The 288,358-nt window shown below is 41.9% G+C and overlaps 4 protein-coding genes across 7 annotated transcripts; 2 read left to right on the top strand and 2 right to left on the bottom strand.

Annotated features, from left to right (window-relative positions):
- Positions 1-652: 652 nt before the first annotated feature.
- PDPR (pyruvate dehydrogenase phosphatase regulatory subunit) lies at positions 653-55,144 on the top strand. Of its 3 annotated transcripts, none has more exons than XM_087419937.1 (18): positions 653-836; positions 11,213-11,501; positions 12,654-12,787; positions 29,725-29,806; positions 29,904-30,067; positions 30,735-30,856; positions 31,945-32,062; positions 32,811-32,960; positions 33,950-34,142; positions 35,026-35,150; positions 37,381-37,536; positions 37,741-37,874; positions 38,252-38,400; positions 38,878-38,990; positions 40,283-40,377; positions 41,967-42,056; positions 48,260-48,442; positions 49,932-55,144. In XM_087419937.1, the coding sequence occupies exons 2-18, from the start codon at positions 11,278-11,280 to the stop codon at positions 50,334-50,336; spliced, it is 2,637 nt and encodes an 878-aa protein (XP_087276063.1). In that variant the 5' UTR covers positions 653-836; positions 11,213-11,277; the 3' UTR covers positions 50,337-55,144. The 3 variants fall into 3 exon arrangements, with proteins under 3 accessions (XP_087276063.1, XP_087276064.1, XP_087276065.1); XM_087419938.1 differs by lacking the exon at positions 653-836 and adding an exon at positions 1,058-1,226; XM_087419939.1 differs by lacking the exons at positions 653-836; positions 11,213-11,501 and having other exon boundaries at positions 12,677-12,795.
- Positions 55,145-55,950: 806 nt separating this feature from the next.
- On the bottom strand, positions 55,951-85,532 carry LOC147913092 (pyruvate dehydrogenase phosphatase regulatory subunit, mitochondrial-like). Of its 2 annotated transcripts, none has more exons than XM_087419940.1 (5): positions 85,349-85,532; positions 74,693-74,981; positions 73,407-73,540; positions 56,397-56,478; positions 55,951-56,299 (listed from the first exon to the last, which is right to left on the bottom strand). In XM_087419940.1, exons 2-5 carry the CDS (start codon positions 74,914-74,916, stop codon positions 56,239-56,241), a joined length of 501 nt encoding a protein of 166 aa, XP_087276066.1. In that variant the 5' UTR covers positions 74,917-74,981; positions 85,349-85,532; the 3' UTR covers positions 55,951-56,238. The 2 variants fall into 2 exon arrangements, with proteins under 2 accessions (XP_087276066.1, XP_087276067.1); XM_087419941.1 differs by lacking the exon at positions 85,349-85,532 and adding an exon at positions 84,959-85,310.
- A 22,607-nt stretch (positions 85,533-108,139) lies between these two features.
- On the top strand, positions 108,140-111,356 carry LOC147913091 (C-type lectin domain family 18 member A-like). Its single transcript, XM_087419627.1, has 4 exons — positions 108,140-108,223; positions 108,776-108,938; positions 110,725-110,895; positions 111,201-111,356. Exons 1-4 carry the CDS (start codon positions 108,140-108,142, stop codon positions 111,299-111,301), a joined length of 519 nt encoding a protein of 172 aa, XP_087275753.1. The 3' UTR covers positions 111,302-111,356.
- Positions 111,357-133,059: 21,703 nt separating this feature from the next.
- Positions 133,060-286,052, bottom strand: GLG1 (golgi glycoprotein 1). Its single transcript, XM_014792685.2, has 26 exons — positions 285,588-286,052; positions 207,272-207,304; positions 191,306-191,392; positions 187,395-187,610; positions 179,661-179,864; positions 178,724-178,795; positions 177,601-177,784; positions 175,119-175,333; positions 170,890-171,011; positions 169,330-169,431; positions 167,533-167,686; positions 165,471-165,608; positions 162,552-162,638; positions 161,181-161,243; positions 160,308-160,421; positions 159,141-159,229; positions 158,076-158,193; positions 156,715-156,807; positions 154,557-154,694; positions 145,087-145,210; positions 144,227-144,369; positions 143,935-144,036; positions 142,524-142,631; positions 140,940-141,060; positions 140,194-140,300; positions 133,060-138,185 (listed from the first exon to the last, which is right to left on the bottom strand). Exons 1-26 carry the CDS (start codon positions 286,035-286,037, stop codon positions 138,018-138,020), a joined length of 3,552 nt encoding a protein of 1,183 aa, XP_014648171.1. The 5' UTR covers positions 286,038-286,052; the 3' UTR covers positions 133,060-138,017.
- Between the last annotated feature and the right edge of the window lie 2,306 nt (positions 286,053-288,358).

Below are 288,358 nucleotides of genomic sequence, written 5' to 3'. Positions count from 1 at the left end.
ACTAGTGGGAAAGGCAGTCAGCAAACACTTACATGGTTTAGATAGTGCTGAGTTCTATAAGGGAAAGAAAACAGGGAGGGGTAGATGGGAGATTCTCAGAGGATGGAGTGAAAGATTCCTCTTCCTCCGGGTCCAGACAAGCTGGGAAGGTGCAAGGAGTAAGATCCGGCCAGGAACTCAGGTCCTCTAATCCTGCCTCCCAGGTCGGGCCGAGCCAGCAGACGGCATTTCCGATCCGCTCGGCTACGAGGGACTTCAAGAGACAAAGTGACTGTCAGTCCAAGAAGCCTTTGAATGCCCTGGCTAGAGTGCCTTTGGGCTGCGGACCCACGTGGGGCCACACCTGGCAAGGCGCCTCGACGGTAGAGAGAACCCCCGCGCTCCCCACACTCCAGCCGGGCTTGCCGCGCATCCGCGACATCCCGGTTCCACTTGCAGAAATCAACACGATCGGAGGCCCGAGTTCTACAGCGACACTGACAGACGCTGAGGCCTCCAGCTCGCCTCTATCTCGGCGGAGGCAAAGTGGCCCCAGGGGCGGGGCCTCGCGAGACCCAAACAAGGCCCACGTGTCAGGGGCGGGGCCACCGCAATGACGTCACGGAGCGCGCGTGCGCGAGTGGGTTCACGCGCTGGCGTACCCTTGCTGCAGGGCCGTAAAGCGCGGAAGGTCGCCGCGGTCTCCCGCTTCCCCGGAACTTTGTCCTCCCTCCGGCCCGCCCCCCTTCCCCTTCCCTGTCCCCCTGTCGGGCCCCGTGGTCCCGGGCAACTGTTGTGGCTGCGGCCCCGCTTCGGCCGGGGTGTTCCCGAGCGCGGAGCCCGTGCGGGCCCATGAGGTAAGGAGACAGCTGCGGGGCCGCGCGGGCCTTAGCGCGCCGGGACCCCCAGGCTCCCCTCAGTCCGCTTTGGTCTCGCTCAGGGGTGGCCCCGGCCGTCCCTCGTTTCCGGTCAGTTCTGCCTCGTCCTCCCGGGAAGGCGCGTCCTGGCGCCAAGACTCTGCCCGCCCGGGCCGGGAGGGGCCCCCCTGATCCACCTCAGCCTCTGCCGCTGTGCCCCGTCCGCCGGAGAGGGTCCGGGCGTCGGGGACCGAGCTCGGCTGCCTCGCACCGGCTCTTCCAGGCGTCCGCAGCTCAGCTCGGAAGCCCAGGGCGGTCGGGGTCACCTCACTGCCGGCTCCCCGCCTCGGGCTTGCACACCCCCGCAGCGCAGACGAGGCTTCTCTGCAGGTGAAATTTCCCGCGTGGAAACGTGTGGTCCGCTTGTGCTTTACTAACTATTAAGACGGCTGCAGAATAAGGCAGTGAAGTGCCCTGGGAAAATCTAGGCTAGGGCAGTGAGCTTTCTTCTTAATGTTTGATCCCTTGGGACAGACGTGAATGTCACTCAGGTTTGATTCAGGGGTCTTCAAGTCCGTTTCCCCCATGCGCGTAAGCATGTATCTGGGGATGTTCGCGGGGTGGGGGGCAAGGGTTTTCTAGTGCTAGGAATTTGTATTCATTTCTTGAACTTGCCTTTGATTTGGTACACTTGTTGAAAAATACAGCACCCTGGACCTGCAGGATCAGACTCTCCAGAGAGGGAGCCTGGGAGCGCGCCGGTGTGTGTGTGTGTGTGTGTGTGTGTGTGTGTGTTTAAGCAAGTGTCCCAGGTGGCTCTCTCCCTTCTCTCTCTCTCTTTTCTTTTTTCCTGAGGAAGAGTTGCCCTGAGCTAACATCTGTTGCCAATCTTCTCTATTTTGTATGTGAGCCGCCATCACAGCATGGCTACTGACAGACAAGTGGTGTAGGTTGGCTGAGGGGAACCAATGCTGGGCCAGGAGGCACGGAGGGCGCTGAACTTAACCTCTAGGCCACCAGGGCTGGTCCCCAGATGGCTCTTATGCTGAGGCAGGTGTGGGAAATGTTGTGTTAACCCGCCCATACTCCTCAGTCTTCCTCCTGACCAGCAACCCATTTGTACACTATGCTGCGACCATACAGAGGAACAACTCAGAGGGAGTTAGAGCTGTCCTCTTGTTCTTGCTGTGTAAGCAGGTCTGAGCATAACCGGCCCCAGTATTAAGGTTGTTTAGCAGAAATGCTGCTTCTTAGCAGAGAATATTATAGTCATTTAATTTTTTTTAATATAATTTCCTTTAAACCAGCGTACGCGTTTTATTTCTGTGTCTTTGACATCTTCACTTTCTTCTCTATTGACTTTACCTCCTTTGCTATCAAGCTTTGCCTTGGTTTTGCTGCCATACCTGTCAAATAGACTCTGGTGCCTTCCTTTCTTTCCGTGTTTGCATCCACTTTAAATCCTTTCCGCCACCCCACGCCCTTCACTAACTCTTTTAAAGGTCATGATGAATACAAGGTAAAAAATCCTTTTCTTGGTTCTTGTCACCCTGGGCGTTTAACATTGTTTGTTCAGTCTTGAAACTCATCTGTTACTATGTTTCTTCTCCCTGCTAGGGGATGTGCCTTGTGGTTCTGTGCTCACAGCTTCTTTCTTTCCTCATCTGGTCTTATTTTAAAGGTAGCGTGGAGTAATGATTAAATGGCAGACTCTAGTGCCAGGCTGGCAGGGTTTGAATGCTGGCTCTGCTGTTCGCCAGTATTATAGGATGTTGGGGGAGTCACTTCACTTCTCTGTGTCTCGGGTTTCTCAAGAGTAGAGTAAAAAATGTGATATCCATCTTATAGGGTTGTGAGGATTAAGTCAGTTCTATACATAACGTAAGGTCTGGCACAGTGTAACTACCTGTATCAATATTACCTTTTTCTTTTTTTAAAATTCTTTCAGGGGCCAGCCCCGTGGCGTATGATTAAGTCTGTGGCGCTCTCCTGCTGGCAGCACGGGTTCGGATCCGGGGCACGCACTGATGCACCGCTTGTCAGGCCATGCTGTGGCGGCGTCCCATATAAAGTGGAGGAAGATGGGCACAGATGTTAGCCCAGGGCCAGTCTTCCTCAGCAAAAAAAACACAAAAAAAAAAACCAAAAAAGAGGAGGATTGGCATGGATGTTAGCTCAGGGCTGATCTTCCTCACAAAAAAATAAAATAAATAAATAAATAAAATTCTTTCAGCTTGTTTAGATAGCCCCTCTAATCTGGGGGCCCTGCCTTGGATCTCAGAATCATCATTGAATGTTTTCCCATCTTCTTTGTTCTCTGTTCTCATTTGTTCATCATTTTGTATGTCGGAGGTGCCTAAGCTGAATCTAGGAAAACCATGATCAAGTTATAATTGGTCCCTGCTTTCAGAGAGCTCCATTATAATAGGGGACTAAAGCTACCACTTAACTGAGTGCTTCTTAGGTGCCAATTGTTGTGTTTTTCCTGTATCATCTGATTTAGTGTTTGCAGCAAAAATGGGAGGTACTTTTCTAGCCCATGTTGTAGATGAGGATCCTGAAGCACAGAGACTGAGTAACTTGCTCAAAGTCATACCGCTAATGAGAGGTAGGGGAGACTTTCAAACCTAGATCTGCCTGCCTCTCAAGGGCATATTCTCAGCTGGGTTGCTGTGTTGCTTCCCTGATTGGCAAACACCATTACCCAGCGTGGTAAGCTCTGTGCTGGGAGAACTGCAGGGTGTTATGGGAGAACATGGACGAGTTGAGCCTAGTGTTGGGGAAGACGGGGTGAGATAAGATGTCACATGGGCTGAGAGCTGAGGGGATTATCTTTATTTGGGGAGAGGGGTGGCAGGACCTATGCCAGTTAGAAGGAACAGTATGCACAAATCCTGGAGGTGAGAGGAAGAGTTCATGCCTGACATGTTTGAGGAGTTACAAACATGCCTGGCATGCAGGCATGCCTCGGAGATATTGCAGGTTTGGTTCCAGACCACTGCAATAAAGTGAGTCACACTAATGTTTTGGTTTCCCAGTGCAGATAAAAGTTATGTTTACTATACTGTAGTCTAAGTGTGCAATAACATTATGTCTGAAAAGCTAATGTACCTACTTTAGCTAAAAAATAACTTTATTGGTAAAAAATGCTAACCATCATGTGAGCCTTCAGCGAGTCACAATCTTTTTGCTGGTGGAGGGTCTTGCCTCCATGTTGTTGGCTGCTGACTGATCAGGGTGCTGGTTGCTGAAGGCTGAGGTGGCTGTGGCAGTTTCTTAAAATAGGACAACAGTGAAGTTTGCCACATTGATTGACCCTTCCTTTCATGTCGATTTCTCTGTAGCATGCGATACTGTTTGATAGCGTTTTCAAAATTAGAATCAATCTTCTCAAACCCTGCCGCTCCTTTATCAGCTATTTATGTAGTATTATAAATCCTTTGTTGTCATTTCAGCAGTTTTCACAGCATCTTCACCAGGAGTAGATTCCATCTCAAGAAACCACTTTGCCCATCCATAAGAAGCAACTCCTCATCCGTTCAAGTTTTATCATGAGATTGCAGCAATTCAGTTATATCTTCGGGCTCCACTTCTAATTCTAGTTCTCTTGCTGTTTCCACCACATTTGCAGTTACTTCCTCCAATGAAGTCTTGAACCTCTCGAAGTCATCCATGAGGGTTGGAATCAACTTCTTCTAAACTCCTGTTAATGTTGATATTTTGACCTCTTTCTGTGAATCACGAATGTTCTTAATGGCATCTAGAATGGTGAATCCTTTCCAGAAGGTTTTCAATTTACTTGCCCAGATCCGTCAGAGGATCACTATCTATGGCAGCTATAGCCTTACAAAATGAATGTTTTAAATAATAAGACTTGAAAGTTTAAATTACTCCTTGTTCCATGGGCTGCAGAATGGATGTTGTGTTAGCAGGCATGAACATAACATTAATCTTGTACGTCTCCATCAGAGCTCATGGGTGACCAGGTGCATTGTCAATGAGCAGTAATATTTTGAAAGGAATCTTTTTCTGAGCAGTAGGTCTCAGCAGTGGGCTTAGAATACTCAGTAAACCATGTTGCAAACAGATGTGCTGTCATCCAGACTTTGTTGTTCCATTTATAGAGCACAGGCAGAGTAGATTTAGCATGATTCTTAAGGGCCTAGGATTTTCGGAATGGTAAATGAGCATGGGCTTCAGCCTAAAGTCACCAGCTGCATTAGCCCCTAACAAGAGAGTCGGCCTGTCCTTTGAAGCCAGGCATTGACTTCTCCTCTCTAGCTGTGCAAGTCCTAGATGGCATCTTCTTCCAATGTAAGGCTGTTTCATCTGCATTGAAAATCTGTTGTTTAGTGTAGCCACCTTCATTAATTATCTTAGCTGGATCTTCTGGATAACTCGCTGTAGCTTCCACATCAGCACTTGCTGCTTCACTTTGCACTTTTATGTTATGGAGATGGCTTCTTTCCTTAAACATCTTGAACCAACTTCTGCTAGCTTCAAACTTTTCTTCTGCAGCTTCCTCACCCCTCAGCCTTCATAGACTTGAAGAGAGTTAGAGCCTTGCTCTAGATTAGGCTTTGGCTTAAGGGAATGTTGTGGCTGGTTTGATCTTGTATCCAGACCACTCAGACTTTCTCCATATCAGCAATAAGGCTGTTTCACTTTCTTATCATTTGTGTGTTCACTGGATAGCACTTTTATTTATTTATTTTTTTTGGTGAGGAAGACTCGCTCTGAGCTAACATCCATTGCCAGTCCTCCTCTTTTTGCTGAGGAAGACGGTCTCTGAGCTAACATCTGTGCCCACCTTCCTCTACTTTGTGCGTGGGATGCCACCACAGCATGGCTTGATGAGCGGTTGCATAGGTCCGCGCCCAGGATCCGAACCTGCGAACACCGGGCCGCCAAAGCAGAGTGCGTGAACTTAACCACTAAGCCACCAGGCTGACCCCTGGAGTAGCACTTTTAATTTCCTTAAAGAACTTTTCCTTTGCATTCACAAGTTGGCTGTTTGGTCCAAGAGGCCTAGCTTTTAGCCTGTCTCAGCTTTCGAGATCCCTTCCTCACTAAGCTTAATCACTTCTAGGTTTAAAGTGAGACTAAAGATTTAAAGTGAGAAAAGTACAACTCTTCCTTTCACTTGAAATCAAAAGGCCATTGGCCAGCCCCTGGCTTAGCGGTTAAGTGCGTGTGCTCCGCTGCTGGCGGCCCTGGTTCGGAACCCCGGGCGCGCACCGATGCACCGCTTCTCCGGCCGTGCTGAGGCCGCATCCATATACAGCAACTAGGAGGATGTGCAACTATGACATACAACTATCTACTGTGGCTTTGGGGGAAAAAATAAATAAATAAGACTAAAAAAAAAAAAAGAGAAAAATCAAAAGGCCATTGTAGGGTTATTAATTGGCCTAGTTTCAATATTTTGTGTCTCAGAGATAGGGAGGCCCAAGAAGAGGGAGGGAGGCGAGGGAGCGGCTGGGCAGTAGTGCAGTTAGAACATACACACATTTATTGATTAAGTTCGCTGTCTTATATGGGCATAGTTCATGGTGCCCCAAAACAATTACAATACTAACATCAAAGATCACGATCACCATAACAAATTTAGTAATATGAAGAAGTTTGAAATATTGCGAGAATTACCGAAATGTGACACAGAGACATGAAGGGAGCAATTGCTGTTGGAAAAACGGCGCCATTAGACTTGCTCAACACGATGTTGCCACAAACCTTCAATTTGTAAAAAATGCAATATCTGCAAAGCACAATACAGCGAAGTGCAAGAAAATGATACATGCCTATAGTTCTGTCTGGTTTGATGATAGTGTGAGAAGAGAGGAAAGAAGAGAAATGAGACCAGAGATAGGATATGAGCCAGAGCGTAAAGGATCTTGCCCTTCATATTAAGGAGTTTGACTTTCCTGAGAGCATTAGAAAGTCACTGAAGGGTTTTAAGCAGGGGCGTGATAGTATTTTCACTTTAGAAGACTTGCTCAGGCCCCTGTGTAAAGATCGTGGGATGTGGAGAGAATGGTGTGCAGATTAGAGGCTGGAAGCCCTGTTAGGAAACTTCTGCAGTAATCTGAATGAGAAGGGATGGTGATCTGTACTCAGGTAATGGCAGTGGAGATAGAAATAGATCAGTCAAAGGGAAATTTAGAATGTAGAATTGTTAGGCCTTGATGGACTGGATAGAGGAGATGAGAGAAAGGGAGGAATCCAGGATAACACCCAGGATTCTAGTATGTTGTGTCACTGAGGGACATAGGAAGTGGAGCGGATTTTGAGATTGAGGAAAATGCGTTTACCTTTTGGCTGTGCTCAGTTTGACCTATGGGAATCCAAGTGGAGATGGCCATTCTTCAGCTAGATATGCAGGTGTCAAGCTTAGGATGGCTGTGGGATAGGCCATCAGTCATGGTAGAAGAGGAGATCACCCCGGAGAGTGGTGGAACGAGAAGAGAAGCTGGTTCCGAGAGCCCTGAGGGACGTCAGCACATAAGGGATGGGCAGAGAGAAGCCAGCAAAGACTTGAGCAGGGAGGTAGGTGTCAAATAAAACAAGGAAAGAGTGTGTGAGTAGGAGGAGCAATCAGCAGTATTATCTGCTGCGGAGAGGTCAGATGAGATGCTGCCCAGAAAGTATCCTAGGAAATTAGCAACGTTAGCATTCTTGGTGAGATGAGTGTCAGAGGCGTGGCTGGGCAGAAGCCTGACCACTTCTGGTTCGGTAGAGGGTAGGATGGGGGAAAAGTGAAAAACACATAATATAAGCATTCTACACATTATTTGTCAAGTGAAAAAGCCAAGGCAGGCTGTGAAATACATGTTAACAGTAAATTTTTGCTTAACCAGCTGGGAGACTGTGCAATCACTAAGGTGTAAGAAAAGAAGGACTTAAGACAAAGGTGGTGGCAAACAAGTGGACATTGCTGCAAAAAAAAAATTGGGGGAAAATATCCTGAACACTGGTATTGCTTCTCTTTGTGTGGTGCGAAATCTTAATTTCCTCCTGTATTTGAGTTTTTGCAAAGACCATAATTTTTATAATTTAGAACTTAAAATGCTGAGGAGAAGGAGGGGAAACATTGAAGGTACATGAAAGAGGGAGGACAGTTGATGGAGGTGGAGAAGGAAGGAGTGGGATCCAGGGCTCTTGTGGAGGGACTGACTTTTGACCCTGTGACAGAAGGAAGAGATGCTTGCAGATGCAAGTAGGTTTATAGGTGGAGTTTCAGGGAATGAGAAGAGACAGGTTATGTTCTTAGGATGAAGGAAGAAAGGAGGTGGGGTCAAAGATTGGGAGAGGTCAAAGATTGGGTTTAGAACCTGAACGTAGACAGATCTGCCTGTGGCTTAACATGCAGTAGCTGGAGCTGGGTAGGGGTGCCCGCTAGTGTAAGCCACAAAGAAACAGGGTGTTTTTCAAGCATGACCAAGTGGTGGTAGTTTGGAGACGACGATGTCGAGGAGCCTACCTCTTGATGGTGAGGTCAGTGGAACAGGGCTGGTCATGTGGCAGCGGCAGTTCCCTCAGAAGAGCCACATTTCCATTGAGACAGAAGGTGGAGAGAACATTAGCGAAGAGGTGGGTGTTTAGCTTTGGAAAGGAAGTTCTAGAGGGCACAGTGGAGAGGTTTGGAGGGAGGAAAGCAGAGAGAGAGGTTGGGTCAGGGGAGAGAAATTGGTCATGTGGAGATTACAGGAAGACTAGCTGTGTGGAGAAGCTTCTATCTTGAGACAGAGTTCTGCAGGGACCGAGGACGTAAGGCATGGTGGCAACCACAAGGTGGCCAAAATAATCATCTCCAGTTGGATAGGATTGCTCTTGAGATGCAGTCTGTGAGTGCATTGGTCACAGGTCTGAGAGTCCTCTCTGATGAACAGGTGTCAATACTTTGACTTTAGACAACTTGGGCTGATCGAGGAGCTGATTGTGGGTCCTGAGGCTGGTAGTGGAGGTGGTGGTGGGCTTATAGCCATGTGCTGCCCTGATGTCCACTTCTATGCCACCACTCTTGTCTTAAGTCCTCATCTTCTTATACTTCAATGACTGCGTGGTCTGCTAGCAGATCTTTCTTCAGTTTCTTGAAACCTGAATAATCCTCTGTTTTGCTGTTAGGTTAATTTTCTTAAAACCCTGCCTGTGTCACATTCAGCCTGTAGTAATTCATTATGGTATACTGGACCAAGTCAGACTAAGTATCCAGAGTCTTTCATGGTCTGGCTCCACCTCCCTTCGGTTCCTGCTACCCGGCACTCATAGACACTGAGGCCTTCAAGCCAGGTCCCCTACTGTCATCCACAAGCAGAGATGGTCAGACTTGGTCTGTAACTTTATTATGTGTGCTTCCCGTCTCTCTCTGTCCAACTTTTACCCCTCCAGGGCTCAGCTTAAGTCCTGCTTTCTATGTGATCCCTCCCTTGGTGGCTGTGGCCTATACTCTTTTCCTTCTCTAACTTATGATGGTTATTGTCCTGTAGAAATGTGTGCGTGGTTACAGCCTGTGACTTGTGTGTTTAAGTGATAAGCCTAACATGACTAATCTTCCTCTGCTTTTCAGGAAGAGGCATCTTGTACCTTAAGTCTCCACCACATTGTCTGTGGAAACAGGAGGCATGCATCCTTCACTTGGGCCTGGGATCCTCTCTTTCCTTCCCTGGGACCTCATTCTTTGTTATTGCTTCTCCTTTCTCTCCCATCTCTTTCCCTTTTACTGGGTCATCCCACCAGCAGTGAAATATTCTTAATAGCTCCCGTTTTTAAAGCAAGCAATAACCTTGCTCTACCCCACATTCTTCTCTCGCTTCTGTCCCATTTTTCTGCTCCCCTTCAGAGCAAAATGTAATGGAGCTGTCCCCACTCCCTCATCTCACTTACTCCTCAATTTGCTCTTGTCTGTATTTCGTCCCTACTGCTCCCCTGAAAATGTTCTTCTTGAGGACACCAAGGACCTGTGTGTTGTCAAATCCCAGTGGACCCTTGGCCATCTTGCTCCACCTCTCAGCACCCTCTTTAGTTAACCACTCTTGAAACACTTTCGTCTCCCGGCTTCTGTGACACCACTCACTGCCCAGTTTTCTTTCTATCTTATTAACTACTCCTTCTCTGTGTCTTTATCCACTTTTCTTAATCGGAACACTATGCTAGTCTGCCACAGCATTCAGTCCTGTCCCTAGTCCTTTCTTTCTCTTCCCAATCTTAAATGCTGGGGAACCTCAGAGTCCTTCTTGTGCCTTGAAATGCTGGGGCTTTAAATACTGTATATCTGCTAATGACTCCCAAACCTCTTCCCCAGGTTTCAGGCTTGTATATCCAGTGGCTTCTTGGTGTTTCCACGTGGGTGCCTGACGGCTATCTCGCACTTAACATCTAAGTGTGGAACATTTGATTGTACACACACACAGTCTTACCCCTCACACCCTCCCTCCTGTACACTCTCCTTCCCTGCCTCCCTCTTCCCAATCCTTCACACTATAGGATGTGGCCCCAGTTGCTTAACCCAGACACTTAGCCATCATCCTTATTTCTCCCTTTTTCCCATTTTAACATCCACTTTGTTGGCAAGTAAGTTCTATCATTTCTACTTCCAAAACAATCCAGTCATTTCTCTGTGTCCACTGCCGCCATCCTTGTCTACATTGATATCCCCCTTGGACTACTGCAATAGCTTCCTAACTCATCTCTGCTTTTCCTCTCGTTCTACGATCCACTCTCCACCATGGAGCCAGACTGATCTTGGAAAAACGTTATCAGATCATTTCATTCCTTGCTTTAGTATTTTCCTTTGCACTTAGAATAAATCCCCACTCCTCTTGATGGCATCCAAGGACTGTGTATAACTGGTTTGTGCCTGCCTCTCCACTTTGTCTTAGATCATCTCCCCCTCGCCATCATGCTGTGGGCATGCTGGCCTACTTTCTGTGCTTGGAGTCATCAAGGTCTGTCTCACTTCAGGGCCTTTGCACACGCTCACTCCTCTGTCTGGAACACTCATAAAGCCAGTTCCTTTTCATCCATCAGGTCTCTTCAAATGTCACCTTCGTTCCTGACCATCCTCTTTTAATATGCCGCTAGTTACTCCATCACATTAGCCTTGTTACTTGTTTTATTTGTGTATTAGCTGCCCCTCCCTCATACACACACACTTACACACCCTCACACACTCTCTCTTTCAAATGTAAGTTGCATAAAGGCACGGCCCTCCTCACTGTTGTTTAATGCTGTATCTACACCTAGCAAAGTGTCTGGAACTCAGTAGGTCCTGAAATATTTGCTGAATGAATGGTTATTGTTCTTTGTTGCATCCTTTTCTCATTAATCCTATGCACTGAGTACAATGGAATGAAATATGTTTGGTTTTCTCTGTCCAGTTTGAATCCTTGGGATCTCCTTCTTAGCTGAGTGAGAGCACATCTCCCAGTAGCTGACAAACGTGATGTTTTACCGGTTGCTTTCGGTGGTCCCAAGACAAAGAACCAGCAGAGGATGGCAGAAGTGGTCCTCAGCCAGAAGTGGTGCGTCAGCTGCCAAGGCTCATTCTGTCGCCCTGCCTGCCCAGGCACAGGTGGTCATCTGTGGTGGTGGAATTATGGGCACATCTGTGGCCTATCACCTCTCTAAGATGGGGTGGAAGGATGTTGTCCTTTTGGAGCAGGGCAGGTAAGGATTGAACTGGATGTGGCTTGGGGCCACGCTGCACTAATTGTATGGGCCTCCCTCATTCCTTCTCCTCTCGGTAATACTGTCCCACCAGTAGCTAATCAGCGTTGCTAAGTCGCATGAGAAGAATCACAGAAAGGTGAAATCTCCTGTACTTTGTTTTGCCATGCCTAACACTTGTGTCTTCTGGTTTTTAGAGAGGTGGCCGATCTAAAGGATGTGTTTTTTTCAGGTTCACAGCACATCTTATCTTGTTCTCTTTGTTGGAGTCATACAGCAACATAAATCCTTGGCTCAGGAGCTCCCTCTATGAGCCGAAATGAAGTTGGCTACTTTTCTGTATTTCTGTTCCTCTTTTTCATCTAATTAACTTGTTTTGGAACAGTTTTAGATTTACAGAACAATTGCAAAGATAGTACAGAGTTCCCGTATGCCTCCCACCCAATTTCACATATTATTAACATCTTACATTAGTATTAATGTTTCAGTTAATGAACCAATATTGATAGATCATTATTAACTAAAGGTCCTACTTTATTTGAATTTTTTCACTTTTACCCTAATGTCCTTTTTTTGTTCCAGGCTTTTTATGTTCTGTTGCCTACCACAAATTGGACAACATTTTTACAATTTAAATGGCATTTATTTCTGACTAGGCGATACATTTACATGATTCAGAATTGAAAATTGTAGAAGACTGTACAGGGAAAAGTCTCCCTCCCATCCCTGACCTCTCACTGCAAGTTTACCTTGCTGGAGGCAAGTTAACGTCCTTGTGTATTGTTCCAGATACCCTCTACATGTATCAGCAAATATGTATTGCTCAGTGTATGTATATGAATATAGGTATTCACTTTTTTTTCCTCTTTTTTATACGAGTGGTAGCGTACCTTAAGCACTGCTTCTCACCTTGCTTTTTTCATTAGGATTGTTCCTTATTGGTCCATAAAAGCTTTCTCATTCCTTTTTATGGCTGTATAGTGTCCCGTTGTATAGGTGAACCCCAAAATTTGAAATTGGCCTCATGTCAATGGATATTTAGGTTGTTGCCATCTTTTGATATAACAAACAATGCTATGATGAGGAACCCTGAACTTGTTGCAGTCACACATATCTGAGTCTACCTAATGGCATTTTGCATCCATCCTGCAGGCTGGCTGCTGGCTCTACGAGGTTTTGTGCTGGCATCCTAAGTACTGCCAGGCACTTGGCCATTGAGCAGAAGATGGCAGACTATTCAAACAAACTCTACCATCAGTTAGAACAAGAAACTGGGATCCAAACAGGTAAGCAGGTAATCTACCATTTACTGGTCTGCCTGTCCCCCAGACTCTTTTACTCAGTACTGTGTCTGGTCCTACCCCATGTTTGCCTGGTGATTTGATAAATCAGATTTGAGTTTTGGTCTAGGCTCTGCCACTAGTCAGGAGTTTTACCTTGGGCAAATCACTTAGGTTGCTGAGGTGTCTTCAAATTCGTGTCTATAAACTGAGGGGATTCAATCAATATCCCAGATCCATTTCAGATGCTATAATTCTTATGATATGGAAGTTTTCCTGGGCCATTTCCTGTATATTTCACTCATTGAAGTATAGTAAGTGGCAACACTTGGCTCCTAAATGAAGAGGAGGAGGAAGAACTTAAGTTTAGGTGCTGGGTAGTTAAATATGGTTTGACCCACTGAACTTCACCAATTGCTAGTGAGGATGTTTCTGACTAAAAAGCTTAAACATAAGTCATGCGTCACTTGAACAACGGGGATACATTCAGAGAAATGTGTCGTTAGGCGATTTCCTCACTGTACAAACGTCATAGAGTGCACTGAAGGGGAGCAAAATTTGCCACCCCAAAATGTGTCTCTTTAACATGAGGATTACTTTAGGCTGATTATTTTTAAGAAACAAAGGACTCAGAAAGTTTTTCTTGTTACCTCGCCCTTAACTGCCTAAAAGGGTTCAGATTAAAAAAACCCTGTCTGAGGAAGTGAGCTAGCACTTTAGCATAACATGAACTAGGCGATAGACAGGGAGGAACCTAGAAAAGCCTGTTTGTTGGGCTCCTCTTTGTGTTCTTCTGTTTCTGTGTGGCCAAACAAACACTTGTTTTCCAGACGTTTGCTCCTTTTCACCTACCTGTGAATTGCCTTCCTTCCCTTTGAGGTCCCTGACTCCCTCCACCCCCAACATCTTCTTTTGTCTTTAGCTGAGGATGGTATTTAAGCTGAGGGCTTTGGCCATTTTGGCAAGTTACTCGGTTTTCCTGGGTTCCTCCCATGAATACTCGTTATTAAACTTTTGTTTGTTTTTCTCCTGTTAATCTGTCTCGTGTCAATTTAATTCTTAGACCAGCCAGCAGAACCCAGAAGAGTAAAGGAAAATTTCTTCTCCCCTACAGTACTTACACAAACCTGGATGGTGTAGCCTACCACACACCTAGGCTATACGGAACTAATCTTCTGGGACCACCGTCATGTATGTGGTTCACTGTTGACTGAAACGTTGTTATGTAGCACATGACTCTATACGTCTCCTTATCTGTGTAATCAGGGGGAAAAAGACACAGGGAATTATAAGCTAAATAGTACTGGAATAAGTAGGAACTGTTCCAAGAACAGGAAGACTAATCTACACTATGGTCCCATACAATAACAAGGTAGAAAGACAGGTGATGAATTAGCCAGAAGCCCAGAGTTGAGCCTAGCCTCATGGCTGATGAAAGTGTTTGGTGACCACACTAATTATCATGAGGGGGCAGCAAGGCCCAGTGATGAAATTCAGGACACTTGCATATGTGAGGGTTGCTCTTTTGAAGACCTTGCATAATTCAAACCACAGATAATTCAAGACCAATCCTGACAAAGGGATAGTAGCTTTTTCTGTTTGCCAACTAAAGTGACTCTGCCATGTGATCATCGTGCAAGCACAGTTTATAGTTTACTTTGCCAGCCAACTTAGAAAGTATGTGACATATGACGCAATTTTAATTGGGGGAGGTGAGATTTGAATTTTGATCAGAAGGTAAGGTGTTCTAACATTTCTGTTTCGTATAATTCATACTTTCATAAGACGTAACCTTATTTGTAAATTGTAAATTAAGACTGAATGTCTGGTAACTAGGACTTGATAGACATGGAAGTGGAGAGAGGAGATGCCAGAAGACGAACTAGAAAGAGGCAGGGAAGGAAGAGGCTGTATATTCTTGGCCACACAGGCAGGGCCGGGACTAGGGGGAGGCAAGCATGGCTCCTAGGCCGACCCTGCACTGGCACAATGCTGAGAGTGAGTGCTTCCTTCATGGGGTGCCGTAGGCGCTCACTGGCCTCACCCTGGTCCCTGCTCGGTATATAAGCCTGACTCCCCATGGTGTCATCGAATTTGGCCAGGCGTCCTTTTGTGAGGCAGGGGCTCTGGAGTGAATATAGTAAAAGTAGTTCCTGATGCTACACTGTCGCTGGCTTTTACTAGGGAAGATGCCTGCTACAGGCAGGACAGGCAGTCAACAGCCCCTTTTGGTTGGATTTAATTTGATGGCAACAGCGTACCTCAATCGTCAGGTATTAACTAGGGTTTGATAATGGGCCCAGAGATAGAACTGCTCACTCCCAGTCCACTGGGTTCAGTTAGTAGTGCTTGCTGAGCCTTGCATTGCTCAGCTGGTTGGATTCCAGAGGAATCAGGGTCTTAGGCTTCTTTCCTGTAAGGTAACTTAGCCTAGCGTTCATTCCAGGTCACCCTCTGGAACCCCTTATTTGGCCTGACTTCTCCTTGATGCTTGTGGGGCAGTGAGGAGTCAGGCAAGGGAGAGTAGGGGCATCACCCTCAATCTATCACCCCCTTTATAGTTCACCAGTTGTGCAGTGAAAGATGACCTAGGGGCTTCCCTGATGGAGAATTCTGTTATCTGGCAGAATGTACAGGTGTGCACTACCATGATCACTTCATTCAGCGGACTGCTTTTGAGTCATAAATAAAGATAAGTGACATATATGTACAACCTAGATTTAATGATAAGATATTATTTGCTAATCTTCTGAAAATAGTTCATTTACATGAGGTGTATGTTAACTACTTTTTAATCAGAATTACTGGATCACTCCAAGAGTCCTCCTTCCCTGGGTGTGCAAATATTAGTTTCTGGAGTGCTTCAATTTGCGTGTGATATAACTTTTGTCAGGTGAATGAATGTGATAATCTAAAAGTTGTAATAATCTTTTGAAAGTATTCCATATATTATTTGATCTAATAATAAGGAAAGGTCATTCTTTTACAGACGAAGGAAGCTAGATGCAGGGAGATTAAGCCAGTTTTCCAAGTCAGTGATAAATCAATTTTTAAAAATTACTTAGTAGGTTAAAAGGAACTTTTAAAAAGTTTTAAATGTAAGTTATGTATTCATTATAATAAATGTGAACAATACAGAAATATAAAAAATAAAAAGTGAAAATCTTTTCTCCCCACAGAATACCCACCAAAAGGTTATCACTCTATTTGTACCCTGTTAGACTTCTTTTTTTGTGTGTGTGTATACCGGCATACTTTTTTTAACCAAAATGAGATTCTATTAAGCATGTTATTATATACCATGTTTTTTCCACTTAACGATGTTTTGTACAAAAATATACATGCACAAGATTACTTATTGTAACACTATTTAATTGCAAATGTAGGGACTGCAAATTTAAATGTCCATGCATACGAGATTGGTTGGCTAAAATGTGCATCCACACAAAGGAGAACTGGGTAGATGGAAAAAGAATGAGGAAGCTCTCTGTGAACTGCTTGCTATGGAGTGATTTCTGGGATACATTGTTAAATGAGAAAAACAAAGTATAAAAAAGTACATACAGTGTGCTACTTTTGTGTAAGAAATAAGAATAAGAAAATATGCGAGTATATACTTATTTCTGCAAAAAAAGAAATACATACAGGAAGGATAAAGCAGAAACTCCTGAGGGTGGATACCTTCACAGGGTGAGGGGGAGAATAGGGTGTGGCAGGGGGGCCGTAGAGAGTAGTGATATTTCTCAGTTTACTTTGTGTAGTTTGACTTTTAGAACCATGTTAACATTTTGGATACTCAGATATAAAATAAATCATCAAGAGGAGGAACCTCCAGTGGAATACTACCAGAAATAAGGGAACGCAACTGCAGTTCACGTGAATCACAACTACACCACAGGGGAAAGAACTCACCTGGGGGACTTTGACCACAACACTTTGACTGTGGACCGTCAGTCTAAAGACTAAAAGAAATGTGAACAAACATTGACCTCAAATAAGCAAGTTTCTTTTTCGCAGTGGGATGGACAGTGCTGCTTTCTGCGTTTTCTAGAATTAGTGAGGATAAAGGGAGCCAGGTTTCTCACAGTTGGAGAAAGAGTCACAGATGGGGAAAGGAGGATAACTAGAATGACTCCTGTGGTGTGAGATTGGGATTGAAGATGTTGTCAGTATTAAGTCGTGGATTTTAGGAAGAGTGAGAAGTCCCAAGGGGACGATTTCCAGCTGTCAGCTGAGAGGGCTCGGAGGCAATGGCACCACAATAGCGTGAGCACACCTAGCGCCCAGATCTTGGCTTCAAAAGACATTCTCACCTAATGGGAAGCTTTAGAGCTTCTCGAAGAAGTGACTGATTCCTTGCTGGGGCTGGGAAAGTACAAAGTAGTGCACTGGGAACTTTTTATTGTGTCAGAAAGTAAGGAAGTGCTCCCAAAATGATGGAGACATGTCAAAGGACAGAGGAGCCAGTTTGAACGGACTCATCCTCGTCAAATCTGGGATAATTTGAGCAAGAAAATAGGAGCTATGGATTATAACCCACTGTGTAAAATAGGAGTCCATATTGATAAAATAAGTCCAACAATAAATTGGAAAGAAGAGAAAAGTCTACCTTACTGAGGAATGCCAACTAATAAATGTAAAGGAATGATGATGGAATTAGAAAATCACCGTTTGGCCTCCATCATAGTAATAATTATTTCAGACAAGACTCTCCAATGGATGCTATAACTACTGGGTGAAATTAAAGAGGAAACAGGATATTTAACTAGTCTAAAAGTATCTCCCCACCAGTTACTTGTTGATCACAAAGGGAAAAATAGTCACTTTACAGTGGAAAAACATGGCAGATACTGCCTTAAGTACAGGATCAAAGTTAACATCACCAGTAGTGGGACAGTCATTATGGAAGGAAAGAGCATCACTTCTGGGGTATTCCTGCTAAAAAAGCATAACCTGCATCTGATGGTGAGGAACCATCAGGCAAATCCAAAGTGAGAGATGTTCTACAAAACATCTGACTTGTACTCTTCAAAAATATCAAGGTCAAGAAGAGAAAGAATGAGGAATTGCTCTAGACTGAAGAAGACTCGAGAGACATGACAACTATATGCAGTGTTGGACCCTGGACTGGATCCTGGGCTGAAGGTACAAAGAGCTATAAAGGACATCTTTAAGACAATTAGTGAAATTTGAGTATGGACCATGGATTAGATAATAGTATTGTATCAGTGTTGATTTCCTGATTTTGATAACTGTATTGTGATTCTATAAAAGAATGTTTTTGTTCTTAGGAAATGCACACTGAAGTAGTTAAGAATAAGGGTACAGTGTCTACAACTCCCTCTCAAATGCTTCAGGAAAAAAAGATGTGTATGTGGAGAGGGAGATGGGGGGGGAGAATATGAATGATAAAGAAGGCAAAATGCAAACAATTGGCGATTCTGAGTAGAGTGTCAGGAGCTCTTTGTACTGGCCTTCCAACTTTTCCCTAAGTTTGGAATTAAAATGAAAAGTTACTCTTCCCCCCCAAAAATCACTTAGGGAGCTTTTAAAATGGCCGGTGCAGGGTTCCCACCTTCAAAGATTCTAGTTCATAGTTCAGTTTGTTGGTTTGGGATGTGGCCTTGGGCATGTAAATTTTGAAGCTTCTTAGCTGATGTGCCTCCAGGCTTGCGAGGGAATCATTGCACGTTGGAATTACCTGTGTCCAGGCCTCACCCCAGACCCACAGAATCAGAATCTTGGAGCGTCAGGCCCAGGCCCAGGCAATTTTTTAAAACTTCCCAGGTGATTCTTAATGTGCAGGCAGGCCTGAAAACCACTGACTTACCTAAAACTGAAATTCAACTGACAAGGCATAGTCTTCATCTCCGAGGCTCCTCTCTCTGAACTGACCAAATATATTGGCTTATGTTTTCAAAGTTAGACAACTGCCTGCTTGCTTCCTTCAAGCTATCCAAATCCTGCCTGGCCTTAAATATCCTGATACATCAGTACTTCATGCAGCATCCATTCCAGACCATCCAGCCCACATGGATCTTGTCTCTCCAAGCTTATATGTTACCTTTTGTCAGTGCTATTCATGTAACAATTGATCATGTGCTCTTTGGATCTGGAATTATTTCTCTGTTATGTGTTCATTTTGTGTTGCCTCAAATACAGTATCATTTTTTTAATAGTTGAATAAAAGTTAAATAGTATTGTAGGCTGCTCTCCAAATCAGCACATATAATAAGTCTGTTCCATTCTCTGTAACTGCAGAGTAATGTTCCATAGGATGTGCATTCCATAGTTTGTTTATCCATTTTCCCATTACCTGACATTTATAGGTTTCCTTTTTTTCTCTTTATAAATAATGATTCAGTAAAAATCCTTGTCTGTGTATCCTTATTTTCTCTTGCTATTTCTAAAGGATAGATTTCTAGAAGATGGATAATTTGGGCCAAGGGTGTACGTATTTTAAACTGTGATAGGTATTGCCAAATCGTCCTCCAAGAGGGTTGTATCCTCTCACCATCAGTGCGTGCGAGCACCTATGTCTTTCCAGTCTTCTCAGTATTGGGTATTTTACTTTTTGCTAATCTGGGAGGTGGAAAAAGTTATCAGCTTCTAATTTACGTCTCTTTCAGTTAAAGATTATTGTGTAGGTTTATTGGCCATTTTTATTTCTCCTTTGACTTGCTTTTTAATGTCCTGTGTCTACCTTTTTTTCTTATTGACTTGTGAAAGTTCTATTTTATGGCTCTTAACCTTTGACACCAAATTATATGTCAGAATTGCTCTAGACCAAACTTTAAAAGTCCTCTGGGGGAAAATAGTGGAATTTTAATCTTGTTAATGGGTGATACGTTGTTCTGATATGTAGGTCTGTTTTGGTGAGCATGATTTAACGTAGTATAACATGACATATTCTGTAGGTTCAAATACAGTGGTATTCTCCTAGATGCAGCCTTTGGTAGTGAGTAGAAAATCACCGCTGAACCCTTTGTCTGTCTTAGGGTGAAATTCAGAGAGTGATGAGCCCACAAGTCACTGGCCTAGATCACTGCAGTAGTCTGGTATATCTACTAATTTTAAAAAACAGCCTGCAAAATTTCAGTTCTCTAAGCTGGGACATTCTTGTCATGTCAGTAAAAGGCACACAGGCACACCTCGGAGATATTGCGGGTTCCGTTTCAGACCACCACAATAAAGCAAATATTGCAATAAAGTGAGTCACACTAATTTTTTGGTTTCCCAGTGCAGATAAAAGTTACGTTTACTATGCTGTAGTCTATTAAGTGTGAAATAGCATTATGTCTAAGAAACTAATGTACATACTTTAGTTAAAAAATACTTTATTGGTAAAAAATGCTAAGCGTCACCTGAGCCTTCAGCGAGTCATAATCTTTTTGCTGGTGGAGGGTCTTGCCTCAATGTTGATGGCTGCTGGCTGATCAGGGTGCTGGTTGCTGCAGGCTGGGGTGGCTGTGGCAGTTTCTTAAAATTAGACAACAACGAAGTTTGCCGCATCAGTTGACTCTTCCTTTCACAGACGACTTCTCCGTAGCATGCGATGCTGTTTGATAGCATTTTACCCACAGAACTTCTTTCAAATTGGAGTCAGTCCTCTCAAATAAATGCTGCTACTTTATCAACTAACTTTTTGTAATATTATAAATCCTTCGTTGTCATTTCAACAGTCTTCACAGCTTCTTCACCAGGAGTAGATTCCATCTCAAGAAACCACTTTCTTTGCTCATCCATAAGAAGCAACTCCTCATCCGTTCAAGTTTTATCATGAGATTGCAGCAGTTCAGTCAAATGTTCAGGCTCCACTTCTGATTCTAGTTCTCTTGCTGTTTCCACCACATCTGCAGTTTCTTCCTCCAGTGAAGTCTTGAACCTCTCAAGGTCATCCAGAAGGGTTGGAATCAACTTCTTCCAAACTCCTGTTAATGTTGATATTTTGATCTCTTTCCGTGAATCACTAATGTTCTTAATGGCATCTAGAATGGTGAATCCTTTCCAGAAGGTTTTCAATTTGCTTTGCCCAGATCCGTCAGAGGATCACTATCTATGGCAGCTATAGCCTTACAAAGTGTATGTCTTGGAGTGATGTCAGTGTCATGGCGGAGTGAGCTTTCCCGTAAACTCTTCCCCCGATAAGATACAACAAAAGGAACAGTCACAGACCAACAACAGAATCCTAGACAGTGAAAAGCAAGATCGGAAAGATCCACACTGCCGCACTTCTGAGAGTGGAATGTGCTGGGCCCCCGGAGGAAGTGAGGAGAGGTAAGGAGAACTCCTTTCCCTCCCCATCGGATCAGCGATCCCGGTCCGTGCGGCTCCCAGAGAGCGGGGAGGGGCGTCCCTCTGCAGGGAAACCGTAGCTCTTCGGGCTCTCTCAGCCAGTGGGAAACTCCCACACAGAGGACTCAGAACTGCTATGGGGTACCATCAACATCTGAGCACCCCAGAGAGCGGATAACGAGGGGCGAACGAGAAGCCTCCCGTGCCAGAGACCCAGCAGGCAAAAGAGAGAGCCCCCCCACCCGCAAACCAAACCCTGCAGCTCAGCTGACGAGACCAGACCAAGCGACCCCGCGGATCGCAGCGAAAAACCGGGGCAGAGCGCAGGGGGCTCAGATTACACAGCCCTTTACCCCCACACATTGGCGGCAGGTGGAAATTGCAACCAGAGATTTCCAGGATGAGGAAAAACAAAACCAATACAGGAACCACAATGCAAAGATACATGAAATCACCAGACCAGAAGGAAAATGACAAGCACCCAGAAACCAACCCTGAAGACACAGAAATCTGTAACCTAAACGACAGAGATTTCAAAATAGCTATCACAAAAACACGCAACGAAATACGAGACAACACAAACAATACAATGAGATTAGGAGTTTCTTCACAAAAGAGATTGAAATCATAAAGAAAAACCAATCAGTGCTGATGGAGATGAAGAACACAATGGAGGAGATAAAGGAGAATCTGGAATCTTTAAAGAACAGAGCTGACAACATGGAGGAAAGAATTAGCATTGTAGAGGATAGGAATACAGATATGCTCCAGATGGAAGAGGGGAGAGAACTAAGACTAAAAAGAAATGAAGAAAGTCTCCGAGAAATATCTGACTCTATTAGGAAATGCAACATAAGAATTATAGGTATTCCTGAGGGAGAAGAGAGGGAAAGAGGAACAGAGAGTCTATTCAAGGAAATAATAGCTGAGAATTTCCCAAATCTGGAGACGGAGCAGGAAATACCAGTAAGCGAAGCGAACAGGTCATCTAAATATGTCAACAGGCAAAGGCCCACTCCACGACACCTAGTGTAAGGCTAGCCAGAGTCAATGACAAAGAAACAGTATTAAAACGGGCAGCTAGGGAAAAACAAAAAATAACGTACAAAGGAACTCCCATCAGGCTCTCAGCGTATTTCTCAATAGAAACTTTACAGGCTAGGAGAAACTGGAATGATATATTCAAAATACTGAAAGACAAAAACTTTCAGCCAAGAATACTCTGTCCAGCAAAAATATCCTTCAGGGCCGGCCCCGTGGCTTAGCAGTTGGGTACGCGTGCTCCGCTGCTGGCGGCCCAGGTTCGGATCCCAGGTGCGCACCGACGCACCGCTTCTCTGGCCGTGCTGAGGCCACGTCCCACATACAGCAACTGGAAGGATGTGCAGCTATGACATACAACTATCTACTGGGGCATTGGGGGGGAAAATAAATAAATAAAATTATAAAAAGAGTATTTAAAAAAAATCCTTCAGGGCCGGCCCCGTGGCTTAGCGGTTAAGTGCTCGCGCTCCGCGGCTGGCGGCCTGGGTTCGGATCCTGGGCGCGCACCGACACACTGCTTCTCCAGCCATGCTGAGGCCGCGTCCCACATACAGCAACTAGAAGGATGTGCAACTATGCCATACAACTATCTACTGGAGCTTTGGGGGGAAAATAAATAAATAAATAAAATATTAAAAAAAAATCCTTCAAATATGATGGAGAAATAGTAACTCTCCCAGATAAACAAAAGCTAAGGGAGTTCATGGCCACGAGACCCCCACTACAAGAAATACTCAAGAAGGCCCTCAGGCCTGAAAAAAAGAAGAGAAAGGGAATACAAAGCTTGGAGCAAGGAGAAAAATACGTAGATAAACTCAGAAAAATAGTAGATCTTTACCGGAATAGGTTAGCAACCACTTAAATACCAAAATCAAAGATCAAAGGAAGGAATTCACCAAAAATAAATTTAACCTCATCACTGTAAACACACAGCCACAACACAAGATAGAATAAGGTATAACAAGAACGACTTAGAAGGGGAAGAGGAAAGTGATTGAATTGACTTAGTATAAGGAAATAGGAGGCCATCAGATAATGGACTGTCTCATACACAAGATTTTTTACACAAATATCAAGGTAACCACTAAACAAATAATCAAAACAAAATCACATATGATAAACAAAGAGAAAACTAGAAGAGTCATAAGACAGAACAACCAAACTGAATTGGCAGTCCGAAACAAATGGGACAAGAAACAAAGGAAATGCAAAAGAACCAGAAAATAAGTGACAAAACAGCAACATTAAGCCCTCATATATCAATAATTACCCTAAATGTAAATGGATTGAACTCTCCAATCAAAAGATACAGAGTGGCAGGATGGATTAAAAAGCAAGACCCAACAATATGCTGCCTCCAGGAAACACATCTCAGCTCTAAAGACAAGCACAGGCTCAGAGTGAAAGGATGGAAGACAATACCCCAAGCTAAGGGCAAACAAAAGAAAGCAGGTGTTGCCATACTCATATCAGACAAAGTAGACTTCAAGATAAAACAGGTTAAGAAAGACAAAGAAGGGAAATATATAATGATAAAAGGGACACTCCACCAAGAAGACATATCGCTTTTAAATATATATGCACCCAACGTAGGAGCACCAATGTACATAAAGCAACTATTAACAAACCTAAAAGGAGACATTAACAACAACACAATAATAGTAGGGGATCTTAATACCCCACTTACATCAATGGATAGATCATCCAGACAAAAAGTCAATAAAGAAATAGTAGACTTAAATGAAAAACTGGACGAGGTGGACCTAGTAGACATATACAGAGCACTCCATCCAAAAACAGCTGACTACACATTCTTCTCAAGTGCGCATGGAACATTCTCAAGGATAGACCATATGCTGGGAAACAAAGCAAGCCTCAATAAATTTAAGAAGATTGAAATCATAACAAGCATCTTTTCAGACCATAATGCTATGAAACTGGAAATGAACCATGAAAAAAAACCTGGGAAAGTGACAAAAATGTGGAGATTAAACAACATGCTACTGAACAACCAATGGATCATTGATGAAATTAAAGGAGAAATCAAAAACTATCTGGCAACAAAGGAAAATGATAATATGCCATACCAAACCATATGGGATGCAGCAAAAGCGGTCCTGAGAGGGAAACTCATAGCGATACAAGCCCACCTTAACAAACAAGACAAAGCCCAAATAAGCAACCTTAAATTACACCTAACAGAACTAGAAAAAGAAGAAACAAAGCCCAAAGTCAGCAGACAAGGAGAGAAATAATAAAAATCAGAGCAGAAATAAATGAAATTGAGACCAAAAAAACAGGAGAAAGGATTAATGAGACAAAGAGTTGGTTCTTTGAGAAGATAAACAAAATCGACAAACCCTTAGCCAGGCTTACTGAGAAAAAAAGAGAAAAGGCTCAAGTCAATAAAATTAGAAATGAAAGAGGAGAAATTACAACGGATACCACGGAAATACAGAGGATTATAAGAGAATACTATGAGAAATTATATGCCAACAAATTGGACAATCTAGAAGAAATGGATAAATTCTTAGACTCATACAACCTCCCAAAACTGAACCAAGAAGAAATGGAGAATCTGAATAGACCAATCACAAGTAAAGAGATTGAAATAGTAATCAAAAACCTCCCAAAAAATAAAAGTCCAGGACCGGATGGCTTCTCCGGTGAATTTTACCAAACATTCAAAGAAGATTTAATACCCATCCTTCTCAAACTATTCCAAAAAATAGAGGAAGATGGAACGCTTCCTAAATCATTCTACGAGGCCAACGTCACCCTGATACCAAAGCCAGACAAAGACAATACAAAGAAAGAAAATTACAGGCCAATATCGCTGATGAACATAGATGCAAAAATCCTCAACAAAATATTGGCAAACCGAATACAGCAATACATTAAAAAGGTCATACACCATGATCAAGTGGGATTTATACCAGGGGCGAGGGGATGGTTCAACATCCCCAAATCAATCAGTGTGATACATCACATCAACAAAACAAAGAATAAAAACCACATGGTCATCTCAATAGACGCAGAGAAGGCATTTGACAAGATACAACATCCATTTATGATAAAAACTCTCAACAAAATGGGAATAGAAGGAAAGTACCTCAACATAATAAAGGCTATTGATGACAAACCCACAGCCAACATCATACTCAACGGGGAAAGACTGAAAGCCATTCCTCTGAGAACAGGAACAGGGCAGGGCTGCCCACTCTCACCACTCCTGTTCAACATAGTACTGGAGGTTTTGGCCAGAGCAGTTAGGCAAGAAAAAGAAATAAAAGGAATCCCAATAGGTAACGAAGAAGTGAAACTCTCACTATTTGCAGATGACATGATTTTATATATAGAAAACCCTAAAGAATCCGTTGGAAAACTATTAGAAATAATCAACAACTACAGCAAAGTTGCAGAGTACAAAATCAATCTACAAAAATCAGTTGCATTTCTGTATGCTAATAATGAACTAACAGAAAGAGAGCTCAAAAAGATAATACCATTTACAATTGCATTAAAAGAATAAAATACCTAGGAATAAATCTTACCAAGGAGGTGAATGACCTATACAATGAGAACTACAAGACATTATTGAAAGAAATTGATGATGACATAAAGAAATGGAAAGATATCCCATGCACGTGGATTGGAAGAATAAACATAGTTAAAATGTCTGTATTACCTAAAGCAATATACAGATTTAATGCAATCCCAATCAGAATCCCAATGACATTCTTCACGGAAATAGAAAAAAGAATACTAAAATTTATATGGGGCAACAAAGACCCGAATAGCTAAAGCAATCCTAAGAAAAAAGAACAAAGCTGGAGGCATCACAATCCCTGACTTCAAAACATACTACAAAGCAATAGTAATCAAAACAGCATGGTACTGGTACAAAAACAGACACACAGATCAACAGAACAGAATTGAAAGCCCAGAAATAAAACCACACATACACGGACAGCTAATTTTCAACAAAGGAGCTAAGAACATACAATGGAGAAAGGAAAGTCTCTTCAATAAATGGTGTTGGGAAAGCGGGACAGCCACATGCAAAAGAATGCAAGTGGACCATCTGCTATCGCCATTCACAAAAATTAACTCAAAATGGATCAAAGACCTGAAGGTGAGACCTGAAACTATAAAACTCATAGAAGAAAACATAGGCAACACACTATTTGACATTGGTCATAAAGGAATCTTTTCGGATGACATGCCTACCCAGACTAGGGAAACTAAAGAAAAAATAAACAAGTGGGACTTGATCAGATTAAAGAGCTTCTACAAGACAAACGAAACCAGAATCAAGATGAACAGACAACCCACCAGCTGGGAGAGAATATTTGCAAAACATACATCTGACAAGGGGTTGATCTCCATAGTATATAAAGAACTCACACAACTGAACAACAAAAAAACAAAGAACCCAATCAAAAAATGGGCAGAGGAAATGAACAGACACATCTCCAAAGAAGATATACAGATGGCCAATAGGCATATGAAAAGATGTTCAACATCATCAATCATCAGGGAAATGCAAATCAAAACAACACTAAAATATCACCTCATGCCCGTTAGAATGGCTATAATCACCAAGACAAAAAACAACAAATGTTGGGGGAGGATGTGGAGAAACAGGAACTCTCATACACAGCTGGTGGGAATGCAAACGGGTGCAGCCTCTATGGAAAACCGTATGGAGATTCCTCAGAGAATTAAAAATAGGGATGCCCTATGATCCAGCTACCCCACTACTGGGAATCTATCCCACGAACCTGAAATCAACAATCCAAAGAGGCTTATGCACCCCTATGTTCATTGCAGCATTATTCACCATAGCCAAGAAGTGGAAGCAACCTAAGTGTCCCTCAACTGACGATTGGGTCAAGAAAATGTGGTATATATATACAATGGAATACTACTCAGCCATAAAAAAAGACAGAATCGTCCCATTTGCAACGACATGGATGGGCCTGGAGGGTATCATGTTAAGTGAAGTAAGCCAGAAGGAGAAAGACAAACACTGTATGATCTCACTCATATGTGGAATATAAACCAACATATGGACAGAGAAAACTGTATTGTGGTTACCAGGGGCAACGGGGTTGGAGGGTGGGCACAAGGAGTGAAGGGAGTCATATACATGGTATGGACAAACAAAAATGTACAACCCAAAATTTCACAATGTTAAAAACTATTAAAACATTAATTAAAAAAATGTATGTCTTAAATAATAAGACTTGAAAGTTTAAATTACTCCTTGTTCCATGGGCTGCAGAATGGATGTTGTGTTAGCAGGCTTGAACATAACATTAATCTTGTTGTACGTCTCCATCTGAGCTCTTGGGTGACCAGGTGCATTGTCAATGAGCAGTAATATTTTGAAAGGAATCTTTTTCTGAGCAGTAGGTCTCAGCAGTGGGCTTAGAATACTCAGTAAACCATGTTGTAAACATCATCTTCATCCAGGCTTTGTTGTTCCATTTATAGAGCACAGGCAGAGTAGGTTTAGCATGATTCTTAAGGGCCCTAGGATTTTCGGAATGGTAAATGAGCATGGGCTTCGGCCTAAAGTCACCAGCTGCATTAGCCCCTAACAAGAGAGTCGGCCTGTCCTTTGAAGCCAGGCATTGACTTCTCCTCTCTAGCTGTGCAAGTCCTAGATGGCATCTTCTTCCAATGTAAAGATGTTTGTCTGCACTGAAAATCTGTTGTTTAGTGTAGCCACCTTCATTAATTATCTTAGCTAGATCTTCTGGATAACTCGCTGTAGCTTCCACATCAGCACTTGCTGCTTCACCTGGCACTTTTATGTTATGGAGATGGCTTCTTTCCTTAACCTCATAAACCAGCCTCTGCTAGCTTCAAACACTTCTTCTGCAGCTTCCTCACCTCACTCAGCCTTCATAGAATTGAAGCGAGTTAGGGCCTTGCTCTGGATTAGGCTTTGGCTTAAGGAAATGTTGTGGCTGGTTTGATCTTGTATCCAGACCACTCAGACTTTCTCCATATCAGCAATAAGGCTGTTTCGCGTTCTTATCATTTGTGTGTTCACTGGAGTAGCGATTTTAATTTCCTTCAAGAACTTTACCTTTGCATTCACAAGTTGGCTGTTTGGTGCAAGAGGCTAGCTTTCAGCCTATCTTGGCTTTCGACATGCCTTCCTCACTAAACTTAATCGCTTCTAGCTTTTGATTTAAAGAGAGATGTGCAACTCTTCCTTTCACTTGAATACTTAAAGGCCATTGTAGGGTTATTAATTGGCCTAATTTCAATATTGTTTTGTCTCAGGGAATAGGGAGGCCCGAGGAGAGAGAGAGAGACGGGGGAATGGCAGGCCAGTAGAGCAGTCAGAACACACATAAGTTATCGATTAAGTACCCCATCTTATATAGATGTGGTTTGTGGGACCCGAAAACAATTACGATGGTAACATCAGAGATCACGGATCACCATAACAAATATAGTAATTATGAGAGTTTGAAATATTGCAAGAATTACCAAAATGTGAGCGAAGTGAGCAAATGCTGTTGGAAAAATGGTGCCAGTGGACTTGCTTGACACGAGGTTGCCACAGACCTTCAATTTGTTGAAAAAAGCAATATCTGCAAAGCACCGTAAAGCAAAGCATAATAAAACGAGGTATGCCTGTATGTATCTGATTTCAAAAGAAATTAAGGAAATATTTAAATTGTCCTCACTATACTTCCTTTTTAAAAGATACCTTATTGATTCAACTTTTTGTTCATAAGAACTAAGAGTAATTGCAGTTAGGAGGATTGTCATTGACTCACGTGTAATAATGGTTGTATCAGGTGTGTTGATTGCAAACAACAGATGTCACCTCTGGCTAACTTGGGCAAAAAGGACTTTGATGGAAGGCTGTTGGGGGCCTTTAGAGTTGGCAGGGGGCTGCTAGCTGGAGGCAGCACGGAGGCCAGGATGTGGGGACTTGTACAGCAGGCAGTCCCTCAGCTGCAACACGAATGGTCTGGAATGGTCTGGCCAGGATGCTGCTGCTCCTGATATGAGTGACCTCCAGCCATTCACCTACTTGCTCAAGACCCCAGTACTCCAGGAGGGTCTTACTGGCTGAGCTTAGGTCACTTGCCCACTGTCTATACTGGGGAAGGAGAGGGAGGGTCCAACCTTCTGGGGGGCTGATGTTGTGAGTCGCCTTCATCAAGGGTTACACTCCCACCAAAACTCGGAGGAGAAAGGTGAAACTGCCTAAAAGGAGTGAAGAACAGAGGCCAGTTCTAGGTGGCATCACTGCCCCCAAAAGATCTTTTAGCAATGATATGTTTCATTTTTATTGTAAGAGTGGTTTTATGAACATTATAATCTCATTTGATTCTCACAAAACTCTGAGCTCAGAATGTTTGGATAGAGAATGGAACCTTAGTTTTAGTGTATCTGGTGTGCTTTAAATTTTCAGTAGAAGCTCAGAGGAAGCTACTTTACTTGCCCAAGAATAGTAAGTGGCAGTCCCAGGACTCATCACAGTTCTTCTAACTTATAATCTAGTGGGCTTGCCTCTCTGCCACCCTATATTTGGCCTGGTCTGTCTCAGTTTGGACTGATTTTTCTTACAGGTTACATAAGGACAGGCTCAATCTTTCTGGCCCAAACTCAGGACCGGCTGATCTCTCTGAAGCGCATCAACTCAAGGCTGAAGTACGTATGAGGCTAGAAGCCTGTCCTGACTTTACTGTCAGACTGACCCCTGCCAGAGGGCCAGTGAATGTCATTGTCCCCTTGTGTTCTGTGGCAGTGTTATAGGCATCCCTTCTGAGATCATCTCCCCCAAGAAAGTGGCTGAACTTCATCCTCTCCTCAATGTGCACGACCTGGTGGGGGCCATGCATGTTCCTGAGGATGCATTGGTGTCCTCCGCTGATGTGGCTCTTGCCCTGGCAAGCGCTGCCTCCCAAAATGGTAAGCAGGTTTTTGGGTTAGGAAGGAAGAAGTTATCTAAGAACGTGTCTCATAATAGAGAATGACAGCAACTCAGCTTCCATTTTTGAGCACTGGCTCTTAAAATTTTGTTTTAATATAATATCTGTTAATAAATATTTTTCCTCATGGCCACATTTTTCTTATAAACTTCCAAGGAACTGCTTTTAGTACTGGTTAATGCACTTCAGACTGGAATTTTTTCCCCCACAGGACCAGAGAAGTTCCAAGATTAGAACACACCCGGGGATTTAATCCACAGGTTGGATCATGTCCCAGCGTTGGAATGAATGAGGGGAAAACTAATCAGTGTCCATGGTGTTATACTCTTTGGATGAACTGATTCATGATGTGGGTTGATTAGGATTTAAGATGCCCTATTTGACTTGTCTCCCCTGCCCCTTTTATGATTCCTGGAATTTAATTGTGTACTAAAGTCAGTTTTTAAATTGGTCTGCTATTTTCAATCTTGGAAAAGGACCATTTGCACTGTCTCAGGATGTGGTTCCTAAGAGTTTTTTGTTTTTTAAAATTAAAGCATTGACCTGGCCTTTTCAGTATTTCTTCTGAGTTGAGAATCTGCTGCAGATTCCTTAGCTCTGGAACATCAAAGGATGGACGCACCAACTCTTTCTTTACCTTGGAACAGGTGTTCAGATCTATGACCGGACCAGTGTTCTTCATGTAATAGTCAAAAAAGGTCAAGTTACTGGCGTGGAGACAGATAAAGGACAAATTGAATGTCAGTATTTTGTCAACTGTGCTGGTCAGGTAGGTTAGCAACAATACTGGGTCACTGGTTTTTTAATTTAACTTTTGTCTTTGGGATTTTTTGGTGGAGACATAAGATTAATATTGTGATGGACTAAACAGATGTCAAGGACCACACTGTTTCTTGTTTGGACTGGAAAACTCAGAATTTTTTTGTGTGTGTGTGAGGAAGATCAGCCCTGAGCTAACATCCGATGCCAATCCTCTTTTTTGCTGAGGAAGATGGGCCCTGGGCTAACATCTGTGCCTGTCTTCCTTCACTTTATACGGGACACTGCCACAGCATGGCTTAACAAGCGGTGTGCTGGTGTGTGCCCGGGATCTGAACCAGCAAACCCCGGGCCGCCGAAGCGGCCCGAAGCACTTAACCACTGTGCCACCGGGCCAGCCCCGAAAACTCAGAATTCTTGTACTTCAAATTAGAAACCTGTAGCTATTCCTCCAGTAGAAGCACCTGTGGCCTTTGCTTTCCTCCACCCTGGGTTAATTGGTGCTATGCTGGTCAGGAAGGCCAGGAAACAGTTGGGCGCTGATGTAAATCCTTGGCATTGGGTCTTTCTGTGGTGTTCCATTTCATTGTACAACCTAGCAAGTAAAGTATTAGGCTATTCTATATTGTCAGGAGCGTGGATTCAGTTTCCAGAATGCTAAGCTGCTTGTACTTTTAAGGCAGATTCGTCCCTTGCCTTCCACTCTACAGTCTTAAGGTGACCTAGGAATACTTTCTGCCACGTGAAATTCATTTATGGTTGGTATTTGGGGTTTGTAGTTGAGGCCAGGTATTTTGTTAAAAGGGCCTCATTTGCTCCCCATGAGCTTCTTTTACTAGCTGGTAAATCCACCTTCATTTGATCTAAAAGTAAGTTTTATGGTTAAAAAAGTACAGTATTGCTATAGTATAGACTCTAAGTATAGCGTCCTGTCCAAATAGTTGAACTCTAAGGCAAGCTGAAACTTGGCTTTGTACACCTGACATTGTAGCAGAAGCACCCACAAGCCACTTGAAATTAAACTCTTTTCAAGCAGCTGAAGTTGCTCATTTGTCTTTGTTCCTCTTCCCACCCACAAATAAATCTGTCTATTTGTAGTGGGCATATGAGCTGGGCCTGTCCAACGAGGAGCCGGTTAGTATCCCGTTACATGCCTGCGAACACTTCTACCTTCTGACTCGCCCCTTGGAGACCCCTCTGCAGAGCAACACACCAAGTGAGGACCTGCACTTTGTTTGTCATCTTCTTTCCTTGCCTTGGTTCTGTCCTCTGAGAAGGAGGACTTTCTGCTAAGGACAGACTGTGCCCAAGAGAGTCTTGTCTTTTCTGGAGCATGTTATAGGGAGGTGGACTCAATTCTAACTTTTCTTTAAGAACTCTTTATCAAAGGATGACTAAAATGGGCATTCCACTTAAGCAATTTTTTGTTGTTTTTTTGCAAGCTAATTGTAGTCCCAAGCAGAGGTCTAAATTAAGAATATTGGAATGTCACCTGGAGTTTTTGACTTGAATGCTGTGCATTGTTGAAATTTCACGGGTAAGCTATAAACTCAGGTTGTTCAGTGACCCTGAGTGCCGTAGGAGAGGGTTTGACCTCACTTTGAAGGTCTTAATCCCTAGAATGGGTTCTGCAATCCCCCTTTCTGTTAGGCTTTCAACGTGGCACAGTGGCAGTTACGTAGTTTGGTTGTGAGGACTAGTCAAAGCTTCTAGGTAACTAATTGGGTTAGGGGTAATCAAAGAAACAGTCTCCACTGTTAGTCTGAGAGGGAGGATCCTCCCCCATGACCTCAAAGGTATTTTCAAGCTAATGAATGCCTGTGTTCTCTGGATACTGTTTCGTTAGTGAAGCCAATAATGGGTGTTTTTGTTTTGCTTTTTTCTGTCCATTTAGACAGCTGGCTTACCTCTAAACTCTGTTTCTCTCTTCTACTCCCCACTCCCTTGTCATTTCTCTTCCGTAGCTATTGTGGATACTGACGGAAGAATTTATATTCGGAACTGGCAGGGTGGCATCTTGTCTGGGGGCTTTGAGAAGAACCCGAAACCAATTTTCACTGAGGGCAAGAACCAGCTGGAGATTCAGAATCTACAGGAAGACTGGGATCATTTTGGTGTGTGAACTAGATTATAACAATAATGCCCTATATTTGTCTAAGATGTTATATTTTTCAAAGCATTTTCAGGAAGAGTTCTTTATTTGATCTTTGTAACAACCCCATGTCGAGGTTCTAGAGGGCAGTCTACAGAGTGTGCCTGGTCTAAGGATGCAGCTACAGGTGGTAGATTCAGGGGACTACAATCTTGGTTAAGGGCCTTTTGGCTTATTACTTATTCACCTAAAATCATTACTGAAATTTTAGGCTAGGAGGAAACCTTTCTGTAGAACTTCATATAAGATTGAAGAAAGTTTTAGGAAGCAGAATTGTTTTGTTAATAGTCTTTTACTCAATTTTTAAATAATTTTATTTATTGAATAGTTAATATGGTCACCTGGTTCCAAATTCAAAAGATATGAAAAGGTCTATAGTGAGTTTCCGTCCCATCCTTGATGGACTCTTTTTTTTTAATAAACTTTTTATTGTGGGAAATTTCCAAATTTAAAAGTGGAGAGAACAGTAAATAGAAACCCCCATGTACCCACCAGCCAGCTTCAGTCTGGTTTCATCTTTTACTGCTGTCCCGCTGGATTATTCCTAGATGATGGACTTACTTTAAAACAGGCTAAGGATCTGTCTTTTGCAGCTATTCCAACTTCAGAAATCCTTGTCTTTCACTGTATATCTCTTTGGGTGCCATTTAAAAGCTTTTCCATGAGTATGATCCCTTCAAGATTCTCATCTGTGGCCATATGTATTATTTGTTCTTCCACAGCTCCTTTCCTTTCTCAAGAGTATCTTTTCTCTCAGTTTTTATGCCCAACACTTTGTAGGTGTGTCCCATAATTCCACCACAGATTCTACTTTCTGATAAAATGGCCTAGTTGGCTCTCCTTAGAAAACCTCTTCCAAGAGAATTTCTGAAAGGAGAGGGAATAGAAAAGCATAAGGAGTTGAATTCCCTAAAGCTGAGCACTCTATTGGGGTTTGTTTTTATTGCTTAGAGCCCCTGTTGAGTTCCCTCCTGCGTAGGATGCCAGAATTGGAGACTCTGGAGATCATGAAGTTGGTGAATTGCCCCGAGACCTTCACACCAGACATGAGGTGCATCATGGGCGAGTCTCCTTCAGTACATGGCTACTTTGTCCTGGCAGGAATGAACTCTGCTGGCCTTTCCTTTGGCGGAGGAGCTGGAAAGTAAGTCTTTCTCACTCAAACTCAGCTTAGTGAGTATTTGAGTTTGGAAACATCCAGTTGTGGTGAGATAGACGATCCTGCTGAGTAATACAAGTTTTTATTTAAAAGTTAGGTTCTAATAAAAATAAGCCAATCATGAAAGGACAAATACTGTGTGATTTCACTTATATGAGATACTTAGAGAAGTCCAGTTTCTAAAGACGGACAGTAGAATGGTGGTTGCCAAGGGCTGGGGTTAGGGGAGAATGGAGAGTAACTGCTTAATGGATAAAGATTTTCAGTTTGGGAAGATGAAAAGAGTTCTAGAGATGGATAGTGGTGGTGGTTACATAACAGTGTTAATGTACTTAATGCTACTGAACTTTACACTTGAAAATGGTTAAGATGGTCAATTTAATTTTATGTGTATTTTACCACTATTAAAAAAAATTTTTTTTTAATGAGGCCATTTTTTCTTGGTTGACTTGTAGAATGGTTCGAAAAACAGTTATGTAAGAGGAGTTACCAAAAACGTTTGGAGCAGAGATGTGGTCAGATAACTGTATAACCTCCTGAGGTGTCTGTTTTATAGAAAAAACCCATTGGATGTATAAATTAGAATACTCTTTTATGTATATTTTAGTCTTATTTCTTCATAGATGTGGCTTATGTCTTAAACACTTTCTAGGGAATATTATCATCAGAGCTGAAATCCTCATGGTGGTCTTGTGAGAGCAGTAGATGGAGCCATGTTTGTTTCTTCCATAAAAGTTAAGGAAATTGCCTAGAATTGCTCAACCAGTCTGTGACAGTATGTGATCTTTGAATCTGTTGGTTCTTGATTCCTAGTACAGTGCTGAGAGTATCCCATCTGAGGCCCACAACTTCCCCCACATCTAAACAGGTACCTCGCGGAATGGATGATGCATGGTTATCCCTCAGAAAATGTCTGGGAATTGGACTTGAAACGTTTTGGAGCCCTCCAGAGTAGCCGTACCTTTCTGCGCCACCGGGTCATGGAAGTCATGCGTAAGTGAAGCTTTATCCCAATTGCACCTAGTTGCAGGTGTCTTACTTGGGGCCTGTTCTACCATTTAGAGGGCAGATTTTTCCTCAGTTAAAATAATTGCTTCAAGTGGGGCTTCTGATGTTTGACTGTTTCAGGCCTGTGTTTGGGGCATTATGTCCCACGTGGTATTTATGGAACATTTTCTTTAGTGTATTGTGCCTTGTTTACTCCAGGGAACAAGAAAGTAGAACAGGGCTTACAGATGGTAATTCCTGTCAAACTCCCCACACCAGCTTCTTGTTTATTCCTAGCATTGCCTGCTTTCCACTTTGCCTGGAAAGACCCTATGTGAGAGTGAATGCTCTCGCTCCCCACTTAGTCTTTGAGATATGGTTTGCTTTCCAAGGCAGAGAATTTGCCAAGTTATTCTCAAAGCTTCAGGCTTCTCCGAGTGACTTTTGTCATTAACCCATTATATGCTAGCAAGATAGAAAACCACTTCTCATGTAAATACAAAATATACATTCCTGCTCTCTTTTTCCTTGATCTTGCTTCCCTCCAACTTTGAAGGATTGGCCTCCTCCTTTTAACTTATTACTCTACCTTGTCTCTGATTTCTTTTCTTTTTTTTTTTTTTTTGTGAGGAAGATCAGCCCTGAGCTAACATCCATGCTAATCCTCCTCCTTTTGCTGAGGAAGACTGGCTCTAAGCTAACATCTATTGCCAATCCTCCTCGTTTTTTCCCCCAAAGCCCCAGTAGATAGTTGTATGTCATAGTTGCACATCCTTCTAGTTGCTGTATGTGGGACGTGACCTCAGCATGGCCGGACAAGCGGTGCGTCGGTGCGCGCCTGGGATCCAAACCCAGGCTGCCAGCAGTGGAGCGCACGCACTTAACCGCTAAGCCACGGGGCCGGCCCTGATTTATTTTCTAGTAAGCCCTTAGAGACAGCTTTTGTGTGAGGAATTGAACCAAATCAGATTGTAATTTCATTTTCCTATGCTGAGGAACTATTCTCAGACTTTGCCAAAATATATCTAAATATTTTGGGCATATTTATGCTCAGGACTAAGTTTCTGCATTGCCTGTGACCACCATTCTTGATTAAGAATGAACTGTTGTTTCAGTAGCTGGAAGTTCCATTCACGATGAGGCCTTTGGATGCCCTTTACCACCTGCATGCTCACTTTTGGCCTGTGGCAGGGAACTCATGCCTGTGGGAGATAAAGGACCTGGCAGCACTATGTGTAACTGCTAAGGTTCTTTATTTTTAGCAACTCTTTTGGTTAAAATGTTGAACTATTGTAAGTCTATATTTCCCCATCTATAGTTACTTTAAAACCTGTGCAATCATAATTGAGCTTGAGCTTCTCCTTGATGAGATGACACTTTTGGTGGTCTTCTCTGATTCTCATAAAATAGAAATTGCAGGCATGATAGAAAATGGGGAAGGAGAAAGTAGAACCTAAAGTACCAGAGGAGACTGACAAATCTTCACAGTATAAGGAAACCAGTGTGGCTTCCTTCTGTTTAATTTCCCAATCTCCCCACCACCCTGATGTAACTCTTGGTTGGAATGGTGTGAGGTCAGGTCTTCTCTTTAGAAGGGACTAGAGATCACACTCTTTCTGGCTATTTTTACTTATTGCTGTTGCAGATTGGACATTAGGAGAAATGAATTCTGACCCTAGCTTTGTTATGTGAATAATGTCACTGGGACAATACTATGCAACCTGTCAGATTTCAGAGCCACCAAATCAAGGTATGCTATGTGCCCTTTCACTTCAGAAATGGGTTAAATATTAGAGAGGAAATGTCTGTAACAGGTCTGAGATCCCAACAACACAGGCACTGTTAGGAATCAAGTGCTATTTTTTCACACTTTGTAACCACCTGTGTCCCACTTAGATATAACCTTCGTCTCTGCAGTAGAGCTTAGCAAGGTTTAGAACTGTGACTTTTCTCCCATTGTTTCTACCTACGAATTTGGAATGATAATTGTGAACAGAGACCTAGAGTCATTACGTGACTCATAGCTATATAACTCTATGGAGGGAAGATATCAGCTCTTGCGATATTATTCTTTCTTCTGGAGCATGCTGTGATACTGGGTACTGTTTGGCAAATTTTAGGCTACATTAGCCCAGAAAGCATGCTCTTTTGAATAGGAGCAACTCCAGAGTCTAGTGGATATTGAGTACTCAGCTCTGTGGATTGTGCTTTCATAGATTGTTCTTATCTGTTTTAGCTCTGCTGTACGATCTGAAGGTTCCCCGTTGGGACTTCCAGACCGGGAGGCAGTTACGCACATCTCCCCTCTATGACCGGCTAGATGCACAAGGAGCCAGGTGGATGGAGAAACATGGATTCGAGAGGCCAAAGTACTTCGTGCCACCGGACAAGGGTAAGAAGACACATTCTCATTTTTGTTCTTTTTTTTTTTCCCTGAGAATTAATAAAACTTAATTTTACATGTATATAGCTAGAATGTGTTCCTGGAAGAATAAATAATAAAAATCTGTTATACTGTACTAAACTATACAGGGAGACTCCCAATATAGATCCCTTCCTTTTCTCTCTTTCTTTTTTTTTTTTTTCCTTTCCGCAGACCTCCTGGCATTGGAGCAGAGCAAGACCTTCTATAAGCCAGATTGGTTTGACATTGTGGAGTCCGAAGTCAAGTGCTGTAAGGAAGCTGTGTGTGTCATTGACATGTCTTCTTTCACAAAGTTTGAAATAACAGTAAGTATTTGGAAACCAATATAACAGATTAGGAAACTTTGCGTATTTATTGAGTGCCTCCTATTTTTCATCTGTCATTTCAAAACTGATTCTGTAAGAACTCTGGTATATTTTAGTGTCTTATCTGTATTATAATAGTTCTCTGAATTTTTAGCTCTTTGTTTCTGGTTTTTAATCTGCTTGCAGAGGCCCATTTATCATTAGAATCAATAGCTAGCTTTCTCTGGAACTTCTTGCAGTGGAGTAAATCTGCACATATTGTTGCATGAGTACTGGCTAATTGAATTTTCTCAGCAAGTCGCATTGCTCGTCAGGCTGTGTTACTCAGCCAGATGCTCTTGTGCTCACTCTCTCTGCTTTGTTCCCTAACCCTACAGTCTACTGGGGATCAGGCATTAGACATTCTACAGTACCTCTTCTCCAATGACCTTGATGTGCCCGTGGGCCACATTGTGCATACTGGCATGCTCAACGAGGGTGGAGGGTACGAAAATGACTGCAGCATAGCGCGGCTGAGCAAGCGCAGGTGAGGATCGCCACCATCCACCCTGCTCCCTCCTGCACACTGCTTCCCTAAGGGTGCTGAGCAGAGCACCCAATTCACTTTCCAAGAAACCATAATTATACTGAGGACAAAAAAAAAATTTCATTAACTCATAGCCAGTTCATTAGCAGCCCAGTACAAAAAGAAATCACCAGAAAAAGAAGAAACTCACCAGGTTATGTAAAACTTGATGTAGAAAAATGAGTTACCCTACTGGGAGAAGATGCCTTATCTTACATTACTAGGTCAGTATCATTTCTTGGCAGTAATAGGAAGCCAGAATCTTTCGTTTTGTCCTTATGTGGTATATCCTAGAATTATGTGCTACTGGCCCTCCCTGAAAGCTGAGAGGTCATTTGCCAGTATTCTACTCATTGCTTTGAAACGAGCTGAGAACTTGATTCCTTCCTGGTCCTTTTTCTGCTGCCTGGTTTTGATTACTTTGGGTCTCACTTTCAGTTTCTTCATGATTTCTCCAACTGACCAGCAGGTCCACTGTTGGGCCTGGCTTAAGAAATACATGCCGAAAGACAGCAACCTGCTTTTGGAGGATGTCACCTGGAAATACACTGGTAAGGTGGCCCTCTGGGGTCAGCTGTGCAAGAAAAGGCCAGCCAATCCAGATTCATCTCCATTCACCTTCATGATATTTGACATTCAGAAATGAGTGTCAGAATTAGAAGTGTGGAGGGGCTCTCTGGTCATAGAAAATTGATCTCTAATCCTCCCCACATGTTCATAAGTGCAGTGTGGGATGGGTTATTGCTTCGGTTTCTGTTTGTTCAGTGCTATATCCCTCACAGCCAGCATGTAGGAAAGCAAATATTGTTGAATAATTTTTTTTTTTTCCTGAGGAAGATTCGCCCAGAGCTAACATTTGTGCCAGTCTTCCTCTATTTTTTTTTTTTTTTTTTTTTCCAGTATGTGGGCCGCCAGCACAGCATGGCTGCTAACAGAGCAGTGTAGGTCTGTGCTTGGGAACCGAACCTGGGCCACTGAAATGAAGTATGCCGAATTTAACCAGTAAGCCACTAGGGCTAACCAAGTAAATAATTTTTAAAGTAGTTTTATATTTATTACCTAAGTATTATTTTCATCAAAATTTCCCCTTAGCTTTTTTTATTTTAAATGAGTGAATAATTTTTAAGGAATACTTAAATTTCCTGATTCTCTTCCTCAGCAGTCCTGTTAGGGGAGTGGCCCCTCCACTTCCACCCCATTCCCCACTTAACTGACTCCTGCCCCTTACCTGACGAAGCCCTCATTCTGAATTCATCATAGTGGCAAGTATGATTGGCAAACTACAGAATCTTGTTGAACCAAAGTTGTTTTCTAGCCTATATGAAGGTAGTTGATGTGTAATTAGCACAAGCTGCTGTCACAAACATGACAGAATCCTGAGTGATTGGGCAGCTCTCGTCCTGGTGCTGATTTGGGATTGGGGCTTTTTCCATCATGTAACCACACTGGGAAGAGGAAGGGAATGGGAATTGTGCAGGGGGTTTATGGCCAGTCCTGGAAGTGGGCTCCTATCCCATTGGCCAGGACTTGGTCTCATGATCCCCTCTAACTGCACAGGAGGACATGGAATGTTGTCTTCCTGTGCACCCAGAAGAGGAAACACAGTAGCCAGGCTCTGTCATGCCGGCAGTCCGTAGCTGCATGTAGCAGGCCTGTCGGAAGAGGTGAATTTGCCAGAATCAGGGTGCTCTTGTCCATCCTTGGATTGCCTAAGCAAAGGGATGCTTTAGTGGTCTTGCCACCCCAGGCCTGGCCATAGGTGAGCAAGTCCAGAACAAACCTTTCCCGTTGGCTCAGTTGTTCACCTGGAGCAGCCAGACATCTCTTGTTTTTTTCCGTTTAGCCCTCAATCTGATTGGTCCTCGAGCTGTGGATGTGCTGTCTGAGTTGTCCTATGCCCCTATGACTCCAGACCACTTCCCAAGTCTGTTTTGCAAGGTAGGTGCTGGTCAAGTTCTAGCTTTTATTTTATTTATTTATTTTATTTTTTTGTGAGGGAGATCAGCCCTGAGCTAACATCCTATGCTGATCCTCCTCTTTTTCGCCGAGGAAGATTGACTCTGAGCTAACTTCTGTGCCCATCTTCCTCTACTTTATATGGGATGCCGCCACAGCCACCAAAGCGGAACACGCACACTTAACCGTTTGCGCCACCGGGCCAGCCCCAAGTTCTAGCTTTTAAATGGGCAAGGAGTCTTTCTTTTATGGAGCTGGCAATTACATGTTCTTACTGTGGTGTTAGCACCCACAAAGTGTGTTCTTTTATTAGGCAAACAAAATGAATAAATTCATTTCTTTATTTTTTTCACCCTTCAAGGTTTCCTTATTTAATAAGCATTAGGATATCTTTGAAGTGGATTTAGCTTTTCTGAATATCAGTCCTATATATTTATTGCTTTCTGTAGCAGTGGATTAAATTTTTTCTTATAGGATTATGACACTGACGCCAAAAAATGCCAGTCAAGGTCAGGTCCCTTCTCTCCATGCAGGGCTTCCTCTTTTCCATACGCAGAGTAACTTCTGTGTATGTGGCATCTTCAGGTAAGAAATGGTTTAGGTGACTCCCTAAACAACTTACATAATTTTCACTATAACTGAGTGAAACAAATTGTAACTGAATAAAAGAAATGATAACTGAATACTCTCTAGGAAGTGGCTGATTAGAGAGATCCAAACAGACGTTTTGCAACCTGTAACAAGTGGCTTCGGGACAGTTACTGACGGAGGCTCTTTGAAGTTCAAACCAAAGTTGGGATCCCCTTACTAATTGATTTCACAGTTTCCCTTTTCTCCATGGCAGAGTGAAAGCAACAAAAAACTCTGTTAGCTATCAGCAGACCCCTTCCCAGCCCTTTCTTTGCTGCTTGAAGGAGCGATCCGTCTGCATGCACCTACTGAGTACCACATTATGTTGGGCCTGCTGTGGAAACATTTGTTTTAGTACCTCTGGGACTTACTGCTTTCCTTTATAGGAAGAGCGATGGAGTCCGAGGCCCGTTAGGTAACTGAGCTGCTCTAAATACATTTTCAACATTAGAAGCCCGGTCTCTGACCCCAGAGTAACAGGTGAACCATGTTCTGTGGGCATTAGGCATCATCTTTTGTGGGGCAAGTGCCCAGGACTTGTCTGCCGAGTCCCCCAGAGAAGACATTTGCCTGGTCTTCGTTGCTCCCAATCCCCTTGACTAAACAAATCTTTAGCAGGACTTTTCGAAAAGAAAATATTTCATGCCTGTCAAAGACTTTGCCTCCACTTTGTACCAGCTGGTTGGCTAGCACTCCTGAAATGGTCATATTTATGAAAAGAGATATTGTAAAGGCTCCATTCCTAATGACCCCAATACCTGGAAATACACCATTTTGAGGATGAAATTCTTTCATTCACATGTGTCTCCTATACGGTCAAAGAGAGGACACAGAGGTAATGAGAGGGGTCTACCTCAGGCATTCCTTCCTTTAACAAGTGTACTGAGTGCCCACTTCCCCTGAGGAGTTTCCATGCTGACCGTCTCCCTTTATTTCCACAGGAAATGAGTGTGGGCTATGCAAACGGGATCCGGGTGATGAGCATGACCCACACGGGAGAGCCAGGATTCATGCTTTATATCCCTATAGAGGTGAGACCCGTGGAAGGAAGGTGTGCTGTCTTTGCCACACCTGCTGAGCACTGGCAGGGTTAGAGAGCAATCTCTGGTTGGATCTTGGTAACTGAGATAGGCTGCATTAAAGAGATTTTAGCTTTTTTTTTTTTTTTTGTGAGGAAGATCAGCTCTGAGCTAACATACATGGTAATTCTCCTCTTTTTGCTGAGGAAGACCGGCTCTGAGCTAACATCTATTGCCAATCCTCCTCCTTTTTTCTCCCCAAAGCCCCAGTAGATAGTTGTTTGTTATAGCTGCACATCCTTCTAGTTGACGTATGTGGGACGGGGCCTCAGCGTGGCCGGAGAAGCGGTGCGTCGGTGCGTGCCCGGGATCCGAACCTGGGCCGCCAGCAGAGCACGCGCACTTAACCGCTAAGCCACAGGGCCAGCCCGATTTTAGCATTTTTATCTAAGTTATTTACTTCTTTTGAATAGGTAATACATTTACATGGTTTAAAAATAAAGAAGTGTAAAAAGTATTCAGTGTCACCCGACCAGTTCCCACCAACCAGCACTAATGATATAACTATTCGTTTTTTGTTTGTCCTGTTGGATTGTGCATATACAAGCAAGTTCAAGGACGTATTTTTAAGCCCCTTTTTAGAAACACAAACGGAAGCATACTGCTGTACTTCATCTTGATTTTTTCACTTAACACTTTATCTTAGAGATCTTTCTCTGTCAATAGCTAAAGAAAAAGAGCTTTCTTTTTCTTTCTTTTTTTATTTCTTTATTCTTTAACAGTGATATAATATTCTATCAAATAGTTGAATCATAATTTATTTAACCAGCCTGGTACTATAGATATTCAGGGTATTTCTAGTCCTTTGCTATTATAAAAAATTCTGCAGTATACGAGAGTGTCTTTTTCCTTATCACATGTAGCAACACACAGAGTTGTCAAACCTTAGTCCAATAGGTACAAAATAGTTTGTCACTGCAGTTTTAATTTCCCTTATGCATGAGATTGAGCAACTTATCAAAACACAGGTAAAGGCCCACATACAGGCCTACACAGTTCTGCCTACCCATTCTCCAGACTGGTGCTTCTGATCATATCCTCTCTTCTCTGCCTCTTACTCCTTGCTAGTCTGTGAACAAGCTACACATGCTTCTGCCTTTACACTTGCTGTTCCTTCCCCTTGGCATGTCCTTCCCCAAGAGACTCCCAAGCTCACAGCCACACCTGCTGCAGGTCTTATTCATGTGTAACCTTGATGAGACCTTATTTAAAGTTGCAACACTCAACCCCCTACCAGTTCTCCTTATCCTCTGTTTTTATTTTTCTCCATAGTGCTTACCACTGCCTAATAAAATACATTTTCTTTATTTTGTTCATCAGATTACCCCTGTTTAAATGTAAGTTCCCTGACGGCAGGGATATTCGTCTATTTTAACTTTTGGATCCCTAGCACCCAGAGAAATACTTGGCACATAGTAAATGCTGAATAAACGCTGCATGAATGACTGTTCTAGTCATAGCCTTTGTCTGTTTTTGTCTTGAATTATTGGTCTATTTTACCAATTTCTGGGCATTCTCAGTCGTTCCTATTGAAAGCTTTTTTTTTTTTCCAGTTTGCTATTTGTCTTTTGATTTGTTGTGTTTTTTGCCATGTAGAAGGTTTTTTTTTTTTTTTTTTAAGGAAGATTAGCCCTGAGCTAACATCTGCTGCCAATCCTCCTCTTTTTGCTGAGGAAGATTGGCCCTGGGCTAACATCTGTGCCCATCTTCCTCCACTTTATATGTGGGATGCCTCCCACAGCATAGCTTGATAAGCAGTGCAGAGGTCCGCGCCCAGGATCCAAACCCACAAACCCTGGGCGGCCAAAGCGGAGCACACGAACTCAACCACTATGCCACCAGGCTGGCCCCGATGGTTTTTTAAATTTACTTTTTATCATGGGAAATACTGCATATGTGGCAGAAGGTTTTTTGATTTTTATGTAGTTGAATTGATCAATCTTTTCCTTTGTGGCTTCTAGAGTTTGATATGTAGAAGGGGCTTCCTCACTCTGGGGTTATAAAATTTCTCCAGGTTTCTTATGATGCTTTTTTAGTTTGTATTGTTGCTGTTTGTTTATAGGTTTGTGGGTTTTTTAAATATTTAAATACTCCATCCTTTTGCAGTGTCTCTTGGTGCACTTTATGAGGTATGGATCAAACTGTTTTTTTCCATGTGGATAACCAATTGATTTGAGATTCTACCTTTATCAGATACTAAACTCCTATATGTATTTGAGTTTATTTCTGGACTTTTATTCTGTTCTATTGGTCTACTAGTCATGATCCAGGATCACACTGTTTTAATTACTGAGTCTTTATTATATATTTTAATATTTGGTAGTGTTTATCCTCCCTCATAGCTTGGAAAAGAACAATTCCTGTTTCCTTATTTTCCCTTGTAAACTTTATAATCATCTAGTTAAAACAAAATGAAAACACTCTGATATTTTTTGGATTGCGTTGCATTTATAAATTAGGGAGAATTGACATTGTTATGCTGTGTTGAATCTTACAAAGTATGCCTTGTATTTTTTATTCATTTTTTTTGTGACCGTCAGAGGTATTTGAGTTTTCTTCAAATAGATGTTATACATTTATTTGAATATTTTGTTGTCGTTGTTGTTGTGAATGGGATTGGTGTCTTTGTTCCATTATCTTCTAAGTAATTATGATTTAGGAAAGCTCTTTTTTTCAGTATATTAATTCTTTAAACTATTTCCTTACTAAACTATCTTTTTATAGTTGTTTTTTAGTTGATTCTCTGGAATTTCCAGGGTTCAATCTTACCATATACAGTCATGCACTGCATAACAATGTTTCAGTCAACAATGGACCGTATATACAACGGTGGTCTCATAAGATAATGGAGCTAAAAAATTCCTACCGCCTAGTGATGATGTCGTAGCTATCATAATGCTGTAGCACCACACATTACTTACGTGCTTGTGGTGATGCCGGTGATAGCTCCATACATGTTATTGCCCCTGAAGACCTTCCAGTGGGACAGGATGTGGAGGTGGAAAACAATGGTATTGATGATCCTGACCCTGTGTGGGCCTACACTAATGTGTGTGTCTTTGTTTTTAACAAAAAAGTTTAAAACGCAAAAAGATAAAAAAATTTTTAAAAATAGAAAAAACCTTTTCGAGTAAGGCTATAAAGAAAATATTTTTGTACAGCTGTACAGTGTGTTTGTGTTTTAAGCTAAGTGTTACTACAAGAGTCAAAAAGTTTTAAAAAAACTTAAGTTTATGAAGTAAAAAAGTTATAGTAAGCTAAGGTTAATTATCGAATAAAAACATTTTATAAATTTAGTGTAGCCTAAGTGTACAGTGTTTGTAAATATCTACAGCAGTGTACAGTAATGTCCTAGGCCTTCACATTCACTCACCACTCACTCACTGACTCACCCAGAGAAACTTCCAGTCCTGCAAGCTCCATTCATGGTAAGTGCCCTATACAGGTGTACTATTGTTTATCTTTTATTTTTAGATATGCCAGTACCTACCATTCTGTTGCAGTTGCCTACAGTATTTAGTACAGTAACATGCTGTATAGGTTCGTAGCCTAGGAGCAGTAGGCTATACGCAATAGCCTGGGTGTGTAGTGGGCTGTACCACCTAGGTTTGTGTAAGTACACTCTATGATGTTTGCACAACACCGAAATCGCCTAACGACGCATTTCTCAGATCACATCCCTGTCATTAAGTGACACATACTTGTACAAATAGTAATAGTTTTTCTTCTTTCTTGACAATTTTTATTCCTGCCATTTCTTTCCCTTGTCCAATTGTGACAAGTAGCAGTGATCATAGGCAGCCTTATCCTGTTCTTGACATTACTCATATTACTTGTAGTTAGGTTGTCTATTAATTAAATGAAGCATGAATTTATTAGCCCATGAAATTTCATCTGCTTTTCCATACTCAGAAATATAACAATATTAAGATGAAGGGATTATTCATGATTTGAGAAGAGTTGATACAACTGTAGCTGATGTTTTGCCTGTACAGACAGGGATTGATTCTGAAGTGCCATACGGTCGTTCAGGTGTTACCACCTGGGTGCCTGTGTCATGAACTGGCCAAACTCCGTGAGGAGGGGCAGGCTCTGTGGCTCTAGCAGTTTCATTACTTGGGGGCTCTGGTTTCTGTCTTCTGATTTTCCTGGGCTAGTCGCATTCTTATGATTTTTCCATGAGTCCCTGAGGTAATTTGTGCCATGCCCAGGTTCTTTTCAAGCTGGCTTTTGTCCTCAAGAAGGATTTGTCTCTTTGAGATGTCTTCCAAAACATGGAAGACAGCAGATTCTTGTTTTGTTCACACCAAATCCCCAGCATTTAGTGAGTAAATGGTGGGTACCCACTTTTCCCTTTGCTCTTCTCATCTAGCCCAAAACTTTAAATCTTTCCTCCTTTGTCTTCGTCTTAACTCAAGTACAGAGTATTTATCTTGAGACGGAAGAGCACTGAACCAACCAGAGATGCTAGTTCTGTAGTATTCTCATTTCCCTGCCCCTCTCCATTGGTCTCCTCCACCCACCTTTCCTATTTCAGGTGTTTCACTGACACACATTCCACAGGCTGTGTGTATGTTCAGTAGCTTGGATTCCCTTTTTCCACATTTAAAGTAGTCTTGACCACAATGGTCTGTTTGGTAGATGCCTGTTCAGCTGCAGTAGTGCAATTTATAGAGCACCGTACATTGCCAGGATAAAGAACTGCAAAATGGGGGCCGACCCAATGGCACAGCGGTTAAGTGTGCACACTCCGCTTTGGCAGCCCGGGGTTTCGCAGGTTCGGATCTGGGCGCCGACCGACGCACTGCTTGTCAAGCCATGCTGTGGTGGCGTCCCATATAAAGTGAGGAAGATGGGCATGGATGTTAGCCCAGGGCCAATCTTCCTCAGCAAAAAAGAGGAGGATTGGCAATGGCTGTTAGCTGAGGGCTGATCTTCCTCACAAAAAAAAAAAACTGCAACATGAATGAAGCTGATTTCTTCTGCCTTTTTTCCCCCCGTTTTATTGAGATATGATTGGCATACATCACTGTATAAGATTAAGGCATACAGCATAATGGTTTGACTTACATATATTGTGAAATGATTATATCCATCATCTCGTAGATACAATAAAAAGCAAAAAAAAATGTTTTTTCCTTGTGATGGGAACCCTTAGGATCTATTCTCTTAACAACTTTCATATATATCATACAGCAGTATTAACTATAGTCATGATGTACATTACATCCCTAGTACTTCTTTATCTTCTAACTGGAAGTTTGTATCTTTTGACCACCTTCCTCCAAGTCTCCCTTCCCCAACCCCCTGCCTCTGGTAACCACTGATCTTTTTTACTATGGGTTTTTTTTTTTTAAGATTCCACACATAAGTGAGATCATACAGCATGTGTCTTCCTCTGACTTATTTCTGTGTCTTGTCCTTTGTTTACTTTTAGTTTTTAAAGCAAACAGTGTAGTCTGTAATTGGGCTTTAGACAGTATAGAGTACATTTAGATAGGGATTGAATATTTGCTTTCAATTTAGAAAACTTTCTGTTCATTTAAGTTATTTGATACTTACATTTCTGGAACCAAGAAAAGAACATGAGAGGCTGGATGTCGTGGGACATGGGTAGGAGAGCTCTGCTTTCCTGGCTCCTCTGTGACTCCTTCTGGGTCAGTAAGGTACGCCATTATCTGTGTGAAAAAGCAGCTGCACATCTAGGTTATGAGTAATACACATTTCATAGCACGGGCCAGCGCATAAGGGAAGGACAGAGGTTGGGGAATTGGAGCAAGAGAACAAAGTCGGCAGAGGATGAGTGGGCTGGTGAGAAGCAGTTATGAGACTGGTCATTTACTGAATGGTGAGAATGCGTGTATGAGCTTTTTAATTACTGCTGTATACTTAGGTCACTCTTCTAGACATTTTAGAGAAGTGAGAAGATAGGGATGCTGTTTTCATGGAGCTTAAGTCTGGGTTAAGGGGGACCCGGCTCGTTATTCCTGGGCTGTATGTAGCACTTTGGTTTGTTGAGGATGAGACATTCTGAGAATTTTATACAAACTTTTCTCTTGTCCAGGTTAATATGTCAGCCATCAGGTACTGCCAGACACATTCCATGTTTAATTCCGAAGGTCTCCTGGTTACTAACCTTTTGTCTCTCCCTCTAGTATGCCCTGCATGTATACAATGAAGTGATGAGTGTTGGGCAGAAATACGGAATCCGGAATGCTGGGTATTATGCTCTTCGTAGTCTCCGAATTGAGAAGTTTTTTGCCTTCTGGGGTCAGGATTTAAATACCCTCACCACACCGCTGGAATGTGGACGAGAGTCTTGGGTGAAATTAGAGAAGGTACTGTACCTATGCACACTCTGTCACTCAGCTTCCCGAGCAGTGGGTCTGCATTAGAGTAGGAAGAGGAGCTGATGTGGATGGAGAAGTGTACAAGGACTGAGACCTCGGTGATAGCATCAGGTGAATCATGACGATTAGGATGTGCTGAGAATGAAAAATGTATCTATGGGATAAAACATCTTAGTATGAAAACAATACACAGCCAACACTTGTTTGGAGCACTTTGCTCTCTTTTAGACTGAATGCTCTGTGAAGTCTTTCTGAGTTGATTGTGGTGATTCATTAACATGCCACAAATATTTATACAAATTAGTCATCTTACATTCAACTGCCTAATTTTTTGTTTCTTTTCAAAGTAATATACGAACATGATTTTTTTTAAAAATTATAGTTCAAGAGGATATTCAGTGAAGAGTCTCTTTCCCACTTCTGAACCCCACCCAATCTCACTGCCAATTTCACCAGAAGAAGCAGTTTCCTGTCTCCTTTAGAGAGCGTCAGTGTAGTGCAAACAGAAGAGTGTACAATTTCCCGTCACATATTGTAACCTAGATGGTGGATACTACGTGCTTGCATTGCACCTTGCTTTTTTCCTAACAAAACATCTTGGCAATCATTCCCTTGCAGTACAGCAGATCTACAGTATTCTTTTTGAGCAATTACAGATAACTGTTTTCCTGTGATATAAAAGTAATGAATATTCATTTGGAAAAATAGAGAAAAATATAAAGAAGAAAATTAAAATCATTCACATTTTATATATTCCTAATAGATATTTTATCCTGCTCACGTTTTTGTACATATGCATATATACATATATCTGCATTGAATACAGATTTATGTGTGGACTTTTTGTTGGGATTATATAAAAACATTGTTTTTCTAAAACAATTCTAGCAAGTATTTTTTTGTGTGTGTGAGGAAGATCAGCCCTGAGCTAACATCCATGCTAATCCTCCTCTTTTTGCTGAGGAAGATTGGCTCTGAGCTAACATCTATTGCCAATCCTCTTCCTTCCCCCCCCCACCCCAAAGCCCCAGTAGATAGTTGTATGTCATTGTTGCACATCCTTCTAGTTGCTGTATGTGGGACGTGGCCTCAGCATGGCCGGAGAAGCGGTGCGTCGGTGCGCGCCCGGGATCCGAACCCGGGCCGCCAGCAGCAGAGCGCGCGCACCTAACCACTAAGCCATGGGCCGGGCCCCTAGCAAGTATTTTTGAATGTCAATTTTTCTTCCTAAATGTTTTTGCTCTATGTGGTCTTGTGATTGAAACCTGTATTTACAAAACAGAAAAATTCTCTGAAGGTGTCTTCTATGTTGTGAATATACTTTTTAACATGAGGTAAACACACAATTTCCCCGAAGCTTGTAGGAGTGTCGGGGGAAGAGTGTTGCACTCTACTGCAGGGGACCCTTCCCTTTGTCCTACTCAGGTGCCGAGGGTCAGAATGTAGATGACATCTCAGCATTACCTTTCTTTCCTAGGGGATGGATTTCATTGGGCGAGATGCCCTGCTGCAGCAGAAGCAGAATGGGGTGTATAAACGCTTCACCATGTTCATCCTGGATGACCACGACACAGACCTGGACCTCTGGCCTTGGTGGGGAGAGCCCATTTACCGAAATGGGCAGTATGTTGGCAAGACCACCAGCAGTGCCTACAGCTACACCCTGGAGCGCCATGTTTGCCTGGGCTTCGTGCACAATTTCTCCGAGGACACTGGGGAAGAGCAGGTGGTGACAGCAGATTTCATCAACCGGGGAGAGTATGAGATTGACATCGCGGGTCACCGGTTCCAGGCCAAGGCTAAGCTCTACCCGGTTACCTCCCTCTTCACCCATAAGCGCCGAAAGGATGACGTGGAGCTAAGTGACTTGCACGGAAAGTAATGCCAGGCAGTCTTGTCTCCTCCCATTTTTCTCACCATCTTAGGAGCTTCTCTGCTCTTTCTGAGCCCAACACTCTTCTTGATTTAACCTGTGCCTCCCATCTCTTATCGCCTTGATATAATTTTAAACTTTTCCTACTTTTAAACTTTTTGCTTTGCAGCTTCTCTTGTCCTTCCATCTTCTCCTCCTCCCTTTTGCAGTTCCCCATCTCCTGCTACTCACTCTGGGCTGTTCTTCCCATCCCTCCACCCCTCTCAGATTCCCATGGTGACAAGAAGCATGTCTGACAGGCAGGACAGGAGCAAACTCCAGTTGTGGAAGTGGGTTACTGTGACAGTCTGATTTCAAATGCTGTGTCTTGAATAAGGGAAGCTGGTGGTATGCAGGCCTCAGGGCAAGAGTCCAGCTCCGTGGGGCTAAGTTTTCGCAGAGTAACCTGTTCATTTGGGTGGGTTGCTGTATGTTTGATACAACTCTTGTGTAACAGCTTGTGCCTTTTAGCTAGGCAGATCATTCTCCTGTTCCATTGTGCTGTGGATTGGCACCCTGATACCTCTACAAGAGGATGACCATCTACCTCACTGAGAGGCATTGTATGGATATTATCTGGTCTGCAGCAGAGATAAATAGTTAACCTGGCACCATCCCCAGCCTCCCTACAGAACTAGTTATCAGACTGTTGGGCCAGGGCCACTTGCCTATAATTTTCTTCATCTCTTGCTAATCTCTATAACTGAGGGGTTTGGTGTGTGTGTTTGTTTGGCTGAGTAGACAAGTAAGCCATAGTGTTTGAAAGGAAAAAACCATGTTGTTGATTTTGTGTTGCTTTTCCCAGCTGAAACGGTCTGACCTCAGGAAGTACACCACCACTGATGCTGAGTTTTCTACTACTAAAAGAGTGCTGCTGTTCTTTCAGCTACTCACAGTTCAGTCATCCCATCTTGGATTTTCGTCTTCTCCACTGCATTTGACTTTATCAGTTCAGCCTCACTTATGCCTCCTGCAATAGGCCCCCTAGCTCAGCAACACATTTCTTTCCCTTTACAACAGGGAGGAGAAGGCAGGGAGTGCCATCCTTGTTGAGTAATTTAAGTTTGCTGGTCATGCGGAGGTTGAGAGAGCTACTGGGATCCCAAGTTTTGCTTCCTCTGGCACGGAACAGACAGATCCACACAGAGAAGACCCACGCAGTCCCAGTGGGAGTTCTGAGTATGGAGTGCGTACGTTACATGAGCCTAGAAGACTGCTTTCCATCTTTTCCTTCCAGGCTCTTTTTTTCCCCCATCCAGCCATCTCTCCATATCCTCTGGAATAGAAAATGACTTGGGGTACCCCAAGAGGGCCCTGCAGACTTGTAAATGGTGTTTCTGTTTTCTAAGGGTGAAACCTGGATATCACAGACTGTGCTATCATCTCATCACTCCATTTTCCCTTGCATAATAACTGCGCTACTCTTTTTTTTTTTAAGTGCAAAGTGCTGTTAGAGAAGTTCAACTATAGCCTTTGTTGTCTTGGTACCTTGGAAGCATTAGCTCTGATGGTCTATAAGTATATTAAGAGGATCCTTTCATTTTATTAGAGCAGCTTAAAATTTTGTCTGCTCTGGCATTTCTTTGGGATCTCTGTTGACCTGCTTAATCAGACTGGTTCCTTCTAGACATTTCTTGCCATTTCCCCAGCCAGAATACTCCTCCTTGATTACTGACTTTAAGACCTAAAAAGGGGGGACACTAGTTGATTTAGTAATGGAGCAGCATGTGATTAGAATTCTGTTTGGGGGCCTTGCTGTTTTGGTGCCAATGTGTATTTAACTAGCTGAGAGATGCTGTTCGTAGGCAAAGAAGAGAAAGGAGGAGAGGTGTTGCCCAGCTGGAGAACAGAGCAGTGAACAGCAGCTGTGAAGGACTTGGGACAGTAGGAAAAGGGCATTTGGCCAATGCAGGTGTTACCAGAAGTGATCTGACTGACCCGAGAAGATGGAAACAGATGATATAGAGCTAAAGGTATCCCATGCTCTGCACCACTCCAAAGCCGTCTTTATAAATGAAAAATTATTTGGGATTGAATCCAAAAGAAATTCTATATTTATGCATCAATTACATCTTGTCCATAAATAGGAGTCACATTCCCAAGACACTGCTAAGATGTTAATCTTCTGGGGCATCACTTGTTTGTTGAGTGCCCTGAAACATACATATTTACCTTTTGGCACTTTAAAATTCATCCTTGAAGTCTCTTTTGGTTCATTCCAATATAGTCAGTGTGGATCTGGTAGTTTTCTGTATTTGGTCCTAAATCTGAAGGAGGTGACTCTTTCCTGCCTCTCGCATAATTGACAATCAAGACACCCTCATTTCTGTGTCATTTCCATCTCTTGGACAGTGTTTGCCTTGTGTGACAACTTACCTCTCCCTAGAGATTCAGGGGATTCTGGATTCTTGTGAATGGGTAGCTGAACTTTTCGTTTTAGGTGGTTGGTACTTTTTTCTCTCTGAAATGATCCGTCATCACCTCTTGGGGGAGAGGCTCTGTACTCTTCTCTTCTATCTGGTCAGCATATTCAATTGAAGAATCTTTTTGAACCTAGAAACACACAGTGTGTTGGCCTCAAGCAAATGAAGACCCAGGGTTGTTAAGTCTCCTGTGGGCCTTCTCCTCCCTTGACGTTATGTTCTAAGCTCCTAGTTACTCATGCCACATGTAAATCCTGTGTCTTGGCACTGCCACGGTCATTTGACTTACATTGAGGCTTGCATCAGAAAGATTTCCTGTCTGTGATAATGGCACTGAGAATTCAGAAAGTCTTAAGAGCAAAAAGGGACAAGAAGTAGCTGCTTGGGTGGCCTGTTTGATGTCCTTTAACTTGTGTTGCAGTCACATAGCACCACATGGGCAAGACGTGCTCCAGGAGAGAGAACTGAACAATTCCCACTGCATTCCTAATGCTCTTCTGTGGAGTCCCTGTACCCCCAACTGTGGGAGGTGGTTACCCTCAGTTTCACTTTGGCCCAAAAAATCCCATTTCTGTAGGAATAGAGTCCAGTTATTTTGATTCTCATCAGGAGGCATGCTGTCCCTGCATTCCATCTCCTTGTACAGACCAAGAGTTTTACCTTCTTCCCTGGGCTTTTGTTTCTAAGAAAGTAACTAATACATGAAAAATAACTTTTAGCTTTCTCTATTACCCTGCCTTTGCATGCACTTGAAATGTTAACCCCTCCCTACCACCACCATATATGTGGCAGGAATGACAGCTTTCTAAAAGTGGCTTTGCTTCACTGAAGAGATGACCCACTGCCTTGATTCCTGGCTCTGTTTATCCTGTGGCTTATGGACACATTTACTGGTGTTTGAGTCAGTGTTCATTCTTTGAGAACCTGAGGCAGATAAAGGGGACTCTTCCATGACCTATAGGCTTGGTTCTGACCCTCACAAGGCTGTGTCCTGGTAGAACAATTGCACTGGCTTGCTTTCAGGGGTTAGCTACAAGGTTCATTTTTAATCTCTTTGTTGCCCCTTAGCCAGTATAGTCAGCACAGATCCTCTTTAGTATCTAAGCTAGAGGTTTGGTCAACAGTGCTTAAACTGTATTCCAACCTTCTGCTGTTTTCATTTTATTTCTGCACACCCTCCTCCTCACAAACCTTGATATAAGCAGCATTTTATCAACAAGATATAGGGAAAATTCTCCTGAGTAAAGAATTTTCACCTCACACATGTCATTTGCAGGCACATGGATTCAGGAGCAGCACACTTGAGTGGAAGAAATTATAGATGAAATAAGATGTTATAGGCATTAACCACGTTGTGCAGTAACTCATGAATGAGCTATGGATCTGCCTGTCAGCGCCTGCCCCCACACCACCACCCCCACTCTTGGCCTCCACTTCAAGGTGCTGAGTTGTAAGGCTCCTTCATTGTCCCTATGGGGCTCCCATTTGCAGTCCATCATCACTACAAATGCACTATTTTTCAAGAGGACTGAGTATTTTTGTATGTCTTTACCTTTGTCCATTAAACACCAGAGTTGTTCCTTGTATAATATGATTCTTGACTTTTCTGAGCAGAGTGTCTGCAGCCCTTGGAGAATTACACATTTCTTCATGGGCTAGCTTCTCATGATATATTTTTATCCTTTGCAAACCTTCTTCTGCCTTCTCATTTTTCTGTCTCTCAAGGACAGAAATTACAAGAGGTGGGGAGGATATTTTTAGCATCTGTTTCAGAAGATCTAAGCCAGGATTTCCTTTGCACACCAAGAACTGGAGTTGGAGCAACTCTTTTCTCCAAGCCAGGTTCTAGTGCCTTACACTCCAGAATGTCACATGGTGGGTGTAGAGAGGAAGGATGAAAAGAAGCGTGTTGCCATCCACCCCGCATAGCCTCTTCTTCCCCAGACAGATGGGGGCTGCGGGGTAGAAAGCTTCTGCAGCTTGTTTCAGTGAAGAGTTTTCTAGCACACGATTAACACTTTACTCTCTGGTCAACTCTTGGGAAGTATGAAAGTGCCATTGTAATTACTGTAAAGTGCTATAACTCATTACTTGCATTTGTAAATGTGCAGTTCAGCTCAGCCCTTTTCTGTCCTTGTGTAGAGTTAGCATGTGGTCCTGAAGACATTTGAGGCACTTTAGTAAACACATGAGCCCTGGTGACTTTAGGCACACAGGGTGACCGAGCATTTCTACCCTCAATGAATGTGGTATTAACATTGTGCACTGTATTTCTATCAAGCCAGATTTCAATTAAGATTTTCTTTTCATGTTACTAGGTTTGTAAAGGAATAAACAGACATTTTAATAACTCTTGCTGTGTCTACTTGTGAAGTGTTCTTCATTTGAAGTAACCTGATATATGTACTTGCTATCTCAAAAGATAAACATGCATAAAACCATTTATACCAGGGTTACCAAAGAGTAAAAATTTGGAAACCGAGGTAAAGAAGAGACAGGCTATTTATGTTACCCTGCGTGCAGTGGGGGCATGGCTGAGAAAGCCTCCCATCTTCCTCCTGCAGTCACTATCCCTGTCACTAAACCTGCCAACCTGCCTTACAAATGACTTCATCGGAGGAACGTGGCACTTGACGTATCGCCCATGTCTGTATGGAAAACAGGATGTGTGCATTCTTGCTCACAATAACAGGAAGAGAAGAATATTATCTAAGAGAAGCAGCCAGTGATCCTTTACTGTGCTCAGCTTCCATCCACAAATTTAGTCACTGGACTTGATGCTGTTTACCCAAATATTTTTTGAGTAACTCATCTGGGAATCTATAGGAAGGCTAATGTGTCTACAACAATCTCATCTCTTCTTCCAGATCTACTCCTTTTTTTTTTTTTTTCTCGTGAGGAAGATCAGCCCTGAGCTAACATCTGTGCTAATCCTCCTCTTTTTGCCGAGGAACACCAGTTCTGAGCTAACATCTATTGCCAATCCTCCTCCTTTTTGTCCCCACAGCCCCAGCAGATAGTTGCACACCCTTCTAGTTGCTGTATGTGGGACGCAGCCTCAGCATGGCTGGAGAAGCAGTGCGTCAGTGCGCGCCTGGGATCCAAACCCAGGCTGCCAGCAGCGGAGCGTGTGCAATTAACCGCTAAGCCAGGGGGCCGGCCCCAGACCTACTCCTTTTATTTCCAGTTCTACGAGTAACCAACATTTGTTATGACAAGGAGTATAAAAAACATCCCACAGGCTCCATGACTAACTCCAAAAGAGTTCCAAAAACATACTACACAAAGACATTTCTGGAATATGAGGAGAGCCACCTATGGTGATTACTTTGAAGGAGACAACTCTCAAATTACAAGAACCTGATTATTACCATACCAGATTAAATATATTACATACCACGTTAACAACAAGTAATTGAAGAAAGGAAGAAGCCCAGCAAGCTGACTCTTCAGTATAGTTTCCAGTCATTATCTTGAAGGGGGATGATCTCAGAAGGGATGCCTATAACACTGCCACAGAACACAAGGGGACAATGACATTCACTGGCCCTCTGGCAGGGGTCAGTCTGACAGTAAAGTCAGGACAGGCTTCTAGCCTCATACGTACTTCAGCCTTGAGTTGATGCGCTTCAGAGAGATCAGCCGGTCCTGAGTTTGGGCCAGAAAGATTGAGCCTGTCCTTATGTAACCTGTAAGAAAAATCAGTCCAAACTGAGACAGACCAGGCCAAATATAGGGTGGCAGAGAGGCAAGCCCACTAGATTATAAGTTAGAAGAACTGTGATGAGTCCTGGGACTGCCACTTACTATTCTTGGGCAAGTAAAGTAGCTTCCTCTGAGCTTCTACTGAAAATTTAAAGCACACCAGATACACTAAAACTAAGGTTCCATTCTCTATCCAAACATTCTGAGCTCAGAGTTTTGTGAGAATCAAATGAGATTATAATGTTCATAAAACCACTCTTACAATAAAAATGAAACATATCATTGCTAAAAGATCTTTTGGGGGCAGTGATGCCACCTAGAATCCGTCTCTGTTCTTCACTCCTTTTAGGCAGTTTCACCTTTCTCCTCCGAGTTTTGGTGGGAGTGTAACCCTTGATGAAGGCGACTCACAACATCAGCCCCCCAGAAGGTTGGACCCTCCCTCTCCTTCCCCAGTATAGACAGTGGGCAAGTGACCTAAGCTCAGCCAGTAAGACCCTCCTGGAGTACTGGGGTCTTGAGCAAGTAGGTGAATGGCTGGAGGTCACTCATATCAGGAGCAGCAGCATCCTGGCCAGACCATTCCAGACCATTCGTGTTGCAGCTGAGGGACTGCCTGCTGTACAAGTCCCCACATCCTGGCCTCCGTGCTGCCTCCAGCTAGCAGCCCCCTGCCAACTCTAAAGGCCCCCAACAGCCTTCCATCAAAGTCCTTTTTGCCCAAGTTAGCCAGAGGTGACATCTGTTGTTTGCAATCAACACACCTGATACAACCATTATTACACGTGAGTCAATGACAATCCTCCTAACTGCAATTACTCTTAGTTCTTATGAACAAAAAGTTGAATCAATAAGGTATCTTTTAAAAAGGAAGTATAGTGAGGACAATTTAAATATTTCCTTAATTTCTTTTGAAATCAGATACATACAGGCATACCTCGTTTTATTATGCTTTGCTTTACGGTGCTTTGCAGATATTGCTTTTTTCAACAAATTGAAGGTCTGTGGCAACCTCGTGTCAAGCAAGTCCACTGGCACCATTTTTCCAACAGCATTTGCTCACTTCGCTCACATTTTGGTAATTCTTGCAATATTTCAAACTCTCATAATTACTATATTTGTTATGGTGATCCGTGATCTCTGATGTTACCATCGTAATTGTTTTCGGGTCCCACAAACCACATCTATATAAGATGGGGTACTTAATCGATAACTTATGTGTGTTCTGACTGCTCTACTGGCCTGCCATTCCCCCGTCTCTCTCTCTCTCTCCTCGGGCCTCCCTATTCCCTGAGACAAAACAATATTGAAATTAGGCCAATTAATAACCCTACAATGGCCTTTAAGTATTCAAGTGAAAGGAAGAGTTGCACATCTCTCTTTAAATCAAAAGCTAGAAGCGATTAAGTTTAGTGAGGAAGGCATGTCGAAAGCCAAGATAGGCTGAAAGCTAGCCTCTTGCACCAAACAGCCAACTTGTGAATGCAAAGGTAAAGTTCTTGAAGGAAATTAAAATCGCTACTCCAGTGAACACACAAATGATAAGAACGCGAAACAGCCTTATTGCTGATATGGAGAAAGTCTGAGTGGTCTGGATACAAGATCAAACCAGCCACAACATTTCCTTAAGCCAAAGCCTAATCCAGAGCAAGGCCCTAACTCGCTTCAATTCTATGAAGGCTGAGTGAGGTGAGGAAGCTGCAGAAGAAGTGTTTGAAGCTAGCAGAGGCTGGTTTATGAGGTTAAGGAAAGAAGCCATCTCCATAACATAAAAGTGCCAGGTGAAGCAGCAAGTGCTGATGTGGAAGCTACAGCGAGTTATCCAGAAGATCTAGCTAAGATAATTAATGAAGGTGGCTACACTAAACAACAGATTTTCAGTGCAGACAAACATCTTTACATTGGAAGAAGATGCCATCTAGGACTTGCACAGCTAGAGAGGAGAAGTCAATGCCTGGCTTCAAAGGACAGGCCGACTCTCTTGTTAGGGGCTAATGCAGCTGGTGACTTTAGGCGAAGCCCATGCTCATTTACCATTCCGAAAATCCTAGGGCCCTTAAGAATCATGCTAAACCTACTCTGCCTGTGCTCTATAAATGGAACAACAAAGCCTGGATGAAGATGATGTTTACAACATGGTTTACTGAGTATTCTAAGCCCACTGCTGAGACCTACTGCTCAGAAAAAGATTCCTTTCAAAATATTACTGCTCATTGACAATGCACCTGGTCACCCAAGAGCTCAGATGGAGACGTACAACAAGATTAATGTTATGTTCAAGCCTGCTAACACAACATCCATTCTGCAGCCCATGGAACAAGGAGTAATTTAAACTTTCAAGTCTTATTATTTAAGACATACATTTTTAATTAATGTTTTAATAGTTTTTAACATTGTGAAATTTTGGGTTGTACATTTTTGTTTGTCCATACCATGTATATGACTCCCTTCACTCCTTGTGACCCCCCTCCAACTCCGTTGCCCCTGGTAACCACAATACAGTTTTCTCTGTCCATATGTTGGTTTATATTCCACATATGAGTGAGATCATACAGTGTTTGTCTTTCTCCTTCTGGCTTACTTCACTTAACATGATACCCTCCAGGCCCATCCATGTCGTTGCAAATGGGACGATTCTGTCTTTTTTTATGGCTGAGTAGTATTCCATTGTATATATATACCACATTTTCTTGACCCAATCGTCAGTTGAGGGACACTTAGGTTGCTTCCACTTCTTGGCTATGGTGAATAATGCTGCAATGAACATAGGGGTGCATAAGCCTCTTTGGATTGTTGATTTCAGGTTAGTGGGATAGATTCCCAGTAGTGGGGTAGCTGGATCATAGGGCATCCCTATTTTTAATTCTCTGAGGAATCTCCATACGGTTTTCCATAGAGGCTGCACCCGTTTGCATTCCCACCAGCTGTGTATGAGAGTTCCTGTTTCTCCACATCCTCCCCAACATTTGTTGTTTTTGTCTTGGTGATTATAGCCATTCTAACGGGCATGAGGTGATATTTTAGTGTTGTTTTGATTTGCATTTCCCTGATGATTGATGATGTTGAACATCTTTTCATATGCCTATTGGCCATCTGTATATCTTCTTTGGAGATGTGTCTGTTCATTTCCTCTGCCCATTTTTTGATTGGGTTCTTTGTTTTTTTGTTGTTCAGTTGTGTGAGTTCTTTATATACTATGGAGATCAACCCCTTGTCAGATGTATGTTTTGCAAATATTCTCTCCCAGCTGGTGGGTTGTCTGTTCATCTTGATTCTGGTTTCGTTTGTCTTGTAGAAGCTCTTTAATCTGATCAAGTCCCACTTGTTTATTTTTTCTTTAGTTTCCCTAGTCTGGGTAGGCATGTCATCCGAAAAGATTCCTTTATGACCAATGTCAAATAGTGTGTTGCCTATGTTTTCTTCTATGAGTTTTATAGTTTCAGGTCTCACCTTCAGGTCTTTGATCCATTTTGAGTTAATTTTTGTGAATGGCGATAGCAGATGGTCCACTTGCATTCTTTTGCATGTGGCTGTCCCGTTTTCCCAACACCATTTATTGAAGAGACTTTCCTTTCTCCATTGTATGTTCTTAGCTCCTTTGTTGAAAATTAGCTGTCCGTGTATGTGTGGTTTTATTTCTGGGCTTTCAATTCTGTTCTGTTGATCTGTGTGTCTGTTTTTGTACCAGTACCATGCTGTTTTGATTACTATTGCTTTGTAGTATGTTTTGAAGTCAGGGATTGTGATGCCTCCAGCTTTGTTCTTTTTTCTTAGGATTGCTTTAGCTATTCGGGGTCTTTTGTTGCCCCATATAAATTTTAGTATTCTTTTTTCTATTTCCGTGAAGAATGTCATTGGGATTCTGATTGGGATTGCATTAAATCTGTATATTGCTTTAGGTAATACAGACATTTTAACTATGTTTATTCTTCCAATCCACGTGCATGGGATATCTTTCCATTTCTTTATGTCATCATCAATTTCTTTCAATAATGTCTTGTAGTTCTCATTGTATAGGTCATTCACCTCCTTGGTAAGATTTATTCCTAGGTATTTTATTCTTTTTGATGCAATTGTAAATGGTATTATCTTTTTGAGCTCTCTTTCTGTTAGTTCATTATTAGCATACAGAAATGCAACTGATTTTTGTAGATTGATTTTGTACTCTGCAACTTTGCTGTAGTTGTTGATTATTTCTAATAGTTTTCCAACGGATTCTTTAGGGTTTTCTATATATAAAATCATGTCATCTGCAAATAGTGAGAGTTTCACTTCTTCGTTACCTATTGGGATTCCTTTTATTTCTTTTTCTTGCCTAACTGCTCTGGCCAAAACCTCCAGTACTATGTTGAACAGGAGTGGTGAGAGTGGGCAGCCCTGCCCTGTTCCTGTTCTCAGAGGAATGGCTTTCAGTCTTTCCCCGTTGAGTATGATGTTGGCTGTGGGTTTGTCATCAATAGCCTTTATTATGTTGAGGTACTTTCCTTCTATTCCCATTTTGTTGAGAGTTTTTATCATAAATGGATGTTGTATCTTGTCAAATGCCTTCTCTGCGTCTATTGAGATGACCATGTGGTTTTTATTCTTTGTTTTGTTGATGTGATGTATCACACTGATTGATTTGGGGATGTTGAACCATCCCTGCGTCCCTGGTATAAATCCCACTTGATCATGGTGTATGACCTTTTTAATGTATTGCTGTATTCGGTTTGCCAATATTTTGTTGAGGATTTTTGCATCTATGTTCATCAGCGATATTGGCCTGTAATTTTCTTTCTTTGTATTGTCTTTGTCTGGCTTTGGTATCAGGGTGACGTTGGCCTCGTAGAATGATTTAGGAAGCGTTCCATCTTCCTCTATTTTTTGGAATAGTTTGAGAAGGATGGGTATTAAATCTTCTTTGAATGTTTGGTAAAATTCACCGGAGAAGCCATCCGGTCCTGGACTTTTATTTTTTGGGAGGTTTTTGATTACTATTTCAATCTCTTTACTTGTGATTGGTCTATTCAGATTCTCCATTTCTTCTTGGTTCAGTTTTGGGAGGTTGTATGAGTCTAAGAATTTATCCATTTCTTCTAGATTGTCCAATTTGTTGGCATATAATTTCTCATAGTATTCTCTTATAATCCTCTGTATTTCCGTGGTATCCGTTGTAATTTCTCCTCTTTCATTTCTAATTTTATTGACTTGAGCCTTTTCTCTTTTTTTCTCAGTAAGCCTGGCTAAGGGTTTGTCGATTTTGTTTATCTTCTCAAAGAACCAACTCTTTGTCTCATTAATCCTTTCTCCTGTTTTTTTGGTCTCAATTTCATTTATTTCTGCTCTGATTTTTATTATTTCTCTCCTTGTCTGCTGACTTTGGGCTTTGTTTCTTCTTTTTCTAGTTCTGTTAGGTGTAATTTAAGGTTGCTTATTTGGGCTTTGTCTTGTTTGTTAAGGTGGGCTTGTATCGCTATGAGTTTCCCTCTCAGGACCGCTTTTGCTGCATCCCATATGGTTTGGTATGGCATATTATCATTTTCCTTTGTTGCCAGATAGTTTTTGATTTCTCCTTTAATTTCATCAATGATCCATTGGTTGTTCAGTAGCATGTTGTTTAATCTCCACATTTTTGTCACTTTCCCAGGTTTTTTCATGGTTCATTTCCAGTTTCATAGCATTATGGTCTGAAAAAGATGCTTGTTATGATTTCATTCTTCTTAAATTTATTGAGGCTTGCTTTGTTTCCCAGCATATGGTCTATCCTTGAGAATGTTCCATGCGCACTTGAGAAGAATGTGTAGTCAGCTGTTTTTGGATGGAGTGCTCTGTATATGTCTACTAGGTCCACCTCGTCCAGTTTTCATTTAAGTCTACTATTTCTTTATTGACTTTTTGTCTGGATGATCTATCCATTGATGTAAGTGGGGTATTAAGATCCCTACTATTATTGTGTTGTTGTTAATGTCTCCTTTTAGGTTTGTTAATAGTTGCTTTATGTACATTGGTGCTCCTACGTTGGGTGCATATATATTTAAAAGCGATATGTCTTCTTGGTGGAGTGTCCCTTTTATCATTATATATTTCCCTTCTTTGTCTTTCTTAACCTGTTTTATCTTGAAGTCTACTTTGTCTGATATGAGTATGGCAACACCTGCTTTCTTTTGTTTGCCCTTAGCTTGGGGTATTGTCTTCCATCCTTTCACTCTGAGCCTGTGCTTGTCTTTAGAGCTGAGATGTGTTTCCTGGAGGCAGCATATTGTTGGGTCTTGCTTTTTAATCCATCCTGCCACTCTGTATCTTTTGATTGGAGAGTTCAATCCATTTACATTTAGGGTAATTATTGATATATGAGGGCTTAATGTTGCTGTTTTGTCACTTATTTTCTGGTTCTTTTGCATTTCCTTTGTTTCTTGTCCCATTTGTTTCGGACTGCCAATTCAGTTTGGTTGTTCTGTCTTATGACTCTTCTAGTTTTCTCTTTGTTTATCATATGTGATTTTGTTTTGATTATTTGTTTAGTGGTTACCTTGATATTTGTGTAAAAAATCTTGTGTATGAGACAGTCCATTATCTGATGGCCTCCTATTTCCTTATACTAAGTCAATTCAATCACTTTCCTCTTCCCCTTCTAAGTCGTTCTTGTTATACCTTATTCTATCTTGTGTTGTGGCTGTGTGTTTACAGTGATGAGGTTAAATTTATTTTTGGTGAATTCCTTCCTTTGATCTTTGATTTTGGTATTTAAGTGGTTGCTAACCTATTCCGGTAAAGATCTACTATTTTTCTGAGTTTATCTCGTATTTTTCTCCTTGCTCCAAGCTTTGTCTTTTCTTTCTCTTCTTTTTTTCAGGCCTGAGGGCCTTCTTGAGTATTTCTTGTAGTGGGGGTCTCGTGGCCATGAACTCCCTTAGCTTTTGTTTATCTGGGAGAGTTACTATTTCTCCATCATATTTGAAGGATTTTTTTTTAATATTTTATTTATTTATTTATTTTCCCCCCAAAGCTCCAGTAGATAGTTGTATGGCATAGTTGCACATCCTTCTAGTTGCTGTATGTGGGGCCTTGGCCTCAGCATGGCTGGAGAAGCAGTGTGTCGGTCTTGGCGCCCAGGATCGAACCCAGGCCGCCAGCCGCGGAGCGAGCACTTAACCGCTAAGCCACGGGGCCGGCCCTGAAGGATTTTTTTTAAATACTCTTTTTATAATTTTATTTATTTATTTTCCCCCCCAATGCCCCAGTAGATAGTTGTATGTCATAGCTGCACATCCTTCCAGTTGCTGTATGTGGGACGTGGCCTCAGCACGGCCAGAGAAGCGGTGCGTCGGTGCGCACCTGGGATCCGAACCTGGGCCGCCAGCAGCGGAGCACGCGTACCCAACTGCTAAGCCACGGGGCCGGCCCTGAAGGATATTTTTGCTGGACAGAGTATTCTTGGCTGAAAGTTTTTGTCTTTCAGTATTTTGAATATATCATTCCAGTTTCTCCTAGCCTGTAAAGTTTCTATTGAGAAATACGCTGAGAGCCTGATGGGAGTTCCTTTGTACGTTATTTTTTGTTTTTCCCTAGCTGCCCGTTTTAATACTGTTTCTTTGTCATTGACTCTGGCTAGCCTTACACTAGGTGTCGTGGAGTGGGCCTTTGCCTGTTGACATATTTAGATGACCTGTTAAGCAAGCTTACTGGTATTTCCTGCTCCGTCTCCAGATTTGGGAAATTCTCAGCTATTATTTCCTTGAATAGACTCTCTGTTCCTCTTTCCCTCTCTTCTCCCTCAGGAATACCTATAATTCTTATGTTGCATTTCCTAATAGAGTCAGATATTTCTCGGAGACTTTCTTCATTTCTTTTTAGTCTTAGTTCTCTCCCCTCTTCCATCTGGAGCATATCTGTATTCCTATCCTCTACAATGCTAATTCTTTCCTCCATGTTGTCAGCTCTGTTCTTTAAAGATTCCAGATTCTCCTTTATCTCCTCCATTGTGTTCTTCATCTCCATCAGCACTGATTGGTTTTTCTTTATGATTTCAATCTCTTTTGTGAAGAAACTCCTAATCTCATTGTATTGTTTGTGTTGTCTCGTATTTCGTTGCGTGTTTTTGTGATAGCTATTTTGAAATCTCTGTCGTTTAGGTTACAGATTTCTGTGTCTTCAGGGTTGGTTTCTGGGTGCTTGTCATTTTCCTTCTGGTCTGGTGATTTCATGTATCTTTGCATTGTGGTTCCTGTATTGGTTTTGTTTTTCCTCATCCTGGAAATCTCTGGTTGCAATTTCCACCTGCCGCCAATGTGTGGGGGTAAAGGGCTGTGTAATCTGAGCCCCCTGCGCTCTGCCCCGGTTTTTCGCTGCGATCCGCGGGGTCGCTTGGTCTGGTCTCGTCAGCTGAGCTGCAGGGTCTGGTTTGCGGGGGGCGGGGGGGGCTCTCTCTTTTGCCGGCTGGGTCTCTGGCACGGGAGGCTTCTCGTTCGCCCCTCGTTATCCGCTCTCTGGGGTGCTCAGATGTTGATGGTACCCCATAGCAGTTCTGAGTCCTCTGTGTGGGAGTTTCCCACTGGCTGAGAGAGCCCGAAGAGCTACGGTTTCCCTGCAGAGGGACGCCCCTCCCCGCTCTCTGGGAGCCGCACGGACCGGGATCGCTGATCCGATGGGGAGGGAAAGGAGTTCTCCTTACCTCTCCTCACTTCCTCCGGGGGCCCAGCACATTCCACTCTCAGAAGTGCGGCAGTGTGGATCTTTCCGATCTTGCTTTTCACTGTCTAGGATTCTGTTGTTGGTCTGTGACTGTTCCTTTTGTTGTATCTTATCGGGGGAAGAGTTTACGGGAAAGCTCACTCCGCCATGACACTGACATCACTCCAAGACATACACTTTGTAAGGCTATAGCTGCCATAGATAGTGATCCTCTGACGGATCTGGGCAAAGCAAATTGAAAACCTTCTGGAAAGGATTCACCATTCTAGATGCCATTAAGAACATTAGTGATTCACGGAAAGAGATCAAAATATCAACATTAACAGGAGTTTGGAAGAAGTTGATTCCAACCCTTCTGGATGACCTTGAGAGGTTCAAGACTTCACTGGAGGAAGAAACTGCAGATGTGGTGGAAACAGCAAGAGAACTAGAATCAGAAGTGGAGCCTGAACATTTGACTGAACTGCTGCAATCTCATGATAAAACTTGAACGGATGAGGAGTTGCTTCTTATGGATGAGCAAAGAAAGTGGTTTCTTGAGATGGAATCTACTCCTGGTGAAGAAGCTGTGAAGACTGTTGAAATGACAACGAAGGATTTATAATATTACAAAAAGTTAGTTGATAAAGTAGCAGCATTTATTTGAGAGGACTGACTCCAATTTGAAAGAAGTTCTGTGGGTAAAATGCTATCAAACAGCATCGCATGCTACGGAGAAGTCGTCTGTGAAAGGAAGAGTCAACTGATGCGGCAAACTTCGTTGTTGTCTAATTTTAAGAAACTGCCACAGCCACCCCAGCCTGCAGCAACCAGCACCCTGATCAGCCAGCAGCCATCAACATTGAGGCAAGACCCTCCACCAGCAAAAAGATTATGACTCGCTGAAGGCTCAGGTGACGCTTAGCATTTTTTACCAATAAAGTATTTTTTAACTAAAGTATGTACATTAGTTTCTTAGACATAATGCTATTTCACACTTAATAGACTACAGCATAGTAAACGTAACTTTTATCTGCACTGGGAAACCAAAAAATTAGTGTGACTCACTTTATTGCAATATTTGCTTTATTGTGGTGGTCTGAAACGGAACCCGCAATATCTCCGAGGTGTGCCTGTGTGCCTTTTACTGACATGACAAGAATGTCCCAGCTTAGAGAACTGAAATTTTGCAGGCTGTTTTTTAAAATTAGTAGATATACCAGACTACTGCAGTGATCTAGGCCAGTGACTTGTGGGCTCATCACTCTCTGAATTTCACCCTAAGACAGACAAAGGGTTCAGCGGTGATTTTCTACTCACTACCAAAGGCTGCATCTAGGAGAATACCACTGTATTTGAACCTACAGAATATGTCATGTTATACTACGTTAAATCATGCTCACCAAAACAGACCTACATATCAGAACAACGTATCACCCATTAACAAGATTAAAATTCCACTATTTTCCCCCAGAGGACTTTTAAAGTTTGGTCTAGAGCAATTCTGACATATAATTTGGTGTCAAAGGTTAAGAGCCATAAAATAGAACTTTCACAAGTCAATAAGAAAAAAAGGTAGACACAGGACATTAAAAAGCAAGTCAAAGGAGAAATAAAAATGGCCAATAAACCTACACAATAATCTTTAACTGAAAGAGACGTAAATTAGAAGCTGATAACTTTTTCCACCTCCCAGATTAGCAAAAAGTAAAATACCCAATACTGAGAAGACTGGAAAGACATAGGTGCTCGCACGCACTGATGGTGAGAGGATACAACCCTCTTGGAGGACGATTTGGCAATACCTATCACAGTTTAAAATACGTACACCCTTGGCCCAAATTATCCATCTTCTAGAAATCTATCCTTTAGAAATAGCAAGAGAAAATAAGGATACACAGACAAGGATTTTTACTGAATCATTATTTATAAAGAGAAAAAAAGGAAACCTATAAATGTCAGGTAATGGGAAAATGGATAAACAAACTATGGAATGCACATCCTATGGAACATTACTCTGCAGTTACAGAGAATGGAACAGACTTATTATATGTGCTGATTTGGAGAGCAGCCTACAATACTATTTAACTTTTATTCAACTATTAAAAAATGATACTGTATTTGAGGCAACACAAAATGAACACATAACAGAGAAATAATTCCAGATCCAAAGAGCACATGATCAATTGTTACATGAATAGCACTGACAAAGGTAACATATAAGCTTGGAGAGACAAGATCCATGTGGGCTGGATGGTCTGGAATGGATGCTGCATGAAGTACTGATGTATCAGGATATTTAAGGCCAGGCAGGATTTGGATAGCTTGAAGGAAGCAAGCAGGCAGTTGTCTAACTTTGAAAACATAAGCCAATATATTTGGTCAGTTCAGAGAGAGGAGCCTCGGAGATGAAGACTATGCCTTGTCAGTTGAATTTCAGTTTTAGGTAAGTCAGTGGTTTTCAGGCCTGCCTGCACATTAAGAATCACCTGGGAAGTTTTAAAAAATTGCCTGGGCCTGGGCCTGACGCTCCAAGATTCTGATTCTGTGGGTCTGGGGTGAGGCCTGGACACAGGTAATTCCAACGTGCAATGATTCCCTCGCAAGCCTGGAGGCACATCAGCTAAGAAGCTTCAAAATTTACATGCCCAAGGCCACATCCCAAACCAACAAACTGAACTATGAACTAGAATCTTTGAAGGTGGGAACCCTGCACCGGCCATTTTAAAAGCTCCCTAAGTGATTTTTGGGGGGGAAGAGTAACTTTTCATTTTAATTCCAAACTTAGGGAAAAGTTGGAAGGCCAGTACAAAGAGCTCCTGACACTCTACTCAGAATCGCCAATTGTTTGCATTTTGCCTTCTTTATCATTCATATTCTCCCCCATCTCCCTCTCCACATACACATCTTTTTCCTGAAGCATTTGAGAGGGAGTTGTAGACACTGTACCCTTATTCTTAACTACTTCAGTGTGCATTTCCTAAGAACAAAAACATTCTTTTATAGAATCACAATACAGTTATCAAAATCAGGAAATCAACACTGATACAATACTATTATCTAATCCATGGTCCATACTCAAATTTCACTAATTGTCTTAAAGATGTCCTTTATAGCTCTTTGTACCTTCAGCCCAGGATCCAGTCCAGGGTCCAACACTGCATATAGTTGTCATGTCTCTCGAGTCTTCTTCAGTCTAGAGCAATTCCTCATTCTTTCTCTTCTTGACCTTGATATTTTTGAAGAGTACAAGTCAGATGTTTTGTAGAACATCTCTCACTTTGGATTTGCCTGATGGTTCCTCACCATCAGATGCAGGTTATGCTTTTTTAGCAGGAATACCCCAGAAGTGATGCTCTTTCCTTCCATAATGACTGTCCCACTACTGGTGATGTTAACTTTGATCCTGTACTTAAGGCAGTATCTGCCATGTTTTTCCACTGTAAAGTGACTATTTTTCCCTTTGTGATCAACAAGTAACTGGTGGGGAGATACTTTTAGACTAGTTAAATATCCTGTTTCCTCTTTAATTTCACCCAGTAGTTATAGCATCCATTGGAGAGTCTTGTCTGAAATAATTATTACTATGATGGAGGCCAAACGGTGATTTTCTAATTCCATCATCATTCCTTTACATTTATTAGTTGGCATTCCTCAGTAAGGTAGACTTTTCTCTTCTTTCCAATTTATTGTTGTACTTATTTTATCAATATGGACTCCTATTTTACACAGTGGGTTATAATCCATAGCTCCTATTTTCTTGCTCAAATTATCCCAGATTTGACGAGGATGAGTCCGTTCAAACTGGCTCCTCTGTCCTTTGACATGTCTCCATCATTTTGGGAGCACTTCCTTACTTTCTGACACAATAAAAAGTTCCCAGTGCACTACTTTGTACTTTCCCAGCCCCAGCAAGGAATCAGTCACTTCTTCGAGAAGCTCTAAAGCTTCCCATTAGGTGAGAATGTCTTTTGAAGCCAAGATCTGGGCGCTAGGTGTGCTCACGCTATTGTGGTGCCATTGCCTCCGAGCCCTCTCAGCTGACAGCTGGAAATCGTCCCCTTGGGACTTCTCACTCTTCCTAAAATCCACGACTTAATACTGACAACATCTTCAATCCCAATCTCACACCACAGGAGTCATTCTAGTTATCCTCCTTTCCCCATCTGTGACTCTTTCTCCAACTGTGAGAAACCTGGCTCCCTTTATCCTCACTAATTCTAGAAAACACAGAAAGCAGCACTGTCCATCCCACTGCGAAAAAGAAACTTGCTTATTTGAGGTCAATGTTTGTTCACATTTCTTTTAGTCTTTAGACTGACGGTCCACAGTCAAAGTGTTGTGGTCAAAGTCCCCCAGGTGAGTTCTTTCCCCTGTGGTGTAGTTGTGATTCACGTGAACTGCAGTTGCGTTCCCTTATTTCTGGTAGTATTCCACTGGAGGTTCCTCCTCTTGATGATTTATTTTATATCTGAGTATCCAAAATGTTAACATGGTTCTAAAAGTCAAACTACACAAAGTAAACTGAGAAATATCACTACTCTCTACGGCCCCCCTGCCACACCCTATTCTCCCCCTCACCCTGTGAAGGTATCCACCCTCAGGAGTTTCTGCTTTATCCTTCCTGTATGTATTTCTTTTTTTGCAGAAATAAGTATATACTCGCATATTTTCTTATTCTTATTTCTTACACAAAAGTAGCACACTGTATGTACTTTTTTATACTTTGTTTTTCTCATTTAACAATGTATCCCAGAAATCACTCCATAGCAAGCAGTTCACAGAGAGCTTCCTCATTCTTTTTCCATCTACCCAGTTCTCCTTTGTGTGGATGCACATTTTAGCCAACCAATCTCGTATGCATGGACATTTAAATTTGCAGTCCCTACATTTGCAATTAAATAGTGTTACAATAAGTAATCTTGTGCATGTATATTTTTGTACAAAACATCGTTAAGTGGAAAAAACATGGTATATAATAACATGCTTAATAGAATCTCATTTTGGTTAAAAAAAGTATGCCGGTATACACACACACAAAAAAAGAAGTCTAACAGGGTACAAATAGAGTGATAACCTTTTGGTGGGTATTCTGTGGGGAGAAAAGATTTTCACTTTTTATTTTTTATATTTCTGTATTGTTCACATTTATTATAATGAATACATAACTTACGTTTAAAACTTTTTAAAAGTTCCTTTTAACCTACTAAGTAATTTTTAAAAATTGATTTATCACTGACTTGGAAAACTGGCTTAATCTCCCTGCATCTAGCTTCCTTCGTCTGTAAAAGAATGACCTTTCCTTATTATTAGATCAAATAATATATGGAATACTTTCAAAAGATTATTACAACTTTTAGATTATCACATTCATTCACCTGACAAAAGTTATATCACACGCAAATTGAAGCACTCCAGAAACTAATATTTGCACACCCAGGGAAGGAGGACTCTTGGAGTGATCCAGTAATTCTGATTAAAAAGTAGTTAACATACACCTCATGTAAATGAACTATTTTCAGAAGATTAGCAAATAATATCTTATCATTAAATCTAGGTTGTACATATATGTCACTTATCTTTATTTATGACTCAAAAGCAGTCCGCTGAATGAAGTGATCATGGTAGTGCACACCTGTACATTCTGCCAGATAACAGAATTCTCCATCAGGGAAGCCCCTAGGTCATCTTTCACTGCACAACTGGTGAACTATAAAGGGGGTGATAGATTGAGGGTGATGCCCCTACTCTCCCTTGCCTGACTCCTCACTGCCCCACAAGCATCAAGGAGAAGTCAGGCCAAATAAGGGGTTCAGAGGGTGACCTGGAATGAGCAGCTAGGCTAAGTTACCTTACAGGAAAGAAGCCTAAGACCCTGATTCCTCTGGAATCCAACCAGCTGAGCAATGCAAGGCTCAGCAAGCACTACTAACTGAACCCAGTGGACTGGGAGTGAGCAGTTCTATCTCTGGGCCCATTATCAAACCCTAGTTAATACCTGGCGATTGAAGTGCGCTGTTGCCATCAAATTAAATCCAACCAAAAGGGGCTGTTGACTGCCTGTCCTGCCTGTAGCAGGCATCTTCCCTAGTAAAAGCCAGCGACAGTGTAGCATCAGGAACTACTTTTACTATATTCACTCCAGAGCCCCTGCCTCACAAAGGGCGCCTGGCCAAATTCGATGACACCATGGGGAGTCAGGCTTATATACCGAGCAGGGACCAGGGTGAGGCCAGTGGCGCCTACGGCACCCCATGAAGGAAGCACTCACTCTCAGCATTGTGCCAGTGCAGGGTCGGCCTAGGAGCCATGCTTGCCTCCCCCTAGTCCCGGCCCTGCCTGTGTGGCCAAGAATATACAGCCTCTTCCTTCCCTGCCTCTTTCTAGTTCGTCTTCTGGCATCTCCTCTCTCCACTTCCATGTCTATCAAGTCCTAGTTACCAGACATTCAGTCTTAATTTACAATTTACAAATAAGGTTACGTCTTATGAAAGTATGAATTATACGAAACAGAAATGTTAGAACACCTTACCTTCTGATCAAAATTCAAATCTCACCTCCCCCAATTAAAATTGCGTCATATGTCACATACTTTCTAAGTTGGCTGGCAAAGTAAACTATAAACTGTGCTTGCACGATGATCACATGGCAGAGTCACTTTAGTTGGCAAACAGAAAAAGCTACTATCCCTTTGTCAGGATTGGTCTTGAATTATCTGTGGTTTGAATTATGCAAGGTCTTCAAAAGAGCAACCCTCACATATGCAAGTGTCCTGAATTTCATCACTGGGCCTTGCTGCCCCCTCATGATAATTAGTGTGGTCACCAAACACTTTCATCAGCCATGAGGCTAGGCTCAACTCTGGGCTTCTGGCTAATTCATCACCTGTCTTTCTACCTTGTTATTGTATGGGACCATAGTGTAGATTAGTCTTCCTGTTCTTGGAACAGTTCCTACTTATTCAGTACTATTTAGCTTATAATTCCCTGTGTCTTTTTCCCCCTGATTACACAGATAAGGAGACGTATAGAGTCATGTGCTACATAACAACGTTTCAGTCAACAGTGAACCACATACATGACGGTGGTCCCAGAAGATTAGTTCCGTATAGCCTAGGTGTGTGGTAGGCTACACCATCCAGGTTTGTGTAAGTACTGTAGGGGAGAAGAAATTTTCCTTTACTCTTCTGGGTTCTGCTGGCTGGTCTAAGAATTAAATTGACACGAGACAGATTAACAGGAGAAAAACAAACAAAAGATTAATAACGCAGTATTCATGGGAGGAACCCAGGAAAACCGAGTAACTTGCCAAAATGGCCAAAGCCCTCAGCTTAAATACCATCCTCAGCTAAAGACAAAAGAAGATGTTGGGGGTGGAGGGAGTCAGGGACCTCAAAGGGAAGGAAGGCAATTCACAGGTAGGTGAAAAGGAGCAAACGTCTGGAAAACAAGTGTTTGTTTGGCCACACAGAAACAGAAGAACACAAAGAGGAGCCCAACAAACAGGCTTTTCTAGGTTCCTCCCTGTCTATCGCCTAGTTCATGTTATGCTAAAGTGCTAGCTCACTTCCTCAGACAGGGTTTTTTTAATCTGAACCCTTTTAGGCAGTTAAGGGCGAGGTAACAAGAAAAACTTTCTGAGTCCTTTGTTTCTTAAAAATAATCAGCCTAAAGTAATCCTCATGTTAAAGAGACACATTTTGGGGTGGCAAATTTTGCTCCCCTTCAGTGCACTCTATGACGTTTGTACAGTGAGGAAATCGCCTAACGACACATTTCTCTGAATGTATCCCCGTTGTTCAAGTGACGCATGACTTATGTTTAAGCTTTTTAGTCAGAAACATCCTCACTAGCAATTGGTGAAGTTCAGTGGGTCAAACCATATTTAACTACCCAGCACCTAAACTTAAGTTCTTCCTCCTCCTCTTCATTTAGGAGCCAAGTGTTGCCACTTACTATACTTCAATGAGTGAAATATACAGGAAATGGCCCAGGAAAACTTCCATATCATAAGAATTATAGCATCTGAAATGGATCTGGGATATTGATTGAATCCCCTCAGTTTATAGACACGGAATTTGAAGACACCTCAGCAACCTAAGTGATTTGCCCAAGGTAAAACCCTGACTAGTGGCAGAGCCTAGACCAAAACTCAAATCTGATTTATCAAATCACCAGGCAAACATGGGGTAGGACCAGACACAGTACTGAGTAAAAGAGTCTGGGGGACAGGCAGACCAGTAAATGGTAGATTACCTGCTTACCTGTTTGGATCCCAGTTTCTTGTTCTAACTGATGGTAGAGTTTGTTTGAATAGTCTGCCATCTTCTGCTCAATGGCCAAGTGCCTGGCAGTACTTAGGATGCCAGCACAAAACCTCGTAGAGCCAGCAGCCAGCCTGCAGGATGGATGCAAAATGCCATTAGGTAGACTCAGATATGTGTGACTGCAACAAGTTCAGGGTTCCTCATCATAGCATTGTTTGTTATATCAAAAGATGGCAACAACCTAAATATCCATTGACATGAGGCCAATTTCAAATTTTGGGGTTCACCTATACAACGGGACACTATACAGCCATAAAAAGGAATGAGAAAGCTTTTATGGACCAATAAGGAACAATCCTAATGAAAAAAGCAAGGTGAGAAGCAGTGCTTAAGGTACGCTACCACTCGTATAAAAAAGAGGAAAAAAAAGTGAATACCTATATTCATATACATACACTGAGCAATACATATTTGCTGATACATGTAGAGGGTATCTGGAACAATACACAAGGACGTTAACTTGCCTCCAGCAAGGTAAACTTGCAGTGAGAGGTCAGGGATGGGAGGGAGACTTTTCCCTGTACAGTCTTCTACAATTTTCAATTCTGAATCATGTAAATGTATCGCCTAGTCAGAAATAAATGCCATTTAAATTGTAAAAATGTTGTCCAATTTGTGGTAGGCAACAGAACATAAAAAGCCTGGAACAAAAAAAGGACATTAGGGTAAAAGTGAAAAAATTCAAATAAAGTAGGACCTTTAGTTAATAATGATCTATCAATATTGGTTCATTAACTGAAACATTAATACTAATGTAAGATGTTAATAATATGTGAAATTGGGTGGGAGGCATACGGGAACTCTGTACTATCTTTGCAATTGTTCTGTAAATCTAAAACTGTTCCAAAACAAGTTAATTAGATGAAAAAGAGGAACAGAAATACAGAAAAGTAGCCAACTTCATTTCGGCTCATAGAGGGAGCTCCTGAGCCAAGGATTTATGTTGCTGTATGACTCCAACAAAGAGAACAAGATAAGATGTGCTGTGAACCTGAAAAAAACACATCCTTTAGATCGGCCACCTCTCTAAAAACCAGAAGACACAAGTGTTAGGCATGGCAAAACAAAGTACAGGAGATTTCACCTTTCTGTGATTCTTCTCATGCGACTTAGCAACGCTGATTAGCTACTGGTGGGACAGTATTACCGAGAGGAGAAGGAATGAGGGAGGCCCATACAATTAGTGCAGCGTGGCCCCAAGCCACATCCAGTTCAATCCTTACCTGCCCTGCTCCAAAAGGACAACATCCTTCCACCCCATCTTAGAGAGGTGATAGGCCACAGATGTGCCCATAATTCCACCACCACAGATGACCACCTGTGCCTGGGCAGGCAGGGCGACAGAATGAGCCTTGGCAGCTGACGCACCACTTCTGGCTGAGGACCACTTCTGCCATCCTCTGCTGGTTCTTTGTCTTGGGACCACCGAAAGCAACCGGTAAAACATCACGTTTGTCAGCTACTGGGAGATGTGCTCTCACTCAGCTAAGAAGGAGATCCCAAGGATTCAAACTGGACAGAGAAAACCAAACATATTTCATTCCATTGTACTCAGTGCATAGGATTAATGAGAAAAGGATGCAACAAAGAACAATAACCATTCATTCAGCAAATATTTCAGGACCTACTGAGTTCCAGACACTTTGCTAGGTGTAGATACAGCATTAAACAACAGTGAGGAGGGCCGTGCCTTTATGCAACTTACATTTGAAAGAGAGAGTGTGTGAGGGTGTGTAAGTGTGTGTGTATGAGGGAGGGGCAGCTAATACACAAATAAAACAAGTAACAAGGCTAATGTGATGGAGTAACTAGCGGCATATTAAAGAGGATGGTCAGGAGCAGAAGGTGACATTTGAAGAGACCTGATGGATGAAAAGGAACTGGCTTTATGAGTGTTCCAGACAGAGGAGTGGCGTGTGCAAAGGCCCTGAAGTGAGACAGACCTTGATGACTCCAAGCACAGAAAGTAGGCCAGCATGCCCACAGCATGATGGCGAGAAGATGATCTAAGACAAAGTGGAGAGGCAGGCACAAACCAGTTATACACAGTCCTTGGATGCCATCAAGAGGAGTGGGGATTTATTCTAAGTGCAAAGGAAAATACTAAAGCAAGGAATGAAATGATCTGATAACGTTTTTCCAAGATCAGTCTGGCTCCATGGTGGAGAGTGGATCGTAGAACGAGAGGAAAAGCAGAGATGAGTTAGGAAGCTATTGCAGTAGTCCAAGGGGGATATCAATGTAGACAAGGATGGCGGCAGTGGACACAGAGAAATGACTGGATTGTTTTGGAAGTAGAAATGATAGAACTTACTTGCCAACAAAGTGGATGTTAAAATGGGAAAAAGGGAGAAATAAGGATGATGGTTAAGTTTCTGGGTTAAGCAACTGGGGCCACATCCTATAGTGTGAAGGATTGGGAAGAGGGAGGCAGGGAAGGAGAGTGTACAGGAGGGAGGGTGTGAGGGGTAAGACTGTGTGTGTGTACAATCAAATGTTCCACACTTAGATGTTAAGTGCGAGATAGCCGTCAGGCACCCACGTGGAAACACCAAGAAGCCACTGGATATACAAGCCTGAAACCTGGGGAAGAGGTTTGGGAGTCATTAGCAGATATACAGTATTTAAAGCCCCAGCATTTCAAGGCACAAGAAGGACTCTGAGGTTCCCCAGCATTTAAGATTGGGAAGAGAAAGAAAGGACTAGGGACAGGACTGAATGCTGTGGCAGACTAGCATAGTGTTCCGATTAAGAAAAGTGGATAAAGACACAGAGAAGGAGTAGTTAATAAGATAGAAAGAAAACTGGGCAGTGAGTGGTGTCACAGAAGCCGGGAGACGAAAGTGTTTCAAGAGTGGTTAACTAAAGAGGGTGCTGAGAGGTGGAGCAAGATGGCCAAGGGTCCACTGGGATTTGACAACACACAGGTCCTTGGTGTCCTCAAGAAGAACATTTTCAGGGGAGCAGTAGGGACGAAATACAGACAAGAGCAAATTGAGGAGTAAGTGAGATGAGGGAGTGGGGACAGCTCCGTTACATTTTGCTCTGAAGGGGAGCAGAAAAATGGGACAGAAGCGAGAGAAGAATGTGGGGTAGAGCAAGGTTATTGCTTGCTTTAAAAACGGGAGCTATTAAGAATATTTCACTGCTGGTGGGATGACCCAGTAAAAGGGAAAGAGATGGGAGAGAAAGGAGAAGCAATAACAAAGAATGAGGTCCCAGGGAAGGAAAGAGAGGATCCCAGGCCCAAGTGAAGGATGCATGCCTCCTGTTTCCACAGACAATGTGGTGGAGACTTAAGGTACAAGATGCCTCTTCCTGAAAAGCAGAGGAAGATTAGTCATGTTAGGCTTATCACTTAAACACACAAGTCACAGGCTGTAACCACGCACACATTTCTACAGGACAATAACCATCATAAGTTAGAGAAGGAAAAGAGTATAGGCCACAGCCACCAAGGGAGGGATCACATAGAAAGCAGGACTTAAGCTGAGCCCTGGAGGGGTAAAAGTTGGACAGAGAGAGGCAGGGAAGCACACATAATAAAGTTACAGACCAAGTCTGACCATCTCTGCTTGTGGATGACAGTAGGGGACCTGGCTTGAAGGCCTCAGTGTCTATGAGTGCCGGGTAGCAGGAACCGAAGGGAGGTGGAGCCAGACCATGAAAGACTCTGGATACTTAGTCTGACTTGGTCCAGTATACCATAATGAATTACTACAGGCTGAATGTGACACAGGCAGGGTTTTAAGAAAATTAACCTAACAGCAAAACAGAGGATTATTCAGGTTTCAAGAAACTGAAGAAAGATCTGCTAGCAGACCACGCAGTCATTGAAGTATAAGAAGATGAGGACTTAAGACAAGAGTGGTGGCATAGAAGTGGACATCAGGGCAGCACATGGCTATAAGCCCACCACCACCTCCACTACCAGCCTCAGGACCCACAATCAGCTCCTCGATCAGCCCAAGTTGTCTAAAGTCAAAGTATTGACACCTGTTCATCAGAGAGGACTCTCAGACCTGTGACCAATGCACTCACAGACTGCATCTCAAGAGCAATCCTATCCAACTGGAGATGATTATTTTGGCCACCTTGTGGTTGCCACCATGCCTTACGTCCTCGGTCCCTGCAGAACTCTGTCTCAAGATAGAAGCTTCTCCACACAGCTAGTCTTCCTGTAATCTCCACATGACCAATTTCTCTCCCCTGACCCAACCTCTCTCTCTGCTTTCCTCCCCTCCAAACCTCTCCACTGTGCCCTCTAGAACTTCCTTTCCAAAGCTAAACACCCACCTCTTCGCTAATGTTCTCTCCACCTTCTGTCTCAATGGAAATGTGGCTCTTCTGAGGGAACTGCCGCTGCCACATGACCAGCCCTGTTCCACTGACCTCACCATCAAGAGGTAGGGTCCTCGTCATCCTCGCTTCCAAACTACCACCACTTGGTCATGCTTGAAAAACACCCTGTTTCTTTGTGGCTTACACTAGCGGGCACCCCTACCCAGCTCCAGCTACTGCATGTTAAGCCACAGGCAGATCTGTCTACGTTCAGGTTCTAAACCCAATCTTTGACCTCTCCCAATCTTTGACCCCACCTCCTTTCTTCCTTCATCCTAAGAACATAACCTGTCTCTTCTCATTCCCTGAAACTCCACCTATAAACCTACTTGCATCTGCAAGCATCTCTTCCTTCTGTCACAGGGTCAAAAGTCAGTCCCTCCACAAGAGCCCTGGATCCCACTCCTTCCTTCTCCACCTCCATCAACTGTCCTCCCTCTTTCATGTACCTTCAATGTTTCCCCTCCTTCTCCTCAGCATTTTAAGTTCTAAATTATAAAAATTATGGTCTTTGCAAAAACTCAAATACAGGAGGAAATTAAGATTTCGCACCACACAAAGAGAACCAATACCAGTGTTCAGGATATTTTCCCCCAATTTTTTTTTTGCAGCAATGTCCACTTGTTTGCCACCACCTTTGTCTTAAGTCCTTCTTTTCTTACACCTTAGTGATTGCACAGTCTCCCAGCTGGTTAAGCAAAAATTTACTGTTAACATGTATTTCACAGCCTGCCTTGGCTTTTTCACTTGACAAATAATGTGTAGAATGCTTATATTATGTGTTTTTCACTTTTCCCCCATCCTACCCTCTACCGAACCAGAAGTGGTCAGGCTTCTGCCCAGCCACGCCTCTGACACTCATCTCACCAAGAATGCTAACGTTGCTAATTTCCTAGGATACTTTCTGGGCAGCATCTCATCTGACCTCTCCGCAGCAGATAATACTGCTGATTGCTCCTCCTACTCACACACTCTTTCCTTGTTTTATTTGACACCTACCTCCCTGCTCAAGTCTTTGCTGGCTTCTCTCTGCCCATCCCTTATGTGCTGACGTCCCTCAGGGCTCTCGGAACCAGCTTCTCTTCTCGTTCCACCACTCTCCGGGGTGATCTCCTCTTCTACCATGACTGATGGCCTATCCCACAGCCATCCTAAGCTTGACACCTGCATATCTAGCTGAAGAATGGCCATCTCCACTTGGATTCCCATAGGTCAAACTGAGCACAGCCAAAAGGTAAACGCATTTTCCTCAATCTCAAAATCCGCTCCACTTCCTATGTCCCTCAGTGACACAACATACTAGAATCCTGGGTGTTATCCTGGATTCCTCCCTTTCTCTCATCTCCTCTATCCAGTCCATCAAGGCCTAACAATTCTACATTCTAAATTTCCCTTTGACTGATCTATTTCTATCTCCACTGCCATTACCTGAGTACAGATCACCATCCCTTCTCATTCAGATTACTGCAGAAGTTTCCTAACAGGGCTTCCAGCCTCTAATCTGCACACCATTCTCTCCACATCCCACGATCTTTACACAGGGGCCTGAGCAAGTCTTCTAAAGTGAAAATACTATCACGCCCCTGCTTAAAACCCTTCAGTGACTTTCTAATGCTCTCAGGAAAGTCAAACTCCTTAATATGAAGGGCAAGATCCTTTACGCTCTGGCTCATATCCTATCTCTGGTCTCATTTCTCTTCTTTCCTCTCTTCTCACACTATCATCAAACCAGACAGAACTATAGGCATGTATCATTTTCTTGCACTTCGCTGTATTGTGCTTTGCAGATATTGCATTTTTTACAAATTGAAGGTTTGTGGCAACATCGTGTTGAGCAAGTCTAATGGCGCCGTTTTTCCAACAGCAATTGCTCCCTTCATGTCTCTGTGTCACATTTCGGTAATTCTCGCAATATTTCAAACTTCTTCATATTACTAAATTTGTTATGGTGATCGTGATCTTTGATGTTAGTATTGTAATTGTTTTGGGGCACCATGAACTATGCCCATATAAGACAGCGAACTTAATCAATAAATGTGTGTATGTTCTAACTGCACTACTGCCCAGCCGTTCCCCGTCTCCCTCCCTCTTCTTGGGCCTCCCTATCTCTGAGACACAAAATATTGAAACTAGGCCAATTAATAACCCTACAATGGCCTTTTGATTTTTCTCTTTTTTTTTTTTTAGTCTTATTTATTTATTTTTTCCCCCAAAGCCCCAGTAGATAGTTGTATGTCATAGTTGCACATCCTCCTAGTTGCTGTATGCGGGATGCGGCCTCAGCACGGCCGGAGAAGCGGTGCATCAGTGCGCGCCCGGGGTTCCGAACCAGGGCCGCCAGCAGCGGAGCACACGCACTTAACCGCTAAGCCAGGGGCTGGCCAATGGCCTTTTGATTTCAAGTGAAAGGAAGAGTTGTACTTTTCTCACTTTAAATCTTTAGTCTCACTTTAAACCTAGAAGTGATTAAGCTTAGTGAGGAAGGGATCTCGAAAGCTGAGACAGGCTAAAAGCTAGGCCTCTTGGACCAAACAGCCAACTTGTGAATGCAAAGGAAAAGTTCTTTAAGGAAATTAAAAGTGCTACTCCAGGGGTCAGCCTGGTGGCTTAGTGGTTAAGTTCACGCACTCTGCTTTGGCGGCCCGGTGTTCGCAGGTTCGGATCCTGGGCGCGGACCTATGCACCGTTCATCAAGCCATGCTGTGGTGGCATCCCACGTACAAAGTAGAGGAAGGTGGGCACAGATGTTAGCTCAGAGACCGTCTTCCTCAGCAAAAAGAGGAGGACTGGCAATGGATGTTAGCTCAGAGCGAGTCTTCCTCACCAAAAAAAATAAATAAATAAAAGTGCTATCCAGTGAACACACAAATGATAAGAAAGTGAAACAGCCTTATTGCTGATATGGAGAAAGTCTGAGTGGTCTGGATACAAGATCAAACCAGCCACAACATTCCCTTAAGCCAAAGCCTAATCTAGAGCAAGGCTCTAACTCTCTTCAAGTCTATGAAGGCTGAGGGGTGAGGAAGCTGCAGAAGAAAAGTTTGAAGCTAGCAGAAGTTGGTTCAAGATGTTTAAGGAAAGAAGCCATCTCCATAACATAAAAGTGCAAAGTGAAGCAGCAAGTGCTGATGTGGAAGCTACAGCGAGTTATCCAGAAGATCCAGCTAAGATAATTAATGAAGGTGGCTACACTAAACAACAGATTTTCAATGCAGATGAAACAGCCTTACATTGGAAGAAGATGCCATCTAGGACTTGCACAGCTAGAGAGGAGAAGTCAATGCCTGGCTTCAAAGGACAGGCCGACTCTCTTGTTAGGGGCTAATGCAGCTGGTGACTTTAGGCTGAAGCCCATGCTCATTTACCATTCCGAAAATCCTAGGGCCCTTAAGAATCATGCTAAATCTACTCTGCCTGTGCTCTATAAATGGAACAACAAAGTCTGGATGACAGCACATCTGTTTGCAACATGGTTTACTGAGTATTCTAAGCCCACTGCTGAGACCTACTGCTCAGAAAAAGATTCCTTTCAAAATATTACTGCTCATTGACAATGCACCTGGTCACCCATGAGCTCTGATGGAGACGTACAAGATTAATGTTATGTTCATGCCTGCTAACACAACATCCATTCTGCAGCCCATGGAACAAGGAGTAATTTAAACTTTCAAGTCTTATTATTTAAAACATTCATTTTGTAAGGCTATAGCTGCCATAGATAGTGATCCTCTGACGGATCTGGGCAAGTAAATTGAAAACCTTCTGGAAAGGATTCACCATTCTAGATGCCATTAAGAACATTCGTGATTCACAGAAAGAGGTCAAAATATCAACATTAACAGGAGTTTAGAAGAAGTTGATTCCAACCCTCATGGATGACTTGAGAGGTTCAAGACTTCATTGGAGGAAGTAACTGCAAATGTGGTGGAAACAGCAAGAGAACTAGAATTAGAAGTGGAGCCGAAGATATAACTGAATTGCTGCAATCTCATGATAAAACTTGAACGGATGAGGAGTTGCTTCTTATGGATGGGCAAAGTGGTTTCTTGAGATGGAATCTACTCCTGGTGAAGATGCTGTGAAAACTGCTGAAATGACAACAAAGGATTTATAATACTACATAAATAGCTGATAAAGGAGCGGCAGGGTTTGAGAAGATTGATTCTAATTTTGAAAACGCTATCAAACAGTATCGCATGCTACAGAGAAATCGACATGAAAGGAAGGGTCAATCAATGTGGCAAACTTCACTGTTGTCCTATTTTAAGAAACTGCCACAGCCACCTCAGCCTTCAGCAACCAGCACCCTGATCAGTCAGCAGCCAACAACATGGAGGCAAGACCCTCCACCAGCAAAAAGATTGTGACTCGCTGAAGGCTCACATGATGGTTAGCATTTTTTACCAATAAAGTTATTTTTTAGCTAAAGTAGGTACATTAGCTTTTCAGACATAATGTTATTGCACACTTAGACTACAGTATAGTAAACATAACTTTTATCTGCACTGGGAAACCAAAACATTAGTGTGACTCACTTTATTGCAGTGGTCTGGAACCAAACCTGCAATATCTCCGAGGCATGCCTGCATGCCAGGCATGTTTGTAACTCCTCAAACATGTCAGGCATGAACTCTTCCTCTCACCTCCAGGATTTGTGCATACTGTTCCTTCTAACTGGCATAGGTCCTGCCACCCCTCTCCCCAAATAAAGATAATCCCCTCAGCTCTCAGCCCATGTGACATCTTATCTCACCCCGTCTTCCCCAACACTAGGCTCAACTCGTCCATGTTCTCCCATAACACCCTGCAGTTCTCCCAGCACAGAGCTTACCACGCTGGGTAATGGTGTTTGCCAATCAGGGAAGCAACACAGCAACCCAGCTGAGAATATGCCCTTGAGAGGCAGGCAGATCTAGGTTTGAAAGTCTCCCCTACCTCTCATTAGCGGTATGACTTTGAGCAAGTTACTCAGTCTCTGTGCTTCAGGATCCTCATCTACAACATGGGCTAGAAAAATACCTCCCATTTTTGCTGCAAACACTAAATCAGATGATACAGGAAAAACACAACAATTGGCACCTAAGAAGCACTCAGTTAAGTGGTAGCTTTAGTCCCCTATTATAATGGAGCTCTCTGAAAGCAGGGACCAATTATAACTTGATCATGGTTTTCCTAGATTCAGCTTAGGCACCTCCGACATACAAAATGATGAACAAATGAGAACAGAGAACAAAGAAGATGGGAAAACATTCAATGATGATTCTGAGATCCAAGGCAGGGCCCCCAGATTAGAGGGGCTATCTAAACAAGCTGAAAGAATTTTATTTATTTATTTATTTTATTTTTTTGTGAGGAAGATCAGCCCTGAGCTAACATCCATGCCAATCCTCCTCTTTTTTGGTTTTTTTTTTTGTGTTTTTTTTTTTTGCTGAGGAAGACTGGCCCTGGGCTAACATCTGTGCCCATCTTCCTCCACTTTATATGGGACGCCGCCACAGCATGGCCTGACAAGCGGTGCATCAGTGCGTGCCCCGGATCCGAACCCGTGCTGCCAGCAGGAGAGCGCGCGCACTTAACCGCTACGCCACGGGGCTGGCCCCTGAAAGAATTTTAAAAAAAGAAAAAGGTAATATTGATACAGGTAGTTACACTGTGCCAGACCTTACGTTATGTATAGAACTGACTTAATCCTCACAACCCTATAAGATGGATATCACATTTTTTACTCTACTCTTGAGAAACCCGAGACACAGAGAAGTGAAGTGACTCCCCCAACATCCTATAATACTGGCGAACAGCAGAGCCAGCATTCAAACCCTGCCAGCCTGGCACTAGAGTCTGCCATTTAATCATTACTCCACGCTACCTTTAAAATAAGACCAGATGAGGAAAGAAAGAAGCTGTGAGCACAGAACCACAAGGCACATCCCCTAGCAGGGAGAAGAAACATAGTAACAGATGAGTTTCAAGACTGAACAAACAATGTTAAACGCCCAGGGTGACAAGAACCAAGAAAAGGATTTTTACCTTGTATTCATCATGACCTTTAAAAGAGTTAGTGAAGGCGTGGGGTGGCGGAAAGGATTTAAAGTGGATGCAAACACGGAAAGAAAGGAAGGCACCAGAGTCTATTTGACAGGTATGGCAGCAAAACCAAGGCAAAGCTTGATAGCAAAGGAGGTAAAGTCAATAGAGAAGAAAGTGAAGATGTCAAAGACACAGAAATAAAACGCGTACGCTGGTTTAAAGGAAATTATATTAAAAAAAATTAAATGACTATAATATTCTCTGCTAAGAAGCAGCATTTCTGCTAAACAACCTTAATACTGGGGCCGGTTATGCTCAGACCTGCTTACACAGCAAGAACAAGAGGACAGCTCTAACTCCCTCTGAGTTGTTCCTCTGTATGGTCGCAGCATAGTGTACAAATGGGTTGCTGGTCAGGAGGAAGACTGAGGAGTATGGGCGGGTTAACACAACATTTCCCACACCTGCCTCAGCATAAGAGCCATCTGGGGACCAGCCCTGGTGGCCTAGAGGTTAAGTTCAGCGCCCTCCGTGCCTCCTGGCCCAGCATTGGTTCCCCTCAGCCAACCTACACCACTTGTCTGTCAGTAGCCATGCTGTGATGGCGGCTCACATACAAAATAGAGAAGATTGGCAACAGATGTTAGCTCAGGGCAACTCTTCCTCAGGAAAAAAGAAAAGAGAGAGAGAGAAGGGAGAGAGCCACCTGGGACACTTGCTTAAACACACACACACACACACACACACACACACACACGGCGCTCCCAGGCTCCCTCTCTGGAGAGTCTGATCCTGCAGGTCCAGGGTGCTGTATTTTCAACAAGTGTACCAAATCAAAGGCAAGTTCAAGAAATGAATACAAATTCCTAGCACTAGAAAACCCTTGCCCCCCACCCCGCCCACCTCCCCAGATACATGCTTACGCGCATGGAAACGGACTTGAAGACCCCTGAATCAAACCTGAGTGACATTCACGTCTGTCCCAAGGGATCAAACATTAAGAAGAAAGCTCACTGCCCTAGCCTAGATTTTCCCAGGGCACTTCACTGCCTTATTCTGCAGCCGTCTTAATAGTTAGTAAAGCACAAGCGGACCACACGTTTCCACGCGGGAAATTTCACCTGCAGAGAAGCCTCGTCTGCGCTGCGGGGGTGTGCAAGCCCGAGGCGGGGAGCCGGCAGTGAGGTGACCCCGACCGCCCTGGGCTTCCGAGCTGAGCTGCGGACGCCTGGAAGAGCCGGTGCGAGGCAGCCGAGCTCGGTCCCCGACGCCCGGACCCTCTCCGGCGGACGGGGCACAGCGGCAGAGGCTGAGGTGGATCAGGGGGACCCCTCCCGGCCCGGGCGGGCAGAGTCTTGGCGCCAGGACGCGCCTTCCCGGGAGGACGAGGCAGAACTGACCGGAAACGAGGGACGGCCGGGGCCACCCCTGAGCGAGACCAAAGCGGACTGAGGGGAGCCTGGGGGTCCCGGCGCGCTAAGGCCCGCGCGGCCCCGCAGCTGTCTCCTTACCTCATGGGCCCGCACGGGCTCCGCGCTCGGGAACACCCCGGCCGAAGCGGGGCCGCAGCCACAACAGTTGCCCGGGACCACGGGGCCCGACAGGGGGACAGGGAAGGGGAAGGGGGGCGGGCCGGAGGGAGGACAAAGTTCCGGGGAAGCGGGAGACCGCGGCGACCTTCCGCGCTTTACGGCCCTGCAGCAAGGGTACGCCAGCGCGTGAACCCACTCGCGCACGCGCGCTCCGTGACGTCATTGCGGTGGCCCCGCCCCTGACACGTGGGCCTTGTTTGGGTCTCGCGAGGCCCCGCCCCTGGGGCCACTTTGCCTCCGCCGAGATAGAGGCGAGCTGGAGGCCTCAGCGTCTGTCAGTGTCGCTGTAGAACTCGGGCCTCCGATCGTGTTGATTTCTGCAAGTGGAACCGGGATGTCGCGGATGCGCGGCAAGCCCGGCTGGAGTGTGGGGAGCGCGGGGGTTCTCTCTACCGTCGAGGCGCCTTGCCAGGTGTGGCCCCACGTGGGTCCGCAGCCCAAAGGCACTCTAGCCAGGGCATTCAAAGGCTTCTTGGACTGACAGTCACTTTGTCTCTTGGAAGTCCCTCGTAGCCGAGCGGATCGGAAATGCCGTCTGCTGGCTCGGCCCGACCTGGGAGGCAGGATTAGAGGACCTGAGTTCCTGGCCGGATCTTACTCCTTGCACCTTCCCAGCTTGTCTGGACCCGGAGGAAGAGGAATCTTTCACTCCATCCTCTGAGAATCTCCCATCTACCCCTCCCTGTTTTCTTTCCCTTATAGAACTCAGCACTATCTAAACCATGTAAGTGTTTGCTGACTGCCTTTCCCACTAGTTGCAAGCCCTGCCCTCTCACGACAGAACCGAAATCTTATTCTCGGCACTCAGAATAGTGCTTGGCACATCGTCCAGTAAGCATTTCTTTAAATGAATAGCGTTCTAATGGTACAGCCGCCACTGCATGTTGGGCCACACTCTCCAGTTCCCAGTTTTTGGATTCAAGCCCATCTCACCACACACGCCAATCTTGTTTGGTTGATAGCCTCTTGGGGTCAGGCACTGAGCTGGATGATGGGATTCAGCAGAAAAAAGGGCTCCTGCCATTAGGGAATGGCCGTAAAGCTCCAGGGCCCCGGGTGTCACCATGCCAGCCCACAACCTGCATACCTCATACCCCACTGACTGGCCGATTAACTTACACAAGACAGCCCACATGAGGTCTGGCTGCCTGAGAACAGAAACTCTGCGTCTTGCTACTCTGATACATGAAAGTTCGAGGCATTTTGTGCTAGGTAAATACTTTAATATTTTGGCTAAGGGCTTAAAGCTTGGGGTCACCTACCTGCCCATAAAACAAGAGGGAATAGACTAACGGATCTGAGGTATATTCTTGGGGAAGCCTTTCCTGGTGCCCAGATGTGGCACTTTCCGGAGAAGGACTTCACAGGTTTTCTTGATGAGCCGTCTGGCTCATGCCATTTCCAGGCATCTGAATTGGGGAGAAACCCAGTTGTCTGTAGGACATGGTGGGTAAAATGAAATGATATTTAATGTGTTCATTACATTCTGTGTACACGCGGTAAGTAGTGAAGGAGCTGTGTAGATTTCTCCCTGCTTCCCTCCACCATCACCGTGTTTGGCCTCCACTTTCAAATGCTGAGTCCTAAGGCTCCTTTCATTGTCACTGTTGAGTCTTGTACCTTGTAGGCTCTCGTAACCACCAAAGCACTGTTTTTCAGGAGGATTGAGTGTGTTTATGTTTTTGGCTTCTCTTTTCCCATAAAACATCAGAGGTATTCCTTGTGTGATGCTTGACTTCACAGAGCAGAGCATCCCAGGGAGAATTACACAGTTCTTCTTGGGCCATTTTTCTCATGATGTTAGATGCATCTGTTTTTATCCTTTACAAACCTTTTCTGCCTTCTCAGTTTTCTGTCTCTCAAGAACGGAAGTTACAAGAGGTGGGGAGGATATTTTTGGCATCTGCTTGGAAAGATCTATGCCAGAATTTCCTTTGCACACCAAGAACTGGAGCTCGGAGCACCTCTTTCTCCATGCCAGGTTCTAGTGCCTTACACTCCAGGATGTCACATGGTGGGTCTGGAGAGGAAGGACGAAAAGAGGAGGGTTCCCGTCCGCCCCGCATAGTCTCTCCTTCCCCAGACAGATGGTGGGGGGAGAAAGCTTCTGCAGCTTGTGTCAGTGAACGGTTCTCTAGCAGCACAGTTAACACTTTGCTCTCTGGTCAACTCTTGGGATGTATGAAAAATGCATGGTAAGAACCTGGCACTTGACGTATCACCCATGTACCTGTGAGCCATGTTTGTGTGGAAAACAGGGCTGTGTGTGCATTCTTGCTCACACCTGAGGGGAGAGAAGAACGTCATCTGAGGGAAGCAGCCAGCATCCTCAGCGACACCAACTTCTACCCACAAATCACGGTGCGTTTACGCAGTAAAACATCGGCTGTGGACTCAGTGCTGTGCTGGGTGAGTGGAGCTGTTACACGGAGTCCGCGTGAGTCAGGGCAATATGAAAACTAGCTCCTGTGCCGGGCACCGTGCCAAGTGACCTGTTTATCTCCATGAAACTTCACCAAAGCTGTGTAAGGGAGGTGAGAGTGTCCCTGCTTCACCTGAGGAAAGTGGGGCTCAGAGAAGTGCATTCTCGAGGTGCTGGTAATGGAATCTAGGACTCACGTCTACGTTTTCCACATGAGAAATAGTGGACTATTCCAGTAAGTGCTAACGAGTGTGGAAGAGACCAGTCGTGGTGCACTGGAGTCACCTGGGGAAATCTAAGCCAATATCCTCTGAGTGAATTGGAATAAACAGCTGAAAGATCAGGACGTCTGAAGAGCTTTCCAGGAACTCTTCTTGTATCTAGAAGCCACTGGATGCCAACTATGTAAGAGTCTGGAGAAGAAATGGTAGTTATTTAAAGCTTTGTGGATGAGGGAGGACTTTAGCTGGTGCCTAAAGGAAGTGCTTTACACAGGACAAGGTTTTTTCTTATATATCATCCCATTTAACCTTCTTTTTTTTTTTCGCCGAGGAAGATTATCCCTGAGCTAACATCTGTGCCAGTCTTCCTCTATTTTGTATGTGGGCTGCCACCGCAGTGTGGCTGCCAATGAGTAGTGTAGGTCCGCGGCCAGGAACCGAACCTGTGAACCTGGGCCTCCGAAGCAGAGTGCGTGAACTTTAACTGCTAGGCCACAGGGCCAGCCCGTCCAATTTAATCTTTATGACAATCTTATGAGGTGAGTTTTTAGCAGATCACATAGACTCAGATGTAACATGACTTTACCAAGATCACACGGCTAGTGGGAAGATCAGGAAATGGAGCCAAGGTTGTATATCTGAGTCCAACGATCTTTGCAGTACACCATGGGACAGGTGGCCCGGAAGGCATTTGAGGCCGGGGCAACCTACGGACTGAACACAGAGAGAGACAAGAGCAAACAATGGGACAGTAAGGAGCTCCTCCAGCTGTGGTAGATTGGATGCTGTTTTCAATCCCTTATTCCCTTTGCCTTGTAACCTTGCAGTGCATGAAAGGGGTGGAGTATAGTTCTCTTCCCACTGAGTCAGTTGGCTTTGGCCAGCCATATGACTTTTTTTCAGGTGGGCAGAAGCTATAGTGTCCTCACGACACCCACTTCCACCCACAAATCACGGTGCATTTATGCAGTCTGGCGCTATTGCACGTCTGGAGCTAGGCCTTGAGAGGCACTGTGCGTTTTCATTAGCCCCTGTGGGCTCCTGCCATTCATCATAAGATCATGCCCTGAGTAGCCACTGTATCGTGGAGGACAAGAGACACATGAAATACACCTGAACTGTGCCTGGAGCCAAGCCCAGGGACCCACACCCTGAAGTAGGGCTGCCCAGCCAACCCGCAGTCACCAGCCGGCTCACGGGCATGAGACTAAATGCTTGTTGTAGGAGCCCCGTTTTGGACTGGTTTGTTATGCAGCCTTTTTGCAGCTCAAATAAAAGGTCTCTGATAGCGTGGTTATATAGGAGTGATGAAATCAGGGCCTGCATCTCTTTAAGGAATTCTTCAGTCAGTGCAAACTTGGAAGTCAATGCTCTTTATTCTGCTTATCCAACTAATTTTTTTGTGAGAAGGTTTGGCCCTGAGCTAACCTCTGTTGCCAATCTTCCTCTTTCTGCTTGAGGAAGATTGTCGCAGAGCTAAATCTGTGCCAATGTTCCTCTATTTTTATATGTGGGACGCTGCCACAGCATGGCTTGATGAGTGGTGCATAGGTCCACGCCCAGGATCTGAACCGGAACCCCAGGCCACGAAGCGGGCGCCAACTACCACTATGCCACCAGGCCGGCCCCTTATGCAACTAATTTTTGAGCAGCTACATGTGGAAATCCCATAGGCTAACACATCAAGAACAACCTCATCATCTTGTCTTCCAAATCTACTCCTTTTATTTCCAGTTTCATGAATGGACAACCAAGCCAGAAACCTGGGAGGCATCTTGTGGGCCCACTCGCTTCTCGCTGCACCTCCAGGTCATCACCTGGCCCGACAGTCTGTCTCCTCAATATCTCTTGTCTCTTCTGACCTCTCTTCCCCACCACCGCTGCTGGAGTTCAGAGAGTTAGCATCGCCTGCTTTGATGATAATCTCTTAAATGGTTTCCTGCTTCTCCTGTCACCCCTTCCTCACTCTGCAAGGTTATCTTTCTAAACAATCAGATCATTTTGCTCACTGGCTTCACACCCTCACGTGACTCTCCCTTGTTCAGGAGATAAAGTTCAGCCTCCTTAGCTTCGCAGACAACGGGCCTCATGGTGGGACTGGCAGAGGTGTTGTGTGGCCCACGCTGTGTGCGATGCTGGAGGCTGAAGCCTGGTTCATTCTCCCCATCGTGTGCAGCTGTGTCTTGTCTCGCACCTGCTCTCAAGTCACACTGAGATCTTGCCATACCCATGATTTGCTCTCTAAGATGCCCTTCCTGGCCCCTGTCCTGCTGTGCTTGTGGAAGCGTTCTGAACTTAGAATCAAAGACCCCCACCCTCCCTCCAGTCAGCCTGGCAGACCCCTCCAGAATTTCAGAAACTCAGCCCAAGATCCCACCACCTCCTTGGTGAAGCCTTTCCTTCCCCAGGACACTTCCTCCCTTTGGTGTCCCCACTGGACCCCTTTCAGTTATGTCTTTACTTGTTTTTCTCCCCTACTGGTTCTGTAAATCCCTCTGAGGGAACGTGGCTCTTTGAAGCCACTAATGCTCTAGTGGCCTCATAGACCGGATGTGACTCATTTACTGCCTTTGACCACATTCACTGACCAGTAGGTGGTGCTGTGGCATATGAATTGAGGTTTCCTGGGTTCACATAGCCCCTCCTGTGCAGTGCTCTGTGTAAGAATTTATTAGAAACCGAGGTCAGACTAAGAAGATCTCGCCCTGAGAGGTGATAACCCAGCGAGGCCCCTGTGGCACAGGAAGGACTGAGAGGAGGCTCATTGGGTGCAGCCTCAAAAGGAGCGACATGTCCTTTCCCTCCCGCCGTCATTCCCGTGAGATGCCATGTGGAGTTAGGGACCCTCGGACACTGGATCTGGGCATCATCTGACTCAAGCCCCTCAGAGTCTGAGATGAAAGGGTGGTTGTGGTGGTTGGTTAAGAACATGGCTTGAGCTGACCTGGCCTGGGTCTGAATGCCAGCACTGCCTCTTCCTTGGTGTGTGACCGGGGTTACCTTTGCTGAGCCTCTATTAGTCACCAATAGAGACTATGTACAAAGAGAGAACCCATAGGAGGTGTATAGAGAGATTTATTTTAAAGAATTGCCTCACGGGATTGTGGGGCCGGCAAGTCTGAAATCTGCAGGGCAGGCCGGCAGGCTGCAGACCCAGGGAAGAGTTGATGTTGGGGTTTCGATCCAGAGGCAGTCTGGAGGCAGAATTCCTTCTTCCTCTCAAGGACCTCAGTCTTTTCTCTGAAGACCTTCAACTGAGTGGGTGAGGCCCACCCACATGATGTGGGGCAATCTGCTCTACTCAAAGTCTACTGATGAAATGTCAATCACAGCTGGAAAACACCTTTACCACAATATCCCAACTGTGCTTGGACACACATCGGCACCAGAGCCTAGCCAAGCTGACACAGAAAATTAAGCCTCAGCCTTGGTTGTAAAATGGGCAATGATACTTTTTTTCCCTCTGGCAAAACTCAACTGATGTGTATAAAATACTTGGCCCATTGCAACATTCTTCAGTGCATGACAGCTGCTTTGGTTATTACTCTTGCAAGGTGAACTGCGTGGCCTGGCACCGGAGGCTCGGGGATTGTGGGAGATGGTGGGAGACGAGCAAGACTGAGTGACCCCAGGAGGCTGAGAGACATACAGTTCGAGGGATGAGGGACCTATGCCCAGAACTGTGAGCCAGAGGCTTGTGATGGGAGCTGGGCTGGAGCCCCCAGTGCCGCTGGGGCTGATGTCTTGTAACTGAGCTCACTACGACCTGTTCACTAACTCCTCGGGTGTGGGATAGACTTACCCGGGATGCACCCTGGAATTCAGTGCCATCGTCTGAGCCCAGCGAGCTCTCTTTCCGTGCCCAGGATGTGCACGTGTGTGGTAACAGGTGAGCAGCTCTGCCCCAGGCCTCCGGCGACCTTGGTTGACTTGGCCTCTGTGCCTTCCAGCTTCTTCTGGGCCCCGCATGGAGCTGGATGTTTGCGCTTCATTCCCTCCTCGGACCAGCTGGCCCCGCTCTGCTGGCTGTGCTCTAGACCTCCTCCACTGGTGACCAGTTTAGACACCCAACTCTGCTCCTATAGGCTCTGGGTGGGAAGATCACAGCGGCCTCCCAGGGAAGCTTTGTGTCCAGTCTCCCCAGCCCATTACCATGAGGGACCAACTTCTGCCGGCCTCGAGGAGCAAAGGCAGCCAGGACCCTTGGCCACAGAGGAGGGTGTGAACACAGGGGAGCCTGGCCAGAGTCTCACCCAAGCAGAGAGCCCCTACTTGTGACACGTGTTCCCTCACCTTTCGGCAGCTTTTTACCCTGAAGCTCAGCAGAATCATGGGAGGAGAAATCCCAGTGGAACGAGCACGGAGAACTTGGGCATGAAATAGCAGGATCCCACTTTCCTCTCCACTTGGCTTAGTCCAGAGCTCTGGGCCTGACAACACACTTGCTTGTTCTAGGCTCCACCTTCTCTCCTCAAAATGCTTTATAAATGTCCAGCGTCATACTCTTCTCTGTAAGGGCTAGGCACAGACTCCCTTCATAGGACCCGGTGCCACACCACATCCCAGATGTCAGATTCTCTTTGCTTAGCCAGGCCATGCTTTCCTCCTCCAGGCAGGCTTCCAGGATCTCCAGCTGCAGCTGCCCAGCCAGTCAGGAGCCAAGAGGAACAAGAGAGGCAGAGGCGGATGCAGCCACCAGGCTCCTGCAACCTCCAACCCCCACAGCACCAGGTGAGGCAGAGGCAGGATCTGGAGACTCTGGAGGTGAGGGGCCTCTCCAGCCCCCTCAGCAGTGAGGAGCCCTCCACAGAGAAGCAGCCCTGACCCAAGGGAGCCAGCCTTGGGCAACTTCGGTCTCCTGCCTGACCATCCGCCCCAACCAGGCGGGGGCCTCGGGCTGCGGACGCACGTAGGACCTGCTTGTTACTTTTCTTAGAGCTTAAGCACTGGCTTTTTGTGACTAATTTTTAAAACTTAATGTTTATCAAAGTAATACAGACACTAGTTTGAAGTCAAATAACACTACAAGGCTTATAATGACGAACAGCAGTTCCCTGACCCCCCCACCCTGCGGTTCTCAGTCCCCAGCGGTAATCACTCACCTCTAACAGCTCTTTCTTCTGGCGCTTGCGTCTATATCTCTTAACCCATGCTTATACTGTCATGTCTTGGTTTTTAAGTTTTCAGATATTCTCCACTGACGTGGAAGATGATTTAGCTCTCACACCGCACACACACTCTTCCCTCCCACTTGCCATCTATTTTTTTAACTTTGTTTTTATCGTCCTTTTTGGATTAAATCAATATTATTTACATTCTTTGAGTTTATAAAAATTATTCTCGGCTGAGCAGTGTCATGCATTACGATTACATTTCCTTTTACCATTTTATTTTTAAAGATTTCAAATGTACTGCAAAGTTGAAAGAATTTTGCAGTGAACACCCAAATACCTAATGCTAGAGTCTACCATTTTACTGAACATCCTTGATCCCATCTTTATTCATCTATTCATTGCCACATCTATTTATTAATGTGTCTTGGTTTTGGCACATTTGAAAGTAAATTGTAGACATAAGTACACTTCACCCTAAATACTTTTCTTGTAGTATCTTTGTCTGGTTTTGGTATCAGTGTAATGCTGGACTCATAAAATGAGTTGGATAGTGTTTTCTACTCTTTGTTTTTAAACAGCTTCATTGGGATATATTGTACATGCCATGAACTTCAGCCATTGTGTATGTACAGGTGAATGACTTTTAGTCAATTTACACATTTGTGTAATCATCACCACAGTCCAGATTTAGAACATTTTTGTCACCCCAAAAAGTTCTCTCATGCATTTTTTTTTTTGTGTGAGGTCAGCCCTGTGCTAACATCTGCCAATCCTCCTCTTTTTTTGCTGAGGAAGACTCGCCCTGGGCTAACATCTGTGCCCGTCTTCCTCCACTTTATATGGGACGGCGCCACAGCACGGCCTGACAAGCGGTGCGCCGGTGCGTGCCAGGATCTGGACCGGGGAACCCGGGCCACCACAGCGAACGCAGCGCTTAACCGCTTGGGCCACCGGGCTAGCCCCTCTCGTGCATTTTTATAGTCAGCCCCTCTCCTATCCCCAGCCCCAGACAACCACTTATCTGCTTTCTGCCTCTAGGGATTTCCCTTTCTAGATATTTCCTATAAGTGGTATCATACAATATATCATCTTTTGTGTGACTTCATTCACTTAAGCACTTGAAATTTGTCCATGTGGTAGCATGAATTAAAAGTTTGTTCTTTTGTATGTCAATTACATCTCAATAAAGCTGGAAAAAAATTTGTTCCTGTTTATTGCTGAACAATATTCTCTCATATGGATATACCACAGTTTGTCGGTTCAACATTTCAATATGGACATTTGGGTTGTTTCCAGCTTTTGGCTATTATGAATTATGCTACTACAGTCATTTGTGTACAAGTCTTTGTGTGGACATGTGTCTCTATTTCTCTTGGGCAGATAACTAGAAGTAGAATTTCTGGGGTTTATGGTATGTATGTATTTAACTTTTTAAGAAAATGCCAAACCATTTTCCAAAGTGGTTGTATAATTTTACATTGCCACCAGCAATATATGCAGGTTCCAATTTCACCACATCTTCCTAAAACTTGGTATTATCCATTTTTTGGACTGAAGTCATTCTACTGGATATGTAATGGTATCTTATTGTGGTTTTAATTTTCATTTCCTTAGGACTAATGATGTTTAGCATCTTTTTGTGTGCTCTTTCTCCATTCATATATCTTTTTTATGAAATGTCTATTAAAATCTTTTGCCCATTTTTTTTTTTTGCAGGGGAAGATTTGCCCTAAGCTAACATCTGTTGCCAATCTTCCTCCTTTTTTTCTTCCTTTTTCCCCTCCAAAGCCGCAGTACATAGTTGTGTATAGTTGTAAGTTATTCTGTGTGAGCCACCACCACAGCATGGCTACTGACAGACAAGTGGTGTGGTTCTCTGCCCGGGAACCTGGCCCAGGCTGCTGAAGAGGAGTGCCCCGAACTTTAAGCACTAGGCCGTCAGGGCTGGCTTTCATTTTGCCCATTTTTTAATTAGTTGTTTGTCTTTTCATTATTTAGTTGTTAAGAGTTCTTTATGAGGGCCGGCCCCGTGGCTTAGCGGTTGGGTGCGTGCTCTCCGCTGCTGGCGGCCCGGGTTCGGATCCCGGGCGCGCACCGACGCACTGCTTCTCCGGCGGTGCTGGGGCTGCGTCCCACATGCAGCAACTAGAAGGATGTGCAGCTATGGCGTGCAGCTATCTACTGGGGCTTTGGGGGAAAAAATAAATAAATAAAATTTAAAAAACAAAAAAAAGAGTTCTTTATGAGATATATGATTTGTAAACATTTTCTCTCAGTGTATGGCTTGTCTTTTCATTTTCATAATTGTGTCTTTTGAAAGCCAAAAGTTTTTAATCTTTATGAAATCCATTTTATCAATTTTTCATTTTATTAATTGTGTTTTTGGTGTCGTATCTAAGAAATCTTTGCCTAACCCAAGGTCACAAAGATTTTCTCCTGTTTTTTTTCCTAGATCTTTTATAGTTCTAGCTCTCATCTATGATCCATTTGAAATTTATTTTGTGTATGGTATGAAGTAACTGTGTAAATTCACGTTTTTACACGTGGATATCCAACTGTCCCAGCGCCACTTGTTGAAAAGATTATCTTTCCCCATGGAATTGTCTTGGCACCTTTGTCAAAAATCAATTGACCATAAATTTAACTGTTTCTTTCTGGACTGTTCTGTTCCTTTGATCTATATGTCTATCTTTTCTCCATACCATATAGTTGTGATTATTTGAGTTTCATAGCAAGTTTTGAAATCAGGTAGTATAAGTTCTCCAATTTTTTCTTTTTCAAAATTGTTTTGGTTATTTCTAATACCTTTGCTTTTCCATATACATTTTAGGATCCACTTCTGCTTTCTTTAAGGAAAGAAAAAGAAGGCTGTAGGATTTTGATAGGATTGCATCGAATCAGTAGATGAATCTGGGAATAATTGCCGTCTTAACAATAGTGAGTCTTCCAATCCATGAAAGTGGAATGTCTCTCCATTTAGTTAGATTTTCTTTAATTCCTCTCAGCAATGTTTTATAGTCTTCTGTGTTCAGGTTTTATTCTTTCTGATGCCATTGTGAATGAAATTGTTTTCTCAATTTCATTTTCGATTGTTTATTGCTAGTTTATAGAAATACAATTAGTTTTTGTATATTTACTTTGTATCCAGAGACCTTTGTTCTAGTAGGGTTTTTTAAAACATTTGTTAGGATTTTCTACATACAGGATCATATAATTTGCAACTAAAGACAGTTTTACTTCTTCCTTTGCAATCTGGATGCCTTTAATTCGTTTTTCTTGCCTTATTGCACTAATTGCATTTTCAACAGTGCAGTGTCAAGTAGAAGTGGTGAGAGTAGACATCTGGCCTTGTTTCTGATCTTAGTGGGGAAAGCATTTAGTCTTTCACCCTTAAGTATGATGTTAGCTGTAGGGTTTTCATAGGGGCCGTATTAGTTTTCTAGGGCTGCCGTAACAAGGTACCACAGATTGGGGAGCTTAAACAACAGAAATTTATTTACTCACAGTTATGGGGCGAAAGCCAAGATCAAGGTGTTAACATGGTTGGTTTCCTCTGAGGGTCTCTCTCCTAGGCTTACAGATGCCCATCTTCTCTCTATGTCTTCACATGGTCTTCTCTCTGTGTGTATGTGGGTGCTAATCTGCTCTTCTTCTAAGGGCACCAGTCATATTGGGTTAGGGCCCACCCCAATGACCTCCTTTAACCTTAATTACCTCTTTAAAGACTCTATCTCCAAATGTAGTCCCATTCTGAGGTACCGGGATTAGTACTTCAATATCACAATTTGGGGGATGCAATTCAGCCCATAACAGGGGCCCTTTATCAGGATGAGGAATTTCCTTTCTGTTCTTAGTTTGTTGAGAATTTTCCTAAGGAGTAGGTTTGAGATTTTATCAAATGCTTTTTCTGTGTCTTTGACATGATCATGTGGGTTTTGTCTTTTGTTCTATAGTGTATTTCGTTAATTGATTTTTAAATGTTAGACCAACCTTGCATTCCTGGAATAAATCCTACCTGGTCATGGTGTTTTAATCCTTTTTATATGTTGCTAGTCTGGACCCAGGAGGAAATATCACAAAAACCAAGGTGCAATGCCCTGGTTAGGAAGTCCAGCAGAGGTTGTCATCCCTGCTTTACACCATTGGATATTGAGGCCCAGGGGTGGAAGTGACAATCCCAGGGTCACACAGAGCACCTTGGTTAGAACCTAGGCCTTCAGAGGTCTGGTCTGGTGTTTTTATCCGCTCAGCTCCTCCTCTTCTGACTCCTGAAGTGGGACTCACCCTGGCCTCCTCTTTCAGTGAGCCAGGGCCCCTCAAAAGTCGCTCCACCCCAGGCCCCAAAATATATTTTCCTCCTACCTGTGCCAAGTGCCTGGCATTGTGCTACATGGGAAGACTAGCCACATTTATCTTCAAAGTCCAGGAGCGGGAATTGGGTCTTTTGTTACCTGCCGTAGAGCAGGCTGTGGGAATTGAACTCAAAGGGCCACAATGTGAATTAAAGCAGATCTGCACCAGTGTCTGGGAATGTGAAGACAGACCCTGGATTAGCCAGGATATATCATGTGCTCACTGGGTGACCTGGGGCAAGTCCTGTAGACACAGTGAGCCCAGCTTCCTCATCTACAACATGGGCACTGCATCTGCTACTGCACAGGGTTGTTGCAACAATTAAATGAACTCACATATGTGAACATGCTTTGTAAGCTCTATGGAAAAAAGTCGCTATTATTAAGCATTGCTGGGATCCAGAGGGGTGAATTTGAGGTTGTCCGGTCATCCCTTTGAGGGAGAAGAAACTCTTGAGGCCCTGGGTATTATGGGGGGACACACAACTCCAGGCTGGTTTGGGGGTCCTTGTGCCTGGCCCTGCCCCCACTCTGCAATACCCATGATGATATCCATAGTCCATCAGTGTTTCTCCTGGGAAAGCCAAGCCCACTTGCTTCTCAGCAGAACTTCCAGGGAGTTGACACCTGGCTCTGAGAGGGTGCTGGCCTAGGGGTCAGGGGTCACACAAACTCCAGAAAGAGGAAGTAGCTGGCTTGCAAGGCTGTCCTTTGGGATGGCTGAATAACCTTTGATCTGCCCTGAGGGGAATGTGGGCATTTAGCTATGGCCTGCAGCACAGCCTTTTATTTTCTAAGAAATGTGGGCCGGGGTGGAGATCTGCTTCAACTAATTCTGGTGGGATTGCATAGGCCGCTGCCAGGCCCCAGAGCATCATGGCAATTCACTGCTACACCGGCTGTTTGTCTAGAGGCTGACTTGTTCCCAGCAGGACTGAGTCAGCCAAGGGCATCACGTGCTCTCCTCCCCACTGGCTCGCCTTGCCCTCTCCTGGCCTGCAGTCACGTGGGTGGGGGTAGGGGGCACCAGGGCTGGGGCCCAGCCCCTTACACTGCTCAGACAAACTGTCCTAAGTCACCCTTTTCCTCCTGCAGGTGCAGCCTCAGCCCACTCCCCTACAAACCCACCGGTGGCCCCTGTCTGGTGTGTGGTTACCACCTGCCTATGTTTAATTCATGGCTGGGGGTTGGGAGGAATTTCCCAAGAAAGGAAAGAACTCCCCTGGGTCTTGCCCAGTTCCTGCCCGCCCGCAGGGCACGTGGCATGAGCTGGGGCCTGGGGCTGGGAGTGGAAGCTGCCGATGGGCCCAGAGGACACTGTCCCAGCCTAGGCACGGCCATCATTCGTTAATCCACAGCCCTGGAATGTCTGCGGGCCAATCAGGGGGGTCTCCAAAGGCTCCCCAAGGGCTGTAATAATCCTGCAATGATTAGCAGAGGCCACAGGGTCAGTGCGCACCACTCGGTAGGTTGGTCGGCTGTCGGCAGGGAGGGCTGGCCAGGCCAGTGGCCAGAGGAGGGTGGGAGCCCCAGGATTGGAGCTAGCTGTCTGTCCCTTTTCATGCCAGCGCCAAAGGGAGGCTGTTTGGACACACTGATTACTCACAACCTCCCCCTTTTGTCTGCCAGCCCAGCCTGCCTCCTGGAGATTGAGAATAGCTCCATCCAGCCTGGGAAGCGAGCTGGACGGAGCTGGACGGCTGAGCCAGGCCGTGCCTGGAGCACTCAACAGGCCCATGCTTCTGTCAGAGCCCTCTGCTGGGCTGGGGGGCCGCCGGCCTGGCCTCCTGCCCATGCTTCTGGCTCTCCTTGGCATGGCCTGGGCAGAGATGCGGTCACTCCAGCTGCAGCAAGAGCAGGCTCCCGTGCCCGGAGGTAAGGAGCACCTGCGTGAGGAAAGAGGTGGAGGAGCTATGAGCTCTGCATAGGGGTACTGGGGGCTTCTGGAAGCCAGTTCCCAGGCCTGAGCCCTGGGCATGCTGCTGTGGTTTAGAGAGCAACTCTCAGACAGTCCAGGGGCCCTAGATGGATGGGGGAGGCTGGGGCTGGGGAGGAGGAAGAATGAAGGGGATTGGACCCAGGCTTGGGGGTCAAGCAGGAATATTGGCCCAGAGCCTGCAGCTGGGGCCCCAGGAGAGACTCAGTGGCCAAGAGGAGCCCCAGCCAGGGGGCTGCTGCCAGCCCAGGGCTGGCTCCCTCCTCACACTCAGCCCCCAGCCCCCACCCCCAGCTCTCAGCACAAGCACTCCTCTATACCTCAGTCTCTCTCCAATCCCCACTTTCTCCACCTCTCAGGACTCCCAGCCCTCTGCTCCTGGCCCTCCCACACACACCCACCATCCTCCTGTCCCATCCTAGGTCTTGTTTCCTAAGGGCAGGGTTGCACTCTCACATTGCCATGGTGACCCCCACCCATCACCCCGGGGTTAGCCCGGGTCCTGCTGCTCAGGCGGCCTGACCTTGTCCCTGCCCCAGCCCTGAGCAGGAAGGAGAGTTTCCTGCTCCTCTCCCTGCACAACCGCCTGCGCAGCCGGGTCCACCCCCCCGCGGCCAACATGCAGAGAATGGTGAGTACCCAAACCCGGGTCGCTGAGGGGCGGCTGGAGGGGCAACCCTGAAGAGGGCTCGGGAGGCCAGGCCGGTGCCAGGCGCCCTTCCACCTGGACAGGGCAGGAGGGGCAGCCAGTCACCTTGCCCACTGAGGGGCACATGCCTGGTTGCTGGGGGCTCTGCAGCTTTCTGCTCCTCAGAGGGGCAGTCCTTTGGCTTTTCCTCGCATCCCATCCCGTTGCCCTGGAGACCAGGAGACATGGAAGGAGCAGGCAGAAAAGGGGAGCTTCACAAAGGAGTCCCAGCAGGATCGGAGGGGCAGGGGACTGGGAGGGAGAAGCATCCTGCTGGAGGCAGGGGCTTATTTGTGACCAGGACCCAGTGCTTCTTCATGGGTTTGTCTCGGCCACTAGGAGGGGCCCCTTCGAGTTCCCCACTCGTTCACTGGGGGCCAGGGAAGGGGGTGTAGGGTTTCCCACCACCCCAAATGGAACTTCGGGGTTGGAGGTATCATCCTGGGGCCCAGAAACACTGCCCCCGTAGCGTGGGATCCCAGCTGTGCCAGCCCATGTTAACAGGCCAAGGAGTGAGGGCAGGACAGAGTGGGGGCGGGCAGGGTTCCCCATGGCTGCCTCCCATAAACTCCTCCGAGGCTGGTGCAGCGATGGCGACCTTGAGCGCTCAGAGGTCAGTTTCCCAGGAGGTGGGGGTGGGGCGGGCGGGGGTCGCTTCTCCCCCTTTCCCTGCTCTGCAGCAGCTCTGCCCCTCACAGGCCCAGGTCCTGGCTCCCATGCCCTGCTCGCCGCACACCCAGCCCTAGCACCTGGTGTGGGGTGCTCCCCATCAGCTGGTCAGCAGTGTCTATGCTTTTCATGGCCCTGTTGCCAAAGTCTGAGAAAACTACATTTCATAAAAGATACAAGTGGTGCCCCACCACTCAGCCTCCTTCATACCCACGGCTTTGGCCCTACACAGCTGGAATTAGGTGGCTGGACTGGACCAGAGGCGTGGCCATGGGGGACACATGTCATCCTGATTGCAGAGCCCTTCATTTCAGAGGAGGGGGGACTGTTGTGGGGGGTGATGGGGAGGTCAGCTGGTGTGTGGGTTGGGAGAGCAGATTAGGCCAGCTCCAGAGAACTGTGCTCGCTGGGGCCAAAGCACTGAGGCCCTGGAGACCTCTCACACCCTCTGTGGTCCTGTTTCCCTGCTGGTGCCCCTACACACTCCAAGGCGGGGGAATAGGATACAGCGACATGGCTGCTGCAACTTTTTGCATTGAAGAAGGGAAGCTAAGTAGAGCAATTTCTCACAATCGCCAGGGCCAGTTGTACCTAACGGCAAATACAAAACCAGTTCGGCAGTACAGAACTGCCCAGGGCTCACATTACCAGATGGAAAAAATTACGGCAGAAGCCCATCCTATCGCCTGGGCTGGCACTACTCCTCAGGAACACCTGTCCCCCTCGGGGGCGTGGTGCCCTGGGCAGGACCTGAGGGTGCCCACACAGGAGTCAGGAGGATGGAGACTCTGTCTTGGGTGGAGCCAGGCTCTGGGTCAGGAGTCCAGACACTGTAGGTGCTTTTTCCATCACATCTTGGAGAGCTTCTCGCAGGTCCTGTCTGACCCTCCCTGGCCCTGGTGAAGTGGGTGAAACCAGCTCAGAGAGGTCAAGCGGCCACCCAGGACTCCTGGTCCAGTGCTCTCTGCATGACCCGGCACCCCGTGGGGGAATGGGATCACTAAGGCCTGGCCCAGAGGCCCCCTGCTGATGTCCTGTTTGTGCCGCCCCCAGGACTGGAGCGAGAGCCTGGCCCAGTGGGCTCAGGCCAGGGCGGCCCTCTGTGGTGGCCCGGCCCCAAGCCCGGTGTCGGCTCCCTGGGCCGCCCCACAAGTGGGCTGGAACGTGCAGCTGCTGCCGGTGGGCTCAGCGTCCTTTGTCCACGTGGTGGGCTTGTGGTTCGCAGAGGGGCAGCGGTACAGCCATGCAGCAGCAGAGTGTGCCCGCAACGCCACCTGCACCCACTACACTCAGGTGAGACCAGGGTACCGGCTGCCAGGTCCCTGGGCCCCTGGGGTCAGCTCAGAGGGCTACAGTTTGTCCTAAAATTGGTGGTTGCTTCTTCTCCGATTTGTTTAGTTTTACTTTTTTTCAGCTTTAAATATGAAATATTTCAAATGTAAATCAAATAACAGACTCCCTCTTACCCCACTACCTAGATTTAGAAAATGTTGGGGGCCGGCCCCCTGCTGTAGCGGTTAAGTGCTCGCGCTCCGCTGCTGGCGGCCCGGGTCTGGATCCCAGGCGTGCACCGAGGCACCGCTTGTTAGGCCATGCTGTGGTGGTGTCCCCATATAAAGTGGAGGAAGATGGGCACGGATGTTAGCTCAGGGTCAGTCTTCCTCAGCAAACAACAACAACAAAAAAAAAAAAAACAAAAAAAAACAAAAAAACAAAGGAGGAGGATTGGCATGGATGTTAGCTCAGGGCTGATCTTCCTAAAAAAAAAAAGAAAATATTAACTTTGTTTCTCATCTCTTGGAAAAAAAAAATCAAACCACAAAACTCAACTAAAGCCCTACTCCTGCCCTTTCCTCTATCCCTCCCCAGAGTAACCTTCTTGAAGTCCAGGTGGATCACTCCCAAGCATGTTCCCTTTTTTTTCCACTCAACAAATCTTTGTTGAGTGTCTTCTATATACCTGGCATTGTCTAGATGCCGGGGTACAGCACTGAAAAACACAGGCAAAATCCCAAGCATGTTTTTTTTTTGTTTTTTTTTAAAGATTTTATTTATTTTATTTTTCCCCCCAAAGCCCCAGCAGATAGTTGTATGTCATAGCTGCACATCCTTCTAGTTGCGGCATGTGGGACTCGGCCTCAGTATGGACGGAGAAGTGGTGCCTCGATGCGCACCCGGGATCCGAACCCGGGCCGCCAGCATTGCAGCGCGCGCACTTAACCACCAAGCCACAGGGCCGGCCCCCAAGCATGTTTTAATACCTGTAGTATACATGAAAGTGTTCTGACACCTTCTCTACATGTGCAGGTGAGTTGTGTGTTATTAAATCCTGCATGTGTTCTCTCTCTGACGTCTCCTTTTGCATTTGTGTTTCTCGCTCCAGACCAGGTTTATAGGACTTTCTTCCATTGATCCAGATACACATGGGTGATTCACTATGAATAAGCCACAATTTACGGGCATCTAGGTTATTTCCACTTTTTTACTATTACAAGCCCAACTGCAAGCACAGATCCTAGTTCAGGTCCTCTTGCACATATGTGTCCAGAGTTTCTCTAGGACACACTTGGAAGGGGAATGGCTGGGTCACGGAGAGCTCGCATCTACAACCTTACTAGCTATTGCCAAAGTGATGGTGCCAACTGTATTCCCGCCACTTTCCCTACATTGTCAAGTTCCTTAATTTTTCCAACTCAATGCTGTGAAATGCCACCTCACTCTGTTTTTAACTTGCATTTCCCTGATTACCTGTGAGACTCAGCATATTTGCTATTCTGTTAATTGCCAGTTCATTGTGTCTTTTCCTGATTAATTCATAAGCATCCTTTCTATATTCTTTATACTTTTTCTTGGTCATCTGGATTGCAAATACCTCTTTCTATCATAGGGCTTGTATTTTTTCTTATTTTTATTTATTTATTTATTTTTCCCCCAAAGCCCCAGTAGATAGTTGTATGTCATAGTTGCACATCCTTCTAGTTGCTGTATGTGGGACGCGGCCTCAGCATGGCCGGAGAAGTGGTGCGTCGGTGCGCGCCCGGGATCCGAACCCAGGCCACCAGCAGCGGAGCACGCGCACTTAACCGCTAAGCCACGGGGCCGGCCCAAAGACAACTTTTTTTTTTTTTTTTTTTTTGGGAGGAGATCAGCCCTGTGCTAACATCTGCCAATCCTCCTCTTTTTTTTAGCTAAGGAAGTCTGCCAATCCTCCTCTTTTTTTTAGCTGAGGAAGACTGGCCCTGGGCTAACATCTGTGCCCATCTTCCTCCACTTTATATGGGACGCCACCACAGCATGGTTTGCCAAGCAGTGCGCCGGTGCATGCCCAGGATCCGAACTGGTGAACCCCGGACCTCCACAGCGGAGCGTGAGCACTTAACCGCTTGCGCCATCGGGCTGGCCCCTGTTAAGGATTTTTAAAATCATAAATAGGTCTTGTGTTTTATTAAATACTTTTTCTGCATCTATTGAAATAATCATATGGTTTTTCCTTAATTACTAAAGTAATGAAATACATGAATAAATTTTTTGTGTGTGTGCAAAGCTGTTACATGACACTAGATCTTCCTGGTCACACATTTTAAATGTTTTATTAAATTTCAAACATATACAAAACGATCAGAATGATTTAATGAACCCCCACATACCCATCACTCACCTTCAACAATTTTCAACTCATGGTTTTGTAGCTCATTGTTTCCTTACCTTTCCTTACTTCCCTCTCCTCCCATATTATTTTTAAACAAATTTCAGACATCATATAATTTTATCCATAAGTATATATGTCTAAAAGATGGCTCTTTTTAAAAAACATAATCTCAATACCAACATTAATATATATTTTTAAATGTTAACTCTTCCTTGCCTTCCTACCTGCAGGGCTGTAATTTATTTATGCACCATACGCTATAAGTTATTCAAATGCTAAAATACTTATGTATTAGTAAACAGTTGCTATCCCAAGTTCCCAGAATGCCACTGGCCTAGCCTCTTCCCAGGGACACCTGGGATCTTTCCTATGCTCTAGAACCAAAGGGTGAATACCTGGCACAGTGGTGGGTATCCAGGATCCTGCTCCAGCCCAGCATCTGTTCTGATTGGCAAGCACCCATGCCTACCGGTTGTTAAATATTTTAAATATCTACCTACTTAGCATGTCATGTGATGTGAAATAATGTGATGGGGGGATGTGCGTGTGTGTTGTTGTTGTTTTTAATTCATTGCTGGATTTGGTTTGCTAAATATTATTTGATAGTGAAATTGACCTCTGATTTTCTTTTCTCATACTGCCCTAGCCTGAGTTATAGCAATGCTATACTGACCTCATAAAGTGAGTTGGAAGCTTTGCCTCATTTTCTACTTCCTGGAATAGTTTCTGTAATATTTGCTATTACTCCCTATAAAACTATTTGGGCCTCGTTCTATTTTTCGGTTGTTTGTTTTATGTGTTATGTGTATGTATGCGTGGATTTTAACTACTGATTCAAATTTTAGAAATGGTCATAGGTCATTGGATTTTCTATTTCTTCTTGAGACAGTTTTGCCAAGCCTCTATTTTCTAGGAAATTGTCCCTTTTATGTTTTCCAATTTATTGGTCATAATTGTTCTTTTCTTTTAATTTCTTGCAGTTTATTTTATGAGTTGATTATACATAGACTATCCCATTCATTATATTTACTTTTGGAACTCAGTCGTTCAGATTCTAAAAAATGAATTGGTAAAAAAAAAAAAAAAAATGGGTTGCTGGCTTGTTTTTCATTAACATTCAATTACAAATGTAACATAAGCTCCTGAATCTGTACAATAAAATGGCAGGTAGATGGTGACAGTGAGAAAACTTAAAGTCAAACTTTATAATTGTTCATTATTTAATAGAGATTTAAAACTAAAATTAAACAGATTTTAAAAATACTTACTGTGTCTGTAGCTATGTCCTTTTACAATTCCCAACTTAATTTGTGCCTTCTCTCTTATTCTTTACCAATCTTCCCAAAGCTGTGTCTATTTTAACAAATTAGCTTTTTGTTTTTATTCTTTTTACTAATTTCTGCTCTTATTTTTATTATTTTCTTTCTTCTCCTTTATTTGGTTTATTATTCTTTTTTATATTCTTGATATGGGTTCTTAGCTCATTAATTTTGTCTTTTTTCATTTCTGCTCTATGCATTTAAAGCTATAAATTTCCCTCTAAACTTTGTTAGCTGTATCCCCTAAGTTTTGATATTTAGTGTTTTCCTTGTCATTTAGGTCTGTTTTCTATTTTTCATCATGATGTTGTCTTTGATTTTGAGTGTATATTTACATTTCTAAACTATGCTTTCTCCTTTACTTACTTCTAAATTATTTACTTTAGATTTTATTGCATGGAATTCATAGAATGTGGCCTGGATATTGGTTCTTTGGTATCTGGTGAATCTTGCCTTGTGGTTTAGTGAGGGGTCAACATTTGCAAAAGTTCCATGCAGTCCTAAAAAGAATGTATAGTCTCTAATTGGTGGATACATATATATGACTCCATGTTCTTATCTCCCTACCTCATACTTGTCATTTTTAGTGGCTACCAGAGTTTGCCTAGCTATTCCTGAGTATCAACAATTTGTGCTGTTTCCAAGTTGTCACAGATTCTAAGACTTTAAATCAAAGTTTTGAATACTGTTAAAGACCTATATCTGTTAGCTTTTGCTGCATGACACACTACCCCAAAATTCAGCATCTTATGATTCTGCAGGTGGGCAATTTGGGCTGGCTCAGCTGGGAGGTTCTTCTGGTCTTGGCTGGACCCACTTGTGCAACTACAGTCAGCTGCTGGGTTGGCGGGGAGCTGGCTGTCTAGCGTGGCCGCAACTGGCTCATCTCTGCCCCGTGAGCTCTTTCACCCTTCAGCAGGCTTGTTCATGTGGTGGCTGAGCATGAGAGATCATGAGAGTGAGGGAAAATTGCAAGTTCTCCTGAGGCCTAGTTTCAAAACCAGCTCAATATCACCTCTGCTTTATTCTGTTGGCCAATGCAAGTCACAGGGCCAGCCAGATTCAAGATATGGGAAAGTGAGTCCTCTTCATGCAAAGAACTGCAAAGCCACATTTAAAAGAATGGGCCACCGGGAGAAGTGAAGGGTTGTGGCCATTTTTGCAATCCATCGCAAGGCCTTTGACGTCCAAGGCTGTCTTTTGCCACTCTCTTCCACCCATTCACAATCTCCCCTCCCTTCAGGTATCAGCTGACCCTCACCTCCCCACCTAAAAAGCCTTTCTAGACTCTTCCCACCCATCCTTATAGCCCTGCCTGGCACAGCTGCTGCTCCTGAAGCCCCAGGGAGGTGAGGGAGCTGTCTGCCTGCCTGGTTTGGGGCAAAAGCTGTGTCCCCCTTCCCCAGACGAGCATCATCTGTGCTGATGGCCCCCAGACTGGGAGTGGCCTGTGATAGGGTTTCTGAGCCACTGTGTCTCCCGCAGCTCGTGTGGGCCACCTCGAGCCAGCTGGGCTGTGGGCAGCACCCCTGCTCTGGGGCTCAGGCCGAGATGGAAGCCTTTGTCTGTGCCTACTCTCCCGGGTAAGCCCCGCCGTGGCAGCTGTCCTCCATCCCCTGCTGGGGTGGGAGGGATACTTTCACCCAGGGTGGGCACACCCACACACCCCAAAAACCTTTACCCCTAGGTCTGCACCTTAGTCGGCACCTTGGAAGAGGGAAGAAGGGGGAAAGGGAGAGAGTGCAGAAGTGGGCAGCACCCACGATCTGGCCATGCAGAATGCAGCTTCTCCTCAGATGCCCTTCCTGGAAGCACTACTCTGCTTGCAGGGAATTTGCCAGTATGAGTTTGGAGGTCATCTTTTCTTTCCTGGGAAATCTCCCTGTCTCACCCAGCTCCCTGACTCCCTGGCTGGGCCAGAAGGAGCTGAAGGGGCCACTGGGGCAGGCAGCAAGACCTGCCCCTGCCTTGCCCAAGGCCAGGCCCTTCCAGCCCTCTGGTGCTTGCTCTCACAGAGGCAACTGGGAGGTAAACGGCAAGACAATTGCCCCCTATAAGAAGGGCGCCTGGTGTTCGCTCTGCACGGCCAGCATCTCGGGCTGCTTCAAGGCCTGGGACCATGCAGGCGGGCTCTGTGGTAAGTGTCCCACTCGGTTGCCTCCTCCTGGAGCACTGGGTACATGAGAGCTTCATCTAGTGACCTTGGAGGAGGGTGGCAGCATCCTGAGGGGCTGTCCCGGATGCCCTGGGCCTCAGCACCCAGAGAGGCACCTGCCTGGGGAGGGACCCCCCCAGAGTTCCCTCCTTGTCTGACCAGAGGTCCCCAGGAACCCATGTCGCATGAGCTGCCGGAACCACGGACATCTCAACATCAGCACCTGCCACTGCCACTGTCCCCTGGCTACACGGGCAGATACTGCCAAGGTGAGGGGCACCTGGAGTTCCAGATCACAACTGCCTGGGGGCGCGGTGAGTGGAGTCTAGGCCCAGCACACGCGCAGGCAGCCCCTGGGGGTAAGGAGGGACTGAGCTGGGATGCTAGCACACATGCTCGCGTGGTGTGGCCAGGGGCTGTGTTGCGCTCATTGAGAGGGTTTCGAGGGAGTCTTGAGTGAGTCAGAGGGTGCTGACCGTGTATTTGCTGATCTGCACACTGCATATAGTCATTCAACAAGCATTCATTGAGCACCGACTGTCTGCCAGACCCTGAGCTGTGCAGGGGGTTTAAAGTGGAATCAGATTTGGCCCCTTAGGCTCTGGGGTGGTGGGAGGAGGAATTAGGATCCACAAGTGGATTCTTGTCCCACTGTGCCCCCTCCCCAGCTCTGTGCCATGAGCAGATCACCTTCCAAACCCCAATTTGCTTCTCTCTACAATGAGATCAAACCAAAAAAGCCAAGGGTGGCAGCGGTTGGAAGGCCTGATGGGTTCTGTCCCTGTTCTTGCTGTGGTTGGCCATTCCCTGCACATCTGTAGCCTGAGGGGGGCAGCATGCCGTCCAGGGATTGCAGGCTGAGCGCCATCCCCTCTTGCCCCGTCCTGGCAGTGCGGTGCAGGGTGCAGTGTGTGCATGGCCAGTTCCAGGAGGAGGAGTGCTCCTGTGTCTGCGATGTCGGCTACGGGGGAGCCCAGTGTGCCAGTGAGTCATGCCCCAAGGCCCGGATGAGTCGGGCCTCCCAGGACCCCCTCTGTGGAGTGCTGGGTCCAACTCATACCAGCTCACAGGAGCCCATTGTGCGCAATCTCTTCCCAACTCCCCATTCAGTAACATCACATTGTTAGCTTGAAATTGACCATGGTGGGGATATTCACACCACAGAGATTGGCAAATGCTACATACCATAGGTTTGTTTTTCTTTTTTTTTTTTTTGGTGAGGAAGCTTAGCCCTGAGCTAACATCTGTGCCCATCTTCCTCTATTTCGTACATGGGGTGCTGCCACAGCAAAGCTTGATGAGCGGTGCATAGGTCCACGCCTGGAATCCGAACCCGCAAACCCTGGGCCACTGAAGCAGAGTGCACGAACTTAACCACTATGCCACCGGGCCGGCCCCCCCCATAGATTTGTGTGTGTGTGTGTGTGTGTGAGGAAGATCAGCTCTGAGCTAACATTCGACGCCAATCCTCCTCTTTTTTGCCGAGAAAGATTGGCCCTGGGCTAACATCCGTGCCCATCTCCCTCTACTTTATACGGGACGCTGCCATAGCATGGCTTAGACAAGTGGTGCGTCGATGTGTGCCTGGGATCCGAACCTGTGAACCCCAGGCCGCCAAAGCAGAGTGCGCACACTTAACCACTACGCCACTGGGCCGGCCCCTCCATAGATTTTTCTTTTAGAGAGAGAGCTGGTTGTTACACATTTTCTAACACACCACTGACCCCCACCCCCTCTCCAGCTTGGAGCCGGTGGCCAGAGGAAGGGGCATCTTGAGCTTAGCTCCCTGGCAGGGCAGAGGGGTAACGATTCTGAGGTCCCCACACACGAACTCAGGCTTCCCTCCCCCCAGCCAAGGTGCACTTTCCCTTCCACATCTGTGACCTGAGGATTGACGGAGACTGCTTCATGGTGTCTTCGGAGGCAGACACCTATTATGGAGCCAAGATGAAATGCCAGGTGACAGCTGACCCCTGACTTCTCAGGGACCCCCCAGGGTCTCAAGCAAGGGTCTTAATGGGGGGACCCTGGACTAAGAGATGGTTCCCTCGTCTTCTCTTGAGCTGCCTCTCATCATTAGTATAAAGCAGGGGTCACAAACTCAGAGGCCCGTGGAAGCCCGGAGGTCACTTAATGAGCTGAGGGACCCAGGGATGAGGCCCCAGTCAACCGCCATCTAAGGAGCCATCCTGAGTCAGCTCCAGCTGCTGGCTGCCAGGCAGGAATGCGAGTTCAGAGAGGCCAGAACTTGGGATTTTTCGACAGAACCAGAAATTCAGATTTTCATTGGCATCTCTTGATTTACTAATGTTGGCAACCAATTCAAATGCATTTAAGACACTGAGCAGGGCCGGCCCCGTGGCTTAGCGGTTAAGTGCGCGCGCTCTGATGCTGGCGGCCCGGGTTCGGATCCCGGGAGCGCCCCGAGGCAACACTTCTCCGTCCAACGCGAGGCCGAGTCCCACGTACAGCAACTAGAAGGATGTGAACCTATGACGTACAACTATCTACTGGGGCTTTGGGGGGAAAAAACTGAATAAATAAAATCTTTAAAAAAAAAAAAAAAAAAGACACTGAGCAGGTGAAACAAAACACTTCCGAGGGTGGGACCCTGACAGCCTGGGTCCCTGTGCACAGAAAGAGGAGATGCAGGCAGGGGAGAGGAAGGGGGACCCCTACTCTAAGAGGCAGGAGGCTGGGGGGGTGGGGATGATGACAGCCCGGCCAGCACACAGATTTGACATCCATGACCGGGAAGGGCTGGCCTGAGCTCTGGGGCCCTGCCAGCATGACCCAGAGTGGGGGTTACAGGGAAAGGGCGGGGTGCTGGCCCAGATTGAGAGCCAGAAAGTGCAGGACATCCTCGCCTTCTACCTGGGCCACCTGGAGACCACCAACGAGGTGACCGACAGCGACTTTGAGACCAGAAACTTCTGGATCGGTGAGTGCCTGGCTGGGTGGGGGTGCGGTGAGGGCAGGGGCTGGGTACCCCACACTGCTCCAGGAATCCGGGCAGTGGAAACCCAGAGCACTCACCAGCAGACAGTAAGGGTGTGTGTAGTGAGGGCTTGGAGCCCAGAATGGGTCAGTAGTTGGGCTGGTGATCCCCTTCCCTGGGGAGAGCGCTGAGGGGAGGGAGAACCACCAGGGGGTCTGGAAGAGCTGGGTTAAGGCCTGGGGGCTGGACAGGCATTCAGCAGGGAGCCTGGGCTCTGAGTGGCACTAACCTTGGCTGCTGTGCCCCAGGGCTCACCTACAAGACCGCTAAGGGCTCCTTCCGCTGGACCACCAGGGAGCACCAGTCCTTCAACAGTTTCGCCTTCGGGCAGCCTGACAACCAGGGGTGAGTGTGGGGTGCCTTCCCTCCCCTGAGCCCACCTTCTCACCTGAGCCTGTTTTTGCTGAGCCTCCCGACACCACTGAAGAACCTCTACCGGCCTGCTCCCTGGCTGAGCCCTGTGAGGGTCTGGGTCTTACCTGGTGCCCAAGAAGTCTGGGCACATCTGGGTGTGGGTGTGATGCTGAGGTGATGCACATTCCTGGCCTCCTCATAAAGGAGAAGGAACCCAAGAAGCCTTCATCCATCCACCAGTCCCGTCGTCCCCTCAGCTGTCCCTCCATCCCTCCATTGTCTATCCACCCCTCCCCCCACCACGCTCCCTCTGCCTGTATCAATACTCCGGTTCCAGCATTCTTTAGCTATTCACCCACCTGCATCCATTCACACACACATCCACCCACCAGCCAGCCTGTGTGGAGGGTCTTCTGGTTATGTGGCCCTGGCCTGGTCCTCAAAGCCCAGGAATGCCCAAGGCAGGGGTGACAGGGGTGAAGGTGGTCAAACTGTGTGGCCACCAAGGGCTCCAAAGACCTTGCCTAGCCCTCCCTCGACCTCCTTGGCAGCAGCCAGGCCGATGCCCCTGGCCTTCACCTAGAGGAAGTCAGCTGGTCAGGCTCCCGGGCACACCTTCTCCCAGCTGGAGACTGGATGGACGTGGGCTTGTGTGTTCCAGGTCCCACCCCCCCCACATTGGCTGGTGTGGCTGAGTGCTGGCGGTGGGTAGATGGAGTTGGTACCCCAGGTAGGGGGTTTGCTGAGACCTCCCGGCTACAGTGGTCTGGCGAATGGGCATGGGAGCATGAGGATGTCTGGCTCCCAGAAGCCCCATGTGCAGAATGGGGGCACCTAGGTCTCTTAGGTACAGGTAGCCTGCTGGGTGGAGGATTTCAGGCTCTCCCAGACTCCTAACTTCATTCCTCCACCCTGAGCACCCGACATTCGGCCCCGTAGGTTTGGCAACTGCGTGGAGCTGCAGGCATCGGCTGCCTTCAACTGGAACGACCAACGCTGTAAAACTCGAAATCGTTACATCTGCCAGTTTGGTGAGGCCCCTCCCACGGCTCCCCTCCTCTGGTCCCTGTCTCCTGGGGTACCCACTGGCCCACTCCAGGTGCTAGGATATCCAGGTCACAGGCTCAGAGGGTGTCCAAGCACACAGGGCCACCAAGAACATTTTGCTCAGGGCCTTGCTGTGCCTGCGGGCACCTGAGGCCCAGAGGAGGCAACACGGGCCCAGCTTCACACAGCACATCCACGCAGTGGCAGGAACTGCAGCCTGGCCAGGATTTCTCCACAGTCTCTTTCCTCCTGTCACTAAAGCTGCCACTTAGGGAACTGTCGTGTTCCCGGTGTCCCTAATTCCCTAGAGCCCCATGAACTATGTTTGTAGGGGGTGGGGGGGCAGAGGTGAAACCTGGCCCAGAGCTGGCTTCCAGCAGCACCTGATGGAAGGGTCTGGAGCTCCACGAGGGACCATGGCCATGGGTACTTCTGAACCAAGTGCAGCAGGGTCCCCGTCCCAGGACTGCCTGGGCTGCCACTGCCCCTCACTCTGTTCTGCTTCCTTTCCAGCTCAGGAGCACATTTCCCGGTGGGACCCGGGGCCCTGAGGCTCGACTGGGCATCTTCCCTGCCAGACCCGGGGTGGACCAGCCCTGCTTGCTTGTCTTCCCACTCTTCTGGAACAAGGGCCAGTCCAGGACCGCAGGCCTCACATCCGAAGAGGTCTTAGACCTTACTTGTAGTGAAGCCAATAGGGAGCCTGACGTAGGGGGAGGGGAGCCTGGGGCCCCTCAGCTGGCTTTTGATTGGGAAGATGGGCCTCAATTAGGTGCTGAGGCAGAAGCCAGGGCCAGTGGTCAGAAGAGAGCGCTCTCCTCCATCTGGGCCAGACCCTCTGCGGGAGATGGAGGTTCCTTGCTGCCCAGGATGTGCCCCACAAAGGATTAAACTAAGTTATGAATCAGCCAGACTCGAGAATGCTTGTTTTGAAGGGGAATTCAGACGATCCAGGATGATCCTGGGAAGACTGGAGGGTGCCTGAGGCTTCCCTGCTGGTTGCCTCCTACCCACCCCAGTCCCTTCACTGGTCACCCATGTGGCCCAGGCCCCCCTCTGGAAGTTTTTAGGTTCCCCAGTGGGGTAGGAGGCCAGACTCCCTGCCTCAGTGAGGGGTCTTTTTTTGCAGCAGCTCCCAGGCAGGCAGGGTGGAAACCACTCTGAGCTCCTGTGTGTCTGTGTCTTGTGTCCCCGGGTGGAATGCTTTCACAAATCCAGGACTGACAGCGGAACCAGAACCTGGAAAGTACCATCCCCTTGCCCAGCTCCCCGAACATCATAGCTCATCATAATCGCACTTACACGTGTCAGGCACTGCAATCAACACTTGACATCCTGGGCCGGCCTCCTGGTTTAGCGGTTAAGTGCGCGCGCTCCGCTGCTGGCGGCCCGGGTTTGGATCCCGGGCGCGCACCGACGCACCGCTTCTCGGGCCGTGCTGAGGCCGCATCCCACATACAGCAAGTAGAAGGATGTGCAACTATGACATACAACTATCTACAGGGGCTTTGGGGAGAAAAAAAGGAGGAGGATTGGCAATAGATGTTAGCTCAGAGCTGGTCTTCCTCAGCAAAAAGAGGAGGATTAGCATGGGTGTTAGCTCAGGGCTGATCTTCCTCACAAAAATAAATAAATAAATAAAAAAGGATAACTCTTGTTTGCCTTCCTCTCCTCCTTCGTGGGGTTTGGGTCTAAGCTCTCTAATGGCAGCCTACATGTTTACTTAAGCCACTCGGCTTTATCTGCTGATGGATGGGTTACCACAGCCCTTCTCGGCTTCCTATTTCACACCTGACACTGGTCACCTCTCAGAATTTTCTTTTCCTTCTGAAGTGTAATTGAATCCATTTCACTACTGCTTCTGTGAACACTTTGGGACACTTCGACATGTAATTGAGCAAAATCTACGTTGCCTCCACTTTGAAGACGCCTGCCCTCACCAGACACCCGGATGCCCCACACTGAGAAGCTCCGATGTCAGGGTCAGAGGGGGATTCTTTCTTTAATTGTTTCCCGTGTCTCTTACCACGCACGTGTGGCTAAGTGACTAGACCTCACCTTTTCAGGAAGACTCAAATACCGCCGCAATGCTCTCCCCTCAGTCCACGCGCTCTCTCGTGCACAGCAGAGGCTTCAGCTGGCTCTTCATCCTCGCCGCCTCCCAGGGAAGTCTGCCCATTGGTCAGTTTCTGCTTACGGACTTGTTCTTCAGTAAGGAGACTTGATATATGTTTTCTTTCCTATAAGTTGCAGCTATAGCTGAATGAAACAAATTGTAACTGAATACAAGAAACGATAACTGAATACTGTCTAGGAAGCAGCTGATAAGAGAGGTCCAAACAGACATGTTTTCCTTACCTTTAGTGAGCGACTAGGAGACAATGACTGATGGAGGCTCTTGGAAGTTCAAACCAACATTGGAAGCCACCTACAAACTGTTTTTAGAGTTTTCCTTTTTCTCCACAGCAGAGCAAGAGCAATAGAAAATTCTCCACTGATAGCCGTCAGCAGCCCCCTTCACAGCACTCTCTTGGCTGCTTAGAAGAAGGAGCGATCCATTGCTTGTACCTAGACAGTGCCCGTTATGTCAGGCTTCTTCTGGAAGCGGTTTGCGTTAGTGCTGTCTGGGACTTACCACCGTCCTTTATAGGAACAACGACTGAGTCAGTGGTCCCTGTTAGGTAACTGAGCTGCTGTAAACATGTTTTGAAAATTAGGTGCCAAAAACTTGTACATAAATGTTCATAGCAGCATTATTCCTAATAGACAACAAGTGGAAACAACCCAGATGTTCATTAACTGATGAATGGATAAATAGGACATAGTATATCTGTACAATAGAATATTATCCAACAATAAAAAGGAATAAAGTCTGGTACATGGCATAACGCAGATGAACCTAGAAAATATTAAGCTAAATGAAAGAAGCCAGACATAACGGCCACGTATTGTATGATTCCATTTTCACGAACTATCCAGAATAGGCAAATCTATAAAGACAGAAAGGAGATGAGTGGTTGCAAGGGGCTGGGGTGGGATGTTGGGGAGATCTATGGGTTACTGCTGATTGGGTACGGGGTTTCTTTTTGGGCTGATGAAAATGTTCTAAAATTTATTGTGGTGATGGTTACACAACTCTGTGAATATACTAAATATCACTGAATTATACATCTTAAAAGGAGAATTGAATGATATGTGAGTTAAATCTCAATAAAGCTAATTTAAAAAGTTAGATGGCAGTCTCTGACCCCAGGGTAGCAGGTGAATCCTGTTCCGTGGGCATCAGGCATCGTCTTTTGTGGGGCACATACCCAAGGCAGGTCTGCGGAGCCTCCATGCCTTGGGACTCTGGGAACTGGAGGACTTTGTTATGGGATGACCTTTGGTTCCCTGATTTTTTGACATGAATCTAGTGCTCTGCCCCTTGATCCATCTTCTCCTCTCGAGCAGGGACATTCGTAAGTGCTAGAAGGCACTGATTTTTTTTGTTGTTGTTTGTTGTTTGTTCTCTAATTCCCTGCAAGGGGTGGGTGCTCAGTGATTTCTTCAGGGAGAAGGGCATCGGTGGGTGATCAGGAGAGCTGGAGAGCCTGTGCCACTGCTGACTTGAGGTGTGTCTTTGCCCCTCCCCACCCAGGTTCTCAAGCACAAAATAATGGGGCCAGACCCCATGACACAGGCTTTCTCCTGCCCCACAGCTATGTGATTTTCTAGAATTTAGTTGCTTCCTGGAGCACTTGGGTTGAATTTCTATTGGGCTAGAAGGAGGAAGGAAACAGCTCTGACCAGGGGCCACTGGTCACATATGGAGTATCTACACAGAAATTAATGAGAGGCATTGAGAAGTAGGGATGTGAGGACTTGCATTGAAGCTGTTTCATTACTTGGGGGGCAGGAGAATATGGAGATTATAGGGGTGCTAAAGTCCTCCCAAACTACTCCTCACCCCATGGGTGCCACCACTTGGGTTCTGGGAATGGGGCTGCTCCCCATGTGAGACCATGAGTTAGTGGGACTGGGAGTGGGAGATTGCAGGCAGTTGCCTCCACCTCTGAAGGGGCCTGCTCAGTCCTAGACACGGCTGCTGTCTGAGAGACAGAGACCCGGTGGAGCAAATGTGGGAGGGCCAGGAGGCCGGGACACCTAGCTGGAAGACTTCTGGAGACGCCCCATCTTCAGAAGTCTAAGGAGGCTTGGGTATGGGCCAGCTGCTCACTGGGAAGCCGATTTCAGGAAGCTACTTCCATCCATTATGCTGCCTGACCACCAAAGTGCTGCTCACCCAGAAACCAGACAGGGAGTTCAGGGAAAGGCCCCGGGTGCTAGAGTCAGGCAGATCCTGGCTCTGGGTTCAAATCCTGGCTCCGGCTCTGACCAGCTGCTTGATCCTGGGCACCTTATTCCCAGGATCTTTGAGACTCAGTTTCTTCATCTATAAAATGGGATAAAAATATTTATCTGGCACACAGTATAGTATACTTTAAACTTTTATTTATTAATAATTTGAATTTATTCATTATATTAAAATTTATTAAAATTTGGATTTAATTTTTAAAACACAAGAATTAAATACAAAAATTTAAAAGCTTCAAAAAATATACATTGAAAAGTCATCCCCCACTCTTGTTCTCCTTCCTGTTAGCAGCTGCATCATGGGGCAAATGTTATTAATGTTAATAGCTGCTATTTCTCAGGGGCTCACTTTGTGTCAGAATGGTGCCTTATAACTCACTGCATCACCTCTGTTTTGCAGACAGCGTTACCCCTATTCTGGGGCAGAAAGCAGACTCAGAGGGTGGAACATTTTGCCTCGCAATAAACAACCTGTAAAGAAAGAAGCCAGGATTTAAAAACCCAAGCGATTTCATGTTTGTAAATCTCCTAGAACAATGGATATTAACTCCTCACCCATGACCTGATGCCTTTCCATCAGGAGCTGGGCTGATAAGCTCCCTAGGAGAGAGCGGGGGAGGGTGTTTTTATATCCATACAGACATCAGACAAAACTGTAGTAAGAATAACCGTAGCAGGTGCCAGGCTAAGTCTGCAAAATTCTTTGCATGGATCATCTTATGTAAGCCCCAAACCACCCGCTGAGGTAGGTGCCGCCATTCCCATTTTATAGAAGACAAAACCGAGGCTCAGAGAGGTTCAAATGTTTGGTCAACTTCTTACAGCTTAGAAAAGAAGTAGCAGAGACGGGATTCAAACCCAGGCAGTCCAAAAGGAGAGCCTAAACTCTTCAACACTCGACTCTGTTCCCAGGAGAGGTGGCTAAGAGAAGGCAAAGGGTCAGAGGCCAGATGAGCAAGAGGGAGCTAATGTAATAGACCAGAAGAGTGTGGTGGGACCAGGGGAGGGAGGTCACCCTAAGGAAGGGGCGAGTATGAGACCTGAAAGGATAAGACTCGACAGTCAGGCGCAAGGGTTCTGGGGCTAGAATCCCAGAAATGAAAGAGATGATGTCTGTCTTCTAGGAGCTGGGGGTTTGTTGAGAGGACAAATATAAACCACACACGTGGGTGAAACAGAACAGGTCAGTAGTGATGACAGTATTACAGCTATCAGACTCGCTGTTCCGGTTCTCCACTGCTGCATAAAACCACCCCCAAACATATGGGTTTAAAACAACCATCATCTATTTTGCCCACAAACCTGCATCTTGGGCAGGGCTTGGTGGGGTCAGCTTGTTTCTGCTCCATGTGGCCTCAGTGGGGGTGGCTAGAGGGCTGGGGGTTGCAATCATCTGAGCATTCGCTCACTTACATGTCCGGTGGTTGAGGCTGGTCATCAGCCGAACGCCTAGATGTGGGCCTCTCCCTGCCGATGCTTGGCCTCCTCCCAGCACGGCTACCGGTAACATCGTTAGTCATTAGGGCATGCAAATTAAACCACAGTGAGATACCACTACACACCTAGTAGAATGTCTAAACTAAAAAAGACTGGTCAGGGCCAGCCCCGTGGTGTAGTGATTCAGTGCTCGCGCTCTGCTGCTGGTGGCCTGGCTTCAGATCCCGGGCCCGCACCGACACACCACTTGTCAGGCGTCCCATATAAAGTGGAGGAAGATGGGCATGGTTGTTAGCTCAGGGCCAGTCTTCCTCAGCAAAAAGAGGAGGATTGGCATGGATATTAGCTCAGGGCTGATCTTCCTCAAAAAAAAAAAAAAAAAAAAGACTGGTCATACTCAGTCGAGGATACTCTCATGCAACCACTTTGGAAATGGCTTGGCAGTTTCTTAGGAAGTTAAACACACACTTACCACATAACCTAGCCATGCAACTCTGAGGTATTTACTCAAGAGAAATGAAAGCACATGTCCGTACAAAGACTTATATAACATGAATGCTCATAGCAGCTTTATTTGAACTAGACCAAAATGAGAAACAACCCGAATGTCCATCAACAGGTGAATAGATAAGTAAATTATTGTATAGCTATCCAATAAAATACAATTCAGCAATGAAAACAAATTAACTATTGATACATGCAACAACACAGATGGCTCTCAAAATTATTATGCTGAAAGAAGCCAGACAAAAAAGTGTATGTACAATATTACTCAATTTATATAAAAGTCTAGAAAATGCAAACTAACCTATCTATAGTGACAGAAAGCACACCAGTGGTTGCCTGGAGATGCTAGGGGTGGGGTGGAGGGAGGGATGACAAAGGGGCATGAGAACACTTCTAGGGTTGATGGATATGTTCACTGTTCAATATCTTGATAGTGGTGATGGTTTCACGAGTGTATACATGTCAAAATGTACCAAATTATACACTTTAGATATGTGCAGTTTACTGTGCATCAATTATATTTCCATTTAAAAAATAACAAATACTAGGGTGGACAAAGAAAGAATGGCATGTGGGATGGGATATGTTGTGGCCGTCATCTTGGAAAATACAACTTAACGTGTTCCCAAGTGTTTACAACACGCCGGGCACTGTGCGTGCTACCCAGTGACCCAACCCTATGGGGACATGAGGAGGTGGTCAATTATCTATTATTATTATTATTATCTTGATGGTTATCACAGAGCCATGAGGTCTTGGTCCCTGGGAGGCAGGGTGTCTCAGGACTCTGGGGACCAGGACTTGGGCCTTTTCTCCCAGAGCTGCAAGAGGAACTGCTGCCTACTTCTTGGGACCCATCAGGAAGCAGAGGGGCCCTTTAGAGAGCAACGTGGAGACACAGTCAGGTGGAGGCTCTGGGGGCAGACGTTGGGCATGGCTGCTGAACTGAGAAGCAGGGAGGGGCCAGGAGAGGGGCTCCTCTTGGGCAGGGGTGGTCCGCCCTTCTTCTGCTGTATTGGTCCCTTTGGTCAGGCAGATGCCTGCCCAACATCTATTCTGTTCCTTTGGTAACTGAATCCAACTTTCCTCTGGGAACCATCATGTTGCGACTTGAAGTCCTCAAAGATCAGCTGACATTGCCCTTCCTGGCACCCCAGCTTCCAGAGGGGCACAGGGGACCCAGGCCCGACCAGCCCACTGACCACCGTGACTGGTTTGGGCAAACATATGATCCAGGCTAGGTCAACCATCCGCCTTGGACCTGTGCTCTCAGTTACAGGACGGAGACTTCTCCTCTCCCCGGAGTGGCTAAGCTGGCAGACTCGAGCCTTGGGTGCCTGGTGGACATCTCTCCACCACATGTAGTGAGCCTGCCTGAGAACCAAACAGAAACAGGGAGACAGAACAGAGGGAAGGAAAGCGGTGTGTTGCTGACACCACAGGTGAAGTCCATAGATCCAGCCATACCTGAAGCTGGGACCTCCCCAGGACTTCTGTTTTATGGGCCAATAAATTGCCTCCTTTGCTTAAACCAGTTACAGGTGGGTTTCTGTTCCTTGCAAATGAAGTAGTCCTCTGCGCTTCACTCCAGCACTCAGATGTCCCAGCCCCTCCCCTCCAGACCCCAGACTAGGGGCTTTGCGAGAGACCCGGATATTGGGTTTGGGCCACAACTGCACTGCGCCTGTGTCTGCCCCCCACCCTCCACATCTAGGGAGGAAGCAGATACCAAGCCCCTGGTTCTGGGGCCACACGGAGGGCTCAGTTTGAGAAATGCCGCACCCTCTGTCCTGGGGCTGATATGGATATGGTAACCCAACCAAGGCTTCTGAGAGGAGCCGCGGTGTCCAGGCTTGGCTGGGCCTTGTGGCTCTGGCTGCTGCTCTCTGCCTCAGGTGAGATCCTCTCTTCTCACTCCTCTAGATACTGAGCCTCTTTCTCTTTTTTTAATAGGATTCAGAGTGGCGGGGGCTGCTCAACAGACAAATTCTGGTTCAGGAGCCCATGAAAGAGGGGCCTCGTAGGTGGGGAGAGTATCAGAGGTCATGGGCTAGAGGGCAGCTGGTGCACAATTCTGTGGACCCCTCACTCCACCCTCCATGAAGAGCACAGGCCTGACTGATGGGAGGGCACAGAGAAGGGGAGAGGTTGCCGGGGAAAGCATCATTTGCCAGGCCCCTGGGCTGGAGATGGACAGATAGGGGCAGGGGTGGGGGGCTTGGAAAGGGATGTTGAAGGATAGGAAAAAAGGGACCAGTCTGAGAGGCAGTACTTTGCAGCAGGGGGCAGGCAGGGGGTATCACCTGTGCAATACTGTCCAACGAAGCTCAACAGAAATAGGTGACATTGACTAAGCAGTCCCTGTGTGCTAGACTTTGTCTCATTTAATCCTTACGACAACTCTGTGAGGTAGGTTCTACGACCCCCACTTTACAGGTGAAACTGGGGATTAAATAACATGTCCACAGTCACAAAACTAGCAGGTGGGGGAGCCGACCCAGGGGGCAGTCAGCAGGCACAGGAGCCACTGCAGGTCTGGGTGGGTGAGTCTGGTGAAAGTAGTGGAGTTCTGGTGGAGGATGGGCTGGAGCAGGAGAGAGGGGTCAGCAGGAGCAGCCTGGAGGCTGGGGGGCCTTCCAGGTGGCAGGTGAGGCAAACCTGGGCTCGGGACGCTTTGGTGGAGGGAGGAAGGAGGGTGGGAGAACTGCTGTGGGAGAGGAATCTGCAGGACCAGGAGACTGACTTGTCCACAGGCTGGTGAAGTCCCTGTCTAAGACATGAATGGGGCAGGGGCCTGTCCCTCACTCTAGCTGTGGAGATGAGACCAGAAAACTGAGGAGGCCTCAGCAAGGAGCTGCCCTAGGTGCACTTGTACAGGAGACAGGAGAGAGATGCCAAGGACCAAGACTGAGGGCACTGGAGGGGCTGATGGGACAAGCGGGAGGGAGGGGGAGGAGAATGGGGCTACCCTAGGCAGGTGAGGACAGACGAGGCTCTGAGACGGAAGCGGTCGGAGTAAGTGCTGCAGAGAGGTCAGGAGATGCCATTAGGCACTGGGTATTGGTGTTCGTGTGTGGTGGGAGAGAGAGGCTTGTTTTTTTCAGTGTCAACCTTTTTATTTTTGTCTGATTGTTAATAGTAAAGCATGAAAAATACAATTAAACAGGAGTAGACATATCAAAAGGTATAAGACCTCTCATAATCCTAAACCCACACACTGCTACTATTAATGGTCTCAAATATTTCCTTCAGATTTTGGAATATGAATAAGAAAAGATACATGCATATGTATGAGAATTCCAATTGCTCCACATCTTTGCTAAAACTAAATATTCCTTGTCTTTTTCATTTTAGCCATTCAGGTGTGTGTGCAGTTCGTCTCACTGTAGTCTTAACTTCAGTTTCCCTGATGACTAAGGAGACTGAGCAGCTTTCACATGTTTATTGACCTTCAGGATGTCCTGTTTAGTGAAGGGCCTGTTCAAGTCTGTTGCCCATTTTTCTATTGGTTTGTTTGACTTTTTCTTAATGATCTGTAGGAGGTCTTTATAAAGCCTAAACAGAATTCCTCTGTTGGTTATGTGTTGTGAATATCTTGAGCTCCATGGATATTTTCACTATTGTTAATGGTGTCTTTTTAATAAACAGAAGCTCCCGATTATAAGGTTGTTCAATTTATAGTTTTTCCATCATAATTGACATTTTTTGGTGTATTTAAGAAACCTTTGCCCACTAAGATTTTTTTCTAAGATTCTAAGATTTATGCTCCTGAAGATATTCCCCTAGGTTTTCTTCTAAAAGCTTTGTAGTTTTACCTTCCACCTTGAGATATATAATTCAGCTGAAACTGATTTTCGGTTGTAGTCTGCTAAGAGTAGAGGTTAAAACTCATTTCCTGGTTATCGAGTTGACCCAGCACCATTTATTGAAAGGACCATCCTTTCTCCATAGCCATGCAGTATCCCTTTGTTATAAAACTGTATACATGTTTTGGATTCTGTCTTCTGGTTCACTGGCCCATTGTCTATTCTTGCACCAAGATCACACTGTTTTCATTACATCAGTCTTTTAATGTCTTGGTTCCTGGTAAAGTCCTCCAGCTTTGCTCTTCTTCCAGATTGTCCTGGATATTCCAGATCCTTTACATTTCAAAAAAAATTTTAGGATCAGTTTATCATTTTCCACAAAAAGACCTGCTGGGGGTTGATTGGGACTGCTTTGACACTGTATATCAGTTTGGGAAGAACTGACAACTTTATAGTACTGACTGTCCCAATGTATGCACATAATATATCCCTCCATACATTTTAATTTCTTTCAATAATGTTTTCTAGATTTCAGTATAGAAGACTTGCATATTTTTTGTTAGATTTATTTCTAGGTATTTGATTTTTTGAGGCTATCATAAATGATATTGTTTTGTAAATTTCATTGTCTATTTGTAGCCAATATATAGAAATACAATTTATTTTCCTATATTCACCTTATATCCAGTGACCTTGCTAAACTCATTTATTAATTCTAAAAGTTTATACATTTTAAAATTTATTATGGGGGCCGGCCCCGTGGCTTAGCGATTAAGTGCGCGCGCTCCGCTGCTGGCGGCCCGGGTTTGGATCCCGGGCGCGCACCGACGCACTGCTTCTCTGGCCATGCTGAGGCCGTGTCCCACATACAGCAACTAGAAGGATGTGCAGCTATGACATACAACTATCTACTGGGGCTTTGGGGGAAAAATAATAAATAAAATTAAAAAAAATAAAATAAGATTTACTATGTATACCATCAGGTTGTCTACAAATAATGGAAGTTTTATTTCTTCCTTTCCAGTCCACATGTGTTTTTAAAAACAACGTTTTTGAGTATAAATGCCGTAAAATTCACCCATTTTAAGTGTACAATTGAAGTTTTTAGTAAATTTACCAAGTTGTGCAACTATCACCGTAATCTAGTTTTAGCACATTTTTATCACCTGAATAAGATCCCTCATGCTTGTTTACAGTTACTGCTTCAGCAGCACCCCACACATTTTTTTTTCTTTGTGAGGAAGACTGGCTCTGAGCTAAATGTCCATTGCCAATCCTCCTCTTTTTGCTGAGGAAAATTAGCCCTGAGCTAACATCTGTCTCCATCTTCCTCTATTTTGTATGTGGGATGCCGCCACAGCATGGCTTGATGAGTGGTGCGCAGGTCCACACCTGGGATCCGAACCTGTGAACCCCAGGCCGCAGAAGCAAAGCATGTGAACTTGACCACTATACCACTGGGCCAGCCTCTCCCACACATTTTTGATACGTCATGTTTTTATTTTCATTCAGGTCCAACTACTAATTTACTTCCTGATTTATTCTTTGACCCACGGGTTATTTAGAAGTATGTTATTTTCCAAATATTCGTGAATTTTCCAAACATCTTTCTGTTATTGATTTCTAATTTAATTCCATTGTGGTCAAAGAACATATTTGTGTGACTTGAATCCTTTTAAATGTATTGAGACTTCTTTTATGGGCTCAGAGTATGTTCTAAGTTGACAAATGTTCCATAGGCAGTTGAAAAGCAAGTGTATTTGACAGTTGTTGGGTAAAGTGTTCTATAAATACCATTTAGCACAGATTGGTCCATAGTATTATTCAAGTCATCTTTATCCTCAGTGATTTTCTGTCTACTTGTTCCACCAAATATTGAAAGATGGGTGTTAAAATCTCTGGTTCTTGCTGTGGATTTGTCTGTTTTTCCATGCAGTGCAATTACTTTTGCTTTTTATTATTATTATATTAATTTTTTTAAATTTAATTTTGTGTGTGTGTGTGAGGAAGATGAGCCCTGAGCTAACATCTGATCCCAATCCTCCTCTATTTTTGCTGAGGAAGACTGGCCCTGGACTAACATCCATGCCCATCTTCCTCTACTTTATATGGGACGCCACCACAGCATGGCTTGACAAGCGGTGCATTGGTGCGCGCCCAGGATTCAAACCTGCAAACCCCGGGGCCGCCCAAGTGGAGCGCACGCACTTAACCGCCGGTGCCAACGGGCTGGCCCTGCTTCTTTTATTTTGAAACTCTGTTATTATGTGCATAAATGTTTAGGATTGTTACATTCTCCTGATGAATTGAACTCTTTAACATCATGAAATAAACCTTTTTACTGTCAATAATATTCTTTGCTCTGAAATATACTTTATCTGATTTTGATACTGCCACTTCAGTTTTTAAAAAAATCCATAATAGCATGGTTTAGCATTTCCATCCTTTTTCTCTTAAACTATTTTTGTCCTAAAGTGGCTTTCTTGTGGGTCGAATATAGTTGGGTCTTTTTTTTGTTTTTTAATCTAATCTGACTTTTAACTGAGATGTTTAGACTACTTACATTTAATATGATTATTGATATGGTTGGGTTTATGGCTTTCTGGTGGATTGACCCCTTTACATCATTAAGTGTACAACTTCATCTCTAGTAATGTTTCTTCATCTCTAGTAATTAAAGTCCACTTGCTATGATATTAGTATAGCTACACAGTTATATTAATATTTTTACTTTCAACTTTTTGATGTCCTAATATTTAAGATGTGTCTTTTGTTAGCAGCATATAGTTGTTAGATTTTAATCTATTCTATCTTAGTCTTTTAATTGTAGAATTCAGTCCACTTATATTTAGCATAATTACTAATATATTTGGGTTTATATCTACTATATTACTTGTTTCTTGTTCCCTTTTCTCTTATTTCTTATCTTCTTTTGGATTATTTTAAAAGATATTATTCCCTCCTCTAATGACTTGTTAATTATACATTCTTTTATTATTCTTTCAGTGGTTACTCCTACAGATTGAAATATGCATTTCTGACTTAATAGTGTAAAACAATATTCCTGTGATCACTTTTCCAGTGAGGCTAGAACTTCAGAGCACTTTAACTTCACTTGCCTCCTCCTAACTTTTGTGTTGTTCTCGTAAGACATTTTAAGTCAATATATATTTTAAAGACATTTCTATTGCTTTGTGCAGACAATATTTATTTATATTTAACCATATATTTACCCTTTCTAGTGCTCTCCATTCCTTCATGCATTTCCATATCTCCATCCATGATCATTTTTCTTTTGCCTGAAGATTTTCCTTTAGGATTCCTTTTGTGCAAGTCTGATGATGACAAATTCTCTCAGCTTTTGTTTATCTGAGAACGTCTTTATTTTAAAGGCTATTTTCATTAGGTAAAAAAATTCTATGTTGGCAGTTTTTTCCATCCCAGAACTTTTTTTTTTTTTATAATTTTTATTTATTTATTTTTTCCCCCAAAGCCCCAGTAGATAGTTGTATGTCATAGCTGCACATCCTTCTAGTTGCTGTATGTGGGACACGGCCTCAGCATGGCCGGAGAAGCAGTGCGTCAGTGCGCGCCTGGGATCTCAACCTGGGCCGCCAGCAGCGGAGCATGCGCACTTAACCGCTAAGCCATGGGGCTGGCCCTCATCCCAGAACTTTAAATATCTCTTTTCCTTGCCTTCTGGCTTCCATCATTTCTGATGAGAAGTCAGCCATCAGTCTTAGTGTAACAAAGTACAATGATCAAAATCAGGAAATTAACATTAATAAAATGATTTAATCTACAAATATTATTCAAATTTCACAAGTTCTTCCAGTAATATTCTTTAGAGGAAAAAATAAATAAATTTCTGGTCCAGCATCCAATCTAGGATCACACACTGCATTTAGTTATCATGTCTCTTTAGTCTCCTTTAATCTGGAACAGTTCCTTAGTCTTTATCTTTCATGATGGAATACAGGACAGTTATTTTGTAGAATGCTCTGTTTGGGTTTGGTTGATGTTTCCTCAACATTAGATTCAGGCTATGCATTTTTTTTTGTTTTGTGAGGACGATTAGCCCTGAACTAACATCCATTGCCAATCCTCCTGTTTTTGCTGTGGAAGATTGGCCCTGGGCTAACATCCATGCCCATCTTCCTCTACTTTATATGGTACACCACCACAGCATGGCTTGACAAGTGGTGCGTCGGTCCGCACCCGGGATCTGAACCCACAAACCCCGGGCTGCCGAAGCAGAGCACGCGAACTTAACCGCTACGGCACTGGGCTGGCCCCAGGCTACGCATTTTTGACAGGAATACCACAGAAAGGATGATGTGTCCTCAGTGCATCATATCAGGAGGCACACGATGCCTATTCATCCTATTCCTGTTGATATTAACTTTGATCATGTAGTTAAGCTGTGTCTACCAGGTTTCTCCACTGTAAATGATGTTTTTCTCTCTGTAGTTAACAAATGATTTGCGGGGGAGGTACTTTGAGAATATACAAATACTCAGTTCTCAAAACACAAAAAAACAAACTAAAACAAACACAGGAAACATTCACCCACTAATTTATGCATCTATTGATGCTTCTTGCCTGAGTAATTATTACACCTGTGGTTGTCAAATGGTGATTTTCTAATTCTATAATTCCTTCTACATTTATTAGTTGGAAGTCTATGGAATGTAGGGTTTTTTTTTTTTTTGGTGAGAAAGATTGGCCCTGAGCTAACATCTGTTGCCAATCTTCCTCCTTTTTTGCTTGAGGAAGACGGTCCCTGAGCTAACATCTGTGCCCACCTTCCTCCGTTTTGTATATGGGATGCCACCACAGCATGGCTTGATGAGCAGTGTGTAGGTCCGCACCTGGGATCCAAACCTGTGAACCCTGGGCAGCTGAAGCAGAGGGTGCAAACTTAACCACTATGCTACCAGGCCAGCCCCTGGAATGTAGTTTTGATAAAGTTCCATCTACTTCTCATTTGCATCTGTTTCTAGGGCCGAGCCCTCTAGGGCTGTCAACTGAAATCCTGGTGTATTTCACTGGAGTCTCTCCTTTTGAGAAATCTTGAACTCTAATCTTTATCTTCTCTGCACTGTGATTCTGCAAAATTCTGCTCTGCTTTACAGAGGTTTGGGCTTAGCTTTTTAGGCTTCCATCTTGCAAAGTTTCATATTTAAGCAAATGGCGTTAAGCCTGAACATATATTTGAGGCCCCTCAAGCCTTCAACTTTGTCACTCCAGCCCATGAAACTATAAAAAACTCTGCTAATTTCTCCTCCTCCCACCTGCACCCTTCTGCCTGGGGAAAACCTACATCCTCAGCCTCTTGCCTGAGTTAGCAAATGCAAGTGGCTGCAGATTGTCAGCTCACCTCTCCATGGTTCTTCCTTCTCCACAATCTTAACCCCTCTGTCACTGGTGCTTCTGCAACTCTCTTAAATCAGAAAACTCACCTGTTTTGCTGGCTTTTCTAGTTATTTTCATTGGGAATGTTATTCAATGCAAACTACTCCATCCTACCCAGAAGCGGAAGTTCTACATTTTCCTTTTGGGGGGCTGCATAGTATTGCATCATATGGGTGTCTCATTTTATTTATTTATTTTTTGTGTGAGGAAGATCAGCCCTGAGCTAACTTCCATGCCAATCCTCCTCTTTTTGCTGAGGAAGACTGGCCCTGAGCTAACATCCGTGTGGATCTTCTTCCACTTTATGTGGGACGCCACCACAGCATGGCCTGTCAAGCTGTGCATCGGTGTGTCCCCGGGATCCGAACTCGGGCCGCCAGCAGCGGAGCGTGCACACTTAACTGCTACGCCACAGGGCCGGCCCCGGGGTGTCTCACTTTAAAATTTAACTTCTCCTCTATTTATAGCTGTTTAGTTTCTCATTAGTATAAAGATTATAATACTCATCCTTGTAGGTATACTGATATACATGAGTTCAATTATTTTCATAGGATAAATTTATAAAAATATAATTGCTAGATCAGAAGGTATGATGATTTACAATTTTTATAGGTATTGCCACATGGCCCTTTAGAAAGACCTTGCACTAGTCTGAGCTGATAGTTAAGTGAGTGCCTAATAGATGACCCTGGAGTTATTTTGAGTGGTCATTATCCTCTCTGCTTCCTCAGGTGCCTCAGAAGTCTTCCAGCCCTCTCCGTTTCAGCCACAGCCTTCTCTGGTGAGTGGACAAGGCAATCCACAGATCTGGAGTGTGGTGTGGGGCAGCCCTGTCAGGGCCCATGTCTTGTCTTGGTACCGGCAGCTGATGGGGAGTGGCCCCACCTTCTTGCTGAGTCAGTGAGAAAGGGCTCCCCCAACCTACGGTTTGGGTGTGAATCCCCGCTTCCTGGCAGAGATGGACCTGGCCCAGAATGCCACATGCCTTACCGTGGGCAATGCCAGCCCTGCTGATGAGGGCATCTACTACTGTGCCATGTGGTTTTCAGGCCAGTATGTCTTTGGAGAGGGTACCTGTCTGCTCTATCAGGGTGAGTCCTAGGGTGTCGGGCCCTGGGGCCTCTGGTGTGTAGGACTGCAATGGAGCGCATGGCAGCGGGCTTGGGAAGAAAGGGTGTAGATGGTGGATCCCCCTTGGAGGAAGCCTTGGTTGGCAGTGATGAGGGGAAGAAAAGGCTCAGAAGAGTGGACTGTCGGCAGGGAAGAGGGTCAAGCTTCTCGATGAGAGAACTGACCGGAAGCATTTGAGGATGGACACAGATGCCTTAGACTCAGAATTTTAGGCCTGCAAGAGGAAGCTTAATCAAGAACATTAAATCCATTCCCTTCCCTTGCTCTGTAGGGAGGATACTGGAGGCCCAGAGGAGGGAAGGTACACGTGGCAGAGACAAGCTCAGAGCTCATATTCTGCTGAACAGGCTAAAAGACTAACTGTGGGGAAAAGCAGATTCTGGGAAAGGCAAGGGAAGGCCATGGAGGAAGGGAAGAGAGTCCCCAGAGGCCCTGGGAAGAAAGGGGATGCAGTAGGACTATGGGTTTGAGAGAGGTGGGTGGTGTTGGGTGACATCCTTCTTCCCATCAATCTCCACAGCTGAGATGCAATCCCCGGCTCTCCAGCCACCCCAGCTCAGCCTGTTCCTCCTAGCCTCTGGCCCTCCCTTCCATGCACTTTGTGTGGCCCTAGGAGACTACCCTGACCCTCTGAGGGTCTCCTGAGTCCTGAGAGGCCAACACCAGGAGGAGGACGACTTCACTGGGGAAGCTGGGGATCCCATAGTCAGCTGGCTGCAGCTGCCTCAGGAGATGGCAGGGATGTCTGTGACCTGCCAAGGTCTGCACCAGAGTGGGACCTCAGAAGTTGTGCTGCCCCTGCCCTGGGGCCAAGGTAAGTGCCGAGGACCCAGGAGTTGTGCTCCAGTCTTCCCAATGCAACCGTCTGGACCCTAGACACCCAGATTACCCCCTGGCTACCCGGAAGGTCAAGATGGCCACTGCTGTGTGTGGTAAAGCAGCACTGGCTCTCCCCCTGCCTCCAGGTGAACCTGGATTTGGGCTTTGGAGCCTGTGCAATGACGCTGTGGAACCAGCTACCCATGAGGTCCTAACACCCACTCTCTCACCCTTGGCTTCTGTGTTCCCTGGTGGTGAATGCCTGTTGCTTTCCTTTGGGGGATACCGCAGAGGGAAGCTATTTGAAGGGATCTGCTCTGTTCTATGGTGCAGGAGAAGGCTGGAGAACTAGAATGAGATTCATGAGAATAGTGGAGACATTCTCCTTGGTATGGACCTCCACATACTGAGCTGGGACCCTCTAGGTGGCGAAGCCACGACTTTTCACTGTCAAACTGACCCACTCAACAAATAGTTATGAGTACTAAGTATCTGCCACAGCAGAGGGATGACTGGAACAGTCTGGACATTAGGGAGTCTAGAAAGCTAGGTCAGACACTGAACCGATGTTTAGAATGCAAGGAAGACTACGCTAAGGGTTGTAGGATAGGAACACAGAATACATTCAGGAGCTCAGAGAGGAGAGGAGACATCCCCCTGGAGGATCTGGGAAGTTCATGTGGACAATGCAGAGTCAGAGCTGAGCCCTGAGCTTATGTCTAGGAAAGTGTGTAGACCCACGCAAGAGCACCTGCATCTAGTCCTGGTTCGCCCCCAACTCTGTGACCCCTTGGGTGAGTCTTTTACCCTCTCTTGGCCTCAGATGCACTCACCTACCTACCACACCCAGTCCAAACCATCTCTGCCTTTACAGACCTTAAGTCTAACTTCTTCACCTGTAAATGGGGAGTAATACAACCTTTAGGAGGATAAAGTGAGCCAGAGAAAGCTCTTTGGAAGGAGGCAGTGGCAGGGAGAAGACCATGAAAATGCATTGTCAGAAGGCTGGGTGGGCTCAACTTTCACCCTGTGCCTGTTTTCCCTGCAGTGGAGCTGGAAAAGACCCTCACTGCCATCACCTACTACTATCTGGGGCTGCTGGGCGCAGCTCTGGTCTATGGCCTCATCCTGGCTGCTCTCTGGAGGAATCGCTGCTGTTGGGCCCACCCTACGGAGCCCCTCACCTAAGAGGGTCAAAGAGCAGCCACTGGTTCCAGGACACAGGCGGGCAGAAGCACACTCCCGTCAGGGCCCTGAGGTGTGAGTGGCCGAGCCCCAGTAGCTTCCACGTCCTCTGAGGAGCAGCCTGCGCACCAGCCCCTCCCTCCTTGCTCCAGCCAGCTTCCTCTTAGTCTGCTGCCTTTCATTACCGCTTGGCTCCCTCTTTTCTGTCCCAGACTGTCCAAATTTCTCCACAAATACAGGGAATCTGAGAAGACACTGCTGTGCTGTGGGTTGTTTTGGGCAAGGGAGGTGGGAACCCAGGACCAAGGCCAGTAGCTCCTAGGGGAGGCCTGTCAGGTGTCTGCAGACTCCAGGGTCAGGTCAGCCGTCCCCACCCAGAGTCTAATGGGGGCGGGGGTTTTAGTGTGGTCATACAGGTCCCAAAGCCAATCTGGCAGTCACAGGAAAAAGCATATGGCAGGGGCAGACATTCTCATTTTGCTGCTAATTAGCCGTCTGTGAAAGCAAGGACCCTCCCCATCTCTACACCTCACTTCTTCATCCAACAGAGAGAGTTGGATGGTCTAAGGTTCTCCCCTTTTTTGGCTAAAATCATATCATTCTTAGCCCCTTTGAGAACAAATGCCCAATGCCTCTGAGGATTGAAGTTGGCCAAGAATGTTTTACCAGAAAAATCTTCACACACAAAATCTGGAGGTGGGGCGATTCATTCAGAGACTGCTAAGGCTTCAGCTGGGCAGCACGTTCCCCATCACTGCTGTGGCATCCCCTCGAGGGCTGAGAACAGCTGGGTGGGGTAAGCCCCTTTTCCTTGTAGGGATACCAGAGATGAGGAGCCTGAACCCAGCGCCTCATTTCCCACATTTACACCAAAGCAGGGCAGCCTCTCCAGGACACTCAAGAGCATCTGGTACCAGACTCCTCCCATTCAGGGCTGACGGCTGCCCAGAGCTCCCTAGATAGAGGAATATTTGCAGTGGGGACTCAAAAGGCCCCCAAAAGCTCTTCCTCCTTTCTTCTCCTACTCATCACCTTCTCCTAGGTCTCCACTCTACTCTCAGGCCCACCATCTCCTAAGTGACCACTGTCAAAAATGGATTTGAGGAGTTCTGAGAAGAAACCCTGAGTCCCTGAGTCCCTTCCATCTCACTGGACATCCCATTACTTGAATCCTAGTACGGACATTACTACTTCAAGAGATCCTTGCTATGTGCAAATTCCTTAAACTATTTTTCAAACCCAGATGCAAATTAGCTTTGCTGAGAGTGGAGGAGGTAGAAGAAAAGGCTCAGGAAGGGTGTCACAGAGGTCACCGACGCCAGGACTGGGCTATTGGAATGGGGAGGCGAGGACTGATGAAAAGGGGACATGTCAGGGCACAGGAAATAAATGCGACCTAGTTCTGGGGCTGAATGGGAAGGCGGCTACTAGATAGCAGGTGCCATCCACGTGTTGTGTCTATAAGAGGTTCTGGGTATGTGCTCTCCCCACGAAGGAGCCTTATGACATAGCTTAAACACATCAGTTGAATGAATAATTCTGGACACATCAGCCTGAGGGTCAGAAAACCCCAGATCTGACTTCCAGCTCTCCTCTAAAAGTCCTATGGGGCCGGCCCTGTGGCTTAGCGGTTAAGTGCGCGCGCTCCGCTACTGGCGGCCCAGGTTCGGATCCCGGACGAGCACTGACGCACTGCGTCTCTGGCCATGCTGAGGCCGCGTCCCACATGCAGCAACTAGAAGGATGTGCAACTATGACATACAACTATCTACTGGGGCTTTGGGGGTTGGGGGGCGGGGAGGAGGAGGATTGGCAATAGATGTTAGCTCAGGGCTGGCTGATCTTCCTCACACACACACACAAAAAAAATAAAAGTCCTATGATCCCAATCTGCTTGACCTAATCAGCCAAGAATGCTAAAAACCTAACAGTAAGTTTTGTGAGCATCAGTGGCAAGTTCACAGTCAGTGCTCAGAGCTCCGTAGACTTCTACTAGCAGAGCAGGTGGTTGAAGAGTCCTCCCAGTCACCACAGAGAAGATTTAACAAGTAAAAACCTGCAAACTCTTTATTAAATTCTCCCATTTCATCTGTACAGAAAAAAATGCACATTATGTTCAGAGTCTCAGTAACATCTCAAAATTACACAGCATGAACATGTAAAAACAAGGAACTGCTGGGATTTTATACATAGAAAGGAAAACCATTTACAAAAGAAGCTTGTTAATTTTACTTTCCTTTTTTTCTTAAAAAAAAAAAGTTAAAGGCCTAAGATCTCACACAGCATTTGCTGTACGGTCTGTTTTCCTGTGGGGACTGACCTGGGAACATTGTGCTGGGAGAAGCCGCTCAGGAAGCCTCCTGCTGCCAGCTCTCCTGTCGGCCATTCCATCAGTGCACTGCAGTCTATCCAGGGACCTGTGCAAACCACCCTAGCATGTCTGGCATAGGGCCTGCGGAGCTCTGGGGTCCAGGTGTCAATTCTATGTTGGAGGGAAGGCAAAAACAGAATACAGAGGCACTACCTGAATTTCCTCCTTGCCCAGGGAGATTTCTCCACTGCACATATCCCAACATCCCTACCTGTGCATTGTGGTGGATCTTGGGAAGGGGGAACGAGAGGAAATCACCATCAGGACCCTGTGACCACCAGCCCGAGCAGACAGTCCCACCTTTGTGCTCCAGATGACAAACAGTCACTGGGCTTCCACACTGATCTCACCAGATGGCCTGGGGGAGCCTGTCACTCTGAAGAGTCAGTCTGGGTTTGCTAATGACTTATCTATTATTTGAGGTCTGGGCAGGAAGGGGGATTTGACTTCAAACTTGACCACCCTAACATGTGACCCTGGTCCTAGTGGAGAAGAGGAGTATAGTTAGAGAGACAGCCAACCAAAGACAAAAGAGAGAGAGAGGAAGCCCAGAAGATCAGCTCAAGAGCAGTGGGGGAGAGGTGAATCAGGAGAGAAGTGTCCCTAAAGGACCAGGAGAAACTCAGGGCACTAGAATGCTTATTTTATAAAATTACTTAGGTTCTGCCCAAATGGTGAGAAATAAAAGGGATCTCTGAGGTTTTTCAAATTTGATCTTTGAGGTTTCTCAAATTCCTAAGAATCTGAAATGCGAGTAAACGTATCAAAATTCACATGATTCAAAAAGCCATATTCCTTTTGTTCTAAGGCCAAAATTTAGGTTGAATGTGTCAGGCTGGGTTAGCTGGCTTCCAAGGGTCCCTACTTCAGCTTCCTTCTCCATATCTGCTTACTTAGAATAAGTTATATGTGGAGAACGTTTATTTTTTGGTTGGGGAGGAGAAGAAATGGAAAGTGAAGGCCTTTTCTCAAAGGAACTTGAGACCAGCTAAGGAGGTCCCAGGAAGCAATCCACCGCTCCCCGGATGACTCACTACAGTGGGGATCTTTGGGCTAGAGGCAGTACCACAAGCCTGGAGGTGGGGAGGACGGGAGCCATTTCCAGAAGACACACTCACATAGGAGAGTAAATCTTTTCTTGGGAAGGTAGAGGGAAGTCAGCACATAACTCCCTTTCCTCTTTGTCTGATAAAATGTAAATGGATGCCTCAGACCTCTTTACCATTGGATTCTTCTATTATGTGACCTCAAGAAATGGGAAGAAATGAAATCGGGTAGTAATTTTTTGTTGCATCTTCTAGGAAATCAGAATCTCCCTCCTTCCCCACCAGCAGAGCTGCTTGCTGTCCCCAAGAAGAGTCAGTGCAGGATGTGAGAAAGCCAAAGGCCTGCAATGAACTCAAGTCAACACTTGCTCACTAAATACTAGAATTCCCCTAGCTTCTAAGGACGCACTGGCTCAGAACAAGCTGACCAGATCCACAGAACTGGGACTGGTAGTGGAAGCCAGAGGTCTCTAGGGAATGCAGAGAACGGGGGCTTTCCTGCTGGGGCTTTCCTTGGAACCCAAGCCTTTGCTATGGCTTCCATATTGGCACATCTCACTAGCAGACTTCTCTTGTGACAGCAGCAACAGCAGAGGGAGGGCAGGGATGCACCAGGATAAAGGTCTCACTCCTGGAGCTACCCTTTTGTGGGTAGCTCCGTTAGAGGGAGCAGTCGGTCTTGTTCTTGATGTTTTCCCCAGATTTCTGATTTCCTGTATCGCGGAGCCTCCAGCCCAGGAGACTGATCTGCTGGTGCCTCTGGAGTGTTGTGGAGCACACTAAGTATGAGTCCCTAACACACTGGAGTGAGCTGACAAGGCCACATGAGTTATCTAGCTACTATAATTTTCAGCAAGTGTCTAGAGCCTTGCTTACGTTATTGTTCACGGGCTAGACATCAGGAGACGAGATAAAGACCAAGGTCCAGCATTAGCCCCTCCACTAGGGCCATGGTTTCCTCTTCTTGACTAGTTGATTTGTGTCAACTAATCAACTTTGACTAGTTGAATGTGTCAGGCCAACACAGCCTGACACATTCAACCATGACTGACCTATGAGGCCAGTAATCAGAGGTGCCCCAGAACTGGTTTTGTTATACCAAATGGGGTATAGAATACGGTTGGGCTGCACGTTCAGATGGTGCTGGGCCCCTGAGATGTAGAAAACTGCTCAGGAACACTAACTGGGACCCTCAAGAACCAGTCATATGAAACTATTCCAAGTACGATGGTGAAATGCTTCCTAGCAACCAGCAATTGAGGATACCAGCAGTTATCCCTTCTATTCTGACCATTTCTAAAGATGACAAATGTTTCAAGAATCAAACTCCTTTTCAAACTTCCAGATCTGCTGCAGACAACGACTGAGATTGTCTCTCAGTTCAAAAAGAACAGAAACACCGAGACACATTCAACTATGGAGATGTTTTACATATACTGGGAGGGAGACTGCAGAGATGGAGAAATACCCCCCTTCTCATCAAATGGTGAACATTTATCCTATCTTGTAAATCACACCAGACATGTCAGTGCGGGGCCTACATTTAGATGACATCCCCAGTGCTTGAACCCAAGCCCCCACCACCCAGATGGGAACCCCTGGAGGTGGATATCTGCACCAGCTCAATTCAGTACAACAGTGGTGGCAGTAGGGGGGTGTTGCTCAGACTCCAAGAGTTTCAAGTTTTATGAGACTGAAGAATCCCAGGACAGTTGCTGAGAATCAGGAATACCCTAAGAGCAGGACTGAGTGGACCAAGCAGCTTAGCAGCTCCCTTTGGAGACCTGCAGTACCCTAGGCAGGGGGGATATACAGCTGGCTTCTGGAACCCACTGCCTCCAGGAAGGGTAGCAAAAAGAAAAAAGAAAGAAAAAGAAGAAAACCACAGTATTCAAATGTATGTCAGTCAGGTTAGACAAGGAGTAATTTGGATCAACTGATCCACAAATTGACCCACTTCGTATTGAACACATTTCGGGGAAGACGTTGCGTAGATCTCGCAGCACATGTGGACAGTGGCAAAGGAGGGGCAGGGCAAGGAAGGGTGCCATGGTTTATGTGGACAGTTTTAGGCACGTGATTTATAACACTTTGTGGACGTCTAACAGGTTAATAAAATATATATTATATAAATATATCTCCTACTGTACATGCCGCCCTCTTGTGCAGCCACTGTGACTTCAAGACCCAAACTCAAGCCAAGGTGTGCCAGGTCGAACCGTGATGCCTGCATGTCTCCCTCTTTATACTCCAAACCTGTCATCTCCACACTGGAGGGATGAGGGAGGACAGCCAGGAATATTGCTTCTGTAAAGCTCCGATTCTGGAAAGACTGATGAATCATCAAAGTACAACATAAAGCCAATGCCTACTACAGTGGGTGTATGCAGCAAATGGACAGAAAGGAAAAATAAAATGGACAAAAGCCTCCATCTCTTAATGTAATAACTTTCCACACCCTCTCCACATAGAGCCATAAAGGACCTTGTCTGGGAAGGCAGCCTTGAGCCTGCAGAAAGGTCAGGTTGGACCGCCAGTCACACCCTGAGACCACGCTAAAGCTTTATAAGCCATTGTCTCTGACCTGCATTGTTGCCTGAAAAATAAAGCAAAGTGAATCAATCCCCCACTCCTTCTTCCTGCCCTGAGCCCCCTGCCCCCTCAGTCACTGCCTCTAGCAAAGTGGAGGATTTCTGGAGTAACTGCTACCCCGGCAGGGTCAATCCGAATGTGACTGAGACCTGCGCTAGCCTGGAGGAAGAATATTACTGGGCTCCTGCTGCCTGGACTCAGGGGCCAGCCTCTCAGTGCAGATCAGTGGACCGACCAGCTTCACACACTTTTGACCCCTTCCCCAACCACTTTCCCTTGGCCTAGGGAAGCTCGTGCTTTACGTCACTGAGGTGGGCAGATCACGGCCCTGGAGTCTTGATCAGCAGTGGTGCTATTAGGGTGGGAACTGGAAGGCATCACTGTTTCAGCAGAAGAAAATAAGACCCAAACCAGGATAGTTAGTGGTTTCCCACTACTCGGTGAAGTCCATGGCCCAAAAGTGTTTTTGAGAAATGAGCAAGACATCCCAGTTATAGCATATTGGGTGGTGCGTTTCCCCTCTAAAGTCCTGCCTTCATTTTACAGAGTCACACAGAAGAAATAACCCCAATGCCCAAATCAAGCCTGGAGATGTGTTACTATATACATTTTTTTCTTTCTCTAAAAATTCTGGGGCTTTTTTTGTGTTTTTTTTTTTTTTTAAAATCACTTGAGTTGCAGGTCAGGTGAGTTGGTTCTGGAAGTATTGGTAGTTCCATTGGTATGAAAGAGAATTGTCTATAGGCAGGTAAACCCAAGTTTGCCAACAAAGGCAAGAACCAAAGCGGCCAGCTGCTGATGCTGCACAAATGGTCGAGAAGGAGGAGGACACCATGGACATGGGCGAAGTCTGAGATGGGACAATGCAGTGGATACCTGCTGCTGCTCTAACATGGGTGTTGGTGTCACCTCTTAGAAGAACGAGGTGAGTGGGTACACTATACAGGAGGGCTGTACAAACTGGGCACTGGACGGGTAGTTCCTTTGGTGGTCAAGGTGGCTCTACCTGTCCTTGAGCTCTCGTGTCACTCGCTTAGTGATACGTCCACACATCAGGCCAATCAGGAACAATATACAGATGCTACCACTGATCACAGAGAGAATGTAGTTCTTTGACGGGGATGTCATCACTTGCATGGCGAGGTCAGAGAAGCCATCCGCTGGGGCCACCTGGAACGACACATGGCAGCATCATCCTCTGAGAGATTTGGGTGTGGCCCCTGCTAGCTCTAACTTGCCCCCCTCGATTCCTAGTTTAATTTATGTCATTTGTTTCACGGAGAGAGGGCAAGGACAAGAAAATCAAACATAGAGCTAAAATCTTTTTCCTGACCATAATACTGTATATATCTACCGCCCAAGATTAGAAGATACAGACAAATACAAAGAGGTGGAGTCTCATACAGTTCATCATAGCCAACATAATAATAGCCTTCACACCGAGGACTTGATGACGTGTTGGGCCCTGGCAAAGGGCTAGATGTGTTTTCAACCATTTAGTCCTCATGGCAATCCTTGCAAATAGATTTTACTACTCCCATATTTCAGATGAAGACCCTGAGGCCTGAAGGTAGGAGGTGGCTAAGTGACTTGCACAAGGTCACAGGTTCTTAGGTATTCTGATTTATTTTCTTCATCATGTTTGCTACCTTTTTAAAAACAAAGAGAAAAGCTGAGATGGCGTTGGGGGCTAATTCTATATGTTGACTTGTTTTCACTCACCATTATGTCATAAGCATTCCCCCTATCAAAACCAATGTGCAAACATGACTTATACTGACTGAATCTACTTAACTACTCCCCCAGTTGTGGACATTGATAGTCTAACCAGTTTTCATCCTCAGTTTCCCTCACTGCTTTCTCAGATGGACCTCTATGGTAGCCTGCTATGGCAGAATCAGGACTGAAAGGTTTGCCAGGCACACACGAACCTGTTCTTTTGAGTCTCACCTTAGCCTGGGTGCCTGGGAGGGGTCTGGGCTGCTTCTATGCTCATTCCACGTACACAGAACAGAGCAGGGAGGCTTCAGATTATGGCAATTTGAGCACCAACATTTGCCAACACAAAACAAGCAGTGGAGTTACTCTGAAGCAATGCTTAGCAACTCGAAAGTGGAAACCAGCGAGGAGAGAAGAGATTAATTTAGTGTCATTGCTCATCTGACCAAGGGCTTCAAAGCTGACTTTGCTTCCTTTGAAGGGGTAAGGGGCATGCTTGCTATGTGGACAGCAATGATTTCTTCCTCTCATCTCTCTTACACCTAGGTGTGAAGACTTTCTGTGGTCTTTCCCGCTTGCCTGTTACCCTTGACTTTTAAGCAAATGGGTGACAGGAGGAATTGGGCAAGAAGGAGGGGAGTTCTCGTGGTCACTCTCTTGATCTAAGGTAACTGGGAAGGTCCATCTCAGTGTGGGGTGATACAAAGAGCATGGATCTAGAAATGACTTTTTCACCAAGGGACCTTGAGCAAGTCATAATCTCTGAAGTCACAGTTTCCTCCACCAGAAAGTAAAGAAATGATCATTCCACTCACCTCGAAGGGTTTCAAGATTCAAATGAGGTAATATATCCATCAAAGTGTTTTATAAACTACAAAGCAATGTATACATGAGAAGAAGTGTTATTGTTCTTCTCACTGAGGCTGAATTTTTGTAGGAAAAATTTTCTCCAGCCCAGGTCTGCCTGGGTACCATAAATATTCACTAGTGTCCTGAAGTCTTTCATTATCCTATTATTCTCCATGTTCCCGGCTAGCTGAGGGCTAGTCTCACATACATATTCTTCCCCCCAAAACTATAAAATTAGAAAAACAAGCTTTACGACAGACAGGCTGGATTTCTTTCTTTTCCCATGGGCATGCTGTCTCATTTCTCTTTGCATGGTTGGCTTAAGTCATCTCCTTCCTTTGGGTGACTCACTTTTCAGTGGTGGACTGTGGGCAACTGAGGGCAGAAAGTAGTGGCCTTGGCAAAGCCTTGCACACACAACTCAATGCAAAGGGAGATGATGGCTCCAGGCTCGCAGATAGCCAAGGGTCTTATAGGTGCGCTGACAGATTTTTCAAATACACTTACTGCCAGTCTCACAACAAAGACAAGGAGACCAGTGAAGTATCTCACAGAGACTAGAAAATTGATAGGAGAGATGGCCACTTCGGGAGATTCTCTTGGTCATTACCTTTGCTGCATAACTCCACATTTCAATCCGGTCATTGAGGCGTTTTTTGCACTCAGGTTGTAACCTCACTCGCTTATCCTCCAAGGCCTCCATGAGGCAGGACATTTCTGTGGAAGGAAAGAGATAAGAAGAAGAGTCTGAAACAGTACAGAAGAGAAATTTCTGTAAGGTTGGGGAGAAGGGTACCTAACTACCAGAGAATTCAGATCTGTAGGCTACACAAAGTTCAATCCATTCTAGGAAACTGAACCCAAGATCTAACACGGAGAAGAATATTTAACTTTCAAGGATGGCTGTCCAGAGCCTCTCTCAAAATCTCTCTTTTTTATTGGGCACGCATGGCTCAGAAACAACTTTACACCTACCCAGGTTGCACTTCACATAGACTTATCTGTTGAGCCCAGTGTGGCCACTGGGGAAGTTGAAGAAGCTGGTCTAGTTTGGACAAGGGGTAAAAAGGGCCATGATGATGTCTTAACTTTCGCTTCCTTGACAAATAACTCAACTTTCCCTTCTCATCGAATCTTTACCTCTGGTCACGGCTAGGTCAGTTCAAACCTGCAGGATTATTCCTAAATTCATTTTGCCACAAAGCCTTATTCCCAGCATCAGTCAGGACCCCAGGGGATGTTGTCTATGGTTGAACTGAAGCTACAGAACAGAGTAGCAGCAACTGATGTCTCACAGGGAGTCTTTGCTCCCCCCAAGATAGTTCAGACAGTGTCAACGGGAACACAGTGACTTACGACGCCCTCGGCCAGGGGTGATGGCTGCACAGTGGTGTTTAATGTCCAGGGCACAAGCTGTATGAAGAACTGGGTCCACAAAGATGTCTGCTTTGCTTTCCTTCAGCATGTTTAATACTTCCTAGGAAGAGAACATTATTGTAGAGAGAGCTTTTGTAGAGAAAATGCATCAGATCTGTTGTCTATAAATACTTTATATACAAGCAAAAAGTTAAGGAGGGAAGGTTGAGTCAATAGACCCTACTGTGAGATAGGCGGCAACATGATGATGATGCAAAAAAAACCCGCAGATTTTTAGCATCCAATTTAATTCAATAAACAGACTTGCATACATTTCGTATGCAAAGCTGTGTGCTAAGCAAAGCAGGGGACTGTAAGATCAGATTTCGGTTTTTGGCATTCTGGTATGCCATATTATTAAATACTAAATGTTAGTTTTTATATTTGTTTAATACAGTTACTTTGTTACTTTAAGAAGTATGAAAATGTGAAATCTGAAAATCAGAGTAATATGCTATATTAAAATTCCCAATCAAAGGTCTATTTGCTTGCAAAATGTTTCACTTTACCTCCATTACCATCAAAAGGAAAAAATGAATTGACAGAGGGTAACTTCCACTCTAAGAATGATTCTCATCTGAGTTTAAAGATGTTCTGAATGAGACGAATATGAACATGATAGAACTTAAATCAGCTCTGCAGACTCTCCATTTATACATGATGAAATTACAGGACGTAAAGACAGGCCAGAAACACTTTCTTAAATAAAAATTAGTTTGCCCTCAATAGAAAGACTGTAATCCCCGTAAAACAACAATAAAAACAAAAAACCAAAAAACAAAACTCAAATATGGTTCAAAAAGTCCTTCTCAAAGTTAGATGGGATCATTTGATGACAAAGTAGTCTAAGGAAAATATCTGGATTTAGCTTTTAGCTAGCTCCTACCATTTCTCAGACCATGTAGAATCAGAAACATTTTTAGCAGATGAAAATATCTGCTAAATGTGATATAATGCATATAATGTCAAATATTGGAATTGATATTTTGCTTTGGTATAGCACTCACAGTGCCCTTAAATAACGGTCTAGTCATGGGGATGAGACATACTCACAAATAATTAGCAAGTGTAAAAGAATATTTAAGTTATAGGCAATTAATGTTCAAGAACCAAATTAAAGTTTGGTAAGAGGAAACAGAGCAGAATGCTGAAAAGAAAGGTTTAGATTTTATTACTAAGGAGTGCAGACTGGGGCCAGCCCGGTGGCATAGTGGTTAAGTGCATGCACTCCGCTGCGGCAGCCCAGGGTTCGCAGGTTCGGATCCTGGGCGCGCACTGACACACCGCTAGTCAAGCCATGCTGTGGCGGCATCCCATATAAAGTAGAGGAAGTTGGGCATGGATGTTAGCCCAGGGCCAATCTTCCTCAGCAAAAACAGGAGGATTGACAACAGATGTTCGCTCAGGGCTAATCTTCCTCAAAAAAGAAAAAAAAAAAAGACACGCAGACTATAGTATTATAAGGAACAAGAGAAAGAGAAGAGAAAAGCAAGCGGGGGAAAAATGGTGATTGACGGTGGTTACCTTTTTACACATTTCCGTTTTGATTTTGAGCAGGTTAACTTTGAGGCACTCCTCTACTTGACCTGTCTGCTCCTGGGCTGCTGCTTCTTCAGCACACAGATTGGAGATCTGTTTAGGGGACACACCAAAAATAAGCCCACCCCTGTTTTCACCAGAAACCTTGTTTCTGAAATGTGTTGATTTGGTGATCCTCCCACACATGTGCCCAGGGCTCTTCTCAAACAGATTCCTGGTGGATTTCTCTCCCCTCTCTCCTGTATGGGATGCTAGGCCCCGTTCTCCTTCACAAGGACTGGCACACAGAGTCAAAATCAGTTAATGCATATATCTTTATGTTGTCAACCCTGAGATTTCAGTCGTATTGTCCCAGGACTGGTCACAAAGAAGACTACTCCCTGATTCCACATGAAGTTTATACAGCCAAGTAAAATACCAGAAGCAAATGCTTGACATTTACAGAGGTTCAGTCAACTCAGACTCACAACTTGGAAACACAAACACAGGTCCTGAAACATAGCCTGCAGCACAGATTAAAAACATAACCTTCTTTGGACAGCTTTATGAGTAAGCTTCTTTGAAACAGCTTTAGCTATGATCCCCTAAAATTGACATATATTGAACAACATTTTTCACACGGCCTTTTTTAGCTAGGAAGTCACTTCCAAGGATAGGCACTTCTTTTTTTTTTTGGTGAAGAAGATTGGTCTTGAGCTAACACCTGTGCCAATCATCCTCTATTTTGTATATGGGTTGCTGCCACAACATGGCTTGATGAGTGGTGCAGGTCCACGCCTGGGATTCGAACCTGCGAACCTGGGCCGCCGAAGCATAGGGCACCGAACTTAACCACTATGCTACTGGGTTGGCCCTAGGATAGGCACTTCTTTATAGGAGCACTTCTATCTTTCTGGCAAGTCTTGAGGGTGTTCTGGTTGACCATCAGAATAAGGAGAAGGGAAGAACAAACTATATGTAGATAGATACAATAAAAGAATACTCTTGTTCCATAGAGAATTATGGAACCAACATTGTACAGTGACAGGACTAATGCCAAGTCTAACGCAGTGTTACAAAGAACCAGGAACTCAGACAATGGAGAGCCGAGAAGATGGGCCTTCAACTAACCCTGGATTCAGAGCTGAAGGGAAAGAGAGTAGAATAAACAACTTTTCTCCAGTAAAAACTTCTCTGAGGGCCAGCCCCGGTGGCCGAGCAGTTAAGTTCAGTGGCCTGGGTTTGGTTCCCAGGCATGGACCTACACCGTTCATTTCTCAGTGGCCATGCTGTGGCAGTGGCTCACATAGAAAAAAAAGAGGAAGATTGGCAACAGACGTTAGCTCAGGTGAATCTTCCTCAGCAAAAAAACCAAAAAACTTCTCTGTTCTCAACCAGTTTCATACTCAAATCCTACCTCATCTGAGCAGTGTAGCTGGAGCTGAGGATCAAGTCGGTAATCTAGAGCAGACTCCTGGATAATAATCCGGATCTGGTCTTCACAGTCTGAAGAGAGGCGCTACATGTGACAAGGGGAGAAAAAGTCAGCCTATTAGACAACTTCAGCTTTTTATTTCGCCCTGGCCTGCGGAAGGTATGAAAAAGGTCTTGGGGAAGTAGGAGCAAGCTAAGCATTTCAAAGAAAAAAACTGCCAGGAATAGTGGTGGCTCCATAAATACACCTCTGTGGAAAACCCAGGCCACTTTACCTGGTCAGCATATCTCAGCTTGAGGCAAGAGATGACTTGACCTTCTAGCTCCGAATCATCCTTGGCCTTAGTCAGGATACCATGACAGAATTTAGGAATGTCAGCTTTACAGGCTTTCCTCAGCACAGGGTTTAAGCGGTAATCTAGAGCAGAAAGTGATAAGTACATGACAAAATATTCCACCTGGATTCTCAAATTTTGAGATTCACCTTCCAAAAGGGGGCATATTATGGCAATGACCATGAATAAACCAATGATTTGTTTATTTAATAAATGTTTAGTGAGCTCACACTACAGTGTTTTTAATCAGCAATAGAATTCAGTGCAAGAGTGGATGTGGAGACCCCCAGGAATCCTACTCTGCAGCAACTCTGCAGGGTTTGTTCAGACCAAGATTTTAAGCAGTCCTCACAAAAATCAAGCAGACATCAGCAACTTTCCCCATAATATATTTTTGAAAACAGAATCTGCAACTCACCTTGTCCATTAAATTACAAGGTCTTGCAATGCAGAGGTGAAATTTCTCTGTTCTAAAACAGATTACCCATATATTCTCCTACCACATGCATGAAGTTTTATTAAATCTCTAGATGTTTCATGGAATGCTAGCCCCGATTCCTTTTGTACGCCCTTCAAAGGCAGTTTTCTATTTTTTCAGACTCCTCTTGCACATGACTTTCATTCTCTTCTTCCGGACACTCTTTAAGGAAGGAGTAAGTCGTTTTGCTTACATTCAGACTCTTCCCTTAAAAATTCACGATCAACAAACCACCTATAGTTTAACTATGCAAGTATATTGCCCACTTAATTCCATTTATGCTGTACTTAATGGGACCAGGACAGCCAAGCCAAGATTTTACCTGTGTTTTGGGTGATCTGGCGCTTGGTTATCATCTGTTTGCATTTGGGATCCATCAATTCACTGTTTTTATTTTGCTTCAAGCACTGCAACATGTTTTTGGAATCTGCTTCTGGACAGAACCTCTGCAAAGAAACAAAGTTTTATAAAAATAGCTATTCAAATACAACAATTAACATCATCTGTATCACTCTTACATCTATTGAGGAGCTTATGACAAGCAGCCAGAAGGCATCATGTGGTACAAGACAACTGGCTAAGCCTGAAAAAGCACTCAGTCTCAAGTCCCCCTTTCTTTACCTAGTCTCTGTTATATTTCTCACATTTCTTTCTACCACCTCACTGTTTCCTACTCTCTGTAGGATTGATTCCCTACCTACATGGCTATGTTACATTACATGGCATCTCATGAGCTTAAATCCTGTTTAAGCACGAATATAATGTTGTACCAAGTGGCACATAGTCCTCAAGCCGAATCTACCCAATCCCAATGGGAAACTTAGCAATTACTCACCAACCACTGTGAACAGAGATGTGGGGAAAGGATCCATCTGGTTCATCTGTTAACTATAGGGGCTATAATTCTACCAAACCCTGTGGGGCTAGCCCCTGTACACTTGTTAGTGTCCTTGAAGTCAGAGATACATTTTGGACTACTAATAAACTCTATCTGCTAATCCACAGTCTATCTGCTAATTATAATCTACTGATATCTTAATATGGGGACATGGATTGCTGATTGATTTTTATAAGTTATCTTATAGGGAGTGACGTGAGCATCATGGCAGAATGAGCTTCCCCCATTGAACTCTCCCCCTCTAAGACACAACAAAAAGGACATTCATATTCCAACAGAAGCTATTCACACAACACAGGGGACATCTGAGGCACCCAGGCAGCCGTACACCTAAGGACGGAGGTGCTAGAATCCTCAGAGGAAGTGGAAGGAGGTAAGAGGAGTCCTTCCCCAAGGACTGTGACCCAGAGACTGAGACCATGAGGCTCAGAGGAGGGGGATGGGTGGCTCGCCACGTGAAAACCAGCGCTCTCCAAGACCCCTCACGGCCCGAGGGGATACCCCTATGGAGGAAGTAGAACAGTTGCAAGGGTAGTTTCAACAAGCTAGCCCCTCAGGAGAGCAGAGAGTGACAGAGAGGTGAGAAACCTCTGAGATCAGGGAGGTGAAAGTACCCGGCCCGCCCAACTGGCACTTCAGCACAGCGGCACTTCAGCTCAGCCCTGTCCCGAGAGGCAGTGGCCCCCAGGCGCCCGGGCCCCACCAGCAGGGGCAGTGTGACCGTGCCCAATCCCCATAGGCAGCGGCCCCCAGGTGCCCGGGCCCGACCAGCAGCGAGGTGAGCTTGTGCTCTCGCACAGAGGCAGCGGCAGCTCAGGCCGCACCACACCACAGCCCCAGCTGCTCTGGCTGGACCAAGCCACAGGCCTAGCTTCCCCAGCTTCCCTGTGCCACGGCCCCAGCTCCTTCGGCTGGACCGTGCCCCGACCCCAGCTCCTTTGGCTTGACTGCACGCCCCCCCCCACCAGCTCCAGCAGCTTCGGCTTGGCCTGTGCTCAGGCTCCAGTGACTTGGCACCAGCAACTTCGGCCCAGCGCACTCCAGTTCCAGCTTCTTTGGCCCAGCTGTGCTCCAGCTCCCCCTCCTTCAGCCCAGTGCACTCCAGCTCCAGCTTCTTTGGCCCAGCGGTGCTCCAGCTCTTCCTTCTTCAGCCCAGCGCACTCAGTTCCAGCTTCTTTGGCCCAGCAGCGCTCCAGCCCCTGCTTCTTTGGCCCAGTGGCACTTCATCTGCAGCTGCTTCAACCCAACTGCACCCGAGCCCCAGCTGCTTCGGCCTAGCTGTGCTCCAGCCTCAGCTGTTCCCACACTCCAGCTCCAGCTGTCCCCACACGTCCCCCCCAGCAGCCTCCACTCAGCCATGCATCAGATCAGCCAGGGGCTGACAAGAGTGCCCACAGATTGAGGTGGGCCAGAATACACAGCCCTTGACCCCCACCCAGCGGCAGCAAGAGGAAACTGCGACCATATATTTTCACTACGAGAAAAGTAAGCCAATACTGACAGGCACCATGCAAAAAAATATTAAATCTCCAGACCAAAAGGAAAATGAAGAGCACCCAGAAGTCAACTCAGAAAGCACAGAAATGTATAACCTTGACGACAGAGAATTCAAAATAGCCATCATAAAAAACCTTAATGAAATACAAGAAAACACAGACAGTTCAACGAAATCAGGAGTTTCTTCACAAAAGAGATTTAAACTGTAAAAAAAAAACAATCAGAAATCTTAGAGATGAAAAACACAATGGAGTAGATAAAGACAAATCTGGAAGCCTTAAGCATCAGAGCTGACAACATGGAGGAAAGAATTAGCAGTATTGAGGACAGCAATGCAGAAATGCTCCAGATGGAGAAGGATAGAGAGCTAAGACTAAAAAGAAATGAAGAAACTCTCCAAGAAATATCCGACTCAATTAGGAAATCCAACATAAGGATTATAGGTATTCCAGAGGGAGAAGAGAGGGAAAAAGGAGCAGAGAACTTGCTCAAAGAAATAATATCTGAGAACTTCCCAAACCTGGGAAGGAGCTGGAAATACCAGTAAATGAAATAAATAGATCTCCTAAATATATCAACACAAAAAGACCCTCTCCAAGGCATATAGCAGTAAAGCTGGCAAAAGTCAACGACAAAGAAAAAATATTAAGGGCAGCTAGACAAAAAAAAATAACATACAAAGGATTTCCTATCAGGCTCTCAGCTGATTTCTCAACAGAAACTTTACAGGCTAGGATAGAGTGGAATGAGATATTCAAAATTCTGAAGGACAAAAACTTTCAGGCAAGAATACTCTATGCAGCAAAAATATCCTTCAGATATGATGGAGAAATAATAACTATGCCAGATAAACAAAAGCTGAGGGAGTTCATTGTCACAAGACCCCCACTACAAGAAGTGCTCAAGAAGGCCCTCATCCCTGAGGAAAAAAAGAAAGGGGATTCAAAGTTTTGAACAAGGAGGAAAATAGGTCGACAAAACCAGAAAAATTGCAGTCCTCTATCAAAATAGATTAGCAAACACTTAAACATAAAACCAAAGATCAAGGGAAGATAAGCACCAAGCATAAATATAACCTCATCATGTTAAACACAAACTAACAACACAAGAAGGAATAAGATATGACAACAACAACTTAGAAGGGGAAGAGGAAAGGGATTGAATTGACTTAGTCTAAGGGAATAAGAGGCCATCAAAAAATGGACTATCACATCCACGAGATTTTTTATACAAACCTCATGGTAACCACTAACCAAATAATCAGAACAGAATCACACACGATAAAGAAAGAGAAAACTAAGAGAAGCCCCATACAGAACTACCAAACTAAATTGGTAACCCAAAACACATGGGACGAGAAACAAAAGAAATACAAAAGAACCAGAAAGAGAGCGATAAAATAACAAGTCCCCATATATCAATAATTACCCTAAATGTAAATGGACTGAACTCTCCAATCAAAAGACACAGAGTAGTGGGATGGATTAAAAGACAAGACCCAACAATATGCTACCTCTAGGAAACACACCTCAGCTCTAAAGACAAACACAGGCTCAGAGTGAAAGGATGGAATACCATACTCCAAGCTAATGGCAAACAAAAGAAAGCAGGTGTTGCCATACTTATATCAGCCAACATTGACTTCAAGATAAAACAGGTAACGAGAGACAGAGAGGGGCAATACATAATGATAAAAGGGACACTCCACCAAGAAGACATATCACTTTTAAATATATATACACCCAGTACAGGAGCACCAAGGTACATAAAGCAACTATTAACAAACCTAAAAGGAGATATTAACAACAACACAATAGTAGTAGGGAATCTTAACACCCCACTCTCATCAATGGACAGATCATCCAGACAGATAATAAAGAAAGAAAGAATGGGAGTGCTCTAGCGGGTGCTAGCCTGGGCTGGCGGGCCTCGGGGGGAACTCCGGTGGCGTCTGTGTCAGCGCGCCCGCGCCGGGCCACGGCAATGGCCGCCGCCAGTGTCCCAGTCCCTGGAGAGGTCTCACCCCTCACCGAGATGCACTCAGGGCCTATTAGTCATCAGGTTTGAGGAAGCCCAAGAAGCCTTGACGATAGACGCATGTGGAGAAGAATCGTGGCCCCTGGAAAACCTGTCTCAGATGTTCATTCATGTCGGTGTAATGAACTGGCGTCCCCCCAAGCAAATCAGCACATGTGGACTTGAGAGGTGGCTCTGCCTCCTGGGCTTGCTCACACCACGGCTCTGGGTCCCCTTAAAGCAACTTCGCACCAGTCACCCTACGGCATCACCTTTCAGGGAGAGTTATTTGCAGTTATTAGAGTTCAAAACTCTAACTTGAAGGGAAAACCAAGATGATGTGAGATTTTAGGCATGGGTTAATTTCTTATTTTATTTTCCCAGCACCAGAGAATTTACGACATTTAGACAATTAATTATATATAAATCTAGCTCTGACTGGAAAATCCCTTTTCACTGCTACCTTAGTAAGACTTGACGATATTTATCTCCAGTCATTTTTCCTTTCCACCATTCCTTGGCACTCAGTTTTTAATAGCCAATGCTTAGCCAAGTTGATTTAAAGATTTACTGTCCAGATGTTGCATTTCATGAAAAATAGTAGAAGAAAATAGAGTTCTCATTTCTTTCCTAGTGTAATCACAGAGGCCACGGCACTGAGGACTACTTGCAGAATGTGCAGTCCCACAGAGACGCGGGTGGCTGGCACAACCATTACCATTACCAACCACTGCCAAACAACCATGACCATGCTGGCCATGCAAAGTACATTGATAAGGAAAGTGTTGATAAGGCTGTCTTACCTTTTAATATTTGTCTTTTACCAAAAAATGATGTTGAGTAATAGTCTATTGTCAACAAAATCTATCTTTCTGATTTTCTTTGCTACATTAACTCTTCAAGATCATGACTAACGGCTTTCTCATGACCCTGAATTTCCTGGATTTGTTTACTCAGCGCAACTGAGCAGGTCATTTCTACACATATCTTAGAGTCTCAATAATAAAAACTGTCTCAATTGACAGTGCCAAGGATTATGGAAAAAAAAAAAAAAAGAAAGAATGGACCTAAATGAAAAACTAGATGAGATGGACTTAATAGACATATACAGAGCACTCCATCCAAACACAGCAGATTACACATTCTTCTCAAGCGTGCATGGAACATTCTCAAGAATAGACTATATGTTGGGAAACAAGGCATGCTTATATAAATTTAAGAAGACTGAAATCATAACAAGCATCTTTTCAGACCATAATGCCATGAAGTTAGAAATCAACTACAAGGAAAAAAACCGGGAAAGTGACAAAGCTGTGGAGACTCAACAACATGCTACTAAACAACAAATGGACCATTGATGAAATTAAAGGAGAAATCAAAGCATATCTGGAGACAAATGAAAATGAAAATACAGCGTATCATATGGGATGCAGCAAAAGTGGTCCTGAGAGGGAAACTCACAGCAATACAGGCCCACCTTAACAAACAAGAAAAAGCCCAAATAAGCAACCTCAAACTACGCCTAACAGAATTAGAAAAAGAAGAACAAACAAAGCCTAAAGTCAGCAGAAGGAGGGAAATAATCAAAACCAGAGCAGAAATAAATGAAATTGAAATTAAAAAAACAGTCAAGGGCCGGCCCCGTGGCTTAGCGGTTAAGTGTGCGCGCTCCGCTGCTGGCGGCCCGGGTTCAGATCCCAGGCGCCCACCGATGCACCACTTCTCTGGCCATGCTGAGGCCGCGTCCCATATACAGCAACTAGAAGGATGTGCAGCTATGACATACAACTATCTACCAGGGCTTTGGGGGAAGAAAAATGAATAAAATTTAAAAAAAAAAAAAACAGTCGAAAGGATCAATGAAACAAAGAGCTGGTTCTTCGAGAAGATAAACAAAATCGACAAACCCTTAGCCAGACTCACCAAGAAAAAAAGAGAGAAGGCTCAAATAAATAAAATTAGAAATGAAAAAGGAGAAATTATAACAGATACCACAGAAATACAAAAGATTATAAGAGAATACTATGAAAAACTATATGCCAACAAATTGGACAATCTGGAAGAAATGGATAAACTCCTAGACTCATACAACCTCCCAAAACTGAATCAAGAAGAAATAGAGAACCTGAATAGACCAATCACAGGTAAAGAGATTGAAACAGTAATCAAAAACTTCCCAAAATATAAAAGTCCAGGACCAGATGGCTTCTCTGGAGAATTTTACCAAAAATTCAAAGAAGACTTAATACCTATCCTTCTCAAATTATTCCAAAAAATAGAGGAAGATGGAACACTTCCCAACACATTCTATGAGGCCAACATCACCCGGATACCAAAGCCAGGCAAAGACAATACTAAGAAGGAAAATACAGATCAATATCCCTGATGAACACAGATGTAAAAATCCTCAACAAAATATTGGCAAACCAAATACAGCAATACATTAAAAAGATCATACACCATGATCAAGTGGGATTTATACCAGGGACACAGGGATGGTTCAACATCCGCAAATCAATCAATGTGATACACCATATTAACAAAACGAGGAATAAAAACCATATGATCATCTCAATAGATGCAGAGAAGGCTTCTGACAAGATCCAACATCCATTTATGATAAAAATTCTCAACAAAATGGGTATAGAAGGAAAGTATCTTAACATAACAAAGGCCATATATGACAAACCCACAGCCAACATCATACTCAATGGGGAAAAACTGAAAGCCATCCCTCTGAAAACAGGGACAAGACAAAGGTGCCCACTGTTGCCACTCTTATTCAACACAGTACTGGAGGTTCTGGCCAGAGCAATTAGGCAAGAAAAAGGAATAAAAGGAATCCAAATAGGCAACGAAGAAGTGAAACTCTCGCTGTCTGCAGATGACATGATCTTATAGAAAACCCCAAAGAATCCATTGGAAAACTACTAGAAATAATCAACAACTACAGCCAAGAGGCAGGGTACAAAATCAACTTACAGAAATCAGTTGCATTTCTATATACCAACAATGAACTAACAGAAAGAGAACTCAAGAAGACAATCCCATTTACAATTGCAACAAAAAGGATAAAATATCTAGGAGTGAATTTAACCAAGGAAGTGAAAGACCTATACAATGCAAACTATATTCCTGAGTGAAATCAATGATGACATAAAGAAATGGAAAAATATTCCATGCACTTGGATTGGAAGAATAAATATTGTTAAAATGTCCATACTATCTAAAGCAATCTACAGATTCAGTGCAATCCCAATCAGAATCCCAAGGACATTCTTCACAGAAATAGAACAAAGAATACTAACATTCATATGGGGCAACAAAAGACCCCATACAGCTAAAGCAATCCTGAAACTCCTGGAGAAAATATAGGTAGTACATTACTCGTCATCAGCCATAAAGGGATCTTTTTGAATTCCATGTCTACTCAGACAAGGGAAACAGAAGAAAAAATAAACAAGTTGGACTTCATCAGATTAAAGAGCTTCTACAAGGCAAATGAAACCAGGATCAAAATGAATAGGGAACCCACCAGCTGGGAAAAAATATTTGCAAACCATATATCTGACAAGGGATTAATCTCCATAATATATAAAGAACTCACACAATTGAATAACAAAAAAACAAACAACCCAATCAAAAAATGGGCAGAGGAAATGAACAGACACTTCTCCAAAGAAGATATACAGATGGCCAATAGGCACATGAAAAGATGCTCAACATCACTAATCATCAGGGAAATGCAAATCAAAACAACACTAAGATATCATTTTACACCCATCAGAATGGCTATAATCACCAAGGCAAAAAGCAACAAATGCTGGCGAGGGTGTGGAGAAATGGGAACCCTAATCCACTGCTGGTGGGAATGCAAACTGGTACAGCCTCTATGGAAAACAGTATGGAAATTCCTCAAAAAATTAAAAATAGAAATACCTTATGATCCAGCTATCCCACTACGGGGTATCTACCCAAAGAACCCGAAATCAACAATCCAAAGAGGCTTATGCCACCCCTATGTTCATTGCAGCATTATTCACTATAGCCAAGACATGGAAGCAACCCAAGTTTCCCTCGACTGACGACTGGATAAAGAAGATGTGGTATATATATACCATGGAATACTACTCAGCCATAAAAAAAGACAAAATCATCCCATTTGCAACAACATGGATGGACCTGGAGGGTATTATGTTCAGTGAAATAAGCCAGAAAGAGAAAGACAAACAGTGCGTGATTTCACTCATATGTGGAAGATAAACCAACGCACAGACAGATAGAACTGCTTGGTGGTTACCAGGGGCTAGGGGGGTGGGGGGTGGGCACAAGGGGTGGAGGGATGCTCTTATACAGTGACTGATAAACAATAAAGTACAAAAAAATTTCACACACACAAAAAAAAGTTATCTCATTAAGCTCCTTCAAATCAGACCCCAACATTTCCACTTTTACAAAGGACTCAATTCTACCAGGCCCAGCTAAAGAGACTTCTTTTTTTTTTAATTTTTTTTTAATAATTTTATTTATTTATTTTTTCCCCCAAAGCCCCAGTAGATAGTTGTATGTCATAGCTGCACATCCTTCTAGTTGCTGTATGTGGGACGCGGCCTCAGCATAGCTGGACAAGCAGTATGCCAGTGCGCGCCCGGGATCCGAACCCAGGCCGCCAGCAGCGGAGCGCGCACACTTAACTGCCAAGCCACGGGGCCGGCCCCTAAAGAGACTTCTAACTTGCACAATTCTCTTTGGAATTTATTTGATAGGGTGAAAAGTTGCATTTTATTTTAAAGGGAAGCTGAAATAAGGGGTTAGAACCTGAAGTTTAATCTCTTGTATACGTGGGTAGATCCAAGAACTCACATCTAGACTGTCAAGTCAGTCCTGCTGCAGAGAACGTTCACTGAAGAAGCAATGAAGCAGAAGAATTTGTACAGCAGCAAAGCCTTTTTATTGTGGTAGATGGAGGATCAGGACATTCGATGGTGGCATTCATAGTATACCTACCACTCTACCCTCAAAATCAATCATATATTATTGCACATCTCTTTACTTGTGCCTCAGGTCAAAGTGAATCTTAGCTCAGTGGTTTTCAAACTTGAACATGCACCAGAATCCCCTGAAGGGCTTGTTAAAACAGACTCTCCACTCCCAGAGTTTCTGATTCAGTAGATCTGGGGTGGGGCCTGAGAATTTGTAAGTTCCCAGGTGACGCTGCTGCTGCTGCTCTAGGGACCAGACTTTGAGAACCACCATCTTAGCTGCATAAAACACATTGAAATGGAAAGCGTATATGAATTTGCTCTGAAATTTAAAGAAGTTTATATGTTGTTGTCATTTTTACTTACCCTCTGCTTAGCCCTTGGTTTTGGATCCCTTACCTTTATCATCTGCTTGCAGACTCTCATGAGCGTGTAGTCTAGTTCTGGGTCCATCATCTCTGTCTCCTGCAGCTTAAAAACCTTCTGGTGGCAACGGGTACTTAGCTGCTTCTTGTTTTCTTTCAGACATTCAATAATCTAGGGCATAAGAGTTATGGTCAAGTTAAGGGGTGTATGAAGGATTGATAATCCATGTATTCTGACCGAAGCATTCAGTTCTTAGTGTGCCCCATATTTTTCTATCCAACTACCTTCCATTTCTAATTCCTAGGTTATTAAGAATCAGGATTTCCTCACCAAGGAGAATTATATTTATAGATTTACAACCTCAGGGCTAATAGCAAATAAAACTGCATGAAATTACAGATGAACAGCAGGCTGCACTGGAGTCTAAAGGGAAGGAAACCCATTCAGGATTCCTAGTTTCTTCTGCCTTCTAGAGCTGTTCCTTGTCAAGATTCCTTCTGGAGCATACATTAGGCTCTTTGCATTTCCCTGGAGCAATAATCCTGACTAGACAGTAAATCCTTACCCCTGACAAATATAAAATCTCTCAGGGCAAACTTATATAAACAAATAACTACAATAGAAAAGATGAGTGGGTTAATATAAAAGCATAAAGTGCCACGGGATGGATTTTAAGATAATAATTAAGTATATCCTGAAATCTCCCCTTCTCTACACCAAACTTATAGATATTATTAAAAAAAAAGATAAAGAAGAGAAGCAGATGGGAAGCTGCAATAGCTAGGGAGGTAGCATGAAGTCATGAGATTTCTATGAAATCCTCAAGGCACAATCAAGAATCACCAAATAACTAAGGGAAAAAGGTACAAAAGCAATTAAAAAATATATTTAATATCCTCAGAGCAATACAGAAAGAAATGGTAAACAAGAATCAAAAACAAGTAGTTAGGAAAAGAACCAATTACAGATCTTGGAAATGAAAAATAAAATCCAATTGGTGGTCTAAGAGCAGAATGGACAGAGCTGAAGAATGCATTATTAAGCTGGGAAACAGAACTGAGGAATTACTTCAATGTAGTACAAAGAGACAAAAAAATGGAAAGCATGAAAGAAAAAGTTAGACATGGAGGACAGATTCAAATGCTCCAACTGTCTATCAGGAGTTCAGAAGGAAGGAAAAGGAAGGCAATATTCAAAAGAACAATGATTGAGAATTTCCTAGAACTGAAGAATGACATGAATTCTGAGACTGAAGGAACTAACCAGGATAAAGAAAACAAAAAACCATTCCTAATTACATCACAGTGAAATTACAGATCATTAAAGATAAAGAGAAAACTCAGAACTAGATTAACTATATAGAAATGAGAATCAGACTGACATCAGACTTGGCATCAGCAATAGTAGATACAGGAAGATAATGAAGCCATTATCTCAGAGGCTAAAGCACCCGAGCTAGAAGAGGTAGGTGAGTCCATGGAAGAACAACAACAAAAATCACTTGCTTGCACTTCACTCCTGAGGATTCTGGGTAGGGCTCTGTTCTGTGTATTAAAAAAAAAGTTCCCTAGGAGATTCTTATGTGACCTCTAGTTAAGAACTTCTGTGCAATGGAAACATATAAGGGAATAAATTAATTCTAGAAGTGCAGAGTGTTGGGAAAGCTATAGAGAGGAGGAGGCATTTGAAGGATCATTAGGAACTTATTGGGCAGACAAGGTGGGGAGGGACAGGGTAACCTGAAGAGGGAAGAAAATGAAGAGGAGACAAAGAGGAATGCAGGTGAGGAAGTTCGTTGGGGAAAAGTAGTCTGGCATAGCTTAAGAGGGGACAATCAGGCTGGAAAGGATGTGATGAGGCCTATCTCACCAGTGAAGAATTAATTATTAAAATGTTACCTTCATATTACTTTCACAATTAAAAAATAAACACAAGGGCTGGCCCCGTGGCTTAGCGGTTAAGTGCGCGCGCTCCGCTGCTGGCGGCCGGGGTTCGGATCCCGGGCGCGCACCAACGCACCGCTTCTCCGGCCATGCTGAGGCCGCGTCCCACATACAGCAACTAGAAGGATGTGCAACTATGACGTACAACTATCTACTGGGGCTTTGGGGGGAAAATAAATAAATAAATAATATTTTTAAAAAAAATGATTGTGTGTATTAAAAAAATAATAATAAACACAAAAAGTTACCTGAGCATTGCCATATTGCACAGTGGAACAGTAGTTCTTGATGTCACTCTTACAGGCTTCATACAGGTCTGGTTCCAGACGGATGTCTTCTGTCTGCGTGAGAGGGAACCAGCATGGAAAAGTGAGCTTACTTTAAGCTGGAAATGTCAGATGTTCCACATACTTATTTGTTGATTAGGTCTTGTATAATGACCACAACTTTTACACACCAAAGTGGCAGCAGTGTGGCCATTGCAGTAAAAGGACAAGTGGGATTTAGTTTCAGTTCTCCACTAACTAGCTACATGGCCTTGGACTTTCTTTGCAAAACAAAATGCTACCATCTACCCTGACCCTTTCACAGGATTGCTGTGAGATGAAATAAGATTAATATGATGTAAAAACCACTTTGGAAAGTTAAAACCATTATATAACTGTAGGGTCCTACTTTTATCATTATTATTTTACTGAAAGAGCTAGGTTCAAAGCTAGGGACCCAAACTCCCAATTACAATAGGGCATTTAAGCTAGCTCCACTTAAACATAATTATCACTGAATCACTACCACTATATGTGAAAATCTGGTAATGCAACTTTTGCAATATTAATGGTGTCTGGTGTCTATTACTAGTTTTTGCTTAGATTGAGGTGAAATAAGTATGATTCACAATATAAAACATATTATAAAATATTTTTAGCTGTCTGCTTAACATGGTTTGGGCTTAACCTCAAAAGAAAAGTAAGAAGTTTCCTCTTACAGTGCACGCTGTGGTTGACTTCCCAATATCCATTTCACCTCGATGATGAGTAAGCTCACCAGTGTGTGGCATTCCCCTGGAGACTATTGCTCAGGCACAGTCTCAAGTGAGCACAGATCTCAAGCTGACATAATCAAATTGACAGGAAGGATCTTTATTTCATGCTGGGGGTAGTTTTCTCTCGTTTTTATTTTCCTGCTGGAGATGGATATTGGAGTGAGCAGCCATTGTGCAGCCATGAGGGAAACCAGCCTTACGATAAAGCTAGTGCCAGGGACAGCAAAGCGGAGAGGGAGAGACCCTGGATCCCTGAGGACATTATTGACGCGATGACTGCATGACATGCTTACAGCTTGTCTTGCAGCTGGACTTCCAGTTATGTGTGGTATTTCATTCGCACATAAATTATAAAAATATTTTATCGTTCAAAAAAAGAAACGTAAAGCAAGAAGCTGCCATATGGTAAAATTTTAGCACAGGGCTCCAAGTCTTAACCTGTTATGGTTAAGACTATTGTTATATAGTGGCTAATAAAATCTTCCAATTTGCCCTCGCCTCTCACCCAACTTTCTAAGTCCTGCCCCTGTGGCTTCTGGGACCAGAGGCTGTGCTACGAGGCATTACCATCTCCAGCTCCTCCACCCGCAGCTGCTTGCGGCACTTCAGGGACACCCTGTGTTCCTTGGCTTCCTGTAGAGTGTCATTGCGCACGGTGGTACTCAGGCAGATCACCACATCCACCCTGCAAAGGAAAAGAGAAGGCCTGAGACTGGCAGGAGCCACACGAGGGCAGACAGCTGAGAACTGGACTGGGGCAGGGGCCACACCACCTCCCCAGAATCCATGACCCCCTTTTTCATGTTTCTGAATGCCTTTCCTGTAAGTCGCACTGTGTTTTTAGAGCGCTAAACGCAGCAATGTGACTACGTATGTCATAAAAGTTGGGCCACAGCCCGAATGCTGACTACATTGCTGACTGCTGGGGAGGCCAGAGAGGGGACATGTGTACAAGGACACTTCAACACTTGTTTTGTTAAAAACGTGATCAGAGAAGAATGCTGCTCTTAACTCTGAACTGTGTCTTTGATGTACTGTGAAACTCATTCCTAAAAGGTACAGAAACCTGAGCAAAATGGGAACTTGGTTTATTTGAGGGCAAATGTGTTCTAGAAATGTGCCTTTTCAAAGAGCAACATGGAAGAATTTGGGTAGCCATGCTGTAAAAGCTCATCACTCTCCTCCTTAAGACCTAATTCTTAAATGAATAAAGGTTTTGTTTCTTAACTAGATCTCTAACTCAGTAAAAGCCTCTGCTGCTTCCCTGAAGAGATGACATAATGGAACGATGTCAGAAGAAAGTCAATTAACCTCTTTTATACACAGTGCAACTTGCTCCTCTAAGTAAACAATCTGTATCTGCTTCATCAGTTAGATGGCCTGAACCTGGAAAAACTGAAAATGCTCCTTTAAGCTATAGGCTCTCCATACCAGAACTACCACCACCTAGGCAGCTATAAAGATGATCTGTTCAGACAACCCAAGTGTTTGGCCATACTACCAAAGGAGCGTGCAGGAGGTCTCCAGGGCTAATCTGTCAGACAGCAGGAGGCTGCCTGACATCTTGGGTATTCATTCAGTAGCTAAGAGGGACTTTGGGGAAGCAGAACGAATCAATTAAAAGTTACATACTTCTTCTTTATGTTGGGGCAAAGTTTCAACACATCCTCCTTGCAGGCCATTTTGAATTTGTAAGAGAACCGAAAATCCTTCATCTGCACCTGAAAAAGATGATGAGAAAGAAAATCAGAAGCTCTGTGGCAAGTTCTAATCAGCAGTGCTGGGTGACACCATGTTCACAGAGTTTGCAGAAGCCTGCTTTCCCAGCCCTGCACGATCTGCTCTGTCTCTCTCAGACTTCATGAGCTGCAACCACCCCATTACTCCCTCTGCTACAGGCACAGGGGCCTCCTGGCCATTCCAATCACACACGTGTTGCTCCCTCTGCCAAAAGGACTCTTTTCCCAGATCTCCCTGTGGTTTGCTCTGTCACTTCCTTGATGTTTCCATCCAAATACCTCTTTCTGAAGTCTCTTTTCTCCTTCACACTCCGGCCCTTAGACTGCTTTATTTTTCCTCATAGGCCCAGCTGAGACTATATATTTTTCTGTAAATATGTTTCTGTGTCTTTCTCTACTAGAACATAGAATCGACAAGGGCAGGGTTTGTCGTTCCACCTCTGTCTCCCAGTGCCTGCACTCAGAGGCCCTCAATACCATTTGTTACAGGCAATAGGACCGGAGAAGAGATCAATTTTACACAGATTACTGGATTTCATCCTCCTGGGAGGGAAGTGCTTGCTTTACCAGAAACACTTCCTTTTGACATGTGGTAACGATGAAGAGCATGGTTTAACCTTCTTATTCAACTGCCAGACCTGGGTAGTATGATTTAAAAGAAAAAAAGGCTTAGAGTCCAGAGCATTGATACACATTTGGGCTGTGGCACTGAACAGTGACACAAAACAGCAGATGCCACTGATGTTAATTGTTAAAGGAAAAGCTAAAATATCTTATGAAAGCAAGCAGTTACTGAAGCAGGAAATGTCTATTTACTTGTCCCTATCCCCACTGAACTGCATGATCCCTAAGGGTACGGATCTTGTCTTATCCCAGAGCCTAACAAAGTGCCTGGTCCTAGCAGATAAAAATCACATTTATTGAGAATAAATCGAAATAGGACATATATTTGGAAAAAATGATTTTTCACAGAAGAAGTGTTCTGACGTTCTGAAAGAGGAAGGGATTCAGTAACCATCAAAACAGCCAAGACAAGAAGGATCTGCCAGGTGTTACTGACCAGTTGGAAGTGGGTGACTCCAATGGCGCACTTCTCATTCATATCCTTCTGGTGCTTGTTCTGTATCAGACACTCCATCAAGTCCCCAGAGTCTATCTGGTTATCTGCCACATCCTGGGGAAGGCAGTGCACATTTACACTTCAATTGTAACCACTAATGAACAAACCTTGCCCCCCAGTCCACGAAAAGTGCAAACAAGACTGATTCTAGAGCCTTCACAAACAAGATACATCACAAATCATGTCAAAATAAGCCTGAGAAATTACAAGGAATAAACACTCAGGGGAATAAAATTTACAAATGTTGCCCCGCATGAAGCACCAACAAGAATATGCACTATGCAGGGCCTTGACTCTTTTCCTTCTGCTGCCGGCAGCAGGCTTTCAGGATAACATCTAATATCGCCTCCTGGGTGTCAGATCCTCATGGGTTCTCGGTGTGCTTCACTCACACAATTTGGGTAGTTCAATAAACGAATAAAGTAACAGACTTCCCTCAGTATCAAGGTACAAGGAGACGGCTGGAAGAAGAAGCCTCTATTACTGCTAACAAATCCTGGGCTGATGTATCTGAAGCAACTCAGTCATGCTAATGGGGGCTTCCTCCTTTTCTCTCTTCTTACAAAGGGCATCTCAACAAGTGCTGCTAACCACATACCTGGGCACCTACAAGGGATAACCAAACAAGGTTTCCCAGGATGGTGGCTCTTCTCTCTTGATGTTGTTTACGTTTTCAACTTTACCTTGTCAAAGTTGGCTATCACTCAGGAGAAATGTATGCCAGAGACAGAGATGAGTCCAACACACTTGGGGGCCAGAGTCCCAACGAATCTGGTTCTACTTCTAACCCCTGTTTTTCCAGACATCACTTACGTGGCAAAAGTTCTGAATTATGGGTTCACAGGCTCTCATCAGCAAGGCTTCTATTTGAATATCCTGTAGAAAATTAAATATATTACTAATTCTGCTTTAGAAAGAGCCAGGGACGGGGGTAGGAGCAGTTTCTTTTTCTGAATCAGTAGCATCTGATGGGTAAATAATCTAAAATATACATTTGGAAACTATTCTAGTATTTAAGTTAGACAGCCCCAGCATAGACAGAACTGCTCCTCCAGTATACTTCAAAAGGCAAGTTTTCTAGAGGCCGATTCCCCTTATGCCTGAACAAAGGAGAAGGCAGAATTAAGAATGGTGGGGAGAAAAAAACATTTAAAAATAATATTAGAGTATGTAAAGCTGTTGGAGTTTTTCCAAAAATCTAAGCAGTTCAAAAAGAAAATACGAGTAAATGACATCTATCTTCAGTTTATAAGCTCCTAAACGAGATCACTGTCCTCAAATCAGATGTCAAACCACTGTGTCTAGGGAACACACACTAAACGCCTTTAAGCCGAGTACCCGCTGCGCGCTGCTGAAATAACATCTTCCTTTCAAGAGTTACACACCCAGAACGTCCTCATTAGCCCAGAAGGACGTGAGAATGGGAGAGGAGATGACAGAAGATGAAAGAAGGCAATAAACTTTTGAAAAATAGAAAGCAAAAAAAGATGTGGAGAAATGTAATTTTATGTATTGCCAATTTTGACAATTCAAATAGTCCTAAAAGCCTTAGATTAAAAAAAAATAGCAATTCCCTGTTACCCTGATCTCTGCACAAGGCAATTGTAAGATTTTTAGCTGCGCCCTCTGCCCCATAATAATCTCTGTATTTCTAAATAATATGCCTATGCTTATGAGGTTTTTTAATCCCATTTTTTACATTCTAGTGGGTTTCAGGATGGAAGAGGGATAAACACATGAATTTAATCTTCCATGTTTAACTGGAAGTCCTAGGTTTTTATTTCATTAAACTCACAAACATTACCAAATGACTTAATTGAAAGAGCTAAGGATAAGAGAATAGGAAAGCTTGGACTACTCCTGAATGTGATTAAGAAATTTGAAGTATAGCTGCTATATTTTCTAAAAGAGGGGGAAAAAGGATAGATCTAATCACTGTGATAATTTTAATTTATGAAGAAAACCAAAGGGCTAAATGTACAGAGTGTTCTTCTAGAGAAATGAGGAGAGGGGTTCAGGAAGCAACACAATATACTTCTTTATAAAGCAAATGGAGAGAATCTGACAAGGCTTCTCTTGTTTTACAGAGAATCTGCACTCTCAAGAGTCTAGAAACAGTAGAACTAAGAAAAGAAGAAAGGCTGCTGACAGGGCACTCTCCTTCTGTGAGCTGCAAATGCTTACCTCGGATTCTAACTCGGTGAGGTTGCCGACTATATCTCTGCACTCTACAGCCAAGTCATCGAGATGATCCTGGAGGCACTCAAGCTCCTGCAAATCAAAAGGCAATCCCTTGGCATTTGTCAATTACATAAATGATCAAGGGAAGCTGAGATACCAGTGTCTACTTCCTTTTCAGAGGTCCTCCTTTTCTTTTCTTTTTAAAACTACTTCATGGAACAGAACATTAAAGCTTTATCTGATTCTCTAAACTGGGATTGTTGAAAAGATAATTACTTGATGTAACAGGGTGGTTAAGAGGGTTAAGGAGATCCAACAGCCATGCAAATCCTCTAGAAGGCCAAATAGGTAAGTCCAACAAGAAGCAAGGTTTGAGTGTCCTCAGAGTCTAAAATAATCTTATCAGGCTTTTATTCCACTCATTAACACCCTGCCATTCCTTTTTTTTTTTTTACCTGTGTTTCGATAATCTTTGCCTCTCATTTTAAATCTGCATTTTGAGAATGATCACTGGACAACAAATTCACAGGGAAAGACATGGAATATTTTAAGACTCTTGATGGGCAAAGTAAGTTGAGACTCAGGGTCTGAAACAAGCACAGAGCCAATAGCTCCTGATCCTCGGAGGGAAATCCCAAAACAAGTGAGCACACTAGGGTTTGGGGGTCTATAAGCTGTCTTGTCTGGGCTTTTGGAAACAGCTGGAGCTACCCTGTAGCACTAGTCTATCACTATTCCTTTTAGAGATTTAGAGGTTTTAAGTTTAATATCAGCTCACTTTCCCAAAGCATATCGACAGCTATTTCTCAGCAAAGTACTCAAGTTTAACTTACTGACTATTCTGCAAGAACCTCTCTGTTCAGAATTAGAATGGGAAGGGATGACGAGGGTTGTAGGTATTATACAACAGCCAGAATTGATGGTGGTGTGTTGGGGGGGGGGCGTGGGCAGAAAATGCATAAAACTTTTGGGAGTAAGATAAATGGCTAAGGGAAAAATCCTATTCGTGGAATCCTTTCCTCAGTTTAGCTTCACAGTGATGGGCTGCAATGTAGTGCAGCTTTCTCAATGTTACTTTACAGGGGGTATGAAAGCAAACTGTTTCCTGGGATTCTATATCACGATATCTCTGTGGCATTAGACAGAGGCAGCAGAAAGCTAAACTATAGGCATCTTGTAACAATAAACTTAACAGAACTGTAGAAGGCCCAGGAAGCAGACTGCTGAAAATGATATTCCCAGGCCCAACAGATCTGAGTAGGCAGCCATGTTGCTTCTTAAAAATGTCAAAGTCCTGTACATGTGACTTTTTAATAATTTAGTCCCAGAGGGTGTTTTGGAGTGGTACAAATGGAACCTGGAAACCTGAGTTCACATCTTATTCTAGTGTTAATGGGGCTTTAACCAAGTAGCTATTCCTCACTGCTTGGTTTCCCTGCCTTAAGATAGAAGACAAGCTACCTTCCCCCTTAATCTGTTAGAATGCTGTAATACACCTTTTCTTTTTCTTTTTTAAAACTACGCACAGGGCCGGCCCCGTGGCTTAGTGGTTAAGTGTGCATGCTCTGCTACTGGCGGCCCAGGTTTGGATCCCAGGCGCGCACCGACGCACCGCTTCTCCAGCCATGCTGAGGCTGCGTCCCACATACAGCAACTAGAAGGATGTGCAACTATGACATACAACTATCTACTGGGGCTTTGGGGGCAAAAAAAAAAAAGGAGGAGGATTGGCAATGGATGTTAGCTCAGAGCCGGTCTTCCTCAGCAAAAAAAGGAGGATTAGCATGGATGTTAGCTCAGGGCTGATCTTCCTCACAAAAAATAAAAAAATAAAAGACATAAAAAAATAAAAGACATAAAAAAAAAAAAACTATGCACAAAATCTTTAGAAACTAGTCACAGCATGCTTGTAATTCTTGGGGGCTGCTCCTTCCCTACATTTTCCTATATGGAAAAGTTACATTATAAGGGAACAAATGCCTGGCTAGGATTAAACCTGAGTTTTAGATAAGGAAGTCAATACACTTCACTTCTCTGAGCCTCAGTTTTGTCAAGTACTAGATGGAAAAAATAATTCCATTCCTACACACCTTGTAGCACTGTTGTGGGGCATGTACTTTTTTTTGTGTGTGTGAGGAAGATCGGCCCTGAGCTAACATCTGCCAATCTTCCTCTTTTTGCTGAGGAAGACTGGCCCTGGGCTAACATCTGTGCCCATCTTCCTCCACTTTATATGGGACGCCACCACAGCATGGCTTACCAAGCGGTGTGTCAGTGCATGCCCGGGATCTGAACCAGCGAACCCCAGGCCGCTGCAGCGGAGCGCGCGCACTTAACCGCTTGCGCCACCGGGCCAGCCCCCCGGCATGTACTTTTATTTATGTATGTCAGTATTCACATATATATGTGTGTATATTTATACCCTGCCTTCCCTCAAAAGGACTTAATGTGTCTTATAAAAGAGAGAAAAGGAAAAAAAAGGCAAGATAAAATGAATTAAAAATGAGTAAAAAAAAGGAAAGAAAAGGAAAATATGGTAAAAAAAGTGGAATGAAGCCAGCAGTAAGCTTGGTACACAAAATGCCTACCATGAAATCTTATATACTTGTTAGAAGCAGGCCATATCTTTGGCTCCACACTTTTTAAGAGGCAACACAGAGAAAAAATAATCAATTATAAAATACAGTAACCATAATATAAAAAGAAATTAATTGCTTTGGAAAAGTACAATTATTCCTAACATAGAAACAAAAGAGAAAGTTTTCCTGAGGATTTTTTATAGATGGAATATTGAATATAACAAATCACATCCGTGAAGTAAACAGAGGTGGATTTTTATGGTGTTTGTACTCAGTATAAAATGTTAACCATGAACATTATTATTATTTCACTGTAAGATAAACAGGTAGCTATGTCACCTACCTGTCCGGTCTCTGTTTTTTCACTGCACCATTTTCCCAGATCAATCAGGCACTTATCCTGGAGGGCAGGATCCAGCTTAACATCCATGGCACGTTGGTGTAGGATCCTTTGGACTTCAGCTCGGCACTCCCGTGAGAGCTACATGAGAACGAATAGCAAAATACTTTAAAGGTACCAAAACCAAAAGAAAAAGACATTAAACAAAGCAAATCTGTTGCCAGGAAACTAACAAATAACTTTATAGCTATTTGAACCAAACTTTATACCTCGAATCTCTTCTAAAATAAGAATTAAATGTTTTAGGAGGCTTCTAAAAACCCGTACCTCTAGGAATGAGATTATACACACAGCACTTTCTAATATACTATACGAAACAACATCCTTTTCTCAGGGTATCCTGATACAAAGTGAACTGGATTCGTTCTGATTAGATTCGAGAGGGTTTTGTTTAGCAAAATTAATTTGCCACTACTCTATGAATGTCGACTGGAATGCTTGATCCAATTCATGAGAGAATACACACTGGGGTCAGGAGAACTGAGTTCAAATTTACCTAAACTCAGAAGAGGCAGGCAACAGTTACTATAGGTCAGGACCAGACTCTTCTAGATGAGTTAGGGAGAGTTAGCAGAGGGTGAAACAGATGAAAACTAATATTTTTGGAAGGGTTGTGAGAAAGCTGTCATTGACAGCTCAGTCAGTCTCCTTTCCTAAAAAGCCAACACACCTGAGGTAGGGGGAGGGAGAGCAACTGCTTAATGGGCATGGGGTTTCCTTTCAGAGACATGGAAATGTTTTGGAAGTAGAGGTGGTGGTTGTACAACTTTGCGAATGTACTAAATGCCACTGGATTTTTCTCTTTAAAATGGTTAACTTCTGGGCCGGCCCTGTGGCTTGGTGGTTAAGTGCGTGCGCTGCGATGCTGGCGGCCCGGGGTTCGGATCCCGGGTGCGCATCGAGGCACCACTTCTCTGTCCATCCTGAGGCCGAGTCCCACATACAGCAACTAGAAGGGTGTGCAGCTATGACATACAACTATCTACTGGGGCTTTAGGGGCAAAAAATAAAATAAATAAAATCTTTAAAATGGTTAACTTTATGTTATGTGAATTTCAACTCAATTTATAAAAGAAGTATATTTTTTAAACAGACGGTATACTAGATTCCAACCCTTTCATCATTTACAAGAGAAGGAACCTCCTACTATAGTGACTATCAAGATGCTAGGATTTAGGAGCTCCTGTGATTAATGAGAGGCTCATTATATGGAGAAAAAAGTAACAACAAATTCTCATATTTTCTTACACAGTACTATAAAAACTGGATTAAGACTGCAGTAACTAAAGTATGACGTTTCTTTCTATTTGGGTCTCCTCATTCTGAATCCTAAACAGTCAGACTTTGGCATTAAACTCAGAAGGGGTATTTGTAAACATGCATGCGAAATAATACCCTGTCTATTTTCTGTACAAATGCAGGACTGAAATGCAATAAGAGTACCTCAGAAGGCATAAAAAGGCCATCCCGGAGAGCAAGCAGCACGTCAACGTGGCACTGGAAGGCAGCAAATGTTGCCGGAGAGCCGAGCACACAAAAATATCCCGACAAGAAGTAGCAAGAGACTGGGGTATGGAGGTTTTTGCTCCAACTAGAGTACTGTCAGAGAGGCCTCATTCACATAGGCACTATGTGTTCTGCTGCCAAGGGCAGAAGCCTAAAGACCATTTGTATCCTGGTTAAGAGCTTCTAATGGATCTTCAAAGCTAAATAAAGGTAGGGGAGCAGAATTTAACTATCTATTCGTGATTTAGATTTTGGTAATTTAAAGAAAAAACTAGAAATGTCCCCTGACTCACTTTGTTAAAAACGTAAAATCAGACGGAAAGAAGCTGGAGAACAACTACGTACACTCACTGAATGAAGAAGTTTCTAGCAGTGCAGCAACTCTCCCTGCCCGATATACTAAGTCTTCCTAGGATGACAGAAATCACAACAATATATAGCAAACTAATTAAAAACCAAATGACAACATGAAGAAATGAAGTCAATATTGAGTGCATACCCTCCGGCCCTGTTCCTCAGTGCGGTAGGCATGTCTATATAAGCAAGAGAACACAGCTCCGGGAGGCATAAGTTCACTGGTTTCATTCCAACCGTGGGTGTGGCAAAGACGAGATGCATCCCCCTGGCACTTGCGGTATAAGACAGGGTCCAGCCTGTAAGGTTAAGAGTGAAAAGACAACCAGTCTTACTATACTTTTCCTTCTAAGACATGCTAAGGGTTTTTAAAAGGTGCTTGCTTGTGTACTCATTGATAATCACCTAAAGGGTAGTGGAGACAGCAGGCAAGCAAAAGTACATTCCTGAATTTTGTTCTTCATGAAGACACAATGGTCAATCTATAGATGTTTGTTAACCTCAATACAGAAGATTTAAGCTCTACCTCAAAGACATTATCTTGGCTACGTAAGGCACACAGCAGTACAATAATAGACTCTGCACTAACATGTCCTGGCTGAAATAAGAAAACAAGGTTTTAGCTATCATCAGGCAATTCACTTTTCATTCAATACTTTTTTCTAAGTACAAATAAAGTTCAATCCTACCTGATATATCAGATTCAACAAAATCAGGAAATGGCACGATAAACAGAATCTCCCACTCAACTTCCTTTCTAGTAAAATTGTTGCTCTTCTTTTCCCCACGCAAGGTAAGGCAGTTATATTTTCAATTTACCTGAATATGCTTATCAATTTAAAAAACTTGACATTTAACTTTGACTCTGGAAACAGCGGATTAGGCAATGAGCCTGCTGCTTCTGCAAAGTTAGGCAACGGATGCTTAATTCTGTCCACTTTATAATGTCAACTTTGGGAAGGGCCATTTAATGGGAGGAGAAAAGCTAATATTTAGTGAGTAGCTTTTAAGACTGTGAAGCTTCTTTTGGTCATGGGTGAAGGAATTACAGAAGAGGAAAAAACATGATTTTTTTAAGGTAGTAAACTCTCTACTATTTCAGTTTAGATGGCCTGAGTAAGCACAGAGAAATTCCTACACAGCTTCTGCAGTCCTTTCCAGAGCTAATTTGAGGGAACAGAAATAGAAACACACTGACAAGTATTCTTTCCAGTAAAGTATGTGGCTAAAACATACAGTAATTACCAGAAAAAGTTAATGACCAAAGTACAGTGGCTTAAACAACTGAATCAGGAAGCAGCTGAACTTGGGACACAGGAGGAGCAGCCTGATCTGGTACTGGCTGCTTTGGAGGTAGGAAGGGAAAATAAGACATGGAAAGAAGAGGGGATTGAAGCCAATAAATTATAGAGATTCTGACTGTAATATAGATACTTCTATTTCATTTCCCCCCTTTTTTCTGGCTAACAGGATGAGAAGAGAATCAAGTTGTCACTTATTGGTAAGAGCCTCTTAAGACAGAATAAATTCAATAACTTTGAATAGTTAAAGAAATAAAAGCAAATTCCCATACCCAGTGCAAATCAGTAAGAATAGAAATGCACTATTATCTTCCTAGAGACATATCTGAAGATGCTTCTGCTGCCCCACAGGTGCCCAAGTTCTTTCTAAATAGATGTTTGTTGTATCAGACACATCTGACCCTGACTTCCAAATTAGTAGTGAATGTGGACACTTGGGGACAGACCTGCAGAGGAAGTCTCTGCTTTTAAATACTGTTATGAAAACCAAAACGAGGTTTTTCAGGGGACTAGAGTGTGTCAGCTATCCTAGAACTTAACAAAAACAAATTCCTACTGATTATTTAAAAAAATACAAGAGATACTGACTACACAGGAGAACAGGCTGAGGCTGACACTTACTCTGGCTTCAAAATACTCACTTCCAATCTCGGGAGATGAAATATTGCAGCTCTAAGAGACGGTGTTCACAATCTTCCACCATTTTCTCTGTGTATAAATGTTCCATCAGGCATGAGAGGATCCTGGGCATAAAACAGGGGAGAAATTGTAACAAAAGAAAGAAGAGCTCTGACAATAGGTTCAGAACTCTCGCATCAGTATTTCCTTGGTCTGTAGAAAAAGCCATTTAGCTATTTTCCTAGGGCAATCAGGGATTTACTTTTCTGAGAATCACTCAAATTAACTCAACCTGACAGTGATTATGCCTTCTATCAACTTCAGAGCCACTTAGCACTTAGGACTCAGCTTGCACAAGATCTGCATGCAGCTGCTTTATTTTTAACAGTTTATTACGGAAATTTTCCAACACACACAAAAGTACAGAATCATATATTATCCACCTTCCCTCCCCATAGCTTTATCAACATATGGCCAAGTTTATTTTAACTCTATATCCCCTTGCTGATATTTTAAAGCAAATCCCAGATACCATACCATTTCATTCATAAATACTTCAGCATATTTCTCTATGATATGAGAAAGTAATACCATTATCCACTAAAAGAAATTAATGAAAAAATCCTTAATATCATGAAATATCTTGTCAGTTTTCAGATTTTTCCAATTATTTCATGCCTTTTTACACGTTTGTTCAAATCAGGACCCAGAAAAGGTCCACATATTGCATTCAATTGATAGCATCTCAAATCTATTTAATCCGTAGCAGTTCCCTTCTTCCTCCCTCTCCCCTGGCCCCTTCATGGTTGATGCAGTTACTTTTATATTGGTAAATATTCTTAATTAGTCTTAAGAGTGTTTGTCTATCTCCTCCAACTACACAAAGAAGAATACCTTTTCATAATCCCCTACCACAGCATGAACAGTAGAAGTGTATGAATAGCAGAACGATGATAAAGATGACTGCATTTCTTTTATTGTTAGGTACTGCCAGCTGCAGGCTATAAAGATTTTTGCAGAATTGGAAACCTGTTCTTACTTGCAACCTAGTTTTAAGAGCTGTTTGCACATCATATGGAATAAAACTAATGCATGAGATTCAAATACTTTATTATAGCATTTTACAGCTTTCCTGGATCTTGGATGCAAGTTCAGAGCTCATTTTGTCCAGGACTACCCCCTCCAACCACCACATTTTGTTTTTTATTTCAATAATAATTAATTACTTTCTAATGATTATCAAGTAGCCAATGTATACAAGTCAATATACAAACAGGACGAAAAATACAGAGCCAAAGCATGCATCATTCTTTATTCTGAGAGTTTCTCTCTCTCATTTTCATTTGACCATTAAATGGAACTATTCAGTGACCTAATGTACAGGCCCATATATGCTCAGTCATTGTCAACAAATATCATCACAGTGCTCAGTCTAGGTATCTCTATATCATGGATGTGTTCCTATTTAACAAAATTTCAGTTAAGATGTTAAACCAATCAAAAGTCATTTGAGGGAATGTTCCCTGTGCTGCACTGCCAAATACAATATAATATGGATAAATATCACAAACTAGATAACCTACATTGGGTCTCCCGATCTTATGTGTTTGCAGGCTGTCTGTATTACAGATTCACAAGCTTCATTCAAAGCTCTGTCAATGCGGTAATCTGCACCAGGGTCAGTCTCCTGAATCAATGTTTGAAGCTGGATATAAAAAAAATTAAGAAACAAAGTCACTTACACATCAGGGAAGAGCAAAGTCATCTCTTCATACAATCAGTTACTCAGTCTGGTATATCACAATGTACTCTTTCCTAACAAGGTACTACAATGGTCACTGGCCAAGCTCAAGAGCTGTTGCCAAATACTTTCCAAGTGGTTTCTCTGCCTTGATTGCAAGTTTTTCTGTTTAAGTCAAAGTGGGGATTGCTTGCCTACCTGTCTGAACCATCCCTGGACATTTGCAAAACAAAAGGCCTTTACAATATAAAGCTTGTGTCCTTCCTCATATTCAATCAGACTACTAAATCTGACACTCAGGGCCAAGCCAGAATTGAGGGAGAAGAGTAAAGAGAAGACATTTCTAGTTGGAGACCTAATTAGGTAGTAAGTATCCAGAATTTGAATTTTCCTGCAAAGACACTGGCATTACAACAAGCATACTCCGCTTTATTAAAAACAGATGTCAGATTTCATTTAACTTGCAAGAAATATCAATTACAAAAAACAAGAATACTTATAATTTCCTATTTTTCCTCAATTATCTTTTATACAACCAAGAGGTAAACCAGAATCTGCCCATTATGAGTATACAGAAAAATACTTATCATTATGCAGTTGAAAATGAGAATATATTCTTTAAGATTTACTTTTGCTTGGGACATCCTTTGTCATGGAATAAACTGAAAGCATGATAAAATGTGTCTCAGACTCTTTTTTCTTGTCTTTGAGGAGAAAGCAGTGGAGGCACAGAGGGAAAAGCTCTAAATTAAGAAGCAGAAGACCTGAGTTCTATTAATAGTTCCAGCTCTGCCAGACAGATATTAGCATTGAGAATATGGGCAAGTTGATAACCTTTAAGTCCCAGTTTCTTTAACTGCAGAGGATTATAAGAAGGAGTAATATGCATGAGAAGGTTGCATAAATCGCAAAGTATTTTATAGATGCAAAAGATCATTATTACTACAGATGGGTAGCAGATGGTGTTTTGGGGTGGGAATCTTAAATAACAGAAAGCAAACGTGAAAACTGCAATCCTTCTGGTTTGGGTTCCTTTTTTACCAAGTTAAAAAAATTGGAGCCCTTCTTGTGTCATGGATTTAGCCTCTGAAGAAGCCTTCTCTGATCCTCACACATTTGACCTATGATCCCACAGGGGCTCATATGAAAACACTGACCCCATCACATATTGATCAGAGAACACAGATCAAAAGGAAATGGAGAAAGACAACTCCAACTCTGTCTATCTCAAAAGAAGTCAGCAATTAAGATGAGAGAAGCACGAAAGATTTCCAGTATTCTGGGATGGAAGTTATTTATACCAATTCTTGGTGGCAATTTGGAGAAGCTACAAAATGCTGTGCTTACTTAGTAGAAAGATTACCATCAAACGACTACCAATTTTAGTTATGACGTTTGCTGACAAAGACTAAAATATTTACACCTTTTTCTGAGAAAGTTATAAGCATCATGGGGAGTCTGGAAGTCGCTGCAAGAACTGTTATCAGTTAAAGATCCATGATTGACAGGCGAACTTTGAGAATTCTCAATGAATGCACCAGACTATAGGTCCTAAAAGGAGACAATGAATGCCCTATAGACTCTAGTAGGCTAACGGCTCAGGGGATCATTGTCACTCTTGAATCCAGTGACAGCAGTGTGGGAAACAGACACTAAGAACGTGAATGGCTACATGACTATACATCTATTCCAGCCCTGACTGCTTAAGAAAAACCTGGGAAAATGCTTCCAAGAAATGATTAGTTTAAAGAATAGACTGAGCAGTCATCTTTGGCCTGGGAGAGACTGGGCCCAGACTCGTTCAGCCATAACTGAAGAGAATTTAATAAGTTCATGATTACAGTGCATTTGGAAGATAAGATCAAGATAACAATTATCATTATGCTTCACAGTTCACTATTTGTTGAGTGATCACTAAATCAAAGCATCACCAAGCAGAGAATAGGGAAAATTAATGGTCAACCACAGACAGGTATGAAAGTCTACTGTATCAAGGAAGAAAACTGAAAAAGAAACTCATTCAAAATAAATTATTTCAAAATATTCCTCCATTTAAGGATGGATAATGTAGCAGAAGACTAAGGAAGATTTTCTCCTTATTCCTTCCGTTTTTGTGAGCAAAGACTATAAAAACCACGGGTCCATGAAAAACAAAATAGGGGCCAGCCCGGTGGCACAAGTGGTAAGTGCGTGCGCTCCACTTCAGCAGCCCGGGGTTCTCAGGTTCGGATCCCGGGCGTGCACTGACGCACTGCTTGTCAAGCCATACTGTGGCGGCGTCCCATATAAAGCAGAGGAAGATGGGCACGGATGTTAGCTCAGGCCAATCTTCCACAGCAAAAAAAAGGGGAGGATTGGCACTGGATGTTAGCTCAGGGCTAATCTTCCTCACAAAACAAAAAACAACAACAACAAAAACACCAAAATAAAGTGTTTCCACTTGGCTAAACTTAATGTGGGCAAAACCACATATGTCACTATATGAGGCTAACCCCTAGGTTTGGAAAGCACTTATCTTCTATGCACAAAGGATGAGGTAGGGGGTACTTATTTATCTTTCAGGTTGAGTCACTAGCTCTTTTAACAAGCTAAATTTCAAAAAGCCCTGGAGGTAAACTTGATGCCTCAAAATAAAGTCAAACCAACTTATCTTCTTTTTTCTACACACCTTAGTACAAGTGTAGCCTCAGTAAAAAGATAGGTTTCTTCCTGACCACTCCCCTCCCCTTTCCATGCTGCATTAAGGATGAAATGCAAATACAGGATGTCTTGATTCATTCTTGGTCTGGGGCCCAGGCACATACATTGTCACAGAGGTTCCCTAGAACAATCACCAGCAAGGACTGCTCCCAAGCAACTACACCCAGAAGCCTCCTTCTAGGTAGGCTCAGTACTTTGGAGAAGAGGCTACACTACATTTGTCTATTTTTCCCACCACAGGATGTAAAAATTACTATCTACTCTGGGTCAAGGTAATAGAAGCTAAAATGAAATTTTACTCCACATCAAAATTCTGTGAAAATTGTGTGTTTCAGACTATAAAATTCTGATTCTACATGATTAGCAGTAAAATAAAATAAGTAATAGTCAATTTTTAATAAAAACGCCAACAACAAAATAGAAGACTAATGAATAGTGGTTTTCTAAAGTTTCACTGAGGAGAGGGCCTCAACTTTCTAATTTAGGATATACAGCTAAACTTTATCTTTTGTGCTTCCTAAATAAAAGTATTGGAAAGTATGGGGTACATTGCATAGGATACCACTGTTGCATTTAGTATTGTAAATTGTTCAAAGATTCTTATTCAATAAAAAGTAATAAACATGGACAATGAAATAGATGCATTGTATCTATAATATTTTGTTAAATTTATATTATGTACCTGATCTGTAGTTATTCAACTCTTTATGAACCCTGGATCAAGAATAACTTTATCTTCTCAAGCAAAGTATGCTAATTTTTTCCAACTATCTTTATAGAAATGACTTGAGTTTGGAGGTAGAGAAAGACCCTTCCATGCATAGTTGCTCTACTCTAACAAGAAAAAATGGTGTGATTTTGAAAATGACATGCTTTCTTGATCCTCAGGCCAGGAATTCATGCCATGTTGCACAACAGTAATAAAAAGAAACTCTTCGAAAATCTCAATTCATTTCAGCTCTCTTTCAGCCTCAACTCAATCAAACCTATTTAGACAGGCAAATGCTCTTTTGGTGGAGGAACTTCTCTGATTTACCAGAACCTGGTTTGCCTTGATTCTGCACTTAGTAAATTCAATCTAGCAAGTTATCTTTTCTTTAAAAATTCCAGCAAACAATGCATTTTATCTATTGCTGTAAGTGTATAACTCTTTTTACTGATTATGAGCTCAAACTTCTGCTCTGCAGCAAATTCCACATTCTTACTAAGATATGCCTGAAGAAACAATATTCTGTGCCTGGTTCTTAGTACTTAATGTTTACTGTGATGTCACAAATGATCCAGATAAAGTAAGCTGGGACACTGTCAGGAAGAGGCTCCTCAGCTGATAAAATATGACATTCAAAATGGCAGCAGAAATTTTTTCCTTACCGCTTGTTGGCAGTTCATGCCAACATTCCCTTTCTCCCCTCGAACTACTTTCATCAGACAATGCAGGGTTCGCCCTTTTCGATGTAATCCAGAACAGTGGTGTTCAATCTCCCCCCGACAGCTCAGGATGATCTCAGGGCTCAAGGAAAAGTCTTCCATCAACATGCGTCGGTAATCTAACATCTCCCCCTGGCACTCACTGCTCACTTGTCGCCCTAAGTTAGGATTTAAGTCATAACATTATGGATGGTGAACATTAGGATCAGATAGCACCACATATTAAAAGTACATGTTTTTCCCTAGAATATAATATACCAAATTTAGCAAAAACTTTATCAGCATAAAATGAGTTTAAGACTCCAGAAACTAGGGTTTATCTTGTCAGTGTTGTGCATTATACAGATTTTATACTACTGAACTAATAATGAAAATGTTTTGTCAAGAGAAGTCTTATCAATAAGATAACTATTGGGGTAAAAATGAAAGCCAAGAACAATCCCTACTGGCCTACACAGTTAAAACTTGTAGAAAAGACTGCACTTCAAATATTCACTACAGCTCCCCTCCTTCCTTGAGCTATAAATGCCAACTGGGAAAACGTAAGAAATTTTTTAAAAAGCAGCTGTACTGCAGTTTACTTGACATATAATAAACTGCACTTTTAAAACATACAATTGGATAAGTTTGACATATATATACATCGATGAAACCATCACCACAATCAAGCTATTGAACACTACAACCATCAACTCCAAAAGTTATCTCATGCTTCTTGAGAATCCCTCCCTTCCTCTCCTTTCTACCCCACCAATCCCACCCTCAGTCAACCACTGATCTGCTTTCTGTGACTAAAGATTAGTTTACTAGTTTGCATTTTTTAGAAGTTTATATAAATGGAATCAAACAGTATGGACTCTTTTTTTGTCTGACTTCTTTTACTCAGCCTAATTATTTTGAGATGCATCCATGTATCAACAGTTCATTCCTATTCATTGCTAAGTAATATTATTCCATTATGTAGGTATACTATAATTTGTTTATTCCTTTAACCATTGATGGAAGTTTTGGTTATTTTCAGTTTTGGGCTATCACAAATAAAGCTGTTATGAGTATTCATGTATAAGAGTTTATATGGACATATGCTTTCATATCTCTTGGGTAAATATCTAGGAGTTACATGGCTTGGTTATATGGTAGATGTATGTTTAACTTTGCAAGAAACTGGTAAATTATGTTCCAAAATGGTAGTACCATTTTAAAATACCATCAGCAGTATACAATAGTTCCAGTTCTTCTACATCCTCAGCAACACTTAATATGGTCAGTGTTTTTAATACTAGCAATCTGTATAAGTTTTCTGAATTATGTGTTCATATTGTTTGGCCATTTATTTACTGAGCCTTTTTGTTTTTCTTGTTAATTTGCAGTTTAAGGACATTAACTTTCTATTTTTTAAATACCAAGATTAGATTACATTATGCATACTATTTTATAATATGCTTTTACTAGTCAATAATCTCCACCTTTTCATTTCAGGAAAATTTCATCTAAAACCTAGACTATAATCAAAATTCTCCAATTGCCTGCAAAATGTCCTTTGTTTGGTACTCAATCCATTGCTTTTAAGCTTAGGAGTCTTTCACCATCGAGATATGAAAAAAAAATTTCACCAAAAAGTTCTGAGTTTTATCTAATGCTTGATTTTTTTTCCACTTAACTTTTTAATCACTAACCAATTGTCCCAGCACCATTTATTCAATAACAGCTATGAATTTCATTTTTACAGCCTATTGCCAATATTAAGAAAGACAATCCAGACCTTCTATACATCCTTCTTGGTTCCTTTGTCAGAGACTGACTTTTAGACTAAACAGACCATGAGTCTGACCTTATAGGGGTAGTATTTTATTCTTTAACTATTTAATTTCTTGATATCATCACTGTTATAATAATAGTACCTATCACTTATTGTGTGTTAAGTGCTATGCCAAATTACCTCCTTCAGTCTTCACAAGAACTCCTTAACATAAGTAATATTACTTTTGTTTTATAGATAAGAAAAATGAGGTTTGGAGAAATTAAGAAACATAAGCAATGGTCACCCAGCTAGTTAATTTGGTGATAGAGCCATAATTTGAAGCTGTGTCTCTCTGACTCAAAGCTCATGTGCTAAATCATCATGCTGCCCTGACTCTCCTAAAAATGCTGTGTGAGATGCATTTTAAAATTAAAATATTTGGGTTTGAGAAATATAACTTACTTTTTAAAAAGCAAGATGGGATGTAAAGAAAAACAAAATTGGGATTGTTGAGCTAAGAGGAAGGGGCTTCAATCATGCTTAGGGATCCTAAGCCTTCAGCCTAGAGTTATGCTCACAAAGAAAGACTCCTGCGTCACAAAGCACAGGTGCACTCAAAAGAGTAAATATAGGAGGAAAATATCCAAAAAGGAATGAAATGGATAAAAAGAAATGAACTGTTACCTCTATGCACAGCTGACTCCAGACACATCAGAAGGTAGGAGAGCCTGGCTTCCCGGGACCGAGGAAGGTTTTCCACATTACATCGATATTTCTTCAAGTCACTCTTACAGGATTTGGCCAATGAATAACTGACTTTATAATCCTGGGCAATCAGCTTTTGGCGGGTCGTTAGTGCTTCTCGACACTAAGGAAAGGGTGCAGCAAGAGAGTTGTAAGACCATCCAGGTGGCTCAGCTGTTCACATGTACCTCTAAGACAAGCAGAGGCTCACAGCCAAGTACAGTCAACAACTATGGTTGTTACCAAAATGTCTATCTTTAAGTTTGATTAAAATTGAGCACAAGCAGGCTAAACTAGGTGGCAAGAGGTAGGGGTAAACAGGTGGGGAATCCTGGAATACTATAGTGATTTGCTGATTGTTGCAGCAATAGCAGCTGTCCTAAACACATAAATATTTGGTAGATTCTAATACATTAACTTGACAAAGTATTCTTTTCCTCTTCAGCAATACCCTTAAAATAAATTTCACCAGAATCAAAGTGGCAAGTGACATAACACTCTGTAAATTCCATTCTACACTTTTTAAATATAATTATTCAATAGTAAATGATATAAGGAACTGAAATGAAAAACATTTCCTCAGCACAGGAAAGTAAACGACAGGATAGCAAAGTAAAAATAATTACTTTTAAAGTCATAAAAGATTACTGCATTCATCCAGGGACAGAGGACTAATAATAATGAGAATGCTTAATGAGACAGCTGCTGAAAAATTAAATCGCTAATTATCTATGAAGTACATTGGTTTGGTCAGTCTAAACTTCCTGAATATATAGGGATGGCTTCAGTGTGATTCTGATATAAAATTCTCCAATTTTACCCCCAAAACTGATTTCCACTTAGCTTCTCAATGTATAGATATCACAAAAAGCTTCATTTTCTTGGTTTAAGTAAAATAATGCTTCGGTTCCCTACTAAAAGCCAAGTATCTCAACTCTGAAAAGGATAAGTTTTATCAGTCATTTATATTTTGATATGAGTTTGTAAGACTATTGTTTGAGAGGATCTGAGAAAGTTTTTAAGAAATGAATAAATTATTGGTTTGTTTCGAAGTAATGCTTACCTTTTCACTCATGGATTCTTCAAATTTATGGTTGAAGAGGCACTTATACACTCTGCCTTCACCAGCTTGTGTCTGTAAGAGGGAACATCCTCCTCATCATCAGTATTATTAGCTAAGTAGTTATGCTGGGCATTATCCACAATCTTATATAGAACTTGTGTTAAATTACTATAATGATGAGTACCTTTGAACACCAGCTCAGCCATTTATAAAATTTAGCAGGCTTTGAAAGAAAATAGTGATTGCAGTAAAGATGAGAAAATTTTTCCCAGGATGTTTGGCTATTGTCACTTGTTCCGAGATATACTGTTAATTACAGAAGTGAGAGAAATGTCAGTCTCTCTTCTTACAACTTTATGCTAGAGTCAATAAAACTCATCATCAGTGGCTCTGATGGTTAAAGCTGTTAATTCAAAACAGCAGGCAGAGTTGGGAGTATACACAGGTCACTCGCAGTCCTTTGTTATAAAGATGGAGATCACTCTGTTTAAAGTGTTAGAAAGTTGTTCTAAAGAGTCTGCAGATAGTAATCAAGGATTTGATTTTTAAAGTTAGTCACCTGTTGTTTTCTTTGTCTTAGCCAAAAACATATAAATATGTAATATGGCCAAGTTTTAGCCATGGAAGAGATGTGAATGGGATTCCTTGGTAAAATAGGATTCCTATAGATAAAACAGAATTCCAAGAACTGAAATTGAGATGTGAGATAAAGTAGGAAAACTAATGTGTGGAGGTTGTCAGAAGCCAACTGTTAACTAGATGTGAAGCCATCAAGGCTGAGCACCCAATAGCACTTTCTGTTATTCTGGGACCAACTCCACCTTCCATTTCAGTGGCTTTTCTACATATGAGGGCTTGTGCTGGTTTATTTTATTTTGGAATAGAATATTAAAAAATATTTAAGAAGAAAAGAGGAACAGTTTCTGAGCTGACTCACATTTTCACAAAAACGCTCCCGATCATCTCGGCAAGCAAAATATAAATGCCGGTCTAAATGAAAGTCATCTGAAGACAGCTCAGCCACCCGGAGAATGGCTTTCTTGCAGAGTTCGGAGACTTGAATCTTGGGATCTCTTTCTTCTGCTTCCTTCACCAGGCCTTTCTCCAAGCATGATACCACCTCACCTTGTGAATGTGCATCCTAAAATAGCAAGGATACTAACATTTAAAAACTCTCACCATAATGAGTTTCAAATAAACATCATTTGGTTAAAAAAAAAACCCAACTCAACACAGTTAATGTATGGATGTTCTATTAAGAAATAAAGTGGGAACCAACCACACTGTGGAAGTTACAGAAAACACTCTCAAAAATCTTCAGTTAGAATATAACACTTGCATGCTACAAATGGAAATAGAGATCCTGGGAAATTTAAGTATAGTTTAGTTTGCACTAGAAATAGGAACTTGACTTCTTAAAGTTTAAAATGTCAGAAAAATTTAAAGAAATTACATCAGCCTAATGCTCTGATCACAGTTCATGTCAATGCTGAAATAACATTGCAGAAATCTCTGCTCATTCACTTCTAAGGGCTAGGTATTTCCCAAATAACAGTGCTTTTCGTCAAGTTAAAGCAACAACAGACCACAAAATCCATTGAGAAAAGATGTTAGAGACTCTCTCTCTCTTTTCACTACTCTATACTGTCCACAATGACCCCAATATGTACAATCTGTAGTGTACTACTCACTTCGAAGATTTGGATTTATCTTAATGCGATTTAACGAGATTACCACCGTTTTATACAAACTGCTTTTGAGAACTTTCCTGAAACCATCCAATTATCTTTAATTGTACATTGCATCATTCCCACAGCAACCACAAGCATTCATTCATTCAAAATATGAGAAATTTCCCCTAAATATTTTGTATTCAAGAATCCTAATCTTCTATACTCAGAAGATATGCTTCAATAACTTGAGAGGTATATCCATTAATATAGCAAACCAAAGCAGCAGAAATTACAGCGCTATCATTTATTTACACACGCGTGCATAAAAAATCTTGTTATAGTAAAATACCATGTCTATAAAATCATCTGTATATAAGAAAAAAGATTCCTAAAACCAGGTAGGGAAACATCTACTTTAAGCAAAATTTGAATTCAACAAAACAATGTATATAGTTTTTTTCTATTTTGTTGTAATAGGTTTTGTTCTATAGTACATTAATTTCTAAGTATTTCCATGAGAATTTTCATGTTCGCTCCTAATATATCTGTGAAGAAAGGATAGAAATTGTGGTATCTATCGTGCAGATGAGTAAACAGAGGCCTAGAGGAGTTGATGAACTCATTTGAGTTGCAGCACGTAAGGGGCCCAGCCAACAGTCCATCGTTTATTTTTCTAGACCTTGGGGTTCTAAGAAACTCCTAAAATTTGTGTGTGTGTTTTATATTTTTCCTGAGGGTTCATAGCTTTTGTTAAATTTGCAAAAGATTTGCTGACTCAAAAAAGATTAGGAAGCACACTCTCCTAGCAGATTCTCATGCCTTCCCATTTTCTATCTGCACCTTAACCTTTCTCACTAGCTGTATGATTCTAACCAATGCTTAGAAACCTGAGATGACCAGAAACGTTTTTCTGGAGAGTAATTCTGAACAGATAAACAAAATTCTGAGGGACAAGTGACAAAAGGATAAGGACAGAGAGAAAAGTGGACATAAATCCCAGAAATCGGAGTGAGGCTTATTTTTTCTTCCTAATTTATGAGTGACACTCAAGTTTGTCTGACTACGGCCCACTCAGGCAAGGCCTACCCATTTCTACTTCCCAAAGGAAAAACAAATCTGTAACAAAGATTTGGACAGAAACATACTTGTCACATACTATTTACACTATACGAGAGATTATTATAAACATGATTTTATGTCATAAAACAACATCTATACCAATTTTTAGTAGCCCATCATAACTTGCTTAGATGGTCACCAGCAATTAGGTCTTAATCATATAAAAGAGACTGAAAACAATAGCACAATAGTCAATTCTTGACTTAGATTCAGCCTTTAATCTTGATATCATATGATAAAGAAATGATTTCCACGTAATGAGTCAAAGTGTTTCCCTGTATACTTAGGGTTTATAACTGTTTTAAATGTGCCGCCAGTGACATTAACTATTTAGGGCTATTATATTTCCTAACGGTTCTTTTTGCTTCTTATTGGATTTAAGGGAGCATCATCATGGTTTGAGATCCCCTAAGGAAGCTAAGATTTGATTTTAATTATAGCAACTGTAGCGCCACACATCAGTACTGGGCCATAACATCACCTCCATTAGATGTTTTTATTCATCATAACTTTAGATAGATAATTTTTAAAGATTTTATTTATTTATTTTTTCCCCCAAAGCCCCAGTAGATAGTCGTATGTCATAGCTGCACATCCTTCTAGTTGCTGTATGTGGGACTCAGCCCCAGGATGGAGGGAGAAGTGGTGCCTCGGTGCGCGCCCGGGATCCGAACCCGGGCCGCCAGCATCGGAGCGCGCGCACCCAACCACCAAGCCACGGGGCCGGCCCGATAATTTTTAAAATAAAGATATTTCAGGGATCTTTCTCAGTTCCCCAAAGTCTCTGAGCTTTTCGGTTCAGCCCATTTGGGTTATGTAACTGAAATATATGCAAGTACTTGACAAAGAAGACTAGCTAGTTACTGAATACGAATGGAAGCACCGGCACATTATCTATGAGAAAATAAAGTTACTTAGGTTAAAAAAAGTTATTAATACACAGGATTGGCATATGAATAACAAATGATCCTGTAAATAGACTTACAATGAATTTTTAAGATTCTACTGTGGTGAGACAAATGTCTGTCTTAAAACTACTGCTAGCGTCCTGATCAGTTTATAGCAGTTCAATAGCGAATATTTCTTTTTTTTTTTTGAGATTTTAATTTTAATTGACATTTTGCTCCAAGGCATAGAACAGTGAACATGTCAATGGCTCAATGTTAGGTTACAAACAAAGTCCTCAAACAGTTACAGTATCCCACATCAGTTATTTCACATTAAGTACGAGTTGTTAAAAAAAAAAATCCAGTGCTGTGGTTTTTTTTTTTTGCGAGTATTTCTTCTTTCCCATATACCTTGTCCTTTTTTTTTTAATGACAGAGAAGGATAACACTAATCTCAAAAAAGTAAGCAAGAATTCAGTTTTTATTTCTGCTATAAACCACTCTCTATTTCAACGTTTTGGTGTCTTCTGTGATCTACCTCACTAGATAAAGAGAGAACAAGAATGTCTGAATTATTCAAAGTAGTTGGTTAAAACCAGAGAATGATAAAATGATGTAAAGATTGAGTGAAAAGCATAAAAGCAGTAATAACATGGCACATGTCCACTATTAAGTTCCTGTATTGGAAGCCACATTTGACTTTCTCTTCAGATGATATAAACCATTTACACTTTTACTTTTAGAGATCTGCCCTTTCATTTTAACAATATTTATTTAGAAAATTCTGTAGGTTTTTAAAAAAGTTATTTTATTAAGGTCATACTGGCTTATGACACTGTATAAATTTCAGATGTATATCACTATATCTGTTTCTGTATAGACTGCATTGTGTTCACCACCAATAGTCCAGTTTTTAATCCGTCACCATACATATGTGCCCCTTTACCCCTTTTGCCCTCCCCCCACTCCCTTCTCCTCTGCTAACCACTAATCTGTTCTCCTTATCTATGTGTTTATCTTCCATGTATGAGTAAAATCATACAGTGTTTGTCTTTCTCTGACTCATTTCACTCAGCATAATACCCTTAAGGTCCATCCTTGTTGTCACAAATGGCACAATTTTGTCTTTTTTATGGCTGAGTGGAATACCATTGTGTATGTATATATAATATACACATCTTCTTTATCCATTCTTCTGTTGATGGGCATTTAGGTTGTTTCCAAGTCTTGGCTATTGTGAATAATGCTGTGATGAACATAGGAGTGCATATATCTTTTTGAATTATTGATTTCATGTTCTTTAGATAAATACCCAGTAGTGGGATAGCTGGATCATATGCTATTTCTATTTTTAATTTTTTGAGGAATCTCCATACTGTTTTCCATAGTGGCTGCACCAGTTTGCATTCCCACCAACAGTGTATGAGGGTTCCCTTTTCTCTACATCTTCTCTAACACTTGTTATTTCTTGCCTTGTTAATTATAGCCATTCTGACGGGTGTGAGGTGATATCTCATTGTAGTTTTGATTTGCATTTCCCTAATAATTAGTGATTTGAACATCTTTTCATGTCGTTCTTGGCCATCTGTGTATCTTCTTTGGAAAAATCTCTATTTAGATCTTCTGTCCATTTTTTGATTGGGCTGTTCATTTTGTTGTTGTTGAGTTGTATGAGTTCTTTATATATTTTGGAAATTGACCCCTTGTCAGATATATGATTTACAAATATTTTCTCCCAGTTGGTGGGTTATCTTTTTGTTTTGTTGATGGTTTCCTTTGCAGTGCAGAAGCTTTTTAGTTTGATGTAGTCCCATTTGTTTTTTCGTTTGTTTCCCTTGCCTGATTAGACATGGTATTCAAAAAGATACTGCTAAGACTGATGTCAAAGAGTGTACTGCCTATATTTTCTTCTAATAGTTTTATGGTTTCAGGTCTTACCTTCAAGCCTTTAATTCATTTTGAGTTAATTTTTGTGTATGGTATAAGATAATGGTCTACTTTCATTCTTTTGCATGTAGCTGTCCAGTTTTCCCAACACCTTCCACTGAAGAGACTTTCCTGTTTCCATTGAATGTTCTTGGCTCGCCTGTCGAAGATCAGCTGTCCACAGATGTGTGGTTTTACTTCTGGGCTTTCAATTCTGTTCCACTGATCTGTGTGTCTGTTTTTCTGCCAGTACCATGCTGTTTTGATTACTATAGCTTTGCAATATTTGTTGAATTCAGGGAGTGTGATACCTCCAGCTTTGCTCTTTTTTCTCAGGATTGTTTTGGCTATTCGGGATCTTTTGTTGTTCCATATAAATTTTAGGATTCTTTGTTCCATTTTCATGAAGAATTTCATTGGGATTCTGATTAGGACTGCATCGAATTTGTAGATTGCTTCAGGTAATATGGACATTTTAACTATGTTAATTCTTCTAATCCATGAACAGGAAATATCTTTCCATTTCTTTACATCTTCTTCGATTCGATTTCTTTCAATAATGTCTTACAGTTTTCAGTATATAGGTCTTTCACCTCCTTGGTAAAATTTATTCCTAGTATTTTATTCTTTTTATTGCGACTGTAAATGGGATTCTATAGGTTTTATTAATATATAATCTTTGATCTAAAATTTATATATATTAACATTTTGAAAAAATTGTTATAGTTTTGAAATCATGACATTTTTACATTCATGCAGAGGCAGGGTACAAACAGATTAACTACGACCCCTCGCCTCTGACCTTCAGAGGAGGTCAGTTCAAAGCCAGTCACAGGGGAGTTTTCAAGCTTCAGTGGCAACAAATTTGAAACTGATGAGCTTGTTCCCTTCTGTGATCAGAAGCTGATTTATTAATTTTCAGGATAGTTTTCATATTTAAATAACTGGCTTCAGAGAAGTAAACTATAGTTAGAAAAAGCAAAGAAGAGCTGAGGGTATGCCTCCTTCATTTTTAAACTTGGCTGTAGCACCAGAGTGAATTATATAGGAGGGAATATGCTTTTTCAAAAGTGCAGGCATGAGCCCATCACACTGTCACCAAAGTACAAGAAAGCCTTTGATCCTAGGGTGAGGGGCTGGTATAAACAGAAATTCACCTAACTGGTAGGTATAGCAAAAGATAAAAATGTGCGTTTTGATAGTCCACAGGAACATTTTTTGTTATTTTAACGAAGCTGAAAAAACAAGCCTCCTCTCACGTCTTTGGGCTCTAGCACTACTTCTTCCTGCAATGATTTCAGTCACTGCAGACTGAGTAACTCACACATGCAGCTGAAAGCAGGTTTTACATTGACAATTCAGATCACTAGTGGGAAGCCAACCAGCAATTATCTTGGTGGTCAACAGGGAAGAACTACCACAAAGAGAGGTGAATTGTAATGGTCTACTCTGCAGCGTGGACCATTAATCACAAATATGAAAAAGTGTCATCACTGATTCCTGAAAATTCTGTCTGGAACACTTATGTGAAGATTTTAAAAAGAGTGAGGGTTAGAATTCGATAAAATCTCCAACACCCTAAAGAAAGTCAGAGGAACTTTTTGAATTATGAGGGTGACTTAGTGCTTTTGTGCCATTTCTAGAGTCTGCTGTAAAGGAAAAAAATCTGCCTTCTTTATTAAAACTGGCCTTTCTTTAGCTGCCTGAAAGGTGTAGGCCAAGTTCACAGTGCTCCTCAAGACCAACTCAGAGTGCCCTGTGAAAGGGCCAGAGCCCTGTGCTGGTATGAAGGAAAGGGTATTTGGTGATAGCCAGACAATATTCAGCACTAAACCCTTCATTTGAACTAGTCTATGCAGTTCCAGCATTCCAACACCATGTCCCCTTTGTCAGTGATGGAAGCCTGCAAACCCATGGTGCAATGAACAAATAGAGGGCAAAGAGACAAATGGATTTTATTTTCCCTTTTATTTCCTAAACAGCAGATTAATGAGCTGTGGCAATTAATAGCTGATGCCATACACAGCTCTCAGACTACCTCTCCCACTGGCATCTGTTACCTCTTAGGAATTTCTTTCATTTTTGCTGAACAAACAAATTCAGGATAAACCTGACCAAACCTCCACTGTGACCTTCTGGACAACAGACTAATAAGGACAAAATAAGATCAGATATAATTAAGGAAGAAGAAACTAGCTAGGTAGTTATTTTCTTTCCTGTCTTTACTAAAACTAGTTCTTCTGAGATGAAGATAACAATAGATCACATTTATAGAGTACCTTTCTTCTGACAAGCTAGAAGTACCTTCACGTATCTTAAAATTTTCTAATATTTAAATACCTTCTTTGGTACTGGTGTGCTTACCAAATAATTTTTCTATGGCAACAATGAGGTATACACAAAGAAAGATGAGAGAACTCAAATCTCTCCTAACTCAAATGCTTTTCTTTCTTTCTTTTTTTTTTTGTGAGGAAGATCAGCCCTGAGCTAACATCCATGCTAATCCTCCTCTTTTTGCTGAGGAAGACCAGCTCTGAGCTAACATCTATTGCCAATCCTCCTCCTTTTTTATCCCCGAAGCCCCTGTAGATAGTTGTATGTCACAGTTGCACATCCTTCTGGTTGCTGTATGTGGGATGTGGCCTCAGCATGGCCGGAGAAGCGGTGTGTCAGTGCGCACCCGGGATCTGAACCTGGGCCGCCAGTAGCGGAGCGCACGCACTTAACCACTAAGCCACGGGGCTGGCCCCTCAACTGCTTTTCTTACAAGACTGCAAAATGCTTTGCAAGAGAAACATAATACGTAACCAACAACTGGTTTAGTATTTTGAAGATAACATTACTCTTAGCATATATAAATTCCTCTACTTCCCTGTATAGTACTGAAACATTTTGTTACAAACAGATGAAATGCATTCACCGGTCAACCAGCTTTAGATCTTGGGGCTGTCTATACCTCAACTTTAAGGCCACCTCTAGCCCTAATTTTTTCCCATGCCAGTTATACAAAGCTTTTCATTTATCAAGTTCTTAAGACCCCTCTGGTGAAGCCAGTGTAGTAAGTACCTTTTCTCCAAGGCGAATGCTGCCACATTTCAGAATGTTGATGTCATTTTTGCAGTCATCCATGAAGCCACAGATTAGACGGTAATCACTGAAAACGATGGCTGTCATCTTGGTAATGTATTGGTGACACTGGTACTCAGTGATGTTGCCTCGGTGATCCACCAAGCAGGAAACCAAGTAACCTTTTCCAACTGGTTCATCAGCACATTCTTTAATCTGCTCAAAAGAAAGTGGCTGTTTTATACAAGTATTCTATTCTCACATCAAACAGCCTTTACAAAAGAGAGAATGTCTGATATTTTCTTATTGATTTCCCATCTCTATACTTGGAAGAAAAAAGGAAAACAGAGAAATACATTTGTTTTAAAGGAAATAGTGTGCCATGCCCTCTCAGATTGTTGTGCCCTCTAGGAAATACCTGATTAATGTGTTTTGCAAGAAAATACATACATATACAAATGCTTAGGTAGAACTCAGGTTTAAATAGAGTAAAAAGAGCTTTTTAAAAAATTTCAGCTTTATTGATATAGTTAAAAAGAGCTTTTAAAATCTACAGCTTTAGAATGGTTCTACTGAGAAGTCACTTTAGCCATGCAAAAAATGCAATGGATAGTGAGGAAATTAATCTGGGGAATAGGTCTGGAAAACAGGTGCAGAACTGAAGTCTAGCTGCATATCCCAAGCCAAGCTACACTGCAAACTATTATTGGTAGGCGAAACTAACGGCCAACGGGAGGGAAGATGAAAGGCATAATATTACTTCTTGACATGACATTAATGTGTTCTGAATTAACTATGGATTTGGACATGTGTTTTTGAACTTAGCAGAATGCCAGCTTCACCACTGTGGTCTGGAACAGAAACATATTTAAAATGATGTTCACTGTAGTCTGGTAAGAAGTTTGGGAAGGGGAAGGCCACAGTAAATGTAATTTGGGTGGTTCAGACATATGATCTAGTGGATCAAGCACAGAGTGATTCCACATGGTTAGTGTTCCTGCAAAGTGCATCCCAAACTGCAAGTGCTAATAAAGCAAACCAGCCAAAAAATGCTGAAATTTAGGCATAAAAAAGTGAAGTCTATGGGCCGGCCCCGTGGCTTAGCGGTTAAGTGCACGCACTGCGCTGCTGGCGGCCCGGGTTTGGATCCCGGGCGTGCACTGACGCACCGCTTCTCCGGCCATGCTGAGGCCGCGTCCCACATACAGCAACTAGAAGGCTGTGCAACTATGACATACAACTATCTACTGGGGCTTTGGGGGAAATAAATTAATTAATTAATTAATTTAAAAAAAAAGTGAAGTCTACTTATAGGGTTATAAGCTTTAATTATAAAGCAGAGAAGGTTGTTTGGAAAAAGCCTACCACACTTGGAGAAATTAAAAACAAAAATTGCAGTTCTGAAAAAAGGAAGGAGCCAAATGTAAATATTTATTTTTAACATAAATGATAAGAGAATGTTTTATTGGTTTTTTTTGAAATCAAAAGAGACCATTCTCTACTATTGCACCACCTGTTGTAAATATGTAAATAGGACAAAACAAATACAATCTCCTTTTCCAAAAGGTACTGGGTGAAGGGCATACTACACACTAATTATCCTATAGACCACTGGGTCTCTTCAGGTCTAAATCCAGATCAAGTCAAAAACTCAGTTCAAGACAAAAAACTGTGTTTACTTTTAAAGACGCAAACTTGGGAATTTAAGTAAATAGTCCCACACTGACTTCAAGAGGTAGCATAGATCTTCAACAGTCAAGATTAACGCAATTCTTTCAGTTTAACCTGGAGCTCTTTTTCTGTGATGCCTAAAAAGAGGGCCATGAATGTATTTCCAGGAAAAGCTTTTTTTTTTTTTGAGCAAAACAGAGTTAAGTTTCAAAAGTGAAAGGAGGAATAGCTGCTTGAAAGTCTCAGCATTTGTAATTCAACCATAAAAAAAAACCCTGTATAAAAAAATAGGACTAGTGGCAGACACCTGGGTTTTAAAACTTAATGAAGTAGAAGAATTCACACAGGACTAATACTGGGCAACCAACAGTTTAAAAATCTGAAGAAAAACCAAGAGCACATTTTGAATTGGAGACCCAATAAAAAATTAAACATATATTTAGCTTTAATCACTTGAGATTTTACTGAAATACAGAGATGTAGTACCTATTTGTACTTCAGTTCACCACCAATTACATGGGGTGTAGTATTTGAATTAGAAGTTTATGCTTTTCTTCAACCATTCTATTGAAGAGAAGTTTAATAAGACTTCTAAGATTAATAGCAAAACACAGTATTAAATCATCAACATATTTATGAACAGCAGTAAACTCTGAAGTGGCTGGGGAGCAAATTCACAAGGTGCATTAGAAAAATGTTGCAGTCACTCTATTTCTGACATGAGACAGGAGGAAAGCAGGCAGTATTTGGCTCAGTCTTGGAGAGGAAACAAAAAGCATGGTTGGCAGTCTGCAGCTATTCTTGCAATGCTGTTTTTCTCCTTGGAAGTAGGATTCCAAAATTAAGGAAGAAGATAGGACGGAGATGTAGAATAAAATGTTTTGTTGGCAACTATGTTCTTCCTGATATTTAATTTTCCTGACTCGACTATACTCTCTCTCTGGGGAGGGAGAAGTGCCCTTGTTACTTGAATCTTTTACAAAGCCACAACCCTCCAAAAGGTTACAAGAGGGCCATCATTACATATACATTATAAGAAAGCCAGCCTTATAACAGATATAGATATACATATAATAAGCCAGCAAAGAGTGAAAATATTCAGGTGAATCTGCATAGACTCTGAGCTAAATTTCCAGATGGCAATCAAACTGGTACGTATAGCTAGTCATATAGCTAGCTAAGGGAGTTTAAGATACAGAATATTGAAGCTAGAAGCTGAAGATCAATCTTTCACAGATAAGCTATTCTATTCTGAAGCCCCAAGGTAAATATGAAGGGTCACTGCTTTAAAAGAATAAAACATATCTGATCCAGTATTAGAAGGTTTGAGGAAGAAAACAGGTTCTACAAGATCTCATGATGACGTAAGTGAGGAACACAAGCTGAGGGCTTATCTGGGTGGAGTAGGGTCTTCCTTAGGGCTCAGGAGAGAGTGATCCTGACTTAAGTCATCAATAGAGTCAGTTTAAGGACAGATCAATATGTTGCAAGATCTATGATTATTAACTTTGAGGTGGAAAAATAGCTACTATTTTCTCTGCGATTATTATACTTCAGTATACAGAAATCTCTGGGTTTTTGGAATTTCTATTACTGATTCCAAAAATTAAAATAAAATTAAATTAAAATTTCAATACCACAATTTTTACTAACATTATTTATTGTTTACATTGAGCCAAGAGAAATAATTGAAAAATTTTCCCAATTAGCATCCGTACAATGCTATACATTTTCATTAATTATTTTTGTCTTTATACTCAATATGCATTTATAACATTATACACAATCTTTTTACAAACCTTTTTACTGCTAACTCCTACTATATGAAGCATATGCCTCTGTGGTTCAATTGATCCAAGTGCATAGCCAAAACACTTAGGAATGTTTATAAGCCTCCTGGAGAAACCATTTTGATATGCCTCAGACATAAACAGATTGTAAAATGTGTGAGAGCAGCACTGATGACAGAAGCAGTTGTATTCTCTGTTTGGGGACCAACAGAGCCTAATTTCCAACTTGTCTGAATCAACAAATCCTACTCTAAGTGTAGGTAAACATTAATAAAAAGAATTACATCCCCTATCCCCCGCTTGGTCTCTCTCTCAACCAATATAGATGTGAATTCCAAGAAAAGTAAAGTAACTGAGTCAGTCATTCCTCGTTTAATGACTGGTCTGGTCAACAGATGTAATTTTCTCATCTAAGCCATTCAATACCCACAAAATTCTTTCACAACTTACCTCTGATATGGTAGATTTGCAAACCTCTCTGGCCACAGATTCAAATTTGGGATCTGTAGTTAGGTTCAGTTTATAATTCCACAACAACTAGGTAGAAGAGAAAAAACAAACAAAAAAATACAGTTAGAATACTAAGAAATTTATCATCAATGGTTACTGTAAGTGATAAAAGCCATTCTACAGAGTCAGATAAAGCACATTCACATCTCAGTTAAAACAGAAAAGATAAAATGTCATCAAATTTATAGATAAAAGGAAAAAAATATGCAGACAAAATAAAAACAGTACCATTCAAACATACTTTTTTCTTTTTTTACTAAAGGACAATTTTTTTAAAGCTATGAATTTAGTCATTAAAAAGCCAAGAAAAAAATACAATCAATCAACACAATCATTCACTGATTCATTCCAACATCTGCTTAGCTTAGTATGATGTACCACACACAGTCTAACCTCAAGGGCCTTCGCAGGCTAGTAGAGGAAACAGAAGCAAATGTCTGAGTACATACTGTGTTAGGAACTGGGGGATAAAATAAGAAGAGAAAGATAAAGACTGTCCAGTGGCGGCTACTGTCTAGGGCCATATTAAGTGTGATCAAGTATTTGGTTAATGGCAGCACAAGGTGCCACAGCAACACAGGGGAGGAGTACCCCAGATGGGGGTGGGGGGTTTGGTCAAGGAAGGTTTACCAGAGAAAGCGCTACCTAAGACAAAAACCTAAAGATAAGGAGCAGTTAGTCATATTAAAGGGGTAGGGAGAAGACTGTTTTAAGTAAATGAAACAGCATGCATGGAAGCTCACTCGAATGGGAAGCACAGCGTGTTAGAGGAACTAAAAGTCCAATAGAGGATTGTTGACTCTGGAGAGGCAGGCTAGAGCCAGATCATAAAGCCCCTGTAAGCCCAGTTTGAACTTTAACCCAAGAATAACGGGGAGTCAAGTAAAGGGAAAATAAGGAGGTGACATGACCAGATCTGTTTTTTAGAAGGAGAACAGAGACATATATAATATAAAGTGCATTAGGATCAACACAGAAACAAGCAGTTAATTCTGTATAGGAGTGCTGAGGAAGATTTTGTGAAGAAATAAACCATGAAGGATGAGTAGGATTTCTTCTCCTCCCTCAAAAAATAAAAAAATAAAAAGCTCTAATCTCCCAACTATCACCAATAAGTGAGTTTTTAGAAAAAGGAGTAGAATCTGGCCACCATTTATAATGAAAGCTCTAAGAGGATGAGACTTTTGCCTTGTACACCACTGTATGCCCAATGCCTAGAAGAGTGCATGGAACACATAGACATCAATAAATATTTGTTGAGCAGATGAACCAACAAACAAATCTATACCATGATGAGTGACAAATTCAACAAATAGGACATATGAGGCCAAACTGAGAATGGATATAGGAGAAGCTTAGTTCAATTGAAGGACACTCGGGCTTCCTGGCTCCTGAGAAGCAGAAATGAATCCAGTGATTCAAAGATGAGGTCAGAATTTAGACAAATAAAATTTTACTGTTATCTGTGAATTAAGTCAGTACTACACGGTTATTAAAATTTATATTGTAAAATTAAAGCAACACTCTTCTTTCAAAATTCAGAACATTCTAATTCTTGGTGTACATCAAACCAAAGATAGATTAAAATATTTCTTCCTTATCGAGTCACTGGTACCTGACCCAATGCCATTTCGTTTGTGTAAAGAAAAGGAAAGAAAGAAAGAAAAAGAAAAGCTGTCTGATAGCTTTAGGATTTAGAGTAAACAGCAACAAATGTCAGTAAAATTATAAATACAAACCACAGAATACTTCCTTTAATGCAAACTCAGATGTCCTGCGATTGGGCTGAAATAGATTTTCTGTCAACGGCCATTTAGATAATTTAGATCTTTTCAATGTCTTTAACTTTTAATTTGGAACTTTATTCTGATAATAAGTATAAATTTCCTTATGAACTCCTCCCAATATTACAGTATTGTCAAATGCTAAATATTCTACCTCTCATCTTTTTCTTTTTTTGAGATTTAATTCACATACCATAAAATTTACTATTTTAAAGTGTACAATTCAGTGGTTTTTACTATATTTACAAGGTTGTGCAACCACCACCACTGCCTATTCTAGAACATTCTCATCACCCCAAACAGAAACCTCATACCCATTCTGTTGCCCCCGACCCTCCCTACTTCCGTCCTTTGACAACCATTAATCTACTTTCTAGTCTTTTATTTTTAATATGACCTATTAATACATTATTATTCTCTTTCAGGAATGTAAGTAAAAAAGGAATTCAACATAGGTTGCCATCAATACATTTTCCTCTAGAAAACAGATAAACACACATTACACTTGATCACTGAGAGCTGATTACTTATACCATATTTGATGGTGTCCCCTTCCTGAGTGGTTATAATCAACTAAGAAAAATAACTGCAATTTGACAATAAGTGCTATTGATTTGCATGATGTATTTCAGCTTCAATTTCTTTAAATTTAAGATGTTCATCTATGAAATCTATCTATCCATCCCTTTCTCTCTCCCAAACATATATTGAGTAACTACTATAATCTGAATATTCTCCTGGGTGACACAGTTGAGAAAGGTGAAGGAAAAAAAGCCACTATTTCTGCATTCAAGAAGCTCAACCACAGGAGACAAAAGAAGGAAAAGTCAGACTGGGAAGAAAATAACCTATAAAAATAGAGTGTGATAAATGTGATAACCAAAGGATATTATGGGAACACACAGGAAGAACACAACTCAGTGAGGGTGTAGGAGGGACAGGTGGTGGTGATAGTGGTCAAGTTATACAGGGCTCCACCCCCAGGGATAAAAAGGAATTTTGTCAGATGAACTGAGGGAGATTGGGGTTTCAGGATGCAAAGGTAAAAAGGACAGAAAGAATAATGATAACTTCTAGGAATCACATGGAGTTCAGAACGGCTAGAGTTGAGGGTATGAAAGATGGGGGCAGAGGCAGGTGGGGATTAAATCACATTGAATATTACAGCCTATATTTAAAAAACTGAGTTTTATCTTAAAGGAAATGGGAAGCTAAGGGATAATTTTTTTTTAAACTTTTTATTTATTTATTTATTTTTTCCCCAAAGCCCCAGTAGATAGTTGTACGTCATAGTTGCACATCCTTCTAGTTGCTGTATGTGGGACGTGGCCTCAGCATGGCCGGAGAAGCGGTGCGTCGGTGCGCGCCCGGGATATGAACCTGGGCCGCAAGCAGCGGAGTGCACGCACTCAACCGCTAAGCCACGGGGCCGGCCCAGCTAAGGGATAATTTTAACCAGAGAACTCAAAAGATCAACTCTGGTTACAGTGTAGAGAAGGGCTAGATTGAGGGAGGTTAGTAGACCAGTTAAAAGGCAAGAATTGATGTGGATGGGAGAAGGGATGTATTTGAGATATTTAGAAGAGAGTAATGACAAGATTTGGGTGTGGGGGGCAAAGTAAAATTCTTCCTTCACAGTCAAGCTCCTAGAAAGTATAGTCTATAGCTAGCTTATTTTATCTACTTACTCTTCCATTCATCTTTAAAATTTTTAAATCAAAGCTATCTGTTTAGTCAAATAGTTCTATAAAGGTAGTTAAAAAAATCAAAAGAAGGGGGCCAGCCCCCTTCTTGGCATAGTGGTTAAGTTCACATGCTCCACTTTGGTGGCCTGGGGTTCGCGGGTTCGGATCCTGGGCACAGACCTACGCACCCCTCATCAAGCCATGCTGTGGCGGCATCCCATATATAAAATAGAGGGAGATGGGCACAGATGTTAGCTCAGGGCTAATGCTCCTCAGAAAAAAAGAGGAAGATTGGCAGTGGATGTTAGCTCAAGGGCCAATCTTCCTCATACATATACACAAAAAAATCAAAACAAACAAGCAGTTCTCTGTCAAGTCCCTTTCTAAACTCCTAGCCACTCCCCAGAGCTAAAAATTCTTTTGGCTTTTTCTTATGGTAATTACCTCCATATTTTTAAACTAAATCGTTTCTTGACTTGTCAGTTTTAGATATCCCATAGTAGCTTTATACTATAGAAGGAATGAACTCGTACATCCTTCTTCCTGATCCCAATCCTCCCAATAGCAGTTAAATCATAATGTTGTTAAATATTCAGTATTTACATTATGTAAAAAATTATATATCCTGAGCTATACAGAATATTATTATTATATTTCTTTCCTTACAACTTTTAGTTTGTCATATAGTTAGTCATTTATTTCATAGGACTATTTTTCTATGTACCCATTACTAATTAATCCCCAATATCTTTATGGAAAGGTAAATCCCTCAAAATGTTCAAATGCATCCAGTAATCTCTCAGGTGAGACATTCCTCTTGAAGTCTTCCACCTTCCTGCTTCAGTCAGGGTGGGTTTGTTTTCTAGGCCTCTGTACAGGTGTCATCCTCAGATGACATCCTTAGAATTTCCTTTGCTTTTTCTCTTATATTGATTCACTAATTATTAGATTCTTTATCTTTCTCTGTCCTGGTGTATTCCCTCATTTTCTTTTTTTTTTTTTTTTTTAAGATTTTATTTATTTTATTTTTTCCCCCCAAAGCCCCAGTAGATAGCTGTGTGTCATAGCTGCACATCCTTCTAGTTGCTGTATGTGGGACGCAGCCTCAGCATGGCCAGAGAAGCAGCGCGTCGGTGCGAGCCCGGGATCCGAACCCGGGTCGCCAGCAGTGGAGCGCGCTCACTTAACCACTAAGCCACGGGGCCGGCCCTCCCTCATTTTCTTGAAGCACATCCTCCAGTAGTTGTATGAGAAAACATGCAGGGGTTGAAAATGTTTTGCAAAATCACATCTGAAATGTCTTTATTTTACATTATCTTGACTGGATATCATTTTTCCTCAGAATTTTGAAGGCACTGGTCTACTGTGTTCTAGCTTCCAATAATGATGATGATAAGTATATTATTATTCAAATTCCCAGTATTTTATTTTTTTTGCTCTCTGAAAGTTTTTGGGATCTTTTGTTTATTCTCAGGGTTCTGAAATTTCACTGACATGTGCCCTGGTGTGGGTTATCTTTCCATCCTTGGTGCAAAGTACTCGGTGAGCACTTTTAATCTAGAAACTCACATCCTTCAGTTCTTGGAAATTTTCTCACATTTTTCATCCAAGCTTTTTTTTTTTGAGTGTGTAGTACATGCCAGGCACTGTTCAAGGGAAAAGTGAGCAAAATCTCTGCCCTCAAGGAGTTTACATTCTATGAAGGAGGGAAATATGCAAATGATCAAATAAATACATCAGGTGGTAAGTGCTATAAAGAAAAATTAAGCTAGGGTAAAAGGAACTGCAAGTGACTGGGAGAGGGGTGCTACTTTATAGAAAAGGACAAAGAAAACAAAGGACAAGGAAAATCCACAGATGGTGACAGTTCCATGAAGAACAGCAAATGCACAAGACCTGAGGCAGGCACATTCTTTGAATTGTTTTTCCTTTCTGGTGAGGAAGATTTGGCCCGAGCTAACATCCGTGCCAATCTTCCTCTAATTTTTTTTTTTGGTATGTGGGTCGCCACCACAGCAAGGCCACTGACGAGTGATATAGGTCTGCACCCAGGAACTAAACCTGGGCCCCTGAAGTGGAGCACATTGAACTTAACTACTAGGCCATGGTGCTGGTCTCCCCATTCTTTGAATATTTGAGAGACAGCAAGAAGGCCTCTTTGGCTTAAGTGGAGTTAGTTAGAAAGGGGGAAGAGTGGTAGAAGATGTCAGAGAGCAGGCATCTTATATGCATCGTAGGCCATAGGTAAGGACGTGGGAGTTTAATCCGTGAGAAAAAAACTTTAGGGGTTTTTGGGCAGAGAAGTAATATGATCTGACTTATGTGTTAGAGAAATCATTCAGGCTGCAGTATGGAGTATAGACTGTAGAAGGCCTAAGGTAGAAGAAGGGAGACTACCTGGGAACCTATTATAGAAGTACAGGAGAGAACTGATGATGGCTAGGACCAGGAAGACAGCAATGAAAAGGGCCAGATTCAGGATATATTTCAAAAGGAGCAGCCAGCCAGCAAGGTTGCTAATAGATTGAATGTGAAGTCTAAGAGGAAGAGAGGAATCAAAGTTTTGATTTGAGCAACAGGAAGAATAGAGGAGCCACCAACAGAGATGAAGACGACTGTAGGAAGAGGTTCAGAGGTAGAAAATCAAGAGTTTGGTTCTGGAAATGATTATCAGACAAAGCAGAAATGTGGATTCAGCAACTGGAGTCTAGAGTTCTGTGGAAAGGTCTGAATAAAAGATAGAAACCACAAAATGTCTGCAGGGCAGCATCAATTGTTCCTCTTCAGTGGGAGTCCTGGCAGCAGTCTACAGAGCCATCTGGAGGTATCTTCTCTCCAGAGAACAGCTCAGGTGTGAGAAGACCACTCACATTGGGCACGTGAGGGAGGAGCCTTGGCTTAGAAGCTTTATGCCCCTTGGGAGCCAATATCTCTTGTACCAACCCTCTGGGCATAGCTTCCAGGGTCCCTGAAAGGGACACATCCAGGTACAAGAGTCACCACATTCAGGGAACCCCAAAGTATGGCATTCCTATTGGATATTTAAAATTCATTTATAGTTCTTCCCAGTCCATACAGAATTTATCAAATAGGGTCAATTTTATCATAAGCAATACTGACTTGAAACTTAGTTGATATTTTACTCTTATTGATTGAGCTAGGAAGTTAATAGAATTTAAATTCTCATGAAGAAGGGGAAAGGATTTTGCTAACCTTTTCCTCACCAGGCTATTAGGAGCTACTATAAACATTCTTGTACATGGGTAGATATATAAGCATTTTTTTTTTTAATTTTTATTTATTTTTCCCCCAAAGCCCCAGTAGATAGTTGTATGTCATAGCTGCACATCCTTCTAGTTGCTGTATGTGGGACGCGGCCTCAGCATGGCCAGAGAAGCAGTGCGGTGGTGTGCGCCAGAGATCCGAACCTGGGCCGCCAGCAGCGGAGCGCGCGCACTCAACCGCTAAGGCACAGAGCCGGCCTTATATAAGCATTTCTTTTTTTTTTTTTTTTTTGTGAGGAAGGTCAGCCCTGAGCTAACATCCATGCTAATCCTCCTCTTTTTGCTGAGGAAGACTGGCTCTGAGCTAACATCCACTCCCAATCCTCCTCCTTTTTTTCCCCCAAAGCCCCAGCAGATAGTTGTATGTCATAGTTGCACATCCTTCTAGTTGCTGTATGTGGGACGCGGCCTCAGCGTGGCTGGAGAAGCTGTGCATCGGTGCACGCCTGGGATCCGAACCCAGGCCGCCAGCAGCGGAGCGCGCGCACTTTAACCACTAAGCCACGGGGCCGGCCCTTTTTGTTTTGTTTTGTTTTGTTTGTTTTGTGAGGAAGATCAGCCCTGAGCTAACATCTGCCAATCCTCCTCTTTTTTCTGAGAAAGACTGGCCCTGGGCCAGTGCCCATCTTCCTCGACTTTATATGGGACGCCGCCACAGCATGCATGGCCTGACAAGCGGTGCGTCGGTGCCCGCCTGGGATCCGAACTGGCGAACCCCAGGCCGCCACAGCACAGCGCATGCACTTAACCACTTGTGCCACCAGGCCGGCCTATATAAGCATTTCTAATGGCTAAACACCTGGAAGTGAAATGGCTGTATCATATACTGTGCTTATGTTCAGCTTTACTAAATAATGCCAAATGACTTTGAAAGTAGTTATATTAATTTACATTATCACCATCAGTGCATACAAGTTCCCTTATTCCATATTCACACCAATACTTGGTACTGACACTGTCAATCTTTTGAATTTTAGCAATTCTAATGGTGAATGTACTGGTATCTCATTAAGGTTTTAATTTCCATTTTCCTGATTACTAATGAGGTTGAGTATCCTTTCATTTGTTTACAGGCCATTCAGATGTCATCTCTGAGATGTGGGTGTTCAAGTATCTTACCCATCTTTCTATTCAGGTTTTTTTTTTTTTTTGGTGAGGAAGATTGGCCCTGAGCTAACACCTGTTGCCAATCTCCCTCTTTTTGCTTGAGGAAGATCGTCCATGAGCTAACATCTGTGCCAATCTCCTCTATTTTTTTTTTTTTATGAGGAAGATCAGCCCTGAGCTAATATCCATGCCAATCCTCGTCTTTTTGCCAAGGAAGACTGGCTCTGAGCTAACATCCATGTGGATCTTCCTCCACTTTATGTGGGACGCTGCCACAGCAGGGCCAGACAAGCGGTACGTTGGTGCACACCTGGATCCGAACTCGGGCCACCAGTAGCAGAGCACACGCACTTAACAGCTAAGCCACGGGGCCGGCCCCTCCTCTATTCATTTTATGTGGGACGCCACCACAGCATGGATTGATAAGTGGTATGTAGGTCCACGCCCTGGATCCAAACCCACGAACCCGGGCCGCTGAAGCAGAGCATGCAAACTTAACCACTATGCCACCAGGCTGACTCCCGTTGTCTTTTTTTTATTGATTTGTATGAATTCTTTATATATTATGGAAATATTGTCAGATATATGTATTAAAATATTTTCTCCTCTATGGCTTACCTTTTCACACTCAATACTGCATTTAATAAAACAAATTTTTATGTAATCCAATTTATCAATCTTTTGCTTTATGCTTACTGCTTTTTGTTTCCCATTTATGAAACCTTTGCTAATCCCACAGTCATGAAAATATTCTCCTATGTTATCTTTTAGAAGTTTTACTTTTCACATTTAGATCTATAATGCATCTAGAATGGCTTTTCTGTAAATAGTGTGCAGTAAGGGTTAAGATTCTTTATTCAATGGGTCCGTTTCTGGACTCATTCTGTTCCACTGATCTACTTGTTGACCTTTGTGCCTCTATTGGACTGCCTTACTTACTGCTACTTTATATTAAGTTTTCAATCAGTTGGTGAAATTCTCTTTGCTTGGTTCTTCAAGATTCTTTTGGCTATTGTTGGCCTTCTGTGTTTTCATATAAATTTTAGAATCAGCTTGCCATTTTGATAACAACAAATATGGGATTGCACAGAATATACGATTTGATGAGAGTTGACATCTTTATAATCTTAAATCTTCCAACTCATGGGCATAGTATATCCCTTCATTTCTTTAGGTCTTCAAATTTCTCTTAATATTTTATAGTTATCTATAGAGAGGTCTTACACATTTTTGTCAGATTTATTAAGTATTTGATACTATTACTTTTTAACTCTTTTAAAAAATCTGCTTCTTACTATTATATAAAAATATAATTAAGTTTTATATACTGATGTGTATCTAGGGTCGTTACTAAATTCACCTATTAAAGTCCATCTCTAAGTTCTTTTGGATTTTCTACTTATGCAATTATGTTATCTGTATGTAATGACAATTTTATTTTTTCCTTTCCAATTTTCTTTTTTATCACTCTACTGCACTGGCTAAGCTCTCTGTGATAGTGAGCAACTATGTCTTGTTGCCCATCTTGGGTAGAAAGCTGTCAATCTTTCACCATGCTTGCTGTAGGTCTTTTTATAACTACCTTTTATCAGATAAAATGAATAAATTTCTTTCTAGGATGGGTGCTGAAATTAGAAATTCAAATACTAATTGTATATTTCATAATGTTAAGGAATTATGGTATTTTTAGATATAATAGTATTGTGGTTATGTTTTTTTTAAGCCCTTATCTTTTACAGGTATTTACCAAAATTTTAACAGACAAAATGATATGATGTCTGAGTTCCGCTTCAAAATACAAAAAGAGGGCCGGCCCCGTGGCTTAGCAGTTAAGTGCGTGCGCTCCAATACTGGCGGCCCGGGTTCGGATCCCAGGCATGCACTGACGCACCGTTTCTCCGGCCACGCTGAGGCGCGTCCCACATACAGCAACTAGAAGGATGTGCAACTATGACGTAACAACTATCTACTGGGGCTTTGGGGGAAAAAAAGGAGAAGGATTGGCAATAGATGTTAGCTCAGAGCCGGTCTTCCTCAGCAAAAAGAGGAGGATTAGCATAGATGTTAGCTCAGGGCTGATCTTCCTCACACACACACACAAAAAAATACAAAAAGAGGGGAAGTAGGTACGGGTATAGATGGCACAAGATTGATCGGAACTAATAACTGAAGCTGGGTGGTGACTACATGAGGGCTGATTATACTACTTTGCCGAGATACAATTCACATACCATAAAATTCACCCTTCTAATGTACAATTTAGTGGTTATTCGTATATTCAAAGGTTGTGCAATCATCACCACTATATAATTCCAGGACATTTTCATCATTCCAAAAAGAAACTCCATACCCAGTAACAGTCACTTCTCATTCTTCACTCTCCCAGCCCCCTGGCAACCACTAATCTTTCTATCTTTGTCGATTTGCCTATTCTAGACATTTCATATAAACAGAATCATACAATATGTGGCTTTTTGTATCCAGTTCTCAAGTTCATCCACGATGTAGCATGTATCAGTACTTCATTCCTTTTTATTGCCAAATAATATTCCACTGTATGGATAAATCACGTCTTGTTTACCCATTAATCAGTTTGAGCATACTTGGGTTATTTCTACTTTTTGGTTATTATAAATAATACTATGAATATTTGTGTACACATTTTTGTGTTAACATGTTTTCAACTCTCTTAGATATACAACTAGGAATGGAACTGATAGGTCATACTGTAACTGTTTAACTTTCTGAAGAACTGCCAAACTGTCTTCCACAGTGGCTGCACCATCTTACATTTCCATCAGCAACGTATGAGGATTCCAATATCTCCATATCCTCGACAACATTTGTTGTTGTCTATATTTTTGATTACAGCCATCCTGGTGGGTGTAAAGTAGTATCTCATGGTTTTGATTTGCATTTTCTTAATGACAAATGATGTTGAACATCTTTTCATGTGCTTATTGCCCATTTGTATATCTTCTTTGGAGAAATGTCTACTCAAATCCATTTTCAAGTTCTTTTTTTTGGGGGGGGGGGGGGGGAGATTGGCCCTGAGCTAACATCTGTTCTCAATCTTCCTCTTTTTTTTCTTTTTTCTCCCCAAAGTCTCCAACACATAGTTGCATATCCTAGTTGTAGGTGCTTCTAGTTCTTCTGTACAGGACACTGCCTCAGCACAGCTTGATGAGCGGTGAGCAGGTCCGCACCCAGAACCTGAACTGGCGAACCCCAGGCTGCCAAAGTGGAATGTAAAAACTTAATCACTGAGCCACCAGGCTGGCCCCTAAAGTTCTTTCTTTGCTGTTGAGTTGTGAGAGTTTTTTCATATGTTCTCAATACTAGACCATTATAAGATACATGATTTGCTAATATTTTCTTTCATTTTGTGGGTTGTCTTTCAACTTTCTTGATAGTGTCTTTTGAAGCACAAAGTTTTAAATTTTGATGAAATTCAATTTATCTTTTTTTCTTTGGCTGCTTGTGCTTTAGGTGTCATATCTAAAAAACCATTGCCTAATCTAAGGTCATGAAGATTTACACTCATATTTTCTTCTAAGAGATTTATAGTTTAGCTCTTACATTTAGGTCTTTGATCCATTTTTATACATGGTACGAGGTAGGGGTCCAAACTGATTCTTAGGCATATAGATATTCAGTTTTCCCAGCACCACTTGTTGAAAAGACTATTCTTTCCCTCTCTGAATTGTCTTGGCACTCTTGTTTAAAATCAATTCACCATAGACAAATGTATTTATTTTGGGGTTCTCAATTCTATTCCATTGACTTATATGGTTATCCTTATGCCAGCATCACACAGTCTTGATTTACTGTAGCTTTGTAGTACACAGTTCTGAAATCAGGAACTGTGAGTCCTCCAGCTTCTTCTTTTTTCAAGATTGTTTTGGCTATTCTGAGTCCCTTGCATTTCCATATAAATTTAATTATTAGCTTGTCAATTTCTGCAGTCATCAGCAGAAATTTTGATAGGGATTGCAACTGAATCTAGATCAATTTGGGGAGTACTGTCATCTTAACAATATTAAGTTTTCCAATCAATGAAAACAGGATGTCTTTTCATTTATCTAAGTCTTCTTTAATTTTGTTCAAGAATGTTCTTATCGAGTTCGGTGTACAAGTCTTACTTAGGAATAAATTTAACAAAAGAAGTGTATTTGATTATTTTTAATTCTATTGTAAATGAAATAATTTTCTTAATTTCATTTTCAGATTGTTCATTGCTGATCAAATAGGAATACAACTGATTTTTCTATACTAATCTTATATCTTTCTTTTTTCTTTTTTTTTTTTTATAATTTTATTTATTTATTTATTTTTCCCCCCAAAGCTCCAGTAGATAGTTGTATGTCATAGTTGCACATCCTTCTAGTTGTTGTATGTGGGACGAGGCCTCAGCATGGCCGGAGAAGTGGTGCGTCGGTGCGCGCCCAGGATCGGAACCCAGGCCGCCAGCATGGGAGCGCGAGCACTCAACCGCTAAGCCACAGGGCCGGCCCATAATCTTGTATCTTTCAACATTCAGTCTAATTATGAATGTTAGAAAATTGCCTGTAATAAAAGCTTTTGGGCCGGCCCCGTGGCTTAGCGGCTAAGTGCGTGCGCTCTGTTGCTGGCGGCCCGGGTTCGGATCCCTGGCACACACCGATGCATCACTTCTCCGGCCATGCTGAGGCCGTGTCCCACATACAGCAACTAGAAGGATATGCAGCTATGACATACGACTATCTACTGGGGCTTTGGGGGGAAAATAAATAAATAAAATCATAAAAAAAAAAAATAAATAAATAAATAAATAAAAGCTTAAAAAACTATTGAATTTTATCAAATGCTTTTTAATGTATCTGTTGAGATGATCACATGATTTTTCTCCTTTACTGTGATTAATTTTTCAAATGTTAAATGAACCTTATAATTTTAGAATAAACTCAATTTGGTCTCGACACATTTCCCTTCTATTTTACTGGATTCAGTTTGCTACTAGTTTGCTTAGCATTTTTTCATCTATGACTCATGAGTGACACTGGTCTATATGCCTCCTTTCTTGTTATATTCTTGTCAGGTGATATCAAGGTTATGTTGGCCTCATAATCAACAGGAAAATGTTTCCACTTTTTTATTCTCTGAAAGACCAGTGTTATTTCTTCCTTAAATGTTTGTAAAAATTAACCAATAAATCCATCTGGTCCTGGAGTTTTCCTTATGGGAATATTTTTATTTACAGATTCAACTTTTAAAATAAATATAGGTTATTCAGATTTTCTACTTCTTGTGTTAGTTTCAGTAAGTTTCCAGGAATTTGTGCACTGCACCAACATTTTCAAATTCATTGCCTAAAAATTGTTCATAACTACCTTATCTCCTGCTTAACAATTTTAATTCCTTTCTGAACACCTTGCTAAGTGAAAAGCTGTTAAAAAATTTGTTCCAATGGGCCGGCCCTGTGGCTTGGTGGTTAAGTGCGCGCGCTGCTATGCTGGCGGCCCGGGTTCGGATCCCAGGTGCGCATCGAGGCACCACTTCTCCGTTCATCCTGAGGCCGAGTCCCACATACAGCAACTAGAAGGATGTGCAGCTACGACACACAACTATCCACTGGGGCTTTGTGGGGAAAAAATAAAATAAATAAAATCTTTAAAAAAAAAAAAAAAAAAAATTTGTTCCATTAACTTTAATGGGAAAAATTATAATGCATTCCATCCCAACCTAAGTGTACTGGTTTGCTAGGGCTGCCATAACAAAATATCACAGATTTAATGGCTTAAATAAGAGAAATTTATTTTCTCACAGTTCTGGAGGCTAGAAGTCTGAGATCAAGGTGTCAGCAGTATTGATTTCTTCTGAGGCCACTCTCCTCAGCTTGTAGATGGCCGTCTTCTCCCTGCATGTTCACACAGTCTTCCCTCTGTGTCTGTCCGTGTCCTAATCCTCTCTTCTTATAACAACAGCTATTCTGTTTTCTTTATACTATTTATCCCCATTTTCAGCAGTGTCATATCCTTCCTATTCTCCAGTCCTTTGAGGGTTCTAAGGTACAAACCAGCTTCTTTCTGGGCTTCCCCTCTGTCAGATTCAGTCCATTGATGGATTTTGAGGGGTTTTTTCCCCCTAATCTTTAGCTTTATAAATAATGCCACAACAAATATCCTTTTATAGACACATTTTTATCCATTCTTTTAAGTATAACTATACATAAATTCCTAGAAGTAGAAATGCTGGGCCAAAGCATATATGCATTTTAAGTTGACTGCATATAAAATAAAGAAGTTTTTCTTATTTATATACCTATTTGTAAGCTAAAGTAGAGTTTGGCAAATTCCTTCTGCAAAGGACCAGAAAATAAATATTTTAGGCTTTGAGGGACCTACAGTCACTGCTGCAACTACAGTCATGCATACTTAATGATGAGGATATGTTCTGAGAAATGGTGTCGTTAGGTGATTTCACCATTGTGCGAACATCATAGAGTGTATTTACATAAACCTAGATGGTACAGCCTACTACACACCTAGGCTATATGGTACTAATCTCACGGGACCTCCATCGCATATACAGTCCATTGTTGATTGAAACGTCATTAATGTTGCATATGACTGTACTCAACCTTGCCATTATAGCATGGAAAGCAGCCACAGACAATATGTAAATGAGTAAGTATGGCTGTGTCTCAATAAAACTTTACGCATAAAAACAGACAGTGTTCTGGGTTTGGCCAATGAGCATTAGTTTGATGATCAGTGAGCTAGAGAATACTTAAATCTCCATACTCCCATCAATACTGTGTATTTATCAAGTTTTTTATATTTGCTAACCAGATGGATTAAAAACAGTGCACTCATTTTCTTTTAATTTTCATGCTTTTAATTATGAGGGAGAATCAACTTTGTTGTTGTTTACTAGACATCTTTTTCTTTTCCTGTGAAGAGTCTATTCATGTTGTTGTCTATGTTTATTAAGAGCACTTTTTATTAAAGAATGTAGTCATCTTCATCTGCATTGCAAATACGTTTTCATAATTTACATAATTTTTTGAAGGAAAAATCTCAAATCGTTTTTTGAGTTTTTTAATGCAATCACATTTATAAATCTTCTTTCTTTTTAATATTTTTTGAGGTTGTGTCATATTTAGAAAAACGTTCCCTCTGTTCCTGTTTTCTTCTGGTACTCTTATGGTTTTATTTTTACTTTAAATCTGTCTATCTAGATCCTCTTTAGAATAAGTAGTGAACCTAAGCAGCCAAGCTGCTTCTCTGTTATTGCAGTCTCCAGTCCAAACTACCTTCTACATTGTGACCGAGTGATTTCTTCCAGTACTGTCAGACATATAACTACTCCTTTTTTAAGACCCAGCTCAAGTATCATCTCCACTATAAGTCTTTCCTGACATCAAGGCACTGGGGCGAAATTCACTTTTGTGTCACCATACAGACTTCTATCAAAGTACCCAGCACTTTTTGCACAGAGTTGATTTCATGTCAGTCTCCTTTTAATGTTCGACTTTATATAATATGGATATATACACATGACTTTTAATGTATTATAGTTATCTATCTCTCTATATAAAACCTTTAACATATTAATCATAGTTTATCCCTGGAGTTCTTATCTGCTAACTCTAATACACGTCTCTATCTTCAAGGTGTTTATTTGTCTCAGTGTCTCTAGTTTCTACCACAGTGTTTGGCATATAGATGACAGTATGATAACTAAATGAAATAACTTTAAAATACAGAATTCTAAAGTTGTAAGCTTGATAAGCAGAAAAACAATTATTTTTATATGGTAGCTGTAACTGAAGAAAAATTTAAGCTTAAGTGCATAAATATCCTTTGGCAGAAGCTGCCAATTTCTACAATGGAGGGGTATTTGTAGATTTTACTGTGGCCCTTAAACAAGATTTATCATCCTCTTGTTAAGGTCAAGAGAATCTAAGAAAACATAATGCTTCCCAGAACAACAGGAAAAGCATCCCAAAGTCTGTCACCATATATATAAAGCACATATGGTGAATTATGGAAAATCCATACTTACATGATTGCAGTCTGAAGAAATTTCATTTTCAGGCTAAAAGGAAAAACAAAAAGAGATGATGTTAAAAAAAAAACCTCTCAAGTTTTCAAACACCACCAAAATAAACTCAAAACAAGAAATCTGAATATTCAACTGCATATATTTCTTCAATATAAGGAGTACAAAGTGGCTTATATATCTTTTAGATTACTGGGGAGAAATATACCAGAAAAGTAGATATGACATAATCCCTTCCCAATCAATGGTACAATCTGGAAATGGGGAAAATGGAGAAGAATGTTCTAAAGAGATAAAGCAAGAGTGTTATAAGGATCCTTATATGACATTTCATAATTCTACAAGCTAAAGAGGATCAGGCACAATACAGGTGTTCTTTCTTTAAAGAAAGCTAAGTATCTAAAAAAAAAAACAAAACAAAACAGGTTTATTAAAGAGGGCAAAGAAAGTGTGTCAATGATTTAAAAATGAGTCTCATGACTCATGAGCCTCACCATTAGGGGAAGTTAGGTGATGGGTACACAGGACCTCTATGTGCTATGTTTGTAATTTTTTGTGAGTCTATAATCTTGCAAGTCTATATTTAAAAACAGAAAGTTTTTAAAAAGCAGAAATTATATATATATTCCCATGAACACATTTGCTTTGTAAAGCCAGGTACATGTACCAGAGATAAAACGAACTTTCGATTCCATGATGAAAAAAGGTGGACTAGGTCATGCCTAATATTGCATAGCTTTGCAATACATGTCTTTAGTTTTAAAGTAGATATAAGTGTAATAATATACATCATAATAAAGCACTATTTCCTTTGAGTTTCCATAGCACTTCAACCTGTTCAAATGAAGTGAATTCTATGTGCCTTCTATGAAAAATTATCAATTTAGGTTGTAAATGGTGCCATTTTCAAAATAAAAAGATTCTGCTCAAGGATAAAGATAAGGCAATAAAGAAAATAGTCAATATTAACAAATTAAGCAGCCACACCTAGCATTACTTCAAGAAGAAAAAGGTGTTTAGGGAACTATTAATTCCACTGCAGGATTTAGTAGGCATTAATACTAAATATAAACTCATTCCGTACTTACTTATAAAATATTAAAACTGAATTTAATTAGATTGCTAGGTAATTGTAAGATTATAATACACTACTTTTGAACTTTCCTCCTAGTTGTCTTAGTAAGCATAGATATTTTAATGCCTTTCTGGGTCTCGGAAATCAGCCTCCATACTGAGTTAACTTAGCTTAACTCTGTTCCACTCCACCTCAATTCTAAGTGCTTAATTTATACCTCTTAACAGTTTGTTAGCAAGAATGCTTTTAGGCAGTTTTCTACCTTATCCACTTTTAATCTATTCCTTAAATTTTTTCCAATCAATTAGCAATTCTAGTTCTTTCTCAAACAAAGGACAGAAAGCAATTAGAATCACTATTATCCCTACTCATACTCATTTCTACTAAACAATAACTTTGAATTAAAGGGGCATTCTTGAAAGAAATTCAGAGCATTGGAGAATCTTCAAAATAAAGCAGTCAAATAAGATAAAAGCTACCCATGGAAAAAAAGTGTAGTCATGTTTACAGTCCACAAGATCTATATTAGCAAATTAATCATTTTTTTAATGGCTTGCTTCCCTACAGTGCTAGATTGAATTATTTGCCCCAGTTTTTCATTCCTCTTTAATGGGATTTGATATCCAGATCCTTTGCCCTGTAACTTTGCACAGCCTCCTGCTGTGGAGAGAGTATTACACCCAGCCCCACTGATGTTAGGCTAGACAACTGACTTGCTTTGGCCAATGAGATTTTAGCAGACATAATATGAGGAGAGGCTTTAAATGTGCTTGGGTGGTTTGGCTTGTACTCTTACACTCTTGCCATTCTCCATGAAAAGAACATGTCCAGGTAGCTGCTAGTACAAGGAGGAGAGACATGTGGAGCAGACCTAAAAGCAACCCGTACTCCTGAGCAGAATCACCCCAACTGACTTGCATAGCCATGAGCAAGAAAAATAAATATTTGTCATTATAAGCCCTTGAAATTTTAAGGGTGTTTGAAGAAAAAAATGACTAATATACCTATCAAGCAAATGAAACGATAAAAATTCCAAAACCTTTAAGTCACAATTGGTAACAGCTATGATCTAATTTAGTGAATTATATATATTAGTAAGTACAGAGTACTGTATCTTTTATGAAGGAATGACATAACCCAGAGAGACAAACGAACTACAAATTTGGAAATCAGTGTTTGGTTTTCATCTCTTTTGTTGTCTTGATTTGCAATTGACTATAAGCTGGTTTTAAGTTTTTTCTTTCCAGATTTAGTTTCTCTACCCAGAAAGACAACAAAGGCATGCCATAAGAATGAGGTTATGATGTTAAGCCATTGAGATTCATAGAACTGAATAGCAATGAAGAATTTCTAAGGGTAACTGCAAATAATTTCAGAAATTCAAAAGGGTCTTTAGAATCAAAGTACATAGTAATGGTTCAGAGGAACAGAATAGAGGCCTGCAAAATATAAAGTAGTTACCAAAGAGTGGGAACATGAATAATGCCAGCAAAAATTAACTATAGAGAAAGTATAAAAAGAAATGCTATGGTTTAGCACTCAGCCATTTGATAAGGAACTAAAGGACAGAAATCTCAAGGAACAAAAACAGACGAGGGTGCTGACACAGGTTTGGTTCTCAGACTGCACCATTCTTGTGATGTCCCAATCAAACCACTTCATCACACATACTATATCTAGTTCTGCAAAACTGTAAATGCAGACAGGCTTGATTATCTTTAATCTTAGAAGATGAATAGTACGGGAAATAAAACTCAAAATTCTAAGGTAGAATAAGGCCGAGGATTTTTTTCCTTCTGTTTTTCTGATTGTTAAAATCAGTGAAATAATACTCTGAAATGATCACAAGATGAATCAACAAGTAAATACTGAATAATTATGATGTACCCAAAATTGTGTTAGGCATTGTGGGATACAGAAGAAAGATAAGACAATGCCTCTAATCTCAGGTAGTTTACAATCCAGCTGTAAAGATAAAATGGTGAAATCAAGCAATTAATCAAGAGTAGGAACTTGAGCTACGCCTGAAGGATTAGAAAGAATGATTTTCAAAGAGGATGCCAGCTAGATGATCCCCTGGGGCTCAGGAAGGAAATAACAGAATTTCTCTTTTTTTAAAAGCTCATCCTTTAATTTACATTTTAATGTTTTTATAATGTATATATCACAATAATATTTTATGAATAAATATATATCTACTGGGGGTATGCTTAATAATTTTTTCAAATGATAAGAAGAACATGATCAAGCTAGAAGATTAACAGCTGAAACCTTTCCTCTTACCACTTTAGGAGTCCTACCCCAACCCCTACCCCTTCAAATCAGAGGCAAAGTGCTGGCTCCTAGCTTGTGGAACTGAGCTTTGCCACATTATTAGCTACTCTATCACTCTGGAGAGTGGACTTCAAAAAGAAGCCTCTTACATCAAGTGTTCACTCACTGGAAATAAAATAATTGTCCTCTTAACAATGGAAAACTGGGAGAAGAAAAATTTATGAAAAGCCTCATAAATAGCTTTCTGTTAATTTAATGATCAAATTTTGTAGAAGAGACGGCTAAAGTTTCACACATTAGTAACAATAAAGAAACTATTATGAATAGAGGAAAGAGAAAAAGAAGAGAACATGACACATCCCCCCAACCCAACACGGCAGTGACTAAAACAGAGAAGGAACTGGTTAATGCTGAATGAATGATGCTATTAACAAGGTAAAGGAGATAAGCCCTGAGTACTTGGAGACATCTGCCTGACTCCAATAAAGAATGTGTAGATGGGCCGGCCCCGTGGCTTAGCGGTTAAGTGCGCGTGCTCCACTGCTGGCGACCCGGGTTTGGAACCGGGCGTGCACCGACGCACCGCTTCTCCGGCCACGCTGAGGCTGCGTTCCCACATACGGCAACTAGAAGGTTGTGCAACTATGACATACAACTATCTACTGGGGCTTTGGGGGAGGGGGGGAAGAGGAGGATCGGCAATAGATGTTAGCTCAGAGCCGGTCTTCCTCAGCAAAAAGAGGAGGATTAGTACGGATGTTAGCTCAGGGCTGATCTCCCTCACCAAAAAAAAAACCAAACAAACAAAAAAAAAAACAATGTGTAGGAAATAGTGAAAGTTGTCACAACTAACTGAGCTAAGTGTTACATTTATTTCTTACAACATAATGCACTGCAAGATAAATGGTATTGTGTCTTTAGTTCCTTATCAAATGGCTGAGTGCTAAACCATAGCATTTCTTTTTATGCTTTCTCTAGAGTTAATTTTTGCTGATGAAATAATTTCAGATGAAAATACTGAAATACAGAGAAACTGAGTAATGGTACTCTGAAACTGATCAAAGGTACACTGCCAGGAGACAACAAAACTGGGATTTAAATAATGATAATAAATGGCAACTAATGCTTATTGTGATGCTTTCAGCTCGATACCTCCCAAAAAGGCTCGGTAGGTCAGGTTGAGCACAAGGATGGGGGACTTTGGGAGGTGCAAGAAAAGGGTATACAGAATGAACAAATAGAACTAGTGCTCTAGATTTGTTTGACAGCTGTATGAGGAATTTAGATGTAGGCAGCCCAGATAAGAAACTGATGAAGTAATTAGATCAACTAGGGATCTGGATTAGCTCTTGACTCACCACAGCAAGTTATAAAAAAACTTTGCTTAGTTCATTTAGCTCTTCTAAATCAATGATTTAGATGCTTTGGGTACTGCTGTATTTTAATCTCCTAGTTGGGCAAACTAAAGCTGAGGCTTAAAACCTCTAGCCTTTCCTCTAAGTTCTACCAATTCAGATTTGGTTTTAAGGAAAGGGATAGAATGGTGGAAAAAGAACAATCGACTAACAGAAAGATTCAACTATAGAAGCTGTGTGACTTCCGGTGTGTCACTTAACTTCTCTAGACCACTGAGAACAGGCCTTGGACTAGAATAGGGATTTCTTCTTCTAGGATCCGTGAACAGACTTTAAGAGTCCAAGATCATCTTGAAATTGAATACAAACTTTTGTGTGCAAGTGTATTTCCCTGAGAAGAGAATCCACAGCCAGCTGTCATTATACTCTCAAAAAGATCCATAAAGGGCCTGGTGGCTTAGCGGTTAAGTGCACGCAGCGACCGGGCGCGCCCCGATGCACCGCTTCTCCGGCCATGCGCAGGCCGCGTCCCACATACAGCAACTAGAAGGATGTGCAACTATGACATACAACTATCTACTGGGGCTTTGGGGAAGAAAAGAAAGGAGGAGGATTGGCAATAGATGTTAGCTCAGAGCCGGCCTTCCTCAGCAAAAAGAGGAGGACTAGCACGGATGTTAGCTCAGGGCTGATCTCCCTCACAAAAAAAAAAAAAAAAAAGATCCATAAGATAAGAAAAAATTAAGAAATCTTGGTTTAAAAGGGTTATTCTTTCCAGTTTCATGAGTCTATAAAATCTGAGATGTGGAATATAAAAACAGAAGTATTTATTGAATTCAATGTCTTTTAATGCAGGTAATTTGCATATTATGGTTTCCTACTGCTTCATCTTAATCATTCTCTGCTGGTCAAAGTCACAACAAATGTATTTCAGAATAAACTACTGAAAAGTGTGAGTCTGAATATTCTCAATTAGATCAACCATCACATTCACTTAAGAGGATGGTTTTTACAGAAAGTACAAGTCTGGAACTATGATTTCCCCAAGGTGAACAGGCTGAGTTAATGAGTCTGGCAGGAGAAATTAAAAGATTCACAAAACTAACTTGCAAGTTGTCCCAGTTTCTGAAACAGAAATGCTTAGGAGTTGGATTGTGTCTAAAATATGGAACATTTTACAGTTACATCACTGAAGCTGAAGTTACATCAGACCACACCGGGTACTAAACTAAGTGACAACAGATTCTGTTTATTAATCACCTGGGAGAAAACAAACAAAAAAATATCAATAGTATCGGTGCTTTTATGGCCTTGCAAAAATCTGAAGGCTGGGCAACAACCTGATGCCTCCTGATTAAAAACATTCTGCTGCAGTAGTAAGTAAATTCCTCTTCTGGGATTTTATTCATTAAGAACCCAGTAAACTTCCAATCATATGAGCAATTCATTTATTAACTTGGCCCAAACCACCCCCCTCCCACCTACCAAAAAAGCAAACTGAATATAATGTAGTTGGTAATGATTAGATAAACCCAGTCTTTAATCTTGATAAACTTTCCCTGAGCAAGTGTAAATTGAATCTGAACCCTCAGTCAGATTCATAACTAAGTTCCTCTTAGTGCCTTAGTCTGGCTCAATCAGAATTAATTTTTCTTATTTGTACCCAGGGATAGCCACTAAGTATTTTTTCAAAAGGACAGTGATCAATATAGGCCTTATACCCTTCAACAATGCTCTGATTTACTAAAGAGTTATGCTTTCGTATGATTCTTCAACATTCATCCATTTTTTCAAAAAAGGCTTTACTATACAGATCCAGTGGGAGATTTAAAAAAAAAAAAAAAGGTATGCGATATAGATTACAGATGCCTGGCTCTCAAGTAGTTTAGTGCGGTAGAGGAGATAAAAAATGAGTCCACACCTAACCATCACACAAAGTTGAATGTGGAGTTTGCAGGGGTGGGGAGAAGGGCCTGATATTTTAAAGAACAAAAAAAGTACTGCCAACCCCCACGAGTAGGAAGACAGAAAGGAAATCAGACAGAGTCTAATGGAGGAGGGCACATGTGAGTTAGCCTTAAAAGGAGGTTACGATTTGGTGATGTGATACTGTGTGTATGTTGAGGCAGATGAGATGGCTGCTGTGCAGGACAGAACACTAGGGTGTGGGAGGAGTTGGAAAGGCACATTCTGTGCAGAGGGCAGACTTGAGTGAGAAAGTGAGGAACCCTATGGTGACCATTGTTAGGCTTATATATTTGGCATCTCGTAACATATGGTGGGATAACTTTAAGGTTTTAATAAAATCCCAACACTGGTCCCATAATGGTTTCCCATAGTCCAAATTAATACGCTATGCTAAACATACTGTAGAGAGTGATGATTTTATTTACTTTTTTTACTAGCGTGTTTCTCTAGTGGGTGGTGAAGTAACAGCTGGTAAATACTGTAGTTACTTATATAGGACATGTTGAGTTTTAAAAAGAATAAAAGATAGATAGGCGAAACCCCCACAAACAAATTAGGGCCCATTTATCCCTGGTTCTTGGACAGTCTCACATAAATGCAGAGCAGTGTGTAGGCTACACTGAGGTCAAGACTTACTTGCCTCGTACCTTTAAAATGAAAAATATCCCCAATGTCCTTTAATTCTAATAAAAGAGTGTGTGTGTGTGTGTGTGTGTGTATAAATATGTGTGTGTTACACTGTGAATTAGCAAAATGGTTCTGCTCTGGTTCAGATAGCATAGTTACTCATTGATATAAATCCTGGCAGGATTTTTAGCTCTGTCAAGTACTAATGCATTCATCTTCAATGAGGTTATACCCTTATTCTGAAAATATGAAAACACAGCAATCTGGCTAATTACTGGACTTAATGGCTGACCAAAAAAAAAAAGCAACTCTTGACTCACTGCCAGAATGATCCACATCCATTAAGAAGATGCTATGTCCCAAACTTTACTTTGAGAAGTTAAATTTTACATTTTATTTTTGTTTAAGAAAAGTCTAAAACTAGTTAAATTGATCAAATGGAAATACTCAAAATTAATATAATTTATCATCTTCTGTCCCAGAGCAGGAAATGACAAATAACAAATAAGGATATAGTAATCTAGTTATGGAACAAAAACTGCCACATTACATTATGGCAAAGGGATACACATTGGATCATGGTTTTACAAATCTTAAAGTTTATTAAAAAATATAAATTACAAAAACATGCACTTTTCTCTTCTATAAGAAATATTGTGAACTTTCCCCATTTTCTTACCTATTTTACTATTGTGAATTAGAAATAGAGGTACCTATAAACTGTAGGAGAGACGTCATCCTCAAAAGAATGTTGAGAGGTATTTCTTTTCATATATAGAGCTCAGTCAACCTTTTCATCAACTTCCCATTTGAGACTGCCCAATATTCAAGAAATGTAGTGATTGTTTTGTAATGACAAGTGTTTTAAAATCCAATTATGGCCTTGCAAGGACTCTGCCTCATTTCTCCATCATGAATGAACGAGTTTGAGACTAAATCATCCTCCTGAGTGCCTATTATCAGCAGGAAGGGAAAAGTTACCTCCCACCACTCACTTTTTTCTCCCTAGGAGAGAACTTAAAAATCTAGAACCCAGTTTGGTGCTGATGGTGTGCAATTTTACCTAATTTATAGGGGAAGGAAACAGAGTCAGGTACTCTATCAAATGCTTGGCCAGATTCCACATTAGCCTCAAGAAAAAGAATCTTGGACAGGTCTATCAACTTGGCCCCCAGCCATGGCAGGCACACAGCCGTAGAGGGATAAAAGGCCTTGTTTTTATTGCCCAGTTGCCTGAATAAAGTCAATTTTGGTGCCCATGTTACAAGACTGGCACCTAGAGCATTACCATTCAGTTTAAAGCGGCTAATATTCATAAACTACTTTGTAGGAAATTCATCAAAAAGGCCATACTTCTGAATATGATTTCAGTTTCACTGGATATTCATTACATAACAATCTTGATCAAGTCACGTATTTCTTTAGGCTTCAAATTTCAATCTATAAACCAGACATAAATCCTGCTTTGCCTACTACCTCACGAAGCTGTTATGAGTAGAATGAAAAGAGTTACAGAGAAGGCCTTTGAAAATTATAGATGGCCTTGCAAATATAAGATACTATTAGCTTTTCATTCTCTGTATATAATCTAATCATTTAAGCATCAAAAGCAACATTACTGTTTTCTAGTAGGCCATACTTCTGCAGGCAAAGAATAAGAATTCAAAACATATGACATATATATTTGATTGTATGTGTATACATTATCTCTGAAAGGACACATAAAAAGATTTATACTTTTTTGCACTTTCTGAATTTTGTGATGTGCAAAAAAATAAAAAATAAAGATAATTCCAGTTTAAGACATACACAGACACCTTAGAAAATATTTGGAATACATCTTCATGGTTGGGGCACCAAGGAAGTTTAATGACAAATGATATACTCTTCCCAGTCCATATTTTTCTATTTCTTTCTCTTCCACTGTTTATATCAAAGGGGGTGGTGGTAGGGAGGAAATAATGGGATCTCTACATCCTCTGTGACATGGCAAGTAGCAATCTGGCCCTCTTAAAGAGTCCTAGATTGGTAGTTCTACCCTAAGAAAAGTACAGTAACCATTTTATGGTCTAGTTTTCCCAGTGGGTCAACTTTTATGTGCGAGTTTTAGAATGAGAGGTGAAAACAAAATTCTCTGAAGGGCATTGTGTGAATAAGGAACAGAATGTCAATTTTGATATGGCATCCTTTATATTCTTTATTTATTTGCTATCTCAGATGATTTGGAACAGCTGAACATAGGTACAAATTTGTCAAAGCAGTAATTACTATAGCCAAATGCAAAGTATGAAACTAGGCTAAAATAGAAAATTTCCAGACATCTGACAATACTATCAATGTTTATACCCAGCAAATCTGGAATGATTCTGTCACTGTAGCTCAGTACCTCCAATCCAACTATGTTACTTCTATTCTATAATTCTGAAAAGATAAAAACGAAAAATGGATATAAGATTATAGGATGCAAAAAAAAGTCCTGAAATGAAATAGAATTTCTCATGCCCCACCAGACCCAAGTATCTAAAAATACCACATTTCTTCCATACTGGGCAGTGGTGAGTACAGTGTTTACTTTAACTGGCCTAAGCAGAAGCAAATAGACCTGAGCTGCCAGAATGTGCAGAACCCTTTCTGTACAACTCAGTTCAAACGACTGGTGCTTCTTAAGAGGACAGCTTTGATTCAGGGAGTACCCTTCCATCTGAATTAAGACAGCAACTACACTGCATAATTCTGAAGGATGTGCAAGTTTTGAAGCAGAAACTGGCAGAAGGGGAAAACTTAGGTTAGATGAAAGAGATCAAGCACAGTCGAGTACTGGGAAATGGTAAGTTGGAATGCGGGAAGAAGGGTACTGGTACTTCAGTATCATTAAATGAACTTGAAAAGTGGCAGAGAAACTGTAAACAGTCATCATATAAATAGTTTCTTCTTGAAAAGGAGTCACATCAAGAAATTGTGAAGAGGCAAAAGTAATCACTATTGACCAACAGTAGATATGAAGAAAGATAAATATAAAATAGACAAATGTAAGGAAAACTGAATATAGTTGAAGATAATGACAAATAGAACTATCAGGACCTACAGAAATTCCTGAAGTAATCCTGATCAAGACCTATAAAGGATATTATGTCCTGAAGCTCACAGAATCATCAGAATGTCAAGGAACTAAAAGGGTAACTTACAGATAATCTATCCAAGAGATTTTCAAACTTTTGGGACCCTCTTCTTACTCCTCCTGACAGTCTCAGGCACCTAGACTGAACACCACTGAGGTAGTCCAAACCCATTTCTCCAAACACCCCTGTACCACTCTGCCCCTACTTAAGTCCAGAATGGAGAAGTCATTTTCTCAAGGTCACAGAGTCAATTATTGGCTAAATGAAAATCTTAAGGCTCCATATAAATGCTATTGAGTACAGAAGAAAACTAAAATCTGTGTGAAAACTGAATTTGGAAAACCTAGCATCCCTGTACATTGTTTTGAGAGACTTGAAAACACAGGTGTTAAAGTTATCCTTCAAAAATCAAAAACATGACCAGCACCCCAATACAAAACACAAACTCAAGGGAAAACTCTACCTTTTCCTTTATTCTCCTATACTCCCATTTTAAAACCCCAAATCTAAAACCTTCTATCATGTCACACCTAGGAAAGGAGGTTTCTGTCTCCACTGAAACAACACTTAATGACTATTTTCTGGAGCTAGTTTGTAACCAAAATGTCACAGGAAACAGATGGTGTGTATTTAATGCCTGTCTCATATTTACAGGCCTTTTACTATATACATAATCTTCTAATTCCCTATCAGATCTAACCGTTCATCTACTTTGATGATGTCTCCACTTTATATTCTCCTACCTGGCATCTAATTAATTTTGAATGGCAATAAAACTATACATTAAAATTTAGCAATCCTATAGGGATATTTTGGTCAAGAACAGGTTATTGGGTAGCCCCTAATGACTTGTACTACATTTGTGACACAAAAGCCTATTGGTTACTACTAGCAAACTGGCCAGGAACTTGTTACTCTGTAAACGAATGCTTGCCTTCAGGATAGTCCCTAATGCCACTCAGGGTCCATTCTGGTCCATCGCTCCCCCTCCATCCCCTAGGAGAAGGAGACTAGATAACTTCTCTCAAGAGAAAATGGGCCTCAGGACTGAACTAGACACTTTAAAATGGTTTAAAACGTTAAATTTTATGTTATGTGTATTTTACCACAACAAAATAAAAATAAAAGTGGGCCTCAATGTGAGATCTGAAACCTTAACCACTCAACGGGAATTCTGGACAGCTTCCTTTTGTCCTCGATCCTCTTCATACATACTTTACAAGAGGTATAGAAAGTTGGGAAAATCTTATATGCTATGTATGGTTCAGAGATTGAAATGAGAGCTAGACAATCAAAGAAACCATGAAACTAGGTGATTTGGCTGATAGCCCCACACGTAGTTCTGCTGGCTCTTTGGACTGTGGATGAGATGTTCGCTTATTTTAATTTGGGCACTCTTGATTCCTGGCTTAGAAATGGACTGCAAACTCTGACCATAATCTCTCTCCTGTTTGAGGTGCAGTGTTCAAATGCATGATCTCCAGAGTCTTAAATGACAGATCAGATGATCCAACGAATAAATGATCATCCCACAATAAGAAAAGGAAAACTTGACATATACGTAGTGGATGAAATGACTACCACCAGAAACTGAATATACAATCGTGATTCTTTAAGACAGTGGTCTATATCTGGATTGATTGTGTCCCCAGATGATAATGTTCCATTCTCCAATCTGGGCTGAAGAAGGACCATAACAGAGTACTGATAACTAAGACCAAGTCTGTCAACATAACTTTATAATTTTATTTCTTTCTTTCTTTTTCCCAAAGCCCCAGTAGATAGTTGTATGTCATAGCTGCACATCCCTCTAGTTGCTGTATGTGGGACGCGGCCTCAGCATGGCCGGAGAAGCGGTGCGTTGGTGCACGCCCAGGATCCGAACCCGGGCCGCCAGCGGTGGAGCGCGCGCACTTAACTGCTAAGCCACGGGGCCGGCCCTCAACATAACTTTAGACTGTAGACCATCTATGTTAAACATGACATAGTTGTTTGTTTCAGGAAATCTTTGCCCAAGAAAGACAAGACTGTAAATCAATAAATAATTTCACTGTTTCTTGCTTAGATAACATCATTCTACAGTTGGTAGAAAAAGGTACTACTAATTATACATCAATAATTACCAATATACCAAACTATAAATGCTGAAATGATAAAAATTAAACATTTACTTTGGGAAACATTGATAAATTAAAGTAAATGTTTATAAAGATACAATATTTTATAACAATTATTCATAATCTCCAAATCACATCTCCGCCTTTCAAAGTGGTAACTTTCTATTATAAAATTAATTGATTTTGAAACCAAAGTGCAAAGAACAAAAGATCAGGAGGATATTTTTGATGGTACTCCTGAGCCAATAATCACTGTATGACTCGAATAAATCATAATTCCCCACTTCAGTTAGAATAGATAGGGAACTGAATAAAAAGCAAGACACTTTGACTCTGATACTGGCTCAAGACAAGGTTGACATAAGGGAAGCCATATTGTAGAAAAGAAAAACTCTGTTGTAACTTTGAATGACCTCTGACAAACTAACCCAGCTGGATATGCACCCTCCAGGAGATCTAACTGCTCTCTAGATTTTACGACCCCTGCTTGTGCATGTACCTCCCAGCTGTGATAAGATGATAACTTCGTTTTTTTGAGTTCCTTAGGAATGTGATGACCGCTGAACAGAGAATCTATGCTGATAGCCATCATCAGTGAAAAATGAAAGATCTGGTGTGGCACTCCCAGTCTGTAACACCAGAAGGTCAACATTCCTAACTCCCTCCCCAATAACCCAATGGCCTATATAACTGCTGTAAGATTTCGTGCCCCCTTAAGATGGTTCTTTTCGACATGAGTCAGCCATCTTCCCACTTGCTAGCAAGCTGTAACTAAAACAAAGTCCTTTTTCTCCTACCACCTTGCCTCTTGACTATAGGCATGCCTTGTGGCGGGCAGAAGGCCCCACAGTTGGGCAGTAACAACTCTAATTGGTTGCAAATCTAATAGATTCTATAAAAACAGATAACTACCTTTCTGAGGAAGGGGAAACACATATTGTTACAGAAATGATTGGGAGAAGTGAAAGGAGATAGGCAGAATAGATACAAGTCCTTTTAGAATTATTGTTTTAAAACACTTCATAAGTATGTCAAATGGTTTAAAAATGCATTATTTCTCTAGTAAGAATGTTCACCTCCAATAATGGAAACAAAGGACACTCCTAAGTATTTCTAAGCACTCATTACTGTATAGTCTATAAGACTGACTATGCAGCATAGACTTTGGAGAGGGAGACCTGGGATCAAATTTGGGCTCTTCTAAGTACTAGCTACGAGACCTTGGACAAGGTAAGCCCAAGTTTTCTTATCTATAAATGGGGATAATAAGAGTATTTATTACATATGTAGGCATAAGTAAGGCAAAACATATAAAGTTTCTAGCACAGTGCTCATTGTAAGCATACAATAAATATTACCTACCATAAGAATAATAATATTATTATAGTATACTTCTAGAAGAGCATTAATTTTGTACTGCCCCAACCTCAAAGTAAGTCATCTCAAAAATAAGGAAAAAATAAATAGAAAGAGATTTTCTTTTGAAACCTCAACTTCAGGAATAAGTTTGTAGATTTATAGATTCTTAACTACAGGAAGACAACTTCCAGTTAAATAGTTCAATTACATTAGGATGAACTAAAGGAATAAAATAATTTAGGAAATTATGGTATGGTAGAAAAATCTTATCCTAATGGAAAGAAGAGTCTTTAAATCACTTCACCAAGTTTGCTTAGCATAAATAGGTGTGTGGAATTTCTGGCTGCCCCTCACCTTAATTTCTCAATCTAATAGCCATATACAAATCCAGATGCGATACCTATTTTGAACTTCATTTAGGTTTTTGTTTCTAAGTAAACATCAGAGGATTAAATAGTCTTGGTTTTGTTCACTCATATGTTTTAAGGCTCCAAAGAACCTTTGTATTTAAGTTCAACTGTTCAGATGCAAATATCTTTAAATATGCAAACAAACCAAGGCTATTAGTCATCTAAGAGTGCTTTTTTAAATTTTACGTGGGAAATGTTTCTAGCTCACCCCTGAGTCAATGCACTTCTCTCATCACATCAAACTCAAGTTGATTCATTTTGTGAAAGTAAATGTTGCTTGTCACCAACTGGTCAACTTTAATAAGCAAGATCAATGACTTTGACAATTCAGTTTAAATGTCATACATTTGTCTGGGTTTGTTACTTTAAATCACCTGACAGCCACCTGTGAACAGGTAGTACAAAGCAGTGCAAAAGACGTCCACAGCTACGCGACCATAATTCTTTCAAAGATGCTCAGACCTTACAACAGTATCTTTAAAATTTTGATCATCACAATTATTCTTCAGAACGGTACTGGGAAATCTAACGTTTAAAATATAAGGTTTTGATTTAAGACCTCTGAATCTTTAGTCTATATCAAAAAAAGAGTAAATAAAAATCCATTTCTGGAGGAAAGTTTGCTATTTCAAAGATAATATTTTAAATTCTGACGTGATACAAATGAAACGCCTCATGGACCACAGAAAGAGGACAGACCAAATAACATAAGTGAGCCATAGGAAGCATGCAAGCATTTTCCCAAGTGAAATCTTACTAAATAATCCACATCACAGACCTTGACTGGGGAAAGGCCCTCTGCATTAGGTAGAGCATAACTACAGTCAGAAGCAAGAGGTGATATCTAATAACGCAAAACATATTTTTGTTTCAGTTTCAAAAAAAAAGACTGGGGAGAGGCGGACAGTAGAAAGTCAATTTTGGATTGTTCTATTTCTAAAACTCTTGATTTTTTTTTTTTTAAATGCCAAATTCATTTTATAGCTTTAATTCTGCGCATCAATTCTCCGCTTGTCAGTCATGCCCTCTTGGAAGCTGATAAATAAAATTCTTTTAAGGAACTGGTGCTGGTCCCTGGAAGGTGCAGTCTTCGCCATGCAGAGATGGAGGAGTGGCGTCCTCCCTGAGGCACTGACTGCTTTGCTAGGGGTGGCTGTGGACTTTGTCCCAGGAATCAAGGGCATGGCCAGGACACCTGGCATCACATATGGCATACCTGCCACGTGTCAAGCACAGCATCAGGACTTCACCTGCCTGCTCACTAAACCCTATAACCACTGGGACAGGGCGGCTTTATTATTTCCACTTAATGGGGGATTCCAATTAAGCGAAGGGGAGGGGAGGTGGCATGCAGGTGGCCTCCAGCTGGGGGCGGTTATGAGGGCCAGACTGGTGTGTCCACACCAGTTGGTGGGCCTTGCCTGCCCACTGACACCGTCTGTCCTCCCTGCCCCTCCTTCAGGGCAAAGATGTCTAAAATTCTTGATTTTTTTTTTTTTTTTAAAGATTTTATTTATTTATTTTTTTTCCCCCAAAGCCCCACTAGATAGTTGTACGTCATAGCTGCACATCCTTCTAGTTGCTGTATGTGGGACACGGCCTCAGCATGGCCGGAGAAGCGGTGCGTCGGTGCGCACCCGGGATCCGAACCCGGGCCGCCAGCAGCCGAGCGCACGCACTTAACCGCTAAGCCACGGGGCCGGCCCTAAAATTCTTGATTTTGATACCAAGGATTTTTTTTTTAACCTTCTACCTAGATTCTCTATGTTCCTTATTTTCACCTCACTAGATACGAAGAAAAGCTTCAGGCATTTACATGAGACTTATCCTCTCTGTAATATGTACTAAATAAAATCCACGAAATGCAACATTCTAAGACATTTAAAATACACACTTTAGTTGTAAATAGTACAGTATAAACATATATGCCTACCCTGAGTCATTTGTCTGATTAAGAATCTTACAACATTATGAATGTTGGTGGATAGTTATGCCATTAACATAGAGAATCCAGAAGCATGTACATGAGCCAATTTTTGTGATTCATGATAGATTTTAAAATAAAAATTTAGGACATAACTCACTCTAAGATATCTTAGAATATTTTATCTAGTTAAGTAACTTACTAAAAAACTTTTAGCCAGAATATTAACTTTTAAACTTTAACTCAAAATTATCAAATACACATTTTAAAATATAAAATTACATGAGATAATTTTGACATAAGAGCAAGTTAATGAAGTTTGAAAAGAGCGAGAAGTGAATGTATTAATCCTTCCTTTCCAAAAGGCTTGACACTGAATAAATGATCTCAACATCCATGATTTACCAAAATAATTTATTCAACTGGCTACTAAAATTGCTGCTGCCTCCAGAACAAAGAAACAGTGCACATAAGAATAGGAAGTTGACGTCCCTGGTTTAAAACAGTCTCTTATTAGTTCATTTTGGGACCACTAAAAATTCCTAAGTTTTTCTGGTTTTATTTTGTTCCCCTGCCCCCTTGGAAGTGGTAGTACCTCAATTAAAAACAAACAAAAAAAATTCCTATCAATGTAAGTTACTTCCTCAGCCTTTTCCCTGTTTCACCAATAGCTTATTTAGTATAATTATGTATCCTCTCTAAAAATCTCAGAAAAACAAAAACAGAAAAAATGAAAAGGCAGATTCCGTTTCCAAAGATGACTAATCACATTTGCTTTATTTTTTTTATTTTTATTTTTTTAAAGATTTTATTTATTTAATTTTTTCCCCCCAAAGCCCCAGTAGATAGTTGTATGTCACAGCTGCACATCCTTCTAGTTGCTGTATGTGGGACTCGGCCTCAGGATGGACGGAGAAGTGGTGCCTCGATGCGCACCCGGGATCCGAACCCGGGCCACCAGCATTGCAGCGCGCGCACTTAACCACCAAGCCACAGGGCCGGCCCACATTTGCTTTAGAATTTAAGATTAAGTAGATCTAGCTTACACAATTAATTGCCACCAAAATAGATCAGACACAACAAAAGTGTCTTGCATCTGTGTATTGGCTTAAGGCTACACTTTCCATTTATGACAAAATTCAAAATTTTTTTTCATATTTAGCTTTCTTTTTGCATAGCAAGGAAAGCAACTGACTGGGTAAGACTATGAAATTGTTAATTCCAATTCCTATTCTACCAGTTAACTTGTGCTATGATTTAGGAAAAGCCAATTATTAATCCCATCCTCTGCCACTAGACTTTCAATTTGAACTATGGTGAAAAGAGAAAAACACATTTTTTCAAACCTTTCTCCCTTAAAAATTAGAGCCATACCCTTCTGAAGCCCTCTGACAATTCTGACAGTATAATTACCAATTCACAACAGTTTACATCTGTGAAAAATATCTACTTCCAAATAGATCATTTAAATTGTCTCTGATACCAAGAGTTGTACTCTTGTGATATATATAAAGTATTGATTTAATCCATTGATGACAGCTTAAACTTGCATTTTCAGAAGAGAAGAATAATTAATTCAGAATGAAAAATTCAAAGTTTTAAAGTCAATATCCAATATCTGTTTCTGAATGAGAACCTGACTCACAGTGAGCCCTTTAGTTGCTCCCCATTCTAAAAATATCTGCCACAGGACACCTTAGTCAATCTAAAATTGAAGAAGAACTTCAAATCTATGTTCTAATTCTTATTTTGTGCAACCATGACATCACGGAGCAGGCAATGGCACAAATAATTTTGCTAGCATAAATTTGGCTCCAAGTTGTATCTATTTTGAAATTCTTCCTGAAAATATTAGAATCCTAATAACTTCTGGGTTGATCACAAAACCTCCACAGTCTCTGGCAGAATTTTTCTTCTTAAGATAACAGTCTACATACTTACATTTAAGGAAGTTTCTTGAAGGGAGTAAGCCCAGCTTGGCCTACCACAATACTAGGCACATACTGGCATTCTATATACATTTGTTATTTGGGTGTCAGAAATTCTATCCGACCTCTAAGCTTCCAAAGACAAACCCTGTTAGTCACTGCGGTCAAAAGGAAATAAACAGCTTCTCTCAAACTTTTTCCTTTCTGGTTTACTTTTCCGGCATTTCAATTTTAATATCAATTCTCTAACATAGCCCCAAATTGAGACCAAAACTATGTAATGGCTTCAAGCTGGAAAGAACAAGAAATTATTAAATAAGGATATCAAAGAGCACTTTTAGAATTAGTGCTATTCTCAGAAAATTAAGTCAACTATTTTGTTTTCTTGATGGAAAAGCATTAGGATGGGGAAGAATTACATTTCTGGGGCCAGCCCCAGTGGCCTAGCAGTTAGGTTCGGCACGCTCCGCTTTGGTGGCCAGGGTTTGGTTCCCAGGCACAGACTAATACCACTCGTCAGGGGCTATGCTGTGGCAGCAGCTCACATACAAAATAGAGGAAGACTGGCCACAGATGTTAGCTCAGGGCAAATCTTCCTCAGTAAAAAAAAAAAAAAAAAAAATTACATTTCTGCAGTGCCTCTGCACACTTCTAAAGGAATTATCACCATTACTTACTTAAATCCAATTCCCCAAAGAGAAACTGCTCATCCTTCAAATGAAGCTTTTAGAAATAACCAAGAAAAAAATCCCATATGAATAAACAGCAGTGCATTAGATCTGAAAAAAGAGACAAGTACTGAACAAAGTTACAAGCCTAGTTATCTCACAAGGACAACTTTATTTCTTTAAACTTTTCCCCCAAATACATTCTTTTAAGAATTTCTAGGGCCGGCCCTGTGGCTTGGTGGTTGAGTGCGCGCGCTGCAATGCTGGCAGCCCGGGTTCGGATCCCGGGTGCGCATTGAGGCACCACTTCTCTGTCCATCCTGGGGCCGAGTCCCACATACAGCAACTAGAAGGGTGTGCAGCTATGACATACAACTATCTACTGGGGCTTTGGGGGCAAAAAATAAAATAAATAAAATCTTTAAAAAAAAAAAAGAATTTCTAAAATTAGGCTACTATATCACTAGTTACAACATATGCATGCTTCAGAATTCAATCAGCTTCATGTGAAATCTCAGTAAATTCTGCTTTATTTCTTTCTTATAAGCGCCTATTTAGGAAAGTTAGAACACCGAGGAATCCTGGGCAGTGGGGATGCGGTACCCAGCAATGACTGTGGATGAGCATCAGTCAACCTCAAATAATGGGCAGAAAAGATCTGCATTTTCTTACGCCTGTTGGGAGGGAAGAAATGTTGAAAGGGAGAGGACCTGAGCAGTGAGAGGGAAAAAGAAAATAGAATTAAAGAGCAAAAACTGATTATGTCCCTAAGAGAAAAAACGGAAAAATAATTCAAAAGGGAAGAGGAAATAATGGGAATGCCATCTCCCAGACAGAAAGAAAAATCCTTTTCCTTAGTTCCTCAACAATTCCTTAGAAAAGACATTCTTGCAAGCTTCTACCAAGTCTTTACGTGTCTAACAATTCATTTCTAATTCTATTCCTTGTTCCACTCTGTTCTTCAAGAATTCCACTCAGTCTTCACCAGCTGAGTACCCTGGGAGTCTAAGTCAACAAAGATTCCGGATAAAATTTAAAATGCTCTTTATCCAACTAAAATTTGCTGTTAAATAAAAAATGAAAAGGAAATTGACTCTTTTGCAAAGGGAAAATACAAATAGTGGTATTTACTTACTAAACAGGAAACTGCCTCTACCTAATTGTGTCAAACTGCTGCAAAAAGACATTCACTTTGCTATACAAGTAGCAATTTTGTTTTGTGACCAATGAAACTGTAAATTATGCTTCTGTTCTATAAAAAATGGAAAACTTTTCTTACAGTATAAGGGAAAGACAAGATAAGAGCCAGAAAAATCTATATTTTAGCTTTAATTTAAAAAAAATTTTAAGGAGAAATACGGATTGCTATGTGTCTTAACAAACTTTGTAGAATCCGTTGACTTTTTAAATTATGTGTATGTAAAACTGATAAAAAATAAAACTGAAAAAAAGAAAAAAATTAAAAATAATAAAATTAAAGCTGATGAAAAGCTTGATTCTGAAACTTGTTAAAGATATCTTGTTACTAAAACTGTGCTGAGTTTATTCTTGTGAATCTCAAAACCTAAAACTACTGGAAGGATGAGAATTTACACTTCTCGTTAAGACCTGATCTTGACTTAGAATCTCTACAGATTCTCAACTTAAATTACATGACATACTTATACCACTTAGATTCAAGTTGACTATAATCAGTGTATATGATATTTAGGAAATGATTTCAAAGTTGGTAATTTATTGGATGTGGAGTGAAGGATGATGGCTGCCCTAGTTTCCACGCTGGGAGACAAAGTGGACAGTGGTACCTCACTGAGATGTGAAAGCCAGGCCCATTGGCCTTGGAGTAGCAAGTACTGAGCTCAGTTCCAGAGATCTTCAGAATGAGGTGCCCGTGGACATTCCTTGCAGATGTGTAGTTGGCAATAAGTGTCTGGAACTCAGGAAAGAGGTTTTGGCTCATGATAGAGATAACGGAGTCATCACATTTGGATGGGAATGAAATCAGCTAACACAAGCGAGAACAGAACTAGGACATTTAAGTACTTGATAGAGGAGATGATTGAGCAATAGAGGAGATGATTGAGCAAGAACAGTCTGATAGGGAAGTGACAGAGAAGTGTTTTAAGAAGAGAGTGGTGGGGCCGGCCCAGTGGTGCAAGTGCTTAAGTGCACGCGCTCTGCTGAGGCGGCCCTGGGTCCGCAGGTTCAGATCCTGGTCCGGGCATGCACCAACACACTGCTTGTCAAGCCGTGCTGTGGCGGCATCCCAGATAAAGTAGAGGAAGATGGGCATGGATGTTAGCTCAGGGTCAATCTTCCTCAGCAAAAAAAAAAGAGGATTGGCATCGGATATTAGCTCAGGGCTGATCTTCCTCACAAAAAAAAATTATCAATATCACATATTGCTAATTCCACTTATGTATATAAAATGTCCAAAAAAGCAAATTTAGAGACAGAAAGTAGATTAGTGGAGTCTAGGTGTGATAATGAATGGGGATTAACTACAAATGAGCACAAAGGATCTTTCTGGGGGGATAAAAATGTTCTAAAACTGATTTATGGTGATGGTTACACTAGTCAGTCAAGTTACTTAAAAATCATTGCAAACTTGAAATGGGTGGATTTTATGATATGTAAAATATGCTTCAACAAAGCTTTAAAAAATAAATCAGGTTGAGTATTGCATCTTCCACACTGTGATGCGGATATTGTCTCTAGTGTGAGAAAATGCTTGATGAGATTTATAATAACCAAAATTATTATAGGTTCCTGTACGAAGCAAGCTGGAAACCCCTCCCATAGATATCTAAATATGTATTCTGATTTAAAAAAAAGAGAGAGAGACGTTTTATTTATTCAAGTTCAGGGTAACCCTCAAAGTTCAGAAAGTAAAATCTGGTACACATGTACAGAGAGCAAATGTATTATGTAGAAGTTGATGGTCAATTCCCAATCTGGGTACATTTGGAAAAGTGAAGGGACATTTTTGTTTATCATACGAACTTGGGGGACAACACTGGCGTTTAGAGGGCAATGTTTGGACTATAATTTACTGTTTTCAAAAATAGTAAATCATAGGGGCCGACCCAGTTGGCGTAGCAGTTAAGTTTGCACATTCTGCTTCCGAGGCCCAGGGTTCACTGGTTCAGATCCCGGGCGCGGACCTACTCACTGCTCATCAGGCCATGCTGGGGCAGTGTCCCACATAGAAGAGCTACAACTCTACAACTATGATACACAACTATGTACTATGTACTTTGCGGAGAAAAAAGAAAAAGAGGAGGATTGGCAACAATATTAGCACAGAGCCAATCTTCCTCAAAAAAAAAAAAAGAAAAATAGTAAATCATGAATACATACTGACATTCATTTATACTTATTAGAAGTTGCCTCTAACCCAACTGTTATTGCGTCAAACAGTTGCAAGTAGGCATTCAACTTTTTATATGAATATAAAATATATAAAAAAGGGAGCTGAGTGTGCTAAACGTCCTTCAATGCACTGAACAGTGCTGCACAATGAGGAATGGTCCCTCCAAAATGCCAAAAGCATTCCTGCTAAGAAATATTGATTTAAACCATGTTCCTATTAGCACCTCAAAAGGTAAAGTACCTGTAGATTCTTATTCTAAAATGTTTATATACAAGGCATACACATTATTAATGAAATATTTCACCATATTCAAATTAAAAATATAATTTTCCAAAATTTTAACTTTGAAAAATCACACATGACTATTAGATGTTCAAATTTTAGAAATAACATCAAATCTTTAAAGAGATATTTAGGGGGCCGGCCCCGTGGCTTAGTGGTTAAGTGCGCACGCTCCGCTGCTGGCGGCCCGGGTTCAGATCCCGGGCGCGCACCGACGCACTGCTTCTCCAGCCATGCTGAGGCCGGGTCCCACGTACAGCAACTAGAAGGATGTGCAGCTATGGCAGACAGCTATCTACTGGGGCTTTGGGAGAAAAATAAATAAATAAAATCTTTAAAAAAAAAAAAAAAAGGTGATTTAAAAAAATAATAAAGGGCCGGCTCCGTGGCTTGGCGGTTAAGTGCGCGCGCTCTGATGCTGGCCGCCCGGGTTCGGATCCCGGGCACGCCCCAAGGCACCACTTCTCCGTCCAACCCAGGGCCGAGTCCCACGTATAGCAACTAGAAGGAGGCGAACCTATGGCATACAACTATCTACTGGGGCTTTGGGGGGAAAAAAATGAATAAATAAAATCTTTAAAAAAAAAAAATAAAGAGATATTTAATTTTTCAGTTATTTGTCACTTAGCTTGAATCAGCCTTACAAATTTCTCTCCGAGCTTTAAGCATTTTTTAACAGACCAGACAAAGAACATTCATAAGCACTTCCCTGTAATGCCAAAATTTAATATTTTCCTTTGAGTCTTTAGAAAGTGTAATTTCATGAGCTGCCTCAAAATACAACCATAGTATTCTGTATCTCTCTCTAGTAAAGCATTCTACTATACTATAACCTGCTTGTATGTTCTTTGAGGGTCTATTCCATCTTTTTACACACAGTCTCTAGTACAGCTAGCACATAGTAGGTGCTCAATATTTCTTTCAAGAATAACTGAACAAGATTATTGAAAACTAATAAACATAACCTATATGATGAACAAAACCTACCTGTGTACCTAACTTCTATTTTCAGGAGAATTAGCTACTTTTATACTAGAAAGCCTTAATAATAATTTTGTAAGGTTGAGAAGCATTTGGATGAAGGTCACAACGAACTAAATAACTGCTCTAGCATAAAACAGACAAGAACCGACAGAGGGCATGTCATTTGGAAAACACAATACACCTGTTCAACAAAGGACAAAATACACAGGAGAGAAGAACAGCGATTAGTTCCTTCTATGTCTCACGTTCTAAACTCTTCCCATCACATAGCACTACAAATTTCAGCCCATCTTCCCACACTTACACCAACACCTAAGATCAATATTTGCAACTCTTTTCCTTCCGGATATTTGGTCAGGGGAGGGGGGGTGAGTAGGAGAAGAAGAGATTATCATAAAGAGAGGACACAGTGGTGGAGGGATACTAGCACCTAAGGAGTACAAAAATATTGATTGTATCCTAAAAAGTACATAATTTCTTGCAGTAGTCATTCAAAAGCTTCTTTCTGAAGTTTCATAAGAGATTCCATGAAGTTTTGAGTATGTGTTTTCATAATGTGGCCAAATGCTAAAGCTGGTAGGAAAAAGAGCTGGAAGAGTCAATTGATAGGATATCATGATGTCCTGGAATCTTAATATATCTTGGTCAATATGTTGGCTTAAAAAGATAAGCATATGGGGAGCAGCAGCTCTGCTTCATGCCAGGCAATGTCTCCACAGTGTGTGGGTTTCCTAGTATAACAGCAGTCATACCATATGGTGCTGCTTTTACTGGCATGGGCAAGACAGAAGCTGCCAAAAATTGAATGTGCTATTTTGGGCCATGAAACGTGATAAATCCCAAATTTAAAACATAAGAATTTTTAAAATTAAAAACCTTTTTTTAATTTTAAGATTTCAAAAATATTGGAATTTCATAATTTGAGGCTCAACTGGGTAATAGCTTTCAGTCTGAAATAAGACAAAGATGCAAACAAAAGTCAAGAGATGGGGAATAAGCTTGGCAGCAATTTTCTGATAAAAAAATTTTTTTAAGGATTTAAACAAAACCTCTTTATACTTATACCGTAAATATTAAAGTGTAATATGTAGAAACAGCTTTTGGAATACTACATTTTGATAACACCAAACTAAGGCAGTAGATGTGAGAAGTGAAAGATGGTACATCAATGGGATGGAATCTGTATTTCTCTCTAGCCACTTCTCCAAGTTTTTACACAATAACACACCTCCAACTACTCAAATAAGCTGATCTAATGTTTCAAGTTGGAAATATTCATGTTAAATCCAACTGACTAATGATTTAACCCTTACAAACTCAGCGCTAGATTTGAGCAACAAAGTCCAGGATTCTAAAATCAACAATTTCAAATACTATACAGAGGCTGGTAATAGTAATTTCAGTAAAGTAAGTTTTGAGTTTCCATACTTGTTTCAATGCTAGCCTTTTCCCCAAGTCTGCTCCTTTTTCCTAAATTAGGTTAATTATAAGTAATAAAAATAGCCTTTAGTTTGCCCTGAGCTGGCAAAATGGGTTTTATGAACCGCTTTATATAAGACAAGAAATTTTTAAGATAAGAACTAGGTTGAATCTAAAATTAGAAGTGAACACTCCAGGGGCTGGCCCCGTGGCTTAGCGGCTAAGTGCGCGCATTCCGCTGCTGGCGGCCCGGGTTCGGATCCCGGGCACGCACCAATGCACTGCTTCTCCGGCCATGCTGAGGCCGTGTCCCACATACAGCAACTAGAAGGATGTGCAGCTATGACATACAACTATCTACTGGGGCTTTAGGGGGAAAAAAAATAAATAAATAAAAATCTTTAAAAAAAAAAAAAGAAATGAACATTCCATTTTCCTGCCCACCTAATACCCTTCATCACAATAAACACAAATTATCTAGAGAAAGGTGAATTGTAAACTTAAATAACATTCACTAACTAAAGAGAGTTTCGGTCCAGCCAACCCAAATACGTAAAAACATTCATACAAACTACTGTGGTTCTCAAAGTGCATCAATACCAGCATCTGCAAATTCTTGGACCCCCACCTAGACATACTGAATCAAAAACTCTGGAGATGGGGCCCAGCAATCTGTGTTTTAACCAGGCTTCCAGGTGATTAGATGCATGCTCAAGTTTAAGAACTACTGAGGTAAGAGTACTTGGATTTTGATGTAAGAAAGCCAAAGTATGCCCAATACAGATCATTATTGCTGAAAAGCCATATAACAAGTTTGGTTTGCTCTGTCATACTTTCTATTGTAATTTTCTGAGACTATTAATGCCTAGAAGTTATAAATTAACCAGAGGTCTATGACAGGAGAAACTGAGAAATGTTTTATGGGTTTTACAAAATTATATCTTCTCATTCCTTCTTTTTCTTTTTTAAAAATAAAAGAAAATACAACTTTAAAGAGTCAGTTGATTGACCTGTGTGCAGGTGTGTGTTTGGGGTGGTGAGGAGGGCCTTTCCTTTAGGTATTATGCCAAAGGCTATGATGTTATATGATAGTCATGAGTCACTTAATGATGGGGACACATTCTGAGAAATGTGTCGGTAGGCAATTTTGTCATTGTGTGAACATCATAGAGTGTACTTACACAAGTCTAGATGGTATAGCCTACTACACACCTAGACTAGATGGTAATAATCTTATGCGACCACCATCATATATGCAGTCCCTCATTGACTGAAATGTCATTATGCAGTACATGCCTGTGATTTCAAATGTACCAGGTGAATTATGTACCAAAATTATTGGGCAGGAAGAGGAGGAGGAAGGAGGAGAAGGCATCTCTTTTAAGATACTTTTTTCACCTGCAGGTTCTTAAAAATCTTACCCATTAGATTAAGTAGACAGAAACTAGTCTAGAACAGCAAGTTAATTACAACTAGAAGAAAATGGCAAACACTTTTCTAGTTTTTCTTTTCCTACCAGTCTCACCTTTCCTCCTGAAGAGTTAAGTTTTATCCAAAGAAGTCTGAAGTGTATATAGTTTAAGCCACTGCTATGACCTAGTTTGGGGGATATGGAAAATAGGCTATAGAAAAATTCTCCTGAGCAGGCTATATAAAAATTCTCCTGGGGCCAGCCCCGTGGCTTAGCGGTTAGGTGCACGCACTCTGCTACTGGTCGGCCCGGGTTCGGATCCCGGGCACGCACTGACCCACCGCCTGTCAGGCCATGCTGAGGCGGTGTCCCACATACAGCAACTAGAAGGATGTGCAACTATAATATACAACTACCTACTGGGGTTTAGGGGAGAAAAAGGGAAAAAAAAAAAAAAAAAACAAGGAGGAGGATCGGCAATAGATGTTAGCTCAGGGACGGTCTTCCTCAGCAAAAAGAGGAGGATTGGCATGGATGTTAGCTCCGGGCTGATCTTCCTCACAAAAAAAAAAAAAAATTCTCCTGAGCAATCAAAAATGTATCCCACATTTATCTAAGACTCAATATTGTCTTCTATGGAATGGATTATCATCTTTTCCTTCAAGTGTCTTGACTTGGAAGATATGAACTCTGTTAAGTTATAGGTCCTTTTGCTTAAGTCAGTGTTCAACCTGTTCTCTGGTTCTAAGTTCCTTCACCTGTTTTGAATATCTTATTAACACTAGCTTGTACATCAAGGAATTTAATTCTTAGGGGAATTATATAGGGTAGTGGAAGAAGACTTTGAAAAATAGTTGTCATTTGAGCTGGGCCTTGAAAGATGAGAGGGAATTTCCACAGATGAGAAAGAAGAGAGATTTCAGGCATAGGGAGCAATGTTCACTCCTTCAGAAGCATAGGTTACTCTGGGGTAGGTGCTGGAGATAGAGTGCTGAACGAGACAGCCCATGGGCACTCTCTCGTGGAGCTTACAGTCAAGAGTGCTGAGATAAACAAAGAACAAATAGGCAGATGACTAAAATAATGGCAAATTTTGTCATGAAGGAAACAAACTAGGGAATAAAGAACAACAGTGGAAAATTTACTTTAGGTGTGGAGGACAGGAAAAGCTTCTCTGTGGAGATGTCATTTAAGCTGAGATCTAAAGAGAGAGGACACAGCTATGAAAAAGTGGATGAGGGAGGTGGGGGTGTGTGGAGAGCATTCAAGGCAGAAGGAATATTATACTGGAAAGAGTCTGGCTGTTTTACGAACTAAAGAGAGCAGGTATGGATCGAGCCCAGTGAGAAGTGGCGTGGCAGAAAATGCATTCAAAAGGAAGTCAGTAAGGAGTTTGGATTTTATTTGAAATGCAATGAGAAAGTGTTAAAGGATTTGAATCAGGAGATAGACATAATCAAACTCCCTTTGTAAAAGAGATATTGTTTATTCATCACTTTTCAATAAAATTCTTTTTTTAAAAAAACTTTGACTTAAAAAAAATCCACATTGTAAGTGTATAGGCTGGTGACTTTTGACAATCGCATGTCTGTGTAATCACCACTACAATCAAGATACAGAACATTTCCATCCTCCAAAATTCATTTGTGTCCCTCTACAGTCAATCTCTCCTGTCCCTACTCCCGCCTCAGGCAACCAATGGTCTATTTTCTATCACAGTAGATGACTTCTGTCTATTCATAATTTATTCTTATGTATTGTTTTTTAATGCAAATTTTAATATCTACTAAACACATACAAAAAAAAGCAGAGCTTACTCTTTGTGACACCAACTCTCAGATTCTCCTACACTACCTGGGTGTCAAACAATTTAATTCTGACACTACCTACCAAGAGTTAGTGCAGACCCCACAAGTTGAGGGCTCAGTCCCACAAGACTGCCCTCACTTCAGATGCCAGTCTCAAGTCCCAGGTCCCTAAGACACTTGTACTTCTGCTGTCCAACTTGGCTACAAATTTGAGGGTTCCCATGACCCCCTCTCCTCAGGTTTGATAATTCTCTATACCAACTTAGAGAAGTCAGGAAAACACTTTATTTACATTTACCAGTTTATTATAAAGTATACAACTCAGGAACAGTCAAATGGAAGAGATGCACAGGGCAAAGTGGGGAGAGGAGCCACAGGGCTTCCATCTCCCCTCAGGGCATGTCACCCTCCCAGTACCTTGATGTGTTCACCAATCCAGGTCTTTCAGATCAAGAGTTTTTATAAAGCTCAATCTCCAGCCACCACCCCCGGACCACACACACACATACACACAGCTCCTTGGACGTCGGTGAGTGGGGCTGAAAGTTCCAACCCTCTAATCACTTGGTCTTTCTAATGACCAGCCCCATCGTGAGGCTATCTAGGGGCCTCACCTTAAGTTACCTCATTAGCATAAAATCAGGAGTAATGGAAAGGGGCTTCTTAGGAATAACAGAAGAATTCCCGTCACTCAGGAAATTCCAAGGTTTTAGGAGCTCTGTGCCAGAAACTGGAAACAAAGACCGAATGTATTTTTTATTATACCACACTCTTGAAAAATGAGGAGGGAAACTTGGTTCCTTATAAATATGCCACTAATTCACCAGTGTGGAAGTGCAAAGGTGGTGTGTACGAGGTGGGTCACTCAGTATGCTGTACAACTGCCTTTTTAAAAATGAAAATTAGCTGGGTCACTTCAGGTAAAACAGGGACCCAGAGGAATGTGAGTGGTTTCCTTTGGGATTTGCCTCTACAGTGTCTCCAGCAGACACACCCTGAGTACAGTAGGTTGTGTGGGCTATAATTCAGAGAGAATTTCCCCAGGTAACTCACTAAATCCAGCTTTTACTTCCTCTTCTGTAAGAGAGAAATTTTCCCTGTTAACTTATATTGAAGTTCATGGTTGAGTCACAGGACTTATTTTATCTCTTTCTTCAAAATTTGACTATTCTGACAGATTCTAGCTTAACAGTGTTAGTTAAGTAAATGGCAATTTTCTGAAACATCTTTAAATAGGTATAGACTCCACAGTAGTTTCAACTCCAGTTCTTATACTTTCACATTATTTTGGTCTTCTTGTGGCTGCTAAAAGCTGAGTTTTCACTGTACATCCAAATTCTACAATTTGGTAAACAGCTCTTTTATTGAAGTAGCCATCTGATAATAGCAGGTCTCACATACACAACGATACAAATTATCAATCTAGATTTATTATGGGATTATTAAAAATCCTCAACCAAAGCATATATGCATCCAGCATTCTCAAGCATGGCAACACAGATTACAACCATGGTAAATCTCAGTGACGGAAGTCTCTAAGAACCAGGTATAACAAAAAATAGTCATCTACAGGAGATACTTGAAAATTACTGGATGCAAAAAATCACCCTTAAAAAAAACCCAATTTGTACAATTCCTCCTTATTACTCATTTAAAGCCTACTTTGTCCCAAAATTAATCAAGACAGGATTTCTTCAATAAATGGGTTGTTGGGGCCGGCCCAGTGGTGCAGCGGTTAAGTGCCTGTGCTCTGCTAAGGCAGCCCAGGGTTCGCAAGTTGGGATCCTGGGTGCGCACAGACGCACCACTTGCTAAGCCATGCTGTGGCAGCATCCCATATAAAGTAGAGGAGGATAGGCACGGATGTTAGCCCAGGGCCAGACTTCCTCAAGAAAATAAATAAATAAATAAATAAATAAATAAATAAATAAATAAATAAATAAATAAATAAATAAAAGTAAATAAATGGGTTGAGACTCCTACACTTTTCTCAATATATTATTGCTGAATATCAGTTGGTCACTTAAAGTCAGATGAGACTTCATTAAATCATGATGAAAATAAACAGCCAGGAAAAGAACTATATTATAGACAGGAACTTTGGTAAAGTGTTAGCAATAAAATTATCTTTTGATGGATATATCCTATTAATATTCATTTCCTCAACTTGTAAATTCAATGACATCACTGTGACTTTAGCTCTTCGCTCAACAGTGGATTTACTAATACTCAAATACAGATGAGATGCTAATCTAAAAAAAATGTAATTTCAGTTTATTTTATGGAATTTTGTGGTGAAATGGAAGGAAAAAAAAATCAACAAAATCTTTTAAAAAAATCAGTTGTAGCTGTGCTCAGAGATACCAAATAGATGGACTATTCTCACATACTGATCAAATGATCATTGTAAAGATTTAAAAATATGTTCACAAACTGCAATTTTTCCTTCTTTGCAAACTAGATTAGGTCACCAAACTCTTCAAATCATAATCCTGTCTTTGTCCAGTGGCTTTCTTCTGGACTGACAAAACATAAAATAGGTCAATTACTCATGTTGTGAAAGGAAACACTATACAAAACAAAAACAGAAAACTTAAACTTGCACAAGTTTCCTTTAAATCGTCAACTCCATCAATACATTTAAAATGTGATTCCATTCTCCAAAGAACGATTTGCAACTATTTTTATGTTTCTGTGTAAAATAACCATGCAAAACATCAAGACAACTGTTAAGGTGTGTTAATCAGTTTCTGTAATACAGTGTAGCAGTGGCAAAATTTTCACATACTGCAGAGGATGGTAGAAAAGAATATCTTTTGCTACCTCTTCCTTCTATGGTAAGAACTAGGATCATTCTTGGGCTTTCTCTCACTTATTTATACTAACTAAGGAACTTGGTTTGGAATATAAAAACCTATATTTGTATTTTGCTTTAGAACATCATAAGGTTGGGCCGGCCCTGTGGCTTGGTGGTTACGTGCGCGCGCTGCAATGCTGGTGGCCCGGGTTCGGATCCCGGGTGCGCATCGAGGCACCACTTCTCCGTCCATCCTGAGGCCGAGTCCCACATACAGCAACTAGAAGGATGTGCAGCTATGACATACAACTATCTACTGGGGCTTTGGGGGGAAAAAATAAAATAAATAAAATCTTTAAAAAAAAAAAAAAAGAACATCATAAGGTTTCATTTAGCAACAGATTAACTTTATTATGTTTTTCTTGAGCTAATTATTAAAATGTGCTCCCATTCCTGAATACAGGTTGACCAATGGCTCAGAAACAATTAGCCCAGGATTTAAACAATTTATATGGAAAAAATAGAGTCACTAACTCATACAGGGACAATTATAAGCTGGTGATAATTCATCTACTTTATATTATAGTAAGAGTTAATTCCAAATTCTTAAATCACAAAAAATCCCTTTTGCTTTTACTACAGGAAAGCAAAACAGTCTTCTAGGAGAAAAGCAAGATGTTGGAAACATTCAACAATAAAAGCCTATTATTTATACCAGGGACACAGGGATAGTTCAACATCTGCAAATCAATCAACGTGATACACCACATCAACAAACAAGGAATAAAAACCACATGGTCATCTCAATAGACGCAGAGAAGGCATTTGACAAGATCCAACATCCATTTATGATAAAAACTCTCAACAAAATGGGTATAGAAGGAAAGTACCTCAACATAATAAAAGCTATTTATGACAAACCCATAGCCAACATCATACTCAATGGGGAAAGTCTGAAAGCCATTCCTCTGAGAACAGGAACGAGGCAAGGCTGCCCACTCTCGCCACTCTTATTCAACATAGTACTGGAGGTTTTGGCCAGAGCAATTAGGTAAGAAAAAGGAATAAAAGGAATCCAAATAGGCAACAAAGAAGTGAAAACTCTCACTATTTGCAGACAACGTGATTTTATATATAGAAAACCCTAAAGAATCCATTGGAAAACTATCAGAAATAATCAACAACTACAGCAAAGTCACAGGGTACAAAATCAATCTACAGAAATCAGTTGCATTTCTGTATGCTAATAACGAACTAACAGAAAGAGAGCTCAAAATGATAATACCATTTACAATTGCATCAAAAAGAATAAAATATCTAGGAATAAACCTTATCAAGGAGGTGAAAGACCTATACAATGAAAACTACAAGACATTATTGAAAAGACCCCAAATAGCTAAAGCAATCCTAAGAAAAAAGAACAAAGCTGGAGGCATCACAATCTCTGACTTCAAAACATACTACAAAGCAAGAGTAATCAAAACAGCATGGTACTGGTACAAAAACAGACACACAGATCAATGGAACAGAACTGAAAGCCCGGGGCCAGCCCCGTGGCTTAGCGGTTAAGTGCGCGCGCTCCACTACTGGTGGCCCGGGTTTGGATCCCGGGCGCGCACCGAAGCACTGCTTCTCCGGCCATGCTGAGGCCGTGTCCTACACACAGCAACTAGAAGGATGTGCAGCTATGACCTACAACTATCTACTGGGGCTTTGGGGGAAAAATAAATAAAAAAAAAAAGAACTGAAAGCCCAGAAATAAAACCACACATATACAGACAGCTAATTTTTGACAAAGGAGCTAAGAACACACAATGAAGAAAGGAAAGTCTCTTCAATAAACGGTGTTGGGAAAACTGGACAGCCACATGCAAAAGAATGAATGTGGACCATGTGCTATCGCCATTCACAAAAATTAACTCAAAATGGATTAAAGACCTGAAAGTGAGACCTGAAACTATAAAACTCATAGAAGAAAATATAGGCAACACACTATTTGACATTGGTCATAAAGGAATCTTTTCAGATGCCATGCCTACTCAGACAAGGGAAACTAAAGAAAAAATAAGCAAGTGTGACCTCATCAGATTAAAGAGCTTCTACAAGACAAATGAAACCAGGATCAAAATGAATAGACAACCCACCAGCTGGGAGAAAATATTTGCAAAACATATATCTGACAAGGGGTTAATCTCCACAATATATAAAGAACTCACACAACTGAACAACAAAAAACAACCCGATCAAAAAATGGGCAGACGAGAAACTCAGTTTCCCAAGTTTCTCCCATGTATACATGTTATTAAACTTGGTATTATTTTCTCCTGCTTAAAAAAAAAGGGGGGGGGGGCAGAGGAAATGAACAGACACTTCTCCAAAGAAGATATACAGATGGTCAATAGGCATATGAAAAGATGTTCAACATCACTAATCATCAGGGAAATGCAAATCAAAACAACACTAAGAGAGCTGGCCCTGTGGCGTGGCACAGTGGTTAAGTACACGCGCTCTGCTGCTGGCAGCCCAGGTTTGGATCCCGGGCGTGCACCGATGCACCGCTTGTCAGGCCATGCTGTGGCGGCGTCCTATATGAAGTAGAGGAAGATGGGCACGGATGTTAGCCCAAGGCCAGTGTTCCTCAGCAAAAAAAGAGGAGGATCGGCATGAATGTTAGCTCAGGGCTGATCTTCCTCACAATTTAAAAAAATAAAAAATAAGTAAATAAATAAACAAAACAAAAACACTAAGATATCACCTCACGCCCATTAGAATGGCTATAATCACCAAAACAAAAAACAACAAATGTTGGAAAGGATGTGGAGAAACGGGAACCCTTATACACAGCTGGTAGGAATGCAAATTGGTGCAGGCTCTATGGAAAATGGTATGGAGATTCCTCAAAAAATTAAAAGTAGAAATACCCTATGATCCAGCTATCCCACTACTGGGAATCTATCCAATGAACCTGAAATCAACAATCCAAATAGGCTTATGCACCCCTACGTTCACTGCAGCATTATTCACTATAGCCAAGAAATAGAAGCAACCCAAGTTCCCCTAGACTGATGATTGGATCAAGAAGATGTGGTATATATATACAATGGAATACTACTCAGCCATAAAAAAAGACAAAATCGTCCCATTTGCAACAACATGGATGGACCTGGAGGGTATTATGTTAAGTGAAATAAGCCAGAAAGGGAAAGACAAACACTGTATGATCTCATTCATATGTGGAATATAAACCAACACATGGACAGAGAAAACTGTATTGTGGTTACTGGGGGCAATGGGGGTGGGGGGTGGGCACAAGGGGTGAAGGGAGACATATAGATGGTAACCGACAAACAAAAATGCACAACCAAAATTTCACAATGTTATAAACTATTAAGACATCAATAAAAAAAAGCCTATTAATTATTTCATCATTTTATAAAATGTAACTTTAAATACTTTTACTAGAAGTTCTTTTACTAGAGAGTTTTTTACTAGGAGAAATGGCCTTCTTTCCACAAAATTTTTGGTTTTGTTTGAGGCTAACTCAAGCACTTTTATTTAACCAAATTTTGTATGGAGCATCTTAGTATGCAGATTCCATACAAAATAACCTAAAGTCTCTAGCCAGGAAGTAAAAGTAGAAACTAATAGTCTAACTGTACATAGGCTGTTTACATTATATAGGCAGAGGAGAACAAATCCTAGGAACAACTCTAATAATATGGCTTTAATTAACGTAATTGCATTCTCATAAAGAAAACGTATTCAGATTTTCACGGTTTAGGAACAGTAAAGTACTTACATTAACTTGGTAGGAGGATGATTTACTCTCCACTTTAATCAGTAGGGTGAAGCTTTACTTTTCCTACTGACCAATTTTTCCCTCCCAAATTGGTGTCGAGTTAGCAAAACTAGAAGGAACCCAGGGCCTTTGATTCAACAGCTTTGTAAATACTTATCTCAAATATTACAAACTTCTCTACAACTACAGACTAGTTGAATTTCATTTTATTCTTATGGATCTTTATTTACTGGATAGTTATCCATTTTACTGTATAATAAGTGAGCTGAAGTAAAGCAGTAAGACTCTCAGTTAAGGGAAATTTTAATCACAGAGGTTTTTAGGTACTAAAATAGGCAGGGAGCTCTGTTTGGGTCTAGGAAGCGACCAGAGAATAGACTGGTCTAAGAGGGTGTGACTGGGTGGAGGGGAACACCATTTGCAGATACTAGGCCAAAACTCTGAGCATGGTTAGTTCAGACACTAGTCCAGTTGCAGAGACTATGGAAAACAGACCAAACGCTTGAGTGAGGAGTTTTGAGACTGAGCAAATAACAGGAAGCAAAGAAGGCTGAAGATCCTGGTCGGACGACCGTACCCCGAAGCATCCAAAAGAAGTCTAGTGCAGCTATCTAGAAACAGCCAGCTTGGTTCCTTGGTAGATATTGTCCTGTCTTGAAGATCCTGGGCCTTTAATCAGTTTCTCCTATATTAAAGGAGAAATAAAATGAGTCCTTTTTATATAAGATATACTAGTTATTTGGGAAGAACATACGCTGAACAAAGAAGAACATTTTAAAATGCTAGACACATACCAATTTAAAGAAAGCAGTAAAACAATGAAACTCTGCGTAGTTAAGAATTTAAAATATTTGGATTTTTATTTACAGATGGCCCTCAATTTTCACAGTTTGATTTTTATACATTATATACTTATATACCTAAGAGACTTTTAAAAAAATTTATTCAATTTAACTAAAAAAAACAAAAAACAGTTCACCCATTTCTCCTACACACACGCCCCACCCCCCACCACCAGACTTTTAAATGTTGATTTTATATTTTGTGTTTACCAGCTGACAAACTTTTGAGCTACTGAGTGCAGGTGCTACTTGCCCACCCGTACTTCACTTTCGGCAGTATCACCACTTAAGGTGTATCTTGTGAAATTATTAGAATATTTTATTCGGCTTAGGGGAAAAATGCAAGTGCTAATATTAGCAAAAATTAAATCTCAAATTTAATAGATTGCTTTCGGGTCTCCACGTACTCAATTAAAAAGGATGGATAATAAAATGAAAAAAATGTGCACAAATGCTTTAACTGCATTACTGAAGACTGTACCTAAAAGGTTAAGAGCAATTTAGGATTTTATAATATTTGTTAACTCACTGAGCACCTGCTTTATAACATGTAAGTTTGACTTTAACCTACATGGCAGTCATCCATGTTTCCATGCATACACATTCATAAATCTGAGTACTTGAGAATCTCAAGACATTTTTAGAGGATATGAAGAATCTGCTTTGGGGGCGCGGGCGGGTAGTGGGTAACTTGTTTTTTCCCCCACGAGTTGAGGAAAAGTTTTATGTGTTAGTTACTTTGGCCCCACAGGTATTGGGGGACTGGAGTAGTTAGAAAAAGGATGTCCTAAGAGAGGGTCAGATAAATAACGTTTTAATCCATCTTCAAACATTTAATCTCATCTTAAAATAAAACAAAACTTCAACCTGATTCTATTATCCACTCTATCACTGACTATGCATCTTCCTTTCACTTTTTAAATGAGGAGTCTGACTACATTTCCTTACTTCCTGCTTCATGTGACTTCTATGGTTAAAAGTAATCCTCTCTATCTCATCTTTTTAGGCTTTCTGCTGTCTTTCATGTTTAAAAAACAACTCACGGGGCCTGCCCGGTGGCGCAAGCGGTTAAGTGCGCATGCTCCGCTGCGGCAGCCCGGGGTTCACCGTTTGGATCCCAGCTGCACACTGATGCACCGCTTGGCAAGCCATGCTGTGGCAGCATCCCATATAAAGTGGAGGAAGATGGGCATGGATGTTAGCCCAGGGCAAGTATTCCTCAGCAAAAAGAGGAGGATTGGCAGATGTTAGCTCAGGGCCGATCTTCCTCACAAAAAATAAATAAATAAAAAACAACTCACTCCTCCTTAACGCTTTATCCTCTTTAACACTATCCTCTCTTAGTTTTGGGCAGTGATACAAGATTAAATGTCAACTTGACTGGGCTAAGGGGTGCCCAGATATTTGGTCAAATATTATTCCCATTCAGGATTTAGTCCTTATGTTTCCTTAGCCTCTGTGTTTCTGACGACCTTGACAGTTTTGAGGAAGCCTGGTCAGGTATTTTGTAGAATGTCCTTCAATTTGGGTTTGTGTTTTGATGTTTTCTCATAGGTTATAGGTTTTGGGGAGGAAGTGCCATTCTCAACACACCATATCAAGGGTATACATGCTATAAACATGACATCACTGATGATGCCAACTTTGATCACCTGGCTGAGGGAATGTTTGCTGGGTTTCTTCACTCTGAAATGACTCCCTTCCCCCTTTCCACAGTCTACTCTTTGGAAGCAATTCACTAAGCTCACAAGCAGAATGGGGAGTTAAGCTCTACCTCCTAGAAGGGGAAGTATCTACATAAATTATTATAATACTTCTGTACAGGAGATTTGTCTCTTCTCTCCCATTTATTTATTTAACAGAATTAATTTTTGTCCCCAAGTCAGTTTTTTCTACCACTGTGTCATCGTTCCCTCAAGTGAGCAATCCCCATACACCCAATGGAACTTTGGGTTTACCTCTGATTCCTTTTTCTCCTGCATGTCCCCTATCTTAGTCTTTTAACAAGCTCTCCCTAGTCATCTTTTTTCAGTATTGTTCAGATTTAGTCCATCTCCTTGCCTTCTGTCATCACTTTAATCTAGGCTGTCCTCATTTTCTAGATGACTTAACCTCTGAGCAGGTCTCTTTTTTTGCCTTGTTCTCCACACCTCGTTCTGTTCCAATCTGTCTTTGATATCATGCAGTTATACTGTATGAGACAGAAAGAGTATTCCTGACTACAGATTTGTACCTAGAACGTAGAAAGCACATAATAAATAACTGTTGGGAAGTAGAAGATGCAACAAAATTTTTCTTCACCACAGTTTAGTCTCCATGCTAGGAAAATTAAAACAGCCTGCAGAAAATTTAAAAAACAACAGAAATATTTAAATGTTAATTATCTTAAACCTAACACATATTGCTATGGTGTGAATGAAAAGTATATACAATCACAGGAAGAATGTGAACGTCAGATGAGAAAACGTTTAAGGTGTTGCAAAACTGTAACTAAGACTGACAAATAATAATGTACCACTTAAATGTCATAACGTTATAAACTATTATGACCTCAATAAAAAAAAATAAAAAAAAAACCCTGTAACTAAGAAGCTAAGAAAAGGAAAATGTTTTTGCCCAGAAAAAGAATCTAAGGAAATCTTTCAGACTCTGCAACAGTCTCCCAAAATCTGGTGTTTTTGAACTTTCTATAGGAGAAAATCTTGACTAAAATTACTTATCCTATACCACAGAGATCCAATCTTGTCTCTTGAACTATGAGCGGGAGATACGGTGGATAGCTTTTCCAACTGTTTAACATATGAAATAAAGGATGGTAGGACAGCGGCAAAAAAAGCAGGGGAGGAGGGGACACATCTTATTTTTGTTGAGGAAATAAAGTATGAGTTCCCCAAATGTCATTTACTTTTCTTTGCTTTTATACAATGCTAATAACATTTCTGACTAGAAAAGGTTTGAAAAAATTTTTTAATATAGAAAGATATGATTGCATAGAGGTTGAAAACTGTTTAAATCAGCAAAACATGAAAACTTCATTATTACAAAGTTCTCAAGGTTATTGCTGATGACTGACTGACAGCTGGGATCTACAATTCAGGTTATGAAATATGAGCATTGGCCTCTTGGACTGGCCTTTCAGCAAGAGTGAATGAGTGTGAGTGTCTGTGTGTGTGTGTTATTTGTGTCCTTTGTTTTGTTTTTTGCTGGAAGGAACACAGTAAGTTCAATTACCTGTGTTGTGAACATTTCCCTTACCTCTAGCCTGGCTCACAGTGGTTTGAGCGAAGTTTGCCATGCCAGCTCTTTAGAATGTGAAATAAGCAAACTGACAGGTATCTCTTTATTCTAACGAAGGAAGTGAATTCAAAACATTCATTTCCTAGGACATATGTCTGTTCTTGATTTGGGTTGCCTCAGAAGTAAAACTCCCAAAGATAAAAATCACTGCTTCCTATACTGAAACCCTACATGTACATGTATGTATGAACTCCACCCCCGCACACACACACACACACATATAGTGCACTTTTGTTTGTCTCTCCCACTCTTAGTCCAAGTGCTTCAAGTGGACTTCATTCCAGAGACAGGGGTAGATCAAATGACTCCAATCTAAGTCTATACATATAACATTCCTAAGTGGTTCAGGGACTCAGACAACGGTAAACAATAAAACATTTGCAAATAATGCTGGCACAGATGGAGGAACAGGGATAACAGCTCCTTTGGCCACCTTGCCAGCACGTGGAGGCTATGAAGGAAGCCAACCCAGAAGCAGACAGTAAGAGAGAAATCATTCCAGCCAAGAGGTTGAACCCCCGTATCTAGTTAAGCTTGAAGCCAGCGTTACACCTTATCTTTAAAGTTATATAAAGCAAACTCTCTTTTTTGCTTAAGCTAGTTAGGATAGGACTTCCTGTTACTACAAAGAATCATAACTCCTAACTGATATAGTGAGGAACATGTACTTTTATTTATTTATTTATTTATTTGTGAGGAAGACCAGCCCTGAGATAACATCCGATGCCAATCCTCCTGTTTTTTTTGCTGAGGAAGACTGGCCCTGGGCTAACATCCATACCCATCTTCCTCTACTTTATATGGGACGCCACCACAGCATGGCTTAACAAGCGGTGCGGTGCATCACGTCGGTGCGCGCCCGGGATCCGAACCGGCGAACCCCAGGCCACTGCAGCAGAGGGCGCGCACTTAACCGCTTGCGCCACCGGGCTGGCCCTGGAACATGTATTTTTAAATCTCACTCTGATAAAACAAAGGTGAAAGAAACATTAGAATAATTTTACAACTCTTTAATCTAGCCCAAGTTTATTTAAAGTTGTAATGACAACACAGTAAAGGTTTCTTTTCTTTTAAAGAAATCCAATGGTATCATGTACACTATATGTGAAATGCAATGAAGTTACCAGTCAGATTTAAGGGAACACGGGAAAAAGGAACATAGTACTTTTAAGACATTAAAGCAGGGGCCCACCCAGTGGCGCAGTAGTTAAGTTCACGCGCTCCGCTTCTGCGGCCCGGGGTTTGCAGGTTTGGATCCTGGGTGCGGACCTACATACCGCTTATCAAGCTATGCTGTGGCAGGCATCTCACATATAAAGTAGAGGAATACGGGCACGGATGTTAGCCCAGGGCCAATCTTCCTCAGCAAAAAAAGAGGAGGATTCGCAACGGATGTTAGCTCAGAGCTAATCTTCCTCACAAAAAAAGAAAAGAAAAACAAAAGACATTAAAGCTAATTATTCTATACTCTGGCAAATGGACCTGTTTAGTTCCAAACCACATTTAACAGCAACTTCTGTCTAGTATCTTTCAAAAGTAACAAGACACACTTTCATGTACTATAACTATCTAATCTCAACGGGATCTGTTGGCCTTAAAAAAATCACATTTTTCAATAAGGCCTAGAAGAGTTACTAAATTTTCACCTGCTTATTTGAAATCTCAACAGCTTTTTAATGGGCAATGGTAATCTACTAAGTTTATATCTCAAAATTAAATAAATTCTATTAACAGATCCCTGGCTACAACTATAGTATGCTGAAATCTCGAAGAGGATTTCAATGATAGTCTCACAGCATAAGAAATCAAATGAGAGTTTTGTGGAACTACTAAAAATAAAACGCCTTTCTCTCTGGAAGGCCCAGAAGCTGAGGACTTGAAAGTAGCCCTGGAAAGAAGTCATCATGTTTGTTTCCTCAGAGATAGGTTTGTGAAACAAAACCAATCAAAAAATAGGGTTTTGTGGCTGTTGGTTTGTAGTAGTCACTGCTACAACCCCTACAAGGATGCAAGAGTCAAGAGGGAAAAAAAAAAGTATATTAAACAAAACGACAAGTGTAGGAAGAGATCTTGCTCATGTTTTCATAACAGTGGGGCTAAATCACTGGTGTAAAACCGTGGTAAATGTTTATAGCCTGGTAAATATTAACATGCTCAATTCTGCAATTCAAACTTCAAAGCATTTTGAATTATTCAATGCTTAGAATAACTCCAGTTTGACTTTATAGTGACTATCCCAGCTGACAATGATCCCAGACATAATTCATTGTGCAAAATGTAAACATCGGTGTTGATTTCAATGCATAATATACCAAAGTACTATGTATGAGCATGTTACAAAAGGCACACACAGTTGTCAAGGGGCAAAAATTTCATTCCTTACGGCACAACTACATTTATTAATTTATTTCTTCTTTTGCCTTTGTCAACTACAAGATTTGATGAGTGGGGACAAAAGTACCAGGTGTTAAGCATCCATTCACCATCACACCAATCTGATTCACCTTCTGCCATGTCTCTCACAGACCGCTCTAAAACATTTGTTTTGCTCAAGAAAAAATTCTAATTTGAGACCACTAACCTCAAGACCCAGGAATCACAGCAACAACCTACTGTCAATTACCAAAATATCTGATCCTCCTATGATACTTACTTACCTTAATTCCTAGCTTGTGTAATGCAGAGCAACATAATAAACCATATTCTTTTTTTGTGTGTGTGTGAGGAAGATCAGCCCTGAGCTAACATCCATGCTAATCCTACTTTTTTTGCTGAGGAAGACCGGCTCTGAGCTAACATCTATTGCCAATCCTCCTCCTTTTTTTTTCCCCCCAAAGCCCCAGTAGATAGTTGTATGTCATAGCTGCACATCCTTCTAGTTGCTGTATGTGGGACACGGCCTCAGCATGCCCGGAGAAGCGGTGCGTCAGTGCGCGCCCGGGATCCGAACCCGGGCCGCCAATAGCGGAGTGCGCGCACTTAACCGCTAAGCCACCAGGCCGCCCCTACCCATTGACTTTAATGACTCTTACGTTCTCCTTCGTAAAATGTGACTCCCCACTAATTTAATTTTAATAGTTCTACATGTATCTTCTATTTTCAAAGTGCTTAATCAGTAGTATCCTAAATCTGGTGTACGTGTGAATTAATAGGGAAGCTTTAAAAAAAATAGATGTGGCAATCCATTTCTAGTAATGGTGGGTTAGATGATTTGGAACAACCCTCAAACTGTAAAGAATTAAAAATGTTAGAAGACAAAAACCTTCTTAAAAGCGACAAAGAGCTAACAATACTGTAGGTATTACCAAGCCAGAACTGAAGGAAAAAGGAGTACCCAGAAACATAGGAAAGCTCAAAAGCTTACTTTTTGCCTTGAAGGTACTTGCTAAACCCATCAAAATGGGTTCTCCTTTTTGAAGGGCCACGTGAGCAGAAACCAAGCCCAAGACCCACCCAAGGTAGAAAACCTAATGACATGCTTCTCCCTTTAAGCTGGAATCTCAAAGGGCTACACCCTTAAGGCAAGGGCGAACTACAAGTAAACCAGCCCTTCCATAGATTTGCACTGTCTGGGCATTTCAGAAAACCTCAAGACTGTGAAACTGATTTAAGGTGGTCCTGGACCAGCAGTGGTCCAAACTGCCTGACAGAAGCAAATAAAAATCCTTTCTGAAAAACAGCACCTTCATCTTGGGCCCCAAATTATTCCTATAAATAATTTCCCAAAAGAAAATGGGTAGTATACAGTAAAAATAACTAAACATACTATGAAACAAGCCACGATGAATGAGAATCAGCAGAAAAACAAAGAAACAGATCTTAAAAGACTTTGGTTATTGGAATTCAGACAGAGATGATAGAACAATCATATTTGCTATACTTAACTTTCAGAATACCAGAATAATCATCATTTACCATTTTTATAGCAATACTTTATACTTTATAAATCTTTTATGAAAATTTAGAGTAGAATAAAGTGAAAGTGAAAAACTTTATTAGAAATCTTAATATACATTTTAACATAGTAAACCCAATATATACACTGTATTTTCTTGGGTTTGAAAGTATGCATACCCAGCTGCTTATCAACTGTCAATCACAAACCTAGAACATAACCATCTTATAAATACTGATTCCAGATTTCAAATTCATCTCTAACAGATTCTAGCTTATCATTACTTCTGCTTCTTCCTGTACTTGCATCATCAAAATGTAATGGTTTTGAAAATTTTGATATCTCATAATTTTGTTGGAAACAGGACTGCCTCTTCTTTTTTTTTTGTGAGGAAGATCGGCCCTGAGCTAACATCTGCCAATCTTCTTCTTTTTTTTTTCCTTGCTGAGGAAGACTGGACCTGGGCTAACACCCATGCCCATCTTCCTCCACTTTATATGGGACACAGCCACAGCATGGCTTGACAAGCAGTGCGTTGGTGCACGACCGGGATCCGAACCGGCAAACCCCTAGGTACTTGTCACAAGTACCTCCACCGCAGTGGAGCAGGCGCACTTAACCACTTGCACCACCGGGCCAGCCCCAGGACTGCCTCTTCTTTGCTCCATCATTGCAAAACATTTTCATTTATATATCAATAAAAGCCAATTAGAATAATAAATCCAAAGAATATTTTTATTTCTACATCTGCTATATCCTTCTATTCACCTTTGTAGACACACTTGACTTCAGCATTTGTCCACTTGTCTAGTAAATTTTGGTGCAAAAACATCAGAAAAGATGTACAACATTGTCACACATCCTCCTAGCAAAAGATGTTCTAGGTACTTGTCACAAAATACTGCATGATGCAGAGAACTTTTTGCTGAATAACTAATTAGATAAAAAGACAATATTTCATTTTTATCCTTAGAAATAATTTGTTCACCCCTTGAATTTCGAGTTTCAGAAAATTTATCTAGGATATTATTATCTGAAGACTCAGTCTGAAAACTTGCTTCTATACTATTAGAGTACAGACCAGTACTGCCCAACAGAAATATAATATGAGCAACATATATAATTCTGATTTCCTAGTAACCACATTAAAAAAGTCAAAAGAAACAGGTGAAATTAATTTTAATATATTTAACCCAATATATCCAAAATGTTATTTCAACATGTAATCTACCTAAAAATTTGAGATATTTTAAATTTCTTTCCTCTTTCCAAGTCTTTGAAGTCCTATGTTTATTTTACACTTACAGCACATCTCAAGTGTGCTTTTTAAGTGCTCAATAGCCACAGATGGCTGGTGGCTACTCATACCAAAATGCATAAGTCTACAGTGCTGCTATTTGTCTCTTTACAGTTATCTTCTAATTCATATAATTGTGAAGTATTTTCTTCTGTCAGTGTTGTTCTCTTTGCCAGTATGGGCAGCACATGAAAAATTCTGAATTTTCAACTGTGTTCAATGAAAGCTTAAAGTAAATTAAAAAGATGGTATCTTAGAATTACAACAAAGTCCAATGCATCCATATGGTAACTACAAGAGAGAAAGTAAATTTTCTCTTTGCTCTTTAAAAGACTTCTAAAAGGGCCGGCCCTGTGGCTTGGTGGTTAAGTGCGTGCGCTGCGATGCTGGTGGCCCGGGTTCGGATCCCGGGTGCGCATCGAGGCACCACTTCTCCGTTCATCCTGAGGCCGAGTCCCGCATACAGCAACTAGAAGGATGTGCAGCTACGACATACAACTATCCACTGGGGCTTTGGGGGGGAAAAAAAAAAAAAAAAAAAGACTTCTAAAAAAGAATAAAGGTCATAAGATATCAATCTTCACAAATATTACGTTTCCAAAAAAAAACCTCAAAAACTAAAGTTGGGTCAGATGGAATCTTATACTACAACAACAGTTAAAGAAATGAGGCAGGGGCCAGCCCAGTGGCTTAGCGGTTAAGTGTGTGCGCTCTGCTACTGGCGGCCCGGGCTCGGATTCCGGGCGCGCACCGACGCACCGCTTCTCCGGCCATGCTGAGGCTGCGTCCCACATACAGCAGCTAGAAGGATGCGCAACTGTGACATACAAGTATCTACTGGGGCTTTAAAAAAAAAGGAGGAGGATTGGCAATAGATGTTAGCTCAGAGCCGGTCTTCTTCAGCAAAAAAGAGAAGGATTAGCATGGATGTTAGCTCAGGGCTGATCTTCCTCACAAAAAAAAAAAAAAAAGAAATGAGGCAAACTTGAAAAAAATATTGAGGGAACAGAAAGAAATATATAAAAAGTGATCTAGTAGATTAGAACTAGAAGAATCTTACAATTTTGAAAAAGCAAGTTGGAAGACTCATACTACCTGATTTCAAGACTTATTATAAAGCAACAGTAATTAAGAGTGTGATACTGGCAAAAGCACAGATGCAAGTGTTAAAACTCATAGGATGCACACACACACAAAACCAAATTTTACTGCATGTAAATTACCTTAATTTTTTAAAAAATGATGAACTATGCTACTTTAGTTTTAAAAATGTAGAAGAGTTAAGCAGCTGGACATAATTGAAAAGAAAATTAGTAAACTGGAAGGTAAGTCAAAAGACATTATCCAGAACAGAGCACGAAGAGAAGTTAATAAATGTGGAGGCTTCTGCCACAACCACTGAAGAACAGCAGTCATGGCTCTGCGCTACCCATGGCCATGGGCCTCAACAATGGCCACAAGGTGACCAAGAACGTGAGCAAGCTGAGGCACAGCCACTGTTGTGAATGCCTCACCAAGCACACCAAGTTCCTATGGGACACGATCCGAGAGGTATGCAGCTTCACCTCATAAAAGCGGAGTACCCTGGAGCTGCTCAAGGTCTCCAAGGACAAGCAAGCCCTCAAGTTCATCAAGAAAAGAGTGGGGACACACACCCATGCCAAGAGGACGTAAGAGGAGCTGAACAACCACCGGGCTGCCAAGAGGAGAGCAGCTGCCAAAGACTGAGCCCCTTCCCCATCTGTGCATAATAAAACCTTTACAGAAAAAAAAAGGCATGGAAAAACAGCAAGAAATCTAACTTAAAGTTCTAGAATAAGAAGAGAAAGAGTAGGGTAGAGGCAGATAATGGCTGAGAATCTTCCAGAAAGGATGAAAGACACTAAATCAAAAAAAAAAACAAAACTCAATAAAGCTCAAACTGGACAAATAAAAGGAAATTTACATCTAGACAAATCATAGTGAACAAGAGAACACAAAGAGACAATCTGAAAAGAAGCCACAGGAGCTAAGTGACTGCTTAATAGCAACAGTGAAAGCCAAAAGAAGAAAATGCACTGAAAGAAAAAATATTCCAACCTAAAATTCTGTACTGTGATAGATTTTTTTTTAAGGTCACAAATCCCTCCCATTTCCTTATGCACACCCCTTGAAAGTGACATTGTCACTCCTCCCATCAAGAGATGGAGTCTGGGCCAGCCCCGTGGCTTAGCGGTTAAGTGCGCGTGCTCCGCTGCTGGCGACCTGGGTTCGGATCCCGGGCGTGCACCAACGCACCACTTCTCTGGCCACGCTAAGGCTGCGTTCCACATACAGCAACTAGAAGGATGTGCAGCTATGACACACAACTATCTACTGGGGCTTTGGGGGAAAAAAAAATAAATAAAATTATTAAAAAAAAAAAAAAAAGAGAGAGATGGAGTCTAATTCCTCCACCCTTTGGAATCTGGGCTTGGCCACCTGACTTGCTCTGGTCAATGAGACACTAGCAAATACCACAGCAGAGGCTGCAAAAGTGCTTGTGCATTGGAGCTTGCCATTTCTATACTGCTTTCTTAACCCAGCCACCATGTGAAGGAGTTTAGGCTAGCCAGCTGGATGATGAGAGATATGTTGCCCAGTTGCCTCTCTCACCCTAGCAAACTACCGACATATAAGTGAGGCCATCTGGGACTGTCCAGCCCCCAGCTAACCTGACAAGTAACTACAGATACATGAATGAACTGAACTGACACCATGCAGACCAGAGATAAGCCATCCCATTAAGCCCTGACCAGCTGCTGACCCACAAATTCAGGGGGAAATTGTTGTTGTTTTTGAGTCATTAAGTTTGGGATTGTTTGTTACCCAGAAATAGATAATTGATACCTAGACCCGGCAAAAATATCTTTTAAGAACAGAGAAGAATAAAGACATTTCCTGACAAACAAAATCTAACAGCTGGCCACCAGGAGACCCTCACTAAAAGAAATTCTAAAGAATGTATTGTAAGCAGAAGAAGAGTGGTCCCAGATGGAATATCAGAGATGCAAGAAGGTATGAGGAGCAAAGGAAGTGCTAAATATGTGGGTAAATCTATAAAAACATTGCTCTTGTAATACAGTAATAATAGTACCTTAAAGGATTAAATAAATTCAATGCAAGAGACCACTCCCAGACATTCTGATTTAATTTACCTGAGCCATCTGGGTATTGATATTTAAAAAATCACCCTAGGTGCAACTAGGGTTTAGAACCATTCTGACTTAAATAAACTTATGCTTGTATATATAAACTTGGCATTAATCCCCACCTTCCTTCACCTTTTATTTGGCTTGCCTTTTTGAAGTTACTGGCTTGCAACTCTCCATTGAAATAAGCTTTAAAAAACTTACTGTCTCTGTAATACAAAGTGGTTCACCTTCGGAGATACTAAAGGTTCAAAAACAATTACTATGTAATTTCTAATTATTTCCTGTCAACTGGATATTACTATAAATTCACAGGGTATTCCCAGTTGCAAGCATCCAAGAATATCTGAGCGAAGGCTAAAGCTAAATAGGTTTTCTGGTTAATGTTCTTCTACAGTATATTCAGCAAAATAGTAACTAATATAAAAGACCAGGCTACAAGCCTTCTGTTAACTAACAGTAACAGATCAGGACACTGTGCTACTCAAAACACTCCATGTTAACTGTTCATTTTCCTAAATTGCTCTGTTGACTAGATATGGATGATGGTGCTTATGATCTAATTCAATACACAAATCTCAGAACTAAAATAACCCCCAAAGCAAACCTTTCAAGGAAGAAAGATTTCTAAAATAATGAATTTTGGCTGCAATACCAAAATAAGTAAGAAGGGGTGGAATCAATATAAGGAACAAGAAAACAATGCACCTAACAGATAATATAAATGAGTAGAATATATGAACCATACCTTAATGATTTTAAGACGCGCCATTATTTTATGTACCACTAGGAGAAAAAACTCTGCCAATTATAATTATGTCATAAAATTTAAGATGCATCCTGATTTCAAAGACGTTAAGATGAAAAATAAAAAGTGTTTCAGAATCAATAAAATATATAAATGACAAAGCATTATAACCAGACAACAAGGGGATTTTTGCCAAAAGCTGTCTACCAGTATGAAAACTCTAGCCAAACCAATCATACATCCCAATTTAACATCAAAACACAGCTTCAAAGAAATAACACTTTCTCTATGTGATAGGGAGAGGTATCAATGAGAAAATGTTGCATCTATGGAGAAACGGCAATATTCAAATTCATCACCACCCCCAAAGCAGTATCACAAAAATGTACACGCCCAAGAGCAAACACAAGAGTAAGCACAAGCAAGCACACTCTCTCTGTCTCAAAAACCCAAACTACTTCAATTAAAGTCTGGAGTGTCATGCATACACATTTGGCCCTGATATAAAAGTCCATACCGACTATAAAAACTGACAAATTCAGCGAATTCCCATAAAAATGCAGTATATGTAAAGAGATTATAGCATAACATTTCTCTTTTTGTTATGGCTAACATCCATGCCAATCCTCTTCTTTTTGCTGAGGAAGACTGGCCCTGGGCTAACATCTGTGCTCATTAACATCTGTGCTCATCTCCCTCTACTTTATATGGGACACCGCCACAGCATGGCCTGACAAGCGGTGCATCGGCAGGCGCCTGGGATCAGAACCCGGGCCGCCAGCAGCGGAGCACGCACACTTAACCACTACGCCACAGGGCCGGCCCCTATAGCATAACATTTTTCTAACTGAAGATGATGCTAACTCAGATGGATTGTAAACCATTTAAAAAAGTAAATGGTTTAAAGTAAATAAAATGTACGTGCATGTACATTATATATTATAGTCTAAGACAAATTTGTTCTGTAAATGGACATATAGTAATATTTAGGTTTTGCAGGCCACATACAATCTCTACAATCTTGTGGTGTCTTTTCAACAACCTTTTAAAACTGTAAAGACCATTCTTACCTCCAGAGCCATACAAGAACAGGCTGTGGGCTGGATTTGGCCCGTGGACTGCAGTTTGCCAATCTCTAGTCTAAGACATAAATGGGTGCTTCATAAAACAAGATTGCTGAAGAAATTAGGGAACAGATCTATTCTAGATTTTAATTAATAGGTATTTAGGGGGCGGGCCGGTGGCGCAAGCAGTTAAGTGCACACGCTCCACTGCGGCAGCCCGGGGTTTGATAGTTCGGATCCCGGGCGCACACTGACGCACCGCTTGTCAAGCCACGCTGTGGCGGTGTCCCATATAAAGTAGAGGAAGATGGGCACGGATGTTAGCCCAGGGCCAGTCTTCCTCAGCAAAAAAGAGGAAGATTGGCATTGGATGTTAGCTCAGGGCTGGTCCTCCTCACAAAAAAAAAAAAAAAGGTATTTTAACAAGAACTACTAAGCCAAAAAAAACAATAAAGCTTACTGAAGAAAAATTTTATTTTTTATTCTTTTCATTTAAAATATAATTGTTGAATGTGCAACTGTGACATACAACTATCTACTGGGGCTTTGGGGAAGAAAAAAAGAAAAAACGGAGGAGGACTGGCAATAGATGTTAGCTCAGAGCCGGTCTTCCTCAGCAAAAAGAGAAGGATTAGCACGGATGTTAGCTCAGGGCTGATCTCCCTCACCAAAAAAAAATAAAATAAAATAAAAAAATAAAATATAATTGTTGAGAAGGTTTTGTTTACTCATAAATAAGATCCTGAATGAGTAGTTGAAGAAACATTTTTATTTTTACTTCTTGGAGGAAATCATGTACCAATTCTAATTTGGAAAAAAAGACATTGAGACCTTATTGAGGTCAAATCATTTTTTCTAACAACTTCTATCATACTTTATACACGGAACCCCACCGTCCACAATTCTAGGCTTCAACATAAACACACAAAAAATAACTTTCAGAGCATCATCCTATTCATTTTTGCTAATAGCAAAGATTACCTATTCAGACTCTAGTAACCACAAAGAAAGAGAAAAAAGTCTCTAAGACTAGTGAAAAGCCAAGGCTAAGGCAACAGCTTTTGCATGAGTGCTGCCCAATACGTACTTATTTATAAAAGGAAAATAAACTTATTGGTGAGTTTTACAAAAATGATGTGTTCAGCAGTTATTAAGAGAAACCTAAAAACTGCATGTCAATTCAGGAGAATCTCTGTCAAATTGCCCAGACACAGACCCTTAACTGTTCCTATGTAGAAGAAAACATTTTCAAATTTAAAAACCAGATTCACACAAATTCTAAGTAAATCTATTCTGATAAATTGTTTGAGTCACAAAGGAAATCACCAAAAGGTAGACTCTAGAAACGGAGTCTAACAAAGAACTCTGCAAAGTTAAAATGGGCCATGACTATGGGTCCAGAAACGCAAAAGTAACATAGTTAAAAGACTGAAATCTGAAACAAGAATCCCAAATGTAACAATGAAAATTATAAAACAGGAAGGGGGGTAATCACATGCTGCTCTAAGTATTCTGACTTCACACTAACACATTCTTACAGCATGACTTAGATTTGCCCCCTGTTCTCTGTTAAATCTAAAAAAATTAGTAAGACACAACTTTGGGGTTTCTTTTGGCTTTTTTCATTTGTTTGTTTGTTTTTTAAACTAATCAGACCTAACTAGCAATGAATCTGATCTCTTTTTAAAAAAACTGTTTACTATATGAGTATGTTGATGAGTCATGATTGATGAATAAGAATGAGACTGAGACCAGAAGGAAATGGACCAAATTGATCTCATTAAAGTAGATAGAAGCTTTCTGTAGAACTAGGCCAATTAATGCCATATTCTAAAGCTACTGACTTTTCTGAATACTGTCTGTGGTGCAGTATAGTCTACTTTATCCTTTAGCTCTGTAGGATTTCTTGCTTTATGAAGTTCAATTTTAGAGTAAATACTGTACTGTCAAGTGTGTTTTATGAGGACTAAATGTAAATCATTTGTAAGAAATCAATAGATAATATTGTCTAATATAAAAAAACAAGACAGGGCCGGCCCCGTGGCTTAGCGGTTAAGTGCTCGCGCTCTGCTGCTGGCGGCCTGGGTTCAGATCCCAGGCGCGCACCGACGCACCGCTTCTCCAGCCATGCTGAGGCCGCGTCCCACATACAGCAACTAGAAGGATGTGCAGCTATGACATATAACTGTCTACTGGGGCTCTGTGGGAATAAATAAATAAATAAAATTATTAAAAAAAATAAAAAATAAAAAAACAAGAGAACAGCTTAAGTATTCTACTAAAAAACCAAGTAAATACAGGAATAAAGAGCTAAAAGAGTTGAAAGTGGGGAAAGCTAAAATAGGAGATTACAGCTTTCCATTATAAACCTGGTAGCACTCTGACTTTCAAAATTATATATTAAAACTATGTATATATTACTTGAATAAAAAAGGAGGGGAAGAGACTAAGACACATGGTATCTCTGTGAGTATAGGAGCATTTTTTGAAGACGTACTCCTATTCTACTCTGCTGTGCTTCAGTAAACAAAAAACGTTATCTGGTCTAGAGATACTGGTTTTGTTTTGCTTTGTTTTAATTCTCCCAAAATACTACTTGCATGGATTATCTTGAGTCATCCAGTTAAAACAAGATTTAAGAAAAGACCTTTGAAACAATGTTCTTCTCCAAGATGACATGGTCTTACAAGGCATTTCAGTAATGTTTAACTAGCTGTAAATAGGTAAATGTGTCCTGCAAGTTCTGCATTTATTAAGAGCCAGCTCTTAATAATCCACATAAATGGGTTGGGATCCTGAACCAGAGGGTTCAAAGCTGCCCCAGGAACGTTGAGTAGCAATAACATACCAGGATTTTAGAAATTAGATGTATAACTGTTTTTAAAACTCAAGAGATCTTCGTTTAAAGATATTAGCATAACTTTTCCAGAATAGTTGAATCTCATGCTGTACCATTTTTTAAAACACAAGTCTAAATCCTAAAGGCTATTAGATATTAAGGATGCTAGATCAAAGAACTAAATTGAAAATGTTGCTCTTAAGGAGGATAAGAACAAATCCCAGTGAGACATTTCTGGGCCTATCAGGAAAATGGGAGGTCCAAGGGTTGGGCAGGAGATAACAGTTCATCATAGGAAGTCCCTGAGAATCAAAGCCATACTAACAATAAATGCAATGAGGTTTTTGTTTTTTGAAGTGCCAATTTTAAAATTTGTAAGTATTGTTAATGTACGTCTAGCTTTTTTTTCCTAACGAGTGACAGGCTTGTGCTTCACATTATTTGCAGAAATGTACATGACACAATCTTTTCCAAAAAATTCCAACTAAGATTACTATTTAAGAAAAATAATAAAGTATACAATGTTTTGTGACTTACAAGTGAGTAGTTTACTGACTTGAATATAACTTACTGAGATAAGGAGATGCTTCCTGTTTCACTTGAGCATGTTTATTTTTAGAGTAATTCAGTTAGGTTCGATTTTTCTGCCCATTACATCCCCCAGTAACAGTACTTGGGGAATCATCTATTATTAGGTTTTTGAAAAATCAACTAATGTTTGTGAATAATAAATTGTACAAAACTTCAAAAGTTTTTAGTTTGCTTGTGAACTTACATGCTGCTGGTACAATAACAAAAGCCAACAAAATTGCAGTTGTAGGAGTATTACCTCCAACATTATGAAACTACATAACTACAAGGCTGTTCACTGCAGCATTGTTCATAACCATGAAATATGGGAAATAACTTAAATACTCATGCATAGGAGAGTGGCTGAATATACTAAGGAAGATCTCTATGAACTGATATAAAGTGATTTCCAAGACATAATGTTAAATGAAAAAAAGCAAAGTGCCAAAGAGTATCAAGTATACTTGTGGCCCAGTGGCGTAGCGGTTGAGTCCGCACGCTCTGCTTCAGCAGCCTCGGGTTTGTGGGTTCAGACCCTGGGTGTGGACCTACGCACCGCTTGTCAAGCCATGCTGTGGCAGGCAACCCACATATAAAGTAGAGGAAGATGGGCATGGATGTTAGCCCAGGACCAATCTTCCTCAGCAAAAAGAGGAAGATTGGCAACGGATCTTAGCTCAGGGCTAATCTTCCTCACCAAAAAACAAAACAAAACAAAACCTCCAGGGGAATGAACAATCCGAAAAGAAAATTAAGTAAACAATTTCATTTACAATAACATCAAAAAGAATACATAGGAATAAACTTAACCAAGGAGGAGAAAAATTTACACACCAAAAACTACAAAACATTATTGAAAGAAACTAAAGAAACAAACAAATGGAAAAACACCCCACGTTCACAGACTGGAAAACTTAACATTGTCAATACTACCTAAAGAGATCTACAGATTGAATGCAATCCGTATCAAAGTACCAACAGTGTTTTTTGCAGAAGTAGAAAATCCGTCCTAAAATCATAGAGAATCTCAAGGGACCCTGAATAGCCAAAAGAATCCTGAACAAAGTTTGAGGTCTCACACTTATTGATCTCAAAACTTATTATAAAACTTATTATTACTTTTGATTACTACAGTAATCAAAACTGTGGTACTGGCATAAAGACAGACATATAGAAAAAAGGAATAGAATAAAGAGCCCAGAAATAAACTTTAGCATATATAGTCAAATGATTTTCAACAAGGGTGCCAAGACCATTCAATGGGGAAAGGACAGTCTTTTCAACAAATGGTGTTGGAAAAGAATGAAGCTGGACCCTTACCCTACAGCATGTACAAAATTAACTCAAAATGGATCAAAGACTTAAATGTAGGAGATAAAACTATAAAACTCTTAGAAGAAAGCATAGGGGGAAAACTTCATTACATTGAATTTGGCAATGATTTCTTAGATATGACACCAAAAGGACAGGCAACAAAAGAAAAAAATAGATAAACTGCACTACATCAAAATTAAAAACTTCTGTGCATCAAAGGACACAACTAGAGTGAAAAAGTAACCCACGGGATGGGAGAAAATATTTGCAAACTATTTATCTGATAAGAGGTTAATACCCAGAATACATCAAGAACTCCTACAACTCAACAACAACCCAATTTAAAAATGGAGAAAGGACCTGAATAGACATTTCTTCAAAGAAAGTATATAAATGGCTAATAAGCACATGAAGATGCTCAACATCACTAATCATTAGGGAAACATGAATCAAAACCACAATGAGATATCACCTCACATTCATTAGAATGGCTATTATTTTTAAAAATGAAAAAAACTAAAGCAGAAAATAACAAGTGTTGGGGAGGAGGTGGAGAAACTGGCACTGTGTGCACTGTTGGGAGGAATGTAAAATGGTGCAGCCACTGTGGAAAATAGTATGGCCATTCCTCAAAAAATTAAAAATAGGAGCCAGCCCAGTGGCATAGTGGTTAAGTTTGCACGCTCTGGTCCGGCAGCCCGGGGTTTGCCAGTTTAGATCCCGGGCAGGGACCTACACACCGCTCATCAAGACATGCTGTGGTGGCATCCCACATACAAAATAGAGGAAGACTGGCACAGATGTTAGCTTAGGGAGAATCTTCCTCAAGCAAAAAGAGGAAGATTGGCAACAGATGTTAGCTCAAGGCCAACCTTCATCAACAACAGCAACAAAAAAATAGAATTACCATATGATCCAGCAATTCCACTTCTGAGTATACATATCCAAAAGAATTGAAAGAAGGGTCTCAGATATTTGTACACCCATGTCCATAGCAGCATTATTCACAATAGCCAAAAGGTAGAAGCAACTCAAGTTGCTTGATGGATGAATGGATAAACAAAATGTGGTAAAGACATACAATGGAATATTATTCAGCCTTAAAAAGGAAGGAAATTGTGAGACATGCTACAACATGGATGAACCCTGAAGACATTGTGCTAAGTGAAATAACTGAAATAAGCCAGACATGAAAGGACAAATATTGTATGATTCCACTTCTGTGGGTTACTAGAGTAGTCAATTCAGAGACAGAAAACAGAATGGTGGTTGCCAGAGGTTGGGGAGAGGGAGAATGGGGAATTATTGTTTAAGGGGTATAGCGTCCCAGTTTGGGATGATGAAAAGTTTTGGAAACAGATGGTGGTGATGGTTTCATGACAGTGTGAATGTACTTAATTCATTCTGAACTGTACACCTAAAATGGTAAATTCTATGTTATGTATATTTTACCACAATAAAAAAAAAGAATGGGAAAAATGGATGGCATCATTTTGGGTTGTTTTTGAACTTGTATGCTGCTGGTATGATAATAAAACAAACACTAGGTAGACACCAAATTTGAAAACAAACTATACAAAACCAGACAGTCCTTGTTTGTATTAGTGGTAGAGAAACTTAAAAATAATTAAGTTTCTAATTACTCACAGCCAGTAGAAAGTTACTTTTCTTTTTCATCAAGGATTTATTGAGCACAAAAGAGGCACTGGTCTAGGAACTGAGAATACAATGTTGTGTTGCTGCCAGCATGTATATATACTCAGAGCCCAAGAGGTGAAGTGTTCTTACACAAACACAAAATCAGGTGACAAAGTTTAGGCATTATATGATGTATTGAAAAACTTCTAGCTGGATCCAGAATGTTCCCTGTTTGTGATTGTGACATTTTGCATTCCTAAAGCTGTAAGTCTTCTATACAGTAGCTACCAAACACTTGCAGCTTTGTGCCCCACAAATAATATTTAGTAAGCCTGGGTGGCCTCTAGGAAAGTAGATCAAAAATGGTTTAGGGCCGGCCCCGTGGCTTAGTGGTTAAGTGCGCACGCTCCGCTGCTGGCGGCCCGGGTTCGGATCCCGGGCGCGCACCGAGGCACCGCTTCTCCGGCCACGCTGAGGTCGCGTCCCACATACAGCAACTAGAAGGATGTGCAACTATGACATACAACTATCTACTGGGGCTTTGGGGAAAAAAAAAAAGGAGGAAGATTGGCAATAGATGTTAGCTCAGAGCCAGTCTTCCTCAGCAAAAAGAGGAGGATTAGCATGGATGTTAGCTCAGGGCTGATCTTCCTCACACACACACACAAAAAATGAAACTGCGTTTCTTTTTCAAGGAATTGTTTCTGTATAAAATAAAATTTATAAAACATATACCTAAAAATAAGAAAAATATACAACCATAATGTTACTATGCTATCAACCATAATATTACTATGCTATTAAAATCTTTTTTTTTTGGTGAGGAAGATTGGCCCTGAGTTAACACCTGTTGTGAATCTTCCTCTTTTTGCTTGAGGAAGATTGGCCCTGAGCTAACATCTGTGCCCATCTTCCTCTATTTTGTATGTGGGACACCACCACAGCATGGCTTGATGAGTGGTATAGGTCTGCGTCCAGGATCCAAACCCGCGAACTCTGGGCTGCCAAAGCAGAGCATGCCAAACTTAACCACTGCGCCACTGGACTGGCCCCTAAAATCTTTATGAAATATAATAATATGTAATCAAACCAAGTGGCTTAGTTTCTCTTCATTAAGAAAAGTTCAATATTTTAAACTTGGTTTTTTAACGGTAAGTATAATGCTTTTTTCCTCAGACAGATTATTCACATCATTTATGGTAAGAGATACAGAGAAATAAATATTAAACTTGTAGAAGATTCTTTATTTTCAAAATACTTATAACACTTCTAAATGATTTAATCTCATGCCTGCATAATTTTATGCATGTTTTAATACAAAAAATGTCCTGAACTGAAAAACTGCACTATTATTAAAGTTAGAATACTTCTGGATTAGAAAAAGAATAGACAGGTGGACAAACAGGCAGGCAGGTACCACACCACTAGAAGACCACGAGTAAATATGACCAAGAATCTTGCAGGGAGGGAAAGACTATTAAATAGTCTCGCTAAATTTAGTGCTTACAGAGAATTAAATGGACCTCAGTTAATGATTAAATACAATTTAAAAAAACCCTTAGCAGTTACACTCCTTGAACTTTATAAAATAATCCTGTCCTCACACTATATCTAAACTCAAAAAAAGACAATGGGAATTTTACCACAAATTTTTAAAAAGAATTCCAATTTGGTTTTTCAAAAGGAACTAAACAAGGCCTCCAACTGTTCTGTATTTTATCTCCAATGTTACATTAAATCCAGAGACATCAGACAATTTGCCCAGAATCGAAAGGAATAAGAAAGGGTATAAGAATGACATGGTGGCATAAACACAGAACCTGTTTTAAAATGGTACTGAATAATTACCCTGGATAAAAGTTGAAAGCAAATACAGAGGTCAAGGCCCTGAAGCTAAGCCAAATGTTGAAGGCACAACCCAGCACGAGGTCTCTATTATTAAATTTATCATTAACATAAAAAGCAGCCTGTAAAGTCTAATCCAATGTATTCAATCTAATCCAGAGTATTAAATCAAATCCAAGTTTACACACAAATATCAAATTATCTAATAACACATTAGTGGGAATAATTCCTTTAAATTATCTAAAAATAATTTTTAAATACTTGTTCATAAACTCTCCCAATCCTTGAATGAAAGAGCCATAATTCCTCCATGTAACACTAAATTGACATCAAATAATCTGCCAACTCCCACAAGACATCCTGATCAGTAGTAAAGTACTTTATATCCCATAGAAAGCTTTCAACTTTACAAAATGCTTTCAGATCTATTATACCTCACTTCATCTTTACTCCTTACAACTGCTCGTTTTTACAATTAAGGAAACTGAAGCTCATCAAATTGACTCGCACAAAATAATTTAGTATCTACGGTGTTCTGACTCAAAGTTTAAAAAAAATTATATATGATGCTCATCCTTAGTCAAAATAACTACTTTCCTTTACTTCATCAATAAATGAAGCATCATTAGCAGAATAGGCATATCAGCCTAAACAAGCACCAACTTTCCTAAACTAGATCGCGTGACATCCAGAATTGGATATTAAGAGTCCATTTCAATGAGTAACTTTAAGTGTTTGCTCAGCAATTATTCAATTTGTGGAGGAAAAAATAAAAAATAATACAAATAAACACTAAATAATGTAGGGCATCACCACTTTGAATATGTGCAAAATGAGCAAATTTTGTTGCAAAAACTATACATACAACTATTTCTTGAATAATCTGTTTCCACGCAGATAACAAAAATACACCTTGGCGGGGCTGGCCTGGTGGCACAGCGTTAACTGCACGCGCTCTGCTTCGGAGGCCGGAGGCTCGCAGGCTTGGATCCCAGGTGCGCACCGACGCACCACTAGTCAAGCCATGCTGTGGCGGCATCCCATACAAAGCAGAGGAAGATGGGCACGGATGTTAGCCCAGGGCCAATCTTCCTCAGCAAAAATAAAAGAGGAGGATTGAGATCAGATGTTAGCTCAGGGCTGATCTTCCTCATCAAAAAAAAAAAAAAAAATTCACCTTGGTTGATTTGCTTTCTTTTTCTCTGCTAAAAATATGCTGAATTCTAAAGTGTTGCAAGAAAAGAAATTAACCATTTGGGGAGAAAATAATATATAAATATTATATATATAATTGAATATATATACAATTGAATTTGTTTGCCTCAACAAGTAGCATCATTTCACAAGTATCCTGTTTTGTAACCTAACCACATAATAAAGAAAAAATTAACCAGGACCCAATGTTTTAAATGCCCTTCTGGCAAAAAGCAGTCATTACCAACACCAATAGCATTTAATACATATCCAATCATATTAAATTGACTCCTAGAAACCTCCAGCTGACAGCCATCTTCTGAATCTAAGAAATACAGGCAGAGGGCTGGCCCCATGGCCTAGCGGTTAAGTGCACGCGCTCTGCTGCTGCTGGCCCAGGTTCGGATCCCAGGCGTGCACAGATGCACCGCTTGTCAGGCCATGCTGTGGCGGCATCCCATATAAAGTGGAGGACGATGGGCACAGATGTTAGTTCAGGGCCAGTCTTCCTCAGCAAAAAGAGGAGGATTGGCACGGATGTTAGCTCAGGGCTGATCTTCCTCACAAAAAAAAAAATTAAAAAAAAAAAAAAGAAATACAGGCATTGCACAGCAAGAATAAACCTATGTCTAGACTTTAGGCTGTCAACGGAATTAATTTATCATCACAAAACACTGACCTCCCAATCACCCAATGGAAAAACAAAATAATTAAATTTTTTTAAAAAATGACTAAACATAAACATTTCAAAAGGTTGACAATATCTATGAAGGCTATTATTATAACTAAATTATTAAACAATTATTTTGGGTGATGGAGAATACTGGCTCAGATTAACATTTATTCTGGGGGCCAGCCCAGTGGCGCAAGCGGTTAAGTGCGCGCGCTCCGCTGCGGCGGCCCGGGGTTCGCTGGTTCGGATCCCGGGCGCGCACCGACGCACTGCTTGGTAAGCCACGCTGTGGCGGCGTCCCATATAAAAGTGGAGGAACATGGGCACAGATGTTAGCCCAGGGCCGTCTTCCTCAATAAAAAAAAAGAGGAGGATTGGCAGATGTTAGCACAGGGCTGATCTCCTCACAAAAAAAAACATTTATTCTGCACTCTTGTTACATTCTACTTGCTAATTCTAATTAATTTAAAGAATAAATCTATTATTATCTCAATGCAACCTATAAATCAACGTTACATGGCATTGCTAAATTCTCATGAAAAACAGCGAAAGTTCCAACAGGTGTCAATTTGAATTGTCATGCCATGCTGCAGGGTCTGTCATTCAGGAGAAAGTTTGGTATATCTTGACTCTTCTGGAATTCCTTTTAGGTTACATAAACTGATACTTATAATAATGTAAAGGACAGATCCAGAAACAGACAAGTGTGAAAATAACATCTTCAGAAACTGAGGAAAAAAGGAAAATCTAAAGATACTGGTTCATTAGAGCAGAATGAAGCAGACTTGCTTCAGAAAAGACACTGGTTTTCCCACCTGCTTAGAGGAAAAAAAAAAAAAGACTAATACAAGATAAATGCAGTTGTTTTCTCCTAAGATACAAGATTTTTTTTTTGTTTGTTTAAAGTTCTGGCAATAGAAGTATTTTGTTTTTACTAACCACAAGAAAAGCTATGAATTAAAATTGATATGGAATACAATTTTTCATATAGCTTACAATAAATGTTTAAAACACATCTTTATGTGATAAAGCAAGTATAGTAATATGTTAATGGTAGAATTTCAGTGGTTGGGTATATGGGTGTTCAATGTATGATTTTTTAAAACTTTTCTGTATGTTTGAAATTTTTCATAATAAATGAGGACTTAAACTAAATCTACCTCTTAGAGTGACAGTAGTATTAAACAAGATAATGTACACAAGCACATAGCAGCTGTCCAATAAATGTTAATATATCTCCTTGTCCCTTTTGAACAATGTCAGTTATCCAAACTATGGGCTGCCTCAAAAATCAAGAACTTCAGGTTCCAGCAACACATGCTTTTCAGCAAAGAAGAGAACTCGAAAAGCCTTCCACAATAAACACTTAGAAGTATAAACAAAATTCTTTTAAAGGCACAGATGAACTCAGAAGGAAGGGGAATACCCTAGGTGCCAGGCAAAGGAAGGAGGGAGGATTAAAAACCATGGCACATTGGCCGGCCCTGTGGCTTGGTGGTTAAGTGCGCGCGCTGCGATGCTGGCGGCCCGGGTTCGGATCCCGGGTGCGCATCGAGGCACCACTTCTCTGCCCATCCTGGGGCCGAGTCCCACATACAGCAACTAGAAGGGTGTGCAGCTATGACATACAACTATCCACTGGGGCTTTGGGGGCAAAAAAATAAAATAAATAAAATCTTAAAAAAAAAAAAAACCATGGCACTGGGCCAGCCCAGTGGCTTAGCGGTTAAGTGCGCGCGCTCCGCTGCTGGCGGCCCGGGTTCGGATCCCAGGCGTGCACCGACGCACCGCTTCTCCAGCCATGCTGAGGCCGCGTCCCACATACAGCAACTAGAAGGATGTGCAGCTATGACATACAACTATCTGCTGGGGCTTTGGGGGAAAAAATAAATAAATAAAATCTTTAAAAAAAAAAAAAAAAAAACATGGCACCAAGAAGGGGAGAAAGGAAGAAGGGAGACTGTTCCATTTTTTTTTTTTTTCCCCTGAGGAAGATTCACTCTGAGCTAACATCTGTGCCAATCTTCCTCTTTTTGTATGTGAGCCACCACCACAGCATGGCCACTGACAGACAAGTGGTATAGGTCCGTGCCTGGTAATCAAATCCAGGCCGCTGAAGTGGAGTGCACAGAACTTAACCACTAGGCCACTGGGGCTGGCCCGAGACTGTTCCATTAACCTAGGTCTTGAGGCTTACTGACCAGGGACAGAACACAGGGTTTTGACCCTTGGCAAGTACAAAATTGGAACTGAGATCACTACATAAGGCTGAAACTGCTTCCATACTTTAAACCAAAGAGATTATAACACTGAAAACTGATCAAATAGAAGTGTCTCCCTTTCCACACATTTCGAGCAAAAAAAAGAAAAACCTGATTGCTTAACAACATTCACCTTTCTGGAGAAAATGGGAAGGAACATAACTTCTTGATATGACAAATCAAAGGTTGGCACATGAACTTGACTTGTACAGACAATTGTGAGAGAGCTTGCTAGCTGTTTGCTAGCATTCTGTGCTCCCCTTCTCGGTGTGGAGTGGTCACTGGGAATGAGTTACCCAACCCCCTGTATCCAGGTACTACATATGAAGAGTTCTGGCCAGTGGAATGTGAACAAAAGCCGAGTTGATCACCTTGAGGCCAGGGTTTTAAGAACAGGTGGTTAAAAGGTTGAATTTTATGGTATGTAAATTACATTTCAATAAGGAAGGAAGGAGAGAGAGAGAGGTGATAAGGACCTAGGAAAAAAAAAGCAGCAACAGGCAAGGCTTCCGACTCTTTCCTGCCTGACAGCAGAAGCATCCAAAGCCCTAGAAGATGGAACCACAAGATGGGAGGAACCAGGGCCTCCGGTTTACCAGATGGCTGATAGTCTCCCACAACTTCTCTTGTGTTAAGCTACTGATATTTTTGGGTTTGGTATGGCAGTTAGTTTTGCCCTAAATAATGCATGAACTGAAAGGAAATCTTTTATCTTGTAAGTTGGTAAAAGGGTTGGCTCAACCCAGTTATAAGACAAGCTGACCCTCTTGACACATAATGAAATGATACTTGTGAAACTCTCTCATGCTAAAGCACTTTTGTCAACATGGGGCAAGGAAAAAAGATCTTTATTTATCTTAAATTTTTTAACATGTTAAATAGGTAACATATACATACGGCTCAAATATTTTTTTATATAAAAAATATAAAGAATATAGTGGAAAGTTTCCACCAATTTTTATCCTCCATTAGCCTAGTTTCTTCTGTATCCTTCCAGAGTGTCTAATGCAAATGTAAGCAAATATTTTTATTCTTCTTATTCTTCCACCTTATAAAAAAAGTATTATACTATACTGAGTGGTAACTTTGTTGCCTTCATTTAATAACAGATCTTGGAGATCTTTCCATACCTGACATAAAGAGCTTCTTTTCCACAGCAATACAATCGTTCATTGTATGAATGCACAATAATTTAATCACTCCCTTACTGAAGGGTGTTGGGTTGCTTCCAACTGTTTGCAATTACCAAAAAAATGATTCAATAAAACACCTCCTACAGGGGCCGGCCCAGTGGCGCAGCAGTTAAGTTCGCGCGTTCTGCTTCAGTGGGCCGGGGTTTGCAGGTTCGGATCCTGGGTGCAGACCTACTCACCGTTCATCAATGGCGTCCCACACAGAAGAGCTACAACTCTACAACTACGACACACAACTATGTACTGGGGCTTTGGGGAGAAAAAAGAAAAAAGAGGAAGATGGGCAACAGATGATAGTGCAGGGCCAATCTTCCTCAAAAAAAAAAGAAAAAAACACCTCCTACACATTCATCATACTGTTATGTATAAATTTTCAGAAGTAGAAATGTTGGGTCAAAGGATATATACATACATTTGCAATTTTAATAAATAATTCTCAATCTCCTTTCTAACAAATTCTCCTCATTCATTTCCATTTGATATGACAGAAGTCAAAATTCAAGGGATGGTGACTTCTACTTCCACTCATGAAGGATTAATTACTACAGGAATTGCCCCCATGGTAATTAATCACTAGACAAAATATAAGGAATAATTTTCAGACATTGGACAACAGGCAGCAAAGGACTATGATCCTTGAGTGAAGGGAAACAAGGTGAGTCTGAAGATTACCTCAGCTTACTGCTAGAGGTGGTTTCTAGGCTGCAGCACAGGGAGGAGGAACCCAAACAGAATCTGGTGTTCTCACTGAGCAGAGAAGAGAAATCAAAGTTCAGGGGATCCAAGGGGGCTAGAATTTGCAAGACAGAGTACTATAAAGGAGAGCTGCACAAAGAGCCCAGGAGATCTGCAGAGGCATCCCCTTGAGTTGAGGCCTGTCCTACATACATGTGGTGGGAAACAAAACACTGAAAAGCAAATAGGCCAAATAATTCCTGAAGCTGACAGAAGTCAGGGAGTAGCTCATTTCCACCAGCCAGAATGGAAAGACCTCATATAACTCAGGACATTGAGTAGAGTCCCAGAAGAGTCACATCTTAGCAGCAGAATTAAATTAGGCATAGACTATAAGCGGCTCTGGACTTGCTCTAAAAAAAGTTAAAAGCAAGCCTCAAAAGGATCAAACTGATCTGCATGTAACCTGTGTGCCAGACAAAATCTAACACTCTTTAAAGGAATTCAACAAAATTCAGCATTCAAACATGAAAAGTTCACAATGGCCAACATCCAATAAAAAATTACCACACATGCAAAGAAGCAGGAATGTGACCATTAGAAGAAAAATTAATCAGTAGAAAAAGACCAATAAATGACAGATGATGGAATTAGCAGATGAGGACCTTTAAACAGCTGTTATAAGTACACTTAAGGATGTAAAGGAGGGCCAGCCCTGTGGCGTAGTAGTGAAGTTCAGTGTGCTCTGCTTCGGCAGCCCAGGTTTGCAGGTTCGGATCCCGGGCGCGGACCTAAACCACTCATCAGCCGTGCTGTGGCAGCAACCCACATACAAAATGGAGGAAGACTGGCACAGATGTTAGCTCAGGGCTAATCTTCCTCAAGCAAAAAAAAAGAAGAAGAAGAAGAAGACTGGCAACAGATGTTAGCTCAGGGCAAATCTTCCTCAACAACAACAACAAAAAGGATGTAAAGGAAAAAATGAACATAATGAAGAGAAAAATGGAATTATATATATACATACATATGCATATATATATACACACATATATACGCATACATATATACACACACATATATACATGCATATATATATACACATACATATATAGAAGACCCAAGTCAAACTTCTACAGATGAAAAATAGAATATCCAAAATAAAAAATATACTGGATGGGGGCCGGCCTGGTGGCACAGTGGTTGTGTTCGTGCGTTCCACTATAGCGGCCCGGGGTTCACAGGTTCAGATCTCGGTCGCAGACCTACACACCACTTAGCAAGTCATGCTGTGGCAGGCGTCCCACGTATAAAGTAGAGGAAGATGGGCACGGATGTTAGCCCAGGGCCAACCTTCCTCAGCAAAAAGGAGGAAGACTGGCAACAGACATTAGCTCAGGGCTAATCTTCCTTGCCAAAAAAAAAAAATACACTGGATGGCATTAACAGCAGACTGAAAACTACAGAAGACAAGATCAGTGAACCTAAAGATACAGCAATAGTAATTACGAAAAATGAAAAAGAAGAAAAAATAATTCTTTTGCGGGGGAGGGGAAGGTGAAGAAACAGAGCCTCATGACTTGTGAATCAATATCAAGCAATTTAACTTATGTAAGATTAGAGCCCAGGAGAGGAGGGGAGGCAGAAAAACTATTTGAAGAAATAATAGGTATACAGTATATGTTCAAGTATTTGTTGATAGATATAAATAAAAACAGGAAAGGGCTATAAAAACATATAAAACAATAATATGAAAATATATTATCTATGTAAATGTGCAAGTTATTAGAAAAGCAATGTGGTAAGATGGAAAGACTGAAGCTTTGAATTTAAAAAGACCTGGGTTGGAGTCTAAGCTCTGTTTCTTAATACTTATGTGACTCAGGCAAACACAATCCACCTGATTCATTTTTTTTATCTGTAAAATAAGGCTGATATCTGTCCTATCTACTGCACACCATTATCAAGAGCTGTAAATGAGATAAAAAGGGTTCCATGAACTAAATGTTGGACAGTGACTTGACTCAGAATAATTAAACATTTAGGGAGAAGGTTGTTAGGACAATAATCTGTTTTTGGTTGGGTTTTTTTTAATGTATTTTTTTTTGCTGAGGAAGATTCACCCTGAGCTAACATCTATTGCCAATCTTTCTCTTTTTTTTTTGCTGAGGAAGATTTGCTCTGAGCTAACATCTGTTGCCAATCTTCCTCTATTCTGTATGTGGGCCGCTGCCACAGCATGGCCACTGATAGACAAGTGGGGTAGGCCTGTGCCCAGGAACCGAACCCAGGCCGCATAAGTGGAGCAGGCCGAACGTAACCACTAGGCCACCAGGGCTGGCTCCAATCATCAGTTTTTATTTTTTTTTTTTATTTTTTTATTTTTTAAAGATTTTATTTATTTATTTTTCCCCCAAAGCCCCAGTACATAGTTGTCTGTCATAGCTGCACATCCTTCTAGTTGCTGTATGTGGGACGCGGCCTCAGCATGGCTGGAGGAGTGGTGCCTCGGTGCGCACCCGGGATCCGAACCCCGGCCGCCGGCAGCGAAGCGCACGCACTTAACAGCTAAGCCACGGGGCCGGCCCCAATCATCAGTTTTTAAAAAGCAAGAATATATGGTGAGTTCCTCTCTTACATTTATACGTGGTTCCACATTTCCCCTATTGTAAGAAAGCTAAGAAAAGTTTTTCAGAACACATTTTATATGAAACAAAACTCTCAAGTCATCTTTTTCATGCCAAATAATAATCCTGCTTATTAATTAACCCATACAGTAAATGCTCAGTAAATATTTTACAAATGAATGAGTAAAAAGCTTAAGACAAAAGTATAAGATAAAATAATTGGTTCTCTTCTTTTGGTCCTGGGGACAGATAAGCCAAATGAGAAGCCGGAGAAAAAAAATTTCGGGAAGGCTCCCCAAGGTGAGAATCCTAAACTAAAATGACTAATTCCTCCTATCTCTTTGCTCTTAACTGGACACTTCAAGATGAAACAAGGAGGGCCAGCTCAGCGGCGCACTGGTTAAGTGCACGCGCTCCGCTGTGGTGGCCCGGGGTTCACAGGTTCGGATCCCGGGCGCGCAGTGACGCACCGCTTGTCAAGCCATGCTGTGGTGGTGTCTCATATAAAGTGGAGGAAGATGGGCACAGATGTTAGCCCAGGGCCAGTCCTCCTCAGCAAAAACAGGAGGATTGGTGACAGATGTTAGCTCAGGGCTAATCTTCCTCACAAAAAAAAAGATGAAACCAAAGGAAACAATGAAATTGCTGGAAAAGAAATACTATTTACTCAAAATCTGAACAAGATGAACAATTAGGTTGAACCATATGAAACTGCTGCTTTTACAGTTATGCGGGATACATTCTGAGAAATGCAACATTAGACGATTTCACCATTGTATGAACATCATGGAGCGTACTTACACAAACCTAGATGGTAGAGCCTACTACACACCTAGGCTAGATGGGACCACCATCATCTACGCAGTCTGTCACTGACCGAACATCATTATGTGGTACATGGATGTATAAGTCAAATATGATCAAATATTGGTAATTTCTTATGGTTCAATCTAATAAAAACAATGAGGCCAGAAAACAATGCTTAAACGAGAGCTGGGAGAGGGGAAAGGGGCAGTGGGCTGTGCAAAGGGAAAGATATTGAGCAATATTTTGGTGCAGAAAATTCCCCAATCACTGAATATAAAATCTTTACCAACAACTAAGATTTATATATAAACCTTATGAACTCAAAAGCTGTAACTTGGTACTCTCTGGAAGCCCACACCACTATGTGGATGTGGGACAGCAGGATGTTGTGTAGGGAGCTAGTGAGAAGTAGAGCTGGAGAAGCAGGCTGAGATCATCCAGCTAAAGAATATGAATTTGTTTCCATAAGAGGAAGGGAACCAAACCAACCTCTTCTTTTTTTATTTTTTTTTCTTTTTTTTTTTTAAATTTTATTTATTTTATTTTTTGCCCCCAAAGCCCCAGTAGATAGTTGTATGTCATAGCTGCACACCCTTCTAGTCGCTGTATGTGGGACTCGGCCCCAGGATGGACAGAGAAGTGGTGCCTCAATGCAACCTCTTCTTTTTTTATTTTTTTTTATTTTTTTTTTTTAAATTTTATTTATTTTATTTTTTGCCCCCAAAGCCCCAGTAGATAGTTGTATGTCATAGCTGCACACCCTTCTAGTCGCTGTATGTGGGACTCGGCCCCAGGATGGACAGAGAAGTGGTGCCTCAATGCGCACCCGGGATCCGAACCCGGGCTGCCAGTATCGCAGCGCGCGCACTCAACCACCAAGCCACAGGGCCGGCCCCTGAACCAACCTCTTCTGACTTCTGCTTTCACTGCCCTAATTTCTCCTACTTCAGACACACTTTCAAGTTGAAAATCAATATACAATAGTATAAATCCTTGAAATTTTTTATAATAATAAAAAACAGGCCGGCTCCGTGGCTTAGCGGTTAAGTGCGTGCGCTCTGATGCTGGCGGCCCGGGTTCGGATCCCGGGCGCGCCCCAAGACACCACTTCTCCGTCCAACGCGAGGCCGAGTCCCACGTACAGCAACTAGAAGAATGTGAACCTACGAGATACAACTATCTACTGCGGCTTTGGGGGGAAAAACATGAATAAATAAAATCTTTAAAAAAAAAAAAAAAAAAAAAAAAAAAACAACCACCACCAGACACACAAAAGCTTTTTCATCTATGCACATAACAAACAGCCAGGTCCTAATAAATCTACCAAATCAGAGTTTTAATATGAGATTGTGGAATTCTAACTGTTTCAAAACTAACTCTGCTACCTAATTAACCTCAGAAAGAAGGATTACCTACTAAAAATATTTTTGCACTGTCCTCAATATATGATTAATTTATATATTTATACTTTAATATAGACGGTTTCATAGGCCAGAGAATGTTCCAATCGTAGCAATATAAAAACCATTACAGGGGCCGGCCCCATGGCTAAGCGGTTAAGGGCGCTCGCTCCGTGCGCGCGCTCCGCTACTGGTGGCCTGGGTTCGGATCCTGGGCGTGCACTGAGGCACCGCTTATCCGGCCACGCTGAGGTGGCGTCCCACATACAGCAACTAGCAGGATGTGTAACTACGACATACAACTATCTACCGGGGCTTTGGGGAGAAAAAAAGGAAAAAAAAGGAGGAGGATTGGCAATAGATGTTAGGTCAGGGCTGGTCTCCCTCAGCAAAAAGAGGAGGATTGGCATGGATGTTAGCTCAGGGCTGGTCTTCCTCGTGAAAAAAAAAAAAATCGTTACATATTACTTTCCCTCTTAAAAGTTGTCACCTTTGAGAAAATATCAGTGATTTTTATATTTATCTGGTCTTACAAAGGGCAAAAGATAAAATCAATGCCTGTTTCTCAGCTGATACAATAGCTATGTTCTTAGTTATTCCATTCGACAGAGGGAGTAATCCAGTCTCCAGAATATAATAACTAATTTTGGGGCCAGCCCCACGGCTTAGCAGTTAAGTGTGTGCGCTCTGCTACTGGCGGCCCAGGTTCGGATCCAGGCACGCACCGACGCACCGCTTGTCCGGCCATGCTGAGGCGGCGTCCCACATACAGCAACTAGAAGGATGTGCAACTATGACATACAACTATCTACTGGGGCTTTGGGGAGAAAAAGGGAAAAAAAGGACGAGGATTGGCAATAGATGTTAGCTCAGGGTTGGTCTTCCTCAGCAAAAAGAGGAGGATTGGCATGGATGTTAGCTCAGGGCTGATCTTCCTCAAAAAAAAAAGAACTAATTTTTTTCCTCTTATCTGAGAGAATGAAGTTTTCCTTTGTTTGACAGGCAGCATATTTCAAATTTAGGCATCATTTAGGCAGAGAACTAAAGAATATCTGGTAGAACTGAATTCCTTTACCAAGAGAATTCATCCCTTTGCACTCCATAATCTCAATGTGTACACATTTTAAATACCCGGAAAAGACTCTATAAATGTCCTTGACCTAACTCTTCAAGTTCAACCTACGTTTTCTTGAAGGAGCCTCGGAAGGATTATATAAAAGGTGTGGCGCATTACAGTTCACTTCACATTTCTCTTAAGACAGTGAACAGAAAGCCTTATCTTGAGTGATTTCACCTGCAACAACCAAGAGAAAGGGAAGGGAAAGATCATTTATGGGCGAATGCAATTTGATGGATGGTCTACACATTTAAAATATCTTCATCCTCACCATAACCCTGTGGGAGTACATTTCATTACCTCAGTTTTATAGATAAGAAAACTGAAAGTTGAAGAGATTAATTCGTCCAAGGTCCCAGTAAGTAGTAAGTGAGCTAGGATTTGAATCCAGGACTCTAGTTCCAAAGCCCATTCTGTTTCGCCATTCACCACATTGCTTCTCCTTTCACTAGCTCCACATGACTATAGGACCTTATCTCTTTCGATTTTTATTTCAGATGTAATAGGCATGTAATAGGCACTAATTAACAGATGGCAGATTTTGTTCATGAATAAAACTCTCCATTACATCCCCTTCTCCCTCCTTGAAGTTTCTGTCCACTTCATGTTGTTGATCACATTACACAGCTGATTTGGGCAATGTAGGAACTTTGGGAATTCTGTTAAGTGACTTGCAGGCTGTCTTTCTAGTTTAAACTTAAACTACAAATGAAACCTTGCTAGATACCAGAGTACTTTCTTTAAACATGATTTCGTTTTCTTTCGTTCTTTTTTTTTTTTGTAACTTTGCATTTGAATTTACAATTTATATGCACATTCTCCTGGTTAATTTTTCTTGCATATCATTTCACTTAACTGTTTATCTTATTTATGATTTTAAATATACATCACATCTGTTACTTTTTAAAGGAACACAAAAACGTTTAAGAGTATGTTCTATTTTACAAGTGTACAGATTCAGGAATTCAAGTCGGCACCCATTTTCACTATGATTCCTCCTACAAAGAGTTATACATGTTATTCAAGCCTTCAACAGGAGAATTTATAGATACTGAAAATACCATGCATTCAATCTAACATAATTTTCTAATTTCAGTAAAATTATTAAAGCTGAATGAAAATAGAAGCCTGATTCTCTTAACGCATTGTTTTTAGATTCCAGTCCACGCTTCTTGTTCCTCCACACTCTATTTTAATGCAGATACAAGGGTTAGTACTGGCACAGCTCTGAGGGCCATCACTTGAGATTCTTAAGTTTCAAACTGATCTAACTCAACCAAATAAAGATGAGTCACTTACTGATTTCCAGTTTTATAAATATTGTTCCTTTCAAATTGAAGGAGCTACAGCAGCCCTTACAACTCATAAATCAGGCAAGGGGAAGATGAGATCCATCTATTAACCAGATCACGAGGCATTTTAAGGTAGCTAAATTAAGAATTTCAAGATATGAACAATCAACTTAAGAAGAATGAAAAGTACTGAAGAGCTTTTTTCTGATCTTCCCAACTATTTCCTCTACCGTATGCCGATAGCATTTAATTTATCCTTCTCTTATGGTATTTACTACTTTATAACTTGTATTATGGTTTTAGTGAAGATACCTTTTTCTTCTCCTAGATCAGTGCTGTCCAACAGAAATAGAATATGAGCCATACACATTATTTTATGTTTTCTACTTTATGTTTTCTATTTTATTAAAAAATAAAAAGTAACATTGACTTTAATAATGTATTTAACCCCAAATATCCAAAACATTGTCATTTAAACATGTAATCAATAAGAAAATTAATGAGATAGTTTACTTTTTTTGCACTAAGTCTTCAAAATCAAGTGTGTATTTTACACTTACAGCACATCTCAATTCAGACTACTCATGTTTCAACTGCTCAATAGCTACATATAGCTGGGGACTACCACACTGAACTACCACAGGGATGGGGCAGAGGGAATGAGCTATTTTACAGTTGGACAGACTTGCTTTCAAATCTTAATTCCACTACTTGCTGGCCCTGAGGCAGTTTCCTCATTAAAAAAATAATTTTAAAAAAATAAGAATAATACATCTCTCATAGGATTAAATGAGATATAATGCCTAGAAAACACCTGGTCTCTTAGGACAGGGCACACAGAAAGCCCTCAATAAATGCTATTAACATATATTTGTATCCTATAACAGTAAGCACAGTGTCTTGCACACAGTATGCACATATATTCAATAAATGCTTGCTGAAGGAAGAAAAATTAATTTGCATGACATCCTATAAGCCATTTTAACTGCTTCTTTTTAAAATATATAAATATCTCATATAAACAGGAAACAATGTTTTGGATTGTTGCTGACTAAATTTGTTTTGAACACAAATTAGGAGAAATGCACACAAAAGAAAAGCACCATTTCATCCTTTGGACTGTTCAAACATTTTATTTTCTTCCAAAGAACAATGAATTATTAAGCAACTATATACTGTAAAGCACTCTGATTAAGAGATTTCTTAAAAAGTGTTTGCCATAAATGACAGTGCTAATTTACAGTTAACTCGCACTTATCTCCAGGAATATTTTTATCTCAGGTTGGGATAAAACACATCCCATTTCTGGGCTTTACTTGAAGAATGAGCCAGTGGTACATGGACGATCCTTGATAATCTAGACTGAAAAAATTCTCAAACCCTCTACTTCAGTCAGTACAGCCTCCTTAATTTCTCAAAGCATCTCCCTTTTCACCTGTGCTTATGACTCCCTTGCACGTTTTATATTCCAACAGAGCACAGAATCACAAAGTACCAGAGGGGCTGGCCCGGTGGCGCAAGTGGTTAAGGGCGCACGCTCCACTGCCTCGGCCCAGGGTTCGCCAGTTCGGATCCCGGGCACGCACCGACACACCGCTTGGCAAGCCATGCTGTGGCAGCATCCCATATAAAGTGGAGGAAGATGGGCATGGACGTTAGCCCAGGGCCACTCTTCCTCAGCAAAAAAAGAGAGGAGGATTGGCAGATGTTAGCTCTGGGCGGATCTTCCTCAAAAACAAACAAACAAACAAAGTACCAGAGCTGGAAGGATCTTAAGAGATAATCCAGTCTTTGTATTTTCCAAAACATGTACCATAGGTGGTAAGCAAGATGATTTCAGGTGGTATGTGTTAGTATAATACACTTTAATGACCATATATTTCATTTAATATATATTAAAAAAATATAATTAGCACATCAAAGTCAAGAATTCACGTGTATCTTCATTTACGACAGGGCTAAAGTAGACAGGCCCTACTTAAGGAGAAAAAAAAGTGGTGAGATTTTTAAGCTAAGAGTAGCAGAGCTGGGTTCCACCTAAGTCTAAATCCTAATTTTGTGCTCTTTTCATTGCCCTAAAGAATTTACTGTCTATATGACACCAAGTGATTAACATTCTCTTATATAATTGTTTTTGCTCATGATCTAATTTATCAAACCAACTGTAAACAATGGTAGTGTCTTAAAGTATCCGTGTTCTTCCATAATGATAGGTACATAACAGGAGATCAATAATGCCTTGATTACGTGGTTAGATTGCTTCCAACCACTGAGAGTTAGCATAGGCAGAAGTTCCACAGTGGCTCAAAGAAAACAATTATAATATATCCTAATGGCAAACAATGTTTGGACTAATTGCTCTTTGCTTTATTCATATCACTATTTTCCCCCCATGAACAAATAAGGAATCAGGAGATAGTACACATATAAATCCTAGTAACTATATAAGATATACATATAGAGAATATATGTTTACAGGAAACAACTCATCTAGGTTAAATGACAGGGATCTTAGAAATTGTACTATCACTCAAACCTCTCATTTAACACATGAGGAAACTGAGACTCAGAGAGGTAAAATGACTTGCCCACAGTCATACAATTAGTTACAGGCAGTGCCAGCTCTAGTCCTAGGCAGTGCCAGCTCTAGTCCTAGTTCACTCTGTGCTGTTCCATGGGTTCAATACAAATAGTCGGGGCCAGCCCCCTGGCTTAGCGGTTAAGTGCTCGTGCTCCCCTACTGGCAGCCCGGTTCGGATCCCCGGCGCGCGCACCGACGCACCGCTTCGGTGCTGAGGCCACATCCCACATACAGCAACTAGAAAGATGTGCAACTATGACGTATAACTATCTACTGGGGCTTTGGGGGGGAAAAAAAAAAGGTGGAGGATTGGCAATAGATGTTAGCTCAGAGCCAGTCTTCCTCAGCAAAAAGAGGAGGATTAGCATGGATGTTAGCTCAGGGCTGATCTTCCTCACACACACAAAAATAAATAAATAAAATTTTTAAAAAATGTTAAAAAAAATACAAATAGTCAGGAAATATATCTAAATTCTTCCATTACACTAGTACAAATCCCGCTTAAGGTGAGATGGGATTTGAAAATCTTTTCATTAAGTAGAAATTCTGCTCCTGATAGACTCAGACTAGTAACTAAATTAGCTTTGTCTAATAATGCTGGTTTGTCTGCCTGAAAAATCTACAATATTCCAATGTATAAGAGCTGTTGCTATCCAACTGTTCTCAGTAGTGAAGAAAAAGAGGATTCTAGTTCCAGGTGACCCCTCTCATTTTGTGTCCATTTATAAACCCCTAACATTCTCAACAGTCACGTACTACTTTTGCTAGCTGCAACTATCCAGGGTAGACTTGAAAGAGTAAGGTCTTTGAAATCAGAGAAAACTTGCTAGGGGCCAGCCCCGCGGCGCAGTGGTTAAGTTCTCGCTCTCTACTTCGGCAGCCCAGGGTTTGCAGGTTGGGATCCCAGGTGTGCACCAACGCACCGCTTGTCAAGCCACGCTGTGGCGGCATCCCATATGAAGTAGAGGAAGATGGGCACGGATGTTAGCTCAGGGCCAGTCTTCCTCAGCAAAAAAGAGGAGGATTGGGATCAGATGTTAGCTCAGGGCTGATCTTCCTCACAAAAAAACAGAAAGAAAGAAAGAAAACTTGCTAAATACCAGCTCTACTACTTAGCATGTAACACTGGACAAATTACTTCATCTCTATGAGCCTATTTCTCAACTCAGATAATAAGATAACACTACCTCACAGGACTATCAAGAATATTAAATAATATAGATAGGGTGGTACACTACCTTAGGATACAGTTAAGTGAAAGGTTAAGCATACAGTAAGGAAAACGTTCACTTTATGAGTTTGAAAGTGGGTTTACAGTGTGTAATGATGAAATGTTAATTCCTGTTCAAAACATAAAATAGTACACCTTAAGTAAATATTTACAAAGCATTCGCTATGTGCATAGCTTAGAGATAGTGGTCCACAAATTTATAATCTAAAACTGATATATCAAGAGAATCTAAACTGATATAACAAGAGAAGGTACCATGAAATTTAGAAGAAATATTTCATTATGTTTTTAAATACTAAAAAATTACACTTAGGTTCTAGTTTTATTTTTTTTAAGTCCTTATCAGAGACACATATTGAAGTATTTATAAGTGAAATGACATAGTGTCAGGGATTTGCTTTAAAACATGCCAGTCTCCCAACTCATGTGCCAAAAAAAAAAAAAGTACAGATAGTTGAAGCTAGGTGATGCATACATGGAGAGTCATCATACTATTCTCTCAACTTCCGTGTATGTTTGAAATTTTCCATAGTAGAAGGTTTTTTGGTTTTTTAAATCTAAGAAAAACTATGCACATCACTAATAAACCTCTCCTAAGGAACCAATGTCTCCATCTGAAACTTATAAACACAAGATACAACTGATAATTTTAGCCAAAAATATATGAAGTATTTTAAAATCACTCTCAACATAAAGCATGTCTTATCTCTTTATCAAATACTAGCTAGAAGTGTAGTATCTTCTTTTTCTTTGGTATTGCTATTCCTCCACCTGTTAAAACCAGCCAGGGTGTATTTTTCCCCTTATACTTTCTAGTTATATTTTTTATAACTACAACTACTACTAGTTATATATACATATAACCAGGACTACTATCCCACCAATATTGTTATTACACCTACTATTTAACAGTGGGCCGACTGGGTACATTTGACCTTTTAAAAACCATGACTCATCTGAGAGTTAAAAAAAAAAAAGAGCACACACTTTCAAAATAACGGCCACAATGACTGAGGGAGGAAAAGGTGTGAACTAATCTATAGTCTATATGCAGTTTTACTATAATTTACACGTACATTTTTAATTTGTTGGCATATGCTGCATTAAATAAAATGAAAGTATCAGTTGAAATTATTTAAAGGTAACCATAAATACCTTCAAATAAATTGTGTAAGTGAATTACTACATAACTTTGAACACTACATTGGAGAGAACCTTAAAATATTTGAACTTCAGACTTAACCTAACACTAAATATTCCCATGTTGTTTCAAAATAAAAATGTGGTTTACCATACTGCCATTTAAATACTTACACGCTTTGCCTTTTCATAATTCTAATAGCAACTACACAGAGAAAAATCTTCCCCAAATTTGTATCCAAAGGGATAAACAAGCACATCTACTTCCCTATCAAACAGTTCTACTTACCAAAAAGGAAATACAAAACATATTCCACAATTTCACTTCAAATGTGCCTAGCTCTTTTACTTCTGTCATTAAGTTATGCTCTTTCAAATACATAAATCAGATTTAACTAATTCTCAAACTAAGTGGAATAAAATTTTCTTTTGCTATCTTTTTTTGTGTGTGTGTGAGGAAGATCAGCCCTGAGCTAACATCCATGCTAATCCTCCTCTTTTTGCTAAGGAAGACCCGCTCTGAGCTAACATCTATTGCCAATCCTCCTCCTTTTTTTCCCCCAAAGGCCCAGTAGATAGTTGTATGTCATAGTTGCACATCCTTCTAGTTGCTGTATGTGGGACGCCACCTCAGCATGGCCAGAGAAGCCAGGCGGCGGTGTGCACCTGGAATCCGAACCCTGCCGCCAGTAGCAGAGCGTGCGCACTTAACCGCTAAGCCACGGGGCGGGCCCTCCTTTTGCTATCTTTAAAGAAAAAAAAATGTAGTTTAAAAATAGCCCCACCTCCTGAAGAATATACACAGGTGTTCATGGTACTTTTCTTTCAATTTTTACGTATACAAAATTGGAGGAAAATTAATTAAATTGGAAATTTGGAAACCCCTGCCCCCCAAAACACCCCCACCTCCAATTTACACGACACCTTTTCCTCCTCTGGAGCATAAAACTGACTCCATTAGTTTAGTCATCCTCAATCATTTGACAACATTTACTGCATCTCAGCACTGAATCAGGTACTCTCGACAGCTACAAAGGAAACATAAGACCTAGTCAACTATTCTCAAAGAGTTTATATATCATCCCCATAAAGGAAGAAAATGTAGAGCCAGCCCCAGATGGCCTAGCGGTTAAAGTTCAGCGCACTGCTTCAGGGGCCTGGTTCAGCTCTGGGCATGGAACCACACCATTTGTCTGTCAGTAGACACGCTGTGGAGGCGGCTCACATAAAAGAACTAGGAGGACCTATACCTGGAATATACAATTATGTACTGGGGTTTCGGGGAGGAGGGAAAAAAAGAGGAAGACTGGCAACAAAGGTTAGCTCAGGGCGAACCTTTCCCAGACCAAAAAAAAAGGGAAGAAAATGTAGGTACTAAAACAATATCTTTCCTGAGAATCTTCCAGTCAAAGATGGAGCAAGGACTACATTTTCAGGCCAGGTTCTTTGCACTAAGTAATCCAAGAAAGACAGTACCTATTAAATTAAACAGACTCCAAAAGTGGTCAAATCTAAGCTATTTATGGATCATATATGCTGCTACACACTTCTACATGTATGACAAAGAAAGACTGCTCCTGTAAGTGGAGGTTTCCAAACATCCCTAATGCACACAAAGAAACAGACATCTACTCCTTGAATGGGCCACTTTTTGCCACTTTCCCTAATAATGTCCTGTTTCTGCGACAAACCACTAACAAAGTGTTTGGTCACCAATATTAGGATTCTAGTTTGAGGGAACAACATCTACTATATATCCCCAAAGACCAACTAGAAAATTCCAAAAAGCTCTGTATAGAATATAGATATTGTTCTAGAGCAAATATCACAGTGTGATGAGGGCGGAAAACTGCTAAGACTAGCAATTTTCTATAAACCAGCGGTCTTCCCATGACCATGAACACCTTAGACAATTCTGATGACACAAATTCCCAAACAAAACTGTGTCAAGCAGCAGCTTCATTCTACTCGTCAACCTTTGGGCCTAATTCTATGTATCTAAACATTAAATTAAAAAAAAGCATCGCTACCAGATTTGCTCCAAAACTTTGAAAATTGTCCAATACGCACTTATGTGTGCAGCATTAAATCTAGAGAAGAAATTCTCTATGTCACTTAACCGAATCACATCAAACATCAAATCTAGATCATTAAGAGGTACTGTTAAAATCATTCACACATCAGAAAAGCAAGACCTCACAACCCCAACACAAATGCTGTATATGTATTACAGCTTCAAATGCTGCCCCAACTTTTCAAGCTTTGGAACTCTAAATCACTTGGACTAATAGCTTTAATTTGAGATTCACTACAAATTGAACAAAAGAAGTGAAGGGGAAAAAAGGCACACGTTATTTTCAGCAGCCGGTAGATAACAGGAATTTGCGAATTACAAAAGAATGCGGTCAAGACGGTAAATTGGGCTGCTGATTACAATACACATCAGAATAGCACCCGAGTTACCTAAACAAACATTACCTACTGCCAATAAAGAGCAGATCATTCTTTAACAGTTCAAGTACGCCAACATTTTGCATGTTTACAAAGGTTGCTACAAATTATCCAAGTCGAAACGGATGGCAAAATCCTGAGCAGGTCTTCGGCGAGGAGCCACTGTGCTTAGAACATCACACAAAAGACCCGAGCAAACATAAACACGCTGTGGGCCTTCGCCGATCGCGGCAGGAGTCGGGGTCTCCTTTCCAGACCCCCCGCACCAGGGAGGGAACGAGGGGTGGGGGTGGGGTCCTCTTTTTGGAACGCGCCGGGAAGCGAGGGGCAGGGAGGGAGGGAGGGAGGGAGTGCAGCAGAGGAAGCAAGAGACACAGCAGACCAGCGTCAGCGGCTTCTAAGGCCGGCGACACCCTCGGGGCCGCACCAGGCCTGGCCCTCCCGGCCCCGTCCTGCCTCCTCACCTCCCTCACGTCCTGCAGGCACTCGAGCACCGCCAGGTTGTTGCTCCAGGTGTGCTTGGGACACACACGGGTCACGTCCTCCCTGCAGGACTCTTCCTCTGCCAGCTTCCAGCCGCCGCCTGCCCCGCCGGGCCCCGCTCCGCCCCGCCGGGCCGGAGGCCCACCCGCCGGGAAAAGCTGCTGCGGTGGCTGAGGCGGTTGCTGTTGCTGTTGCTGTTGCTGCTGCTGCTGCTGCTGCTGCTGGAGCTGAGATGCCTGAGGCGGCTGCTGACCCCCTGCCCCGCCGCCTCCAGGCTGCCCTACGAAGGAAATAACTTTGGCCCCCGGGCCCTGGCCCTGGCTGTGGCCGCCCTGGCTCAGGTATTTCTGGGCCCCGGCCGCGGCGAGCAGCAGCAGCTGCAGCGCCGCCGACAAGCGGAACATCCTCCGTACACGTCCACACGCCGCCATCTTGGGTCCGCGGCGAGCTCGACGCGCCCGCCGGCGACGCGTATTTAAGTGAGGGGGCGGGGCCGCGGGGCGGGGCCCGGCGGGCTCACCCGAGCCTCTCCCGGGCCGGCGCCGACCCGGGAGCTGGAAGCAGAGGCCGAGAGAAGGCCGCGCTGGGGACGGCCCACGCCCTGGGCCTCGGCGGGCGGGAGAGCGGCGCTCTTTGCCCGGGGAGACGCTGGTGCTCCTTAAAAAGCCTGAGTATGGGGGCTTTGCCTAATTCCCTTGGTTGTCGTCACAGAAAAATAAAAAGGAATTGGGATTGCCACAACCAAGATGGCCGGTAGAGTCTGTCGGCCGTTCAATGACTTGAAAAAAAAAAACTTTATGTGTGTAGAGGTGAACTTTACACGGTCGGGTGTGTTCCGGAATCTAAGAGCCTCTTGTTGCTTCTCTCCCTGCTTCCTTCCACCTGCCTCAGAAGTCTTTCTTACCCAGAGAAGAAGGCGGCATTGAATCAGGTTTAGGAGCACGGGTCCTATCCACGGGATAAGAAAAGACCTGTTATAATCCTTGCTCTTGGGCAGATTAGGCAAGTCCTTTAACTTCTCGGAGCCTCATTCTCGTCTGAGATAGAAGAGGAGGAGCTCTAATGTAAAATATAATTGTGAAGATTAGAATCATAATAAGGAAAGTGCCTGGCCCACAATATAGAACTCAAAAAGTTATAGCCAATGTTATAAATAAACTGTGAAGCCCTTTGTGCGTGACTCTTGATTGTAAGCCAGAACTGAAATTCATGTTTAAAGGAGAAAAGAAAATAACAAAACATGTCTTTGAGGCCTCAGGTTAAGTCTGTGCCTGGATATCTGTTCTTGCTGACCTGCCTGCAGCATCTTCAGCAGCACTTCTGGCAGGGATTGGTTGTTTCACTTCACCCCAGTGTCCCTTCCCTCTCCTTAGGAGAGAAATCTTCCCAAGGTGTCTTCATACCCATTGTGTCATTTGAGCCATGCATCAGGCCTGGGTTCGGTTCTAATTCAACTGAGGAACATGCATCAGGCCTGGGTTGGGTTCTATCTCAACTGAGGAACGGCGTGGAGATGGTTAACAGTTCTGCACAGCAGGGTTAAGTGACCTGCCCAGGATGAACTCTGCTAGCCTGGGTACCGGAATACCTTGGACTTCCCCACTGCCCTGGTGAACTTTTATCACACTCTGCCAATACAGCATGTTGGGGAAATGAGGGCAGGTAGGGAAATGTGATCCCAACTGGTTATCCATGTTCAAAAATGCAGCTTCTGCTGTCCAGACTCACAGATGGGCAGTGTAGACTAGATCGGACATAACTAGAACCTGAGAAGTTGAGTGGGGGCTCAGGACTCCCTGAAACAGAATATTCTGCCCATTGGGCAGATAGAGGCTGACCACAGGCCTCTATCTCTGGGAATGAGGGCATGTTGGCGCCTCCATCAACACTCATTCCTGCTACTGCCATAAGATGGTCCTGAAGCTGCTGCCAATCTTGAGCATAGGCTAAGGCAGCCCAGGGTCGACCAGATAAATGGTTCATTATGTTCGTTAACAGATATATGGCATAGGTAAGTTGCAGGCAGGCAGGGTGGAGACATCACCAGAAGTTCTTTCATTTTTTTTTTTTTGAGGAAGAGTGGCCTTACACTAACATCTGTTGCCAATCTTCCTCTTTTTCTTTTTTCTCCCCAAAGCCCTAGTACATGGTTATATATCATAATTGTAGAGTTGCAGTTCTTCTATGTGGGATGCCGCCTCAGCATGACTTGATGAGTGATGGGTAGGTCCGTGCCCAGAATCCAAACCAGCGAACCCTAGGCCGCCAAAGCAGAACACACGAACTTAACCACTATGCCACCAGGCCAGCCCCCCCAGAAGTTCTTGAAAAGTCATAAGTGGCCATTAATTTTCAATGATGGATCTGCATGTGCTCAGACAACCAGTGGGAGATTATTTCAAGCCAGTTTAAGGCTAGAAATTGATAATCTGCTAAGAGAAGCCAGCAGTTGCCTATCTCTCAGCCTGCACTCAGGAAACTCTATACCCTGTTACAGATTGCCTCTGGAGATAGGGAGGAGTATATCCGCCTATCTTGAAATCACAGTGACCAAGAAGCGAGTAACCAAGAGAAATCTGGGAACCCAGCCAGCTCAGGCTGTGTCAGGCAAGTCTAGATTTTACAGAAGGCACAAACCCCCAAGCCAGTGGGAAGATAGTTGACCCAACCTGGGTCTCCTGGCCTCATTGACTTTTCAATATTAAATAGACTATGTCCATCACAAACACAAAAAGGGTAGGAATTCACTTTA

This window comes from Ceratotherium simum, chromosome 30 (genome assembly GCF_057802395.1).
Source record: "Ceratotherium simum simum isolate JZ-2026a chromosome 30, ASM5780239v1, whole genome shotgun sequence".
Classification (NCBI taxonomy): Eukaryota; Metazoa; Chordata; class Mammalia; order Perissodactyla; family Rhinocerotidae; genus Ceratotherium; species Ceratotherium simum.
Note: the sequence above shows the minus strand (reverse complement) of the source record. Positions and strands in the feature narration are given on the sequence as shown.

Bases quoted from the DNA above. Each gene is read 5' to 3' on its own strand.
- PDPR (XM_087419937.1), top strand. From the start codon at position 11,278: ATGTTTTACCGGTTGCTTTCGGTGGTCCCAAGACAAAGAACCAGCAGA. The intron at 30,068-30,734 runs GTAAGCAGGTTT...ACCTTGGAACAG, and splicing joins AAGCGCTGCCTCCCAAAATG to GTGTTCAGATCTATGACCGG. The intron at 34,143-35,025 runs GTAAGTCTTTCT...ACATCTAAACAG, and splicing joins TTTGGCGGAGGAGCTGGAAA to GTACCTCGCGGAATGGATGA.
- LOC147913092 (XM_087419940.1), bottom strand. From the start codon at position 74,916: ATGTTTTACCGGTTGCTTTCGGTGGTCCCAAGACAAAGAACCAGCAGA. The intron at 56,479-73,406 runs GTAAGCAGGTAA...TTTTTCTTACAG, and splicing joins AGAAACTGGGATCCAAACAG to GTTACATAAGGACAGGCTCA. The intron at 56,300-56,396 runs GTACGTATGAGG...GTTCTGTGGCAG, and splicing joins CGCATCAACTCAAGGCTGAA to TGTTATAGGCATCCCTTCTG.
- LOC147913091 (XM_087419627.1), top strand. From the start codon at position 108,140: ATGAGCTGCCGGAACCACGGACATCTCAACATCAGCACCTGCCACTGC. The intron at 108,939-110,724 runs GTGAGTCATGCC...GGCTGGCCTGAG, and splicing joins CGGGGGAGCCCAGTGTGCCA to CTCTGGGGCCCTGCCAGCAT. The intron at 110,896-111,200 runs GTGAGTGCCTGG...GCTGTGCCCCAG, and splicing joins GACCAGAAACTTCTGGATCG to GGCTCACCTACAAGACCGCT.
- GLG1 (XM_014792685.2), bottom strand. From the start codon at position 286,037: ATGGCGGCGTGTGGACGTGTACGGAGGATGTTCCGCTTGTCGGCGGCG. The intron at 159,230-160,307 runs GTCAGTAACACC...CATCTTTTTCAG, and splicing joins GAGTCACCCACTTCCAACTG to GTGCAGATGAAGGATTTTCG. The intron at 144,370-145,086 runs GTAAAATCTTGG...TTTCTGCTCTAG, and splicing joins CCAGATCACCCAAAACACAG to ATTACCGCTTAAACCCTGTG.